General features: G+C 41.1%; 4 protein-coding genes and 1 long non-coding RNA gene across 13 annotated transcripts; 4 read left to right on the top strand and 1 right to left on the bottom strand.

The window, feature by feature from the left end:
• The first annotated feature begins 24,167 nt into the window (after positions 1-24,167).
• On the top strand, positions 24,168-42,739 carry POPDC3 (popeye domain cAMP effector 3). Of its 2 annotated transcripts, none has more exons than XM_083497712.1 (4): positions 24,168-24,486; positions 36,434-37,183; positions 39,056-39,164; positions 40,594-42,739. In XM_083497712.1, exons 2-4 carry the CDS (start codon positions 36,657-36,659, stop codon positions 40,867-40,869), a joined length of 912 nt encoding a protein of 303 aa, XP_083353838.1. In that variant the 5' UTR covers positions 24,168-24,486; positions 36,434-36,656; the 3' UTR covers positions 40,870-42,739. The 2 variants fall into 2 exon arrangements, with proteins under 2 accessions (XP_083353838.1, XP_083353839.1); XM_083497713.1 differs by lacking the exon at positions 24,168-24,486 and adding an exon at positions 24,510-25,014.
• A 3,440-nt stretch (positions 42,740-46,179) lies between these two features.
• Positions 46,180-72,825, top strand: POPDC1 (popeye domain cAMP effector 1). Of its 2 annotated transcripts, XR_014524731.1 has the most exons (10): positions 46,378-46,615; positions 48,170-48,218; positions 50,224-50,457; positions 51,442-51,566; positions 57,374-57,561; positions 58,259-58,367; positions 61,097-61,264; positions 62,762-62,903; positions 63,822-64,005; positions 72,536-72,825. XR_014524731.1 is itself a non-coding variant. In XM_083497710.1 (9 exons), the coding sequence occupies exons 3-9, from the start codon at positions 50,235-50,237 to the stop codon at positions 63,926-63,928; spliced, it is 1,062 nt and encodes a 353-aa protein (XP_083353836.1). In that variant the 5' UTR covers positions 46,180-46,615; positions 48,170-48,218; positions 50,224-50,234; the 3' UTR covers positions 63,929-66,727. The 2 variants fall into 2 exon arrangements, 1 of the variants encoding a protein (XP_083353836.1); XM_083497710.1 differs by lacking the exon at positions 72,536-72,825 and having other exon boundaries at positions 46,180-46,615; positions 63,822-66,727.
• Positions 72,826-82,148: 9,323 nt separating this feature from the next.
• LIN28B (lin-28 homolog B) lies at positions 82,149-173,844 on the bottom strand. Of its 5 annotated transcripts, none has more exons than XM_083497718.1 (5): positions 173,764-173,844; positions 162,699-162,747; positions 151,875-152,080; positions 109,269-109,453; positions 82,149-83,008 (listed from the first exon to the last, which is right to left on the bottom strand). In XM_083497718.1, the coding sequence occupies exons 2-5, from the start codon at positions 162,730-162,732 to the stop codon at positions 82,663-82,665; spliced, it is 771 nt and encodes a 256-aa protein (XP_083353844.1). In that variant the 5' UTR covers positions 162,733-162,747; positions 173,764-173,844; the 3' UTR covers positions 82,149-82,662. The 5 variants fall into 5 exon arrangements, with proteins under 5 accessions (XP_083353844.1, XP_083353845.1, XP_083353848.1 ...); XM_083497719.1 differs by lacking the exon at positions 173,764-173,844 and adding an exon at positions 172,294-172,680; XM_083497722.1 differs by lacking the exons at positions 162,699-162,747; positions 173,764-173,844 and adding an exon at positions 153,217-153,294.
• LOC310704386 lies at positions 159,930-165,462 on the top strand. The gene is made up of 2 exons (XR_014524755.1): positions 159,930-160,916; positions 163,606-165,462. It is a non-coding gene; the product is annotated as an uncharacterized lncRNA (long non-coding RNA).
• Positions 173,845-192,721: 18,877 nt separating the features above from the next.
• Positions 192,722-228,861, top strand: HACE1 (HECT domain and ankyrin repeat containing E3 ubiquitin protein ligase 1). Of its 3 annotated transcripts, none has more exons than XM_083497625.1 (24): positions 192,722-193,046; positions 194,243-194,297; positions 195,091-195,180; positions 196,107-196,211; positions 196,706-196,781; positions 199,240-199,371; positions 200,547-200,629; positions 201,948-202,044; positions 203,651-203,752; positions 204,302-204,408; positions 204,986-205,136; positions 207,159-207,496; positions 209,300-209,368; positions 209,801-209,888; positions 210,693-210,804; positions 210,892-210,989; positions 211,719-211,806; positions 212,992-213,141; positions 213,669-213,865; positions 219,045-219,176; positions 219,751-219,849; positions 220,084-220,154; positions 227,049-227,162; positions 227,704-228,861. In XM_083497625.1, the coding sequence occupies exons 1-24, from the start codon at positions 192,971-192,973 to the stop codon at positions 227,804-227,806; spliced, it is 2,733 nt and encodes a 910-aa protein (XP_083353751.1). In that variant the 5' UTR covers positions 192,722-192,970; the 3' UTR covers positions 227,807-228,861. The 3 variants fall into 3 exon arrangements, with proteins under 3 accessions (XP_083353751.1, XP_083353750.1, XP_083353749.1); XM_083497624.1 differs by having other exon boundaries at positions 192,772-193,046; positions 204,986-205,232; XM_083497623.1 differs by having other exon boundaries at positions 192,784-193,046; positions 204,986-205,232; positions 210,693-210,989.
• The last annotated feature ends 46,687 nt before the right edge of the window (positions 228,862-275,548 follow it).

The following is a 275,548-nucleotide window of genomic DNA, read 5'->3' as shown; positions in this document are numbered from 1 at the left end:
GTCAACAGCAGTCCTCCAGAGGTTTTTTCCAGTCCTTCCCGAAGATGGCAGGGGTTGAACCCGAGACCTGTGTGCAAAATAGATGCTCTGCCATTAAGACATGGTCTTTTCTCAAGATATGCCTAAGTTATACAAACTTAAATGCTAAATGAGAAGATCAGGCTTTCCCTTTAATATAATGAAATATTTTTCAATGTCTGATATACTCTTGATTGACAAATAGTAAATGTTTTTCTCTACAGTAAAATCTTGATTTGGAAATGTCATCTGTCCAAGGCAGGGCACTGTTTTTCCTTTTCTTTTGTTTGAAATACCAAGGATGTAAATAAACTTTGGAGGAAGAGAAGGGCAAAAAGAAAGGAGGATTGATTAGCACCTGTCATTTCTTCTGCTTTCTATTGTTCTTTAGAGAATATGCTTACAATAATGACACATTATGACCCCATAACTTTAGGTATGCCAGAACTAACCCCCACCATGGTCACATAAGATATGTCATAACTGCACTGACACACTAATGCACTGCCATACCAGGTCCGCTGTGCTGTCACTTTCCACCAGCCAAAATGAGTGGAGATGGTGGGGCATGGGAGGAGCAGAGTTAAGCAAAATTCTGTGCACCCTGAACAATACTGGCAAAACTGTCCACCAGCTACAGAGCTAATGTAAAGGAAATGTTCGCCATTCAACTCAATGGAAAGGAGAAAGAAGGGGGGGGGAAATCCCCTCTCCCCTGCCTCTTGTTCCACCCGTGTCATATGCTGTTGAATCAGTCGACACCCGATTTCAGTAGAGAGACACCATAACTCCAGATAGTGAGGTAAAGGTAAACGGACCCCTGACCATTAGGTCCAGTTGTGGCCAACTCGGATTGCAGCGCTCATCTCGCTTTATTGGCCGAGGGAGTCGGTGTACAGCTTCCGGGTCACGTGGCCAGCATGACTAAGCCGCTTCTGGCGAACCAGAGCAGCACACTGAAACGCCGTTTACCTTCCCGACGGAGCAGTACCTATTTATCTATTTGCACTTTGATGTGCTTTCGAACTGCTAGGTTGGCAGGAGCAGGGACCGAACAACGGGAGCTCACCCCGTCACGGGGATTTGAACCACCAACCTTCTGATCAGCAAGTCCTAGGCTCTGTGGTTGAACCCACAGTGCCACCCGTGTCCCTTAGATAGTGAGATGCATTGACCTATATTTATCCAGCCTCAGATCATGCACACTTAGAGCACACAAGGGTGATGGGACACAGCACTTGCCAGGTAACCAAGTGAATTTGAAAGTTTTATCTCCTGCAACCATCTGCTCCTCCTCATAGCTGTATGCGAATGCTGTGTCTTGTCCAAGCTATGGCTATAGCCGCCAACAGCTGGAAGAAGTGTCTCTCTTCAAAGTGTATGTACTTGCCATGCTATGCAGGTAAGTTCCCAGGGAAGACCAGGCAGTCTAACCATTACCACTGCCAGCCAAACACTCAATGAGCAACTTTTCCTTGCAGGTCTGTAGCCTGGACACAGAACAAGCTATCCCCTCCCCCCCGCCAGAGATCCAGTGCAACCCCCCTAAGGGGAAAGGGAGAAATATGCTGACAGTTACTGCGGTTTCCTCCTCCAAAACTGCACCACGTTTATCTCCACAATTCGAGACATCATCCCCATGACATCACCACACTGGATGTGATTGGTGGGCACTGGCGGTGTTGCCATGGACACGGGGTGGAAGGTTGTTGCTGTTACCACTCTGCTTTTCAGAGCACTGTGACTTCCCCCCACCTGTTCTGGGATGGATGTGTGTAGGATATGGCAGCCATATTGATAGGATATCTCTCCCCTTGATGTATTGGGGTATTGGAGTGCGTGCCTGTTGCCCACCAGCTAAAAATAAGACTTCCTCCTTTTGTGAGGAATGATTATGCATTGACTGCCAGAATAGATACAATAATGCTGGGAAACAATCAACCTTAGAGCACCATTTGATCTAAAGCTGACAACAATACAACTGTGTTTTACAAGCAACTTCATTTTTATATACTGACATGATCCTTTTCTCTGCAAAATCACAGATGCTTATCTCCATGGAAAATCTAGACCTTTCATATTTTCTCTCAAAAGAAAGAAATGGATTGTTAGATCTTAGTATCATACTCCAAAAATTTGAATATTTATTTGTCTCTGGAGCATCCAGGCCACTGACTAAACCTCGCTAAGAAAACCAAAAAGTCACGAAATATGTTAGTGATCCAAGATACGCTACCACAAAGCACGTATACAACTCTTTTAACACCCAGTCCACCATCACTTATCTTGCCTTGTGACACGGTAAGGTTCTCTTTACCATTTGGTAATTTTTTTTTTACCATTTGGCATGATTTTTAAAAAGCCTCTAGTGGGGTCAAGGAGTTTGCTCTGGGACCAAAGGTGGGCAAACTACCCCAAGGAACATGGTCTGCCCCCCACCAGAGCCACTGCCCCTCCCCTAGCACCTTCATACACCTCAAACAATCATATCATAAAAACAACACTAGAAGCAGGAAACCAGCTGGGGAGGCAGTTGGATAACAAAAGAGTGAAAAGTGTGCTAAAAGAAGAAAAGGAAATTGCCAAAATGGCTACATTAATTGCTGTGTCGGTTTTGTCCTCTGGCGCTGCCCACACCAGCACATGTCCCTCAGAAGGGAATGTGGTCACTGGGCTGAATGATGTTCCCCCACCCCTGACTTACAAAGTAGTCGTTCCGTGCCTGCTGCTCTTAAGTTACCATTTGACAAATGGTGGTCTCTAGCACATCCAGGCCAGCCAGCTGTGAAGAGCATTAGCCATTTGTCTTGCTACTTTACCACAAACTGAGGGAGCTTTTCAGAATGTCAGCTGGCAACACTTAAATGAAGAACAGTGCTTTCTACTTCATTACCCTTTTTACATTACTTCCTAGCATGAGGCAACTTGTCATATCGGTAGCAAATAACAAATGCTGTTTTAATGGGGTGGTGAAGATGTGTCCTTTTCTCTCCCTCCACCCCAGCATTTTCTCCCTAAAGCCTGATATTGACGGAGTTACACTCCCTCTGAAGGAGCAGGTTCATAGCTTGGAGGGGGCGGCTTCTGGATCCTTTGCTGTCAGGTGGCCTCAGTGGAACGGACTGCCTCCCATCAGCTTTGGTTGGTGGCCCAGTTGTGCCCCTATCTGGACAGGGACCTATAAAGCCTTAAACGGTTCTTCTTAACCTAAAGAGTCCTAAATGTGCATTGGGAAGATGGAAATGTTTGTTGTTGTTGTTGTTGTTAATAATAATTTATTTTAATTAGAGAGTTTTAAATATTATTCAGAAATGCTTTTAAGTGGTATACAAAAATACAACATAAAAACCAGTAAAGGCATATTATAAAAACAGAAATGCAAGTGACAATCTTACATGTCAGAGAAATAGGTGGTGATTAGTAATAAACAACCTAGTATAATTGTGTAACTGCTATTTAACTTTCAAAAAACCTTTCTTATGTGGAGGCAGCTTGGTGTGCATGAAAAACACCTGGAAATTGTGAGGACTCAGTTTATTTCTTTGCTTTTACATTTACATTCCACCTTTCCATGTGGAAAATGAGCTAACATACATGTGCTCCCATGATATTCAGGGACCAAGGCACCACGGTGCCAGGGCAGCTCCCTTCTTGCAGCACCATGGAGAGCTCCTTGTGGACCATGTGCTCCAAAAATGGTTTGACGTGAAATAAGGTAGTTTGAGCCTCTGGCTCCCATTCACCTCTCCAATGCCCCACCTCCTTTTGGAAAACTTATTAAAGGATCAACTGTCTGACATGTAGACAATCATTGTGTTACCTGGCCACCCACCTGGTGCATCCACTGTGCCATTGGAATGATGAGGTAGTATTGAGGCCCTCAGTTCCTTAGACCCAGAGGTCTTTGTTCTGGTCCTACATGACTCAATGCTGCAGAATTTAGTTCAATAGGTTACTGCTTGCTGGCTTCATGTTTGGTGTCCTCTTCTCACCAAGACTGGGCTCAGAAGAAGAAACCCAGTCCGACCTGTGACAACAGATGCGAGTTCAGTATCCTGATCACTGCTGGACCAGCAGTGTCCAAAAGAATAAACAGTATGAGAATAATTTTTGGCACTGCAGCCCACGTGGGAAAACTGTTTATTTTATTTTATTTATGTGTTGAGTTTATATACTACCCTATACCCTGAGGTCTCAGGGCGGTTCACAAAATAAAATCAAAATATAAAACCACAAATGCATAATCAAAATAAAAAACAACCCAATAGCCTCCCCCCCCCAAAAAAAAACACATTTTAAAAGGGCATAGGATGTCAATCAAATCAACCAAAGGCCTGATTAAAAAGGAACGTTTTTGCCTGGTGTCTAAAGGTGTATAATGAAGGTGCCAGGCGAACTTCCCTGGGGAGAGCATTCCACAGATGGGGAACCATGGCAGAGAAGGCCCATTCTTGTATTGCCACCTCCAGACCTCTCGAGGGGGCACAGTAAGTAGGCCCTCAGAAGATGATCTCAAGAGTCCAGGTAGGTTCATATGGAGAGAGGCAGCTTGTTGCTGGCTGATCCATTCACACAATGCTTCTGTTGTCCGGTTAACAGGATATCCAAGAGTTAATCGGAACAGGCGAGTTCTAAGCCAGTCAATAAACTGCTTCTCAGATTATGGAATGTATGGAGACCAAGAGGGTTCCCCCTGTTTCTCTTCAACAGAAAGCCTGCCCACGATCCAATCCTCAGAGCAATTTCTTTTAAGCGAATGTTTGATGGCTGACAGTAGTAGTGTGCCAATGTGCATGCCTGAGAGACGCCAGGGGGTATGATTGTCTTTTCAAGTTGGCTGCTCTGATAAGCTGTTCTCTCTCCGCTTCCTCCTTACAAAAATAATACACCATAAGGTTCAGAGAAAGAAATACGCTCCAAGGAAAAGCTGACAACTCTTGTGTTCACTCTGAATCATATTCCCATTCACGCACAAGCCTTTTGTGTATTCATGACTGACTCTGAGTGGGAAGCCGGTTTCTCTGATGCAGACATTTTAAAACAAGTCAGTCCAAGCTGCCAGCAAAAACATAGGAAGGTGCTTTAAATGAGGTGATGCTCTTTCTTCTTCTAGCCTGGTACTGTTTTATTTGATGGGTGGTGGGTCTCAGGCAGAGAGCTTTTTCCTTCTACTGGACATGTTAAAAACGGAACCTGGAACATGTATTCACAGCATGTGCTCTGTCTCCAAGCTATCTACCTCTTCATGGTTTTATATAGCTCTCCAAAACAATATGACACAGAGGTTTTGTTGCTGATTGGGGATCAGTGTTGTACACAAAAGATGCACTGAATGTTCAACATGAAGCTTGAATTTGGAAGGCACTGAGTCACCAGGCCGGCTAGCTAGAAGGGGGAATGCACTCCTGGACCTTAAATTGTTTGAACTGGGATAGCCATGGCTCTCTCACGTATCTAGTTTGTCCTTGAATGGTGTTGGAGGAAAGAGCAATGTTTCTCTGACACATGCAGTGCTACCATTCAGGGTCACGTAATGAACTGGAGAGCCAGGGTTGCATAGGACTTAGAGTATTAAACTAGGGTTGGAGAGACCCAAGATCAAATCCTTACTCAGCCATGAACCTCACCTTGGGACAGCCACTCTCTCAGCCTAATAAGTCCCCCAGGGATGTTGTGAGGATAAAAAAGGGGGGGGGGTTCAGGAGCACTACCTAGAGTTTCCTGGAGGAAAGGCAATATAGAAATGTAATAAATAACATTGGATTGCCAGCAGCCAAAAGAATATATTCTTCACATATTGCATAATTAACTGCATATGTAGTGGTGATGTCTATTAGCTTGGAAAGCCATTAGTAGAGCAATGGTGCCTAAGTTAAAAAAAAAGGTAAATGACCCCGACAGTTAAGTCCAGTTGCGAACGACTCTGGGGTTGCGGCTCTCGCTTTACTGGCCGAGGGAGCCGACGTTTGTCCGCAGACAGTGTTTCCAGGTCATGTGGCCAGCATGACTAAGCTGCTTCTGGAAAAACCAGAGCAGCACACAGAAATGCCGTTTACCTTCCCGCCAGAGCGGTGCCTATTTATCTACTTGCACTTTGACCTGCTTTCGAACTGCTAGGTTGGCAGGAGCTGGGACTGAACAACAGGAGCTCACCCATCGCGGGGATTCGAACTGCCAACCTTCTGATCAGCAAACCCAAGGCCTAGTGGTTTATACCACAGCGCCACCCATGTCTCGGTGCCTAAGTTAATCTATCCTGTTTTAAATTCTGCCTAAATTTGTCTATCCCATGATGGTTAGGTAGAACTTCTATGTAAAATTGCAGCATACCTCTTAATACCAGGTACTGAGGGCAGGTTCTGTTGTAGGCAGAGCTTGAAGTCATCTGGTTGGCCAAGACTGTACACCAAATGATGGACAAGATAATACTTGGTTCAAATCCAGAAGAGATGGATTTTTCTCTTCCCACCCCCTTCCCCTGCAGCACCTCATGCCACTTTCCTCCTTGTTCTGGAGAGTCCCCTAACATACTGGAACACATTTCTGGGAATAATGGGAGCTGGAATCAGCAAAGACACCTCCCATCTTCTTCCAGTAGTGGACATCTCCACTAGATAGAAAGTCTTCCTGTGAGTGCAAGGGTAGCAACTGGATTCCACAATGTTGTTTTTAATGTTAACATTTAAATTGATCTCTGCATGAGCTTGGTTTTGCCACACTTCCCACATTGCTGCCCAAGGCATTGCTCAAAGAGTCAATTGTTCTAAAGAATTCTTCCCAGTTTTCAAACCTCACAAATGACCAAAGGTTGGTTTGGGATTATCACACAATATATCTCTTAATTAACATCTCAAGAGATCTCATCTCTCTCTCTGCATGGAGATATTCCTGTAAGCACTTCACCAAAAATAAAAAAGCACCACGGTCCTGCTTTTTTCAAGTCATGCATATTCCCCAGTGTTATTTAACTTAATGTCTCACATTCTATCATTAGCCTTACCTGATTGTTTGAATCGACCTGTAGAAAAACAGGCAGTAAGTGTGCTGTTGTAAGCTATTTTGAGCTCAACAAATTGCCCTCCTTCACTTTCTCTCTCATTTGTTTTTACAACATTATCTGCTCTAATTTATCATGCTAGTCTTCTAGCTGTTTTCACCTTGTATACACCTTGAATTATTGAGATAATTAGCACCCTGAATTTTAGAGTAGTAACTTCTTCACAGATTAACCTTCTTTCACAATACATTTCTCAGTTTCCTCTTCCTTCTTCCTCATATTAGTAATTCACATATTACAATGGCAACTTCATTAACCCCAAGGCAATGTATCTATCCAGCTGTAGTAGTCAGCGAAGCTGATTTTTTATATATCAGGATCTATCAGTGCTTTTTAATACACTTACTTTTTCTCCTACTTTCAGTCATCTCTATGTCTTAGGGTACATTCAGATGTGGCGAATATTCTGTTAGTTTTCCTGCTTATACTGCTAGTGCTTCTCTCCAGTGCTATTTTTCCAGAAAAGGAGGTGCCGGAACTCACCATGAACGCCTCCCTTGTTGTTTTAGAATGGCAATGGTGCCCACCTGAGAGGTGCTGCAAAAAACCCTGATTCTCTCCCATTTTCTGATGTTCCTTTCAAACTGCAGTACCTGTTGTGTTATGAATGCCGACACTTTGACCAATATCCCTGTCAAATTTCACACCCTATTATTTCTGAAATTCTTAAAAACAAAAAACACCCTTGTTTCTGGTTTTATCAGTCTAATGCTGTTTTGCTGGGGGAGGGAAGTTAAAATATTTGTTTATTGTTTTATATTATTTTTGTACCCTGCATAGGGATTAAGCATGGGGCGCTCAAGTCCTTTCTCTCTGGCCCTTGAAATTCTCCCATAGGCCACGCCCCCTCACTGACCCTGCTACTGACCATGCCTTCTCCAAGTGCTTTTCCCATCTGGAATGTAGCCAACTGTACCAAAAGCCACAGCTATTACTCCACCCATTTTTTGCCTCTGCCCTCCACTGGCGTGTGGCCTATGCAAGATCACTCAGGAGAGAATGCAACCCTCAGGCTGGAAAAGGTTTGCCACCTTTGATTTAAAAGAAATGACGATCAGCTAACATGTTTAATAACACCTAAGTGATCTTCCCTGCAGATGTTTGGCTGGATTTGCAGGATTGTAAAACCATACAAGATTTGCAGGCATCTGCTACTTGGAACCTCCTGGCTTGTTTAATTCCTCTTGGCTCCTTGAGTTGGAACTAATAGTGATTTAGCTTCCTTGGCTGTCTTTTGTCATTATAATTACTTTGGCCATGGAGGCCGCTAATCTACTATGTAAACTCCTTCATTACTGCATTATCTGCAGGTACAAACAGCATTGTTTTCTATTACTTCACTTTTCCTCCCCAGACAAATGAACAAAGTTTGGATCCAGCATTGATTTGGTCTCCACAACTTCTAATTATCATTTTTTGCTTCAGATGTGTGAAACCACCAAAATAGCCTATTGTGGATTTCTCCATTATGCATAACTCTCTGTAGTCCTCATTATCACCTCCTTTCCAGCTGCAAAATAGAATAAATTGGCCTGATTTTCTTAGCATCTCCCCGCCCCCAACAGTGGATGAATTTTTAGTCAAAGAAATATTGAATATACACTATACCAGCTTTGGTGGTACAAAACGAGTACAAAACTTTGGCATCAGTTTGGAAGGGATTCCAAATTTCAGGGTTCCTATTTAATAAAGCTCACTATACTATCAACTAACCACTAAGAGCTAACAATCACAGTGTTTCTCTTACAGTAAAAGAAATAAATACTATAGCAGCTGTGGTTTAGCAAAGGGTAATTACAGGTGACATAAGGACACAGTCAGACATCAAGGGGCTTCCAGATGGAGACTTTGCCAAGTGACAGGCATGCTGAATCAACAGAACTGATACCGTCACTGCTTCAGTGAGCAGTGCTGAACATCACTACCCCAAAGAGATGGATGGGAGCAGACTAGATGACACAGCATCTGAGAGAGAGAAATAGCAGCTGTAGCATCTTACCCATGGACTAGTTGGCACCTGCTCTGGAAAGTGTTTCCTTTCTCTTTTGGAGGGGAGCAACACACTAAAAACGCTCTTTATGCAACACCTGCAAGATCAGGAGCAGATAGTAAATGTATCACAGAGGAGTTCTCTCTGGATGCGACTGCCCTCTGGCATAAAAAACACTGGCCATCTTATGCTGAAATTGAGAGTTTTAACGTATTTCATACTGAACTCAACTGTAACAAAACAAAAGCACAGTATTTCTCTTCTTCTGTTACTATTTAATAAAGGTCTTTGATTTTCGTTGTTGGCATCTGCCTATCTCAAGAGACCATGTAATGCGCCTTCAGGGGTGAAGTCAAACTGCTGTGTTACCAGCACCAAAGTGACTTCACCAGGACAGTGTGTATGGAAGTGCTGAGCTGTCCAGACAACAACACTGCTCCATTTGATGTGGTCCAAAGGACAGAAGATAAATACGTTTGGCACCAGCTTGGCTGCAGGAGTTGCTGGAAGGAGGCATACAAGGCACCATCCATCTTAGCGACTCCACTCCAGATTTGTGTGGAGTTTACTCCTTAGACTTTTCTTCTCCCAAAAAACATCCCACAAGGCAGTGGAGTTTTAGGATCAAAGTTTTCCTTCTCCTAGATGGGCTACCTTCCCAGGGTAATGAGACCCATCTGTCCCTCACTTCCCTCTACAGCATGTGCAGAGACTGCCTTCTTGACTGTTGGACCCACTATTGGTCTCATCTGCTCAATCCCCTGGAGCCTATCTTCAGAGGAGAAGTCCCTAACTCACCAAGGGTTTGAGACCCATTGGCTAACCTCAACTGATTTAGCTGGCCAGTCAAAGCCATTACTGGGGTGTCATCACTGTCACATGCTGACAGTTTCTAGGAGCCTCAGGTGAGAGCTGAGTGCAGGGTGGGAACCAAAGGTGGGCAAGCCATCTCAGGAGGAGCATTATGGATCCTCTATCACAGAGGTACTACCCCTCCCCATACATCCCATATACCTCTTCTTTGAATAAACTGTTTTTGGCTTGGGCATGATGATCATAGACAACCAGGGACTCTATTGATTAATGCAACATCCTTCTGCCAACCTGGACCATTCACATATCTGCACAAGCATGTGCACGCAAGTAATCACAACACACATCAGAACAGGAGCATGCTCACTACAGAACAAATATCCACAAATGATGCAAGCAACTACAAGATATGAGGCAGATAGAAAAATGGAAGTCTTACCTAACAAGCAGACAAATTAATGGAAGTTGAGACTATGAATGGCTACTAGTCAGGATGGCTATATGGTATCTCCAGGGTCAGAAGTTGCATGCCTCTGAATTCTAGTTGTTGGGAAACAATCGTGGACGAGAGCTGTTGCCCTCATGCCCAGCTTGTACTTTGCTTCTATGAGAAACAAGATGCTGGATTGAAATGCACCTTTGTTCTAATTGAACAGAACTGCCCTTATGTTTATATTTGTCCCAAACCCAGGCCTACCTGGCAGCAAGTCAGTATGTCAAATCCCCACTCAAGGGTCAATCCATATGTCCAAAGTCCAAACCAAAGCACAGTCCCACAAACATCCTGCAGATGTCAAGCTGAGGTCTTCCAACATGGGCAGCTGAGCAGACCTAGCCCTCAGCTCTGTTTCCCTTTTATACTTTGCATGCTGATTGCAGCATTGGGGCTTGATGAGGCATATGACCCACACCTGTTCTGAACCTACTCCAGCTGAGGAATCACACCTTCTCCCAGAGCTAGAGAGCTGGACTGTGGGCCAGCTTTCTGGAGTACCCCACTCGCTGCTCCCTATGCCTCATAGTCTGCTGTGTTCATGGAGACAAGGGCCTCTCTGGCTCTGGTGATGGGTGCTACTGCTCTGGTTCCTGTGCACTGAACTCCATCCCCTCATCATCCTCCATCACCACGTGAGTACTGCCTACACCAAACTCTCCTTCCCCATCCCCAGCTTGCCCGGGTGTGACCTAGTCCTAGCTACACCCCTCACTGGGATTCTCTTCCTCCCCATTGTCCTGCCAGTTCATGACAATATTATTTAATCTGCCTGCCCTATCCATTGGCCATGCTGGCTGAGATTGACGGGACTTGAAACCTAAGAACATCTGGAGGGCTATAGGTTCCCACCTCTGCCCTAGATTTCGGATGTGAAGTATTTTGATAGCCCTGAATAGGTTTTGTTATGGAAATTGTTCCTGTATTCTCAGCCTATGATTTATTCCCATCATAATACTGCTAGAATCATAATATTGCCAGAGTTATATAAGCTTATGCCTGAATTACCGCATGCTTAATCAATGTCACTTAGAAGACTCTTACCAGAACCTTTGCACTCAAGATTGAAGATGCTCTCCTAAACTTCATACATAATAAATGGAAGTGCATTGACAAGGGAAGGTGGGGTGACAGTTTTAGAGGGGCCAGAGATTTCTCCAATGCTTTGCTTAGCTTGAATTCAGCTGCCATCCTATATTATGAGCATATCTAAGTGCCAGAACAGGAATACTTTCGAGCCCCAAGTTTATGGAATCGTAAATTTGCAAAGGCTCTTGATGAACTGTTCTATTACCTCTTGCACTGATTCAGCAAGGGTGGTCCATGTACACACATGCTCCCATTCCCTCCTTGATCTCCATGTTCAAAAGAATAATTCCCGGTATGCCTTCTTGCTGGATCCCTGCATCCAGTACTCACAGATGCATGTATAGTTGCCATGGGTGGTGTGAGACTGTGCATAGTTTTAACACCCTCTTTGATGTGTGTGGTTGAGTTGATCCTTGCATGCAAAAGCTGTTGATTCAGAATCTATGGGTAGAAGCAAAAAGTTAGCTGAATTTTGTTCCCATTGAAATTAATGAGTCTTAACTTAAACCCTGACTTACTTGTCAAATTCATTTGAGTGAGACCTAAGTTCAGCTGATTAAGTCTGGATTTCCCTTGGCTTCTTCCTTGGAACTGCAAATTCTCTGGTGATTCTTGTTTTTTTATATTTGTATTTAAGCTGAAGACCAAAAATAGTTTTTAAAGAGTTCTGAACATAGTGTGAGAGAATAATTACTTTACAAAAGGTACGCAGGTTTTTTTTTCTTCCACTGACTAGTGTCTCTGTTTCAAAAACCTGCAAAATCAATTTACCAATTTCCAAACCTTCAAAATTCTGTTTTTTAAAATTTATAACATGAATCTTATGCTTATAAAAATCTGACTCTCTTTTTGCAGGTGTATTGCTATCATAAAACTGACCATCAAGCACTGCCCTGTTTGTAAGCAATAAATATTTAATAGAGTGGAGAAATTCCATTTCAGATTGTTCCATACATATTATACTTTCTATTGAGCTTTGCTTGCCTCCCAACCCTAGTTCTGAAAATGGTTATGTACTTCATAATATGCCACAGTTGGAAGAAAAACTGCCCTACATAATTCTAGTCGAGTTTTCAATATACTGCTAGGAGAAGGTCATTGCCTGTTATGCTTACAAATGAATTTTCCACCTTAAAAGCTTGCAGTAGCTCCATCAAATGAGAGGACAGCTGTCTTCCTGAAAATCATAAATTATTCCCAACTGGATATTTCAAATCCACTTACAAGTCAGTGTATATACATTGTATTTCTTTATGCTTTCAAATGTGCATGCCTGCAAAGAGTTATGAGCTTTAATGGATAATTGTATTGGTTTAAAAATAGTTACAATTTCTTCTCACATTTATGTTTTTAAGCATTAGAATGAGACCAGGTTTACCTGGGATTTAAATGCACATGACATTTCACCAAATAATGGATTGCATGCTTAATTTATCAACCCAACCATCATCATTTGACCAGAAATTATTATGCAATCAGTGTGTGAGCTCAGTGGGTTTATTCTTTATATGATATCTTATCTAAATATATTGTTATAGGTGATCCAGTTATCTGATGGGGCAGAAGGTCCAGGGACGCAGCACTTATCTGGTTTTTGGTAAGTGCCGAGATCACTGGAGACCAAGGACAGATTCACAACTTGGATATTAAGGAACATCAAACATACATTGAAAGCCCATGACTTCCCCCAAAGAATCCTCGGAACTGTAATTTCCCCCTAAAAGAGCTATAATTCCCAATACCCTTAACAAACTACAATTCCCAGGAATCTTTGGGGCCATGTGCATTGGATATGCTTTAAATGTATAGTGTGGATCTGTCCTTACAAAATAGTCCTACCCCCTAAGTGGGAGAGATCTGCAGTGATGTGGCGGAGCTTTTATGCTTTCTTCCATGCCATTTTTTAAATTTTAAATCTCTCCCATTGAAGCATCCAATGGGGGAAGAATCCAGTTTCTGCTCCTGCAGAGAAGGAATTCCACAGTACCCTGAGAACTAAGGTTTGCTCCGTTATGGTGTGTTGGAATATTTGAGTTTGTTTACAAATAAAAAGGCTGTGCACAGGTGGAGGCAGAATGCTCAAATGCTCCCACAGTCAAATCCACTGGCCAACGTCCCAGGCAAGCCCTGAGGATCAGATGGCCTCCCTCTCCCCATTCCAAGTACAGAAACTGAAACAGTTCTCAAATTACCAGTCATCCTGTGTCAGCGAGTGAAGTGCACCCAAGTGTGAACTACCATTCAATAACTCAAAGCTGAAAATACCACAGATTCTATTGAAAAATGATGCGTCGTAAGTGCTCTGAAAGTTTCATCAGTGGTAGGCAGGGACCCACAGATTTTGGGTACAGGATGCAGTTTGTCTTCTGTGAATTTTCCATGGCGTTAATATTGCAAACTTAATAAAAACAAGGTCTATAATTTAAAATAATTGATAGGATTTAAGTGGCATTATTATGATGTTAAAATATGCATGAATTGGTAGTTGTACTTTTTGTGGGATTTTTATTGATGGCAACATTTAATTCCTTGCAGAAGGTTGCCTTTTCTTGCCTCACACCATCACAGAGTGATGGTGAAAGTGAGGATGTGCACTGTCTCAATTTGCTGGGACTTTCTGTCAGCTGATGAGAGTGCTTCCGAATCATCTTGTGGACCAGGATGCAATCTGACCAGATATTTTGGATTGAAGTACATGCATAGTTGCTGTCTGAACCTAGGGCTGCCGCCTCTTATCCCAGAGATCAGGTAACTCTAGCAGATGCAGGAGAAAAGGCTATTGCAGTTTATTCCATTCTTTACCTTCACCGTCCTATAATCTGTCACCTGAATCAGTTGCAGTGTGGCCCACCTGGAATCCACAGGTGAGGAAAGAAATGGATGGCAGGACCATAGAGGGGAAGGGTGGGAAGAATAAAAATTATCTCCAGTTAGAAATGTAAATGACAATGTGGGGGTAAAAGGTGGCAACCCAATTCACACCTGAGTTAACTTCAGGTAGTTCAACACAGGCTCTGGCTGTCAAGAGTGGTGTTCCCAGGATACCTACCATACTGTTCAATCATCTTATCTAATAGATACACATCTTTTCATATCCCGAGATACTGCACCACTTAGCTGTAGGACTACATAGTGAAAGTACAGGACTATTTCACACAACAGACAGCAGCAAATCCTGATTTTACACCAAGTGTATTGTTAGATGTATACCTAAAGAAAATTAATCTGTGAAGAACAGAAGACTTAACAGCTGCCACACAGTTTCTCAGATTCAGAATACAATTACAGAACCTCAGCCAATATGATATTAGCAGCAACCAGTTCCTGTCCTGATCTGCATATTGTACTTTTACTCTGAGGTTTTCCTCACAGCTGTGCTGATGGGCTATTTGCCTGCTCAATCTGCATTGGAGTGAACTGGGGGCTTTAGATTTTGGTTCCCTTCCAAACAATTAAACAGGAAAATAGATCCTTTATGAAGCGAACAGCTCACATCGGTGATATAGCTATGCAAGTGACAGATGTGTGTAGCATTATTGCCATGTTTTTTCACTATGTAAGTATTACAAGGAAGGCCTTTTTGGATTCAATAATTTATTTAAAAACAAAGTACCATATTTTTCGCTCTATAAGATGCACCAGACCACAAGACGCACCTAAGTTTTTGGAGGAGGAAAACAAGAAAAAAAATCTGAATCTCAGAAGCCAGAACAGCAAGAGGGATTGCTGCGCAGCGAAAGCAGCAATCCCTCTTGCTGTTCTGGCTTCTGGGATAGCTGCGCAGTCTGCATTCGCTCCATAAGACGCACACACATTTCCCCTTACTTTTTAGGAGGGGAAAAGTGAGTCTTATAGAGCAAAAAATACAGTAAATCCGGTCTTTAAAGCAAAGCATCTGGGGTCCAGGAATACAAAGAAATGTCTCTTTCTACGTCTGCCTACCTGGGTCCTTAGATTTAGAGTGAGCTCTTCTCACTGTACCATCACTAGGGGACTTTCATCAGGTGGTGACATGGAACAGAGCCTTCTAGGTGGTGACACTCCTTTTATAGACACGCCTTCCTCTGAGAGTATGACTGGTGCGGTTAAGCTCCATCCCAATGGCAACCTGAACTCTGGTTAACCCTTTCATGAACATATTAACTATATATTACAACAATATCAAGGATTGAACGCATGGAGACTATTTTGAACTATATGGTTTCATGAATGTTAGAGAAAATATTTTGACTAGACTTCCCATTCTCCTAAGCCTTAACTCTGCTATGCCTGGCATCTTTTTCTTTTGTAGCTAACCTGCTTGCTGGAACTAAGATGTTTACTATTGTTTTCAACTACCACAATATGTGTCTAGAAACAGCTGTGAATGGAAGAAAATACATCACTGTACCCGCTACATACAGCTCATGAGGCACCTTGTTTGGGAGTTCTCAAAAAATCACAAATCATCTTTATCATTATTTAGCTTTTTAAAAAAGCGTTATTGAAATTGAAAGGGAAAGTTTCTCAGCAGATGAATTCATAGACATGAAAAATTCTGCTTGTTTTAAGAAGACGTCCCTTTTGCTTTCTACTGATGCTTTTAAAAGATAAACTAAAAAAGATTTGTAAACTTCAAGCAAGATGCCTTATCGGCTCTATTAGCTATATATACTTGGCACTCTGGGGTATTTCCTTATATCCACAACTGCTTTTTTCTGCAACCATCTGTCCCACAAGTATCAACATGCCAAGATATTTATTCTCCATACATTTTGCAGCACCAATATTGTCATCATGAATATAAATTAAAATGCTCTCATGCTTGCTGCTCTTCACCTTCTTCCTTATGCTTCCAGATGCTCACACATAGATAATGATTATGCAGCTTGATACAGTTTACGGCAAAATGTAATTACATCAGCTTCCGCTTTCCTGCATAAACAAATACCTGCAAGAATAGTTGGGGGGGGGGAGATGATACACTTCTGCAAAGAGAATTTATATATTTAGAATGTAACTTACCTATATAGCACAGATTGTAGAGAACACTAAATACCTTGTAAAAAATAATTGTGATGTTTGCTGCTTGATTGCTGCAAGTGTGTTTCTAACTGTGGTTTTCCCTAAAGTGATGCCTGATTGCGCTCAGGGATTCAACAAAAGAATGTTAATGTTCTCAAGGCATATAGCTAGTTCCTTGAACTTGCAATTCACATACAGAAGCGGGATCTCAGACTGGTGCTCTAGAGCAGGCTTCCTCAACCTCGGCCCTCCAGATGTTTTTGGCCTACAACTCCCATGATCCCTAGCTAGCAGGACCAGTGGTCAGGGATGATGGGGACTGTAGTCTCAAAACATCTGGAGGGCTGAGGAAGCCTGCTCTAGAGAGTATGGGCAGGGTGTGTGTGTGAAAGAGAAGGGGGTTCTGAAGTTTTGAAATAGAGACAGATGGGCTAAGAAACATGACAATGTATAGCTATATCTCCAGTCAACTCCCCTTTCAGAGAAACAGAAAGGGGAAAATACAGTGGGGGAAAGTGAGAGGAAGCAAAAGCATGGTGCTCCATGTATTAGACTCCAACTTCCCTAGTCCTGTCAGCATGGCAGGGATGATGGGAGTTGTAGTCCAATATTATCTGGAGGGCCACAGGTTGCACCAACCCCTGCCCTACCCTGTGGCCCTGGTCCAGTCCTCTCCCTGCCATGCCCTCACACTGCTGCTAATAGCTGCTACAGCAGCACAGTGATTTTTCAATGAGCAATCAGTACAGGGACAAAAGGTGAAATCTCCCCTCCCACTGCGCCGCAACCCTGATTCAGAATTGTTCTGCTGGCTGCCGACAATGTAAAAATAACTTAACACACACAGTGTCTCCGATATAACATCTAGTTTAACCTTGAGAGATTAGAGCAGAGGCAGTGGCAGACCTTGGGGTCTCAAATTTCAGCGCCCCCTGCCTCTTGCACTCCATCCTAAAGAATAGTTGTGACCCCCTGACAGTGGCGTAGCGTGGGGGGTGCAGGGGGGGCTGGCCGCACAGGGCGCAACATCTGGGGGTTAGGGTTAGGGGGTGCAAATCCACGGGTTAGGGGGCACAAATCCATGAGTTAGGGGGTGCAAATTACTTGCCTTGCCCCGGGTGCTGACACCCCACGCTACGCCACTGCCCCCTGAGGCTCTGCACCCAGTGAGATCAAACCAGTCATGCTTCCCTCAATCCACCTCTGGCAGAGGTGGGAAACCTTTGTCCCTCCAGGTGTTGTGAAGGACAGCTCACATCAGCCCCAGCAAGCATGGCCAATTGTAGTTCAGCAACATCTGGAGGTCTAAATGTCCCCCACTCTGGAATAAGGTTTCTAGCTAGAGATAGAAAGATGCCATGTGCATACAGCCTTGCCCTGAGATGGGGGCTGTACAAATCGTTATTTGGAAATATGGTGCAGGCTGTGCTGCTTATAGCAGTGTATTTCCCATCACTTGTCTCTGCTTTTATATTTGAAAACAAAGCATTTATTACAGTGTGACAATGTGTGTCCAGTGCTTTTGCATTGGAAGGAATCTAAACCCTAAACTTTGGACTATAGCCCCTGGAATTTCTCACTGATATCAGGATGACAACAGTCTGCCTATCCATGATTTTAGCTTACCAAGGATGTTGCATATTTGGTTGCTTCTATCTAATTTCTGGGATGCGGGTGGCGCTGTGGGTTAAACCACAGGGTCTAGGGCTTGCCAATCAGAAGGTCGGCGGTTCAAATCCCAGCGATGGGGTGAGCTCCCGTTGCTCGGTCCCTGCTCCTGCCAACCTATCAGTTCAAAAGCATGTCAAAGTGCAAGCAGATAAATAGGTACCGCTCCGGCAGGAAGGTAAATGGCGTTTTCGTGCACTGCTCTGGTTCGCCAGAAGCGGCTTAGTCATGCTGGACACATGACCCAGAAGCTGCACGCTGGCTCCCTCAGTTAATAAAGCGAGATGAGCGCTGCAACCCCAGAGTCAGCCACGACTGGACCTAACGGTCAGGGGTCCCTTTACCCTTTACCTTTATCTAATTTCTATATCTAACCATCTACAGCAGTGCATTACCATATTGTGGAGCTGAGGTTTGAGGTTTTTTACACTCAGGTGGTGCTTTTTTGTCCAGATGATTACAATGAATGACCAAGAAAAGAAAAGCCCACTAGATTGTGTAGGAGAAATATAGAATATAGAAAACAATTATGTCTGGATTTCTAGAGGGGCAGCCATATAATCTGTTGCAATTTGTTGCAACCAAAATAGGAAAGAGTTTTGCACCTTAAAATTTATCATCAGTTTTGTGGACCGCAGTCCATTTCATCATAAGCAGGAACTTCATATGCAGGAAGTGTAACCATAAATTAATTGACAAGTGTGTGTAAACATGATTGGCATGTGTTTGTGTGCATGTTGTAGAGTGAGGTGAAACACAAAATGGACCGACAGTGATAATTACGGTACATAAAAGCAATATTACTACAGTGGCCAATTTAAAAGGGAGTGTTGGTGATCCTGGCATCGCTAAGAAAATCAACACATATAGTATGATGACAATCTGTAAACTCAACTCAAGTCACAGGTGACAAAACTGTCTATGAAAAGTTATAATAATTATCCCACCATCGTGCAGGATATCACATCAGTCTAAGGCTGGCAGAACATGAAGAGAGAAAATCAACCATATTCCAGAACATATGTCTGATCCTATAAGATCTGGTACTGAGGCAGTGGCTCAAAGGCTCAAGTGTGCAGGATCCAGCACTAGCAGAGGAAGATCAGATACAGCAATAGACACTGATGCTTCCTGTGAAATCTTTATCAAGGCAAGAAAGGCTAAAACTTAGATGTCAGGAGGGTCAGGGATGACTTCTAACATGGAATCCTACTATATACAATCACCTCAATTCAATGCTTCATGCCCAACTAATTTCTATGTAGCTCATTTCAAAATAAGCTGAGCTGTCATCTGTGGAATTAAACTTTTGAATAAATGCCTGTATAGTGGTACCTTGGGTTAAGTACTTAATTCATTCCGGAGGTCCGTTCTTAACCTGAAACTGTTCTTAACCTGAAGCACCACTTTAGCTAATGGGGCCTCCTGCTGCTGCCATGCCGCCGGAGCACAATTTCTGTTCTCATTCTGAAGCAAAGTTCTTAACCTGAAGCACTATTTCTGGGTTAGCGGAGTCTGTAACCTGATGCGTATGTAACCTGATGCGTATGTAACCTGAAGCGTATTTAACCCGAGGTATAGGATTTGGGCAGGGCAGGAGGATGATATGATAGCATATATTTGCTGTCACAACCTCAGAATTATAAACAAGGATGGAGACTCTGAGAAAGGATGTGGAATACAACTGCTTTTTATAAGGTCAAATGCAGCTTTGGTCTGCGCTCACAAACGAATCATATCAAAATCAATAAGATATTGGCCATGATACTGTTCCAATGAAGGGGAGAGTTAGGGTTATATAGTTACGAATTGATTAATGCACCACTTAATGCTATTAAAATAATATTTAAAATAAAAAATGCACAATTAAAATATAATAAAATACAAGCTATAATAAATATAATAAAATATACAACAAACAATCCCATTAACAGAAATTTCCAGGTTCAATATCTGGCATCTCCAGTTAAAAAGAATCTAACTTGTCCTGCAGAGCCACTGCCAGAGTATATGGTAGAAGGCTGTTCATGTTCCTTCAGTGTTTCCAGAGAAACATGAGTCATAGCATCTCTTCAAGAAACAGTATTGTGCAACTCTGACTGGGGAATATTAAGGACCTTACTCTTCCTAGGGGTTGTAAATAAGTGCATATGTTTGGAGAGGATTGACTTCAACAGCATGAGCTAGATTGCTAGGGGTTTGCACTCATATCTATAGATCAAATACGTATACAGCTGAATTTGTAGCGCATGCAGTGAAAAGGATTCACAGTGTACAGATTGTGATTTCTATCAATGGCCCTTGTTAGAAGAAGAGTTTGGATTTGATATCCCGCTTTATCACTACCCAAAGGAGTCTCAAAGTGGCTAACATTCTCTTTTCCCTTCCTCCCCCACAACAAACACTCTGTGAAGTCAGTGAGGCTGAGAGACTTCAAAGAAGTGTGACTAGCCCAAGGTCACCCAGCAGCTGCATGTGGAGGAGCGGAGATGCGAACCCGGTTCATCAGATTACAAGTCTACTGCTCTTAACTGCTACACCACTACTTTTAATCAGGGATGATGGGAATGCATAGCCCACAGCATCTGGACATCACTGCATGGGCTAACTGTTCTCTACAAAGAGTATTTTCCATCACCTCGTACCTGATCATTTTTACCTAACGATCAAATGTCAGACCTTCTGCATTCAAAAGATGTGCTCTTCATCTGAAGTATGGTCCCTCTCCCTTCTTCATAATCCCCAATGTGCGGTGGAATCAGTCATTCTTACTCTGGGACACTATCACCTCTTCTTCATATGTTCTATGGCTGAGTTCTGAGGCTGAAATCAAACACCAGGACTGAGCTCCACCACAGTTTAACTTTTGGAGTTGCACCAACAAGCCTAATGCACATCAGCACGTGCAGTTATAACCTCCCTTCCCCCAGTTTTTGAGACATGCAATAGTTTTGTACGAGACTGCTATGGGGCACATGGCTGTTTCCAGAGGAGTAGCCCCAATCAACAGTAGCCCCAAACAACAGAGCACTATTGTACTGGCACAGAAAACCTCAGTCAATCTGCAGTGCAACACGATATGATGTCACTTTGCCGGCGCAGTAATATGGTATACCATCCTCCAAATTCATCTCACAGGATTAAGATGTTTAAATCTTCGGCACCGTCAGTGTTTTCTGAAACTGTAACACAAACTACTCCATCAGACAATAGCTTAAAGAAAAAAAGACAATAAAATGGATCTGATGCTTGAATGTTCCTCTAACAAAAGTGTTTTTATTTTGCGTCTCAGAACAGAAGCAAAGCAGAAAATTAATCAGTAACATAGCAAGCTCATTGTCTAAGAGTGATTCATTATAAAGCAGTCTCAAAGCCATTCATTGTCTCAAAGTTAATAAATTTTATTGTTCATTAGCAGCATAATAAACCTGGTGGGCTTTTAAATGGGATGTGTTCCTGTTTTCAGACCATTAAATTAAACACAACAATGCCATTGCTACCTGTGGATTTGTTTCCAAACTAATCTTGGGTGTTAGCTGACATTTGTGAATGCCAAAGCAATGGTGGTGTATGCACTTACTGCAAACAGCAGTCATATGTTCCAAACTAGTGAGAGTAATGCAGCATGTGGAAAAAATTGAAGACCAAGCACACACGTGGATCCTGCACTCATAGCTTCCAACAGTGGGTCTCTGGGTCAAGCACTCGTTACTCTTTGTGCATTGTTGTGCAGATGGAGAGGTTTTAATTCCATGCCATGGAGATATTGCGGGAGAAAAACGGTGTGAATACAGAAAATGGCACATGCTACAGTAAGAAAGAAGATTAACTCACATGTAATACACAGCAGTCCATAGAAACAAGGTCCATACAAACAGTCCTGGACAGTAAAGTTCAATTCCTTTACAATCACACTTGGAATATTGTGCACAGTTCGGGTTTCTGCACTTCAAAAAGGCTATTGTAGAAGGAACAGAATATGGCAACCAAGTGATCAATGGGCTGGAACACCTTTCTGAAGGATAAAGACATTTGGGGTGTTTCTTGTTCGATTAATAGAATTCACTGCAATGAGATAGCTCAGTTGGTAATGCATGAGACTCAGTCATGAGCTTGAGCTCCACATTGGGCAAAACATTCCTGCATTGCAGGGCGTTGGACTAGATGACTCTTGTGGTCCCTTCCAACTCTAGGATTCTGTAATGTTGTGAAGCTTAGTTGAAATTAAGAGGGTATTCAACAAACTCATGAAGTATGTATACACCTATCAACAGCTAGTAGTCACAGTGGCTATATGGAAACTCCAGGTTTCAGGCTCAGTGTGCCTCTGAATACCCATTATTTGGGAATAACTATAAGGAAGGGGAATTTCCACCTGTTGTGCATTGCCAAGTGCATTGTGGGAAATAGGATACTTCTGTTCTGTTCCAGCAGGGCTCTTCTTATGTTCAGAACATTTACAAGAATCCTCTGAATAGTCAACTTTTGTTGAGGCTTCAGCATGATTTAAAAATGAATTATTGTGGAAATCCTCCCTTTAGAAAGAGCTGATAATACTTCCTTACAAACTGGAGCTTCATTTTAATTCCTGCCTGAAAAGGTTGAAAGGATCTGAAGAAGCCTGCAAGTCAAGGACAGGTGCCTGTTTCATACATTGTAGGATCAAAATATCATTACAAAAAAAGGGGGGTGTAGAAGCTATCTACCTCTCCACAAGTCTTCCAAGGAAATGTTTAATTTCGGAAGAAAAGAAAATGCCATCAGTTTGAGCAAGTGTGACAGCTGCTGTCGTAAAGCAGATTAGGTGTGCTAGGTTCGTAATCTAAAAGATGTGAGTCAATAACAAGTGGGAGCTTGGGGGACTTTGAAGAGACATAAAAGAAATAAAATGAAAATAATCATATGTTTCAAATATAGCATTAAAGAAATGAAAATGAAAAAAATGAACATCTAAATAATAAAAATAGAGTAGGGATGTCAACTTTTTAGCTGTGCTATAACAATATAGTTTCATCAGCTGTTGAAATAGTTGTTTGGATTTTATCCTTTGTCAGGACACTTTCAGCAAGCAGCCTAGGAAATCCTTTAATGAAACCTTATTCCAGTCTCCATCTGTAATGGGATTTGAGATACATGAATGTGTGTGTGTGTAATTGTTAACTGCTTCAGAATAGTGATTGGACTACTGCAACATGCTTTACGTGAGGCTACCTTTGAAGGTGACCTGGAAACTACAGCTAATCCAGAATGTGGCTGCTATACTGGTGACTGGGAGCGGCCACAGACACCACATAACACCGGTCTTGAAAGACCTAAATTGGCTCCCAGTACATTTCCGAGCACAATTCAAAGTGCTGGGCTTTAGAGCCCTAGGCCTAAACGGCCGCGGTCCTGTATACCTGAAGGAGCATCTCTACCCCCATTGTTCTGCCCGGACACTGAGGTCCAGTGCTGAGGGACTTCTGGCGGTTCCCTCGCTGCGAGAAGCCAAGTTACAGGGAACCAGGCAGAGGGCTTTCTCGGTAGTGGCACCTGCCCTGTGGAATGCCCTCCCAGCAGATGTCAAAGAGAAAAACAACTACCAGACTTTTAGAAGACATCTGAAGACAGCCCTGTTTAGGGAAGCTTTTAATGTTTAACAGACTATTGTATTTTAATATTTTGTTGGAAGCCGCCCAGCGTGGCTGGGGAAACCATTCTGTATAAATATTATTATTATTATTATTATTATTATTATTATTATTATTATTATTATTATTATTATTATTATTCCTTAATAAATAAAATATTGTGGAATTCCTGTATTCCAGCTGCATGTGTGTGTGGCGGGCAAAAAGGGTATTACAGAGGGGGAAATGCATTCTGCATATGGTCCTGGGTACTCCCGTGTCCTTTCCCACTTGCCATCAACCCCACAACAGGCTTCCCGCGTCAGGCAGCCCCCCCCCCCCAGTGAGTCCACACCCGTGGGCTCCGCGGGGGAGGCAGTCCTCCATAGGCAGCTGCTGGGCCTTCTAGCCAATCCCCGCTCCGCGTGCACCGACGGCGCCGTCCCAGTGGCGGCAGAAGGAGCCGCCACATGCCCGGGCAGGGGCCGCCCAAGAAGTCGTCCGGCGGCGGCGGCGGCAGCAGCAGCTGAAGTTGTGTCAGGAAGCCTGCGCGCTGGGGGTCGCTCTTCTCCTCAGGCGCCGCCCGCAGCCCTTCTCGCGGCGGTCCCCTCGCTGCCTATTTTAGTCAAAGCCTCGGCTTGCCTCTCTCAGCGGCGGCGGCAGCGCTGCCAGGCGCGCGGCGGGACGGGGCTGAGGAAGGGACGGAGGCGCGTCGCCGGCGTTGGCGGGCAAACTTGGTGGCAAGGTAAGGGGACGAGAGAGGGGGGAAAGGACACGCGGAGAGATTTTCCAGACGAGGGAAGGAAAAGCGAGGCGGCTCTCTCTGTGTGTGTGTGTCTTCGGGGTTCATTGGCACGGCTGCCGAGGGCGCTTCTCGGGAGAGGCGAGGAGCCTCGCGCGCTGCTTCTCCGGTCCCCTCGGCGGATGGGTTTCGCTTGCCAGCCCAGAGCTGTACTGGGAAAGGCTGCCGAGGCGCGAGGCTCCCGGGAAGCCCCACCCTCTGAACTTGGCTCGCTCGAGTTCGTGCGCTGCTCTGGGACCGAGCCCCCTGGGAGGGTTTGCGGTCGCCGCCTTGAGCGCCTCAGGCGCCGGCTCCCCTTGAACTCCGGGAGGCGGCGAGCTCATGCGGGCGGGCGGGCGCACTTTGAGGACGCCGGCACAGCTGCCCGCTCGGCCTTTTGCCCCGGAGCGGGAAGAGGCACTGATCGGCCCCTTCCGTCTGCCGCGGGGAGATAAGAGAGCCAGGCAGTCCTGGAGCGAAGGGAAAGGAAGTGTAAGCACGGAGGGACGATTTTGCCCAGCTTGGGGCAGGGGATAGCAAGGAGCAGGCGTTACTTTGTATGTCATGCTATTTAAGAATACAGTGGTATCTCAGGTTAAGAACTTAATTCGTTCCGGAGGTCCGTTCTTAACCTGAAACTGTTCTTAACCTGAAGCACCACTTTAGCTAATGGGGCCTCCTGCTGCTGCCGCGCCCCCGGAGCCCGATTTCTGTTCTCATCCTGAAGCAAAGTTCTTAACCTGAAGCACTATTTCTGGGTTAGCAGAGTGTGTAACCTGAAGCGTATGTAACCTGAAACGTATGTAACCCGAGGTACCACTGTATTTTGAAGGGGGAACAATTAAGATTCATGGGTGCCACTTCTGAGTTGACCCGGCATCTTAAATGGTCCCAGTCCCTATTGCAGGGTTTAATTTCTAAAATGAGGAGTGCTGGACCACAGGCCTTCCTTGAAATGATAATTTGTGCCTGCTCAACAAGGCTGAAATGGGGAGTTGGACTATCAGGGTTTTCCAAACTTGGGTCTCCAGCAGTTTTTGGACTACAACTCCCATGCTCCCTAGCTAGCAGCACCAATGGGTCAGGGATGGTGGGAACCGTGGTCCAAAAACTGCTGGCAACCCAAGTTTGGGAAACCCTGGACTAGATGATCTCGGGGATCCCTTCCAAGTCTAGAACTATGGTTCTGTCACACTAATCTGACAATTACAAATTAGCGCATACCAAAAATAGTCTTTGGGCATTCCCAAATCATAACACTAAAATTTATGTGTAACTAGTCCAAGATCGAAACTTCAGCCTTTTTGTACACACTTTTATTCACTAAGACGTTTTCTTGCCTCAGTTTAGAGAGGGCTTGCTGTGTTAATTTGTTGCAGCAGGAACCACAGCCTTGCAGCACTTTTCAAAACTAACATAAGCTTCAGTGGACTAGATTCAACAAAGGTCTAGTGCAGTAATACATTTGTTAGTTTTTTTAAGTGCTACAAGACTTTTTGTGGATTTTATTCTTTTCTTGACCTTCTTTGACAAAGCCAAGGAGGCTCACATTAAAACAAACAGATTGTGTTGTGTTTTTGTTGAGCTATGGCCTAGATAAGACTCACTTGCATCCATGTGCCTAGCCAGGATTTATGTTAGGCGGGTCAGAACTGAGCCATCTGCAACGTTATTGGTCAATTAGTTAAGTATTTTTATTTATTTACTTGATTTGGATGGCAGCTGTCCCCTGTTCCCCTCCTTGGCTACACCTAGCCCAATCTTATGCCACTCTGAAGTACCATAAGTCCCACAGAGTCCAATAGGGACTTAGAAGGAAGGGCATGGTCTGAAGGCATATGACATACAATCAGCTGCCTGCAGCAGAGTTCCTCAGTGTGAGATCACCTGGGAAACTCATGCACACACTTGCTTGAGCTCTATGATGGAAGAAAGTCAGAATATAAATACAGCAAATAAATAATAAGAAGCATAGCCATGTTTTCAGTTTGTAGGTTGGAAGCCAACCATGAGGTAGAAATACTTACTTAGTTACTGCATTCATATCCCACCCTTTTCTCAGAGGAGCACAAGATAGAATACATGGTTCACCCCCTCCTTAATCCCCACAGCAACCCTGTGAGGTAAGTTAGTGACTGACCCAAGATCACCCAGTGAGCTTCATGGCTGAGTAGAGATCTGAACCCTAGTCTCCTGGTGGTCTTCACCAATACACCAAAGTGGCTATAATTATTTGCCCCATTGATATAAGAAAGGACTTGGGATTTTCAATTCAACTCTATGTAGATCCGGTTCAATTTTGTACATGGCGTATTTACAGTGGGGATAGATAATCTGGCCATTCAGAATTTTGTTGGGCTTCAACTCCCATCATTGGCCATGCTGGTTGGGGCTGATGGGAGTTAACCACAGATTCACCACTTCCTTCAGCAAGTGGGTACAGGTTTTAACAAGAGACAGAACAGCATTAAATGTTGCAGGGACACTGGAAGCACTTGCCCATTTTCCAGGGTATGCGGAGTCTGGTTGTGGTCTAATGAGAGAAATGTACTCTTACATAAGACCAGAGGCATTCTTTGCATCATGAATGGGTGTTGGCAATGCAAAAGGTTCTTAAGTGTCAGTGAACATGGAAAGCCCTTAGGTAGGATGCTAGCACATAATAATAATAAATTTAATTTGTATACCAACCTGCATAGAGGGATAAAACAAGTATTTGTTTTTCTCCAAAATGTATGAACAGCTCAAAATGTATGAACATTGTAAAACTTGGCAGGAAAATGATACATTTGATGCACCAGTGCTTTTTACTTGTTTATTTTTTCACTTGCCACAGTTTGCTTGCTCGTAGGTTAGAAAACAAAACAAAGCACACATTCAACAAGGGAGCCTTTATAATACTGAATTCAGATCTACTTGGTAATGCTGTAAAGATGTCTGTCACTAGAGAAACCTGGGGTGCCAGCATTCTTGCGATAATGTTGATGGGATGGCAGTTGACTTGCATATGAATCCCGGGAGAGGTGTATGATTTATTTGGTTTAATAGCAGAGGAGAAGCCAGGTCCTTGCAGAGGTTATCTGCAATAGCAAAAAAAAAAAAAAAAAAAAAAAAAAAATATCATAAAGTTTGGGTTATTGCTTTATGATGTGACAGTGGTGCATATAACATCTCCAGTCCAGCTGGATTCTTTTCAGGAAAAAAAAACACACTTTATGAATGGGTGTCACTAGCACATCGAGCTGAGAGAGGACAGGGCAGGGCAAGTACTTGCCGTTTGGCTCTGCATTTCACTTGCTCCTTCTTGGGAAGCTGGAGCAGCCAAGATTTGAACTCATCACTCCACATTACTATCCATCCTACATTGTATCCTTTCAGTTGTAGGAAATAGGATATGCAAATAGCTACATTTCCTGTGGTACATATATGTGCATTGCAAGCCGTCCCTTAAGCCAAGATCTAAGTCATGGGTAGGCAAACTAAGGCCCGGGGGTCGGATCCGGCCCAATCACCTTATAAATCTGGCCAGGAATCAACATGTTTTTACATGAGTAGAATGTGTGCTTTTATTTAAAATGCATCTCTGGGTTATTTGTGGGGTATAGGAATTCATTCATTTTTTCCCCTTCAAAATATAGTCCAGCCCCTCACAAGGTCTGAGGGACTGTGGAATGGCCCCCTGCTGGAAAAGTTTGCTGACCCGTGATGTAAGTTATAATAGTTCTTAGAACCATGTTGAGTTTCTGCACCAAATTTCACATGTTTATCCAGAAGTAAAACCTACTGAGTGGAACTTACTCTCAGATAATTGTTAAAACCTCAGAAGAAAAATCATACAGTTCCTCTTGCTATCACATGTTCACAGATTAAATCGGATGTTTGTGTTTCAATTTTTCTGATTAGGTTTTTTTCTTTTTGGTCAGGTTTAATGCAGCATAGCAAAACTGCAAACAAAAAACATTCAGGCTGCAAACAAAAAACATTATGACTGTCTTATATTATTACAGTGTTCGTTTGCTTCTTTAAAAAGCCTTTATCTCACATGGTGAAATCTAGTTATGGTGTTCTGCTTGCAAAAGGACCTTCCCTTCCTCTCCTCCACCCTGTGGCCCCCGTGTACCTCTGAAACCTGTTCCTGAGGTGGGGGAACCCTCTGAAGCAGATTGAGGCATGAGGGCTGCGAAGGAAAGGGGAGAAGGCAAGTCCCATCACATCCATTGATGATATTTATTTAAAAATAATATAAGAATGCCTTTACAAAACTGATAAAAGGAAAATCTCAAGTGACTTTGCATCACATACTTTTCTTTCAAAAAACAACACCCCACTATTCTTCAATAACTCAAAAGTACTTGCTTTAGAATGAATGCAATATTTTCAACGCAAACTGGGTGATTCATCACCACCACCTTTATGGATCTTCCGAGGTCACAACTGTAAGCTTCTGAGACATTTCACTTTGTTAGATCCAAGGCTGTGTGGCAGTTGCTTAAGTTACCGTACTTTGTTTGGAAGCATGAAGGCTTTAAGAACAGGGCTCTGGGAGACTAATGGACACTTTTTGGAAATACTTGCTTTTTGGCAAATCTACAAGTTAAGCGTGGGAGTAGAGAGAGCAGACAGGCAGCCAGTCAGGTGGTGCTCATGTGCAAACCATAGAATCGTAGAATTGTAGAGTTGGAAGGGAACCCAAGGGTCATCTAGCGCAACCCCCTGCAATGCAGGAATCTCAACAAAAGCATCCATGACAGATGGCCATTCAACCTCTGCTAAAAACATTAAAAACCTCAAAGAAAGGAGAATCCTCTTGTGGGAGTCCATTCCACTTCTAAACAGTTCTTACTGTCAGAATTTTCTTCATTATATTTAGTTGGAATCTCCTTTCTTGTAACTTGAATCCATTGGTTCAGGTCCTAGCCTTTGAAGCAGGAAAAAAACCAAGCTTGCTCCATCCTCCTTGTGATAGCCCTTCAGATATTTGAAGATGGCTATCATATCTCCTCTGAGTTTCCTCTTTACCACGCTAAACATACCAGCTCTCTCAAGGCTTGGTTTGCAGACCCTTAATCATCTTGGTCCCCTTCTCTGCATGCCAAAGCACCATCAGTTCACAAAACCAACAACCTACTCTTTCTAGTCAGCAACAAAACTTACTGGAAGGTATTCAACATTATCTCTCCCAATGAGGAAACCAATGAAGTTAATAGACATGACTAACTTTTGTTCATTTCTTCACTTCAGTGGGTTTACTCTGAGTAGGACTTAGCTGCATTCAACCTTGAGCAGTCACTGATAGCCACCAAACACAAATGTCATTAAGTAAGCCCTTTAAACTAACAGCTGTACAGAAGATTTGAGGAAACATCATTTTGCATATCTAGAGGATGATCGTAAGAGTATCTGACACATTCTACCAAATGATTCTGAAGACGTCCTGATCAGTTTTCAAAAGTGGACTATTTCTGGGGTTACTACCTCCTGTTTCACAGTATTTTTTAATCTCTTTAAAAACTACTAGCTTTTTCTGTGCAATTCACATGAATATTAAACCTATTAGTTATAACTAGCATGTATTTGACAGAACACAGAACACTTTTCTGTTATTTAACTTCTACTTTCCCCTGTTTTGATTAAGGCTACAGCACTATACAAACTTACCAAAGAGCAACTGTCATTGAACTCAATGTATCTTATATCTGAATAGGCATGTGTAGGATTGAACTGTAAAACATTGGGTAATAGCCAACAAACTCATACTCTACAAAGTAAACCCATCACCCACAAATTAGAATAAGAAAAGCTCCTCGTCTCTAGTTTAGAAACAGAAAAGCTTCCTGAACTTAATTTGTTGGTAAGCAAATTGCCTGGAGGAACATCATGTGGTTATGCAACATACCAGCAAAGTTATACTGTATTGAATTTACAGGGTTCAATCACAGTTCATTAGCTGACAAGCAGCTTTTAATCTTTTAATGTGTGCCTGCATGTTAAAAAAACTAAACATTACATTTGAGACATAGAGTAGTTCCTGGCAAGTTGGGGGTTGGTTTTCTTTAAAATGTAATTAAATATATATTTGCACCTATGCCATTTCAGCCAGTTAAATAAACATGATTACTTATCCCAAAAGGGATTAAATTTTATAAAGGGCTAGATAAACGTGTGGGATGCAGGTGGCGCTCTGGATTAAACCACAGAGCTTAGGGCTTGCCGATCAGAAGGTCGGCGGTTCGAATCCCTGTGATGGGGTGAGCTCCCGTTGCTCGGTCCCTGCTCCTGCCAACCTAGCAGTTCGAAAGCATGTCAAAGTGCAAGTAGATAAATAGGTACCGCTCCGGAGGGAAGGTAAACGGTGTTTCCATGTGCTGCTCTGGTTCGCCAGAAGCGGCTTAGTCATGCTGGCCACATGACCCGGAAGCTCCCTCGGCCATTAAAGCGAGATGAGCGCCACAACCCCAGAGTCACGTCACGACTGGACCTAATGGTCAGGGGTCCTTTTACCTTTAGATAAAGGTGTAGAAAATACCTTGCCATAATAGAAATGGTTTTTTTTAAAAAAAAATAAACCAAGTTTCCAAGGAAAGTTCAAATCATGTAATAGGACAAAGTACAGAAACAAGAAGTGGTAGAAAAAATATAAGATTGGGAATAGGAAACAGAGGTTGTGAATAAGAAGCAGGTCTGTATTCTGTTAATGCTATTTATTCTATGATAAATGAAATAATGTGTGTACAATTGAATTAGAAAACACATAATGGAAAAAGGTAATGTATAAGTGCACTTTCTCATAATTCACTGCCATAATATGGCTATATGAACCTAATGGTGGTATCCAATGGTGTCTGTCCACTGATGGAAGGAGTCCAGCAACGGAAATGGTAACAGGGAGGCAATTTTCTGCAATTCCCTATCTCTCCCTGTAGCAAGCAAACAATTCGTGGACAAACTGGATGTGTCTGTGTTTATAAAAATACTCCTGGTACAATTAATGTGTTGTTGCGCCAGAAAATTGTAATAATTGGATAAAGATTTTAGGAAGAAATGGCTGAAACATTTATGTTATCTCTTGTTGGACAAAAGTGATTCTAATTCAGTACTGGAGGAGACAGCTGTACAGCTGTAAATTGCTAAACTCTACTGTTAGATGTAAACCATTTAAATTAGATTGCAGCAAATTACTGAATTGGGATTTGCTTCTACAACTGATAGTGCAAGCAATTCAGCAGAATATTTCTCTGTCTTTTCCCCCCTATGCTGTCTATTGATTAAAAAACTCTTCAAAGCATACAAGCCCCATCCAGAGAAGTTCATCTTTCTTCAATCTTTTTACAACCATTGGAACTAAAGTCAGTTGGAACTAGCATGTCTTGTGAATTTCAACCTGGTCTGAGTGCAACTCAGTTTCTCTGGACGAGGTCAGTCCTGTTTACCATCAGCAGTACGTTGATTTCTGTACTGTGCCACATTTGATTTCCCAGAGCATACTCTACTTATGCTGACAGGAGTTGTATTTAGATTTTTTGTTCTGAATGAAGCAATAATAAATTCTTAACTTGCAAATTCAACTCCCAAGAACTGGGCTCCCCTTTGTGTACATTATGTCAATTATGCAGTTGGCACATGCCTCAAAATAACAAATAGTCAACACAGACAAGACCACTAAATCAATATTTCTCACAAGCTCTGAATAATTTGGCATTCTCTCTCTATATTATGGGCTTCTGTTGATTAACTGCTAGATTATTTTGTACTCTGGGAAACTGTTTACTGTGCCCTGTTTTAATGTGTCTGTTCCTGGATTTCATGAGTAACTTGAGAATCTTGGGTATTTCCTCAAAATAATGCAAGAGCATTCAAGGTTTTGCTAATCAGAATATGCATTCCTGGGGATGAAAACATGTTTCATACAGCTGCTTCTCAGAAAAATGAATATAAATATATAAAAACAAAAAATACAGTACAGAGAAAAACTATGGTAAGGTAATTTATATGAGCTATGAAGCTCATCAGTGTTATGATCTGCAGTGATGCCCACCACTAGGGAGGAGTGATGCCCCCCCCCAAAAAAGGGAAGGTTAGTAGTTCCTGGTTGCCCAGGCAGGCAGGATGGCAAAGTCTGTCTCTTGGAGGAAGAAAGAAGATGCGGTTCAGGACCACAAATAATGCTCCTGTAGCTGAGGCAAAACACTGAACTTGTTCTGGAGCAGCTAGTTGAGTTTTATAGTAATATCAGGTAGCAGACCCCAGCTCTGAGTGCTGCACCCTGGTGAGTTAAATGGCTGGTGTATTCTGCAGACATAGGTTCCTTTACGGTCCCGAGGTACCTGGGTGTGGGGGATCTCTCCTCAGGGCTCTCTTGATCCCCTGAGGAGTCTGTGGACTAGCTATCAGAGTCTGATGGCAGATGTGGCTCATCAGGATCCAAGGGCATGAAGTTGTGCCTGTGGATGCACATGGGAAAGCCCGTGGTGTGGATCCATCTCCTTCTCAGAGCTGCAGTTACCAGAGGTCTTCACCTCTGATGGGTCCTGGTCTGTGGCTATGACTCAGCCACTCGCTGTCTCTCAGTCTAGCCAACATGACAGGATCATTGTGACATTAAAATGAAGGTGCAGAGTGAGAATAATTTGCACTGCCTTCAGCTCCTCAGAAGAAAGGGAGGATATAAACGTAATAAACAAAATAATTGATAAATCACATAGAAGGAAGCATCTAAGCAGGTGTAATGAATGGAATCTAGACTCTACCTACTTTTGCTTCTGGCCCCTCACCATTGGAATGTGGCCCTTGGAATGTGGCCCAGAAATGAATGTGATACTCAGGCTGAAAATTTTGCTTCATAATACCTGTTGCTGGAAACCACAGGAGGGGAGAGTGTTATTGTGCTCAAGTCCTGTTTGAGGGCTACCATAGTGAGAACAAGATGCTGCAGGCACTTACATTCCTAAAAAAATGTTCCCTGCTCCTGGTCTAGTTTGGCCTTCAAAATGCGGCTAAGTTTTAACCATTCTAACCTTTTGTGTAACGTGCATTGGATTAAGAGCATCAGGCAACACTTGTGCAGTGTTTTTCCACTTTGAACTCTGCTCGTGGTTTAGCTTCCCACCTTAACTATCATTCTTTGATTAGTACTTGGCTGTTTTGTGATTGGACCTCTGAGATGAATACACTGAATCTGCAAAAACTGTAATAAGGAGCCTGTAAAGTATGATGAAGGATGCAATTAAAACAGACTGTTCTGGAGGCATTAACCATTTATAATGCTCTTAAAAGCTCCTCTAAGGTTTGGTCCAGTTTCTTAAAATACCTTGGTGGTCAAAAGGGCTATTTGCTGATGCAGTAAGGACAGGTTTAGGTCATCCCTCTTGAAATGCACGAAATGGGGGGGGGGGAATCTGATCTCATAAGATTCTATTTTCATTAAACTGAGGCTCCATGATTTAGAGGCTGGGATTCCCATCAGCCACAGCCAACATGGTCAACATCTGGAGTATCTCAGGTTACCCACCCCTCTTCTAAAGGATGGCTAGGTACACTTTAGGTATCCTTTGTAACATATATTGACTGGTCCGAACAATTCTTTATCTCTTGAATTGTTGTATACTTCCTGTGGTGTTTCCCTTTCCATAATTATTTTGTGCATTGTATTTTGAAGCAGTTTATATTTTACTCCACATTATCAAGATGCCTCCGTGCCTTTATTCTTCTGCTCTACATCCAAACTATTTGCAACACAAGCTGAAGCAGAACTGAGCTCTTTGTTACACAGAGACTCTGCTTGTGTGAACATAAGCCTAGCAACAGCTTGTTCAGATCGTGCTATGAATGGTCTCTTGAGAAGCCCATAAAAGAATTAAAACATATCACCTGAGAAATGTGATATTGATAATTTTCCATGCCCTGCTTGAGCTTCTGTTTGCATTCAGCACAGCAATGGCACTTCTGAAGTGCTGAATCCTCTCAGCATTCAGAGAGCAAAGTGATTGAGTGGCTGAGGAAAAATAAGCTCCATTGATTCCCCATGGAAGATAATGATTGGATGATTGGTTTCTTTAACACAGAAAAGCACTGACATTTAAAACTGCTCTATTTTCAGGGGTTTTGATGGTAATTATTTCAAAGGCAAATTGTAATTTTTGCTTTCCTGCTGTGCCTGCAGCTTGATGTCATTTTGCACAGGTGAATTTTACTCTTAGAACTGAGTCAAAGCCAGTGGGGCTTTACACTTTCAACAGAACAAGAAGAAAAACCTCAGACATTCAGCAGCTGCTCCTGAAAACTAAAGTATAAGAAGACTGTTGAGGTGCATGTAAATTTACAACACTGTTTATATTAAAATTTAATTCATTTACTATACCATCCTGATGTTCTTCCAAAGCAGGCAGAGAGTCTTAGATATTGTTTTCAACTACCATCCTGGCAGACAATAGGGCCAGAAACCTGCTCGACTTCAACAGCTGACTTGTTTTCATAGAACCATAGAATTGTAGAGTTGGAAGGGACCACAAGGCCATCAGGTCCAACCTCCCTGGGTTTCACCCAATGTGCTTTGCATGCCTTCAGACTTTTGGGGAGGGGATCCCTTTGGAAAACTCCACTCACTTTTTTTCACATGCCCTGTATATTAGAACTGCCATTATTTATTGGGTTGGATCCAGTCCTTGCTTCTGCTGATAGAGCAGGGTGGGGCAAAGGGAAGGCAACTTTTGCAATTCTCCCCCTCCTTAAAAAACAAAAAAGGTCATTGGGGGCTGCAGGGGGAGGTGGATATCTGCAAAAGTCACATCTACTCTTATTTGCTTATTCGCTTATTCACTTCCATGGGCAGAAAGAGCCCCTTGGTCCAAGGAAGATAAAGTCTGGATTCAAGCCATTGTTCTTCTTTTTAATATTTACTTAACCACCCCATCGTGGGTGGCACTGTGGGTTAAACCACAGAGCTTAGGACTTGCCGATCAGAAGGTCGGCGGTTTGAATCCCCATGATGGGGTGCGCTCCCGTTGCTCGGTCCATGCTCCTGCCCACCTAGCAGTTTGAAAGCACGTCAAAGTGCAAGTAGATAAATAGGTACCACTCCGTCAGGAAGGTAAACGGCATTTCCGTGTGCCGCTCTGGTTTGCCAGAAGCGGCTTAGTCATGCTGGCCACATGACCCGGAAGCTGTATGCCGGCTCCCTCGGCCAATAAAGCGAGATGAGCACCGCAACCCCAGAGTCGGTCACGACTGAACCTAATGGTCAGGGGTCCCTTTACCTTTACCTTTTAACCACCTCAGGCTGGGACAAATAAGAACAATTAAAGAATAGTATTGAAGGTTGTGTACAACACTGGGACCAAGTTATTGTTGTTACCATTAACTTAAGGATGACCTGTAAATGTTGCCCACTTTGGCAGTTTTTAGCTTGCTTTAAAAAATAAATAAATAAAATACTGCTACTTATGTTTTCAGATAAGAGAGAACCAGAGTGGAGCAGTGTTAGAATGTCATACCAGGACCTGGAAGACCAGGGTTCAGATCCCTGCCCATCCATGAAGATTGCTGGGTGACCCTGGGCCAGTCACTGCTTCCCAGCTTAACCCTACCCCACAGGGTGATTGTAAGGATTAACTAAGAAGGGGGAGAACCATGTATGCCACCTTCAGTCAGCTTCCTATACTTTGGATTCTTCTGTTACTTGGGAACAAGCCTCATTGAACTTGCTGAACCTGAGTAATCATGCACAGGAGTCAACAGTGAAAATACTATACAAATGAATAATAATATTGTATCGAATAAAGGTCTGTACCAAGCCTTGGAAATACATAGTTTGAGCTAAGCAAACTTTTTTTGTGGCTTAATATCAAAACAGTTGTATAAATGCTCCTTTCTATGTTTATACTTTCCCTTCCTCTTTATTCTTTCTCTTAGACAGATCAGTCACATCATGAACCAAGCACACAAGGAAGTCTCAGGGCACAACTTGGAACAGTATGGATGTCTAAGAAGACTGTTTCCCTAGCTGAGTAACTTTGCATCTCTTTAAGCTATAAAATGCATGGACCAGCTAACGAAGGCAAAGTTGGAGAAATGATGGGCTGTTATTCTGTCAGAACCTTATTTTTTTAACAGAGTTTTTGAAATCGCAGAGACAGACGATGACAATCAATACCGATCAATTGGATGTTCCAGCCATGGAAGACAACTCAAGTTTTTGGGACAGTTTGATATATGCACACCCAATCTGTGTCAACTGGAAGTCGGAAGCAGAAGGATCAATCTATCATTTGGCCAGCATCTTGTTTGTTGTTGGCTACATGGGTGGAAGTGGCATTTTCGGCCTGCTCTACGTCTTCTTTTTGCTTGGACTAGGTTTTCTCTGCTCGTCTGTCTGGTCATGGCTGGATGTCTGTGCGGCTGACATTTTCTCTTGGAATTTTATACTGTTTGTGATATGCTTTGTACAGTTCATTTATGTGGCCTACCAAGTCCGGAGTGTTGCCTTTGACAAAGAATTCCAGGAGCTTTACCTTGCTATGTTCCGGCCCCTGGGGATTTCAATGACAATTTTTAGAAAGATCATCCTGTGCTGTGATGAAGAAGTAGTTACACTGGAGAAGGAGCACTGTTATGCCGTGCAAGGCAAAACACCAATTGATAAGCTCTCCTTGCTTCTGTCAGGAAGGTTTGTATCATTCTTACACCCTGCTTGTAAATTTAGAAACAGAACAATAATCAAGAATGCTGTATTTTGTTTTTCTTTTGTTCCTGTTTAAACTGAATGCAGTAGGCTCAGCATTTCTGACACTTTAAACTTGAGTGCAAAAACATTTCTACTACCACAGCTTAAGGAGGGGAAGAAGGGTGTGTTTTAATTATCACTTGTAGTCTACAAATCCATGCAAGTGCCAAAAAACATTAACTCTGCAGCTTCTGGTAAGACTTAGCTTCCCTGGAAGAATAGCTTTCATAATTTTTCTTTCTTTCTTTTTTCTATAAAAAGCACCTATATAAATAAAAAATGTAAAGAGAAATGACTGCTTGGAAGTGTGAATTGAGTTTTAGAAAATAGGATTACCAGGCAGTGCGTGTTTCTCTTTCCCCTCTTCATAGCAGATTCCCTTTTTACATTGCTCTGCCTCCCTCCTTGCCCTAAGCCATGCTTTCTGCTATGTAATGTAAAGTCTAAAAATTAACTTGGATATTTCTGAACACTAAATTCAGTAACCTTGTTCACCACTATGTATTCTCTAAAACCATTCTGCTTTATGAGTGTGCAAGGTAATGGAGGAGAACACTGCTGCCTATGTGACCAGTTTCATCTCTTTGAAGAGCTGGGAATTGAGACATCTTTAAAAAAAATAATTAATCCTTAAATTGGTGTGTGAGTTGTGCCTAATGTGCCACCAATCTAGAGGAAGCTCCATCTGTCACATTGTAGATAGAAAATATGGCACATTTTCTGGTCCCTGTGTGTCAGCAGGGATCTGCTGCCTGTACGTGGTAGCCCTTCTGAAACTGGCAAATGTCAATCAAGGCCACCATTTTGTTTCCAGCAGTGGTCAGCCAAGTACCTTTGGAAATTCATAAGCAGTGCTTGAAGGCAAGTCCTCTCCTGTTTCCTCGTAGGCATTCTGACTCTGAATACTGGTTTCATTTATATGTTGGCCAATAGCAATGGATTGACCTACCTTCCATAATGTTGAATAATCCTTTTAAAAAAGGTTTTCTAAGCAAGCATGGTGCCACCACATCTTGATGGTAACAACATCCATCAGTTAACACCCAATGCATGAAATATATGTCCCCTCCTTGCTGCCTCCATATATAGTCGCTATCCATGCTCAGATACATATTTGGATGTGCATTTGGTTCCTGATCCAGTAACTGATCTGTGAACACATCTCTTAGTTGGATCAGAGTGTGAAAACACATAATGGTTCACTTTTGTGAAGTTTTGGAAAACTTCACCAAAGGAAGGAGGATCTCAGTTATAAAATGATAAATGATAAAATGATAAAAAGGCTGGGTTAGTCCTGAAGACACATTATTCCACAATGCAGCTCCCTTATCCCTCTGGCGCTGTAGCTTATGAGTCAGGCTTATCTTTTGGGATGGATGACTCTGTTTTATACATTTTTGTGTTCTGAAAAACTCAGTGCAAAGGAGATTTAGGAACTCTTTAAGAAGACATGAACTGGAATTATTTTTTGTTCCTTGCATGTGCAAATGGTATTATTAATGTATTGTCACTTGCTGCTTATAACATTTGAAAGATGAACATTTTATGTATGAAATTTATTATGCAACTTCCCAACATAATTTGGCATAAAAATGGAAAACTTTGAACTGTGTGAGATAACGTTTAATATCTGCTCTCTTTGATATCCTGCAGTATGTCTAGTATGCACCCAAAATGAAAATGAAGCTCTTTTGATTGTTATGAAATCTGTGGAAACTAAATTTTATCCATACCCAGCCGTTGCTTTTTTAAAAGAACTAATCTAATTCCTTTTCTCTGTGCTAACCATATTAACACACTGCTCTGTTTTGTTAGGATCAGAGTGACAGTGGATGGGGAATTTCTGCATTATATTTTTCCCCTCCAGTTTCTGGATTCGCCTGAATGGGATTCACTAAGACCCACAGAAGAAGGCATTTTTCAGGTAGGGGGATTTTGCAGATATGATGGATAATCTAACATCCTCTCTTTCGCAGAATCCAAGATGCAGAGACGCCAGCAACTGCTCAGCCAAAATTAAAGCTTGCTTGGGGACAAAGGTCCTTTCTAATGATGTAGAGCATTCAAACTGGAGTAAACATTTGAGGATGCTATGGATTTAGATCTGTTTTATTTCCTTCTTCCATCCAGCAGCAGTGAAATCACAGGTGCTTACAGGCAGAAACACTCAACATGAGAATTTCTGTAAATACTCGTATCTGGGATAGCTTGCAATGCCAGCCAGTGAGGTTTCCCTGATATTGAGGCTCACTCTACACAGGTGCTACAAATTCAAAGAGCCAAGCATTCTGTTACTAACATAGTGAGGCCTTTAAAAAAAATGATGATGGAAGTAAAAAGATTTCCAGTTCCAGAGAGAACATTTTGAAAGCTTTCCTCTTGCTTCTCATTCCACTGTATAAGCCCATTTCTTAAGCTGATATAAATGGAAACAGATCTATTGATTTGCCATTTGTACAGAACACATGCTCCTCCTCCTGTCTGCACGTGCACAGCATTCTTTAAACCAATGGTTTTCAACCAGTGTGCTGTGGCACCCTGCGGTGCCTTGGATGATGGTCAGGGGTGCTGCAGGCAACACTGTCCCTCTTTCTTTCCCTCCCTCCTCTGATGCCCCTCTTGCATCTCTGCCTCCCAGAGACTTGCACAGCTGTTTGTTGCAGCAGCCCTGGCTACAAGCTCCCCAGGTGAATGGTGCCTCTGGGGCTGGCCAGGAGGTACTTTCCAGGCCCCTGTGGGGCAGTGGGAGGAGGCACCTCTCTTCTGGGCAAGGGGGACAGCTCAGAGATCAGCGGTGGCAGCTACCTAGAGGACTCCCAAGGAGAGGGAGAGGAGGCTGAGGGAACACTCCACAAGGGAGGGGGTTCGTAAAAAGGCGAGAAGCGGCTAGCTCTGCAAGCAAGGGGTGACTTAATTGGGTTCCTGAGCCCCACAGGGGTGCCACAGAAAGAATTTAGTTGGTCAAGGGAGCAGTGGACTCAAAAGGTTGAAAACCTCTGTTTTAAACTGTAATAATGGATCCTCCCCGGAGTATAAAAGGTTACAGAGTAGGGTGGAGAGTGTATGGCCTCAATTGGTCTCTCAAAAGATGTCCCCACTTGCTGCCCCTATATATAGTATCCATGCTCAGATACATATTTGGATGTGCATTCAATTCCTGATCCAATAACTGATCTGGGAACACATCTCTTCGTTGCATCAGAATGAGGAAACACATAATGGTCCACTTTCCTTCACCAAAGGAAGGTGGATCTCAGTTATAAAGACATCAGTGCACGGATATAATTTTAACTTTCTGTGTTCTCTCTCTCTCTCTCTCCCCTTCCCTCTCCCTCTCCCAATGTTTCTTTCAGGTAACCCTCACAGCAGAAACAGACTGTCGATATGTGGCCTGGAGGAGGAAAAAAATGTATTTACTCTTTGCTAAACACCGATTCATCTCACGGATATTTTCGATTCTAATTGGGAATGACATTGCCGATAAGCTCTATGCTCTGAATGACAGAGTGAACCTGGGGAAAGGATTCCGATGTGACATCCGCTTACCAAACTTCTATCATGTGTCCATTCCAGAGGCACCCAAAATGCAACCTGTAAACCAGATTCAGCACAGTTCAAGACAACATTAACCAATATTGTAAAATGTGACTGTGTTTCAGCATGATGCATTTTGCCTTCATTGCACCTGGAATGAACTGTGGCAGTTTCATAAAAAAAAAAATGGAAGATTCTCATTAAGATAACTTTAAAATAAAAGCGATTTTTTTCCAGCGGAAAGGAAGAGAAAAAACTAGCTCAGCTCCTTTCACTGCGTCTAAGCTACCAGGATGCCCATCTTGACTGATCGTGCGTTATGATTAGTTTCTGTTTACTCCTTCTGCTCATCTTACTATGTTGCGGGGGATGGGGGCGCAGATATAAATTATTATGGGATAAAGCTTTGTTGTAATTGTGGTGCCTTGGATATTGTGGTCTCAAAAATGACATTTGCACAGAGCTCTTCATGTTTATTGAGGCCTCCTTGTCATCATGAATTATGCAAGCAGTTTTATCTTGGAGAACAGCAACATGCAGACCATCTCTAAAAAGTAATCTTGACTTACTTGTTACTTGGTAATTACAATGCATAAATTTGGTCTCATTGTGCAGTGCCTTTCAGAAGATGACACATGAAACAGGAAACTGCACAGCCTGTAAAACCTGAAAGAAGGCTAACAATAATTTCTTTCTTGGATACATTCATGAAGTGATGACTTGAGATTTCTCTCAGGATATTGCAGAGAGGATATACATGAAAACAAAAGGCACTAATGTAATTACTTTGAGTACAAAGTATGTGCCAGTCACTTTAATTGTTGCAACATATGTAGCAGGGAAAGAATATTCAGGTATTTTAATTGAAAGTGGAGCAGCAGGTACCCTAGCTGTGGAGAGAGAGCAGTTTTCTCAGAATGGTAGTAGTATGATAAATGCAACATTCCCCATGGTATATACATTCATTTCTGTTGACCCACTATTGCCTCTAGTCAAATAGGTTTTGCAGGTTTTTAAGCACTGCAAAAACCTGCTGAACCTGTGAACTGAAATAGCAACATTGCTCTGTGGGCAATTACTACCATGCTACCACAAGCTCTTAGAGAAACACCATCAGCTTCCATGTCTATAAAGAAGATACAAAAGCAAGCCATCAGATCATATAGCAGATTTGTGAATGTTCATATAAAACATGTAATGCAGGGAGACATGGTTTAAATTATAACTCCTCATCCCTACAACAGCTTTGTTTGTTATTTCCATTTGACAGAAATATCAGATTGTGATTTTCCCCAAGGTTTGAATCCAGATCCAAGCACCGCTAATGTCATTATCATATGGTACATTATAAATACTGAATGTTACCATATCAAGGTTAACTACCCCAGTTCCATGGTTATGTCATCAGGTGTGGCCACTTTGGTTAAATGGTGATGGTAAGATGGCTTGAATGCCTGTTGCCCATAAGTAATGCTTTATACATCAGAGTGTTGAATGAAACAGCAAAACACTTCTGCTTGTATGCCAGAAGAGAGTCCTGCTCACCTATCTTTATGCAGGAAATCAGTGACCTAATATGGATAGTTATACCAACGCGGCAAGTGAGATTTCTGATAACAGCTGGTGGTGGTGGTTTTAGTGCCTGCTAATGGAAAAATTTGGTGGAGATGGGCATACTTTTCAAGGGACAGAAGGTGCACATAACTAACTAAGCCCAAATGGAAAGGGATATGATGAGCTCTTTTGAGTGCACCTAGAAGATTTGGGAGTCTAGTGGAATGTTTTACTTTGAACAGCATGCCTTCTTCCCATGCAATTTTAATTGTTTATGAAATGGTCCTCAGTTCCAAAACTTGGTGGTTGGCATGGGGCATGGGGCTACTGCTTGAGAAACTGAAGTCCCAAGCCCTCTTTGTCGCGCCAAACTAGTTTGCTGCTTGTTCATTAGAAGCTAGTTTACATTTATTTTTTTATAAAGATGCCAGATTTTATTTTTACCATTTTATATAAAAGATCAAGGAGGAAGACAACTCCGCAATATTTTATACTATAAACTTTATAGTAATGAAGAGAGAAACAATCGCATAAACATTAAGTATGTGTGAAATGACTTGATCTTATTAATGTTATGGAGCTGGATGATCTATTGTGTACTTTTCTTTTAAGGAAGAAAAGGTGTAAAGGCTTTTCTACTTACATGTCTGATACACCAAAAAGAATGACTAGTTTTTATGGAGCAATATTGAAGAGTCTATAATCAGAAATGCCATAATTTCTTTAACCCTGTCAGAAAGCTGGAGACTGTTTGGTGAAGGTCTGCCCCTGTAAACATTTTGAGCCAAGGCTCTTTGGAAATGAAAAAAGTGCACCATTCTGGATCTGCTTGGCACCTGGCTCTTATATGCAATTAAAATTGTTTAGTTCATTCATGATTATTGGTTGTATCCAGTGTTATTCCCACTAAGAGTCTACCCATTGAAATTAGTGTACATGGCTATCTTAGGTTCATTAATTTCAATGCATCTGCTATGACTACTGTATATCTTAGTAGGATACAACACTCTTTTTACATTCCAGCCTGTACCTTCAAGCCATATTTTTGAAAGCACTGCTGTGCCAGATCTGGATTGTCTTATTTTGTCCACACTCTTGCTTCTTCTTAGGAACTGAATTTTCTAGACTTATTAATTCAAATCAAACCCAATATACTGTACTAGAAGTAATCCAAATGGAATCACTTCCAGTGGTATAATATACATGGTGAGATCCAGATCCAGATCTACATGGTGAGATCCATGTAATATACATGGTGAGATCCAGATTTGCACTCAGCACAGTCCCACTTGTGCCAGAGGAAGGAGATAGAGGAGTTATTTTATGGGAGAGTTGAAGTGTTGAGGATGGTATCTCTGGTGGGAAACATCTGCCAGATCTCACCATCTTCTGTGACTGTCTTCAGATTCCTTGACAGATGGGACAATCTTTGGTTTGTAGTATTACGGATTTTGTTGCATTTTTTTGTTCATACTCAGGGGAAGTCAGAAATAGGCAAAGGTAATTTTATATATGTTATCAGCTTTAAATAAAATGTTCCTGTGTTTGACTTTTCTGTACTGAACTTGTTTGACCAAGGTTGTAAAAATACATATTTTACAGATGTTGGGATATAATGTTCAGTAAGAATACCTTATTTTCTTAACAGTCCAGAATAGTTTTACATCATGTACTTGATATAATATGTGGAAAGTTTCAGAAGTAGTTTCGCAGGAACTTTATATTTCAGACCTTTATATAAGGCAGGTCTGTTCTGCACCTATGCTATTGCCCGCACAAAATAAGCCAGATTATTTAGAACATCACTTTGAAATTTTAAGATAATAGCCATCATGGTTGTGTTAGAGCATTTAAATCTGAAGACTAGCTATTGATTAAACTTGGTGTTTTCATTTGAACTTAGTGTGAGGACTTTGTTGGCTGGGCAGTTGGGTGGTCAACAAAATAAATGTTTGGCCCCCGTATGCAGAAGCATCTTCCCTCCATGAACTGTGTGGACAGACGATTCTTCTGTAGTTTCTAATGCACAGGAACATAGGAAGCTGCCTTATTCCAAGTCAGACCATTGGTCCATCTAGTTCAGTATTGTCTACACTGACTGGCAGCAGCTCTCCAGGATTTCAGGTACGTGACATTTCCAACCCTACTACCTAGAACTTTTAGGGATTGAAGCTGGGAACTTCTGCATATGTTTTGCCACCTCCCTGTGGCCCTTTCCAACATGCTGCAGCAGCTGGGTTTGTCAGTATTGGGTTTGTCAAGAGACATTTGTAAATTTGTCAAGAGACAAGAGTAAATTTATCCGCAACCACTTCCATGAGGAAGTAGAAGATTCTCTCTTATACATTCACTATTATATATGATGTGAAATAATGTCTTCTACTAAAAGATGAAAATACGAGATGAACAGCAAGATGCTCAGAAACGTTAGAAGAAAAATGAGCAATTGCTATAAATATTTTAATAGCTATGAAGACATAATACTTTCAAATGGTTGTTCCTTGGCTTTGAATTAATGAGATACATTGATCCTTTCTCTAGATGTATTTTTGATGCATAGCATGAATAACAATTTATTGTACACTGCTTTCCCTGGTGCAGATTTACAATTTTAATAGTTTCATGCCTGCCATTGCCTTTACAGACACTCCCGATTATTTAGAGAGTAGGGGGAAATGAAAACACCTCCCACATTTATTCTAAAACATGTATACCCATTTTCCTTCTTCCAAAGCATTTAAATCAGATTATTATTTTATTAGCATGTATTTAGATAGATGAGTATTGATTGAAAGTGAGAAGAGGCAATTGAGTACGTACATTGTAAGAAATGGGAAGAAGAGTAAGAGAAAATCTAGATACAGTTATAGGGGGAATGAGAGAGGGGGGGGGGAGAGAAAGACAGAAGGCTAGACACATATGGACCAGAAAGGAAAGGCCCTTGCAAACATCATCACTGGGGAGAGGGCAAAACTCTGCAAGGTTGTCTGGAACCTTGAGTTGAGTTCTTGCTCAGTTGAGTTCTTGCTCAAACTGGCCAAGAGGGAGTTGTTCTGGAGAGCTTCAGTGTTGGCTGCCCTCCACTGCAAGGTGGGGGGACACTAGCACCAAAGTACAGCTGCTCTGGTGATGTCTGAAGTGGTGGGGAAGATAGGATGCTGCCTCTTGCATTTCTGCCGCCTGAAGCGGCTGCTTCACCCCGTCTCACCTGCAGGCCAGCTCTGCTGCCTAACCACTTCATCATATTTCACAGGGTCATAGTAAACCATGTCAGACCAATGGCTCATCCATGGGCATAGCCAGGGGGGTGCGGTGGGGGCAGCTGCTCCCCCAGTCAAGTAAATAAATAGAAATACTTAACTGACCAATTGTGTGGCAGATAACTTGGTTCTGCACCTCCCCTAATAAATCCTGGCTACTCCCAGGGGCCCATCTACCTCAGTGTGGCCTGCACTGACTCTCCTTGGTTTCAGGACAGGTGTGTCTCCTAGCCTTGCCTGCAGGTGTCAGGGATGGAATCTGGGACCTTTTGAAGCTACAGCCTTTCCACTTTCCTCATTGCGTCCAAATCCTGCTCCCTTACCTGGGAATTGGGAGTAGGGCATCTAGTCGGAGAATACGGATTCCTGGTAAATGTGGGACTCGCCTCGTTCTTTAATTCGTAGCTCCTCCCTCACCTGAGAAATTAGCAGGCTATTTCACACCTGTCGGGCTACTCGGGTGGCCATCGGTTCCTGAACCAAAGCACAGCAGCCCAATACCCTCTGCAACAGAAGCATTAATTAAACCTTGTTTTATGCATTTGATTGGTCTTTTGGGGAGGAGGAGGAGGAGCCGGGACCTAACAGATTCTCTGCTACTCAGTGCTGAAAAGAAACACTCGGCCCATGTTCAGAGGCACTCCGAATCTCGTTTCAAGCGCCTCCCGACGGCGGGAGCCACGGAGCAGTTTGCATCTGCCTGAGTCCCCGCCGTCCAACAGCCGGCGAAGGGAGGGAAGGGCCCGCCTGCCCGGGGCTGCGCCTTCGCTTTCCCAGCGCTTGCGCGTTGCGTCCGCCGCCGACGCGGCTCTCGAGAGGTCGCAGCAGGCGGCGTGCGAAGGGAGAGCTGGCGCCGCCCGCAACTTGGTGGCGGCTGCTGTCCGCTGCCTATTTTAGTCAAAACCTCCGCCCCGGGGGCTCGCGCGCGCTTCGCCTCGACTCCTTCGGCGAGAGAGGGCGCCCTCGGAGGAGCTGCCGCCGGAGGAGACCCACGGTGGGACGGAGGCGCCTCAGAAGCGAGCGGCAGGTAAGGCTGCAGCCCCGACGGGAGAAGTTGGGCGAGCGCGCGAAACGGCAGACGGGACGCTGCAGGGGCCGCTCTGGCGGCGGAGTTGCCAGCTCCGGATGCGGGAGAGGCTCCCGCGAGGGGTTTTCTCGGCAGCCGGGTGGCCCTTCGGGCTCGCCTCCCCTTGCTCAGGAGAAAGTTTCCCCGGGAGCCGGGCGCCCCTCTCGCGCGCAGGCAAACCCCCTTCGAACAACGGCAGGAATTCCAGGCCGTTTTTCTGGAGGGGCGGCAGAAATTCACTTTGCGCCTGCTCAGAGACGCAGCTGAATCCGTTTCCCGCGCTTCCTCAGTAGAGCGCAAGGCGCATACCAGTCCCTTCTTTCCCAGACCTGGGTAAGCTTAGCAAGGTCACTTACCTGCCTAGTCTGTGCCATAGAGACATAGTAACTTAATGGAATTGGAGTGTTGGAAGGGACCCCAAGAGTCATCTAGTCCAACCCCCTGCAATGCAGGAATCTTTTGCCCAATGTGGGGCTGGAACCCACAACCCCGAGATTTTAAATGTCTCATGCTCTACTGACTGAGCTATCCCAGGGTCAGTTTCATACGCTGCCAGAGGTGAGCTCAAAGTGTGACAAGTGCAAAATAATATTTTGGTTCCTTCAATACGTACTCAGTCATCCCTTTCTCTCTCTCTCTCTCTCTCTCTCTCTCTCTCTCTCTCTCACACACACACACACACACACACACACACACTACTGCAGTTTAAGAGTTGGAGTGTAGAGCCCCTTGCTTCCTTTCCTTGAGAGAGGCAGTCTTCACATGCTTAATTGTTCCTGCTTATTACTCCTGCAGCACCATCTTGAATGAGTCCTGATGCTTGAAATTCAGGGGAAGCCCTAAGCTTTTCTGAGGCCTGGCTCCATTTAAGCTGAGCACCTGTTGTTGTCCCCAGCCAGGGCCTTCCTGCTTTCTGGTGCGCTTGTGTGCAAAGCTCTGTCACAGCCTGGAATGTCAAGGAACATTTCAGCAGAGACACCCCCAAGTGGTGGTCTGCTTATCTCTTTACAGAGGTCCTTTGGGAGGAGAGCCTGCTGTAATTTGGCAGTCGGGCTTTATGGGCTTATCTGCCACCCCTGTTTCCTTGGATGCCTTCAATTGCTTACTCAGGAGACGACTCCTGCTGTTGCTCCTTGCTTTGCTCCTTTTCATTTCAAATATATTCTTTAATAAGTATCCGCTCACAGGTATATGAAAGGTGGTGTACTTTATATTTGAAGTCCAGCAAAGATAGGATGCAAAATAAATGCAAACTGAATTAATTTATACAAATAGACGCAGTCGCGATCTGCTTGAAATAACCCTGCCAAATGTTTATGGTTATGATTTACAAGAGCATACTGAAAGCCTGCTAAACTGCATTAACAATAAAATGCGTTTTGCTGATTATATTTGGGGAGTGGGGTGTATAAAACCTTGGTTTGATGTTCATTTTGAGTGAAGGGTTTGGCTACTGTCATTTTTATTTTTTTTAAAGGCTGAGTGGAATTAATGCATTACTTTGTCTGTTTACAGGTCATCAGCTATTTATAAGGACACTTGTTCTGAAGCAGCAGAAAGCCAGGTGATTCAGAAAACACAGTGGTATCCCATGGGGAATTTTCCCAACGGTTTGTTTATCTGTGATGCTGTGCAGGGATCAGTACTGCACGATACCAAAAGTTCAGAGTTTATCTCTTTCCCACTCCTCCCCACTTCACACAGTTGCCCTCCATGAGTTGGAGGGCAAAGCAAAGAGTGGAGCTTGTGGAGTGGAGTGGAGCTTGTTCACGCTTGCAGTGTGCCCGGATAGAGCTTAGGATATTTTGTGTGTGTGTGTGTGTGTGTGTGTTGTGTTATATATAGTTTTCCTCTTCTCAGTGACCTGTGCTAGTGTGCAAAAATACCCTACTACTTGCAGCCCAAGCCTAGGCATGAAATTCAGTGGGATTTATTCTCTAGTAAGCACTGCAACCTTAAAGGTGTATTTCATCCTGTACTGAGCAATTTGTGTCATGTGTAAATGTTTATAGGCATAAATATATAATCCTAATAAATTAATAGCAATAAATAAATAAGAATAAAATATTAGTGCAGGATAAAATGCAGGTGATAATAAGATTTTACATTCTAGCCCATGCCAGGTTTTACAGTAACATTGAAGGTAAAGAAGTTTGGATTCTGATATGCTTATAATGTTGAAAGCTTTTTCAATGTCTTGTTGAACACCTGTGCTTTTAAAATTCAAAATCTAATGTGGCCTGACTTTCGACAAATTAATTTTGATGTGCTTTCTTGCATAGTTAACCGCCACCCCACCTTTGTGCTTGCATGGTAATTGTATATATAGTTCTTGCAAATTAAAATGTTAGAATATGCAGAAATTTTCAGGTTTAACCCCAGAATAAGAGTACAAGAAGAACGTATATTTAAAGAAGAGTGAAGAGTATTTATTGAATATATGGAAAATAATTGTACACAGCTGAAAACACTGGCAGCATTAAGATAAATTCAACAGAGTAAACAATATTTGATTGATGTGAAAGTGGAAAATTGATTTGAATGGTTATTGTAAAATATGCAAGAAAGTATGATATGTAATATGAACCATGGAAGGAGAAGAAGGGAAGTCACTGGATATTTTAAAGTTTGTAAAATGTTTAATTTGAAATGTAGGAAAATGAAAACTCAATTCAAATTATTTAAAAAAGGAAATATGACTTAAGGTAACAAATATTCCACCCTGTAAGTTGTTACATTTGTGTTCTTTTCCTTCACTGTCTTGTATGTGTTGGTGGTATTTTGACATTATTATTACCAGGCAATAAAAAGTACTTGGCTCAAGTTGAAAAGCATGAATACAAACCAGGGGGAAAAAATTAAAACTGAATAGGAACTGCCAAGAAAGCCACTGTTAAAACTAAACAGTGCAGAGAATCAAACAGTTATGTCCCTGTTACGAAGTTTTCAACTTCAATACTAGGGGCTGGTTGTGTATCTAATTAAGAAGTGCCCCTTGCTGATGCCCATGCATGGACAGTTCTGCTCCGTGGTCAGATGCATTATCTGCCCTTCTGTCGTGTTTGGAGATAAAGTAAACCTGTTTCTGCTGCACTTAAAATTGGCTGTCAGAAAAATTGTGCAGCCTTTTGCCTCTCAAGCGTTGTAAAGTGCTATATTTAGTAGAACTATTTAATGTCGCTGCCACATGACAGTTTGATAGGTGTGGGATAGATAAGGGAGACTCACTTTATTTTTAAGCATCCCATGCCAATACTGATCTAAAGCATAGAAGTCACCTTTGGCATACACTTCATGCGTGCAGAAAGCTGATACTTTGCCGTGGATAGCAAAACAGTTTGGAGCAGCTTGGATACATATGTTGTCTTTTGTTCTTATTTAAAAATAGAGTTATAGTGTGACACACACACACACACAAACTTTTCGGAATGTTAAATATAAGAGTCTCCAGTACTTTTGTATCTGTTGAAAAAGACTGATTCAAGCTGCAAGTGTGAAACTATGTGTTGTATTTTCCAATTCTTATTTTAATGTTTTGTTGTTGTTGTTTTAAAAAAACATTTTAACAGGCAACTTCAAGATGAATCCTACAGAAGCAAATTCAATTATGGTGACCCCTTTGAGTTTCAACCCAGATGTCAACAATCCCATCTCTATGCCTTTGAATGAAACCCTTTGTGAAAACTGGAGAGAGATTCACCATCTCGTGTTTCATTTGGCCAATATTTGTTTTGCTGTTGGATTGGTTATTCCAACCACTTTCCATCTTCATATGATTGTCCTACGAGCCATGGTAATAATAGGTAGGACAAACAAATATTTAGGAATACGCAAAAGCTTTTATATGCCAAATAGATTTTCTTCTTATTGCATACTAGCACCCCCCCTTCTTCCATTCCACAACACAAACTGCTTTAGAAATACAAAAGTAATTTGCGGTGCAGAACAGGATTCTACAGTTTATTATGGCATGGAAGAGTTAAAGCCAGAAGAGATAACTCTGGCTCATACACGACTGCTCTGTTGTCATAGTGAGGGAGCATTGATTTAGAGTATATCTGATCTGTTGGGTGTCCCCACTAGTAAGGTTACACTGGGCCTCATCAGTGGTGGCACCCAGCTTGTAGAATGCTCTCTGACAGGTTCAGGAACCACTAACACTATTGTCATTTTACATAGCTTTTAGTAATTACATGTTTTTGTGTATATGACTTAATTGAATTCCTAATACTGCTATACTGATTGTATTAATGCATCTTTTTTTAATTCTCTGTCTTAAATTAATGTTTTTAGTTGTCTCTGATATTGTAGTATTTTTTGTAAACTACTTTAGATATTATTTTAATAGAAAGGTGGCCTGTACATACAAACAGCTATATGGTCCCAGTACACCTCCAGTGTACTTAGTGACACACATACATGTAAATGGCATGCACAGCGACCTTCTGCCAGCCATTATGTTTTCTGGGATTTCTGTGAAGAGCTTTGCTTATTGTCCATACATGCTTATGACTGTGGCACACATTATATTGTAGTTGCAGTGGAATGCATTTGCATTCATTGCCTACGAAGGGCCAGTGTATGACTTGCAGCTTAATTGCCCTAAGGAGGAGCATTATTATTAATAATAATATTATTTGGAAGTAAACTAAACAGAATATTTTTATTCTTGGAATACGTAACTGAGGAGGCTGGGGAAAACCAGTTGCAGTATTCTGTTGGAATCATAGTTCTTTGGACATGTGTGTGTGTATACATAGTCATTTGGCACACTTTGTTTTTGGCAGGATGTACACTATTCATCATCTGGGCAACACTATTCCGTTGTGCTGTGGATATAATGATCTGGAATACAACATTCCTTGTTATCAACCTTTTGCATTTTATATACTTGCTATATAAGAGAAGACCGGTACGTACATCACCATTAAACTATTGATAAAATGTGTAAGGTGCTACTTTAAAAGGACCATTCTCTTCCATCTTGATTCGAACAAGTCTATACTGGGCTTGTTGACTAACTTGAATACATGACTTATCATTTCTATAACTCTCAAGAGCTTTGCTTTCAAGTATTTGTTTTCAGGTTTTTTTAAACATAAAAATCCTTCGTACAGAGGCCTTTAATTATTTATGAATTCCTATTTTTTAAATTCATTTTTTAGTATATAGCCACCAAATTTCCATTTGTGTAACCTGCCATCTTGGTTCAACTTGAATCCAATGTGTCCATTATGGTGGTGGTATTTGTTTTTCAGTTTTCCGGACACTTGATTCTTTATGATGTAGGGCATCTGGCTCATTATGACTAGGGTAGCAAGTCTTTGGGTATTTCCTCCACTCATCTGTTAAACCAGTTACCCCAGCAGGAAAAATAGATTGGTTTAAACCAAAGTTTGTGCTGGTGACCAGTAATCACTGAATTGTATGACCTTTTTGTTGTATCAAATATGAAATTGTTTTCTGTGTAATGCTGTAACCAGTTTTACAAGATATGATTGAAAGGCATCAATTAAGAAATAAGCTGGAAAATTCCTAGTACATGATTAAGGTTATGAACATTTCTCTGGGAGTAAGCCCTGTTGGAAGATACAATGCTGCAAGTCATTCAAAGTTATCTTGAGCCATCAACAAATAATTTCTTTCTTTATAGTAGAGTGCCAAACTTCAGTTACTATAGATCAGTGACAAGCAGTTAATTCTATAAAAGGTGATGGGTGTACTTTACTTCCTCAGCTATTTTGTTTTGGAGGGCAACTCTGCATCTTTCAGTGCCTAGCAATATAACCTAGCAGCCCCTGCTGAAGCTGTTCTCCAGCCTCTTAAGATTTTTAAAATTGATTCTGTGTTGCTCAGTATTGACTTTCCCTTTAAGTGTTGCACCTGCGTTGATGTTTTGCTGCTTTGTCATGTGTGAAACTAAAAAGCTGCTTTGGCCCTCTCTTGCTATCTATGCCACATGTAAAAATGAATGCCTAATGCAGGCTTTACATTTTTCATACAACTCCTTTTAACTGTAGCCTGATTTCTTTCTTAAGAACATGCTGGTTCAGAGCTCCCCCCCCCCCCCCAGGACTAAAAGCCTGAGACATTTTAGCCTTTTGTCATAGGGAAAGTGCTCCAGCCCCCTGCCTCCTTTGGCACCATATGTTACAGTAATACATGTGTGGTTTTCTTTTCTGGGATTGTCTGAACAAAAGCAGATTGCTGGGTGGGGAGGGGCATGCACACTGCAGATTACTGTCCCATTCCAAATTGTTCTTGTAAACCTGCTTGTGCTCCACCCATTGGATCCTAAACACATGTTTGATTGAGCAGCCCACATCTGGAACATTAGGTGGGTGAAAGAACCATCTTGAATGATTTGGACTGGGAAAATTTAAGCCCTTCCTTTCTCCGTCATGTTGTGCATTGGTGAAGTTGCTTTAAAAAAAGGGGGGGAGGAGTTTGCTTTTGGGGAGGGCAGAGAGAGGGAGAAAGGTTCTCTCATGTTTTCATGTAATGAAATTTTATAGAGTTTTGTTCCATGTTGCATTTACTGTGATTGTCTGAATTGGTATATTTGGAGCATAGAATCGTGGAATTGTAGAGTTGGAAGGGATCCCAAGGGTCTAACCCGCTGCAATACAGAAATCTCAACTAAAGCATCCCTGACAGACAGCCATCCAACCTCTGCTTTAAAAAAACCTCCAAGGAAGGAGAGCCCACCACCTTTTAAGGGAATCCTTTCCACTGTCAAACAACTCTTACCCTCACCAAGTTCTTCCTAGTGTTTAGTCGGAATCTCCTTCCTTATAACTTGAGTCCATTTGTTTGGGTCCTACCCTCTGGAGCAGGAGAAAGCAAGCTTGCTCCATCCTCCATGTGACAGCCCTTTAGCTATTTGAAGGTAGCTATCATATCTCCTATCAGTGTTCTCTTATCCAGGCTAAACATAGCCAATTTCCTCAACTGTTCCTGGTCATCTTGGTCACCCTCCTCTGCACACATTCCAGCATATCAATATCCTTCTTAAATTGTGGCACTCAGAACTGGACTCAGTACTCCAGATGTGGTCTGACAAAGGCACAATAGAGTGAGACTATTACTTCCCTTGGTTAGGGTACTGTACTAAAGCGTTATTTTTTTTGCTGCTGCATCACACTGTTGACTTATGTTAAGTTTGTGGTCTACTAAGACCCTAGAACCTTTTCACATGTACTACTGCCTAATTCAGGTGTCCCCCTATCTGGTTATTCCTGCCTATATATCCTTAATGAAATTCATTTTGTTAGTTTGGGCCCAGTTCTCCAAACTGTTAAGGTCACCTTGAATCCCAGTTTAGTCTTCTATAGCATCAGCTACCCCTCTCAGTTTGGTGTCATCTGCATATTTGATGAGCACCTCCTCAAGTCTGTTATCCAAGTGGTTTATAAAGGCATAGAACAACAATGAGCCCAGGATAGAATCCGGCAGCACCCCACTTGTAACTTTTTTCCAGAATGATGAAGAACTATTAGTTCCTTTGGGGACTCTTTGGGTTCAGTCAGCCAGCCAGCTACAAATCCATCGAACAGTTCCTTTATCTACAAGATAAAGGAACTTACTGAAATCAAGATACACTATGTCCACATCTTTCCCCTGATCCACCAAGCTTGTAACTCGAGAGAGAGAGAGATTCATCTGGCATGACTTGTTTTTGAGAAACCCATGCTGGGTCTTAGTAATCACAGCATCCATTCCCAAAGGCTTACAGACAGACCATTTAATTATCTGTTCTAGGACCTTTCCTGGTATTAGTGTCAGGTTGACTGGTTGGTAGTTACCTGGGTCGTCTTCCCCCCATTTTTGTTTTGAAGATAGGGAACAACATTTGCCTGCCTGCAGTCTGCAGGGACCTCCCCTGTTCTCCAAGAATTCTCAAAGATTATAGGCAGAGCCTCTGACACTACATCTGCAAGCTTCTTTAGTCCCCTTGGGTACAGCTCACCAGGCCCTGGAGATTTGAATTTATTTAAAGTAGCTAGGTGTTCCTTTACCACCTCTTTTCCTATCTTGGGCTGCAGCTCCCTCCTTGAAATGTTGGCATGAAATATTGAAGCCACCTCTCAAAAGACTGAAGACTCATGTGACTGTGATTGTTTGCCTGTTTTAGACAGTGGATTTGCTTTCTGGCTATCAATATTCTTCCTGTCTGTCTTGCTGTGTGTGTGTGTGTGTGTGTGTATAACTCAATAGCTCATCTGCTTTCCAGCATCCTTCACAGTTTGGTTATTCATGATGAATATAAAACCCACATCAAAATTGAAATATTAAGAGTGTTTCATTTAATCCAGTTAGACTTGATTTAATATATAAATAAAAAATGAAAACAGCACAGCAAGCTGGATGACTCATTCTTACAGTCATTGCACAAAAACTTAAAGTGTTTCAGGCTTTTCTCTTCCCTCCTAAGCTGAATATGTCATCAGAAGAACACCAATGCAACTGAAAGCTTTGGCATGGGAAAACAGGAATTTGAGGTGCAGTTTATTAGAAGCCTTTAAAAGGTGGCCTTTAATGTTGAGTAGGGATGGTCAAATCTGTCACTTTTGTTTCTCATTTTTCTAATACTCAGTTCTCAACATTTCCTTGCCAGTATGCATTTTTTTTAAGTCCTCATGAAAATTCACCAGCGTTTTAGTGTTAATTTCTCCTAATACACACATTTTTATGCTATTTTGTACAATTTTTGCAGTGCTATCTCTCCATATATATGCACACTTAGCTTTAATTTATGCATTTTTACTTGGCTGAAGAATTGCATGGCAAAATTAAGAGAAATTCAAATTTCAAAGCATGGTTGTGTTTTGATTCAGATATTGTTTGAAAAGTACAAGTTACATAGGTTTTATTTCCTGCTAATAGTCATTCTAGTTCTGCGATCCATTGCATATGGGCACAGTTTATATGGAGATGTACATGATATTTGCTCCTTTGCTACTGAATAATTTTCATCTAGAGTAGTCCTCTCACACTGCACTTTCTACAGCTGTTCTGTAGCATCTGTTCACTGTGGCATGAGTGAGCAGTATGAAAATGAAGCATGAAATAACACTTTGACCTAAATGAACTGAAAGGATAAGGGAGAAAATCCAGTATGTGGTTTAGTCTAATTATTTGGCAAAAAATTGAGAACGGAGGACAGCTTGCAAGACTCCTAGCATCTTTATGACAAATGAATACTCACATTTCTCTTTAAACCCAAGGGCAAAGCTCTTTTCCCCACAGAGCATACACCTCTTTTTCCTTTCTTATTTATTAGCAAGAAATAATCTAAACTACAAACTCTCTCTTCCCTTGAATGAAGGCCTCTGTTATGCCTTGGATACTTATTTGTCTAGTGCTGAAGCCTTTCCTGTTTCTGCTCTTCATGACACCCACTTTCTCCACTCTTTGCAAACGAATTTGGTCTCTGCTCAATCTGCTAATGTTTTTAGATACGGTAGGACACTGTGTCCTGGGTAGTAACTCTATTGATTCAGGAGCACAGCTAGATATGTGCCAGTTTTTTTCTCACCCTGCTTCCTGTTTTGGTGCATAAATGAGTGTAGAATGTTAGACACTGTTTTCTCTTTCTTACAGCATCTTATAATGGACTGGCTTTTGCAAGCCTTTAGAGTTGTTTTCATGGCTCTCTGGCCATCTTCCGCTTCTTAGCAAAGAACCAAAATAATTATATTAGTACTTTGCTTTTGAGCATTACCTGTAGAGTGCTCAAAGTGCTTCACATAACTTGCTTTTCTCACTCTAGCCCTGTGACAATTTTTTACCCCCTTATTGCAGTTGGGAGTGTGTGGTGATATAATGAGACATGTTGAAGGTCACCTAGCTATTTCACAGCCAAATTGAGATTTGACCTGAATGCATCCTGATTTGTAGGTCAGTCTCTTCAGCTATAAACATCTAGATAGAAGCAAGTTTCATTGAACTCAGATGCAGGTCCCATTGAGTAAACGTTTACAGGACTGTACTCTTAGTCACTGTGCTTCACCAGCTCTATGCTACAACAGGCAGAGAAATAACTGGGAAAATAAGGAAAGATCTGATTACCTATTTTATTAGAATATAATTCCATTGCCATTTATATCTGTATTACTGCATTGGTTACATCTGCTTGTAGACATGAGTGTGATATCACTTTCTGGGTCATGTGGCCAGCAGGACTAAACCGCATCTGGCACAACAAAGCAATGTGATGAAAGCCAGAGCACACAGAAATGCCGTTTACCTTCCTACCGCAGCGGTACCTATTTATCTACTTGCACTGGTGTGCTTTTGAACTGCTCTGTTGGCAGAAGCTGGGACAGAGCAATGGGATTCACCCCATCGCGTCTATTCAAACTGCTGACCTTCCAATCAGCAAGCCCAAGAGGCTCAGTGGTTTAGACCACAATGCCACCCATGCCCTTTTAAACTTTGTATAGGCACTTCCTAGCTTAAATGTAGGCTGGAAGAAACTGGTATTTCCACACACAGAAAAATACAATGCAACTTCTAACTCTGATATTATTATTTAAATTTCTATGGTAAAAGCACATCTGCTAATATGTATAACTATAGTGTTAGATGTATCCCATTTGTCAGTTTCTTTGATGCTATATTGGAATAAAGTTGTCACTGGTTTGTATGTTTATGTGTTTTGGGTAAAAAGTATATTTTAGAGTCAATGCTAAGAAATACTTACTTTTTGTGTTATAGATAAAGATAGATAAGGAGCTCAACAGTCTGTATAAGAGAATGTTTGAACCACTCCATGTGCCTCCAGAGTTGTTCCAAAGACTGACAGGACAATTCTGCAACATTCAGACACTAAAAACAGGTCAGGCGTATGCTGCAGAGGACAAAACATCAGTGGACGATCGATTAAGCATCCTGTTAAAAGGAAAGTACGTGCTTGAAAAAGTTTGAACAGGAGTAGTCCTTTTCATGGCATAATTGAATTGTGGAAAAGTAGAAATGAAAATTTAAAAGGACTGCAATATACAATTACTTGTGTCTTCTTTTATACATAACATTAGTTTTGAATAATTTGAATGTATGCAGTAGCAATTCAATGCTGCTTTCCTCCATTGCTTTAAGATACTGCTTTGAGGTAGCAGTAACCTTTACTGATCTCTGCAATGCTTGAGCCAATTGCTTCTTGGCATCTCACCTACTTTTTTGGTGACAGTGAGCTGTAGCACTCTCTCATGCCACCATGATTCCCAAGTTGTTGATTCACTTTGTTTAACTATACCTTAGTGTTAAATCAGAGTTCTGCCCACACCACACATTTAAAGCAATATTATACAACTTTAACAACCCTGGGGAATGTCGTTTGTTAAGGGTGTTGCTCTGTGACTGTTAATGAAATAGAGTTCCCACAATTCTCCATGTCTAGTTCGTTTCCCCCCCCCCCCACTCCCGCACTTCATGATATACAAGTCTACCTTCTAAAGTGGGAAGCCTGCTATATTCAAAAACATATCTGTTTTTGAATTCCAACTTTCCAGGCTTCTAAACACAGTAAATTATTGTATTCCGGTATGAATTGAATTGTTGTGCCTCTGGTATTTTCATATGTTTTTCATATTTTTTCATCAGAATGAAGGTCTCCTATCGAGGGCATTTTCTGCATAATATTTACCCCTGTGCCTTTATAGATTCTCCTGAATTTCGATCAACTCAGATGCATCGAGGTGAGAAGTTCCAGGTATGGAACTGTTCTGTTGGGTGTGAATGCAATTCTTGATGGAAAAAAAATATGTGGTGCTATAGAGTTAACTTTTTCATATAGCCTTTTCAGACGTTAATGTTGGAGAATATAATCGTTATCATTCTAGATGCAAAAGTGGCAGTGTTGTGTTGCTTGTTGAGAGCTGTAAAATTATATAGTTTCTTCGGATTCTAAATGTTTAACGCAAGTACCATAATAAATATTGGATGAAATAATCATATGAATCTGTTGTGGGACTAAGGAAACATAGAAATGTAGCGTTGGAAGGGACCCTGCAGGAATGCACAGCTGTCCCATATGGGGATTGAACCTGCAACCTTGATGTTATGAGTATCACACTCTGGCCAATACCTACTCTGCTTATGCCTATGTTAATCTGAACACTAATCTACTTCAAAAGAAGCATTGAAGATAAATAAGGGCAGCAATAGTACTCACTCTTTCATATTTTAAAATGATTTTGAACTCCAAGGCCCATTTTTTTTAACTAAAAAGATGTAAATTGTAAAGATTAATTTCACTCTCCCCCTTTTCTTGCTGACCTTAAACTGTACTCAACACTAAAATGTCTCGTAACAAATGTAACTGATCTGTAGAAAAGACTGTATAACCTGAAAAAAGAGACGAGGCGTGTACTTTTGTAAACCAAGAAAATCTCCCTCTCTCTCTCTCTCTCTCTCTCTCTCTCTCACACACACACACACACACACACACACACACAATATATATGCTGACAATTCTCCACCTCCTAAGTAAAAGGGGAGGCCAGAGGAATAGTGGCTGCTCAAAGGGAAAGGAAGCAGAGTAGGTATTGGCTTGAGAAGTAGGGACTTGATTCGATGGTAAGTAGATATGGTAAAAATAGGAAACGAGGGAGGGGAGTTGAGAGAAAACCCTCCCACCCGTGGATGTTGTATACTGTTGGTAGGAAGGCAGTCTCTCAGAATGTGATATTTGGAGGCAAAGTCACTGTACACCTGGAAGTTAAGTTGTGAAGATACCGCAGGGTCCCCAAAGGTGGCTGCTGTGAAGTGGGCAAGCTGAATTTCACACATAAAATTGTACCAAGCACCCAATTTTGGGGCTGCAGATCTTTAGTGAGTTCTTGTTTTTAACTATGGCTATGCAGTATCTACTTGATTGTAAAGCCAGGACAGAGGGTTGATACAGTGTCTAAAACTGGTAATTGATGTAATATGTTCCAGTCAAGAACTGGGCATAAAGCCAAAGCGAGGTAGCTGTCAAGATATATTCATCTCTACACTGGAAGGAAGTTATGGGATACTTAACACTATTCCTAATAGATTATTTTTGGTCATTGATTTGTTCTGAGCTGAGAGGAAACCACCTAATTTTAAAGTAGTTCTTTGCATCTCTTTTATTTAGATCAGGGTTTGGATTTTTTATTTTACACAAAATGAAAAATGTTCATTTTATGACTGACAGGTACACATTTCCAAATTTCTGTTTCTAAATATATGCAGGGATGGAAATTGTATTGTTGTAGCCCACCTGAAGATGCTTACTTGGCAGGTGGTATATGAATAGCTTAACTAAATATGTACACCCAAGTAAAAACTGGTTCATGCTCCTGGCATGCTTTTATATTGGGCATAGATCCTTTTGCTGTAACATATTTTGGGAGACAGCACATTCATAATTCACTTCCCTGTCAGGATCACTGATCATTTCTTCCCTATGAGTCTGGGGTGGGCTTTGGCTTTGGGTCTTCCTTTCTTTCTTAGTACACTGGTGCCATCTGCTGGACACATGTCAACCTTAGCAAACGAGCTACCTTTTGCTTTTGCTGGATGGTGCATGTGTGAATCATCCCTTAGAACTGAGCTGCAATCCTACACACATGCATCTCAATCTCATCAGTAGGGTTCCATCAGACTTCTGCATTCATACTGGTCCAGTTGTATCATCATTTGTTGCACTGTTGATAAACTGATGTTGTTCGTTCGTTTTTAAATTTGTCAGTGCTGTCTTTCTCTAAGCCATAAAGATGGTGTGCAACAGATCAAGACAATTAAACATTGTAATGTTTTAATATTTTATTGTCAATTTCAAACAGCAGCACTAGTAAAAGAAAGGGGTCAAAAAAGGGTGGTATTAATGTATTGGTTCATTTAATTTTTTTATTTCAATGTTTTCTCTTTTTTAACATTTTGTATATTATTATTGCTGGTATATATTGAAAGTAAAAATAATAATGGGTTGCTATTTTTAAATATTGCATTAGTGCATATATTTTTGTTGTTGTTGATATGACCACGATGGTAGAAGCAGCAAGACCACATACAACAGCGAAGTTTTGGGCCTGCATATAGCGTGTTAATCTATGTTCCTTTATTCAAATTTGGCCTGTTTAATCCCAGACATTGGTATCCATCTTTTTCATTCCTTTTATGCAATAGATTTGTTCACAGGGTGCTTTTAATTAAATGGATTTGGAAGGCAGGTGTCCAAAACGTCAGAAGAATTTTCCTTGCAAATTTCTGTGAAATTTTGGGAACCCACTGGCCATGACCTATCTATTAAGCACATTCTGTGTCAGACTGTGGATGCAGTGTTTGAAGGAGAAACCACTATGGATACATTTGTGTTAAGTCTCTTTCTGCTGAACACCCAAACTAAAATGCATTGTGATCAGTGGCACATATTAAAGCAGTGCTAATTCTATGAATATACTTTCTTTGCAGGTCTCCATTACTGCTGATGATAACTGCAAATTTTTATGCTGGTCCAGAGAGAGACTTACCTTTTTTCTGGAATCTGAACCATTCCTCTTTGAAATATTTAAGTACCTTATTGGAAAAGATATTACTAACAAGTTGTACTCATTAAATGATCCAACACTAAATGATAAGGTAAGGGTTTCATCTCTGCTGTTGGAAACTGTGTAGCTGTTGTCCTCAATTCTTAAAAACGCATCTTCCCTTTCTATGCTACCTCTTTTTTAATATATTTGTTACATTTAGAATAATAGTATCATAGAATTGTAGAGTTGGAAAGGCACCCAACCCCTTCAATGCAGTAATCTCAACTAGATCATTCACAACTGTCCTGAACTCTAGGCCCAAAGGAGGACTTGTAGGAATGGTTGGGTGGAGTTTTGCTGAAGTAGGATGCCAAAAACTTCAGAATGGCCAGTTCTAGTGCTTTATTAAAAAAAGTACAAACTTTCGGCAAAGCAGCCTGCCAGTTTTGGTTTATGGTTCAGAACAATGATGCTCGTCCAACCCCTACTTAAAAACCTCCAATGAAGGAGAGCCTAACAGTGAATCTTCCCTGTGACAGCCCTGCAAATATTTGAAGATGGCTATCATCTGCTCTGTCTTCTCTTATCCAGGCTAAATGTGCCCAACTCCCTCAACTTAAGACTTGGTTTCCAGACCTTTGATCATCGTCCTCTGCATACATTCCAGCTCGTTAATATCCTCCTTAAATTGTGGTGCCCAGAGCTGGACACAGCATTCAAGGTGTGGTCTGACCAAGACAGAATAAAGCGAAACTATTACTACCCTTGATCTAGACACTATAATTCTGTTGGTGCAGCCTAGAGTAGTATTAGCTCTTTTTTTGCTGCTGCTGCATCACACTGCATCATGACTCTTGTTAGCGTGCAGTTTACTAAGAGCACAGTGATGGCTGTCGTACCATTTTCAAGTGTCCGGGGAAATGGCATTTAGCATACACATGTGGAAAGTAAGAATTCCACAAATAATTATCTCTAAAGGCCTCTTACTAGTAGAGCATCTCAAAAAATCATCTATCCAAATCTTCCAATTCCTGCCCTTGAAACTATAAATATACTATAAATCCAGCCGGGGGGGGGGGCGTCTACTTAAATGAGCCCTGCTAATAGCTGATCCCAGTTCCCTGGAAAAGGTATGTATGCCCTATCACATGGCAAGCTCCAGTGATGTAGCAGAGTGTCAGACTTGGATCAGGAGGAAGCAATTTCAAATCCTCACAGAGCTATGAAGCTCATCAGGTGATCCTGGGACCATTCTCCAGTTCTTAGCCTAGCCCAGCTAATGGCGCCAGGTGAAAATATTCTTCTTTAACCAGGCCTTTGACTGATTGACATCTGATGCCCTTTTAAAATGTGTTGTGGAAGGGGGGATTATTGGATTTTCTTTATTGTGTATTTTCTGTTTTTTTATATTGTGAACCATCCTGAGATCTATGGTTATACGGTGGCATACAAACAATAATCGCTTTTGGGGTGTGTGTGTGTGGAAGAAATGTCTGCTATTCTGAGCTCCTTGGAGGAAGCAAGATTGGTACTGAAATGCAAAGAAATAAATATATGTTCACGTTTAGTAATGATGAACTATTTGGTATAACTTGTTTCTCTACAGACATCCCAGAAAATAGATCGACAGCCCAGTTTGTGCTCACAACTTTCTGTGATGCAAATGAGAAACAGCATGGCTAGTTCAAGTGATGGCGAAGATGGCTTGCAACATTTTCTCCGTGGGACTTCCACTGCTTCAACCCTTCGTGAGTCATTAACCTACATTTCCAGCTAGTCAATCGCAAGTGTTGTGGGGAAAATACTTTAGCACAGGGGGAAATACCATTGCACTCAGACATTAGTTGTGGGTTCAGGCCATGATTTTTAAGAAAAAATTATGTCCTCACATTCATGCTCATTGCACAGTGACTGCAATCAAGCAATGATTTTCATGTGTGAATGGGACATTGCAGTTGAGACTTCACAGGCTCATCATTCATCTCTTGTATCTCAGCTTTCTCAGTGTGCCACAGTTTCTACATTCCGTTGCAAATTATCAAATGCTATGCAGGTTTTACTTTATTTATTAAACTTCTGTACTAAACTTCCATATCCTACTTAATCTGAGGATCACAGGGTGGTTTACAATATAGAAACACAAAAATAGGTGCTGATCTGAGCAAGAACTACTGTTGGTTAGAGAGTACAGATTTTTTTAATAATTGAATGAATGAAGAAACACTAGCTGCTATGGATTTCATAATTCTTTTTTCCATCCAGCTTTACTTTCAAACAGAACTGATATAATGCTTTGTTTTTGTATGCTTGCATCCTTTTAAGATATCCCCCTCCCCCCCGAAACGTTCCTATTACATGCATTTTAGATTCCAAAAGACTGAGAAAGTGCTCACATCCTTAATAGTACTGCTCAATATGGGGAGCAATACTGAAAATGAACCATAGGTGGCCCTAAGTAATTCTGTTTTTTATTGTTTGCTTGGCTGGCACCAGTATTCCCTCTAAACCAGCCTGTTCAGATTTAAACTGAAACACTCCATTTCCTTGAGAGGACAAATACCTTCTTACTTAGAATATGGGTGGTAGTGGTGGGAGGAGGTGCTGGTTTTTGTTTCCTTTTTGAAGTGTAATAATTTATTTTTATTTCCTTTTTTCACGGTTGACAGGTCAGGCATCTCCTTGTGTAACAACATCAGCAAAAATGAAACCAATTGAAGAAAGTGTGGAAGATGATGTCTTTCATCCCCCATCAGTCAAATCAACTAAAGTTTAGTAGTGATCTTGCTGAGCGGAATTTCAGTGAGCTACTACAAGTGTGGCAGACACAGAAAACTTGCCAAAACGCAGGAGGTTAATTTTTGATTTTTTAAAATACATATGTATATTTGGCCACATACAGAGATGCCAGAAAAAAGACTGTGAGTGAACCCCTTAACCATATTACCTGAAAAATAAATAATGCTGGTTTTAGTGGGACTTGAAGCCCCATTCTGGAGCTTTGTGTGATCGGAGGAGTAGAATGCCCTGTTTGAAGCAATAGTGTAGAAAGCTCTGTGCTTGTAATGGAACAGTCTGCACAGGAATGGCTTCTCTTTTGAAGTGAATGGGAAAGTCCTTACAGCTTCGGTGGATTCTTGGACTGGAGCAAATGTGTCTGGAAATGGGGTTTAAAACAAGGTGTCAATCTTTGGTTTCAGTTTATGTTCCAACAAATCAAATTGATTCATTTGCAAAGCTGTGCCATTAAAAACTTGTTTTGTTTTGTTTTTTGGCTTTTAAGCCAGTAAATGCAGTAGTGATACACAGATAAGCTTGACACTTGAGCCTTCTTTTGACCTCACATTTGTGGGACTTGGAAGCGCAAGAATCGGCTGTTGCTGCTGCGCTTGCAGAGGTGCTCACCTGCCTAGGCCACCTGTTGGGTCAGTAGGGGGAAAGCAGTCATCTGGGCTGAGGCAACTCCCATCTTCGCCAGCCCTGCCTAATAATATTAAGACTGAGCACAGTCAAAGCTGAAATACGTAATCAATCTATTGTGTTGTGTGTCACAATCACACTATATGTCTATTTGTAGGAGGCATACAGGAGTTGCTCCACATTCTCTTAGCTCCCATTTTGTGCTGATGTGCAGGTTTGGCACTCGGACATTTTGGGTCCTGAACGCTGCAAACCCGGAAGTGAGTGTTCTGGTTTGCGAACGTTCTTTGGAATCCAAAAGTCAGACGGGGCTTCTGCAGCTTCCGATTGGCTGCAGGAGCTTCCTGCAGCCAATCAGAAGCCACACTTTGGAAGTCAAATGGACTTCTGGAACAGATTCTGTCTGACTTCCGAAGTACGACTATTCTTAATCATGGCACACTCTTTGTGAACTGGTACAAATAATATTGCAGTCATAAAGATAGCTTAATTGTAACCACATTTTTTCCCCTTTCAGCCATGTGTAATGTTTATGAATGGTTCTTATAATGTGATGTTTATTATAACTGAATACAAAACCTGTAGTATTAGTAAATCAAAATACTATTGCAACAAAATTGATTTGCGGTGTACTTTTGGGTAAATGCACCAGCATTTCATGTGGTAGGGCAGAGTCACAGTGCTTTAATTAGTCTCAAATCATTAAAATGAGTGGGCGTTTGCCATTGACCTCAGTGGAATATTGGCCAGTGCAGTGGTGGGGAATCTGTTCCCCAGCAGATTGTTGTTGAACAACAATTCATTATATAGCACATTCACCACACTAAGGCAAATTGGTTCTCCAATATCTGGAGGCCCACAAAGTTTTCTATTACTGCTGTAGGTTGTACTTCATTACGTGCATCAATGTTTGATATGTGCTTACATTACACTCCTTTTCTAAGAACAGAATACATCCAATTCTGCTTTTTCATTGGGCTTTGCACAAACGTAGAATTATTGGCATTAATGGTAAATTGTAATCTGTGGCATAAATGCTGATGGAGAGAATAACACAGTGCCTTTTTTAAAAAAATTATGGTAATACAGAGATTTCTTCATCCCAAATTAAACACTTCCATAGATTAAAACCAGAAAATTTAAAGATGTGCTTAACTACCAATGAAATAATGGAAGTATATAATTTTAGCTCATTTGTTGAATGTCATCTCTGTGGTTTTTCTAAGCTGGCTGTTGCAAACATTTGTTAATTGCAAGCATCATAATGAAAAGGCTACAAGAGTGGGATGTCATTAGCAGAAGTCTCTGGAAAGAGAACCTCATTTAAATAGCAAAGAATCTTACATGGGAGGGGAGAAGTTGTCATGGTGGGCAAACCACAGTCCTGCTGGACTTCTGCCAGCAGGACAAGAGGGAATCATCCTCCCCCCCCCCCTGCTTTGCTGGCATGTTGTTTTTTTTTTAAATCCATACCCATTAGGAAGAAAATAACCATACTAGCCCTAGGCAGGGCTGGCAAACTTTCATCTCTATTTCAGAAATGGATCCAGAAAACGGCAGCATTTTGCATCCAGCAGATCCCAAACTACCTCCAATCCTCCGTCATAACATTTTCTGTTTTGTTTTTTGCCTTTAGCTATTGGAACACAGGCAATGATTGAATAACAGTGGCTACAGCCATGAGGGAGATCTACAAGATTCCTTGGTCCCAGGGACCACCCACCCAGGGACTAGAGGACTGCACCATACAGATATTTATATACCTTACGTAACTGAAGGTTGCTAGGAAGTGCAGCATTGAGATCTCTTCTCCAGTTTTTCAAATAACCCCATGGTCATCAGGAGCTGGCTTAATGATCTGCCTTACTCACACTTGTAGGTGTTTCCCTTTATGTAAAGTAGCTAGAATTGCACCTTTGCTGGATTAATCCTTCAGAGAAATACTGCTTTCCAGTATGGTTGTTATTGATGTTTTAAAAAATGAATGTAACTGGACTAGACTATACACGTTTATAGTGTGATTCAGCTATAATTCACTGCTATATTGACGCTGCATATATGGCACAATGTTACTAACTGGAATAAAGCTTTTTGAAAAGCGTATATATGAGAGATTTAATTTTTCTGTACAATAAATACATATTACATACCTGCATTTCTTTAGACCTCTTCTTTATCCGCCAGCTAATATGAAACACTAGCAGCATAGGGAATTTGTTCTGTCCTGTTGTAATGCACAACCACATTCTTAAACATCCTCAACAGTATCCTTGACTTAATCTGCTGTAGGACTTGTACCATCCATGTTGAGGTGCTCTGAGGGAATCTTTTTGGACTATAACTCTGCAGCCCCAACCAGCATAGCCAATTTCTCTGGGAGTTGTCACCCGTCTGAACAGCAACATATTCCACCCCCTCTCCTGAAAAAGTTAATAGGGGAAATAAAACAATTTCAGCTTTCTGACAGAAGAATTATTACAGATGTCAGATTGGAAATAATTGGGGGGGCAGAGACTACCCTACATTTAAACATTTTAATAGCTTTCTTTCAGCATAGGAAAAGTTACAAAGGGTCATACTAGTTCAAGTATTCAGTAAATATACTATTTTATATAAAAGGTAATAAATTTAGCTGTATTTATTACGGTTAAAATACCTATTCTTATGCCTGAAATGCCTAACTTTGCAAATTATCAGATTACTTTTATGTCATCTGGCATCCAAAATTCTTGCCCACCTATCTGCATTTGGCATTCTTTTTTACACTGGAATAGAAAGCTGTCAGAACATGCACTGGAAATGGAAATATTAACCCTACAACAACAATGAATTTTCCTAAGCAGAAGGTAAGCCTCCTTCAAAAGCTTCAAGGCTGCTAAGAATACAGAGACGGAAGCATAAGGATTTCTTCCATTGTAAGAATTGGGCAGTAAAAGTGCACTCGGGAAAATCTTGTATGTACTAGAACCTCCCCCACAAACAAGCTTATAAGCAAAGTATTCTGCTAAATACCATCCGGTTCTAGTAACTGAGCACTTATGCTTCTCCTTAATTTCCTCCTTGGAGATTAATAAAATATTAAGACCACATCCTGCTTTCCTGTACAAACTACTCTTGGGACATGAATTCCCCTTCATCCTCTGTAGTAAAAGGTGATGCAGAAACGAAATTTCAGCTACTGATTGACTTAAGCTAAAACAATCAGCCCAGCCACCTATGACACAAAAAGCATGCAAAGCAGAGGTTGCTCTGTTCACAGACATTGCTACACTTAAAAAAAAGTAGATAAAATATATAGACAATATTCTTCTTGAAACGCTCTAGTCACCAGCCCAGACCTGGCAACTGAGCAAGGAGCCTGTACATTATGCCTGAACAATATTATACAGAGCCACCAACATTAAATCAAAGTGTTAATGCATCTGTATGTGTAAAGCAAATGCAGTAATCCCACTGAGTACATGCATTAATATCTGAGAGATGGGATTTCATTACTCCCTGTAATTAAACTAGAATAAGGCCATTGGTCTGCTGCATCCCACTTACTCCAAACTAAAGGCATAGAAGTTGATCACTAATCCAGTATCTGCTTGCTATTGCTGCTGAACTGTCTCTTCTGTTTGCAGAGCAGATTTGGAGACTATGCACCCCTGAACAGACAAGCCACTAAAATGTGCTTTCAGAGAGTGGAGAACTGGACCATTACTACCCATCTGAAAAATTGACTAAAAGGCAATATTTGGGCAGAGTTTTCTCTGATCACTGCAGCATGGTGATGTCTTTGATTTCTATGCAATTCTTCAAAATTGCAGATATTACTTAAGAGTTTGGAGGTGGCAGCGCTAGTTCCAAATGACACCACATGCATATATATTTTTAGTGTCTAATTCAGGGCCAGGTGACCTGAAGACCTCTGGCCTCTTGCTCTCCAGGCAACCATGTGGAGAAAACTTCCTCTTCCATATTGTGTGTGACAGAGTGAAGGAAAGAGAAGACATGGTTGCTACATGATGAAACCATTAAAAAAATGGGGTGGCTCACCCACTTTTGGCTGCTCCTCCATCCACAGCAAGCATGCAACTGCCAACAGATTCCCCCTGAAAGAATGCAGCCCTTGATTGGGGGGGGGATGGTTCTTGATCCACATTCCTGGTCTAAAACATCATTCTGAATGCTGAAGGTCTGAGAGCAGAAAAGTCACAGGAAGTTAATTCCACGTATTACATGCACAGCAAATTGTGGGATTTGGGGGGGGGGGAGAGGTTGATTACAGTTTCAATGAGTTTTATGGGATTTGTTCCTGTGCATAAGATTGGAGTGTTACTTCTGAGTGCATAGGATTAGACAGTAAATCCCACCGAGTTCAATGATGTTCATTCTCTTTATCCTGCCTTTTGACAAAGGCAGAAGGAGTGGGGATACTTTCTGAGTTCAAACAGTAAAAATCATTCAATGTATTCTTTGTACATGTGGTGTTTTGCATCAGTACTCAAAACAGAATAAACCACTGAATCAAAGACCAAGCTAGCATGCTGTTAACTGCTGTGCTCGCCTGCATCTATTGCAGATCAAACAGTAATAGAGTATCAAGGACCACTATAAAATAGTCACAGGTATTGCATGCCAGTTTTAGGAGTACCAGTGCATGAGCAGTTAGCACCTTAGTGACTAAAAAGGCCATTGACAGTAGATTCTAGTGGGAACCTGAAATTATAGGTATAAAGCATGTGACATCAAACCTCAGTTTGTTCCATTAACTGGACCTTTTATTTCAGGGTAGAGAGCTTACCTTTTTGAAAAAATATGGAAGGACTCCTCAGTAGCTATGTGATTTTAACAGCTGCATTGGTGGGAAAGCTTCCTCTATGGAACCTCTGCCTGTCACGGATGTTAAAGGCACAGGAATCTTGCTTGTAATTGGAGAGATTATTTGTTTCATTTCATTTATGAATCATTTCCCCTGAAACAATAAAAAAATTAAGAAAAGCATCAACAATAAAAACAACAATATGTAACAACAATTTCAAATTGATATTAGTCTAATCAAGTATAGTAGCAGTGGTTCTGTGGGTACTCAAGGGTATGCAGTACCGGTGCCTCCCCTCCCCAGAAGAAAATCACTGTATGGTAGTATTATACTGATGTGTAGCTGAAAATGTATACACTCCTGGTTAAAGTTTTCATGTCAGCATAGGGAATAATTGGCTCTCCAGATGTTACTGGGCTCCAAATCCCATCAGTTTTAGCCAGCATTGCCAGTGACCAGGGATGAATAGGGATGTTGTGGACTGCAATCCAAAATATAGGGAGGATTTCAATTTCCCCATCTAAGAGGCATCTGTTACTTGCCCAGAAGCTATCCACAATTTGTAGTATTTGCATATATTGTATTGTCAGGGTTGGGCCATGGGCAACAGTGTTGCATGAGCCAACGGTCATGGGACAGGCTAGTAGTCAAGACCTAAGAGTAAAAGCAGAGGAAAGCAGGGGTCGGGGCTAAGAAATACGCCAGGATTGATGAGCAGGTTTCCACCAAAGAATAGAGCTGAATCATACGCATAACCCCATTGTTGCACAAGCAAGGCTCAACAGGAAACCCTCTTACAACTCTTTTCTGGCCAGGAAGATAACAATGGCCACGTTGTGTGGGCAGAGTTGGTCTAGGCTAGGGTCTGGAGAGCCTTTTCTGAGAAGCTGCCACCTACAGCTCCATGACTCATCACAAGGGGGAACGCAACAAATTTCAGCGGCCTCTCAAACTCCATTCTACAGCATTGTTGTGGCACCCCCCTGTGGCTGAATTTGTCATGAACTGGTGGCTTAACTGGTCAATAAACAAGTCATCTGGAAGCACCTTTAGCCTAGGCCAGTGTTTCCCAAACTTTTTTGGGCAACGGCACACCTGTTTACTGAAAAAAAATCTCGCGGCACACCACCATTAAAGCCCCGCCCCGTGACGTCAGCGCGCAGCGTCACGCCGGGAGGGACGCACGAAAGCTATCCTATGTAAATACGGATTTAGCCTCGGTTTACTCTGGCTTTGAAGCTAAAGGTTAAAGGGGGGGGGCAGAGAGACGTGTAGACCCGTTTGCTTAGAAGTAGGTCCCCAGTGTTTCCCCATGGGGTCCCAAGGAAGAGCGGCGCCACCCGATTGGATTTCCTAAACTCCCGCCCTGAGCGCTGGAGTTCCACGTAACCCAAATTAAACCCGGTTGCTTACACTCTGTCCAGGAGGACGCACAATCCCCGCTTGACGGATGGGTCTGTTCCAAGGCTGGCTCCGCTGGCAAAGCCGGCTTGCTGGACGCCTCTTGGCAGGGAGAGAAGCGGACGGACGAGTTTTAAGAGGCTCTCCGTCGCTCCAGAAGAAGGCAGGGCGAAGATTTCAAGGGGCATCGCTCCGGCTGCTCCCTCTCCCGCCGCGCAGGAGCGATGCCTCTCTCTGGCTCTTCCTCCGCGCAGGCTGAGGGAGGGAGGGAGGTGCGCGTGTGACCCGTCTCTGCTGGGAGACCAAACCCAGCGAGGCAGAGTCGCGCGGAGGCGCCCAGGCAGCGCTGCCGGCTGCGAGGAGGAGCGCCAGGCAGCAGCAGGAGGCGCGGCCTCTCCTCGCAGCCGCCGCCCCGCCTCTCGCCGCCCGACTCGCCCGCCTCCCTCCAGGCATCTCGCGGCACACCAGCCGATGTCTCACGGCACACTCGTGTGCCGCGGAACACCGGTTGGGAAACACTGGCCTAGGCAATAAGAAGCTGGGTAGAACAGCAACACAGAATTAACATGAATCATGTATTTATTATTATTATTAATTAAATAATAATAATAATAATAATAATAATAATAATAATAATATAATATACTGCCCTATACCCAGTATAGTATTAATAATATACCGCCCTATACCCAGAGGTCTCAGGGCAGTTCACAGAATAAAATCAAGATATAAAACCACAATCAAATGTAGTGTAAAACTCAAGCTCAGTGTATTATACAGTAGGCAGGTGGAAAATTGTCCATCTCATAATTGCTACACACCCAGACTAACTTAAGAATCATCCCACCACCCCAGGGCACCATTTCTGGTTGGAGAGACTAAATGAATTCCCAGCACCTTCAACTAAGCAGTGCTTTTGCACTGAAGTTATTGCCACCGCCTACACTAAACTGCAAACCTATTGGGCAGGGCCCAATACCTTGTAGGTATTGTGAACTGGGCTTAGTTTCTTAGGCACTTTGCAAATGAAATATATTGGGCGAGATTCAGTTGTGGCAGCCTGCTTGCACAATGGAAGGTTTACTTGTGGAATGGGAGTTTCAGAGTCCCTTCTCTCTCTTCCACCTTCGCACAGCCTGAAAATCTGCCCTGGAGCGTCCCTACCTTTATGGTGGTGGTGGCAGGGCTGCTACAGGGAGAAGAAAAATAAGACAGCTGCTATGCTTATAACCACAACATAAAATTATTAGTACTTTTAGAAGACTAGAATCAGAGTGAGCCATGTGACTGGTAGGGTGTATGACAATCAACAGATTTGGACAGCTGACTGAATGGTCATACTACATTTTTGCTCTTATTTAATAAAGCTATGGTTGTTGCTCAATTGTCATGCTACATTTTTGCTCTTATGAAGTTACTTTGTGTTATAAATGGTTTATGCTACATCCCTGCATTGAAGTCACAACTACTCTGTTAAGATAACAATAAATTTCTTTTATGGATGCCAGAACAATTAGATTGGCATAAACACAAGCATAATTTTTTTGTGTAGAGATAAGCGCATAGGAAAGCAGCTCCCGTCCAGAACAGATCACTAACTGTGCCTTAGAATCGTGTGAGGAATCCAGAGAGTCACACACGCCCTGGATCAGAGTAGCCATTATAGCTGAAGATATATGAACTACCCCTTATTTGTAGTGTGACTTGACATGCGGATAAACTGATTATTTCTCTGCCTCACCCCCATTATTTCAGATCTCCTTTTTAAAGCCATTTGCAGTGATGTGAAGAAGCCATTTATCAATTTGATTAGCCCTGCACATGAATGGCTCTCCAGGTGGCAATATTCATCCCAGGGACTGCTTTATGTGGTTCTTCTGTGCACACAAACAGCAGCACTGTAGACCTCTTTATGGCTTTTAAGCAGAGAACAAGCATTATTGCTTAACCAATGAGAATTGATAAGAGGAAACCTGCTTATGAAATTCACCTCACTGGAAGAACTCTTTATTTTTTTTCTGCTGAAACAGATAATCTTTAATTCTTAGTATTTAAAAGACTTGTCATTCTTATCTCCTTTTGCAACTACTGGAATTGCAATTTAGGAAACTCACCCTATTTTTAATAAATATGTTTTGTTTTGTTGTTGCTGGCATCTGTCAGTCTTCAGAGACAATGGAGTGCACCTCTGGAGGTGAAGTCAAACAGCTGTGTTTGCAGCAGTGAAGTGACCTCCCCAGGTCACAAGCCTGGGCAGTGTGTATGGAGGTCCTGGACTGGCTAGACAGTAAGACTCAGCCTCACTGATGTGGCCCAAAGGAAAGCAGAGCAATACATTTGGCGCAAACCTGTTAAGGATGAGAAAAATATTGTGGCACGTTATCCTTGAAATTCACATTCAAATGACTGACAAAATCCAATGGTCTCTGAATTGGTTTGGTATCTTTCCTCTTATTTTTTTGAGCCAATATGACTTTGATATGAGAGAAGATATCAGAACAGATTAAGGAGGAGTTTGGTTTGTAAGCCTCTTGATAACAAGGCCAGCATTTGAAAACTTCAGCATGGGTCTGTCAGAAATAAATCCTGCCAGACTAATCTTTATCTCTTTTGTTTGGGTTACTAGCTTATTGGATTGTGGAAAAGCCACAGACAAAAATTATCACGATTTCAGCAAAGCATTGGCTAAAAGTCCCCCACAATATTTTGGTTTGCAAATCTGTTAAGTGAGGGGAAATGATAGTAATAGCAGGTGGATTCACAGCTGACTGGAACACAGTACTCAGAGTGCTCATCAAGGTTGTCCTCATCAACTGGAGGGAGATTTTCAGTGGGATGCCACCCGTGGCAGATACTTTTCAATATTTTAATCAATGACTAAGATAGGGATGGCTCACCTTCTTTTTTAAAGTCATGTTTGGGGGGATCTTGTGTTGCAAGCATTTTGGGATCACAGGATCACAGCACAGGACTTGGTCAGTAAGACAAAAAGTATGTTATTTAAAAACCAGACACTGGAGAGAATTTATCAAATTTGCAGAGAACACAAAACACAAATAGACAACCAGCATTTCAGAAGACAGTAATAGAATTCAAATTGACCTTGATAGACAGGAAAACTGGGCTGAGAACAAGAATATATATTTTTTTAGGAAAGAAAATTGCAAAGTCTTGCACTTATGTGCACGTACACACACACACACACACACACACACACACACACACACACACACACACACTATAAGATAAGGGATACCTGGCTTGGCAGCAGTATATGTGGCAGCAGTATATGTGGAAATGATATTGAGACTGCAGATGATCACAAGTCTAATCTGCAGGGTAATGAATGCAACTGCCCAAAAATGTTAATGCAGTTGTAGGCTACATTTCAAACATTATTTAAATTGTATACTCAATTTATTAAGCAATCATAATGTATGCATATGCTTAATAATAATAATAATGCCACCCATCTGACTGGGTTGCCCCAGTCACTCTGGGCAGCTCCCAACAAAAAGAGTAAAACATAATACAATATTGCAATACAGTATTGTGCTCACCTCCTCACCGTTGCTTCTTCTCCAAGCCTTTGGCAGCCAGAGACACCCAAGCAGCTCCCAGCTCGTACCAGCCTCACCACTAGCTTTTCCTCCCCACTGCAACCTCTGGAGTCCAGGAGAGGAAAAACTGGAACAAGACTTCTGGAACTTGTGTGGGTCCAAAAGCACTGTGCTGGGCCCCACACCTTGTTGGGGTATGTGCAGAGTGCCCATTCAACACGCCTGCAGAGTGTGCCGATGGAACAGAAAAACTTCAGACAGTTCTAGGTAAGGTCAGTCCCTTTACTGACAGTCTAGGGCAGTTTCACAGATTGTAGGTTACCTACAGCTGTAATATAGTGTCCTTCCACAGCAGCAGCATACAGTCTCCTTGCATTGTTCCAACACAGACTAGGCTAAGGGCAGGGGCCAAGTGCAAGCTTGCTTCAAACACAGGTGTAGTTATACTTGAGATTGTGCTGACTCACTCTCACATGCTTAACTAGCTGCAGGTGCAGGAAAAACATACCCAAAATGAACCAGCAGTGCCCATCTAACTTAACCCTTTCATGTCCCTTTCCCTCTGCATGCATAAACCTTTGTCCATTATGAGTGATCAGTTTTGGAATGGGACATGGGAAGCAAGACAGCATTCAAATCCCCACTGAGCCATGAACCGTCAGTCACTGCCCTTCAGCCTAACCTATCTCACAGGGTGGAGAGACAGAACCATGTGCACCACCTGGAGTTCCACAAAGGAAAAGATGGGACATAAATGTAATAAGAAAATAAGAAGCCACAGTGGTTCATCCAAGCACTCCCCCCCCCTTAACATCCCTTGGTTACTATTTCCTTACCATTCTCAAAACCAAAGCATTCAAGTAGTATTTCTAAAGTGTTAACAATCTCAAACTTGGTTTGTCTTTCCTCTAGTTAACTGAGCATTAAGGAGGATGAATTGACATCAAGAAAATGTTCAGAAAACACAGGGAATTTAAGCTAATGCAAATGCTTTTTTTATTAAAAAAAAGATAAACACTCTCTCTCTTTCCCATCCTTCATGCACGTCATAACAAAATTTCAGAAACCATTGGTAAATGCCAACGTTATATGTTTTATTTTTCATCATGTAATCTTTTTAAACCTCAGTCACAAATCGATGATTGATAGAAATAATAACAGTAGGCAATAGGCATTAAACAAAAATATATAAAATACAGGATATGTAGAAAGGCAATCAGTGCTTCAGTCCAATGAGACAGAGACAGTAAACATGTGAAAAATGGCCTTTAAAAAATCAACAACTCCCTGTCTTTTCTTTTAAAAGACTCAAACGATTCAAGTGATTTTTTTTTTAAAAAAATTATACCTTGTAAACAAAATATGAATCAAAATGGACCATAAGGTAATCTATATACTACAGAGGATAGTTTTAAAAGCACTAGATAAAAAGACAATATTCAAGACGCATAGATATCTGTGTTCACTTTGGTCTCTGGCTATGGGTTTACCATTAGCAACATACAGAGTCAAGCTACTCTGGTAATACTTGTGAAACCAGTTTGTTAGTTAAAAAGTAGTAAAATGCAAGAGGTAGTCAAAACCATCATCATGTTCTTCCTTAGTTAGTCTGCCCATTTTAGGTTAGCAACAATTGTAGCAAGTGTCCAAATACTTTCTAATATGCAGTTTATTGTAGTGGCTGTATCCTCAAAATGAACGTCAGAAAAGCCTAGTTGGAAACTAGTTTTATTGGAGGGGCACCAAGTGGATTAGGGCACCCTCAAAATGTTCATTTGTTAGGCCCTGATGCTACTGTATCTGCTCCTCCACACCCCAGGTTTGTGTCTGGGCTTGGCAGTTGGGGGGCGGCAGAGACAGATCCTACTACCTCCAGGTGGCTGAATTTGGCCAAGGGATTGCAAATTGTTTTCCCCAACAAATACTGCTTAACAGAGCCAGTGAACTACACACAGCTCCATGATCACAATAAAGAGTTTCCAGTGCCAACATCTTGTTACTAACCAGTCATGATGACAGAAGTAACACAACCAGGCTGTTCATATAAAACAGAAAAAAGACACATTTAACAAGTCTTTAAAAGCGAGCAAAGACAAAATAATCAAATCTCATTAAAGACATCTAGTAAAATTAAATTTAGTGCATCCGCACACACTTACACCTTTTCCCAAATTACTTTTATAACCATAACGCATGGGGAAGAAAAACACACACACATATATTTTTATGATAAACATTTCTTAGAGATAAATTAATTTAAATTAGCTTTAAGACTTAATGAGATCTTCCCATGTTCTTTATCATTTTTCTTACAAAGAAGGTCACAAGGTCTATAAACACTTTCATAGGTCTCCATCCACAAAACTACATACTAGAAGTAACTTTGGGATAGCACTAGCACAAATGAAAGAAAGTTTTAAAAAATTGAGTAGCCTTTATTTGGCAAAATGTCACATTTTTAGAGCCAATTTTAGTGCCCAAAGAGCACATAAGTAATCATCCTGTTGTCTTTTCCCTTCCAGAATGGTCTTTCCAAGAGATGCTATGCAAGTGTGCACATAGTATTTGGGGTCAATTCAGTGGCACAACCCCTGCTGACTTCAATATTGTGTCTGGAGAGGCTCTCCGGGTCTATCTATCACTTTATCAAAGATCAATTATGATATGTTTGTGGAGGGGAGGAGGGGCTCCATTCCTGGGGTCAGGGGAGACATGTGCTGGTTGGGAGCCCCACTTCATCTAATCTGACAAGCTTGTTGCTTGAAACATTGGCCCAGGGGTGCTGTTCAAAGTTCATGCTGTTTAACGAAGTGGAATTTCAACAGAAGCTCAGGATACCATCCAGAATGAGAGTACAATAGTTTCCTTAGCATGATACTCAAATGGAAAACTGACCATTTGAATTTTGCTGCTAGTGTGTACACACAAATATTTCAAGATGTTGACACCAATCTTAAGATCATTATTTTGGCCTGATTCAGATGCAACAGTCATGGTCCAAGAACAAGCCTTGCCCCTTCCCACCTCGAGACCAGTTTCAAAGAAGATATTAGCCCTGTTTGTCAGCGCATTTGGGAAGAATGCTCAAGAACATGAGAGGGAGAGCAGGTCATTGTCTGCTGGCCATGCTCCTGTGCTGCCATCCAGAGAGGTGAGGTCTGAAGAAGGAAGTGCACTCTAAATAGGCAAGCTTCACTTCAGGATCTAAAATCCAGATTGCACAGGGTTCTCAGTCAAAAGGGGAACCAACAGATGTAGAACCTACATATGGAAGCTACATACATACATAGAACCAGTGCTTTCTCCCCCTCAAAAATGTTTAGGGATGCTCTCATTTTCTTACTCATATTGAAATACTGTCCCTTAATGAGGCTAAACTTAAGATTCACAAAATGTTTAGGGGTATGCGTACCCCAGAAAATAAGGACTGCATAGAACCTACACAGGGTTGGCAGTGGCTACAACCAATGTTAGAAATTAGCCAGGGGCCAGGCATGTTTTGCGACTGGTGTGGGTCCAATTGTGACCACGTGGAGATCTCTGGATGCCAGGCTGGCAACTGGGGAAAGCAAACTATCATGATAATAAACTCCATTACAAAAACAGGGAGAAAGGCACCTAGACATTCCATTGTGGTGACTGTAACATAGGTTTAAGGTGCCAATTGGTGATTAGATTATATATCTGAGTTTCTAACACTGGCTACAACAGGAGCTGTGGCTACAGTCTTGCTCTTCCACTCTATGCAACCATAACTGCATGAAACAGAATGTTTGAATGGGGCTAATGTGGTTTCTTAAACCAGTCTCCTAGTTAAAGCATTGCTTATAAACAAAGATCTGATCCTGGTTTGATCTTTAAACTAGTTTCCTGGTTCAACAAATCATGGTATCTTCTTCAAAGCTGAGCATAAAAGTGGAAGAGGGAAGTAGGAGTACAGGGACAAGGCTCATTCTCAAGTCTGACAAAACATGGCCTATTTGTCTGAAATGGTTATGTTTAAAGCTGGTTATTCAGATCTGGACCAGGTACTGATTGCTTACTTGGGCTTGCCCATAGTCAAAATACTAAAAGCCAGGAGTGCATATTTTCAAGAGTTGCTTCAAAGCAACTAGAATTTTTGGTGTGGCACAGCTGGGTGGCAAATTACTTCACCAACTGAAGTGGGGCATGAGTGGAAATGTAATATTCCTTACATTTAAGAGTACGCCCAAGTGTGTGTGTGTGTGTGTGTGTGTGTGTATGCTGCTTATATTTATTTAAAGCAGATAATTTGAGTAATTGTTGGCCCAAACCAACAACAACATGTTTGTAATTTAATTGTAATCCAGGGATATTCAATTAATTGCCACATGCTGTTTCTTCCCCAGAAAATCGGTTACCTTCACATGTGGCGTTTGTGTGTGAAACAGCCCCCTTTTCCCTTTGAGGCAGAAAAGCAAATCTAAACTTTAAAGAGACTCTCACATCATTTCAAATGGACACATCATGTTTAAATTACATACATATTTGCCCTAACATTTTGCAGTGAAAGCTGTATTAATTGCAGAATAATTTCAAAAACAACAACTGGTATGTACCATAGGACCAACAGCCACCTTTAAGTCCTAAACAGCATAAAGGTGTTGCTTCTGTGGCAAGTATGAGGTAGTTGTTTGCTTGTAAACAGAATAAATTTGCTATCCCCTATGCAAACAATGTGGCTTGGAATTTCAGAAATGGTGAGGAGTTGCTCTGCTCACAATTCTGAAAGTCAGCTGCACTTGTGAATGCCAAGTCATAAACGTTCACTTAAAAACAGGAACACCACTGTACTTCTGTTTCAACGGGAAAGCATAATGCAAAAGGTTGATATTTTGAGTTATCAGAAACTCCTTTATATGTAAACAGAGGTAGCTACTATCATCAGCACATAACATGTATATATTATAAAATGTCTCTTTTTGGTTTGTTTTGAGCAAGCAAGCAAGTAAAAGCAAGTGATCTGTAAAACAAAAATAAAAGAAGATTAACATGGCATTTTCCCTGAGCAAGGTCCTTTGTCCTGAGAAGGCTATTTTGTAATAATGACCATCCTCCGATATATAAAAATAAAATGTAAACTTTTTAATAATAAGATAGGTTTGATAGGCTCTCAGCAATTCAGTCTGTGGCTGCTAGAATTTATTCATTTCATAATAATTTCTGGTCTGGAATTTTAAAGTACCGTATTTTTCGCTCTATAACACGCACCTGACCATAACACGCACATAGTTTTTAGAGGAGGAAAATCCGTAGGCATGCCACCCGTAGGCATTCCCTCCATAACACGCACAGACATTTCCCCTTACTTTTTAGGAGGAAAAAAGTGAGTGTTATGGTGCAAAAAATACGGTATATAAACAGAGGAATGGCCAGTTTTCAAATCCACCATTTCCATCTTACTATATGTAATGGTCAAGGAACTTTGGTTTACAATTTCAAAGTGACCTAAGTTTAGCATTGTTGCTGTTTAACCCAGTTATCATACCTGCTAAAAGGTTATGCAATGCCACTTTGATTTGTCTACATAACTTAAATAAGTTTACAATCCTTACATAACGCAAGGAAGTACTCCTCTATACATATAATCACATTCAGTATCGTCAAAAAAACAAACAAAAAGCTTTTCATCGTAGCACACCAATAACTTCAGTATAAACCATTGAGATTCCCGCCCCCCTCAAACACTGTCATGGAATTCAAGCAAAGGGACATAGGTTTTGTGCCTGTTACTGAGGTCGCTGAAACATATACATTTTCTGCGGTGAGGTGGGGGGCGGGGAGAGAGGTGGCGGCGGCAGCAGCAGCAGCAGGAGGAATAATTCAGGGTTTGGGTCCTCCAGCAAGCAACAAATGTCTTCTCTGCGTAACTCCGATGCAGCGAATGGAGTTACATCAGACTTGACTGGAGGCCTATCAAAACAAGTCATATTGCTGTCAGTGAAACAACAGATAAAACGGTGCTTGGAAGATTCTGGTCAAAGCATTTCACAGTGCAACGCTACACAGGTCTAATCACAAGGAAGTCCCACTGAGTTTGCATGGGCTTACTCTCAGGTAGGTGAGCAATGGGTTGAGGGGAAATGTTCCGGCAAGATTTTCACGGGAATTATTTTACACACAACCAAGGTTTCATTGGGTTGTTCCTACAGCAGCTGCCACTGTCTAGGAGGCAAATAACTTAAAAAGAAAAACAACAACAACATGCTTGCATCTTTCAGAATGGCAAAAAATGCAGCAAACACCTCAAAGAAAATGCTGGTAATGCACATGGGAGCTTTATGCATAATGATGTGTGACAATTTAGTAATGGGGCTTTATAGAAAGCACACTCCAGCTAGCTGCAAGCACTGGCTACAGATCCAAGGTCATTAACCGTGAGTAGTCTTAATGAATATTCCAGAGCCTATATGTCTATTAATATTAACGCAGGGGATTGGTTGCAAAGTATTTAAAAAAAAACACTTTATGTTCAATAGGATGAAGAAATATTCTAATGATCAACAGCTGAGTAGAAGAAACATATCTATGGTGGACACGGCATTATTTTGGGGTTAATGATCAAATAATAGGCAGTCAATTGATTGGTTGGCTTTCTAATCTCACTATAAATTGGAGTTTTCAACATCAAATCAGTTTGGCAACTTCAGAAACTGTTAATAATCTAGTGTGCATGAAGATTACAATTTTAGTATTATTAAATTTTGAATTTTTAAAAAGGCTGAATTGCTACGCCCAATTTCCATGGGAGTAGGCCCCACTGAACCCAATGCAACTTACTTCTAAGTAAACCTGCTTCAAAATTCCCATTGCACTGTAAATATTAAAGCTTGACATTTGTAACATTAAAAGGCCAAATGGTCTAAGTCCAGTCTCTCAAAATAGAATCAAGACGCAAACAGGAAATCTTACCTGTGTTCAATTTTCAAAAGATGTAAAAATCTATTCACTTATATAGCATGTAATCAGTAAAAACGGACTCAGAAGAAAATGCTAATTGCTACTGCTGCCTTCATAACGCCTCAAGATTTGCACAAAATAAAGATTCAAGGTGGTATCTCAATACAACTCTAAACAATCATATCAATGTATACATTCTGCCTCAAAGTCACCTCACCTGCATTTAAACCATATTAATTTAATACAATATTTGAGATACCAGCACAGAAAACTACACATTCATAGTCTTTGGGGGAGGGGAAAGAGAGGGGAATACCTTTATTCTTTAAACATTTGTAGCAATTCTGAGGGTTATTTAAACCAAGACATTACCCTTCCAAGGTGAGAAGTTTATAAAAAGCAACGCTATCCTGGATAATGGGAGCAAGAAATTATTATTTTTCAAAAGCCTTACCCTGAACCCTACATGGATGTCTTAATATCTTCAGTACCATGGCCATGGCAATGGCAATTTTAAGTAGCAAAAATTCTTTGGGCTTCCATGAAATAACAGTTGTGATCTCTTCCCCACCCTTTCTTTTTCTTCCATAATAGCAATGATACATTAAAGAAAAAAATCCAGGAATGCCTATTCAAAAATTACTCAGACTATTGCTTTCCAATGGGTATCCAAGGAAACAGAGTGTTGCATGTATACATTCAAGACATGCACAGAGTCAGAGATGGTTTATGAGGACAGAAATGAGCTGCAGGTTGCCTGCTTCTCCCACCCCCACCTCCCCTTCTGGCAAGGCTGCAATTCTAATGTTTGATTAACTGCAGGTTCAGCTGTGTGTCCTGTGGTTTAAACTTGTACTATTTATAATCTTTTGTTCTGCTTGTAAATGCAGTCGAAAAACATTTTAAATTACAAATAAAAATAAACAAATGGCGGTTAATCTTAACTATGGTTTACTGAAATTAGCAGCTCATAACCCTCAATCTGAATTTGTTTCATTTCAAACAAGCCAGTTAAGATTAACCCCAGTTTGGACAAAACATCAAGCTGCAAATAATCAAGAAGAAAACCAGAAGCTTCCCAGCTCCTTGCAGCTGTGCTGGACAGGGAGGGAGGTCGCAGGGAATTGTGGGAAGTGTGTGATCCTAAGGCTTGCTGCAGCTTATCCTCATCACAGTAAGTCATGGTTTCTTGTGACGTCTGAAGCAGCTGAATAATATAGAGGAAACTCAGTTCAAATGAAGTTTGCTTGGAGTGACTGGTCTGGTTGTTTTCAGAATGACCACAGTTTTCTCAGCAGAAGTGAAAAGTTGAAGTTGGTTGCATGATATGTGGAATTATTCTCCTTGTGCTTGAATGAGGTAGACGTCCCAAGAGGGTAAAGGAGATGAAAGACAAAAGCTCTAAGTCTTTTTCCTTTTTTGAACAGAAGGCCCCTTCCGGCTCTGTTCTTCGGGCGATGGAGATAATTTAGTCGATGCTCCAGCTTCTTGCGGTGACCTGCCTGAGCGTTCTAAGACATCTGCTCTTCCCTCCTGAGAATAGGATGGAGATGTGTAGCCATAAGCCCCTGAGGGCTGGGGATCTGCTTCGTATCTTCCCTGATAACTAGTGGGCTGCTGCAGAACAGTTTTATGTGGGCAGTTCGCCACCATGTGCATGATACTCTGACAGTAATGGCACTTCTTTGGCTGTGGAGGTAGTGTACATTCCTTAGCATGATGATCGAGGCCACCACAATTGTAGCATCTGCAAAAGATAAATATTTTCTTAAACTATAAGAGGCTTAACAGGTGCATTTTTTTGCTCTATGCATCAAAAAATGGGGGATTTCTTCATTATTCAAAGGTGGCCTCAAATAAAAAAAAGGATTTATGGGTCATTGTACATGCTTGTGCAATTTGGGACTAGAACGAGAATGACCAGCGCAGGGCCTGTGCTTCATGCCACCAAAGAGATTTTGACAACTCTCATACATCTGTGCTTCTTCTAACTACTCATAATCTGGTAAGAAGTGTGCCACTTTCCTGCTCCTTTCCAATACAAACAAAGTGTATTGGACCTGCACAGCTAGGCAGATGTCCATTACAGTTGCAGGTGAACAGCCAGGCATTTACATATCCAGAGACTGTCTGCTGAGTGTGTTTGAGGCTGACATATGTGAGCATACATTTGGTGCATGTTTGCTTGTATATTTACACAAGAATGTATGAATAGCCCTACTGGATCAAACCAAAGTCCCATCTATTCCAGCATCCTTTCCTCACAGTGGCCTATGCGAGGACTGAAAGCAGGACATGAACAGGACCAGCAACTGGTATTCAAAGACATGCCATCTCCAATCTACCAGAGCAATGTCTGTCATTGGAGATTTGCCAATTCTCTTAGTGTTTACCTTAGTCCACCAGAAACAAGGCACTGACACAATGAATTAAATGAAGAACTGGCAGTAACTAACTCTTTACGAAGTCCCAATTCAAAAATACTGTCAAGAAAACCACTTCACGGTCTACAAATAATATAAAATTCAGAATATACAATGAATCATGGAATGGATGGTGGTCAGCAAAGAACCGTAGGCATATTATAAAAATGGACTGATCCATGAAGTTTATCTTTCCTACATGCTATTTTACAGACCAATATGGGTAGGGGAAGAAGTGTAGAAGATTCAAGCTAAATTTTAACTGAGCTAGACAGAAAGACAAATGACAGAGGAGCGAGGAAGGGATCAGTGAAGATAAGATGCAGCAGAGGGGGAGGGAAAGGAGAGGGAAAGATAACAAGGGTTCATGGGAGCAAATGATACTACAAGTATTGAGTCTTTCAATTGTTTATTTCTTTACACTATCTGTAAGCATCATCAGGAAGGAGAAGATCAATGTACCAGCAGGAATGCTGGACTGGCTCCACTGGTGTGTTTGCACTGCACTGACCTGCCCGCTGTTTCACCTCTCCCCCTTCCCCTCTCCATCCCGGTATTCAGCAGCAAACCAAGTGACTGGAGGTCAGATGAGCACTGCTGCCTCTCTGTGCTGCCATCTGTATGCCACCCAACAATCTCATACTCTGGATAGCTTCCAAGAGTGAAACATTAAAGCAGCACAAAAGTCAGCAATTGTCAAAAGCAGCAAAGATTTCAGCAGCAGCAAATTAAAACAGTATCACCTAAAGCACAAAGATGATATAAAATGCAATAGATTAAAAGTATCTTGTGGAGGCATATAAATTTAATTAAATAATAATAGATGTATCTAAAAAGCATGAGGATATAAAAAGGTCTTCGCTTGGTGTGGAGGAAAAATAAAGTTTCTAGAGAGCCTGCTTAGAGAGGGTGATAACCCAGGTAGGTGCCACCACAGAAAAGCCTCTTTTTCCTGTGATCAGTTGTTACACTTCACTTGGCTGGGGCACCCAGAGGAGATCTTCCTAAAATAAAGGGATAGGTACATGTGAGAGAGGGACGTGGGTGGCACTGTAGGTTAAACCACAGAGCTTAGGACTTGCCGATCAGAAGGTCGGCGGTTCGAATCCCCACGACGGGGCGAGCTCCCATTGCTGGGTCCCTGCTCCTGCCAACCTAGCAGTTTGAAAGCACGTCAAAGTGCAAGTAGATAAATAGGTACCACTCCGGCGGGAAGGTAAACGGCGTTACCGTGCGCTGCTCTGGTTCGCCAGAAGCGGCTTAGTCATGCTGGCCACGTGACCCGGAAGCTGTACGCCGGCTCCCTTGGCCAATAAAGCGAGATGAGCGCCGCAACCCCAGAGTCGGACACGACTGGACCTAACGGTCAGGGGTCCCTTTACCTTTACCTTTGGGAGAAGACTATCCTTCCAGTTCCCTGGTCCCAATCCATTCAAACTTTTAAGGTCAAAATTGGAACTATGAATTGAGCTTGGAAATGGGCAAAGGACTAGTACAGATGATAAACCAATAGCATAGGTTTAGATCATCCGGTCCCTAATTATAAAATTGCTATAATAATACTATTTTGGACCACTTGAAATTTATGTGCAATCCCATGTATACAGGAGCACAATATTCCAAACAGGTTAACAGAAGTTACTGCCACTGAGGAATCGCCATAGTTGGCAATTGGACAATCAGTTAATAAAAGGTGATTTGAGTTACTAAGATGATTTGTGCCTCTAATGGCAGTGCAGGATCAATTAGCATCTATTAGTACTAATGAGCATTCCCAAACCAGGTACCTGATCCTGTTCTCAAAGCGTCAGTGGCAACAGGACATTTCTGTGACTTTCCTTAAGCCAATTTAGCTTATGATCCAAGCAAGCCCATGTCTTTAACAAAGCATCCAAAATACTGCAATAATTTTGAAACAAACTATACCAAAGGAACTTTGCATGAACAGCACTAAGTTATAGGATAACAATAATGCCAGTATAAACTCTCACAGAAACGTATTAAACAATGTTACACATTGTATTGCATTATACATTAATTTTGAGTGTGAATAGGCCTCCACTGAACAAGAGAAAGTGTACCAGGGGGTCAGTAATAAAAGAAACAAAGGAAATCTTTGGCCAGGAGTTACTGAGATAAAGATACTTTATGTGTTTAATCTTTTTAAATGTTTACACATACTCCACTAGAGGGCAGCAAGAATCTAAACAATTGCCTCTCTCTTGCAGTTTTAAAATCATCATTATAGTATTGGTACACATTGGAGGGTTTGGATTAATTTTATCTATTCATATGCTTGTTCAGTGATTTAAAAGATGCCTAGGCCACTTTGCTAGAGAACAAGTGGTGCGAATATCACACCAAAGCTTTCCAAACATTGGTTGGAGAACATATAATTGTTCCCAGCACCTTACAGTGAAGCCATCGTTTGTTGCCTGTGTTGCATCTGCTGCCAGCAGTCCAGCGGAGTTCTTCAGAGTGGTTTGGAGGTTACTGGCCCCCGAGGGAGTAAAGTTTTTGGAAGCATTCTAGGGTAAAATTTCTGGGTGCTGTGATACCATAGCTAGTGCAAAACCACATGAGATGCCAACCCACATTTAACCAAGTTTTATGGGAACAATCTCTTGGTAGCTCGGTCGGCAGAGAATGAGACTCTTAATCGCAGGGTCATAGGCAGGGGGCCTCGAGCCCCATGTTGGACAAAAGATTCCTGCAGTGCTGGGGTTGGACTAGATGACCCTTGTGGTCCCTTCCAACTCTTACAATTATGTGATTCTATGACAAGCTGCTTGTGGCTATGCATCTGACCACATGCCTGCATGATCCCTGTTCCTTACGGTTGATATAAACTAGCAGGCAGAGCATGACTAGATGGGTCCAGAGTGTTAATTTATCATTATACGATGGGGTGGTGCCTTCTGCTTTGAATCCACTAGTATGTGATAGTTGGGTTTTCACTGGTTACTAATATGCATTTTCTTGGGAAGGAGATTGAGAGCGTTGGAGCAGCTGCAATCCTTCCTAGTTGAAACTGATTATCTAGACCCATTTCAGTGGCTTGAATTGCCTTTGTTGCCATGGGTGTAGCCAAGGTGGCCAGGGGGGCAGCTCCCCCCCCCAATCAAGTAAATTAATAAAAATACTTAACAGAGGTTCTGCCTCCCCAACACAAAGTCTGCCCCCCTAACATAACCCCTGGCTATGCCCAAGTTTGTTGCCTTTGTATTTCCTTCATTGGGAGAGGGACGAGGGGAGTGAGACCTTGCTTCTATTCAATCTCTCCATGTTTTGATACCATTGAGCATGGTATCCTCTTGAACTAGCTCTACAGGGTGGGCGTCCAGGGCACTGTTTTTATATTGATTCCAGTCTTACATGGTGAGTCTGTTCCAGAGAACAGCACTGAGGAAATGATCTTTGGCTCCCTAGCATCTGTGTTATGGGTTGTGTCAGGACACTATTTTGTCTCTGATGCTATTTAATATCTATATGAAGCCACTGATCATTACAGGATTTAGAGCAAAGTGTCACTTGTATGCGGATGATACACCACTCTCTTTCTCTGTAAGCACCACCCCACTGTGTAATGATAAATTCATCCTAGTTCTGCAGCAATAAAACTGCTAGCACATTTGCAAAGGTAAGCATGGTCTGGCATGGTTTCAAACTGGATGGGGGATTGCATACTGAGGGGGGGTTGGGCTGGATGACTCTGCTTAGCTTTGAAAATGTGCTATCAGTTTTACTGCTCTATCACCTGCTTAACAACACTACTCCTCTGACAGGGTTCGTACTACAATCCAGGCTTTTAGTGTTGCAGCTCCAGCCCCCTGGAATCAGTTGCCAGCTGAAATTAGACAATTAACATCCTGATGTTTAGACAGCTGCTGAAAATATTTGTTTATAGTCTTTCCCTGAACTGTGAAACACTTAATAGGTTTATAAAATAAACTGAAAAGATAGAAGGACAAGAAGTGCAACCGTCCCACCCATTTTGATTAGCATAGTGGTGTTATAGTGACATCATGTGATTGACAAGTGAGTTGATCCACCCACCTGCCAAAGTTGGCCCATGGGATGGGGCCAAGCCAAGAAAGTTCCCCGCCCCTGGACTATAACATGCTTAGGAGCCCTCTTTAAATTGGATTTAGTAACTGTCCCCTACTAAATATGCTGAGTCCTACAGATTCATTAAGAAAACCAGAACTGAAGATTAGCTTGTCTACCTTCTCTGATAGATGTTTCCCTTCAATTTCAGTATATTTGTTAAGCTTCCTTCACCTTTTAATGAACATATGCAGAGAGATTACATTTCTGCTCAGAGTCCAGCGAAGGAACCCAAGATCTCTCTGCAATTAGAAGTAGTTTTGGAGTTGTTTCTCAAGGCTTGCTTTTTGTACTGACCACATTGCCCTACTGGGGACCTTAGCAGCTGGCGGGGGCATTTCCTTTCCACGGAAGGAACAAACCTTATCATAACACTTAGACAACTGTTGCAACCTTCATATGATGCAGAGTTCCATGGTCCACTTTGCTAACTTCATACAGTTTTATACAACCTTGAAGGAAACTGAATTTGTAAAGGGGGGAACGGACAACTAGTCCAATCCAATTAAACTTTTTATTGCACTAGCCATAGGCATCATTCAGAAGGAGAACAACAACAACAACAACAAAAAACAACCATAACCATAAAAATCATCGGGCACCACACATACAATAAAACCAGGGTCTACTACTAAAATTATTTGTTGCATTAAATAGACTAGAGTAGCAGAAGATTCTCAGGTAAGATGTGGACAACTAGTCCTTATTTTAAATGGGGGGGGGGTTATATCAGATATTTTGGAAGGACTACTCTGAAGAATTTTATTTTTTTTGAGGAATCATGCAACACAAATATATGCTTGTATACATGTCTGGGTGGGTGGAGATTGAGCTTGGGGATGATTAGAGATGGAGAATCAAAATACTGAAACTTTCCACATGGCAAGTAGCACTCTCTACATGACAAGTGGGGCATTAACTATCCGTTATGCTGCCTGTTGGCCTTTGTTATGTAACAGAACAAGGAAGCTGGTGATGTGGTGAACCACCCACTACCCTCCCTCCCTTTTTCAGACTTCCAAAGGTTTTTGGGAACATATGGATGCTTGGCTCACTGTGTAGCAGGAGACCATGTACCTTCTATGCAGCCCCACAACTCTCTGTGTAGTGAGGAATTTTAGGATCAGAGTTGCATCTTCAAACAGGAGGGAATTTAGTCAGTTGCCATATTGTAGTAGGCTCCCTGGTGGCTATACTACTTTCTGAAAGCCTTGTCGATAAAACTGCCCTCAGTCTTGCTCTCCAAACCACCAAGATTTTACAATCCACAACAAACTTGAAGCAATGCTGTGGAACAACATCTTATAGACTAGTGTGAACCAAATTGCATATTTGCCTGCCTAGAAGCTCATGAGCTAAGGCAATAAATCTACTTTATATGACATAGCAGAAAAAATTTGATGTGATACAGGAATTGAATTTGGCAGACCATGGTCCTTTTGCTTAATAAAATAAAATAAAATAAAACCACATTCACCTGTGCATATTCAGAGTAATCCATATTCTGTGTTACTGCTTCCCAACTAACATTTGCTCAAGATCTTTGTTTTCCAAATACTAGAAACCAAATAAATAACTGCTCTTTGAGTTTGGAGTGGAACCCAAAATAGGCAAAATTCATTTCTAGACTATACCATTTTTAATTTGCTCATATGTTATATCTTTACTCCATGCAGCATTAATATCTAAGTAAATATATTTGCAAGATTTTCCTCAGTAATTTCATTTGTTTATCTAAATAAGGATTCATGTCTGCCCTCCCTGCTTTCTCAACTAAATATTCTGCTATTACTTTGGCTTCTGTGTCTATTTGGTTACAGCGAGACAACTTAAAACCATCCCCTTCACCACAGCAAACAGACCCATTTCTTACGGGTTGTTAAGGAAGGAAATATAAATGCCTAGGTTGAAATGTACGAGGAAATAATTAGTTCAGTCAATATCACTACCCTCATTTTTCTTCCTGTGCTAGAGAAGATCGGACTCAAAGTATTACCTTTACTAGGGAAGCAAATTCATTCTGAAAAATCTATGAACTCCAGTTAAATGGCAAAATAAAGTTAACATTTTTATGGGAACACATATTTAGGTCAGTTGCTTTTGTTTAGGTTCATATACACCCAGAAACACAGTACAGCCCCCCCTCTTTTCTTTGAGAGTTCTAAAGTAGGCTAAAGTGTTTCAGCAGCAGAAAAGCGGTAGGCAGCAGCCATGGACAAATCAATTTAATCAGTCACTATGGTATGTACTGCCGTTATCCAATTCACTGAACCATTTCACCTTCCCAATTGGCCAGCTGTCAGGGCTCTTGATTCTACTCAAGGGGGCCTCATCAACCTTTGCAGATCACGTGGGTTTACCCTTGACAGATAAATAAAAATAAAGAAAGTTTGAGGTGTAGGGCTTTGTTTGTCATTTGCAAATAAATGCAGCTTGAATTTTAGACTCTCCACTTCCCTTCTAAATAAAACACTTTGTAATTAAGATTCAGTACTTCTTGTTTGTCCCTTAGCAAACAGACTTTGTGGTTGAAAGACTGCATTGTGTCGAACATTCACCGATTTAAACACGTTAGGATTTGTTTTCCTATCAGTTCACAGCCATTTCCTGAAATATCTCCATTCTCTAGGAATTTAACCAAAATGAAAATGGGTTACTGCTTTGAATGCACAAATGATGCATCATAGCATCACCTGTGAATTAATAAAATTGGGCAGGAGTGGGAATAAAGGTTCAAAACAAATGAACTCTTTTTAGACAGTGTTCCTTAACTATATATATTGCAGCTTCAGAAAATTACTCTGTTACAACACATAAAATACTCAGTTTAACTTTTCATGTGTTATATAAAAGGTTATACTGAGCATTTTATGCACCATAACAGGACTGACATGTGTAGAAACATCAGAGTAAACCCTGCTCTTAAAAATAACAATTTAATGGTTTATGTAGGAGAAACTCAAAGTCATTTGACTTGTATTTTACACTAAACGTTTCTAAAATAAAAAGGGGGAAATTATTTCTCTTATTGTTTCACTGGGGGGAAAAACTCCAGCTAAGAGATGCAGCCCTTTCCCCCAAAACATTCAAAAGATAAAGTATACAAAGAGATGGCAGATATCTTAAAAAGCATTTAAGAACTGGTTCATCAGACCTAAAGCCATGACCCTAATTCAAGGTTGCCTTTCATATCCAAAGAAAATATTGGAGAAAATGAACAGAACCACTTATATATTTACACTGTTGCTGATTTGCCCCAGATCTCTAAATATATCCCTTCAAAATGTACCTATTAGTGTATACAAAACAAGTGAATACAGTACTAGTTTGTTTTCTTTGACACAAAAATTAACATGTTGGCTGATTCTGAAAGCTACAATGAGGCATCTTCATTATTTGTATAAATAATTGCAAGTAAATGTAAAACATATCCATATTTCAAAGTGGAAAGGAACAGGTTGTATTTTCTTTCTTTCTTTTATTATTATTTTATTATTTAGTTATTATTTTCGATTATAACAAAAAAGGAAAACATTTCACAAGTCATTCAAAGGAATTCTAACATTTTGAACCTCGACTTCCCTTCCCCTCTTTCTGTGGTTCCTTAAAATTGTTTTCATCTTTCCCTGCATAAGAACAGTTGAATTTTATGTCCTCAGTACATGACAGTGAGCTACTGAGTGCAAACTTTTAAGGAATTCTTACACACAACAATAAAAAAGTTCTCAATAATTTTCATATCACAGAACTTGTCATATCTCCAGTTCCTAGAGATAATAGAATTGATACACATTTTGAAACTATTTTAAAACCATTTTGAAACTTGTCAACCACTGGACCAATGAAGTTGCTTGTCTATCAAGTCAGGTAAGAAAAACGAATTCATTCATGAAATGTGATTAAGTTTTATGCCCTTGAGCTGGGAAGATGCTTCTATTTCCTACCCTGAGCTGCTGGCAATTGGGCAGTGGAAAATTTAAGAGAAAGCAAAGTCAATATAAATTATTACGAAAAAGCTGAACTTGAAGCTGAAAGTGGATTGCACATAGCTAACATTTGTTTCCAGCATAAAGATGACATTTATTTTGTCTTTTACATCACCTCTGGCCTATATTTTCCAGTGCAAAGGGACTTGTAAATAGTTGGCTTTAATTACTGCTCAGCTGATTTAAGCAAGAAGGAAAGTAAGCACTATAGTCTTTTTCAAGCTGATCTATAATACGATTTGGACCATTAATCCAATATACATGGCAAACAGCCTTATCATTTTTGTGTGGTTTAACAATACCACAGTATTTGTCGCCAGATTTATTTATTTTTGCCAGACTTATCCACTAGTGACAGTATGCAGACAGCTTTGAATTACTCACTTAATAGTGTTCTCCAACAAAAACTCTTTTCTCTTTAAATGCTAGAAGATCACAAAATGGAATCTGGGGGAACTGATCTGTAAAAAGTTTCTGCTGTTAAGAGTTTTAAAAGCTTTGTCAAAATGTGTATAAGGAGTACAAATTAGATGTTCAGAAAATGTGTCATGTGTTCTAAAAAGCTGGGGGAAATTAAGAAGTTGAATAAATTAAAAACGAAAAAGAAAGTTACTATCCTATGCACACTTATTCAGGAGTAACTAATGGAAATCAATGAATATCTGGCAGCACAGCTTATAAAAATAAAGATATGTGTTAAGCCACCAACTCCACAATGTCATCTGAAGGAAATTTAGTGTTTGAGAAAGCAAAACACAGGAACATTTATATAATAATCCTCTTCTGGTTCCAGACATACATTACTAAAGATGGAATGACAAAATAGATTATAATATTAAAAAAAAAACAGCCATTAGTGTGTTCAGTGTTGCTTAGAAGTAAAAATTTAGTTAAGCCAATTTCATAAATAACAGTATATCTCTGTCGAATGAATTCAGTTAGTACCAAAACAGCTTTGTTTTTCATTTTTTTTAAAGAGATGCTACTGTGCAAATATCACTAATATGACATTTGATAATATTAAGATGATTACAGCTTAGTTAATGGGGTTCTCAATAAAAAAAACCACTGGAAAATAACACCCACACAGTATGATCTTTTAAATCAGGAAATCTGACGTGCAATTTCCTGGACCTGCACCTTAACACATTATACAAAAACAAAACTCTTATTATAATGAGAAGGCAAGTTTTTCCTTTAAAGAAATTGATCATTTTAATTGCTTATATTAGGAAATAACTTTTAGTATTATGGCCCATGCCTCTTAATCTAAAAGACACAAAGTACACGTAACAGAGCCTTAAAAAAAATTGTTCTGCATATTTACATAATTGTTTTAATTGTAAATCCCATTTGCATTTAGAGCAAGTGCAATGGGGATTAATATGAATAGTTCAAACACTACAAGAAAAAGAAAATCGTCTGAAAGCCAGTTTTACAAGAAGCAAAAAACAGACAAATGCTGCTACTTAAGCACAAATACTTTTGGTTGGTTCCCCCCACCCCCAAGTAAACAAAACAAGTTTTATGTGAACAATTGAGAAGCCTCAGAAGAGACACGCATGATGGAACCTTACAATGAGATGGAGGAAGGGGGAAGAAAAGAGAGGAATTCATGTTGGTTCCAGATTCTGTATGACATTCAGTTTGGCTTCTTTATCTTCCTCCTTTTCCATAAAGACATTTAGAATACTATAAAGGAAAGTAGTGTTGTTGTTGTTGTTTAAAAACGCCCTTTAAGAAAGTGTAATGCATTACACAAGAAACAATTGTATAAAATAATGCCTTCACCTGTGTTTAAAAACAACACAGGGATTTTGAAAAATAGAAATTCAAGAGACATGAAGCTTGTTCGCAGTTAATCAGGATTATTCCCATGTTTTCTTAAACAGAAAACTGAATTGTTTTAACCATTATAATAGTTGAATATATAATTGATGCAACAAATAAAAGAACTGAAGTGAACACTAATCATCTCTGTTTTATTGATTTACCTCCAGGCAAAAACACTTGAGTGAAGAATGTTCAGATATTTTAGCATCTTAATTTGTTGTTAACATGCAGATTACCTCTGCTAAAGTTTGTCATAAATTTCTATATTGCTTTAGTTGTCAACTGCACATGACAAGTTCAAATAAAATCTTGCATGTGCCTACAAGCCTTTTGCCCTTCATTCACAAGGTACATGGAAGTTTCTGGATGTGGAATTGCAAACTAGAGGCTTTCAATTATCCTGCCCCCTTTAAAGTAAATATAAGGGACTTCATTTCATACATATTTCCTCATACATTTCGACCATACACACATCTTATAATCCTTCTTTGCATTTTAATAATATTGAATGACATTAAATCATATCATAATAGTGCCAAATTCCATTTTAATTAATTCAATTAAAATTATGCATGTGCTAAGTGTTTTTTTGATAAATACATTTGCAGGAAGAAAAAGCAAGTGAAAGAAGATGGCTTCTCTACTATTAAAGGAGTTGGGGCAAAAAATAAAAATCTGCATGTTTAGCTCCTAAACAGTTTTAGTATTACTTGTCCGTCACTATGCAGAAACAACAACGTTAGAATACATTGTTACAATAGCAGCATTAAATGTTTGTTTTCTAGTTTTAAAAGTTTTCTACATGAAGGTTTTTTTAAAAAATAGTAAGCAGTATTCTTAAACTGCTTACTATTACAAATAAATTCCAAAGCAGATTACAGAGAAAAATATATTATAATCATTTCAATAAAGAAATGAAGACAGTTCTAGCTGTATTAAATAATGAGAGATAGGACCTTATAAAGACAGAATAAAGAACCTATTTTATTTGCTGATAAACAGTTTGTGAATAACACTCAATGATATTTTGTCATCTTCTGTAATCTTTTATGAGAAAGGAGACACACATGTGAAAAAAAGTTTGTTTTCCTGGTGAGAATTTGAAAAATAAGCATTATACATGTAAAGATGTGATAACCCTTTGAAACAGGTGGTGGAAAAGAATAACTCTAGTATTTTATAGTAAAAGGGGGATAGCTTTTAGGGCAACACATTTTATAAAGATTTGTTTGATAATATAGATATGTTAATTCATATAAATTATTATTATGTATTTTTGTGTTGGAGTAATGTGAGAAAGAGCAACAAGCCTGACTTGGCGCATCTGATAGCCCAGACTTACTTTGAACCTTTGGGAATTCCCTCCCTTTTCATGTGAATTGGTGCAGCTCTCTTGTTTTCTGCTATTCAGAAAACAACAACACTTGGCATCACAGAATTGTAGCATTGGAAGGGACCGTAAGGATCATCTAGTCCAACCCCCTACAATACGGGAATCTTTTACCCAATGTGGGGCTTGAATCCATGATCCTGAGATTGCGAGTCTCACGACGAGCTTTACCAGCACTTCCCATTTGCCAACACTTCCAGGGACTCAAAGACCCGCACATGCATTCTTTAGTTTTAACGCTTGTATACAACCATGCAAATTTGTATAATCAATCATTACTTTCCCCCACATTGCAGATGGGAAAGTCAGAGAGGGTGGCTTGCCTAAGGCCATCCAGTGATCCTGTTCCTGTGACAACACCAAGCCAAGCCAGGACTTGGCATGAGTGAATGTATAGGTTCCTGGACAGAAAACTGTTACTTCTCCATCAGTCCAGCTACTGTGAGCCAGGGCTAGCTAGTCAGTTCATAGCAGAGGTGAGATTTAAACCTGCAACTTCCTGATTTGTAACCTGGCCTCTAAGCCACTGTGTTACACAAGCGCTCATAAAACAAAAAGGTTGAAGGGGTCATTTCATATACATCTTTGTACAAATCTTTGAACTATACACAATTTTTTGAAGCTTGAAAATTAAATCGCATTGTTTTTGAAAGGGATGGTTAAGAAACCATAATAAACGCAGATAACAAAAGCACCCGTGTTTATATCTCTTCAAATTCTAACAACAAAACGTAGTATTTTCCTATAGTCCTTAGTTCTTAAATGGCTCTTAATGGAACTGAGATGAAGGCTGTGAAGCAGCCACAGAAAATGAAGTTACAATTTGGAATGTAAGTTTGGATTTTATGTAAAGTATAAGATGAAAAAGGCAATTACTTTAAATCAGGCATGGCCAAACTTGGCCCTCCAGATGTTTTTGGGACTACAACTCCCATCATCCCCAGCTAACAGGACCAGTGGTCAGGGATGATGGGAATTGTAGTCCCAAACATCTGGAGGGCTGAGTTTGACCATGCCTGCTTTAAATCAATGACTGTATGAAAAGGTGCTTTCATACAAGCGGAAAGCATTCCTGTAAGGCAGGTTTCCCAATGTCACTCTCTATCTATTGAACTCCCTGCACGACCTCCCAGAATTACAGAGAATCCTACAAATCTTAAGAGCAGTTGAAGGCTTCTAGTGTGTAGGAGAGGGTTGATGAACAACTGCTAGACTTCCATGAACAGAAGGTATCTTTCAATTCAACCTAGCATTCAGCTAATATTCAGTTTAAAATTTGTAGGAATGACTGCACATTAGTCAGTTTAATGCTAATAATGATTACTGACCACTGGAAAATAAATGATGATTGTTTTGAACAGTTGTAAAGCATTTGCAACATTTTGGACTGTCTGAACTGGCAAATTACAATTACTAGTATTTAAGGTATGGCATTATTCTTCCATTAGGATCTAATTTTCAGTTCAGCTGTACTGAAACAACTGCATCAAGAAAAACGATACATGAATAAGGGCGGGTGTTGACTTAATTTCTATATATTTGGGCTTGGATCCAGAGTTCCTATGTGCAGAATCCCACTTGTGCAATAGCGGGGGGGGGGGGGGAGCGGAACAGCGTGAGAGGTGGTATGGAGAGGAGAAGTGAATGAAAATTGCCTCTCATGATCACAGTTCCTTCTGCAAATGAAAGAAGCCCTTCCATTCACAGAAGGAACATTCTGAATTTTATATATCTATATAAAATGTCATCATGACAGCAGGCCACATGAATAACTGTCAGTACTTCACAGGCCACCAAGAAGAATTTGAAGCACTTTCCAATATTAAAATTAAAGCCACAGGACATCAACATTAGTTCAAAATACAACAACACTACCATAAATAAATAAATAAATAAATAAGCAAGCAAGCATGCGTCCCACAACAGATCTACTGTTCTTGGATATTAATATAATCTAATCCAGCATGAAAATGACGCGAATTTGATTCACAATTACCTGATCCAACCCTAAGCATGTGCAACTAGCTATATATAATGGCAGCTTCATATGCATCAAAGCAGCACAACTGGACTCATGTGAGCACTGCAGTGCAGGTGAACATGCATTTAAGATACACACCCATGTGCCTTTTGCACACAGAATTCTGCTTCTCCTGGTTGCCTCACATAATGGGTTCGGGGAGATAATGTTAAATACATGAAACAACAACATAAGTTTAAGTAGGCCACGCTTGGGTAGCTATCTTGCCAAGTTAAAAGGTCTACTGTTCTCCTCATTTTTATCAATGACTATCAAATGTCACCACTGAAGCAAGAAACTGAAAGTTAATGTGATGCCAAAACTTTATTCCAGCCTTGCAATAAGGCAGTTGCCTGCCTGGTCACCTGCTCAGTCTTGCACCTGCTGCTTCTCAGTTACCTCAATTTATCCTGGGATTAGAGCAATACAAGTAAGGATAGGGCAGCCGCAGCTGCCACGCCATACATGCATGTATATTCAGGCAAAAGTGAAATGCAGTATTCGTGTAAATCGATGACACCTCCTAATCTTTTCATGCATCCTTGCCACCATTGCGTAAGTGCATGCACACAGGTGGAACAGCCACAGCAATAAGAGCTAGCAGCCAGAGAAAGTAGCAGGCAGGTAACCCCATCTCAATCCTTATTTGCAGGCTGCTTTATTCAATGACCATAGAAATAAACATATCTTTCTAGCCTATGTGCCCAGAACTGTGGTAGATTCAGCTACTGTTGCATTCAAGCCATAAATATGTGCAAAACTTCTAAACAGTTTTTTAAAAAACAAAGTGACAACCAGGTAGCTGCTTTTAAACTGAAACAGTATCTCAATCAGTTTTATTTTACTGAAACATTTACTGAATAATAGCAGAAGGAGAAGACAAGCTTTAGAAATTCCGAAAATTATTCCTTTGTTTCTAATTTCAAGAATCAATGCAACTGGTTTCGATTAAACTTTTGCTACATTTTTTATGTCTGAGAGATTAAAATGGACTTGGAACCAGTTGCAACAAAAAATTAAGGCTGCAAAAATGTAGGATAGGTCAGTTGTGTCTTAGCTATAATCGCTGTCAGCACCCCTCTTCTTACAGCTCCCAGATCGGAGGTGATTTGGTATAAGGAATACTGGACTGTAGCCATTGGCTCCATGGTGCCCTCCCTCTTTGCACAGGGCTGGTTAGAGGACTCTGCTAGAGTTTAGCGTTACTGAACTCTGAATCAGCATTACATTCAACCCAGGGGTCCTGGTTTAAAAAAACCTCAACACAGTGGGTTAATTTAATAAGCTAGTTTCATAATAACACATGTTATCTCCTTGTTGTGAAACTTAAGAGAGTTTGCTATATAAACCAGGGTCCCTGGGAACACAAAAGTGAAACTAAGCTCTGAAACAGTACTCCTCCCAGCCTTGCAGGAGAATGAGTTTAAGTGTGTTAACTGGCTTGTTCTTCCTTATCACAGAATTGGAAGGGACCCTATGGATCTCATCAAGTCCAACCTCCTGCAGTGCAGGAATATACAGCTGTCCCTTACAGGAATTGAACCGGTAACCTTGACATTATCAGCACCATACCAACTGAGCTAAACGGGTGTCACTTTGATAATCAAACTAGTAAAAATATATTGAATTTGGGAGCGTCTGGCCTTGATCTAAATATAAGAATAGGCAAGTGTGTGTGTGTGTGTGTGTGTGTGTGTGTGTAATCTTGTGAAAATAGATTAGCTAAATGAAATAAAAACTTAATAGTAAGGATTTTGGCATAGCCAGTCTGCACCAGAAAAGTTCTAAACCACTCTAGGTGCCATATCCCCAAAACAGCTAAACATGCATCTCTCTCTCTCTCTCTCTCTCTCTCTCTCTCTCTCTCTCTCTCACACACACACACACACACACACACACAGAGAGATGTAGCATGCAAGTGTCTGCTATCTAAACAGGTTGTACAAATGCTGCCCTTGCTAAAAGGTTGGGCAATCCCTTTTCTCATGAATGTTATTCTCCCCCCCAAAAAAAATTCCTACCCACAAACTAGTGGATGTTCATAAATGAACCGATCTTGTGGTAACCACATAATGAAGGCAGGCTGACTTGAAGCTAGTGGGTTTAAAAACCTGTCTATAAACCAGAATATTCCTAAGAGAAAATGGCTTTATTACTTTGACTGTAGTAAAACTTGGAAGAGAGAGAGAAAAGGGTTTGGGAACAGACTTGGAATCAAAAGGCTGGCCAAAAGGTAGGAACTGCAGCCCTGACTGTGGTGCAGAGCATTATCTGAGGCACCTCGAGGGGACCAAAATGTGAAAGACAGATGCTGGCCTGCTCAAGCTGATTCTGGAGGATTAGTTTCTGGGTGTTTTAAGTGGAAGCAGCTGGGATCCTCTGCAGGAGACTCCCTTGAACGGAAAATGCAGTTTGCAGAATGACAAGTCGATCTTGAATGTTGGCGAGACAGAGAGGCCAATGCCAATAAATTGCAGAGAATAAGCAGCACGAAAAGGTGGGGGGCAGGGTGGAAATGCTGTTTGCCACAGGTTTCCTGAACACATAATGAATAGCCAGCATCTATAAATGGCAGGGCAAGCAATCCTGAAACAATGGTGAACAGAGGAGTGCAGCTATCCTATAGGCAACACAACCAACAGAAGGCTTGGTGAGCTCCCATCAGGAAACAGAGTACAAGATTTCAGGGACCCAAGAAGAATTCCATCTTCCATATTTAAAGACAGACACAAGAGCAAATTTAAAAACCATTTGACTGCTTTCTCCATTATCTCCCTTCTTCCAGAAACATTTATGTACTATCTGGAAAGTGACCAATGGGTTGTCTAAGAATAGTGTATTTTAATTCTATTCTGCCAATTTGACAATACAAGGGTGGCAATAACACTGAAGATGATACAACTGGCTGCAAAGCAATTACGCATGCCAAGTTCTATAATCCTCAAAGACCGCCTCTCCCCATATGAAGCAACCTGGAGCCTGCACAATCATCATCTGAGGTCCTTCTTCGTGAGCTTTCTCCGTGAGAGGTCCCGAGGGTGACAACATGAGAACAGGCCTTTTCTGCGATGATTCTCCAAATGTGGGATGCTCACCCCAAGTAAGGCTTGCTGGCTTTTGAAAGTCAAAATGCATCACCGACAGCTTTCTATATATTTAAGTAATATATACTTTAAAATAATGTTTGTTTCTGTAATATAAAATAACTTCTGATCTTAACAAATCTTGATGTAGGCATAGGAATAATGTCAGGAAGGGATAAGTTCTATCCACCTGCTTGGTTTGGGGATTGTTTATTTATTGGTGACCTGTCATTCAGTGTCATGCTTTTCAAGCATGTACTAAACACTTACACAATGCTATGGTTCTTGAAGGAGCTATTATTATAGGATAGTGCACAACAGTTTTAATGGGCCAATGATTTCATGAAATAACATGAAAATGTATTATTAACATCAGCAAAATAGTATGGTTCTCTTAAAGAGAAAGCAACAGATGGATAGCTAAACTTACGAAACTGATCAAATTTAAGCAAAATGTTCTCTAGTTCTCTCAAGAATTCGAGTTCTTCATCCTCTCAACCATCCCAGCATCCTTATACATCAAATAAAATATATGTTGTTGAAAGCAATGCTTTGGTTTCACATAGCAGTTGCTAAAAAAGACTCATATTTATTATTTTATTTATATGCCACCTTTCTCCCAAAGGAGCAAACATGTAAGGTGTAAACACCTAAAATGTTTCTGAAATTGATGTGGGTGGGAACACCAGTCTTATTTTAAGAAAATTTCCTTTTTCATATATTCTACTAAGCATTCAGCAAATCTTGGTTTCCCTATATTTACTAACTTGTTTTCAGTAAGTGCCGTTACCATTACATCCAAAGAAAACATCTGAATAATCTCTCTCAGGGTACTAGTGGTGAGTCAGATTGAACCACCAAGAGTCACTCATTGTTCAAGCTTTGAATTTTTCCATAATGTTGGTCCTTAGGGCATCATGAATTCTCATCCCTTGAATATATTGTTTGTCTGAAAGGGATCAAGCTCTGTTCTCTGACAAACTGGCTTTTTATCTTTCTTTAATGGTTGTAAGCAGCAATATTTTTCCTCACCTGCATCTGATGAGAACAACCTTTTACAGCATCTTGTCAATCACATAGTAAGTCAAATACTTTTGTACCATCTCCTTTGTATAAAAAAGAAACCACACGGTTCAAATGATGTTCTTTTCCTCTTCCCTCTAGTTCTGTAAGAACTCAGGGCTTGCAACTAAAAACTACTCTAGAATTACTGCTTAGGACAGTGGTTCCCAGTCTTTTAGGTATAGGAATCTACAAGTCCAGGTTCACTAGGTTTAATGTCCCATCCATTTATTGTCACATGAGCTTTGGACCTTCCAAACTGCTGACTTCCCTCAACAGCCATCGGCTTCATGCCTTTTAATTGCAACATTGACTGTTTTATAACCTATACTTGAGGCATCCCAGCAAAAAAAGGACATATCACCCCTATTAATGTGCAATTTGTTGAAACATTTAGAGTACTTCTAAATATTTAAGAGTTATTCACAGTTTTGTTACAGGAATGTTAAGAACACCAATCATCTGATTGCAGGATATTGCTTCATAAGGTACCGTATTTTTTGCTCTATAAGACTCACTTTTTCCCTCCTAAAAAGTAAGGGGAAATGTGTGTGCGTCTTATGGAGTGAATGCAGGCTGCACAGCTATCCCAGAAGCCAGAACAGCAAGAGGGATTGCTGCTTTCACTGCGCAGCGATCCCTCTTGCTGTTCTGGCTTCTGAGATTCAGAATCTTTTTTTCCCCTTGCTTTCCTCCTCCAAAAACTAGGTGCGTCTTGTGGTCTGGTGCGTCTTATAGAACGAAAAATACGGTATAAAAAAATTATTCTACAAAGCATCCAGTTACTCAAGGAGCATTAGATACTCCCCCACCCCAAATTCTAATCACTCCTGGTCACACGGTTAACGAACACTAGCAGCAGATCCAGTGGTGGTTCACTGCAGGTGTTTGTACAAGGAGTTTGTTTTAGTGACTGTTGCAGCTTGTCTCTGATGCTCAGGTGCTGAAGGTCGTGCAGCAGAGGCAAGCTGTGGGGGACACTCCGGGGGAGGTCCCTGTGCAAGCACCACGTGGTGCAACAGTGATCAGAACCATCACTAGCTGCCAGAGAATGGTTCTCAAGTATCAAAATGTAAGACTTTTCTAGTGTTTGGTTGCAAGGGCCAAAACATGCCAACATAACAAAAAAGTTGTAAGAGGTATTCATCATACCAGTTAAAGACTGTAAGCAATAATTATTTCAGGTTTACATATGAAGCCCATGGGCCACAGGTTGAGAAACAGTGCTTTAGGGACCACCTCCCGGTGTGTTTTCTTAGTTTACAACTGCTGTCAGAGGCAATTAATTTATGTGCATTTAAATAGCTAAGCATATACAAAAGCAAGAACCACTGGTGCCCTTTCTCCAGATGCGCAGGCTAGAGGAAAAAGCCAACCAATTTGCAAAGGCAGAATTAAGAAGTTAGGGTTTGTTTTTGTTTTTTTAGACTTCTATAATAAATAATTCGTTATTAGAACACCCTCCATTTAGGAAACAAGTCACACATATTCTCCTTTTTTATGTGCACATCCAAACCCTAATGTTATTCAGTCACTGGTAGTTAAGGGCATAATTCCAAAATGTTCGCCATGTTAGTCTGTTGAAACAAAACACAATATAGCACCTTAGATGGATCTACAAAAGGGCTGCAAATACAAGCAAGTTCTTCAATTTACACAAGCTCTTGTGAAAAACTATGCACAAACTTATTCTCAAACATTTTATGGGCCAACAGAATTTATACATGAAAACCTATATTTTCCTAATTCACAGCTCCTTATAAACTACCCTTTGTATGTGAAGAGGCACTGAGCGCACGGGCGGGGGGGGGGGGGCTTTGGGTGCTGCTGGCCCTGCCTGGGAGACACGCAAGCTCCCAACATCCGCACCATGTATAGCTGTCTCAGGAGAAAGGAGGATTCTACCAAACATGAGTTATTTATACAGAAACGTTTTCTCCTGCAGCTGCCCATGCATTGTTTGAGGCAGGGGAAGCCATGTGATTACAGGGACAGTGACAAAACCTCTTTATATATACATTTCCCGACAGTAGTTTAAGCTATTTAAATTTGAATTTTTTTTTGGTGGCAGAGTAACAATCAGAAAACCGACGAAGTCTATAAAGATATCAATCATATTCTGAATGATAGAAGAAACAGCACTTTTCCATAAAAATTGCTTATACATTGAGCATAGTCTCCTCCTTTTTCCATGAAAGAACAAAGCGTATTTTCTGCCCATGTGAGATTTATATTTTAAAAACAGCAACGGCAAGGAAACTACTAGCAGCCTGCATTTTGTTCATAAAAAAACTGCTTCTACAACTGATATTGGAGTCTATGTACATGTGCATATACAAACTCATGCACATAATGCATGTGCCTTAAACACACTTATGCAGATGGAGAACCAATATTTCATGTAATGGCACATACATTGTTACCAATGTATTGGTTGGGGTTGATTTCTTTATGTAATGGACAATGCCACTACACAGAGAACATTTGCATTTGTAAAGAAACGGCACAAGAGGCACTGGTTTAATAATTAAACTTTAATTAGGAAACATACTAGCAATTTCAGCACACGATCTCAGGAGTCACTGGGTACACAATCGTGGTTAGATCCTTACACAGGAAATTTGTGTTACTGGTGTCAGTGTTGCAGTTAATGAGAATGAGAAGTAATTGGGCAAAGAAGTTGCAAGACCAGATTCCAAGTTATATTGCAAACTGCTAAAGACTCTTTACGGTACGTGTAACACAATATGCTTGCTATATTTAATGCAAAACAAAAATTCTTCCATGATGGTCCTCTTAATTCCAGACATATATTTGCCAAGCACAGTATAATTAATTAACTTGTTACTCTTAAACTACATTGAAAAATAAGTAAATGGTTTGGAGACTTTGATGTTTTGCAACCAAAATAGGCTGGCTAATTTTTCCATTCCAGTTCCCATTCCAGTCTTTAAACTATCTTAATCTCCTGCCCTCAGATGTTGACCTTGTAGGAACAAGGGTCATAGGTTAGAAGAGACAGACCGCAAAAGATCTGGACTATCAATTCATGCCTGAAAGATTTCTCTCCTACAAAAGAAACCACTAAAAAGCAAATTCCAAAATCTGACAAAACAAGTCTTAGAAAGCACAAGCCCACTACAACATTTATTGAAACTTGCTGAAATTTTCCTATTTTTAAAATGCCTAAAATGGCTAGCACTTTTAAGCAGTATTTCAACATATTCGTTATAAAATATTACCAAAATCTGCCTTTATACCAGGGGTGGGAGAGGGGGAACTGCAATTGTGCTTTAATAATTCTGAAATCTAATTAAGGTCACTTAATGGGTTTACATGTTTTATTTTCTTCTATTCTGTTTACTGAGGTTTTTAGTTGTCGATGATGTGTCTTTAGAGCTATTTATTTCTAAACAATGGATTCCTTTAAAATGTTGGGGCATTGGGTCAGTCTGCTTATCAGTGACAATGCAACCAGTTTCATTTTAGCTGCATTTTAACAATTATGCAGCTTCTCTTTGGATTGCTTGCAGAAAAACTAAGCACTCCTTCAAAAGAGGCTTAATAAATCATTATAATGCTTATGTTTAAAAATGTAAGACTAGAAATCAATCCTGCTTGGCTCAAGCTAACCCAGCAATCAACTTTCTGGTTTCCAAATTATGAAGAGTTAATTCTGCATCTTGCCTGTCTACTATGGAGCTCAAAGTAGTGTTTTGGCATTTTTTGACGTAGGTCAGGCTGATCGATAGGAGCAAGCTAGCCAGGCCATCTAGTGAATGGGGACTGGAATACAGGCTTTCCACATCAAAACCCAGCATTCTATTTTTCTAATTAAAAATAAAAAAGCAAAAATCAACTCCACCCACACTTTAACCCTTCCACAGCAATTTTGCAAGTCCTCAACACTATGCTTACTCAGTTCATAGATATAACAGACTAGCATGTTAGAGAACAGGGTTCACATAACCAGCCCCATCAACAGAAGCCCACTTGTGTGATGGGACTTTCCAACCTCTCTTGTCCCCCAATATCAGCTCTCAGAGGGTCAGGGGAACCCCCAGAACAGTGGGGCAAAAGAGAGGGGAATTGTTCCATCTAGCAAGCTAAAATGCTGGAAGAGGGAATGATTGGAAGAGTGAGACATTTAATTCTTCCCAGAGTTGGGTCCTCACTACTACCATGTGCTAAAATTATGAGGCAAAGGCAACCAAATCCACACAAGTAGTTGAATTCCTGAGAGCTACTCCCAATTCTAGCAAAGCAACCTCTTTTCATAGCCTTCTTAAGGAGCCAATTCCCATCTGTTGCTTTTAACTGAGGTATAAGGAACTGGTGGCCCACCAGATGTTACTGGGCTACAACTATCATCCCTTTTTAAAGTCCCCCGCCCCTAAATATCAACATGGCATTGAATTCTAAAGCCAAAACAGAAAGTGTTTGTGGACATGGATGATTCTAAATTTATATGCAACAAGCCTGCAACACGTTCCCCAGAAAGCCTCATTTTCTCGCAATGATCTCAGGTGTTTGGTTATTTTTTTTCCTATTAGTTCATTTTGTTGTAGCCAAGCTTCCACGCAGACATTGTCTAAAGCTTTCCGTTTACGAGCTATAACAAGTCTTACTATAACCAGGATCAGAGTTATAGCGTTATTTATACTTCAGCTCTTTTAATCTTCCCTCAAGCAGAGTTAACAGCGCTAACTGAGGGACACGTGGGACTGTCTATCCTGTGATTATTACACTAATCTTCCAGGATACCGTGACCCAAGACCACAGTAATTGATATGTCGCATGACCACCACATATGTTAAAAGGTGCCCAAATTTGATCATATTCCCTCCGACATTAGGACTCGCCCAGTAACTCCCATTATCCTTAATCACAGACCATGCTATTTGGGTCTGATGGGAAGTCCAACAACATCCAGAGGACCACAAGGTATTCATCCTGTCTCAAGAATTGTTTCTTCCCTTTTATTCATGGTGCATGTGGAGAGAAGAGGCTCTCAGCTTTAATTTAGGACTGTTTGTCTAAGTCTTAATCGGCACTGTGTGATGTGTTTTGACCTTCGTATTACAAAGTACACTGTCATGCATCTGAAGTGAGACGTTTTCTGTCTAGTGCGGTTAGGGTCCAGTTTAACTGTCAGTGTGGGACCTGCCAGCAGTGAGTTAAGCTGCAGAAGCTTAAGGAGCATGGAGACAAAAAAATGGGCAATTTGGCTAGAGGGTTTGAATATACAGTAGTACCTTGGAAGTCGAAGGGAATCCAATCTGGAAGTCCATTCGACTTCCAAAATGTTCAGAAACCAAAGCACGGCTTCTGGTTGGCTGCAGAATGCTCCTGCAGCCAATTGGATGTTCAGCTTCCAAAAACAGTTCGCAAACCCGAACAGTTTGCGGCATTCGGGAGTCAAAACATTCGGGATCCAAGGTATGACTGTAGTAGGTAACTGCTCCTTTAAAGCCATGCCATTTTAGTAAACATTAATAGCTGAATATACGTTGTGTGAAGTTGTGTAAAGCGACAGTGAGAAGTCATTGAAGTGTAAAAAAACACTGTACTGTTAACCAGATCAACTTGCGTACCTAATAATCTTGTGATAAATAAATGTAAATGGCTGAATAGTGGCAGGAAGGTTTAGTAGAGCCAATGGGAATGGTAGTTTAGTTTTGTTAGTATAGAATAAATAAATATCTGCTTTCACTCCACAAGGAGTATTAGCTGAACAGGACTTTTGCCACAGGCACAGGGATGTGGATTGTGGCTACTCTCTCCAACATAAATGCTGGCAGATGCAGCTCTATCAATTTGTGATAATTCTAAATAGGATTTTTTTTAAAAAATCATCTTTCAACATGCAAGCCATTTAAAGCGCATGTATCAGACATATCAATATGACAGACGAAATCAAAGTAGCCCAGTTAACTTTGATGTAAAGGGTACTGCAGCATTAATGGCAGGCAATGAAACGAGAGCAGTCTGTGGTTTGCTATTGTTTGCCAACCTGTCTGAACTCCATTACATTGATCAGCATTTAAACTGTCCAAAACCTAAAGGGTGGAAAGCAATTCTACCCACCTCTAAAGCCACCGAAGACTATTCTTTGAAAAACGATGTAATTTTAATCATTTCTCATACCCTTCTCTGAATGTACTTCTTGACAAAGGCTCCACGCTATGAGAACAAATACTAAATACTATAAATAAATGTGAATCAAAGAGAAGAATTTGCTTAACTCAGGGGTCCTTAAACTACGGTCCGCAGGCCAGATCTGGCCCACCAGGGTCCTAAATCTGGTCCGCCCGGCCATTGCAGAACCCACTGCTAAGCCGGTTAGGACTAATGGACTATCTGGGGTGGAAGAAGATAACTAGGTGGACGAATGGATGATGCAGACAGACGCAGACAAAAGCCTGGGAGTAAATGTGCACTGTGGGTAGTGTCTGCATCAACATGCACATAGGAAAGGAGGAAATGCCTACATTTATTAGCAAACATACATAAAATTATCCTTTGCAATAGTATGACTCTGTTTAAACCAGAAATAGGGAATATGTGGTCTTCCAGATACTGTTGGCTAGTTGTCAGGGATTCATAGTCAGCTGTAGTCTACAAACAACGGGAAGCCCACTGTGTAGACACTCTGTTCTGGAAAACAGGTTTAGTTATGTATTATAGGTCAGAGCTATAGCTTCTTATGATGGGAAACAAGAGACCTCTAGAAAGACTAAGTGCATCTCTGCACCTGTCAAAGCCCCTGTCAGGCGAGTCCAGGTTTTCTTGTGCTAGTGATGGGTCCTTTAATTTTCTTCCACATAATTTCATGGGCAACTTGGTTTTGTGGTATTTTATGCATTGTGATTTTCTATTATTTTTATTGATTATGGATTAGTAATTCTTTATCATAATTGTAAACTGTTTAATTATTAATTGCTGATGTTTAATTTTACTGTTTACTATTAGATTCTAACAGGTTATTGAATATTGCTTTATTTGATATAAATTGTTTAATTTAAAGTTCTTGTGACTTTTTATATTGGATATCAGGTTGTTACTATTCATGTTTGATGTTTTATTATTATTTCTATTTGTGTTGAAAGCCACCCAGAGTGGCTGGGGCAACCCAGAGAGATGGGTGGGGTATAAATAAAAAATTATAATATGTATATTATTATAATTTTAACTTAAAATGGATAAAACACACTACATTAAAGTTTAGTGAAACCAACCATAAACCAACCTAGATCTCTATATTTTCTGTTTTGGCTTTTCCTTGATCTTAATAATAGTGCCAGAAGCACATTTTCAGATTTCAACACACACAAACGCTCTGCCCATAACACCGCAACAGCTGACATTATCTGAATAATTATTACAGAAATCTACACAGTAGTCTTCTCAATAGGTTCCATTCTCAGCTGAGCATTCTTTCACCACACCTGCCTCTGGTAGGAGCTCTTTCTCTCTCTGCCATGCCCCCTTCTATCTCTATTCTTAGCCCGCCTGAAGTCCTGAAATACTTAGGACCTGTCATTATTCTGTTGCATAATACGAAAGAAATTTTTTAACCAATATGAGCTAGCAGAACATGCTGACCTCTGCATGTAACACTAAAATTACTTTATGAGCCAAAGACATGTGGCAGGACATATATTCAGTGCAGTACATGTATGTGAGGAAAACTAGAACCCATTGCCAGTACCAGAACCTAATGTGAAATGCAACAAATCATCATGGCAAGAGCGCTCTTACACATATGTGAAGTCCCACAAAGAAAACACATGCTGTACATCTGGGACAGATTGATCCAACTTGATAATTATTATCAACACTGCCTGGAACTGACTCTCCCAGGTTTCAGATCAGGCCTCACCCAGTCCTACCCAGAGAGGCCAATGATTGAGCTCAAAACCTTCTGCATGTAAACCACCAAGCTACAGCTCTTCCTCATGGAAGGAATCAGAATATGCCATTTCCAGAATCACAAGTTAAACCATTCACATCCTTATCAGCTGCATCTGAGTCTACAGAGAAGCACCGCAAATAAAAGTTTTCCAAAAGAAGTAAAAATAGGGGGAGGGGGGAAATATTTACCTATCTCCCTTTGGTTTTCTTTTCTGTACTGTTTTTCCTTTGGGTCGTCTCTCACTTCCTAAACAGGGAATCCCACCTGGACCTGTTACCCGTATTGATTCAAGTCCTTTGGAAGATTTCTTAAAAGTAAATTCCACTGGTTCTCCTTCTTTTAGGCTTCTAAATCCTTCCATGTAAAGCTTGCTCTGTGAACAGGAAACATATTCTTAGTTACCATAGACTTAGAGAAAATAGAACAATACTGAAGTGTGCCAAAAAAACAAAACAAAACCTGACAACATAATTATATTTCTGAAATATAAAAACTGACTCCTTTTATGAACATACTTAGGCACATTTAATTATCTTTTTTGCTTAATTCATTTAAATGAACTTCTAGCAGAACAAAAGGTACCTAGGACACTACACTGCAATTTCATTGTGTTTGCAGATTAGGTGTGGATTTCAGCAGGGCTTCATGGTGGATGTAACTAAGAATTATTATGGTTTTTTTTTATGAACAACTGGGTACCTGCTGGTGAAAAACTGGTTCATAAGCTCTAAATATATACACAGAGAAACTCTTGAAAAACACTGGCTAGCTAAAGTGTATTTTAAAGTGTTGCCAAAAAAAAGTTCTGGTTCATATTATCATATTATTTATTTAGATAAACAAACAGAAGTGAAAAGACTTCCTAAAATGGAATGTCAACAGTAGAAAAGGTTCACTTTTGAATCTTTCTTATTTAGACATTGAACAGCACTTTCAGAACAAAGGCAAAGGGGTGGAAATATCAATTTTTCAAACCAACACAACTTCCATACACATCCATAACAGAAGTGGGAAAACCTCTCATGAAAATGGCAAATAAAATCACATTACAATTAATCACCAGTAAATCTATTATGCTACCATGAGTTCAGTATGGATTTTTTTCTTTTTGCTTGATCCATAAAAGCATACATTTTAAACTTATTACTGTTAAGGTTATGAAGCGGAACAGCAATTTCAATGACTTTCTAGGATTTACTTTCATTAGGAACCCTGTCAGTTTCCTAAGAATACAAAACTTAACGGCAACTTCTAAATGAAGAGAATAAATAGCTGGAATGCCATTTACAAACTAAAAAGAATGAAACCTTTAAGGACTGTGCCCCAGTTCTCACACAACGCTAAACCATACCTTAGCATTGCAGGAAGACTCAAATACCATATTTTTCGCTCTATAAGACGCACCAGACCATAAGACGCACCTATTTTTTGGAGTAGGAAAACAAGAAAAAAAATATTCTGAATCTCAGAAGCCAGAACAACAAGAGGGATCGCTGTGCAGCGAAAGCAGCGATCCCTCTTGCTGTTCTGGCTTCTGGGATAGCTGCGCAGCCTGCATTCGCTCCATAAGACACACACACATTTCCCCTTACTTTTAGGAGGGAAAAAGTGAGTCTTATAGAGCAAAAAATACGGTACTTCCCCTTCTCCTCTCTCCAGCATGGCCAGGGAAAGGACTTTGCCAGAATTTAGTTTCGCTTTCCCTGAATGTTAGCCAACTTCTCCCCTCACCTAGGCCAGGGATCATGGCTTAAAAACAAACTCTGGTTAAGTTTAACAAGACAGCATCAGAAACCAATGTTTGAAGTTCACGGTTTTTTTGTTTTGTTCTGATCAGAGTTTTGTTTTTAACCCATAATCCCTGGATAATTCAAGGAAAGCGTTTCTCCTGGATATGTGAGAGAAGGAGAGGGAAGTGGGCAGCATATGAGCACAAGGTTTCAAGGCAGCTCTTTCCTGTTTGTGCAAGTAGCACTATAAACCAGGGTTTAATGGCCATATGAAGTGGTGGGTGGGCACTTGGGGGGGGGATGTCTGCCAGTGCTGTGGCCTTGACACATGTGTACCCTTTGCAAGCAGGAATAATGCTTGTGATCGCACAATCTTTGCTTTCAAAGTCTTTTCCTGTCGGGGTAATGTCTCTCCATGCACCACAAAAGAGAGAAGTGTTTGGTGACGGAGGAGCACAGTTTACATGGGGATAAATATAACATAGTATTTTTAAAAAAGATATATAGGATTTATTTGCAGTTACCTTATTTAACAGCACTTTGAGAACTGCTTCAATAGGTAACAGTTACTTTTAATCTGTTGCATTCACTTAAAAAGATGTTACCGTTGCCTTTAAACTGATAATTCTTGCTTCCAGAAAGGTGGCTACATACCGTATTTTTCGCTCTATAACACGCACCCAACCATAACACGCACGTAGTTTTTAGAGGAGGAAAATCCGTAGGCATGCCACCCGTAGGCATTCCCTCCATAACACGCACAGACATTTCCCCTTACTTTTTAGGAGGATAAAAGTGAGTGTTATCGTGCAAAAAATACGGTACTTTCCCTAGTTCTCACGCCTTATGCAAAACTAGGAACCCAATTCTCGGTTTCTCTTCCCTCAGTTAACTCACAGGTACCTAGGTGAGTGAAAGCCTCTCTCTGATCAGGGCTCACTGAAAGATTACAAGGTAGGACAGTCCCTTAGCTGTCACTCACTGGACTCCGCCACTTGAGGTTGCTACTTTCTCCCTGACAGGCTTGCTTCTGCTTTCCTCTGAAGTCCCTCTTCAGGTCAGGTGCTGGAAAATCAGCCAGACAGATGTCACAGTTGTGTCTCTGAAGTCTTTCCTGCTTCCTGTGATCAACTGACATGACAGCTGCTGTCATTCTGGCCAGGAGCTCTCCTGGGCAACTGCTTTGGAATCTCCTGCCTGGCTTCCCTCAGTGATTCTCTGCTCCCATCTGCCTCTTCCTATACTCTTCAGCCTCTGACCAAATGACTGACTACCAACTCCCCACTACTCACCCTGTGCCTGCCTTTATATCCACTCTACTCAGAACCCTCTAGCCAATCATCTGGCTCTTCCTGGAATTCCAAATCCTTTTTGGACTATAACCAAACCAATGATTTCAAATGGAACGTCTGCTAAAGGACCTAGCAGAATTCAACTCCTTTTCAATTGCCATATACAATGGTACCGCGAGTTACAAACGCCTCAGATTACAAATGCTTCAGGTTAAAAAAAAAAATGCTTCAGGTTACAAACTCCGCTAACCTGGAAGAGTTACCTCGAGTTGAGAACTTTGCCCCAGGATGAGAACGTAAACTGTGTGCCAGCGGCACAGCAGCAGCAAGAGGCCCCATTAGCTAAAGTGGTACCTCAGGTTAAGAACAGTTTCAGGTTAAAACAGACCTCCAGAACGAATTAAGTTCATAACTACAGGTACCACTATAATACTCATATAAAAGCTAGTATATTAGATTAACTGCCGTAACTGAAATACAAATATGTGAGCAAAACACATCTTTTGAAATTGCAACAACCTATCTGTTTCTTGGCAGACTGCCAGCAGAACCACATATATTGCATCTGTTCTGGCTTTATAGTCAGGGGTAAACAACAACACAGCCATTTTTTAAATGTCAAAAAGCTTTCATATCCTAACAACATTCTTGCGTTTGTATTTGCCTCATAAAAATACAGTTTTGTCACAACTTTTGTCACAACAATCGCTGGCCTTTTAGCAATGCACCTCAAGCCTGGCTTTTCAGGTATGAATTTGGACTGATTTACAGTGGCCTGAGGGATTTTTGGCTGCTGTGACTATTTTTGCTTAAGTGTTACCCAAGCTCTGACTCAGGACATTACACTGAGCCATTGTTAGCTCTAATATCCCAACTGACAAACCATGGTTTGCAGAGGATCTGTCAGCCATGCTTTGTGTGCTGTAGCTCAATGCAATGTCTGAACTGAGATAGCATTGGTAGTGGATGATATAGTGCAGCCACTCTGGTCAGTTGCATTGTTGCTACTTCCTGGGATGGAGAGGGAAGAGAGGCCAGGTGACAGTAAGGTCAGCGCAGCGCAAACATGCTGGCAGAGGAAATCCAACCAGTGCACTGGCACCACCTCCTCTACCTCCTTGTAAGCAGCAGTAAGATCAGTAGACATCAGGACCACAATCAAATATGAGTTTATTGCATTAGTTTAACTGATCTATAATCATATAACATGGAAATGCCACTAAAAATTTTACAGCTAGGAAAATGGCAGGAAAACTGAAGCTGCCCAGAGTGACTACTGGGGCAACCCAGCCAGATGTGCTGAGTATAAATAATAACATTATTATTATTAGCCATTCACCTGGACCACATTCACATGTCAATATCCCGCAATACTGTCTGCTACTGCATACCATCTAGCAGGGATGTGGGAGCTGTGGCTCTCCGGATTCTGATGAACTACAACCCCCATTATTCCTGGCAATTGACCATGCTGCCAGGGGCAAATGGGAGATGGAGCTCATATAAAATCAATCAAAAACATAACCGGCCAGTAAAATTTCACAATAAAGAAATAAATATACAACCCTGCACAGAACCTCAAAACAAACAACACAATAAAATAAACAATAAAAATCACATAGGCTAAAAACAACTAGCAAATACAAGAGCTGAAGCCCCCAGCTATACACCACAGCAACTAAAACAACTTACATTACATTTAAGCCAATAGAAAACAACAAAAGGACAATAATAAAGGGTATCTGTGACCTCCCAAAACTTGCCTGCTAGGGTAGAACTGAAAACTAGGTTTCTACAGGTCTGCCGTTCAACAGATTTAGCTTCAGAGCTATAAGTTATTACAGGATTTAGCTCCTGTGCCCTTATTAGTTTAAGCTGATGCTTTAATTAACTAAATAATTAGATAAATGAGTGTTACTTACCCTCTGGTCGATTGGCTGCTTAAGCTTAACTCACCAGTTAGCTACTGTAGCAATAACTGCTAATTGAGCAAGAAACAATGCCTGATAAAATTATCCCTTAGTGTTTTGTTTTGTTTTTAAAAAGTGTTGCCTTACATATTCTACCAGGAGCATCCTCTGCACAAATTCCATCCTTCTGAGAGTCCCATTAATTTCAGTGGTCTTCTACAGAAGACGTTTCTGACGCATTGTGCCCAGTGTCAGTGGGTGCTTCAGAATCTGACTTACATTCACAAAAGGAAGGAAACTCCAAGTTGGGGCTCTTTATGGCTATCTATTCTCCTCTTTATATGCCTGTGTTAGTCCTATTAGCATACAAGCATGGGAGGGAGAAAGGGCTCCCATAATGAGCCTTAATTCAGAATTTCCTCTCTTTTGTGGGCTTCCAGTCAGCGTCCGAACACCTGCTGATGCACCATGCAAAGCTCTGGAGAAAACACACACACATTTCGCTTATAGAAATTCACCTTGCACTCAATATTTTCCTTGCATTTTATTTCAGTGGTTTGAGAAGCACAACCTTATACCATTAAATTAGCATATTTGACGACTTCACAGCCAGCCTTAAACATAAATTTTAATTATAAAAATAAGCAAATAGTGCCCTAAATCTTTCTTCATAGTTTATACTGGCCATTTTTTGTGTGCATGGGATTTCTCTCTCCATATCTGTCTACCTGCACACAGGCAATATAACATATGCAGAGGAGGGATTCATGGCGTGGCATTTTTCTGCAGATCTCAAAAACGTATTTCATTGGCACTGGGAGGCTACAGATCTGAGTTTCCTAATCACATGCTACGCTGCTTTTGTGTGGAAGTGGATCACAGTGCCTGCCTGCCTGCCTGCCTGCCTCCCTGCTGACCATACACACCTTCTGAAAAAGACAGTAGCATTCCCAAACAAACAAGCAAACTGCAGCTGGCAGCATACTAAGACTTATGAATCCACATAGCTTAACTATTAACATGTTTTTTTCTGGCCAGTACTGAAGGATCTTCTGAATACAAGGGTAATGAATCAGCAAACTATTTCCATCAAAAGAAGTACATTTATGGCTCAGGCTCCTGGAAAAACATCTTTATTTACAGCACACAGACAAGGACACATTCTGTTGTTGTTTTGGGTTTTACTACTGCTAATGATGATGCTAATGATTCAGTTTCCAAACTAGTCTACCCAGACATCCAACCTAAACTAGAGCTCTACATGTGCTTGTGGAAAAAGAACGAACTTGCAAATATTATGCAACAAAGAAGCCAAATACTCCTTGTGCCGTGAACTGTGCTTTTGCTTCTTCTACAGCACAAGCCTTTTCAGAGGCTTCACAAGAGAAATTACTTGTACATTATGGCCACATCTGTCAGTGCACATGAAACAGCTGGGATTCTGCTCCTATTTAAAGCCCACTTGATAGAGATTCTAGTCTATTAAAGCCCAGGTCTGCACAAAGCCAATAAATTACGTGAGAAACGAAAGAGTTAGCAAATTATATTAGGTTCGTATATTTATTATTTTTAAAAGAAAGGAAAAAAAAGAAAGAAATTCCATGTTTTAAAATAGTATATTCTCAGTGAAAATTATTCTCAATTATCATGGAATAATTTTTTTAAAACATCTTGGATAAATAGTCTCTGAGAATTTTGTGTAGTGCAGCTAGCAATATTTTGAGACCAAATTTGTTTTTCTGAAATATTAAATATGGCAGTAAAATTCTAAACATGAAACAGATGCATGTTGTTTATGTTACAGTAATAATTGTTTTTAAAAAACACAAGCTGAATACCCATTAATTTTATATCCCAGCTTACAGTTTATCAACATTATCAAATGTAGAAAAATTTGTGACTGAAAGTACATATGAAGCACAGGAGATAGATAAATATATAGATAGATAGATTCACTGCTTTCTATAGCATTATTAGTGATGTTTCTGGCCAAAGCAATTTTTACTAATTATGTATTTAGTTCAGAGATAATGGTTTTACAGAAACGGCAGATAATTCATTCTTTCAGAAGTTTAACTAAATTAGTAGTAGAAATATATTACATTTTTAGAAACAATGTAATGTATACTTTAGCCTGAGCCAACTGCCTGATAGAAATGGCATATCACTTAAAATATTTAACAGGTATCTGAACACAGGGAGCTTATAATAGTGACTAACCATCTCTGGAAATGTGTTGCAGTACAGGAATTAATTTACAAGTAATTCAAACTCATAAACAGAAGTCTAAGATATAATGCCAAATTTTGCATAAGAACTGTAGACAAGTAAAAGGAAATCCTACCTACCTACCTATTACTAAGGCTGTAATGTTCTGCACAGTTGTGCAACTTTCACTCCATCACTGGACATGGCATTTCTGCCTATGCCCATGTATACCAACATCTTTCAAGTAATGATTAACTTTTTCCTCATTTGAAGCTGTTGCCGAATAAGTATATAGTGTATTAGGCTTGCTGGTTAATGCCAAGCCAAGCTGATAATTTGCATAATATTTTCATTTATGATAATAGTTTGCAACCAATGTGTTTTTTATAAAGCCAGTTCTGAGAAAGTTGCCTGCACTATTCTTCCATTCTAACTGAGAATATTGTATTGCCTGGAATGAAATAAATACATTGCATGAATAGAAGATCACTGCTTACAGCTCAGTCTGTGAATGAAAATGGTCATAAGGGACCTTTAGAGCAGAGTTCGTCGCTGTTGGCATTTACTACCGGGCTTAAAAAATGACGGTTGCTATAGATAATCATAATAAAAATGTATCCAACAGATGGATACAAAGAAAGACCCTATGAGGATATATTCCAACAGCAAAGATATAGACTTCCCACCTAATGATCACATATGCAATGATGCATCAGATTTGGACCAATCCTGAAGGTAAGCCAAGATGCCACAGAGGGATTTTTGGTTTGCAAAAGGCAACATGGGGATATGGACAATGTGGCCTAAGGTGAAGCCAGGTCCCCTGAAGCACTTTGTGGCACCTTGGTACCCCAGACACTAAGATGCTGCAGACAAGCAACCGCTGAAAGAGAAAGTAATCTCTCTAAGCTTGTCATAACACCAAGGTATGTATCATAACAGAGGGAGAGCAACACCAAAGTGGGGACAGAGCAGAGGAAGAACTCCATTGAGCCCAATAGGGCACACTTGTAATCAGGGTGCTTACTTTTATCTGGGAAGCAAATCCCTTGCAGTTCTTTCCGTCTCAAAATTAAATATGCCTAGCAAAAAAGCACCTGGATCAATATGTCTGCAATCTGCCATTTTTCTTCTGCAGGAGCATTTATCTCACATCTGTAATTTTCAGGCCAACTGTCCACATAAAACTAAGGGAGATTAAGTGATTTTTTTTTTAACCAACTGAAAGCTAGCAGCTGCCATTGCAGGAAAATCATTGTACCTATCCTAGAATTAGGGAAGAATTATGTTCTCAGAAGGGGTAACATTTCTTTTTGTATTTCTTTATAAAATAAGATGTTAAATGCTGTCTAGAATAAAAGTTCCTGGACCTATGTCACAGGCTTTATCCATTTTGGAAAGGTTAGGATGCTTGCAAATTTCATTCATTTCTGTCAAACAGGAAAAATGGGGGAAACAACTGAGCAGACCTGAATGGGTCCCAAGCCAAATACAGTGGTACCTCGGTTTAAGAACAGCCCAGTTTATGATCTATTCAGTATAAGAACTCCACAAAACCGGAAGTAGTGTTCCAGTTAGCAAACTTTACCTCGGTCTATGAATGGAATCCGAATGGTGGAAGGGCACTGGTGGCGGGAGACCTCATTAGGGAAAGTGCGCTGCGGTTTAAGAATGGCTTTGGTTTAAGAACGGACTTCCAGAATGGATTAAGTTCATAAACCAAGGTACCACTGTATGTGAACTGCAAAGTGCCTCAGACTGAGGCAGGCTGCTTTCCAAAGCAACAAATCAGGATCCAGACTAAGACTCGCTGTCAGCGTACACCCCTGCCAAGAAGCCCCAATACATTCTCTTCACACAAACAGTTCATACATCGCTTAAACTATAGTTTAAAATAAACTATGACATGTTATTCAAAAAAATGAGCATTTAAGCTCATCCACCACTCCTACGTGTTCTCAACCAGGGGTAAACAAACCAGAGACTGGCTTCATGGAGCATGCTAATCTGCACTCATGGTTCTTTCCACCACCACCAAACAAACCATGAGCTAGCTGCAGTGAAGAAGCAAGCTTGGCTTACACTTCTTGTGGTTTGGTTGGGGAAAAGACACCAAGATTTCTGGTTCCCATAGAACCTGAAGTCAGTCTCTGCTTTGTTTCCTCCATGAAGCTCTGAAGAAAGTAACAGGGTAAAAGGAAAGCACATTATTTTGAGTAGCTATGATTTAAAATTATATGGGACATTGGTAACTTTACTGTGATGTGTGGGTTGTGGATTTAAATTCTGTTATCATATAGGATTACCATTAAAAAAACAAATCAGATAAAACCATAAATATAATTGAGGCATCAACAAACCTAAACATAATTTCCCCATGAATTCTAGGCCCTTCATACTAGTTTAGCAGCATAGTCTCCAAATTCTGCATGTGTGCAAACAGTGTTATATATATGCTAATTTCTTCTTATCGAGAATGACTCTACAGTATTTGAGTAGCCACGTGGTTTAAATGATTTCTTATTAATCCTGATGCTTCTCTTCTTTTTCCATTAAGTTTCTCATTTTCAGTTCCAAGTCTGGCTTACATTTTACTATGTTTGCATATACCATACAGTAACCTAAAGCTTCAAGGGTTCCAAAAACTCAAAAAGTATTTAAAAGCAAAGCTCTCTCCTTTCTGCCACTGACAACCATACAGCTCCAAGGCAAGGCTTGACCTGACCACAACATAGGATACCATATCCACATTGCATAAATAACACATCCACTACAAGCATAACCAGCTGCACTTTACCAGCATTTTGGAGCTTGGGCATACATGGGAGAGCCATTGGCATATGCTTAACTGAATGGCTTTTGTTAACTGAATACAGGCACACCACTTGTGAAACTGTTTCCACTTAAAACAAAGATGCTGCATCAAGGCAATGATGACTGAAAAAGCATTCCCTTCTTGCTGCCATCAATGCCACAGCAGACTGTGAAGACTGTACTTGGGTTTGACTTGGTCATCTGCTTCTCTTCTAGCCATCTTCCCAGCTGCTTCTGTGCTCCAAGCTCCCTCAAATAACCAAGGAGCTGAGTGGCTTCAATTCCCCAGGAGAGGGCACTTAGGAGCAATAATATATACCTGGCATGTCCAATTCCCAAGAGACTGTGATCTACTCCCAGTATAAAAAAAACTGCCCGTGATCTACCCATTGTCATTGGAGGTAGGAGGAGCGTGGGTGGGTGGATTGCCCAGAGTTGTTGAGCTTTTTCGGGGAGGATTGCACAAAGTTTTAAACCTTTTTTCCTGTAACATTTGTACACGATAAGGATCCCGTGATCTACCAGGATCAGCCAGGGATCTACCAGTGGATTGTGATCTACTGGTTGGACATCCCTGATATATACTACCAGTGTCATCTCTGCATTCCACAGCTAACAGGAACATCAGCCATACCAACTGCAAACTCCCTCTGCCTGAATCCCTGGATCGCCAAGACAGACCAACCCAACTTGCCCCATTTGCTCTTTGCAAAATGTCAAGGCCACTGAGTCTAAAAATCACCAGGAAGTGATCTATTTATGGCAACTCGATTATTGAAAATCCTTCCAAGTATAGATCACCAAACTGCCTTGTGAAGAGCATTTAGTCCAGCGTATGTCTTGCTGTGTATAGTAAGTCAATGTTAATTTTTAATTTTTATTAAATTTCTATACTGCCCTTCATCCAAGGATCACAGGGTGGTTTACAATATAAAAATATAAAAAATACATACTACAGAAACAAAAAAACAAAAAACACACACACAGAGAGAGAGAGATTGCCAAAGAGGAACATGTTTGCCTGGCGCCTAAAGATATGTAACTAAGGCACCAGATAAGCCTTTCTAGCAAAAGCATTCCAGAAACAGGGAGCCACCACAGAAAAGGCCCACTTTTGTGGTTTCCACCTCCTCTCATGGAGGAGGCATATGAAGGGCCTCATATGATAATCACAGAGTCTGTGTCAGTTTATATAGGGATAGGTGGTCATTGGGGCACTGCGGTCCTGATTTTTATCAATACCTATTGCTTTTATTATTGAGTAGTTTGTTAGAAAGGTAGGATTCAAATGCTGCAAATTGCTTCGAGATGATAGACCAGCCCAGTGAATGATAGTCATATGGTAGCCCTGAAATCCTGAACCATTCCTTTTCCAATTCTCTGTTCCTCCACTTTCACTATTTATGTCCCCCTGCCACAAATTAAACAACCAATTAAACCACACACTTCACCCCAGTCTTTGCCAAATCTGATTTGGCACATTATAACAGTAAGCAAGATCTAATATTTTAAAGCATTAGAGGAGTTTGAGTTGTCTAAACAACAATAGGGCAACTATTGTGGCACACCTGTTCAATATGGAGATTGCCCAGAAACCCATTCACAATCACCAGCCATCCCCAAGACTCTCTCAAGTAGCACTCTAGCAAGACAAGTTGCTGACCAGCTATTATTTTTTCTCCTAATTCTTTGACTTTAGCCATTGTTCTGAATATTTCAAGTCTCCATCTTCTGCATATTTTAGATCAAGAACAGCTGTCTGTTCTTTGCTGGACTTTTCACTCTCTGTACTATTCCTTGTATTTCTGAAATTCTACAACATCTTGTCTGTCTTTTCTTGATGATTAGTTACTAGCTGGCCTGTTCCAGTCAGTTTTCTATGCCTCCCCACTCCACTAAATCTGCTTTGACTCATCACTAGTAATATATTACTGGTGATAATTTCAGAGTCCTTTAGAATTATCTGATTTTTACACAAATGATCTTACCATTTTATTGTCTATTTTATCTTCCATTAGTTTTTCAAGTAACATTTATATGGGTTGCTTTTGTATGCAATCTGGTTGCTCTTTACTCATCCCCCCCCCTTTATTTCTGGCTCATATTCTTTATTTCCTCCCTTCTCCTACTGTCCTTCCAAGGGTCAGTCCTAGGACTTTTGCTTATTTGTGTTTATTTTTTTATCCTTTTGGCTACTACTATACATTCATGTGGGATTATTAATTTTTCCACAGATGAACTGCAAGTCGTTTTTTGGCCCATATCCTTCTGCTTTGTTGTTTAATCTTGTGTTATGTCTTGTTGCTGTTTAATCTTGTCTTCCTCACATTTTTCTTAGATTAAGCACATCTAAAAATGAACTTCTCAACTGTCTTCCTGATTTTCTGGCAGCAGTTCCTTCTCTTATTTATTGGTTCTGCTATCATCTACCCTTTTACTCAGGTGTACAGTCTTGATCCTCACCCCTGAAACTTTTAGCCTACTGCAGTACAGTATTATTGCACTCTAAAACATTTCTAGATTTCATCCTTTGCCAATACATTACTATATGATTCTCTCTCAACTTGACTACTGCAATTCGCTTTTTTCATCTTCCAGTTTTCTCACTTCCATCCAGTTATATCTCCATCGTGCTACTCACGTTATTCTTCTTTTTTTTTACACTGACCATGCATTTCCTTTATTGTATAACCTTTGTCTTCCCTTTTCCCAGTTTGCATGTCACACTAAGCCACACTATGGCTTAGCATGAATGTGCAGCTTCCTAGAGAGCAGACTGTGGCTGTTTTGCTCCTCCTGCTGCCCACTAAGCCATGCTTAGGCTTAATGCGTTGTCCGTTCCAGACAGGCAATGAGCTGTAAACAAAGGAAAAGCAATGGCTTGGCTTAGAATTATATGTTGACTGACCTGGTGTCTTCAATTTAAACTCCCTTTTCTTTAAAAGTGATCACATTCCTTTTACACTTACCATCCTTTCCTTGATTCTCTGTGACTTTCCTCAGTTCTTTCCTTTCAGTGCCAAGTTTCTATTTTCTCAGCCAAGGATCTCTTTCTTTTTCACCTGCCTACAACTTTTATCTCAGTCTTCCTTTCTGAAACTCCCACTCATGCATCTCCCTTTCCCACCTTTTTATCATCAACCCCTTAAATGTCTCTTTTCATTATCTGCTTTATTTTTGCACAACACCGGGATGCTAAGTGCTACAAAAATAATACACATTATTATTCATCTAACGAGGGAACATTGCTATACACTGTCTCCAGTAAAGGAGAAATATTTATAGCTCAACAACACACGTTCCCTAATGAAACATTAGCCAAATAAAACTATATGCTGGGGTGGAGAACCTTTCACCCTAGAGGCTGGGACTCCACGCCCCATCAGCCCCAGAGTGCATGCCCAGGGTCAGGGCTGGTGGAAGTTGGCTGGAGTCCAGCTCCATCTGAAGGGCCACAGGTACCATGTGCAGGAAAGCAGGAAAAGGTATAGAGAAAGTGGCTAGAGAAAAGCTTTTCTGCCTCTCTCATGACACTAAACTCAGGGACATCCAATGAAGCTGAATGTTGTAAGGTTCAAGAGAGAGAGAAGAAAGTACTTCCTCATGCAGTGCAAAGTTAAAACTAGGGCACTCACTTCCATAGGAGGCAGTGATGGCCCCCAACGTAGATGGCTTTAAAACACTGGACATGTTCCTGGAGAAGACTATCAATGGCTATTGGCCATGAGATGACTATGCTCTGCCTCTACAGTTTGAGACAGCCTTGCTTCTGAATGCCAGTTGCTGGAAACCACAACAGGGTGGGGAGTGCTCTTGTCATATAATCCTGCTTGTGAGGTTTCTCACAGGCATCTGTGTTGTCACTGTGAGAACAGGATGCTGGACTAGATGGGCCATTGGCCTGATCCAGCAGGTTCATTTTATGTCCTTTTCTAAGCTCTTGGGCGGGGGACACACCCATGCCTTCATGTGCAAACAATTCCAGCTTTGCCTTACTGTAAACAAATGTTATGTGCAGCATTCCATATGGCTGTACACTAATTTAACCATATGGAACAAAACAGTCGGCCACTCTAACACCAATGAGATGGTTAAATAAGTTAACCTAAAAATAATAATAATCAGTTGGTGCATATTCAATAAAAACAGAGCTTTCTATGCAACTAAGTTTATAAAAATGCTATTCCCATGTGAGGTGTGTGTGTGTGTGTGTGTTAGAGAGGGGTGGGGGACTGAGGGCTACAGGAGCTGAATCTGATTTTCTGTAAGATTCAGAAAAGTGAAGATGCACAGTTAACATTTAATGTACCCAGTATTCCATCAGTTTGACAAAGTTGTAGAATTTTCAGATGTAACAAAAATCAAGGATTTCAAATCTGAAGATGCACATATAAATACACAATCTATGCACTTTTTTTTTTTTTAAAAAAAAGGTTGCCGCTGAAATTTTTTAAATCCAGGGTTTTATTCCACAGGAAAAGTTGAAAGAATGAAAAACACATGTACACTTAACATCTCCTGACATAAACCAGATTTGAACCATTGACCTTCAAATCTCCTTTGCAAAGGCCTAACAGGAGCAACAGTTGGTTGAATTCTAAGCAAGTCACTGGCAAAGGACTTCACAGATTGCAGAGTCAATTAAGCAGCTATTTGTTAGTTTGCTGCACCAGAGGGAACAACGTGGCAACAACTAGGATCTGGGGCTGCCATTTTAAAACTCTGCATTCTATTTTATTATGATCTTGTCTTTTCATTGTAATAGTGTAACAATTCTGGAAACAGGAAACTATTCAGATCTACTTATATTTACAAGGTTATCATGTGTGAATGACAGACGGGGGCGGGGGGGGGGAGAGAGAGGGAGATTTAAAGATTCAAATTTCGCTCCTTGTATTATTTCTCAAAGCTAACAACAATCTCTTACTTTGACTTAGGTGTAACTAAGATGTTGCCATTGCCAGACTGTGTAAACAACAAGGGAAATATATTATTTTCTAAAATCTAAATACTTAGTTGGTACAAAATGTCTCTCACTGATTAGTTGTGGTTTTTTTTATGATTCCTATTTCATAAAGAAAATCCGAACCACACAGAAAAACATTTAAGAGTCAAATCAACAAACCTCCTAGATCTATATTTTGTTTAAAACAGTCATCTTGGGCAGGATGCTTAAAGATAATATAGAATGGCAGATAGGTGCTCAAACCCCAGCAGTTTCTTTCACCCTTGGCAAAAGGATGTATGTGCTAATACAGATATTCTTGTCTTTATGAAGCTCATTTGAGAACCGATTTATATTGCCTCACACCCCAACAGTAAATTTCATTGCTTTTTTAAAAAAACAACACACACAACTGTAACCTGGGCTGGGGGAGGAAATCTTAATATGTTGAAATCCTGTAGAACATTTCTTCAGGTGTTCTCTGACACACAGAGTCCGCCCCCCCCCCCGGTTTCATTTTCAAAAAGAGCAAACTTTAAAAACTAAAATAAAACTCAGAGATGTTCAGTGCTGGTATCCACTGAATACCTCTGTCAACTGGGGTGTGCGTTAGTTTTGAATGGGGGCAGAATAACAAGATAAATTGGGATAATTTGGGGTCTCTCCCCAAGGTTAAATCATGGTGTCAATACCTCCCCGAGTCAGGGCCTGCAGAATGTCTCATGTTGCTTTTTTGTTGTTTCGTTCTATGTTTCCTTATATCACTGTGTTTCTCTAGGTCCATGGGCTTTTTCAAGGCTGTCTTGAATGTGGCCTGGAAATACTGAAGAGTTCTGTATTTATTTTTATTACTGAACAGCCACTAAGGATTTTTTGAAAGGTAAAAGCTTCATTTAAAAACAAAAACAAAAACTCTACATTGCTCTGCTTTAATAAACAATCCCTGAGCTGCTGCTGCTGCTCCCCCTGCCCCAGAGCTCTTCAGAATTTCAAAGGGAGCATTCCAGATAGAACTCCAGGCTTACAACATGAGGCTATCTTGAAGGAACCAAGAAGCATTAGAAAGTTTTAAAAAATATACAAGCAAGAATATACACCACACAACCACATCTTATCTTGAGAAAAGCAAACTGTTGCAATTCCATTGAAAATATAAATTTAGGAATTTTGGTCAGTCTAATAAAGATATTGCCCTAATATGAATCATGGAAGGAACACTTTCCCCAAATCCCAAACACTTTGGAAGGGCTTCCTGTGGTTGTAAACATCATCCATTTCTGCCAAAAGGGGAAAAAGTTGGAGCTGTTCTTTTGATTCCCTATTACAATGATTGGAAGAATACAAACTGTCTTGAAAGCCAAAATTGACATGGAAATGGAGAATGTACAGAGCATCTTAGAAATAAATCAGCATTTTAAAAATAAACAGATGCAAGGTGAATCTTGAGGCCCATGCACACACCTAACTTTACTTATATAGTAGGAATTATACATGAGTGACAAAATACCCTCAAAGTGGTTTACAAAAAAGATAAAACAACAAAATAGATAAAAATTTACAACCATACCTTAAAACATACAAATGTTAAAATACTGGAACAGATTATTGAATAAATAAATTAATAAACAATCAATTTTGATTGGTGAAACATAAAATCCTCCCTTTTATTATTAATTTGTTGTTATTGCTATTTAAAACAAGCAAACTGGACAGCATGTTCATTTTTTTCTGCCTCATTTTGAACGTGATTGAACCATGTGACTTAGATAGATTTGTTTAAAGGCGATATAGACAAATACGTGGAGAATATTCTTATCAATGGCTATCAGCCATTATAGATACACAGAAACTTCAAATTTAGAGGAAGCATGTCCCTGAATACCATTTGCTGGGGAAGTGCTGTTGCCTTCATAGTCTGTCCTTGGAGTTCCCAAAGACATCAGGTTAGCAAGTAAAAAAAAAGCACCATGTCTTATATTCTTATGTTTATTATTCTATGTTTTTAAATAAAACACATATGGGAAGATAAAGAGTTAAACAAAATACTGATCATCATGTAACTCCAGGGCTCACTTGAATCTCTACAGTTTTCAGAAAAATTGAACAGAGTAATACACAGGTGTAGTCAAGCCCTTAAACTTCATCCTGCTTTTCAAAACACCCTTCACACACACACACACACTGCTTCAGATTTCTGCAGATTTATCTTTGCTGCCATCTCCTTCAGTCTTCCCACTGATACATTATCACAATGGCTCTCTTTACCACAGTTAGGCTTGTCATGTTTGCAACACTATTATTCCTCAAAGCTACACTGATTCCAGTTCAACATGCAAAAAATCCCAAACTGACACTGGAACTTGTGACCCTGTTTATATATAATTATAAGTCTTCGTTAAGCATTAAGAGGATGCACCTCAGGTACATGCATTCCTTCTCCAGAACTGCTATAAGCAACAACAGTTTAGCCTTGTTTCTGAACTCTAAACCATGGTTAACCTTAACTATGGTTAGTAAAAACAGGTGAGCTTCACAAATACTGGCCTGAAGTTGGCTTGTCTCCATCAACTCCTGTTAAAATTATCTGCTTTGTCTGGGTTTAGATGACACAGCAAGCTGTAGTTAACTGAAAATACAAAAATGAGCCTAGGCTTTGCTATGATGCTAAACTTTAGTGTTACACTTGAACCACCCATCTGTGTTTGAAAAACATGAGTGAAAAAGAATCCTCACAGAACCCTGATTATAAAATCAATCTAGAAGGATTCATGAATGAAAATTTTAAAAACACAAAATAAAGAAGTTCTGTATTACAGGAAAGAGAATCTCCCCCCCAAAAAAACTAATTCCTTTCCAACTTGCACCCAACAAACTCACATACGTAAGGAGTATAAGGGAGAATAATAAATTCAGCTTCCTCAAACATTTCAAATATTAATATTCCTAAATAAGTTAGGAAGTTCAGTGTTACCATGAATAGAGAAAAATACTTTAAGACTTAATTCACACTTTAGAATAAATACATACATAAGATCATGCCCATCTTCATCATACATTTTAGAATTTTTATATACTATACATTGTACTTTAAAATAGGAATGATTTGCTAAAACTGTCGTCACTAAAAGCTTTATCCAGCTTCTCCTTAAAAGCCTCTAGCAAATGAGGTAAAGATTTTCCATTGTGCACCTGCTCTGAGTGTTTAACCTAAAACTACCTTCTCACAGCTCAAATCTATTGCTTCCGTTCTCTGTCTTTGCAATATGGACACCAGATACCAGTTATGTCCCTAACAGAGCATTATTTGATGACATTAGAATATTCCACTTCCTTTCACCTTTTGTGTTTGCCATCTTGGGATTCATTTTGAGAGAAAAGACAGGGTTATCCCTGCCATGAAATTAATTGGCAATTTCATTCTCAGTGAAGCAGGATATTGGAGAAGACATGGGAAAATTCACAGACCAGATCTACCAACACACTATATAGCAAAACATGAACTTCACTATCCATCTTCTTACTAAAGATGGACACCGGTAGCATCACAGTTTCAAAGTTACCATAGAAATGTTTACTCCTAACAATCAACAAAAGAGTCAATATCATCTTGTGGTCAAAAACACAAAACTAAGGAGGAGTTTTCAGGCCCTTATTAAATATATCTCTGTTGTTTCTCTAATAAACAAAAGCTTGATGTTTCTAACTCTGTCGATCTCATGAAGCCTTAATTAAAGGAGGTGTCATATTGACTTCACTGGATTTATGTGAGAAAAGATTAGTCAGGAGCTGCCATGATTTCACCTTTGACTTCAATATACAGTAAATGTTGCCTTGTCCGGTATCATGGTGGTGCTGACATGTACCCATTATGGATTTGGCTATAATGCCTGAAAAGCTTTAGATCTGACAACACCACTATCTCAGTAGGACTAACTTCCAAGATCAAAGGAGAAATGGGATAGTTTTGCCAGTTTGCAAAAAAACAAACAAAAACCACCACAAACTATAATGTGGTTCAAAGTAGTATTACAAGACATAAACTACATCCCAAATGCAAGCTTGATAAGTTTCCCTATCTAACACTCGATTTTAAAACAGGCATCAATCAGATGTTGTGGAACTGGGCATTGAAGACTTAGGCCATGGGAAAAAATCCTTACTCAATAAAGTTCCCTTTGAGACTTTGGCAAGTCAGGGTCTTGTAACATTCAAAGTTGTTGAAAGGATGAACATGATGGGGAAAACCATCGATGCTGCTCTTAAAATGCAAGAGGGAGAATGGAATATACTGAAATGGAGAGATAGATAGCAAACTCTTTCTGTCTCTTTCTCCCCTCTCTACTACTCTGAAAATTTCCTGACTTTGCCTTTGTTCTAATCAGCTTCCCCCTCATTCTGGGTTGCTAAGCAATATAAAAGTAAAGTGTTCTGAGGGCTAATCAGATAGTGCTAAAATGAAGGCGGCCAAAGTTAAAACACACACAGCTGAACTTTTCTGCAAGCTATACAGCTTGTTTACTCGTTAAGATCTGCTTACAATGTTGCACTTGAATTAAGCATTCTGGCTGCCCAGGTTTAGCAAAGTATAACCATTAATTCTGGAAGGCACCCTCCATTCAAGACATGTTTGTGTGATTAGACTGACTCACACAGTAAATTTAGTATAAACATTATGCATTACCACATGAAGAATTTTTGGAGACCTACATCCAAAAGAAGTAATTACCACTCCCCACCATACTAAAATATACAGTTATTTTTAACTTAGTCACAAACATTACTGTCATTAAAACTGGTACAAGTCTTATTAACTTTTTATATTTCACCCAGAAAGCATTAGCTATTAGGCAGCTAAGAAATATATCTTTATAAAGAACAACAAAACACAGAATTAAAATCCTAAGCAGCTGCATTAAACAATCAATATAAAACAGAGAAAGAACAAAAACCATACCAGTAGCGTTGTTCCACTTAAAAAAATCCCAGGAAAGAAAATAGGGGTAAAAAGATCACATTTTTAAAACCAAAGTGATCTTCATGGAACAGTTTTTCCTTTGTTTTCTAATTCATTCATGAACTCTTAATGAGGAACAAATTATTTGAACTCTTTTTTAAAAAGAGCTTTCCTTAAACACAGGCACACCCCACAGACTCAGTTTCTTTCAAGTGCTAGTTTCCACAAATCCATGCCTGCAATCTGAAAACAAGTTAGCAAATATTTATTGTCTACTCCCCTCCCCCTCCACCATGTCATTGGTGTTGACAGTTATGACAGGGCTTAATCACCTGCTGCAAAATGGGATGCCGCAAAACTATATTCAGTTCCACCCTGCTCCAAGATTATCAGAGTTGACAGTGCCTACCAACTGCTTTGGAGTATATACAGAAGTCTAGAAGGGTAATTTGAGCATAGAAATACATGACCCCCCCCCCAAAAAAATCAGGTACATAATTAAATCTTTGCTGAATTTCAGCGAAAATATTTATGGGAAAATATTCAAAGGTGATTTAGATCTAAAATAATTCTGTACCATAACAGTCGCTTATTGACTTGACTTATACTTAGCTAGGCACAAACATTTAAACAATCAGCCTGTCTCATCATCAATCAATCCGATTAGCTTTATCATACAAGATAAGACCTTCAAAACCAAGACAAACAAAACTAAACACACAAACCAAGAAAAAATGAATGGAAGGTTCCGGAAGAGATCTTTCAATGTTTTGATGTTGAAATATGACCAACTGCTCTTTTATTAAAAAAGCAAGACAGAAAACACCCAATCACAAACTAGCCACCCTCAAAATGAGCCTTTAACTAGGATTCTAACCTACAACAGCGCCATGATTTTAGATGACAGAAGTACTTAATTAGACTAGGAAATAACATTTCCTTTAAAAGGAAAAAAACCAACAACAGCTAACCAAACCAAATTATCAATAATGAGCAAAACAACAAGATCTAGAGGCTGCAATGCTGTCGGTCAAACATTTTTTGTCTTCAGATTTCAGTATGACATAAAATCCACCTCCAGCTAGGTGGGTGGGTTGCTGCCCCTCCCCCACTTCAGCATCCATGCACATTCTAAGAAAATATGGTATCATTCAGTAACCTCAAGTTATCCAGAAACAGGAAACATTTCTCCTTCTCCCTCCATGCGCCACCCCCACATACATGTGTATACTTGAAAGAATTCAGTTTCTCCCTCCCCACCTCCCTTTGAACTCTTATTGAGTTCTACAGCTTAAGCCTTATTAAAATAAAAAAGTAGTAGATTTATATTTCTCTCTCCCTTAAAAATAATATGTTGGCATTTCAGGATAAGCATCAATAAAGGTGTGTGTGTGCGTGTGTGTGTGCCTATTAGTCTGTTGTTATGAATTCAATTACAAGCCTTTTCGGCCCAAATTTGTTATAAATGTCAAAATAGGATTTCTGATCTCTGAATCATTCTCTGATTCACCTTCAACCCCTAGCCATGACTCACAGGGTGGTGGGGGGGGGGGAGAGAGAAGGGAAGTCACATGACCAAAGGCACTGAAAGGGAAAGAGCTGTTTTCTTTCCTTTCTGGGGGAGGGGATATTTATAAAACACCCTTCCAGCAAAAGAAACAAAGGCATGGTATTAGCAGCACAGGGCTATTCAAGGGTGGGGCCTGCATGCCAAGGAGCTATAATGGAGCAGAGTTAATCTTATCGGGAGGCCCCACTTTAACCTTTTGAATGCACCCAATTTTTTTAAAAAAACAACAAAAAAGTGAAAAGGCATCTTCCCCAGGCCCACTGCAAGAGCAATTATTCAGGCATTTTATCTAAAGCCAGAGCTACAATCAAAAGACTTTGGTTGGGACATCAATTCATCATTTCCAAACAAAACAACCTCTTTACTTCTGGAGAGTCACCTCAACTTGTTCTGCCATTAAAAAATAAATAAAAATGCTATTTTTTTGTAAAAAAAAAAAAGCTCTTCCCCGTTCCTACCCCATGTGTTTGCTTCAAAGGCTTCTTGAATAAATAAGAGTATCCGATAACTAGGCAGACCTGTGGTCCAAAAAGTTTTGCACCAAAGCTGTGTTTGGGATGCAGAGATAAGAACAAAACATTGGACATTTGTTTCAATCTGGGTTCGGTTTACAGTATTTGCGACTTTAATACCAAATCATGTAAACAACCCTTTATTGGGAAGTGCCAGGACAAATATTAAGTAGAGAGGGGGCAGGTATATTAATCAGCTGAACAGCCTTTTCCTCAATATGGCAATTTTCTTAAAGCAGAGGGCACAATTTAGCAAGTGTTAATCATGCTGAGCAGCACTGATTTCAATGGTAGAGTTAGGAACATGCTTAAAATGCCTCCTAATAATTTTATTTATTCATTAAATTGAAACCAAATAAATTTTCACATTTTTAACCTTTGCAACATTGTGTCTAGTGTTATCAACCTAGTAATATTACCAATTTAAAAAGCCTATGGTTGTCTTATGCTATTATTTACACTACAGAGAGATTTTAATTTTCCTCACAATAGCCCTGTGGAGAGGAATATTGATACGCATTCAGCTTCACCATCCTTGTGAAAGGCTTCTAACAACTCTATAAAAATCAGTTCCTTGGTGGGTCAATGCTCCCATCTTAAACATAGGGAATGTCTACATTCATACTCAGAAATCTCACTGATAGCTATGGGGTATAAGTAAGTGTGTATAGGATTGCGGTCAAAGTTTGATTTGATTTAATATAGACACACCTCTTTTCCAAAGCTGTGCTCAAAATGGCTCAGCCAAAATGAAACATTAAAGATCATGCTGATCCATACAATACTGAGTCATATCCAAGGCAAAATGCCATATAGCCACAGCAAAGGCAGGTTTTGAACCTAGATTTCCTAGATCAGGGTGGCTACTCAGTGGCCCTCCATATATTACTGGACTACAGTCCCTGTCACTTCTGACCACTGGCTGTGATGGTTGGGGGTTGGTGGGAGCTGGGAATCCAACAACACATAGATTAGCCATCTCTGTCTCAGTTCCTGTTCCAGCTTCCTGTCTATTATATCCTATTGGAAATAGTGTGCAATAATAATTTACTTTGATCCAAAAGATACACCATGCTTATATTTATGTACACAGCTTTAATGCAACTTACTTTTCTATTTTTTTTTTAAAGTCATGTATTTTAGATGCATTTGCAGTGACATGAAAAGCATTTTGATATTAAGAATTGCTGCATTTTTTTTACACACAATGCACATCATAATAGGCTAACAAAAATGGAATTCTAAAATCTCCTGTAGACCAATAGCAAAGAAAAGTTCTGACAACTTGCAGAGCAATGGAATGCCTGTGGAAATAATAGGCAATGAATAGCTGTGACCTCTCGGCTTCCCTGGTTTTACCAAGAGGATCTGCAACCTGAGTCAAGAGGGTGCAAATTCCTCACCATTTCTAAATCTTGAGTAGAGTGGGGGAGGGGACCCGTAAGGCAGACTGCAGCTTTCAACTCAGCACTTACAAATTTACATCCACCGCAATTTAGCCACAAGGTTGTTTGTTTTGTTTTCAAATGCAAGTATTTCAATTTGTTAAATAGGAAATGGTTTTATATGGCCTTTCCAGATTTTTTTTATAACTTTAAAAAAACACACCAAACCCTGACATTATGCTTAGTACTACAATACTGCCTAAACAGAGATATCCTATCTCCACAAAATGGAGGAGGGGAAAGCCTTGCTGAATAGGGGATGGCCATGCCACTCATTGCAACAAGGAGGGGAGGGGGTTGGAGAGGGGAGAGAGAAAGAAAGAAAGAAAGAAAAGCCTGACTGGATGAGAAAGACCAGTGCTGACTTTGCACAAATAGTGAAGCACTTGGTCAGCAAAGAAACTTTTAAATTAAAGCAGGATAGCAAGGAGTGTTGGGTAGACTTGCTTACTTGCTAGCATGTGTTAAGAAAGCTGTATACAACAAAAGGGGAGGGGCACCCAAAACAGTAAACAGCAACAATGCACCAATATCATCATTATATGAATATGAAGTCATTTATTTTTCTGAATAAAATCATTCCTCTTAGAACATCTGTGGATCATTAGGCTTTAGCACTGCATTACGGAACAGTGAGGGCTGGTTTGCAATTATAAGGGTTGGCATTTTATAAATGAACTTCAGAGGCCTCTTATGCCCTCCCTCATTTTTTTCAGGAAAAATAATGGTTTGTCCTTTTGTCTGATTGGGGAAACTGTTTCTACTTGCCCTGAAAATCAGGAGTAGACACCACAGTGCGCTCCCAATTTCTAACCCTGTTTTGCATAGTAAGCAGAAATCACATTCAACAGCAAACTATGGTGCACAAAACACAATGAGGATTGAAGAGCGGGAATCCCAGCACAATTTGAGCAGGGGAGAGACCATCAGGAATAAAAAGCTCATTCACATAGTGCTGAAGTGTGGTTTAGCATGTTGTCTGGTATAGGTATATGTAGGTACAATTGCTATAAAACAGTCAATACAGATTTATTTGCAACATTTTAGTTAGTGATTCAATGAAGCTATATCAGAGCTGTTTGTGTGCTGATGTTTCAGAGGTTTTTTAAAGAAATTGTCAGAGACTGTCACCCTAAGCATGGATACATGGAATAGAGTTTCATTTAAACTAACAGAACATGCCTCCAAGTGAATTTGATCAGAGCACAATTCTAGGCACCATCTACAAGCAAGTTCAAGTATCACCAATGTGGCTTGTATTGTGAGTACAACTCAGAAAGAATGCTGGAATTCATTGTGGATAAGAGAGCAACTCAGAATTTTGATCCTAAATGCTTTCACCTGGAAGTACCGGTAGATCCCAGCAATTGTAATGCACTACAAGGATTGTCCAAGCAATATGGGAGTGCAAAAAGCTCTACTAAAATTAATGGGCCCAACTCTCAAGTAAAATATTAGGATTACAGAACCACCAGCTATTTGTTCTGGTAATCAGAAATACTGCAGGGCTGAAAATAATATCCTAGCTATTCACGCTGTTTGAGAGTATTCAGTTCTTTATATAGGTCAGATAATTTCTATTAGAGAAGTCCAGGGAGCCTGAAGAAATAAAAGATTGAGCATACATGGAAGAGTCTTTAATGAACAGCACACCCCTGACGCAGCACACAATTTGCTTCCAGATAAAGTTGACCAACTTTAATGTAACTAACTGCCTAGTAAGGTTGCAACCCTAAGCATATTTGCTTTTAAGGAAGACAAAGTACCTATCACCTAAAGCTGTAGGCACATACTACTTAGAATCTAAGCCCTACTTCGGGAAGAATGTGGGGGATTAATGACAGGAACCTAGACAATAGCAAGGCGTACAGAGATATATGCTATACTCCTAAAAGGTGACTATATCAACCTCTAACAACTTACTTTTGAGGCAGGCCTATATTTGCAGTGTGGCCATACCAATGAAAAGTTTGAGGATTCCTCCCTGAATGCTTTGAGGGCTGCAGTATTAAAGTAACGATGCCTCCACTTGATGCCAATATGAATAAAGATGATCTCAACTAAAGTTTTATGGATCTATAATGCAAGATGGAAGCAAACAGAGAAAAACCAGTAATGGGTTTTTTTCAGGCTTCTGTTACAGTCAGGTAGGTAAGAATAGACAATTGTTTAATAATTGCTTTTCATTGTTGATCTTTTTAAATGCCTCTAAAATCAACCTGGTTTAAAATGAAATCTGTGATAATTATTATTGGAACTTGATAGTCGCTTGTTACACTTCCCCCCTGCCAACGAACAAAAGGTATCCCATTGACATAGAACATTTTAAAGAGCACACACAAATATAAACACACACAATTCATAAAAATCCCCAAGCAATGCCCAGGAATAGCTACAGAAACTTTAGCAGCACAGCTAACAGCAAACAATATCATTGTATTCCACCAAAAGCCTGGGAAAGGATGTAAAATTTTACCTGCAGCCCAAAAACATCTCATTGAAGGCACCAGGCAGATCTCTCTGGGGAGAATGTTCCAAAAACTGAGAATAGCCTCTCCCTTATAATCCAACAAACCTCTCTCAGAGGACAGACCCTTAGATTGAAGGATATTGTGGTCCTGAGCCATAAATAGCTTTATAGGTCAAAACCAGCACTCTGAATTGGGTTCAGAAGTGTACAAGCAACCAGTGCAGATGTGACAGAGTTTGTATTATATTACCTGTCCTGATAGGTTTGTAACATGGCCATCAGCCTAAGTTTGTGGAAGGCACTCTGCACCACCATCAGTCACCCGTGCCTCAAATGAAAGCAAGGAATCCAGGAAAATTCCCAAATTATGAACCTGTTTAGAAGCAACGTGATCCCATCTAGAGCTTCACACCACTCAAGTCAGACAGAAGAACCACTCGCTAATAGCATCTCAGTCTTGTTTGGATTGAGAGTCAGATTAGTTGCCCTCATGATGTCTACTATTGCCATCAAGCATCAATTCAGCTCATGCACTGCCTCACCTGCAGAAGATGAAAAAGAGAAACAGAGTGGTGTATCATCAGCATACTGATGACAAAGCACTCCAAAATTCCATACAACCCTACCGGGTTGTTGCATGTAGATGCTGAAACAAAATGGCGGCCTGAATGAACCCCCATGGTGAATACTCATCAGAAGTCTTCCAACCCTCAAGAGATCTGCATCCTTACTGCAGGTAAGAAGAGTGCCACCAACTTTCTATGTGAAAGTGGTTACCCAGTATTGACAATAAAACTGAAAATGTGCATTTTGGAAGCAAATGACAACTCAAGGACATTACCCAAAGAGGTGCATCAATGCTGCCCTGGCAACATTCCCCTGCAACAATTGGACAATAAATTCCTATGTATGTACTGCAATTTCACAGGTGTTCAGAGACTCCTTGATAGAAGGTGAAATTGATTTAAATGGGTTGCTTTCTCCATTTTCCTTCCCTTTTCCCATTACTTATTTCTATACCCATGTCTGCCTCCCACATGATCTTGATGTGTGCTATATTGACTTCATGGGATAGCTTTAAGCAAATGTTCATCCCTCCCTCTGAAATTGATGAAATGAAGAGCTTTAGTGTTGGCTGGAATATATCCTATGCATCTGAACAGTAGGCAAATGACAACTTTATACTTTATAGTCTTAAGTTTAAATGCTACAAATATTTTGTTTCATATCCACAAAACAAGAAAAGGATGCATTTTTAAATTCATGCTATTTTCAAAATGGAGTTGAGGTGAAGGAACAAGAAATCCAAAAAGTCTTCCCACATCATGCCAATAAGGTATAAGCTGGGAGTGGCTGCATCTTTCTGTCTCCGCCCCTTCTGTTTCATCCACATTCCCCACCCCCTCCCATTGGTCCCTTCAGTGGGTGGGGAAGCATATTAGTGTTGACATGTATGAAATTCCTATACCAACATGTTTTTACACCTTTTCACTTGACCCAGCATAGGCAACCTATGCACAGCTGATGTTTCTAAATCAGACCCACACATGGAAAACCTGTTTAATGCATATTACAGACGTGCACATCCCTTTCTAGAGCAGGTAACTCAGCAGCTCCCAACACAGATAAGTTCGCATTTCCAGACATAACTTAGTAGGATACATTTCTTAAGGCTTATCTACCTCTTTTCTCAACCTGCATCGTATTTTATCCCAACATATAATGACTTAATGGAACAATACATCATGTAACTGGGGCTCTGCCAATGAGAAATTATGAGCCAATGAAGTCAAGCAAACTCACTGTGCATTGTAGAACAATCAAAATATTAAAGCACATCATGTTAGATCAAAAGTCATAGCAGTCTCCTTTCTGAACTTCTACCTTCTAAATCAGAATCACATTGCATTGTTGAATTTTAAACTTAACAGCACATACATTTACATCCAACAGGAATGCAGACCAAGATTCAAAAAGAGAATGGGGCAATTACCGTACATTAAAAGTCCTACTTCACAGGATTAAATCCCCACAGACCTTTGCATAAAGGCTGAAAGCGGATTTCATTAAGCATTCACAAATAATTTAAAATTTACATACAGAATGGCTGTGCTTGCATGTAACACCAAGTCACAAAGTACAGTTTAGTCAGCCTTAAGGTGTGCATGCTGCATGTTGGTGCACAAAGCTCTGGTGCCCTCCAGACATTGTAGATCTACCATCATCCTTGACCATTGCCTAGTCTCAAAATGTCTGCGTTCCCATTGCTATAGGCAACACAAATTAACAATGAATAAAGATTCAGGTAGGCAGCTGTGTTGGTTTGACACAGGAGAAATAAATTTAAAAATTGTCCAGTAGCACCTTAAAGACCAACTAAGTTTGTTCTGGGTATAAGCTTTTGCGTGCATGCACCTTCTTTTTTCGTATCTGAAGAAGTGTGCATGCACACAAAAGCTTATACCCAGAATAAACTTTGGTCTCTAAGGTGCTACTGGACAAATTAATTTTTTTATTTATTTTAACAATGTATAGACTAGAGTTTGGAGGGCCCAGCATACAGGAGGGTCCAGTCAATAGAAAGCACCTTAAGAGTTCTGTTAATTCTCATTTGTAAAACAAATAAAAATTAAATTGCATCTTTTAAGCAGCTGTTATTTAACCCCTAAAAGCAAAAAATGCTTATGATTTTCTGACAATGCTTGAGAATGATCACACTTAAGGAATTTAATGATATTATGCATACAGTTGTGTGATGCTGTCCCTATACTTAAAGGGGGGCAGCTTATAAACATGGAAAAATGAACAAAAATAGCTTAACGACATCATCACTTTTCTTACTCGCCTCCCCAAGCCGGTATTTTTTCTAATTAAAAAAAAAATGTAATGGGCTCCTTTACAAATGTTAGCACATACATATTCTGAATCAGACAATAGTCATCATATACAACCTTATTACATTACAAATGGCAAAACCTTGGGATGCTTTGTTATTCAACCGGTAGAATGTAGGCTTATGCTTGTTTGCACCTGTGAAAAATCTATTTTCAAATATCACTCTTGTTGGTCAACCAAAAAGGCAATGGACCAAATCCAGATTGGCCATCCAGTGACCAAGGCACCAAGATACAGCAAAAGCTTTGGTGCTGGACTAGGGCAAGAAGCCATATTTGCCAATCCTTCCCCCCCCCCATGCCTCCTCTCGTGATGCTCTGGGAGACCCTGCAGTGTTTTGAAACAAAATTTTAGGAGGGGCAAGGAGCTGCAGGAGGTATTGGCAAAGACTGCACCCCTGCCCCCTGCCTCCATTATGAGTGGAACACTTCACTGAATACTACTGTGGATCCAGCCCACAACCATTTGACTGTCACTTGGGGAAACTGAGAGGCAAGCATTCCATCAGCAGAATCATTTCAGCTCGCCAGCTGGAAGGTTTCCTTGCTCTCATCCCACATGCTTGCTCTAGTAGTTCTCTGCCTACCCCCAAGCCAATTTGGTGAATGAAGAAAGGTTGCATTAGTGGAAGTTCTTGCACAGGTTTCCATTAGTGGGTCTCATTAGCTGAATCTCACCCACTGAAAACCAAATCCAAGCTCAACACTGAATTCAAGCTCACACATTTTGTCTGGATAGCTACTTTTCTCACCAACAGGAGGTTTTAAACATACATCCACCTTACGTTTGTTACTCTTGTAAAACTAAGTAAAATATTCATTAGTGAATGAATCTATTTACGATTTTGTTTTGGAAATGTATTGAAGAGCTATGCCAATATTGTAGTTTTTGCAATCCTTTTCTTTTCATGCTTTGCATATTTGAAAAATATTTTAATTGGGTACTTTGTATAGAAACACTACGGAAATGTGAATATTTTTCCAGCTCTGAAAGAAATCCATATTCCCTTCCCCCCACCACCACCATCTTGGAGAGGCCTCTCTAATGCGAAATCTGTGTTGCATTAGAGAGAGAGAGAGAGAGAGAGAGAGAGAGAGAGAGAGAGAGAGAGAGGAAACTGAGGATGTGTTTTGCACTGAGCTTTTAGCCTGATGCAGTGTTTAGTGTTGAAAGGGCAGCAAGTTCTGAACTGTTCACACATGTGTAGTGCTAAGGAAGTGCTAAAAGCATACTAACCAGTACTGGAAGAGCCCAGTTAGCAACCACTCTTACTCAATGTGTCTTGCTGATTTCAGAGGACTGGTTCCTCTCCCTCACCCAACTAGGAAGCTGCTTAACGGCCAGTATGTATTGCAAATAATTATTCAGAGAGAAAATATCTCACACTTTGTGCTAATCTGTTTTGTGGCCCATGCCATTTACCCTATGCAGGAAATTTGAAGGAAAAGAACCCTGTGCCTATGCAGCCTCCATAATGTACAGATCTGTGCTGCCAGGGCTGATTCCCACCACTTTTTGAACTTTAAAAAGGCTAGAAGGTTGCTAGGCAATTAGGAAGGGGTACGCAAGGAAGTGTGATCCACTGGAAGTAATTTTATTCACCAGAAGTCATCAATATTGATTGGCTGTAAGGTTTGTAACTGAAAGTAATTTCACAGAATACAAAATCCCTGAGTGCAGAATCTGATACTGAGTGCAGAATTTAGCTTTCTGAGAAACACAGTTCTAGAGAAAGAAGTGGTGTTGCAGCTTGAAAGTGCAGCCAATGTCATTTTAAATCAAAGAAGGGAAACGTGACTGAACATAACAATGCTCTCTCCTCATGCTTGTCAAAACCAAAATAAACCATGCAAAGTTACAAATAGAGTACAGAATTCATGCAGGACACAAAACCCACTTTTTCTTGGTTTAATTTTTTTCCAGTACACAACACGCTGGTCATTAGTCATGATGGCTTAGAACAGAATCTTTATTTATATTCATAGAGGTAGTATCCCTCTGGTTACCAAAACAGGATGTAGCTACCTCCAGCTTCAATTTCAGCTCTGACTTCTTCCTGTTCACCACCACCTCCCCAGCTATTCTGCTTAACCTTCATTGTTGTTCCTGGAAGGCTTTGCTCAGACCAACCACAAGTGTGTCACGAGTGTGACCAGGGGTAGTGAGGCTTTTTCAGCCAACGGACCTTCCCTTCCAGGAGCACCATGTGAGCAAAGCCAGAGGCAAAAGTGCACAAGGCAACAAATGCACCTCTCTATCCTATATTATCAAAGTTCAAGGACACATTTCATCCAAGGAGGGTGAAAGTGATGTGGGGAGAATTCTGAGGACCAAACGGAGAAGACTGGAGGGCTGCCCCAAGATTCCCCATCTCTGATCTAGAGCCTGCCCCCCCAAAAGAGCCATAGAGGTCAATGGTCTAATGACTAATAGGAGGGAGAGTGTCCTGCATTCTCTCTTTCCCATCCATCTTTGTGGTTAATGAAGGTATGGAAGGGCAAAGCAAGGGTCAAGTTCTGGAATCTCTCTCCCGTCTTTGTCCTAAGCCACCAAAGTAGCACTCACTTTTAAGCCTATGTAAACTTTCCCCCATCTATTTCGGGGGTGGAGTGGGGAACTAAAAATATAATTTTGTACCAGTTTATACACATAGTATTACATTGCAAAGCAGGCAGCACAGGAATGAAAAATGTTAGGACTTCATTATGGTCTTGATAAGTAGCCTATTAAAAATCAATAAACAGACTCCTCCACTGTAAATCTTTAAGCATTTGTGTAGTCACACTTTTAAGTGTACAAGTAAGCATTCTTGATAAATTGCTGTGCAGTAAATACTTTACAAGGGCAGCATATCAGCCAATAGGTTAATATTGATGAAATTAGCCAATAAAATCTCAAGAGACCTTTGAGTTAAGAACTTGCCAAATGATGTCGTAAAAATGAAATAACAGTTGCTGCTTGGGTGTGCAAAGCCAATGCAATTCAGGGTAGTTTGATTTTGTTGGTTTTCAAGAAGGACTCCTCTACTATACACAACCAAGTTATTTTAGTTTTTAGAAAACCAGAGTACAGTACAATACCAAAGAACTGTCTAGCTGGATATCTGGGAATAATTAAGAAATCCACAGTTCTCTTATTGGGATGAAATAAGAGGCTTTAAGAGAAACCCTTTGCCCTTCCTATCTGAAACATTAATGATAAAGTACACATTGATCAGCAACATTCCTGCTGCAGTACCAAGTGCTGTCAAATTAAAGCTTTACAAATTCCTGGAAGTTGACAGGGTTCCTGTTTCATTCCTTAGTTAACTCGTTTTTCTCTGCATCTTCAGCAACCCATCAACCATTATAGCAACTGATGTGTAAGCATCTAATGTACTCCAGGCAGCATAAACGGCAATACATACAATTTTAAACTGCATTAAAATTAGGAAACTCTATTAAAACAAATAGTGCAGGGTAAACAGAAACATTTTTTTAAAAAAGCCACTTAAGAAAGCAAATGTCTTTTTTAAAGGAAAATGCATCTGATTGTTAGTAAAATAGAAAACGTGGGTTCTGTGCAATGCTGTTTCAATACATGCAAGGCAACTTTTGCACTCCAACATGTCTACCCAAAATATACTCCAGAGGGAAACCTTCTGGAGCAGCTTTTGAGCACACATGGAGGGCTGCAGTGGTGGGTGGGGGTGGAGATAGATGAAGGTGCATAACTGAAAGTTGGCTGGTGTCCCATCGGATTCTGCTCCTTCTCTTTTAAATGATACGTGAATTAAAATTTAGGAAGTTTTGGGATAAATCTAAATATAGTTGGTTGCAAACAGCAATGGATGGATCCAATATAAAAATTTCAAAACTCTAATATCTGATCATATTGCTTCACCGCAAGCATGATTAAATAGATTTTAATGACTACGCCAACTGCAATGGGACGCGGGTGGCGCTGTGGTCTAAACCAGAGAGCCTAGGGCTTGCCAATCAGAAGGTCAGTGGTTCGAATCCCCATGATGGGCTGAGCTCCCGTTGCTCGGTCCCTGCTCCTACCAACCTAGCAGTTCGAAAGCACGTCAAAGTGCAAGTAGATAAACAGGTACCACTCCGACAGGAAGGTAAATGGCGTTTCCATGCGCTGCTCTGGTTCACTAGAAGCGGCTTAGTCATGCTGGCCACATGACCCAGAAGCTGTACACCGGCTCCCTTGGCCAGTAAAGTGAGATGAGAGCCGCAACCCCAGAATCATCCGCAGCTGGACCTAACGGTCAGGGGTCCCTTTACCTTTTACTGCACAAAATAAAGCATTGCATATGCATTGCCCTAGCACAGGATACAGTCTCTCCCCCCCATAGGCAACAGCTTGTAAATAACCCCACTTCCCACAATAAAAATAACACCATGTGTAACATCTTTCTGCAGGTGGATTGATAATGCAGAAACAGATTAATACATTGGCAATCCAACTACTTTCAGTGCAAGGCACCTACAAAAGAAAAGTTTAGAATTTCAGCCCACTATTTTATCTCTTGATTGCCTAAGCCAGGGGTCAGCAAACTTCTTCAGCATGGGGCCCTCAGACCTTGTGGGGGGCCGGACTATATTTTGAAAAAAAAAATAGTGAACAATTTCCTATGCCCCACAAATAACCCAGAGATGCATTTAAAATAAAAGCACACAATCTACTCATGTAAAAACACGCTGATTCCCGGACCATCCACAGGCGGTACCTAAAAAGATACTAGCACATACTAACTAGCAACATGGAAGATAGAAAGCAGTAATTTCAGAACGCAAATGTCTTAATAAAGAAAAGTGTCATTGCCACAGGAACAACTACTTCTAATCAGGCTGAATGCCATTGAGATCATTGTTTAAACTGAGCCCAGGACAAGAAATGCTGTGGGCTGACAGTTCTCAGATCTGGAACTCAGGCAGATGGCCTGTTCGGGATGAACCTGCAGTGCCCTTGAAAGAACAGGTCTATAGTGTGAGGGGACTCCTGAATTCAGTTTTGTTATGGAAAGCCCAAACAACTTCCATAGAAATAAGTGTCTATTACCAGCTTCAACCCAAGCTTTGATAACCCGAGCGGATTACTGCAGTGCACACATGGTTAATGCATAGCGACAGCAAACTGAAATATGAAAAAACAAATCAGTATCAAAAGCTAAATTTCAATTTATATTGTGACTTAGTAGAACAAGCTGCAAGTTTCTAACTATATAACTTGAGGTATTAAGTTACATAGAGATGATACTAAATATCTGTGGTTATTATGCAGCCATGTGTCTAAAGGCACTAGCAAATTTGGTTGAGGAATCTGCTCTCATGTTTCAAGGAGACAGTTAACAATCAGATGTACAAGTAGGCTTTACTGCATTGTGAGTTAATGAGCTTCTCTTGCTTAAATCAGACTTCTCCACCTAAGTGAGCTGTGGACTGGGTCATCCAGTGCCAGAATATTTGAAAAGTAGATGAGACATAAAATTGTTTTGTTTCACTGATCTTTGCTTCATGCTTTTGGACCACCAATTTACATATGTACATTTCCACTTTGCTGTCATTTTCAATAGATTTTCCTTTTACATTTTTTATGTTCAAATCGTTTGAATACATTTGCAAACTGTTTAAAAATAATTTTCTATTTGCAGTTCAGAAACTTTTAAGCAGATCAAGAACACAGACCAGTGCTAAATTAAGTAAAAAGAGATGGTCATGCACGCCTGATTTGGAAATTACTTGTTCTTATATCAATGCACATAAAGTGGATCTCTTAGTGGTACAGAAGCAATGATGCCAAACTTTATATGTGTGTGTGTGTGTGTGTGTGTATGAGACACCAGAAGCTCAACAAAGGGCCCACAACATGGAAGATATTAAATTTCCATATTCAATTATGTCAACTTGCATAGGGGAGGTCCCAACAGCTACCGTAATTCTTCTCTGACTTCAATCATACATTCTGATAGTATGGTGAGCCCCATAATGTCACACATGCTAATTAAGAAAATTCTAACAAAATCAGCAGTAGCCGTATATCCTTAATAGTCAGGATCATTCCACCAACTGGCTTGCTTTATTTTTTCAAATAAATATTTCAGGTACCAGGGATGCTCACATTACCAACTGGATTCATGGTGGACCAACAACTCTATTCAAAGAGCTGACTATGAGTTTTCAAACTTCAGCTGTTATAATATGCTATTGAAGCTGGAATCACCATGGCTACTAGCACCAGAGTTGCTAGCAAATCTCCAATGAATCCTTGCTAAATAGTGTAATGTTTTCTCTTTCCAGTAATAGGACCTTGAAAAAATCCTGTATTATTTTCCACCTTGGGAAGGAAGATAGGGATGAGAATGGGCAATATGCACAAGTGCTTCCTTCTTTGGATGTCCTAGGCATTTTCCAAGATACTTATTGAAAACCAAGCTCAGATTCCCAATTCCCAAATGTAAACACAGGTTAATATGTATTGAGAAGTCATGGTTTAACGGTGGTGGTAGAAGAGGAGGAGAGATAATATGGTGTTTGCTTAAGTAAATAACCAGCAGATACTTGTAATCTACCAACATGAAAATGGAGGTGACATAGCTGGATGGGAAGAAAGTGCACAATTATCAGAGAAACACCATTGTTACATGCACTAATTTATCATTATTGACTATTTTAGTCAATAATTTAGGGGTGGGGGGCCTCTTTTCGGCCCTTATTATCCCAGTTATCCAAACCAAGGTCAATCCTGGAACCAGCTGTCATGCACTACAACAGCTCCTCAAAAGGAATCTTCAATACAGAGCTATATGGTTGGGGTTTGGGTGAGATTATGAGGTATGAAGATTGTCCTGGAAGAATACCAAGGCTGGTTAGGATGTTCATCTGTAGAGCAGGAGGGCCTGGGTTCTAGTGGACCAGATCCAATATTGTGGCTGAACTATAAAATATTTTCAAATGAAGTGAAAACTGTGGCTGAGTCTCCTCTTCTGCAAAAAGAGGGAGAGAGGGAAAGGCAGCACATAATAAAGCCAAATTATAATTTGCGGTTATGTTTGGGTGAAGCGAGTTTAGTACACGGAATTATCTGCTTAAAATCTAGGAGACTTGAAGAGTTATTCTCTTGACTTGAGCAAACCACCACTGGCAAAGCGAAGCTGGCCAATCAAGGTGAAATAAGTGAAACTTTTCCTTTTAATGGGAAATAAGTGATTTTGGTGGGGTTTTTTAAGCCCTTATCCCAATGTGGATCTTCCAAGTGAAGTGCTCCTGAGTAATTTATCTGGCCATGGGTGCGATTTAGTCCCATTATAAAGGAGAGAGAAAGAGAAAAGAAGTTGACATCTCTCACTTCTAGCCTATTTAAAAAGGAACTTTGTGGTAAAGCTCATGAGTTGTGGGTGTTGAAACGGTTTGCACATTTCCCCCCATGAAAACTTGTGTTCAATAGTTACCTCAAAAAAGATGTTAAGAAATCAGTCTGATGTTTCTTGTCACCTCTTTAGACTATCTGGTCATTCTAAATTACAGACAAAACATGTTCCAAATCTGGGTATAAATTATGTAGGCAAAAAAAATTACAGCCATGTCTCAACTGCAATGTTAGCAAATATTCCAATATTTCAGAATACTTCATACCAACATTTGTGCAGCTTATAATATGAAAAAAGCCAAAACTACAAGGTTTAATCAACCTATTGTGCAAAACTATACATGTCCATTAAGACGCAGTGTAATTGAATTCAATGAGGTGCAATTCCAGGTAAATGCAATTTAGAACTGCAGTCTAAATTGGTGCAATTATTAAGGGTTGCATTCAATAGCATTGTTTTGTTCATCAACAGCTTCTGGATGAAGGTGGCAACAAGTAAGGTTGTTTGTCCTTGAGCTCCACTGTCTGTTTTTGTTTTTATTTTATTTTTAATAGTTTCAATAGTTTTATTTTGAATTGTCAGTTGGCTCAGATGCTAATGTTAATTGCAGTGCACAGACAATAATTAAATCTGTTTTACTTTCACATGGAAAGCTGTTTGATGCAGGAATGGCTTCCAGAGATAGGAGAAAGATGATTTGTACAAATTCATCTCTCTCTCTCTCTCTCTCTCTCTCTCTCTCTCTCTCTCTCTCTTCCTTAAAGCACCTTCCATGCTATTCCAGTGGATCACCCAACCTTCAAGAGCAAATTGGGAGAGGTGCAAAGTGAAGGAAGAATAAATGGAAATAATAATAATAATAATAATAATAATAATAATAATAATAATTTATTATTTATACCCCACCCATCTGGCTGAGTTTCCTCAGCCACTCTGGGTGGCTTCCAACAAAATATTAAAATACAATAGTCTGTTAAACATTAAACATAAAAATCATCTCCCTTTCCTTTCCATTCATGGAAGCCACTGCTGGATCAAAGAGCTTTCAGTGAACAGAATGACACAATAGGCTGCAACCATAAATCTTTAATTGTAGATAAAGCCCAATTCAACATAACTATTAACAAGCAAAGAAGAAGCAGCTCTAGGACATTTAAGACTTCCTCTTCTCTGTCTCAGGATTCATCAATGGCAAAAGATACATTGCTCTTCCATCCATTTATCAAAGAGAGCATATTGTTCTCATATTGTGCTTCTCACAATAGGAGCTACAAATAATCTAAGCTGCAATCTGCAGTCACAAGTATACATACTAGATGTAACCAACACACCTTGATGCAGCTAAGCTTACATTCAAAGAATTCCATTCCTCCTTGTGCTAACAGATTTTGCACTCTTCCACCCCCACAGCAGCCCTAAACAATTTGCTCTGAATAATTGGAGGGAAGAGTGTGGGAAGGTGGTGGAAAAGATTGCAGGGGGAGAGGGAATGAGAGGGTCACTTCCACTCATCAATTGATTGGAACTTCTACCAACCTTAAAAGCCCAGTAGAAGGACTCATATGGTCAATGGCACAGGCTCTTGGGATCCAACTTGATTCTCAATAAGCACACTTAGGATTGTATAATAAAGATGGATGTCTTCCTCAAGCATCAATACTTTAAAAAATCTGGATTGGTCATAATATTTTTGGGCCTCAAATGATTTTTTAAAAAAAATTTAACATGCCACATTCCTAAAATTTAGGAATACTGAAGATAGTAAAAATACTCCTAGAAGGAAGTGCAGTTTTAACAGTATCATCTTATGCAGGTCTACTCAAAACTCAAATCATATTGTATTGAATAGGACCTACATTAATGCAAGTATATATAGGAAATATGATTGTGTCAATCTGTAGGATAACTTCAGGTACATGTGAAAAACAAGCATAGAAGCCATTCTATTTTTAAAAAAGAAATCACAATGTCTATCCATTAAATTTTTTAATCCACTGCATAGAATTAAATTCAGCTAGCATCAGTAGGATTTACCACCAAGTAATAAATTTGGAATAAGTAGGATAAGCAGGAAAAAAACCCAACAATCTCATTGCTCCCATCCTTCGAGATTAACCACTTGATGCTACAATAAATGAAGACATGCACAATGTTTAGTTCAAGTATGGGTTATTTGGAACTATAGTGGATAAATTATACCATTCCAAGCATCCCATTTAGAAAGAAGCATCATATAATTCGTTCCAATTTTGCTGAAATTAAGATTATATCTTAAATAATATAGCCCTCTTTATTAATTCAGGTCAAAGAAATGTGGGATTAAGGTGGGGAGGTTCCACAATGTCCACACATGCAAACGATGTTGCATGCATTCATCATGAATATCTGAATTAGCATGTTCACCCAGACATACTTAGAATCCTCTTTCAGACCTTGACATTGAATGTAGGAAGGTCTGAAGTGGAGATGATGTAGGCATGGATAAATGGGAGTATGGGCTGCATGCATGCCTCATTCCCACACCACTTTAAAATCACTTCTGTTTGCTTCAAAACGTATGAATTAGGGTTTATGTGTACAAATTGTCTCATTCCCTCCTCCAAAATTATCCTCCTTTTGACCAATTCAGCATGTTCACTTCAATACCTCAGTACTGTTTTTGTCCCAGTTATGCTGGCAAAACATACTTTCTGTTAAACCATGGCAATGCAGGAACATTATTTCCAACTATTGCCATTATTTCCAAACATTTTTCCCCAAGCTCCAAATGCCAACTAAAACCTACACAATTATAAGCAGTTAATTTCTTAAATACTTCCAGACATGCTGCTAAACACAACTGAAAACAACTTTTCCATCTATTCAATATTTTCTCAAAACAATCCCTTGGTAGCACAGAACTGCTACATCAAAATGTTGCATGTATCATGAAGACAGTCCATTATGAACATTCACAATACACATACAGTGGTAACCTCGGGTTAAGAACTTAATTCATTCTGGAGGTCCGTTCTTAACATGAAACTGTCCTTAACCTGAAGCACCACTTTAGCTAATGGGGCCTCCTGCTGCCGCCGCCTTGTGATTTCTGTTCTTATCCTGAAGCAAAGTTCTTTACCTGAGGTACTATTTCTGGGTTAGCGGAGTCTGTAACCTGAAGCGTCTGTAGCCCGAGGTACCAATGTACAGTATTCAAGAGATGCTATTGTTGACTTAGATGACAATACTAGTAACACATATTATAGAGAGTTAACATATTCCTTCACATTTATATTTATCTCTTGGTTTTGGCTTTGCTTTGCTTACTGCATACTATAAATGTTTGCAACAAATAGATAAATAAATATCTTTTCTAGGAGGTTTATTTACTTACCATCTTCCTTATAGCCACCATGGTTTAGTGCAGTGTTTCCCAACCGGTGTTCCGCGGCACACTAGTGTGCCGTGAGACACCGGCTGGTGTGCCGTGGGAGGGAGTCGGGCGGCGGCGGCGAGGATCCGCGTCGAGCCGGGGGCGGCTCCGCGGTGCTGGTGCCGAGCGGCGGGGCAGCGCGCGCAAAAGGGAGGAGCGCGAGACAGCGGAGGAGGAGGAGGCCGGCATGTCCGGGCAGCAGCAGCAACAGCAGCAGCAGCAACTCCCGGCGACGGCTCCTCCTCCGCCCGCTATCGCCGCCACCACCACAACAGCCGCCGCCGCCTCAGCTGCCGCCGTCCCTCAATCCCTCGCTCTGCTGCCTCCTCCCACCCCGGCAAGGGGAAGGGAAAAAACTTTCACTTTTGTGCGTCCCTCCCGGCGTGACGCTGCGCGCTGACGTCACGGGGCGGGGCTTTAATGGTGGTGTGCCGCGAGATTTTTTCCCGGTAAACAGGTGTGCCGTTGCCCAAAAACGTTTGGGAAACACTGGTTTAGTGCATGGAGAAGGGATCATTGAAGAAGAAGAGGGAGTTTGGACTTGATATCCTGCGTTTCATTCCCCTTAAGGAGTCTCAAAGTGGCTAACATTCTCTTTTCCCTTCCTCCCCCACAACAAACACTCTGTTAGGTGAGTGAGGCTGAGAGACTTCAAAGAAGTGTGACTGGTCCAAGGTCACCCAGCAGCTGCATGTGGAGGAGCGGGGATGCGAACCAGGTTCACCAGATTACGAGTCCACCGCTCTTAACCACTATACCACACTGGCTCCATATATGGATTCATATACTCCACTTACTACAAAATTATTGGGTGTCAGGTCACATATGCACCTACACCATTTGAAAATTTATCTGACAAGCAGTAGTGTGTGTGTTTCTGTGAACTTTCAGTGGAGATTGTAGTTAAAGTGATAGAAAATCTCACACTGTGGAATTGATTCCATGATTGCTCTTTCACATACAATTGTGATTGTTGCATCTATCATGTGATGACTGAGTGAGACAGAGAGAGTGTGAACACAGGGTATTTATCTCAGTTCCATTTTTATATAGTGGGTTTAAATATGACTTACATCACTATCTGCAATAGAACATATGAGATTAAAAAAATTGCCTTCAGTGTTAGTGATAAGCTGGGATATCAAATGCACTCTTGCACTCTTCTAAAAAAAATAATCCTTTTTTTACCAAAGTCTGTTTTAAAATGTATAGTATCAGCTAGTAGTATATTCTACCTCCAAACATAATGCATTGTTCAGAATCCAAAAAAACGCTGGAAGAGGGCTGTGTGTGACACCAGTCTTGCCACTGCAGTTCTCAAAGCCAAATGAATGGTCCACCATAAACAGATATTATTCTAGCAGTAGAATAGTAGCACTGAAGTCAGAAAGCACTGATCCAGCTGCATGATCAGCTCAATGAGTGATCTTATCAAACGCTGTAAAGATTTCTGATTCTCATACTGAAGAGCAAAGAAAATAATACCGCATATGATCAGAAAAACATTCCTTCATATATACCATGATAAGCATGTAGGATTGTAAACCTCAATACAGTGACCTAAAGAAAGGTCAAGGTGGCAGGGGAGAACAGGAGCAAAGCCCAGAAGCTGCTAGCAATCAACACTGAGAACAGCTTCAGCACTTATATTTCAGAAAAGGAGCAGCTTTCATGTGCTAATGTCAAACTGAAAGTTTAAAATTATACGGAAGTAACACTTCTAGATTACAAAACAGATACCCAATCTCAGGAGATCATTATCCAATTTTATTGTTAGAAATAGAAATTATAAAGTCACTAATTCCAGAGCAGTTTCACTGAATATTGCAACAGTAAGTGGTTTTAAAACTGAGGTCACGTGTCCTTATTTTTCAGTTACCTTAAAGTCTGTTCTCTTATTATAAATAGGACCCACAAAATAGATGAGGCGGGCTCCCAAACTGTGCAGTGCTTGGACCAAACTAGGGTTTCAGGAACGATATATATACACACAGATTAAAGGCAAGCACAAAAATGTGTCAGTTTGCTAGAAAAGGACTACCACCATTACAAAACTTAAGGCTGTTTTTAGCAGTTCTCATGTGGTCACAACTCAAACATTATCCATGTTCTGAAAACAAACTATAAGCAGTAGTAAGCACATATGGGGTTAATGACTTCCATTTAAATCAATTTGAAGTTTAGCAAAATATATTTAGGCTTAAGGGTATTTCATTCTATGAGTAACCCAATAATTACCCTTTTGAGATTACTGCAATAAAAAGAACACTACAATTCAGGTTTGAACTACTGCTTTTCTGGGCTCAGAAAATCAAGGGGTAAAGAAGACAGTTCTAAGAACACACACACGCCACAAGTTTTTTGTTTTGTTACATTCCCGCTATTATTGTAATGATTTTATAGTAAGTATCAACATTAGCTTGGTCTTGCTTTTATATACTGTACACATATATGAGGACAATAGCCACCTCTTGTACTTTAGCTTTTGAGCCCTCTGCCCTTAAGGAGACAAGGGCCTTATACATGTCAGGAAAATGTTTTCCAGTCAGAAGACCTTCACACAAACAAAAACACAAAACACCAGTGATCCTTTGATGTATCATAGTCCACTATATGAACTCTTTCAATATCCACACTACACCGCAGCAAAACAAATACAAGTTGTGCACTACTGTTTGATCTGAACATAAGCATCATAAAAACAAACCACAACACTATCTAGCTTTTTAAGAGAAAGAAAGAGCCCTCAACACTTAAAAGGATCTTAATTTTCACCGTGGGGAAAGTTATCAGCACCATCCTGTGCATGTTTACTGAAACATTAAGTCCCACTGTTAAGTCTGATAAGTATGCACAGAGCTGCAGCCTGGGAGGCATTTAGGTGACTTGCTTTTTTTTCCTACTATCATTTCAGCAGAGAAGAATCTCTTCCATCACGAAAAACAACTAAAACGCAATCCACCCACAAACAAAGCAAGAGAACGCTAAACAAAAGCAAGAATTTGTACTAAAAAAAAACCAAAAACCTGTTGAGATGGTAGACTTTTCTTTCTGAAGGACCAACAAGCCATGGATACTGATCTCATTTGTGGGGGGAGGGCGCTTGGATGGCAAACAGAAACTGCTCTCTGAAGCTGGGTTTAAACAGAGCTCACAAACATCTACGGAAGCATTTAGAGAAGGGGTTTTTAGACCACATAAAACGAAGGCATGGGTTAGAGGGAAATGGGTGGGGTGGAGGGGCTGAGATTCGACTAAAACAACAAAACGGGCTTACTTGGTGTACAAAGACATCAACCGGAGTCTCCAAGGGGCTTCCCTCGCGGTTGAGCATGGAAATAAATCCGAACCCCATTCGCACATTAAACCACTTGCAATGGCCTGTTCCGTGCAAAACCTGGGATTCTTCTTCCTCCTCCTCCTCCTCCTCTTCTTCTTGTTCCGGCAATTTCCCGGGCTCATCTCCACCTTTACGCGCCCCCGCTGATTTGAAGAGGAGATTGCGGGAGAACAAGGACGTACGTACACACACACACACACAAAAAGGGAAAGAATTAAATTCTAGTAACATCTCCTTGGCGCTTGTACAAGAACGATTGCTACAGATGACACACAAAAACACATGCACGCACGAACAAACATTACGAAACCAACCTTTGTTTTTCCCCTGCCCGCAAAAACGTTAAGTACACCAAAGTCACAGAGGAAGTAGTAAAAAAAAAATATTTAAACACACACACACACATCAATAACCTCCAAAGCTTCAGGGCACTGTCGAAGGAAAGGCAGCATCTGCTGTGACTCACTCCGCTTCTATTTCTCACACTCCCCCCACACGCAGCAGCCCAGCCCACGTTTGCTCTGTACATACGTGCGATCCTGCCCTTTAACTCCATCTTTCAGCCACATAAACCACCCCAGAAAGCGATACTTTACTTGGGTACTGCTGGTTGAGCACCGATCCCATCCCTCCCCAGAGGAATTCTCAGGCGAATGAGCCCTGCCTGGCCAGGCGAGGTGGGAGGAGGAGGAGGGGAGGGGAGGGGGCCGAGCCGAGAGCGAGAGAGAGGAGGCGATTGCGCAAGCACTTGGAGCGGCCCATCCAGCAGCGAGCGGCGTGTTTCTCCTTCTTCGCCAAGCGCGCTCCGCGCCTTTCCCTAGCCTTCCTCCGCCGAATCCCCCCTCCCACTCCGGAATCACTTTAATCTGGACTCAAGGAGGGGGGCAGGTGTACAAAAGTTTCCTCGTTGCCCCCCCTTTCTTTTCCCCCCTCCTGGCCACTGCTTGCTCAATCGCACAGGAACAATTCGAACAGAAGCCCCCTCGGAAAGCTTTTCAAGTTGGGTGAATCGAAGGGGGCGGGGCAGAGCACTGGGGAAAGCTCGCCCACAATAGGTTCTCCCACCCACAACCACAGAAGTCCCCCCCCTCCACGTCCTTGATTTTATTTTATTTTTTTAAAAAAAACACCAGCGATCATTTATTTTTATTTTTCAGTAGTACATTCCTTCTCTTGTATGCATATTTAAGAAAACGGTGGAAAGTAAAACCTAGCACAACAAAAAGCCTAGGCAAAACAGGAGCTGGGCTGGCCGGGGATTGGGGGGGGGGGAAATAACCTTCGGCCATGTTGCCCCACCGGCCCTCTGCTCCCGAAAAGCTCCCCCTGGCCGGCTCGCGGGAGTCTTTTGACTCAGCTTAACATCTTGATTTCGTGCGCTCGCCCGCTCCGCTCTCCTGCGCTTCGCCCTCTCGTGATCCCCCGCCCCCGGCCGCGCTCTCGCTCCGTTTCTGGGCCCCTGCGCGCACGTGACTCCGTCAATTACATGCCTGCTTGCTACTAATTTCACCTCGGCTGCTCGGAGGGGGTTCGGCGAGGAGGAGGAGGAGGAGCAGCCAATCGGCACCTCGAGCGGGCTTGACACACCGCAATAATTTATGAATGAACGGCGGAATTTCAAAACACCCTCGCCTGGCCGCGGCTGGGCACGTTTCGCTACGTAGATCCGGGCGCCGGTTGGAGGAGTGTCTCCGAGAGAGAGAGATTCTCGTGCACTAAAGCTGCGGCGCTGCGGATCTTTCGCTGCCCACGTGCAAATGCCAATAATGGCCCTCGGCTTGGGGCACTTGCGCGGCGGGCGCGCGCCTCGTTGGCCGGCAAGCGCGCCTGAAGATCGCATATTTGAAGGCTGATCCGCAAAGTAGTCGATAAAATTACCTAGCCTGAAACCGGGGAAAGGGGCAATCCTAAACGCGCTATTTGTTTCATCCATTTACAGCGCAATCCTAGCCATTATCTCTGCTCGTAAATAAGTCCTACTCAATTCACTGGGGCTTACTCCCAGGTAAGTGGGTTGAGGACTGCAGCCTTAGGGTCTTGGCGTAAGGATGCAAACTATATCCCGTTGAAAGGAACTCGGTGGATTATGGGATGTATGAGGCCGGGATTTAATCCTATGCACATTTACCTGACGAATGCTAATAAAATAGAAACCTCACTGAACACAGTGGGACTTATTTTAGCTGGGCCATGCATTTATTTATTTCGAAGCATAGGATCGGTAACTTAATAGGTTGACAGCGTAATCCTATATGTTTTCTCAAAAGCGAGCCCCACCGAGTTTAATGGAGCGTCCCGCCCCATAAGGGTGCGCGGGAGCATTACAAATTAAAAGGTGCCTGTTGGTGGGAAAGCAAAGATATTCCAGCCACCACCACTGTCGATATTGGTACAAAAATCCGCTAATGGGTTGAGGGCATATATCATACATAGAAGAAAAAAACCACGTCAAACTGACACAGCATCGAATAGAGTAGACGGTAGGCTCTCTTTCCTTGGAGGTTTCAAAGCAGAGGTTTGATATCTGCTCTAGTCGAGATTCCTACATTGCAATGGGGGTTGGACTAGATGACCCTCGGGTTCCCTTCCAATTCTACGGTCCATATCCGCCCTATTAAGAGCACACTGCTGAAAAGACACATACCACGTGAGCTAAAGGGGGAGAGGAAAGCGACTGCTTTTAAGCAGCTTTGAACTGACATACAAATTATAGGCGCAAAACATAAATGGTATATGAAGCATATTCCTATGGCATGTAGGCATAATGTATAGGCATGATCCACGGTGAAAGCCGCCTCCTCCCCCTCCCCAGCTTATTACCTATTCAATTCTGAAACGCCCACCGGAAACGCGATAGCACCTCCGTTCGCCTTTCGCGTTCCGAAGCCTTTAAGGGCGGCCATCAGGGGGCGGGGAGGCGCCCGGGGGTTGCGCTGCGCAGGTTCCTCGACCATCGCGTTCCGGGGGAAGGGGATGTGATTAATGACTTCCTAAATAAGAGGCCAGCTTGCAAGCCGAGCGGTGCAGGGAGCAGAGCCTCCATCAGCAACGATTGTTCTCCAGGAGGTTGGGGGGGGGGGGAGAGACCCTAGAAAAGCGCAGACGGAGGGGGGGGGAGGATGAATTTGCCAGAAATGAGGAAGCAAAGCGCGGGGGTGGGTGGGGAAATCCCGAGGAAACGAGCGAGCGAGGAGTGAGAAAACAAAGGGAAGAAGAATAAGTTGGCCCTGCGAGCGGCGCTTGGACGCACACCCCTGTTTCTTGGCGTTAAGGAGCCCGTGTGACACTACTCGTAGCACTTTCCCTGTGCGGTCCCAAATTTATCTCTTTTCCAAAATAAAAGACCGAATCACCATTAACAGGAATTACGCGCGCTCGGTCTCCATTCTAATACTCATTTCACCACTTGGAACAAGTAAGTGGTAAAAATTGATATCTTGATCGATATATTTCAGAAAAATTAATGGAAGTGTTGTTCCAGAGTCCCCCCCTCCCGCTCCACTGTGAGTCGTCGTCCCCAATTTTTAAGCACATGGATCTAGAGCCTCCCCCCCCCCCCGCAATTTATTTCCTCGGCGTTTCTACCCGAATAAAGTGCTCTCAGGCCCCCGGTCTCACCACTCAGGTAAGAAAACAAAAATTTTCTCGTGCTCTACCAGCCTAAAGTTTGGACGGTTGCGGCTTGACAGGTTGCAAGATAGATTTTCTCCTTCCTCTTCTGCCCACCCTCCCTCCTTCCGCCCAGTTTGCTGATCTGCCCTGAATATGCTTTTATGCGTTTGCAAAGTTGCCCGCCGTTGTTTTAGAACTGGCGACAGGCAGTCTGAACAAACACAGAAGGCCTCCGGACTGGCTAAAAGAGCCTATTTACTCTTCCCTCTACCGTTTTTGGTTGTTTTGCGGGGCAGGGGCATTCTTTCCGCGATTTTATTTTTTGGCACCGAGGTGATCCCCTCTTAACATTCGTGCCACGAGGGCGGTTTTCTGCTTGAATGAAAGAAATGCACGCGTCGCGGGCTTCAGTGGAGCAGGCGCCCGAGATCAGGACATTCCTTCGCCGTCTTCAGCTGTAAATTTCCTCTTGGTTATTTCAAGAGTGGCGCTCGACCGGCCTCCCTCCGCCCAGCGGTGTCGGCTTCGACTGCCGCCCCTCCCCCGGCCCCTCCTCCTCGCCCTTCGTCGCCGGAGTGGTGCACTGCGCTGAATCCACGGAGCTTGCCCTTTCCAGGTACAGAATCGGTCTGCGCGCTTCATTGAAATCCATGGCCTCTGCAGCCCGGCCTTGCGCGTGTAATTGGACAGATAGGTGCATTCTCCATTTTCAGGAAGGGGGACAGTCAGATCTTTGTTTTATGTAAAGTGCTATATGCTTGATATGGGCGGGGCGGAGATGCGCGCTGGTGGAGTATGGTTTGTTTGCGGGGCAGAGGGGAGCAAATACTGTAGTTATTTCCTACACGCTTCTAGCAACAGCGGGATAAGACAAATGGATCTGTCTGCCTTCTCTTCCGGATGCTGTTTTGTCGAAATTCGAACGACAGGCTTTCACGTCCCTCAGAGTCTGGTGTCACTGAATCTTCGTCACTAAAGACTTGCACATTTATAGCATGAGGTTTCCTAGAGACATCAAGTCCACGAACGAATGTCTCATAATAAACAAGGCTGGTTTTTGCCTTTAGGAAAGTGATGAATATACTTATGTTTCAGAGTACCTTTAGACAGGTCAAACGATTTCCATAAAGTTATGTAGCAACACTCTTGCTTTATGCAGTTCTGCTGCCTACAACGGCAACAGCCCGGCTTCCACTGACTCAGAAGCCAATGCAATGTGTGCTTCCTTTGGCTAGGGGATGGTAAGGAAAAAACGTAATTGTCGGGTAATATTTTGCAAACTCAGTTCAAAATATTCCTCAGCATTCTCTCTCTCTCTCTCCTCTCTCTCTCTCTCTCTCTCTCTCTCTCTGTGTGTGTGTGTAATGACAACCTGTGCAATGAGTGGCGCCTTTAACTGCAATCCTAACCACACTTTCAGGACAGTAAGTCCCACTGAATACAGTGCAACTTACTTAAGAGTAAACATGCAGGAACTCTAGGAATTCTCTCAAAATGAAACTCCAAGACATGTTGAGAGAGAGAGAGAGAGAGAGAGAGAGAGAGAGAGAAGTTTCAACTGTGGACATTTAGCGTCTGATTCAGCAACGATGACTAATTTCTGAAGAGTAGCTTTCCCTTTTAACTCAGGAAATAATTACAAAGTGTGCAACAGTAAGACGTAGGAAACCATAAGGAGCAGTATCTGAAAAGCAGAGGCGGCGCTATTCGACGAAAGGCGCGCTTGCCCAAATTTGGAGGCCTCCAGTCTTAGCGGAATTAAGGCTGGGGGTCAGCGGACTGGTCACTGGTGTCAGATGTTATCGGCTCATTCATTTCCTGCCACGGACCTCGGCCTTTTAAGTTCCGTGGAAGGTAGAGAGCCGGAACCAGCTGGGAACTCTCGCAAACTTCCTAAATCGAAACGCGGTGGGGAAGGGAGAGAGCAGAGAAATCAAGCGGAGAAAGAGTGCGCAGAACCAGCAAAAATTCGGAAGAGTGTGTGTGTAGAAACCCAGGATGTTTTTACGTTACTTCCACCAGACTGACCCGCCTGCCCTGGACAAGAGCTTTCCAAAGCGCAGGGGCGCCTCTGTCTGCAAGGGATCGGGTTGGGTTGCCCAGCGGCGTCCACTGGGTTCCTTCTTTCGTTTCCAGTCTCCACCCCCCCCGCCCCGTCCTTCCTAAGCGAGGCTTCCCTGGGAATGCACGTGCTCAGATCAAAGAGAGAAAACTTCGACGCCCGTCTTTCGGGCCAGCATCTCGCTGCATCCTCGGGTGGCGGCGCAGCATGAACCGGTTTGGAGGGGGGGTCGAAGCAAAGCGGGGATAAGCCTGTAACTAAAGCGCCCCCAACCCCCGATGCCGTCGCAGCGGTCCTGAGAGAGGATGAAACCGAGCATCCCGGGTTTTTATCATTTATTATTATTTTGCCCCTGGTTTCTATTAAAAGCAGACCCGGAGCGGCAGAATCTCGGGGAGAGGGCGCTTCTCTCTTGCCCGCAGGCTTCCTACAAACCGGAACTGTTCCATAGCTGACCTCTGAGACTTGCCGGCGCCCAGCAAAGCCACCCTTCCCTGGAAAAGGCTTCCTTCTCCCACCCCTCCTCCAGAAAACATTACTGCAAGGAAAGTGTCCATCCAAGTTAGGTTAATGGAAAGCAATCGGCACATGTTCAGAAGCACTCTTGTTTTGCACACACCGATTTTCAGTTTCCCCTCTTAAATTCCCTTTGCTGCTGGCTGTTCCGCATTCACCGCTCTCCTTTAGTGACCTGAAAGCATGAACCGCTCTCTTTCTCTGCACCCCAGACCGCACTATATATTATCCAGGTCTACGTCGATGAATATTCACAACGCATTGAACCTCTGCAGCATTTTTAAAAGACATTTTCCTTTGAATAAATTATTATTAATAATAATTACACTGTCCGACTGTCACCATATTTAACACCTGGTAGAATCTCTCCTAAAGTAGCCTTGGGATACCAAGTTCCGTCGCCCGCTTGTTCGTCCGCTTTTGTATGCGCCTCTAATTACAGATAAATTTGTCCGTGTCCATAGTTTGGACTTTCCAAGGGGGCGGGGGGAGGCTGAAGCTCTACGAGGAAACGGCTTCTCCCTCCAATGACAGTTGACAGAGGAGGGCAGTTTAAATACCACAGGGAAGACTAATTTGTGCCTGTACGTTACGCTGACGCCCAAGGCAAGTTTCAAAAAGAAGAAGAAAAGAGGCCACACGAAATTGGCTTCCGCTCCACCCCGCTCACACCAAACGCGCAAGCAAAAGCGCCCTCGACCTACGCACAGTTGTTTCCTGAAGTTACCAGTCCCCCTCTCTCAAAATTTAAGTCTTAATGTGCCGTGCGAAGGAAGGCATAGGAACCACCCCCAGTCTTCATTAGCCTTTGCTGAATTATGGCCATCATCGGCTCAATTTTTTGGGTGTGTGGGAGCGCGCGTCCTATTCTCCTCCTTTCCTGGTTTATATTTGACTGCCACCCCTCAAACAACAACAACAAAGTCTCGACGTTTCTGAAATGATCCGATTCCTGGAACCACCCATTGCGAGAGCCGCTTCTTTACTGTGTTACGCACAGTAAGATAGCTTCATATTGCCAAAGACGTTCAGAAAACTAGGAACCGGTCTTTCATCTGCGCAAAGTCCGCGGAAATGCACAAGAGGCGCGAAAGACACGTGCTTTCGTACGCGGCTCCGATTCCCTAGGAGAGAAGTGTGGCGACACAGCCACCCCACGCCGGACAAAGCAAAAACTTCAAAGCAACGAGTACCCTGAAGAATGTTGGTTGAATTCTCCTTTTCCTTATATTTTAGCTTGGCAACAAGACAACCTTCCTTATCTGGAGCGTAAGAAAAGCAAAGGGGGGAAACCAGTTACCCCCTTTCCGCAATTTCTACTTTCCCTCGACTCCCACCAAACACACACAAAACATGTGCGTATATATTAGGGTAAATCCGTTAAGCAACAAGGAACCATTCGATTCGGAAGCTATCGGAGATGTGGGCACGTTGCCTCACAGCGAGACCCAAGAGTCCTTCTGCAGCGCCTTTAAATCTAACAAAACCTTTGGTCTATTTAGCAAAGCTGCGCTGAAAACTTTAATCACCTTGACTTAGGAGTAAGATAATGGGATCCTAAGTAAACATGCCTGAGTTTGCAGGCTGATATTCTCGAGAAATCGATGCCATACTAATAAGCACCACCACGACCACCACCGTTTCTAATTTAACCTCACGAGCTGTGGTTACTCCGGTTGACGTGGCACCTTTCGAAATATAATTTAGTCCCCAAGCCCAAAGTGAGGGGAAGAGAGACAGTTTCGGGGCTCCTATTGCCCGCCAACCCCGCGAAGTGTCATATTTCAAATACATCAGAGTTCAGGGAGCCGCGTGGCTCCAGCCAAAGGCGACAACTGAGCACATGGGGATATGCATTCAGAGATCAGTAAATGAATATTCGCAAAGTTTACTTCCTTAGCTATGGGCTAAGGAACAAAAAAGGAAAAAGCAGCATTGCTACATCACGGCATCAATCCTATGCATGGGCATACAACTGAAGGACGCTTACTCCTGAGTAATTTATGTATAATCTTAGTTGCAACACTACACATACGTGTGAGGGCGGAGGAACCAACGATGTCACCCTCTCTAGAACTACCACCATCCTTGACAGTAACCATTGGTCACACCGGCTAGAGCTGACGAGAGTTGGCGTTCAAGAGCCACTGGAAGGAAGGCAGTATGCTGGCAAGCCCCCTTAACTCAGTGGCATTTGCTTCGGATTGAACATGCCCCAGACTGCTCTGTTCACATGGTAGAGAGGTCGGGAGAGCCGGGGAAATGCGATGCTGGAAAAATGCCGTGCGAGGAGAAAGCATTCGTGTTCATCCAGCGATGACAAGCAGGTGAGGGAAAGCAACAAACCGCAACACCACAATGCATTCATCGCCTGTCCCACTGCGTTGTGCGGCGGAGCCTGTTCACACGTTCAAGCTGCATTCGTAGCTTTCACCTCCTAAGCCGAAGCGATCGATGCGGTCACCCTGTTTCAATAGGTAAGTCCGGGGCAGTGGAGACGACGGCGCTAGGGCGCTTTGACTACTCGGAGCTCCACCAGGGTGGCTCCGCGTACGTCGGCAGCCTTTACTTTTGCCTTTTCAACGCAGGGGAGCAGCGGGGGCATCTTGCAGGAGGTCCTTTTAGGAGGCTCACCGTCGAGGCATCGAAGATGAATTTCGCTAAGAGTAACTGGGAAGAGTGATCGGCGCTAAGAGGCGGCTGCAGAAAGTTCAGGATTCACAGGGCAAGCCAGGGCACTGTCTACTCGGAAATAAACGCCACTCTGGCGGAGGGAGGCTTGCTCCCAGGTAAGCGCGCGCAGAGTTCCACCCACCCGTCGACCAGAAAGTTAGCTGGCCGGCCGGCCGGGAGATTCTTCCGTGCTTTATGGGCCAATAAATTCAGAAAACAGATGAGCGAGAATGAGTTTGACCCTGTAAACTAGTTTCGGGAAGAACGCAATAAAGGAACCACCACTTGGCCTGCGGCGACATGGAAGATAGCTAGCTTAAAAAAAGGGCGGGGGGAGTCGTGTTGATGCCTTCCGGCTGGCAAGCACTAGGAACAGGGGTTGGAGATGGAAAGAGGCCGAGTCAAGAGGCGGATCAGGGGCAAGGTAGGCTAGCACTGGCTGGGAGGGGTGGTCCCCCAACCCGTCCTGGTCTGCGATTAATCCGCCCAAAGCGGGGCTACTAAGCGTAGATCAGAGATTCTCTGGAAATAAGATGGTGTGGGCTCTATACAGTTAAAACCTCTAAGGTTTTGTTTTAACTTAATCTACTTGATTTTGCAAGCGCCTAATACAATCTGCAAGACAGCAGCAGAATTAACTCCAGCAGCCCCATGGCCAGCAAATGAATAAAGCAAACTCTTGGAACTACGGTAATCTACACCCCCCACCCCAGCTTCCTTGGAGTGGAGTTCGTGTCTATGGTTGATATCAATCTCAACAGGCTATGTTGCATCAGAATTCCTAAAGGGAGAGTATGCAGAACACTGGGGGCGGGAATACAGAATAAAATTGGGGTGGGAAGCCTGTTAGGCTGCAGTTCTACAAACATACCCTTGGGTGTAAGTCCCACTGGGCATCAACTTACTTCTGCATAAGCATGCATGGGCAATGGGGGCAGGAAGGGGCAGCTGCCCCCCAACCAATACAAATCAATAAAAATACATAGCTAACTGAGGTTCTGCCTACCTAACAAAAGGCCTGTCGTCGTCCCCCCCAACAAAAATCCTGGCTATGCCCATGTAAGTATGTACAAGTCTGTGATGTTTGGATGGCACTTTTGAACCCAACAACAGGATCTGAAAGGCTGTGCCAGAAATAGGAGTATATCATCTGCATGTAATTCTTCTATATAAGATAAAAGGTTTTCTGAAATAGGACACCCTCAGCAAGCCACTATTGACACTTTTTATGTTGTATTTTATTAGTACTAATGTTAGGCTGGCAACAAATTATTCTCGTGAAGATCACATAATCATAGAACTGTGGAGCTGGAAGGTACCACAAAGGTCATCTAGTCCAACCCCCTGCAACGCAGAAATCTTTTTGTCCAATGTGGAGCTTGAACTCACCACCTTGAGACTCTCATGCTCTACTGACAGAGCTATCCCAGTTTTTCAATAAGCATACACTACATTAGACTTATGGGTAAGGCTGAAAACCTCAATACACCTACAAGAGATTAACCCTATTGACCAGTGGGGTTTTAAAGGATGATGAGAAGGGGATTGTGATGGCTTCTCAAGTTTGGCTCTGCCTCTTCTTCTTCCAAGGGGGAGTGGTTCTGTGCATCTTTAAATACTTCCTGGGAAGTAATTATTGGTAAAACAAAGAAGCGTAAGTTAAACTAGGCTACAGAAATTACTGGCTATTATGACTAACTTTTATTTGGATTCAGCTGGCACCTAATTTAGGTAACTGGCTGCCAAGCCTTGGAAAAATCAGGGTACATTTTAATGATGTGTTTCCTCAGGGAAACTAGGCTCAATCAGTTTAGGAAAGATGTTCTCAATTCCAGTCACCCATGGGCAAACTAGCACAGTCACAAAATGGGGTGGTGAGAGGAATAAAGAGGACTAACCTGGACTTGAAGAGGCTTCCCAGAATGATTTCATAGTCTTCTGAGGCACCTGGAAATCAGAGAGCTGCAGTCACTACTATGTTAATTCTACCAGAGCACTGTATTTAATTATCTGTTCTCCAGTTTAATGGCTCATTAGAAGGCCATAAAATGTCTGTTCTTGACTCTATGAAGTGACCTGTAAACTTTTAACAGGTTGCGATTTACCTAGCTCATCACAACCACGATGGGATAACCAGGTGGTGTTCTAATCAGTCTAATGTACTGAGGGGAGAAAGACACCCACATTTTTATGAAAAGTGTTCTTTAACTGATCTCTTCCACAAGCAAGATACCTAATGGTAACTGGATAACACAATGCGTTGTTCAATTAATAATGGCAGAAGCAGCTCAAAGTCTATGGCTTGCTGGATGTAGCATTCAGGCAGCACATGTTATATGCAATATAAAATTAATGTCATTGTTTAGCCACAGTCATGATGAACATATATAAAATAACCCAGACAAATGCAAATAAACCTTAGTAGTAACAAGTAGTAACAAGTTACTTAGTAGTAACTTAAAGGCATGTCACATTTCTCTGTTACAAATGAAAATCCTATCAGCCATTTTTCTTCAGAGCTTGTTCCTACAGACGTTAAGCAAAAACTTTGCTTCGATAAATGGAAGGTGTCACATATTGTTTTTAAACTGTTTAGTGCTTGCATGTTGGGTGTCTAAAAAGGGTGAATTTATTACCTGGGTTATGCATGTAGATTAGGTTACATTCCAACAATCCATTTCTGAGTTTTCTGGACTGTCCAGAAGCTAGCTATGTAATGACTACTCCAATAACTGTGTCTCCCTTACAATTGATAGTTTAACACATGCCAAAAGCACTTCACCACTTCCTTTTGTTTTATTACAGCTTTCTTATCAGCACCTCCCCACCCCACTCCCAGCAAAATTCCAGAGTCACTCCACATTTGAAAGATAAGTCATGCAAAATACTGCAAGCTACAAGAATTAATGTAGTAATTAAGATTTAATTTTGTATAAGCTTGTTGAATTATTAAGGCTGAAAATTTTCTAATCCACCAGGCTTATGAAGTCAATTAAGAATACATTTTTTTCCATTACAGCTATCTGCTTTCTGATTTTTAATTATTTTATATTGTTTTCACTGTATGTTCTAATGCATAATTGTTATAAACTGCTCTGATGTTTTTATGAATAGCAACATATATAGTTATTGAAATATATACATTTATAATTAAATTACACTGCAATACTATATTGAGATAAAGTACCGCACCATATAAATGATTCTTTGTACAATTTAAACTACAACACTGGAACACCTTTAAAATTCAGATGATACAAATAAAATACCTTTTGTTTCTTTAACAGACGACAGCCATCTTGGACTGGAGCATATTTCAGTGATATAATAGTTACTCATGAGTGGAGAGCATTTCCCTGCCCCCTCTTACTCTTGCAAGATTGACACTGTACAGCACATTTCTTTGGTGCCTTGTGATTTTCTTTAAGCCACCATTTTTATTATTCTTAGAACCAGAAGGACTGATTCTTCTTCGCTATATAACATTTACAAGGCAAACATACAGTACTTGCTTTTACCTTGACAAATTCAATGCAAGTTCCCATTTCTCATGAAAAATACCTCGGTTTCATGTAGCAGGTAGGAAGTCCATTCTTCCATAATTAAAAGGGAATCAAAACATCAAGAAACAGAAAATTTGCTAAATAATAATGGATACTTACAGAAGTTTGGGGCTGCTGGATTTCTTTTAATTGTGAGCTAACCCTCCCAGTGTAATTTACCTGAGGGAAAGTACAATTCCTGAGGTAATGATTTTACCAAGTTCCACCCAAAGCTTCTGGTCCAGGCAAATTCCATCTGCCCTCTTGCACCCCTGCATTATCCTTTGCATGCAGCAGTATGCTTTGGTATTGCATGATATTATGTAGATCAATAGGCTAGCATAATCCCCAGCACTAGCACAGGAGTTTCAGAGAGCAAGTCAATAAGGTGGGGGTGGTACAAAAGAGATGTGTGTTGGCAAATGCAGATTCCTTGGTCACAGCAAGTGCTGCACCACAATGGGATGGATCTACTGCAATTTCATATTGTTTCTCCAACTGTTTAGTGAGAATTGGTTTCTCACAGAAACTAATAACCTAGAAAGGATAATGAACAAAGATCTTCATTGTATTATTGGGCAATGCAGAACTAGGCAACCTATTCAGACAAGCACATCCACAGCTTTCCTGAAAAATCCAAGCTATATTCTGTCAAGTAGTATAGTAATAAGTATGTTTGGGGACACAGTCAATTTCAAGACAGCCCAGAGCTTTTTCAGCAAAATGTTTCCCTGACACTTGGACAAGAGATGGCAAAGTGTTACATCAAATCGTGTCATATGTTTAGATGCTTTGCCATTTCAATTATACATATTTGAAACTTCATTTTTATGTCATTTTAATCTGATATTTTTGAAACTTGTATATTAAGCACCTGTATTAGGCACTCTTCCTCTGCCACCAAAGGCAATTGAAAAATAGAAAGTTATGGTTTTTAATAGATGCTCTGCCCTAAAATTTAATTTAACATGAGACAACATGAACAATGTAATATTATATATGAGTTCTTAAAAGCGATTCTTCTTTAATTTTCCTAAAAATATGTGCTAAAGAAAAAGTTTAATTTTTCACATTTTAAAAATTGAGATGGGTAAGAATAAAATGAGACAAATAAAACAGTTATGAAAAGTGAGGAAAGAATGTGCATTTATTTAAATACATCATAATACACACACCCCGGTCCATGTTTCAGACCTTGTTTTAGTTATGGTCATGTTATATTGTATTTGTCTTGCTGCTCATTTCCCCCCACTTCTACTCCTAGATGGAAATTCTTCAGTTAAGCTATCTAAAATGTACATGAACACTTATTATTTCTATTATTTGTATGAATGTAATTCTTCTTGTAAAGGCTAAAATGAAAGCTGGAAGGTTCCCTTTTAAAAATACATTTCATTGAAAATGAATTTTAGTGCTTGAATAAATTCTGCTAAGAGGAATTTGAACTACATGAAAATATTTGTTTAGGTCTTTAGATTAAAATGGAAAATAAACTTCAGTTGTAAAATGTTTAGAATAGCATGCAGTAAAGCCACCCCAAACCTGAAACTATTTGTTACGTTTGTTTTCTAAAGCATTTTTAAAAAAAGAAAAGAAAAAGAAAACTGTCTTCTAATGAACGATAGTAATAGAAGCAACATTATAGGTTTAAGGACCTGGTTTTATTATATGCACTACAATCCTATATATGTTGACTCAAACATATGCCCCACTAAATTAAATGAAAGTTACTCATAAGGAAGTATGTACTGTATAGAACTAAAGCATTAATGTTCTGCGTAACTAAGCAAATATGCATTTTACCAACTGCATTTTAAAGCAGCTTTCCACAAATCAGATAACTAAAAAAGAAGTTATGGGATTATTTTACCCTTTAATTATATTACAGTCCTATGAAAAGAAATTAAAGTCTATTCAAAACTGACAAAATAGGTGAAAAATATATCAATTTTTTGCTTATTTTTTCACTAAACATTGAGAAATCATCGTAGGCCAGTTTATGATTAAGGCAAACATGTGCTTTCAACAACAGAGATAGTTATGCTAATGCTTAAATATTCCCTTTTCAATTATAATAGAATTTAAACGTACTTCATTTAAACTGGATTGTACTGTAACCTTTGTTCAGATCAGAATCCATGGGATTTACTTTACCAAATTTAATCAGGGTAAGATTTCAGGGGTTTTTTTTTTTTGTGTGTGTGTGTGTGTGTGTTAAATCTTGAGTTTGATTTTTTGTCACCTCTCTTTCTTGTTAAGGTATTAAAATTATTCAGTTAGATTAAGCCAAGTGAAACTACAGTTTGAAATTAGCATAGTTAAGAGAACCAATCCATTTATAAAGTTCATTAATTTCAATATATATGCAGTCAAATACAATCTGTTTTATTGATATTGAGAGATCCATATCTCAGGAATATATGCACTAGCATCAATGAGACTATTTATACCACCAGAGCCAAAAGGGTGACTTAATTTATTTATCAAATCAACATTTGTTAGCATTACATAGTTTAGTCCATTTATAGCGCTCCATTCCAATTTACTTAATGAGAGGCCAAAACTGGATTCAGTTATATTAGTGTAGCTGCATAGTCACAAACACAGATTGCTATTTTAAAGTAGAACTCAATGAGCAACAACTTACCCCTCTCTTTATCTCTTTTCCAATGTCTATTCAAAACATACACCTAAATTTATTGGATACCTTAATGAAAAGAAATCAAGGGCCTTCCACTTTTTAATGATTTTCTAAACAGCCTTTAAATTAACATTTAACAATTAGTCAATCAAATACATAACTGCATTAAGTTTCCATCTGATTTTACAAGAACTGAACCAATTTTATTTAAGCCCATGGCATAGTCTCAAGAGAAGACACATTTAAGAAGAGTTGCTTCTGGTATTTTAATAGTAGTAAATGGTCATATTTAAATTGACTTGGTATGCATGTGCAGTAAACCCCAACATATGAAGAATAATATTGATTTCTTGTCTAATCAGCTAGGCATGATAATTATAAGACCTGGCTTATCTTGTAATTACAGTATATTCAAATATTATTACCCATGTTTAGAAAATGAGCCTATTATTATCTTGATAACTGTATATTTTTGTACTCTTGTGAACCTTTGTCTATGTGGCCTGCCACAAATATTGTTAACACATTTATTTGAGAAGTTAAACATCAAGCTAATTTTTTTAAAAAGTTATCCTAGCACTTGATGACTGTTCCAGGTATTAATGGAAACAAAGAAAAAACTCAACAAAAACATGCTGATTTTTATGTATATTCATTAACCAAGTGGCAACATTTTAATAAGGTTAGGTAATATTGTATAAATGCAGGATTAAGATGTCTCCATTAAATTTACACATTTTCAGTTGTCATGAACAAAAATGAAGCCACTGAAAAGAAAAATTAGTAACTTACATTCACATAGCATAAGTTTAATGCAGATCTTGCAAACAACTGAAGTTCATATTTAAAAATTCTTTTTAATGCAAACTATTATAAATAAAAACACATCCTGCCCCCTGCCCCAGTTTAGTGATAGGTGGTTGGTGTGTTTTACAAAACACATACTCCCATTATTCTGTACAGATTTCTAATTTGTTTAATGATACTGTATTTAGAATCTGACAATAAAAGGTGAGCAATGAGAGACTAAGTTTAGAAAGTAATTCAAGTCGCAGTGGATGGCTTATTGTAATATTCAGTAATAATGGGAGTCTTTTATTTAACTGAAGGAAAACAGCAAATTTGAGAGGTGTACCAGTGTTTTAGCAGGCTCACAAAGTCTGTGGCACTCAAAGACTAACAGATTGATTGAGGCCCAAGCTTTTGTGGACAAGGACCTATTTTAATCCTGAAGCTACCAATTAGGGGTAAAACATAACAATGTTAAATTCATTAAACAAAACCTTTTTTAAGTACTAGTGTACTAAAAGTTTAAGATCTTAGTTCAGCTTGTTTAAACTGTGACAAGACATGTGCTGTAATGATGAAATCAGTAAAGACATGGTTGCATTAACATTTAGAGATTGTATCTACTTAGAGGTAATTTCCCATTAAAATAGCAATACTAAAGCTCACACGCTGCTATGTAAGATATGAACAAGTTCATTACACTTAGCCTTGAGTTGTAAATGCTATTACTTCAAAACCTGTAAAACAACCTGCATTTCTCATTTAAGGCTGACATGATACATTTCTTTTCTGTATAGTTAAGTTTTTGTTCTAGCATGAGGCAAAGTTAAATCTGATTGCTTGGAAATGAGCTGTGTGACCTTTGTCTTGGTTTGTCACCTTTGGCCTTTAATTTGAGGACCCTGAATATCAATTCATTCTATTTTTAGAAACATGATTTCAAGCAGTCATGTGTTAAATATTAATATTTTAAAATGGAAAGAGAACACAAACTGTAGTGAACTGCATGGAGTGTTTTTCATGGAAAAAATGAAATACCCCATTTATTCATTTATTCTGCTTGTTTCTCTAAGAGCTTCTCCACCAAAATACATTACGCTCTGCTTCACAATATTTAAGCTAATAATAATAATACACGTAATTCTGCTGAAACTTTTATGTAGACCTCACCCAACGGCAGTGGCGTAGCGTGGGTTGTCAGCACCCGGGGCAAGGCAAGTAATTTGCGCCCCCTAACCCGTGGATTTGCGCCCCCTAACCCTAACCCCCAGATGTTGCGCCCAGTACAGCCGCCCCCCCCCTGCACCCCCCACGCTACGCCACTGCTAAGGGGACAAGGAACACGCGTGGGGTGGGTGGAGAAGGATGTGGCTAATAATGCAGGAGGGGGGTCTAAGGGGAAAAGGAGCTCGCATGGGGTGGGTGGAGAAGGAGCTTTTCGGAGAGCTGAGGGGGGAGGGGGGAGGGAAAGAGCACTGTTGCTTTAAAGGAGCCAACCGGACAGCAGCCACTTACAGCAGTGTAAGCAGCTCCTTTCCTCTCCCGCTTTGCTCCTTCTCTCCCTCTTTGCTGCTTTACACAGCTAATGGCCCAAGTCCTGCTCAGCGGATCAGCTGAGACGCTGGGAGAATCGTAATTTCCCCCTCTCCCTCATCCCGTGCCCTCCTGTCCCCAGCAGCCTTTTAAAAAACTTTTTTACTGGTTTTCACTGCGCTCGTGGCTCAGAGCCCTCCTGTGCCCTGCCGTCCCTCTGCAGCCTCATTGCTCCGTTTAGAGAGCGCACGGACCTTTGCTAGCTGAGGCTGCAGCAGCTGTTGCTGGCTACGCAGCGCTTTTTCCGGCTCGCTATGGCTCCCGTCTGTCCCTCCTCGCGTGTAAGCGGCTGCTGCCCGCTTTGCTGGCATGGCTCTCCTTCCCTCCCTCCTCCTCAGCTCCACCCCCTCCTCCTGGCTGTAAAGCAAGCATGAGTGCATTCGCTCTGTAACACGCACAGGCATTTTCCCTTCCTTTCTAGGAGCAAAAAACCTCCTCCTCCTCCCGGCTTTGCTGCTGCTGCTGCTGCTGCTGCGCGGCTCTTTTCCTCCACCAACGGCGCGCTGCGCCTTGGAGAGGTTCCCACTTCCTCGAGGGGGGCTGGCCAAACGCGCCCCCCAAAATGTTGCGCCCGGTGCCGCCGGCACCCCTGGCACCCCCCACGCTACGCCACTGCCCAACGGGTTTGTTAAGGCTCAGACCTGCAATGTAAGCTTTCATAATAGACTAAGTTTTGAGAGTTTGAAAGGCTATCTACCCTCCCTAAAATCTATTGCCACCATAGGGCTTTAGTTTGCTAGATTAAAACAATTCTAAGGTGCCGTTCTTATGATAAGTTATTATCAATATAGAAGGGTCACAGTATTCAACACCCAAGTATAAAGCACAATACACCAGGCAGACATACCTGCTTTTTGCAAAACCACCCTTATACAATTTGTTAAATATATAATAAGGGAATAAAATGAAAGATACAGTGACTTACTCTAATAATGCTATCATTTCAGAACTTGAGGATGTTTGCAATTGGATTTCATAATGATCAAGATGGCTGTCTTGCTTCAGCACTCCGGTCAGCGACATCATACAGCGTCATGTCACAGGAGGGGCTATTGTGTAAATGCATATCCTCCAATATTTTTGCAAACCATAACTAGCTATATAAATTTGGTGAACTAACATTGAAGTCCAACAATAAATATATTGGGGAAACTGTAATGATGTTTCTGCTTAATTCATTGGGAGCAATTGCGTACTAGGACAGCTTTAAAATCTTTAAAATGGCTCCAGAAACTGCCATCTAGTAACAAATACTGTATACAGTGAGATCCTCTGGTATGTATCAAAGCGATCAGGCAAAATGATGACTTTGCCACATTTTCCTAAACCATACAATTTAAAACTAAACCAAAGAATTATGCGCAATGCTTAGCTCTTTATACCTCATTTTTCCACTCAAGAGATGTGCTCTGAGGATACTGTTTACATGGGAGCACTTCATTCTGTCAGTAGCAATAGTGACGGATTTTAATCCTGACACAAGCCTTTTTTATTTTAATACATCGCATTTTTATTCCAGCCTTTTAGTTCATTAAAAAAAATCCTTTTTTAATATGCACTTCGCAAGCATGTTAAGATGCTCATTTCTGCAGATTTGGTTTTCACACCTTGTAGTATGGCTGCAAGGGGGTAATCTTAAGCAGCAAAATATAAAAAGCCTTTCTATTAAGACAGTTCTTTCACAGCAAATTATGAGAGCCAAAAATATAAGATCACAACAGCGTTTTTAATGTACATTTTTGGTCAATATGGCTACTCTTGTAGAGACAATGTATTTAACTAACATTGGCTCCAGATTCAATATAACTAAAAATGAGTCATTTCCCAAATAGTGTCAGGTGTCCCTGCTTCATTAAATAATAATAGAATGGCCCAACCACCTGATTTCTATGTACTGTAGTGCTTGACATTTTATCAGTAGCTTATTCTCAGTGGCCAATGGCTTTGCTTGGTTAAAATTAATTTGTTTGATTGACATTTCTGAAATTAAGCAGAACTGTTCCTGAAGACTATTTAGACAATGCAAATTTAAGGTGCTCCTAATTTTGATAATACCCCTTTTAGGCTTATTTTTAATGGGCAATATAGCTCTTCTGAAAGGGGAAGATGTTTTGATAAAAGGATATGTACGGTATATTAGGCTGTATCTAGTTTTCAAAAGAAAAGAGTAAAGCATATGTAAAACTCTACTATACACCATCAATCATTCAGCTTATATTTTTTAATAATCTAGATAAATATATATTATTGCTGCTGCAAGTGTCTTGAAACATATTAGCTAAAACACCTTAAGAAGGTAGTTCAAATTCAGTTTTGACTTGATTTTGTTGTTTTTCAGGTTTACTAGAACTTACCTTTACAGGACTTTAATGGCCAGGGAACTTTTAATTAGAGTCTCTCAGGAGCCTGACTACTGAGACAGAAGACAGCCTACTTAAATACTTCAAATGTATTGTGGGATATATTAAGTTACCTTTTGTTTCCAAATGGGAAAGCAAACCTTTTCCTGACTAGAGGAATACAGAAATCCAGCACACCCTACCCCTAGTACAAAGCACTCCCGTTTATGCCCACCAGACCAATTTAACTAGATTCCTTTTTTCAGGATGAGAAAAGCAGGCAACAGAGCTTATATAATTTTAGGTTCTTTATTTTCCCTTTCATTACATGCCATCAATACATCCAGTTTCACAAGGAGTTTAGAATCATTGCTACATAGTACTGCAACAACTTAACAGAAGAAGAAGAAGAAGAAGAAGAAGAAGAAGAAGAAGAAGAAATAGCAACACTGGGAGCAATGGGGGCAGGCGCGGGGGGGGGGAGAGGAAGGAAAGAATTAGGGGGGGGAAGCAACAAAGAAACAACGTAAGACCAAGGATTTCATTTTCTACTGCATGAAACAGTTCAAAATGGCGGCCTATTACTTACATTTTACAATCCTAGTGAGGACCCCGATTTACACAAATGATCAAGCATCGACCTGCCTTTCACCCTCACTTCCCCTATAAAAGCCACAAAGGGTAGGCTAGTTACGAAGGTGCATTTGTTTTGCTTTTTTTTCTAAAAAAAGAACCAAAACCAACAAGACTCTTTGGGCACAAAGTCGATGCAAAGGCCAGTCCCATCCTCTCTGCTCTTGCAGTCAGTTTTTAAAAGGCTCACGCCCTGCGGTGCTTAGCAAAACAATATAAGCTGCTGCCCATCTCGCTTCTCTTCCTCCGCTTGCATCCCCACCACCTTCGCAGCGTTAGGCTCTCTCCTCCGAAGGGCTGGGCTGCGGTTCTTCCCTTAGCATCCCACCCCCCTCCTACCCCGCTCATATTATTTCCTTGGTGGCTTTTTGGAGATACAAAGAAGATCTACTTGCAACAAGGGGGAGAGGGGAGTGGCGAGGCAAAGGGACGGCGGGGTTGGAGGTTGGGGGGGGGGGGGGAGAAGAGAAAGAGAGGATGAGAAGACGCGGCGCCCCCTGGCGTTCACTTGCGGCACCATTACCTGGCTTCCAAAGAGAAAGAAGAGAACCTTGGCGCAAGCGAGTTAAAGCATTCAGATGCACGTTGGCAATACAGGCTTTGGTTTCGTGGTTGCAGACCACACATATATATAATGTGTGTGTGTGTGTGTGTGTGTGTGTGTGTGTGTGTGTGTGTGTGTGTGTGTCTGTGCGTGTAAACAGTGCTGGCTTTACGTATAAGCTAAACAAGCTATAGCTTAGGGCCTCACTCTCTTGGCCCCCCCCAAAAAAAATTTAAAAGGGAAAAAAACCTGGATGTACATTTCCAAAATATAAGATAAAAAATAAAATGAAAACTACATACAGCAAGTGTTTTGTGTTGTGTAGGCTCCTATTTGTTATGCGCAAATGGTTTTAGATACCTATCAGGTCCATAAATTACCATATATTCAATACACAAAAAACAGCGACAATTTGTTGTTGACAAAGGACAGCTGGACATATAAAGGGCCCCATTACCTTCAGCAGCTTAGGGCCTCATCAAACCTAAATCCGGCCCTGGTGTGGATGGGTGTAATTATTATTTATATATGGTTCATATATATTCTCTCTGCTTGGTCTTTACACATACATACACACACACACACACGAGTCTTTAAAGACCAAGCGGGACTCCACGCCTGACTTCAGGGCGTTGGAGGGCTGACAGGAGAAGTCCTATGATAAATCATCTAATATAGGTGTGAACCCGGAAGTGCCCCCACCTCTCCAGCATCCCAGTGGCCACCCAGGAACACAAGGCTCGCTCCCGCCAACAACTTTTCTTTCCAAGGGGGTGGGGGTGGCACACACCGTCTCGCGCGCACCCTCCTTCCCTCCCTTCCCTCCTTGTCCCCGCCCCCTTGCCGTGTGAGGGGCGCCGGGGAGGCGAAGGGCTTGCTTACCTCCCGCGCGCCATGGTTGCTCGGCCGAGTAGGGTTGGGCTTCTGCTGCTTCGCCGTGAAAGATGGAAGAGAGGAGGAGGAGGAGGAGCAGGGAGGGGAGGGGAGGAGGAGGAGGCCAAGAGGAAAGAGCGGCGCTCGCTGGCTGCAGCCGAGCGGGAGCGACGACGCTGAGGCGGCGCAGCTGCAGCAGCCGCTGATTTGCCGCCGCCGCGGGCGCACACCTGCTGAAGCCCTTCCCCCCCCCCGCGCGCGCCCCCCGGCCTCGCCGACGAGAGCGGAGGCGCCCCTCGCCCGGCCGCGCATCTTCCCTGCTCTACCTCTGCGCACCACGCCTCCGCCCACCCCCCAAGGCAGCTTGCCCTCTAGTTCGCTCGGGGGCAAGGGGGTTATTTTAGACCCCAGGTTTTGGGAAATGTTTAATGCTGTATTGTGTTTTTAATATTTGGTTGGGAGCCGCCCAGAGTGGCTGGGGAAACCCAGCCAGATGGGCCGGGTATAAATAATAAATTATTATTGTTATTGTTATTGTTATTATTACATTCCTCCTCCATCTTAAGGTGGCCCTCATGAATTACTTCGGAATGGGGTGAGGCAACCCCTCTGAAGAGGTTCTGGATTTGTACCTGAGACATGGGCATAGCCAGGATTTATGCTGGAGGAGCAGGCTTTATGTTGGGGGGAGGAGTGTAACAATAACAATAATAATTTATTATTTATACCCAGCCCATCTGGCTGTGTTTCCCCAGCCACTCTGGGTGGCTCCCAACCAAATATTAAAAACACAATACACAACCTCAGTTAAGTATTTTGTATTGCTTTACTTGCTTTTTTTGGGGGGGGGCAGCTTGGCTACACCCATGGTAGCTACTTGAGCACCGCTTCCCATTTAAGTAGAAATTAGCCTTGGGGACAGTGCTATACTTTAGAAAGATGTATATGCCACTTAAAATAGATAGATGTTTTTATCCAGAGCAGCTTTTCCCAACCTGGTGCCCTCCAGATGTTTAGTAGTACTCCTCTGATCAGCCGCCTCCAGTGCTGGCTGGGGTTGATGGAAGATGTAGTACAAAACACCTGGAGGGCACCAGGTTGGTAAAAGGTGATTCAGAGATATGTGGGTGGCGCTGTGGTGTAAACCACAGAGCCTAGGGCTTGCCGATCAGAAGGTCGGCTGTTCGAATCCCCGCGACAGAGTGAGCTCCCATTGCTTGGTCCTTGCTCCTGCCAACCTAGCAGTTCAAAAGCATGTCCAAGTGCAAGTAGATAAATAGGTACCACTCCAGTGGTAAGGTAAACGGTGTTTCCGTGCACTACTCTGGTTCGCCAGAAGCGGCTTAGTCATGCTGGCCACATGACCCGGAAGCTGTACGCCAGCTCCCTTGGCCAATAAAGCGAGATGAGCGCCTCAACCCCAGAGTCGATCACGACTGGACCTAATGGTCAGGCGTCCCCTTTACCCTTTAGCTTTGCATGGGTAATATCACCAAGTTACAACTCTCCCCAGTTGAAATGCACTACTCCCTTACAATTTCTGATAATTGGTCTTTATCTCTAGTCCCTGGAATGGCATTCCTGGAACTACTAATTTCCAAGCATGGCTGGAATAGAAATGTAACACCAAGCATGCATCTAGTATGCTTTCCCCTGATTTCTCAAAGCATGTAATGTGCTTTCCTCAGTTCTCGTTCTTGCCTCTGTTTATGTTTATTTGGATGATTAGATCCTGTTGACCACAGAGAAATGAGGGGTGCTGGGATGCCTCATCAGAACTGAGCTTGGCTATGCAATTTAAGGCTAAATTTACTATCTCCATGCAGTGGCAGACCTACCTTTTTGTGGCCCTGAGGCTTAAAATGTCAAGGGGGTCCCTTCACAACCAGTAATGAGGTCTGGGTAACCACTGTTACCTTCTTCAATGGGGTTGTTTGCAACATCTGTGTTACTGACTCTCAAACTTTGGGACATACAACAAAAAATCAATTTGAGTTGTGTGACTCAAATTGGGTCTACTAAACCCAAAATGTTAAGCAATGTGGACTAAGGTTGCTTCTGGGCTCCTCTGAGATTAGGGGCCTTGAATATTAAGCTTCAGTAGTTTCATAGTAGATCCACCCCTCTCTCCAGGGACAACATTTAGAGAAGGCAATAAAGGATTACCTTTGATTATTTATCAGGATTTTATTATTCCATAGGGTTGGAACCAGATTGTCTCATCTATGCACAGAAGGGCTTTTTGTGTTCACAGAACTAAAATTAATCAAAGGCAAAAGGGAGAGGAGTCCATTTCCATGGATTCCCCTTGCAGCAAGCACCACTTCCCACACTGCTCTGGGCAAACTACTAGCCCTCTGGAAAAACTGCAGATGAAAAGAGGGATCAACAAAAATCACCTCTGCACTTTTTAAAGGTGGCTTCTGTTCGCAAGAACTCTGCATCCATCTCATGGTCTCTTATTAAGTGACCACATCAAATGTTCTTGATGTACACTTGAGTTTGTTTTTAAATCAGGAGCAGGGCCTTGAACTAGCTTGAGAATCTTGCCCTCTGGCCTATTGAAATTGCTGTGCCAACTCTCTACGGTGATCTGAAATCCTACATATCTGATCTGCCCCCTCCCCCCCGCAACTCTTCACAATTAACTTTCCGTGAAGTCATAAAACACAGGCTTGATGATGCCCCATGCCACTTCAGTCAAGGGATTCTAGATATCAGAGTCTGAAAGAGATCAGAATAACCTCCACTGCTGGTTTCTGAACTTAACTTCCCATGGCTTGTGCTGGTACAAACCTGGTTACATATAGACTCATAGTTTCAGCCATAATAGCAGTCACTTGTAACTAGTGATGCCTTGGGGGGAAAGGCAGGGCAATGGAGAAGACAACTTGCTTTGACACAAATGTGTCATGAAGGATTTGCCTTTCATTGATCCAGAATGTGATGGATGGAAGGTCATATCCACACAATACATTATGATGGGTGCTGGAGATTGCAGCTCTGTGACAAACAGACTACATTCCCTGGGATTCTTTGGGGGAAGCCATGACTTTAGAGGCACCCACTGAAGCAAAACATTTTTACTGATTTCGCTTGCAGCCTCAACTATCCCTGAGATCATATTCTCAAGGGCGTAAGGGGTTGCAGATGGGAAAAGGAATAATGGAAAATTTCTTTCTTCTCATTCTCCCTCTTAAAGGTGGAATCTACACATGTTAAAAATGTTGTGAAAATGCTTTTTTAAAAAATCGTTTTGAAAAATGCATTGAATTTGCTATAGCTCACAGTTGCTATCTAGTGTCACAATTGTATATTGCACTTTGCAACACATGGAAAGCATTTTATTTGCAGCTGTATAGCTGAGTCCAGAGTGGACTTCCTCTGCAGGTAAGTATGGATCTAACCTATGGCTAAGCAAACTAAGGCCCCGGGGCCGGATCCGGCCCAATTGCCTTCTAAATCTGGTCCATGGACGGTACAGGAGTCAGCATGTTTTTACATGCGTAGAATGTGTCCTTTTATTTAAAATGCAACTCTGGGTTATTTATTGGGCATAGGAATTCGTTCTTTTTTCTTTACTTTTTTCAAAATATAGTCTGGCCTCCCACATGGTCTGAGGGACAGCGGATTGGACCCCTACTGAAAAAGTTTGCTGACCCCTGGATTCTAACCCAATGAAGATATCTAAAATTCTGTGTATAGTTCCTTAAAACTCGCTGATATACAGAGTAGGCAAGCTTTGGTTATACTTAGTAGCCATGTGAAAATGTTGGCTTACTAAAACTAATTAATGTTCTGTAATTTATATTTTTAAATCATTTTATTATATAAGAATAAGAAAACTGTTTCATGTAGACAGTTTTACAGCCTAATTTAAGCAGTCCAAGTGACTTGCCTTGGGGAACTTCCTGCTCAAAAATGGCTACATTGTTAGTTGGCAAGGAAAATGCATTTCAGAGCCCTCAGTAATTAAGATGGGAAGTGATTATTGGGGGGTTGGGGAGAGACAGAAGGTGCCTTCTTAAGTGTCTGTGGGTGGTACACCATTGCTGGTTAATAGAATTGGCTTTGCTTTTTGTCTGAGTCATCTGCAACAGTCATTTTCATCACTCCAAAATTATTGCAGCCATTTAAGTCAGCATTCCTCTTCTATCTAGAGGAGTTTCCAAGGAAGGTGGATGAGATGTAACAACCTTTCTTATGTCTAACTTAGCTGAAATATCACAATTCTGTAACAACAGACTGCACACCAAAAGGATGGTGCCAATTAAACAGAACAAATGAGTTTAGTTAGGCGCTCAAAAATTTAAGGCATTGATAAACAATACATGGTAGAATAAACTTCTTTTGGCCAGTTTTGAGGACTAATAGCCGGGGCTCACAATAATGTAAAGGCTGTATTTGGGGGGGGGGGGTATCAAAGAAATTGTGGCACAATTTCCATAAAAACCTTGAGTGCTGCTTGATCATGTGCATGCTACTTTGCACCTTTAAACAGGGTAAACATTTTTCTAGTATGGAATATCATTGTGGGGGAAGCTGCTGACATCCAGTCAGACATCTTATTACATCTGTGTGGCCCCTGATTTATTTTTAGACCCCATAGATCTGCACAGCAACTTGTAATATTCTGAGTGCTGATTTCTTTTTGTTAAAAATGATTGTTTTATGAACTATAATGTTAATTTGGATGAACTTGAACTGAACTAGTTCAGAATGGTTCCTTTTGATAGAGGATTATAAAAAAAACTAGTTCCTTTTAAAAAACGAACTTTCCAACCACTTCCTGAATTACAAAGTAAAATGCTATTTCGGATGTTAACGACAAGTTATAGTTTGTCATTGTGAGAACAATCCTATTGAAACCTCAGGCTCAATCTGATTGTCTTCTTCCTTATTTGAAAGTTTTCACTTCTGGATTAGCCAGTGTCAGGGAACCATGGTTTGTTCAGCATGTGGTTAGTTAACAAAACAGAAACTCAAACCATGATTTGGTCCTGGTTTGTTTTCTAACCATATTTATAATAAACCACAGCTTCCCAAGTTTAGATATAACAATAATCTATGCTTATCTCAAAAGTTAATACAGAAGCTTTTGATCTCCTATCGCTCAGGTTGAAGGAAGAATAGATAGTGTGAGGCTATTGCAGGTTCTCTGAACTGAGCCATATAACTATAATTAACACTACAGTGTGCTAAATACATATAATATTATTGGGCTTTGTGCGATATATATATCACAGAGTTCTTTATATAGAGTGAGTGAGTACCTTTATATTTAAATGATAGGTAAAGGTACCCCTGCCCGTACAGGCCAGTCGTGTCCGACTCTAGGGTTGTGCGCCCATCTCACTTAAGAGGCCGGGGCCAGCGCTGTCTGGAGACACTTCCGGGTCACGTGGCCAGCGTGACGAAGCTGCTCTGGCGAGCCGGCACCAGCACAGCACACGGAAACGCCGTTTACCTTCCCGCTATAAAGCGGTACCTATTTATCTACTTGCACTTAGGGGTGCTTTCGAACTGCTAGGTGGGCAGGAGCTGGGACCGAAGTACGGGAGCTCACCCCGCCGCGGGGATTCGAACGCCGACCATGTGATCGGCAAGTCCTAGGCGCTGAGGTTTTACCCACAGCGCCACCCGCATCCTATTTAAATGATACCTATATGAAAACTGAAGGGGACACTTTCACATACAGAAGCTTTTCATAAACCTGCATTAATCACATCTTTTTAGGAGTAACATGAATGATGCTCCATGTGTGAGTACTATTTTTCCACCTGAAATAAAGAAATAGCATGCATGAAGTAATCTTATCTTATTTGCTATCCCAAATGCCAGATTATTTACACAGATGGGATTCTGCATGTATCTGTACTGAAGCACTTATGCGTATATCTGAATCAATGTTGACTTTAATCAACCAATATACATGCATATTTTCTACACAACGCTCTTGTATGCTGTTCTATACAAGAAGCAAAATGATTTGTATGTGTCTGTCTGTCTATGCCACAATGCAACATAGATGTGAAGTGTTCTTAAATCATAAATATGTTTAGACATTGGATTATAGATGGCTATTGTTTAAAAGCCTGGGTAAGTAAGTATGCTTTGCATTTTTAAAAAATCATGTATTATTATTATTGGTCTTATCCTAGCTTTAACTTTTTAAAAAGAATTTTGTATACATAACTGAATCAAAAGGATCACATTGGATAATGATTAGAGGTTCAAGAAAAGAGATTTTGAGAAATTGTAGAGCATAAATAAATTTAAGTTGTTGGGGGCAAGTTAAAGATAGTGATAATGAGATGAATTACAGTGCTCCTTGTTTTTACATATCATTTTACACTATATATCTATATCTATAATTACTAACTTATTACTTTTTTAAAAAAGCAAGAGAGACATAGGAAGGGGGGAATGTTACTAATAAGCCAAAGTTCTCTGGCCTTGAGCAAAGTATAACCCTAAAATGAAGGGCACTATAATCTAGCTTTAATTGTTTTAATAAAACTACAATCCTGGTTCATTTCAGTCATTTTCATATTCGATATTGGCAGTGTCAGTTATGACCCTCATTTAAGCTAATACTAGCAGGTCACCCTGTATTAATGGAAGAGTGATCATTTCCTGTGGCCCACTTTTATGAATGCATTATCCTCATTTGAACATGGATTTATTCAATGATAACAATAACATCCCTTGGCTGTCTAATGGAATCAGACTCAATTATCATGACCTCTAACTCCTAAAGAGTTTGCTTCCATGGTTAATTATAATTAATTGTAGTAAGTTTAAAGGAGAATAGTTTGATTATTCATAATATAAGAAACCTCCGACTCATCGTCGGATTGGTGTAGAAGTGAACTTGCAGCCTTGGGAATGGTGTAAACAAAACAAATCAATTAACAAAAGGGACTGTATTTGTGTGAAATTAAAAATATTTTAGAGCTACTGACTGATGTACACCCGTGAAGATTAACGAAAGAGTAATCAACAGTGAGGGTAAGAAACTGCTTATCATTAAGTCAGATACACAATTATCAGCATTATCTGTCTGTCTTCTCCCCCAAAAGTTAAATATTGAGGATGGAATGTATGTAGTTAAGGGTCACAACAATGCAAAGTCACAAACTATTCTACTAATCTGGTGTTGCAGATAGATAAACCAATGTAAATGTTGCAGCACAAGTGAGTGAATTTAATAAAGCACCATACAGTTTGTCAAGATGCTTGATTATATTGCTTTAGTTTGTAAGCTGGCTTGCTTTCACATCAGAGAACATCCACCCAGCTGATAATAGGGATCCAGCTACATTAACCAGGAACATTAGGAAGCTGCCTTATAGTTAGGCAGACCATCTCAGTACTGTCTAAACTGCAAAGGTTCTCTATGAATTCAGACCAGAGTCTTTCCCAGCCCTACAGGGAGATGCCTAGGACTGAATCTGAGAATATTTGCTTGCAAAGCACATGCTGACCTACAGTCCTTCTCCTTAGCCCAATGCTACAAGGAAATACTTCATCTTGATGTTAATGTTTTGCTAATAAAATTTGACAGCCCTTGAAAAATTGAGTTTTGTGAAGCTACTGAAACTCTTGTCAGCACTTGCTGGTAAATATTTTCCTGATTTGGCTTGGAAGCAACTATATAAGTGTCAGAATATTATTATTACTATTACTATCAGTGCTATTTTTCTAGAAAAAGAGGTGCTGGAACTCACCATGAATGCCTCCCTTGTTCTTTTATAATGGCAATGGCGCCCATCTGAGAGGTGACAAAACTGAGTTTTGTCTGAAAAAAAGCCCTGATTACGATTATTTATTAAATTAGGTATACCAATACATTTTGCATCAGACAGAATGTTTTCCACACTTTATAGTCATAGTTACCTGATGTGGTAGATTGCAGTCAAATACAGCATAGGGCTAGTTAATGCACGAGGGGGTAAAGGGGTAAAGTTGCTTCCAAGTCAAATCAGGAAAATATTTACCAGTGTTGTATTCCTAGATAGACTCAGTAAGGCCATGCCTCCTCTTCCCCCAGAGAGAGAAGAAGAGAAAACTCCTCTCCCTTCAGAGAGGCAGGAACTTCCTCTGTCTCTCTCTGCATCATGTAAACAGAGAAGAAAGATGTGTATGAACTTACATAGCACAGGTTTGGAATTATATTCTGTACTTCCTACCCAAGAGTATTCTTGCCTGTGTTTCTCCTTGCAGCTGCATGGAACAACATATGTATCAGATATATGAATCTGTAAGTAAAGAATTTAAAGCTTACTTAACAGTGTGTGATCTGGTCCTTGCAAAGCAGGTAGGAAGAGGGGAACATTGTAAATGGGAAAAGAAAGGTCTAACAACCTATCTTCCTAACATTACTGCTCAACTTTTATGAGTTTAATACTTCGGTACTGAAGCTCTCTGTGTATGTAAGCCCTGCATTTTTAATCCAGGCACCCAGCCAATTATTTAGCTGTTCACCCACACACGTGGGTCCACAGGGATTCATATATGAAATTCCTCCGGCACCTGGAAGTAAGCACCACTGAAAACAGGCTTACTTCAGAAAAAAATTGATGCATAGGATTTCACTGCTGATTACAATTATCTTGTCTATGCAAAGTATGGCTCCATGATAGTGGCAGGGGGTTTAGGATTGCCTTAATATGGATTGCTTGGAGGTTTATTAAATGCCTTTTAAATCCAGCACAAACAAGAAGGACTGATCTGCATCAATCTGACAGCATGTGATACAAGTACACAACGTCTCAGAGCAATGAAATAGGGGACAGATGCTTATATACTCCCCCACCTCAGTCTTGAATAAATAGCATTACCCTCCTGAAAATCTTTCAGTGCTTTACATTTCTAACACCATTTATTCATACATACAATTCATATCATGCTTACCATTTTTTAAAAAATAAATAAATATCCAAGTGGTTTGGAAGAAAAAAATACAAGTGTAAGAATAGAAGCTAAATTCTGAGAGATATGTAAAAATGCTAAATCAGAACACTGAGTGCAATCTGAAAAACTTTTTATTTAGAATTCCTCTTGTTATTCAACCATGAACTGAAACCTATATAAGGACAGGCTCCTCAAATAATGATGATGCTCTCATCTCATTGCTGTAATAAGCAATACTAAAGGACATCCCAAGTGGCAGTTATACAGACACAGCTGTCAGTCTATAGAGAAGAGCCCCCTCCCCCCCCATTGTGTAAGTAGTCATTAAAGCATGAGGTAGGAAATGGTGAACATAAGCAGATAAAGGATTAACTATCACTTTAATTATCTGTGGGATCAAAAGGAATCTTTTCTGAAGAGATGTGAATCCCATTTGAGGCTTGATTGTAAAAGGGCTGCAGTGATGTGTCTTTCAAGTAAATATGCTCATAGCCTAGTCTTGCTTATCTAGAAGGCTAGGATTAAAATAATGAGAATTGTTGATTAGGCATCTATTTCCCTTCTTCAGTAAAACTTGTAGAATCCTCTTACAGGGAAAAGACTCCTACAGAGAGGCTAACACATGACCTCCCTGAACATATTATTAAGGGGAATGGGTTAATATGTATAAATACAAAAAGAGTCGCAGCTTGGCTCCCATTGGCATGCAGTAATATTATTATTTTTTTGTAGGGGAACAGTTAGGTCCAGATGTGCCAGCTTGTGAAGGCAATATGGGGGCAACACCGCACGTGTGATGTTGTGGTGTCCTGACATTGTGCGCTTGAACATTGTGCCTTGCTCCCTATGCTGGGCAGAAGCTTCCCGGGCTTTGGGAAGGAAGCGCCAGGGTATCATTTAGGGTACTAGCCTAGTCTCTTAGCTGGCTGCTAGCATAGGTGCAAACAAACCTTCCCCTTGATCTGCTCAGCATTACTAATTTTTCCATCAGTGTCCAGAACTGGGCCATTAACTGTAGCATGACCTGCAGTAAGTAAAATGTCAAAACATTTATCTCCATGCTGTTAAAAGCTTCACCAGCTTATTCCTGCATATCAAATTGATGAAAAATATTCCCTAAGTCGAGGTTTGACTTAGTGTGAAGTGTGAATCAGTAAACAGAGTTCACCATTGTCAGAAGACTCCTGAGATCAGAAATGAGCTGGTGTGGACAGAAAAATGATTGAAGCAAAAGTAGCATGGGTGTAGCCAAGATTGCGGGAGCTTCCCCCCTAAATTAAGCAAATTAATAAAAATGTTTAACTAACTGAGATGCTGCTCCTCCAACACAAAACCTGCCCCCCTAACATAAATCCTGGCTATGCCCATGGTGGGTTAAACCACAGAGCCTAGGACTTGCAGATCAGAAGGTCAGCGGTTCGAATCCCCGCAACAGGGTGAACTCCCATTGCTCGGTCCCTGCTCCTGCCAACCTAGCAGTTCGAAAGCACGTCAAAGAGCTTCCCGCTCTGGCGGGAAGGTAAACGGCGTTTCTGTGCGCTGCTCTGGTTCTCCAGAAGCGGCTTAGTCATCCTGGCCACATGACCCAGAAGCTGTATGCCGGCTCCCTCAGCCAATAAAGCGAGATGAGCGCCGCAACCCCAGAGTCGGCCTAATGGTCAGGAGTCCCTTTACCTTTTACCTTTATGCCCATGGTACGCAGAAAGATTACAAGATGAGTGATAAGAAAAATATTAGCTCCCCTTTAAACATTTACAGTAACCACACTGTTTCACATATAACAACAACCACCCTGTGTTTCATATATATAACAGTTGCCTGAATAGCTCTAGATCAGATGACCTCTTTATTCAAATACCGTATGTCTGTTTTCATGTACAGATGGTTCTTTTAAAAGGGGAAAAGACACAAATAGGCAACACCACCAGCAAAAGCTTAGCCCATAATAGTAATAAATATATGAACTGGCACCTAATTGTGTAAAATATTGCATCTTTTAAAGTTATCCATTGCCTACACATTGGGTACACCTTTAATAAATGAACTAGCCCGGGATTACTATTATTGCTTCACATAAAAGGTACAAAGACCTAGTTGTTATTTATTTCACTTCTGTTGTAAACATAATCCTGTTTCTCCAAGGCAAAACTCTCACCTTAAACAGCCGCACAAGCTATTATTGGATATTCAGTGCTAATCCAACCCTCAGCTACTGTAGCTCTTTTATATCTCCTTAGTAATGAGCACTGAAGCTGTTCACAGAGGCTTCTGCATTGGAGTATGGGAGTTATCCATACTGTAGCTGTGCAAACCACAAACAAGGAGCAGAACCAGTGGCGTAGCGTGGGGGGTGCAGGGGGGCCGGCCGCACCGGGCGCAACATCTGGGGGTTAGGGTTAGGGGGCGCAAATCTACGGGTTAGGGGGCGCAAGTTACTTGCCTTGCCCCGGGTGCTGACAAGCCACGCTACGCCACTGAGCAGAACAGGAAGACATGATTCACACATAAGTAGAAAGTAACTTGCAACAGCATGCTATAAGCAGTCACAAAGACCTAGTTTTTTATTGAGGTGATAAACCTGTTCCTAGGCTGTGCAATTTCAGAATTAATGTGGCCGTTCATATGTTTATTTCTTCATGCAAAAAATGTACTTCAGGTAGAAAACTTGTTATAAATTGTTCTTGTGTTGCCTACATGCCTCAGTGGGGTTGTTTATCTAAGAGAAGCATTTAGTCATGCAAGTCCTTTCACAGGATCAGAATTGTTAAGCTGGAATGGAGCATGAGGCTCACCTAGCCCAACCCCCTGCAATGCCAGAATCTTTTTGCCCAATGCAGGGCTCAAACCCAAGACCCCGAGATTAGGAATCTCATGCTCTACCAACTGAGCTACTTTCCTGCAGTTTGAAGTGATGCAGAAGCTCAGACTCAGCTTTACTGCTCATGTGAGAACCTGGCTAGAGTTTTATAAACATAAGAGGTCTATAGTTTCCCTGTTTTCTCATGTATGATTTCAGATGTTTCATAAGACAGAACATAATAAACAATATCCTATGTCCTATTTACTGAGTTCAATGAGGCACGTAAGAATCCAATCTATGGCTCCAGTCACTGTTGCCTCTGGCCCATCAATGGACATGTTGCCTCTGGAATGTCACCTATGAATGAATGAATGTAGCCCTCAGGCTAAAAACGTTCCTCACCCCTAGATGATCCCAGCAAGATGTTATCATTCCCTTGTTCATAAGGGGAAAACACACCCTGTATTATATGTTGGTATTGCTGTTAGTAAAATTGCTGTAGGAACAAAACCCATATTAATAAGGTTCTGCATCCTGAGAAATCCCATTGAGCATGAGAAGCAGAATGGTCAGCAATGGGTGGAGATATGTACACCTTGCACAAATCTATGGCATAATGTGATGATTCAGAGAACTATGCAGAAATGTGAAGCATAGCTCCTTCTAATTTTAGTATATGTGCTGCTGAAGCGAGCACAAGCATAGTTCCTTCTGAATGCATCCAATGCATAGCACCTGACTTTGAAGCTGGCTGCCTTACCTGCTTATTAATTACAAGGAATAAATATTTGTGTTCTTCTCACCAAGAATCTGTAGAATATAATATTTAGCAATATATATATATATATATATATATATATATATATATATATATATATTCCTCTGTGTATGTTTGAATCAACAATTTGAAGCCCAGTACTTCATTAACACTGACATCTAGTGGCAGATTTCTGAATAAAGCTTCCATAATTATTCCTCTTTTCCTTATGAATCAAAGACCGAACTTAATTTCTGGCGTAAACAGCAAATGTTTACTTTAGTAATGGGATATGTGGGGAAATATTTGTGTTAGTGGACTTTAGATTATTTGTTTTATTAGCATTTAAAGACAAAAAATCACATGGGTGCAATGTACAAAAATCATTAATTTATCTATCAGGGTCAATGACATTCTAGGCAATCAGTTTATGGCAGACAATTTATGTCCATGTAATCTCCACGTAGCTTTGTTTTGCTCAGTGGAAAAGGCGAGAGGGAAATGAAAGCATCAACCAACAAAGAGCATCGCAACACTGACAGCCACGCCCCTTGTGACCATGGCAACAGTGCTGAAAAGGACCAGTCATGGAGAAGTGTGCCAAACCCTTGCCAGCCAGCAGCCAGCAGCCAGCAGCCAGCAGGCAGGCCTGGATGAACCGTGGTGATCAGGATACAAGCCATGAGATTATACTTCCCAATCAAACACACATGGCTAAATCTCACAGCCAGACTATGGACACTGTGGCACCAGGGGGCATAGCAGCCTCTGTGGTTACTGACAAATAGAGGGCACAACAACTTGCTCTTGTGGCTTTGAATTGCGTGCCACACTGCAGAGCAGTTCCAATTTATTTATTTAAAGTTACTTACATAATCTGCACGAGAGCAAGGGGGGTTCCCATCTGTAGCACAAACTGAGTAACAAACCTCAAATGTTAAGAGTCTAAACATGTAGATCTTACAATGTTTCCAAAAGTTGTTCAAGCCTGGACTTTAGTGGGAAGGTCTCCTTTAATTTAAGGGAGTGGTCACTGCAGTGGCGTAGCGTGGGGGGTGCAGGGGGGGGGCCGGCCGCACCGGGTGCAACATCTGAGGGGGGCGCGCTAATCTAGTGGAAGAGACACGAGTGCTAAAATCCATGGGTTAGGGGGCGCAAATTACTTGCCTTGCCCCGGTGCTGACAACCCACGCTACGCCACTGGGTCACTGAGAGCTCTTCAAGTCTTTACTGACTGTACCACATACAGAGTTCTGAAGAGAAAGTTCTCAGTTGATCTTGGATATTTGAATGGGACACAAGAGAGAAGCTGCTTGATCTCTAAGGTATGTTGAGTACATATACAGCGTATTTTGAAAATAAAATAACAGCCACCTTGGCTAGTAGTTTACTATGACCACTGACACTATTAAAAGAACATGGCACAGTACTGTTATTCTAAAGGCCTGAGGTGGACTACTCAACCCAGAGACTTTTAGAACAGCCCCCATGGCTTAAGGGTGGCTTTTCACGAATTTAAGGTTCGATGATTGAGGCCTTGCAATGCATCAGATCAAATTGCAATTAGCAGTATCCATTGACACAAATATAGTCCATATGAATTGTTAATTGTGTAGAAAGGTCCCATTGACTTTGGAGTGAAATTGCATTGATTGTATTTCAGGCCAATCGATTTCTAGGTGGGCCAAACAAAAAGAAAAAAGAGCTGAATTTGCATTTTTCAGATTGTCAATACTATTGACAGCAAGATTAAAGGCAGATTTCGAAGGAAACCCATCTGGAAGAACAAAGAATTGCATAACAATCCTTTTTATCTAGTTTATATAAAAAGACCACTAACTTATATATGTCTATGAAGAAGCTTTAGAAGATAGCAACAGAAGTACCCAAACATAGTACGTATATTGATAGAATTCTTGCTAATATCAAGTGATCACCAGATTTTACATGCCCCTCCCTTTGAAAAGGGTTTTCATAAAATGCTGGACCCCCCCCCCCAACAGGGCGATAGATAATCCATGAATTGAAGGGGTGGAATATTCTTCCAAAACATTGCTTATGGAAGAATAGCTCACCATAAAATCAGTTTACAGATACTTAGCAAGATATCCTCTCAGTGACTTGGATAATTTTATATTTTTTAAAAGCTTCCACTGTCTTATTATTTTCCAGTGCTTGAATTTGAGTCACTGATATGTATCTGTGATTTGAGAGAGACTGTAGACTTTTCAGTCTGACAAGATTGTGTGGGTTGTGTAGATTGGTGATGCCCACAGGCAGTAAACAAAAATCAGGCTATATATAGCCTTTCTAACTCCATACCAGTCCTATTGCCTAGGCCAGACGTGGTCTTCTCTCTGAAGAATTGCTATATTAAAGTGATAGCTCTGTAGCCTGGAGTTTTGCTCCTTGTTATTAGAATGGCAGTTCCTCATGGGGTTCAGGCAGTATTCAGTGAGAACTGGGTTTCCGCTATTGGGACCTGGTGTGGTATCAACCAAGGGGCTATTCTATATTTGGATCATATGGACAAGAGAGTCCTGCCAGATCAGATCAAAGGCCCAGATGGTTCAGGATCTTGTTTCCCACACTGGTCAACCAGTTGCCTATGGCAAACACACAACTGTACATAAGTTCAATGACTCTCCCCTGTTGTTTTTCTCCCAGCAACTATTATTCAGAGGCATAGTAAGGTAGTATAGAGTCATCATGACTCATAGCCACTGATAACTTTATTCTTAGTGGATGTGTGTAAAATAAGTCATGATCATCTAAGTTTGTGGCCATTGTTGCACTGACACATTGTCGTGTCAATGAATTCCATGGTTTAATCAGCCATTGAAAGAATTTAGGGGAGGAAACTCATTCATTTAAAAGAACCAATTTCTGGTAATTTCATTGTTCCTTTTCTACTGGAAAGTCAAACTAAAATAAAATGAAATACGTCTCCTTCAACTGGCTTAATATAGGATTTTATTTTTTAAAAAAACTGAAACAGTGACTTTTTATAGATGTGAAGTCATCATGGGGAAAATGGGTGTTTCTGCTGTAAGTTTTGATGCAAATATTGCAGAAACAGATTCACTTTGTCTTGGTTCACCCATCCCACAACAATAATGAATAATTCACTTCCAGTGACTCTCAGTCTCATATATATTCAAAAGCCTGCCAAGTCAGGCTACATTCACTTACCTAGGATTAAGTCTCATTGAATTAATTCTTACTTCTGAGAAGACATATATAAGCTTGAGCTGTTAGTTTTGTCTTTGGTATTAAATTGATAGATTGGGATCTTCTGGTAGATTTCTGTGTGATCTGAAGTACGTCAGCAAGTATTTCCAGTTGTTTTGTGTTATACTGCTGAAGTGAATAAAGCTGGAGCACGGTAACTAGGAGACAGTTTCTGTATGGCAGGACTGTGACCTCAGTTCATTTTTGATATTTAGTATTCTTACTTTGTCTGTTGCACAGGGCTATAGTTGGTGGATCTTGGATTCTAGTAACAAATTAGATACCACAAATTTTCCCTCCCTGATCTTAATTCAGATGCTCAAAGAGAGTGAAGAAGAACTCTGTTTCTTTTTTCTTTTCTTTGCAAATATTCAAAATTTCACAGCTATGTGTATGTTTTTAATACAGTATTCCCCAACAACAATTTTCTTTTTATAAAGCAAGGGTGATCCATTACAGTGCATTTCTGCAGCTGTTAAGTCCGAATAAGGGACATACCACGAGCAAATTCTAGAGGGGTATTCATGATGGTCTGTTGTAGTAAAGACACAAGTCTTGTACCATCTTAAAGACTAACAAGTTTATTGTGGCATGAGATATCATGGACTAAGCAATCTTCATTTTCTTATGTCAAAATAAATCATAAATACTTATGATGGCATAAAGTTTTTTTTTACATTTTAAACATATTAGCAGATGGCAAGCACCTTCAAAATCTTAATAATTAGATTTTGGATCAGGATGTGACTGTGAATTTGCATTAGAATGGCAATGGCTTATCTACTTGTGTTATTCAAAGAGTTTTAGGTCCATTAGCAGAACTGAATTATGAAACTTATCTGCAAGGCAATATAATGTATTGACATTACATTGTTCATTCTTTTTGAGCAGACTGTACAGGTTAGGATTTGCTATTTAATTCTCAATAGTACTGGATGCTTTATTGAAAGGTCAATGAATTACTTGCATGAACATGCAGTGCAATCTTTTATATATTTCAAAATTCAATAAACAAATGTGGATGAAGGCAAGTAGATTACAGTGTATAAGCATGATGATGTTTGAAATAATCAAAATAGTCCTAAAAAGGAAACCTCAACCCAAAGGTTAAATGTCATGTGGGTTGGATAATAGAAATAGCAGCATGAAATGGATGAAAGGATGTGGGAAATCTACCACAGCATCATCTCTATGTTTGATTATCCTATGTGCAAGCAGGGAACTACATTGTTCTTTTGTGACCAGTGCAGTTACTTTGGGATGAAGCAGCTATAATATAAAAAGGATGCTCACAGTGTGATCCCTCAGCGATATGGTGGACCCTGGCTTTCTCCTGGTTTTGCAAGTGAAATAGAAGACATGCATACCAACAAATTGAAAATTGGCAACCAATCATGCATTTCTCCAATGGCTTTTGTAGTTTTAAAATAACCGCATGACTGCCTGTATGGTTGTCCATTTATCATTGTCTGCTAATGCATAAAGAAAAGGAAAAGTTTTTTTAAATGGACAAACCTGTTCCAAGAATAAGGAGTGGGTACAGGTTTTCTGGGTGCCATAGGAGGATCAAGCCTATCTGTACCGTGTACAGCTGCTTTCTGCTTGAAGCTAGAAGAACCCTTTCTACTCCCTGCCACCCAATCCCTCTAGTGAAGAGAACTGAATGTTTGGGTAGAGAATGCCAAAGATCTTTCCAGAGCAGCCCCACTGCTTTAGAAACATTCTTATAGGTGTGCGCACAGGGTGTGCCAGGTGAACCCAAGTACACCCTAACGTTGTATGGAGTGGCAGCCCAGCTCCCTCAGCTGCCACAACCATATGTAGAAGGGAGTAGGATGGAAGAAGATAGGAGAGAAACACAGGCAGAATGCAAGGAATAGATCTGCAGTCTCTGCCTGCATTTGACTATGGTGCTGAATGGGGCATGGGCCACAAGCTGAAATAATGAGTGGAGGAATTTTTTATTTTTTATGTAAAGTTTAGTAGTTAATTAAAAAAATTAAGCTTTGTTTGATTAATAATTTTAAAAAAATGCCCTCTTTGATCATGCATTCAACCACTTTAAAAGAAAAAATCCCTGAGTGCACACCCTAATGAATATCAATGATGATGGTATATATTTTTAGAAATAACTGTTGAAATACAGTACAGTACCAAGAATGTGAAACAGAAGGGTGGAGGAGTAATCCAGGGGAAGGACTATCTATCTATCTTGTCAAGTCCCGACCACTGTTGTGAGTCGCAAAACAGTGGAAGAATAACAAGACTGAAACAACCCGCCCCCCCAATGTATGGAAGCATGGGCTTGGCCAATGGGGAACTGCGCCCCCCATCAAGTAAAACAATAGAAATACTCAACTAACTGACCAATCACGTCGGTTCTGCCCCTCCCCCCACAAAAGTCCTGGGTACGTCCATGTAAGCAAGTTAATATTCCAATCGCCCCCGCACACACATTCGGCCCCGTTTGCAATATAAAGCCCCTTACTCTCTGAGTAGACGTGTACTGTAATAGGATTACGTGTACTGTAATAGGATACTTCTGTTTCAGTAGTAGATAGGTAGCCGTGTTGGTCTGCCATAGTCAAAATAAAAAATTCCTTCCAGTAGCACCTTAAAGACCAACTAAGTTAGTTCTTGGTATGAGCTTTCGTGTGTATCTGAAGAAGTGTGCATGCACACGAAAGCTCATACCAAGAACTAACTTAGTTGGTCTTTAAGGTGCTACTGGAAGGAATTTTTTATTCTGTTTCAGTGTATCTGAAGAAGTGTGCATGCACACGAAAGCTCATACCAAGAACTAACTTAGTTGGTCTTTAAGGTGCTACTGGAAGGAATTTTTTTTATTTTGTAATAGGATTGTGCTGATAAAATACTTTTTCAACCCAAAAAATAGTTTTCTGTTGCATTTCATTGTTCTTTAAGGATACTGTAGAGTCTGGGCATTTTGTAAACTGCTCCATCATATACCTGAAACATATTTGTCAACTGTTTCCCTTTTCTTGCGAGGAATCCTATTCGAAATAAGGGGATTTCCCTTAAAAAAGGGAAAACGTTGACAGCTATGACCTGAAAAGCAGTATATAGAGGTTAAAATAAGGAAGAAGTGCCTTCAGAATGGCGCAATTGCGGGGCCGGGCAGCGGTGGTGAGGGGGCGTGTGTCGAGGCAGTCAATACGACAAGCGCAATAAAAATCAAACTCAGAAAGTATTGGCAAGCGAAGGGCAGAAGCTTCTGCCGAGCGTCGTCTCCCGTCTGAGCATGCGCGCTTCCGGCGGCACTTCATGTCCGTTTCCCCCTTCGCTCTGTGGCCTGCTTCGGGAGACTGGCGCATGCGTTCTGAAGAGGAAGCGATTCATCCCCACGGTTCCAGGAGCGGGACCCGGACCGGGTGCGGCCCCGCCGCTGGGGCGATGGGCTGAGCCTGAGCTGGGGAAGTCCGCAGTTGCCGGCGGGCAACGAGCGGCCAGGCAGCGGCGGCAGCGTCTCCTCCTCGTCCTCCTGTCCGAGGATGGAGAGAGCTATGGAGCAGCTCAACCGCCTCACCAGGTCCCTGCGCCGCGCCCGCACCGTCGAGCTGCCCGAAGGTGAGCGAAGGGGGGCGGCAGTGGAGGGGGGCTTGGCGGAGGTCGGGGGGCAAGCGTTGGGTGGAAGGCGGCGAGCGGGGACCTCGATGAGGGCTGGCAGCTTGGATAGGAGGAAGAATCCTCTGGGGAGAAGGGAAAGGCGACTCCTTAAACACGAGGGGACAGTTTCTCAATCCAGGAGCCTCGAGGCTTTACGGCACAAAAGTTGTGGCCTCCAGCCTCGGAGTCCTTTCCTCCTAATCCCGGGTGTGTAGGGAGCCCACTCTCGCCGGCGTTGCTTCTTTAGGAGGGGGATGCACTCTGTGCATTCTCAGAGGCGCTCTGGCGACTGTTCCCGGGTTCTAACCGGTGGTGATTTCTTGAGAGCGAGACCAGAGCAGAGCTGGAAGCATGTGTGTGTGTGCGCGCGAGATGAATCTGTTTCCAGATGGTTTCTCTTCGAGAGTGGACGGAGTGTCGCTCCCAGAATCAGGGTTTCAACAGGGGATGTGTTTCTGGTGCCAGGTTTCAGCGCTGGGATGTGTGAAGTAGGGCTAGTGGCACATGTGTGATATAAACAATAAGGTTTTGGGGTCCAGTCCTTGCTGGTTTTTTTCAGACGAGGGTGGACAGACTTCAGGCATCACAGATCTGCTTGGTTTGTTTTTGTACTAAAAACGCAGGACCTACCAAACAGAGTTAGGCGCAGGAGACAAGCAGTTCTACATAAACAACAGAGTGCCTCTGAGCATATTCTGAACCTAGGAATTTTCTTTCCGTATCAGAATGTGACTGAGTTTAGTCCTTTCACATAAATTCCAGCCCTAGTTTGTTTTCTTCATTTCAGTAGCCTAGTGAAAAGGTGTTTTATGAATGCTGCTGGGAAACAGTGTTGTTAAAGGGCTTCCTAATCTGCCTACAAAGTATAAGCATCAGCCTAGCAACTGTGAGCAACTGTTTTCCAGGGCATGCAGGGAATAGGAGTATGTAAGGATGCAGTCTGGGTTTCTTCTAGTAATCAATATTTAATAGTATGGCTATTGACAAAAATGTGCGCGCAAATTTTGCTGATGTGTTCTATGAGTTACAAGCTTGAGTAATGGTCAGGTGGTGGTGTGGAATGTTAGAAGGCAAGTGAAAGGTGGAATTAAGAGTAGAATATTTTGCTAAGTTTGTGCCTCCATATGTGACATAATTATAATTTAATTTCTACACAGATAACGAAACTGCTGTTTACACTTTAATGCCAATGGTAATGGCTGACCAACATAGGTGAGTCTTCATATCTAAACAGTGGATCTACAGTAGCACCATTTTTTTTAATAGTGTGGTATATATATACACATTTGTTTCATTTTGAAATCAGGTCAGGTTTATTTTGCCCTAATAGTACCAGGCCTGAAACTTATTGTTTTTCATGAGCAAGCATAAACAAGCTGGATGAAAGGCTTTTTGGCTAAGCTGAGTTCGGAAGAAACACACATGTTAAATCAACTGTGTTTCTCTAGTGATATTTCTCCCAAAACAGAGCAATTCTTTCTTAGTCACTACACACACAGGGTCAGTGTATAGCCCTTGCCCAGTTCCCTAGTACAGGATACACTTTACACAAGGATGATTCGAACTCACTTCCAAATAGTAAGTACCTATTTGATTTGAGGGAGAAGAAAGAAATTAAAGAAGAAAGAGGAAATTAAATTAGAAATAATAATTTTCTAGTGAATACTTATGTTGTACAAATTGACTTACCTTTTTTAGGATTGATGTTTAAACTTCAGAGGCTTAACAGGTAATGCATTCAATAGTGACATGAAAATAGATTGTTTTCTTTTTAGGAAGTCAATTTACCTAATTTCTATGTGCAGCTATGGGAGCATAAATTCTCTTGAAGTATTTCTACTGAAGCTATTAAATTTGGCTGGGTACCTGTGTTTATATTGTGGAGTAGGTCGGAGTTTCTGTTTTCTTCTTCTGTGATGTGGCACACACAGCAGGCAGCTGCCCGTTATTACGAGTAGTTGAAAACACAGATATTTTGCTAAATAAAATGAACTTTTTGCTTTAGATCTGTTTCAGAGTTGCTTTCAAATTCGAAGTTTGATGTCAATTATGCATTTGGACGTGTGAAGAGGAGCTTGCTTCATATTGCAGCTAAGTAAGCCAACTTTCCAAAGCCCGGCGAATGTTACAGTGTAAAAGGCAGATTTACATTAGTTTTCTAGATTGCTGTTTCTTGCTTTAAGTTTATAACTATTTTTGTCTGTCATGTTGAATGTGCTTGGCTGTAATGGTGCATATAAAACATAAGAAAGAACCCTGTTGTTGCCATAACAAATGCTTATTTAGTACAGCACTTTGTGATCCCAGCAGCTGGTATTCAGGACTAATCCAGCTATCATTCCTAGTAGCTATAGATGGTGTTACCGTCCATGGATTTGTCTAATCCCTAAAACCACAGAGCCTAGGGCTTGCCAATCAGAAGGTCAGCGGTTTGAATTCCCGCGATGGGGTGAGCTCCCGTTGCTCAGTCCCTGCTCCTGCCAATCTAGCAGTTCGAAAGCACACAGTGCAAGTAGATAAATAGGTACAGCTCCGGCGGGAAGGTAAACGGCATTTCCGTGTGCTGCTCTGGTTCGCCAGAAGCGGCTTAGTCATGCTGGCCACATGACCCGGAAGCTGTACGCCGGCTCCCTTGGCCAGTAAAGCAAGATGAGTGCCGCAACCCCAGAGTCGGCCACGACTGGACCTAACAGCCAGGGGTCCCTTTACCTTTAAGTTGGAGGCTGCAGTGTGTGGTTCATCTTTTCCACTATATAGATTAGTTTCCCCCAACTTGGTGCTCTCCAGACAGTTTTGGACTATGGTCATTGATTAGAGATTATGGGAGTTGGGCTATAATTCCCATCATCCCTCACCATTGGCCATGATGACTGGGGTAGATGGGAATTGCAGTTCAACCTTGGCAGGGCCACAGGTTAACGTTGATTCTGCTTTACATAATGCTGTTTGTAATGGAAGTTATCTTTTTCTAGCCAAGCTGCTTTAACCTTTTGTTAAAACCTTTCTAACCTCTTTCCACAGCTGTGGATCAGTTGAATGCCTAGTTCTACTGTTAAAGAAAGGTGCAAACCCTAACTATCAAGACATTTCAGGGTGCACTTCACTTCATTTGGCTGCTAGAAATGGGTAAGAGATGCAGCTTTTTACATTTAGCTTTTTATTCCTAAATTGAATAGTCTTTCAATAATAGTAGTTCTTCTGTCCTACAGAAGCTCTGTAGCCAAGCAGAAGCCACATTTGTTTCATTGCTCCACAGACTGAATTGGGAGTCACAAGTGGCTTTTGTGGCTACGAGTGCTTATGCCCAGCTGTTTGGACCAGGAGAGCCTGGTCTTAGTTGTTTATGCCATGTTATATTTTGCCCTGATATACATTTAATAAACAACATCAGTTTGTGTAATTTTTTTTAAAATGAAAATAATAATGAAAGTCAGGTCTCCAGGTACACAGACCACCCTATGGAATGCCTAGCTTGCAGAATATGTAATTTGCTTTTTACGGGGACACTTTCTAATCATGCCATGTGCAATAAATTTCCAGCCCTAAGAAACAAGGGAGGAAGCTGAGGAAGTCTTGTTTTATTGGGCTTGTGGCCAATACGTAATTTGTTTTCCACACAGCCAGAAGAAATGTATGAGCAAGCTGCTAGAGTACAGCGCTGATGTCAACATTTGTAATAATGAGGGCCTGACAGCAGTAAGTCGTGCAATTTTGTTCCTATTACCCTTCACTTAAATATTGCCATTCTATGATCATCCCTAAACTTGCTTATTTCACTGCTTGACCTTCTTCCGATAATCAAGAAATGTAATGAGCTGTACTTACAGTCCTTGGTAGTTAATGGAAATAATACATCTTGTGTTCTGAAAAATTGTATTTCTGGCTGGTGATGCTGAATTGCTGTTTAATCTGTAAAATATGTTCATGTGCGCCGGGTTGTACTATTTAAAAATGCAGCCTTCTGCAGTGACATCTTACTGTAAAGATTTGACTTGGCATGTGATGTGAAACTAATGTCATAATCTACAATGATGCATGGACTGGTGCAGCAATTTCCCCCCATCCATTATGCTCAAAATTTTGTGCTGTTTTGTTTTTTATATCACCACCACCAAATCCTTAGTCTTTTACCTTATTTGAAGTAAAATACAACTATGAGAGGTTAATAATGGTTTTGCCATGAACACTTCAGCTGGGAATCAGAGTGCCTGTTGTTTGCAGGTGCTCTGAGTGCCTTAAGACAGTGGCACCCAAACAAGCCACTGGCCACCAGAGGGAAGTGCCTGTGAGGAGGGGAGTGCCAGCTTAACTGCTACTGGGCAAAGGCTCTTGAATGGGCTTTGCCCAATGATGCTTGGGCAAGAAGTTTCTCTGTGTGACTTCTCTATTACACTGCCCCCTCATCTTCAGCAGCAATCTCACTTGCCAGAATTCAGGAGAGAGTGGCGGAGAGGATGGGGGGAGCAGTGGATTGGCAGAATCTCCTGGTCCCAGTAAGAAGTATAACCACTGTAAGCAACAGTGCAGTGCTCAATCTCATGCATTGTGATTACAAGCAAGCATCTCCCACTGTCCCTTTCTGGTCTGGAGCTGGAAAGGTTGATAGGTGGGCCTTTTCCTGGTTTGGCTGCCAAGCTCCAGCCTTCCTCCTAATCTCGGAACTGTGGAGGTGGCGGGGATAACTGTTGGAATGATTTCCATCTATCTCTGCAGCTTTAAAGTTGGGTAAAGTTTGCTCATCATGCTCACTCCCCTTGCTATTAGCACTGCTAAGGAATAGAATGGTGACAGCAGTCATGAAATTAAAAGATGCCTGCTTCTTGGGAGAAAAGCAATGACAAACCTAGACAGCATCTTAAAAGGCAGAGACATCACATTGCCGACAAAGGTACGTATTGTTAAAGCTAAAGCTTTCCCAGTAGTGATGTGTGGAAGTGAGAGCTGGACCATAAAGAAGGCTGATCACCGAAGAATTGATGCTTTTGAATTATGGTGCTGGAGGAGACTCTTGAGAGTCCCATGGACTGCAGGAAGATCAATCCTATCCATTCTGAAGGAAATCAGCCCTGAGTGCTTACTGGAAGGACAGATCCTGAAACTGAGGCTCCAGTACTTTGGCCACCTCATGAGAAGACTCCCTGGAAAAGACCCTGATGTTGGGAAAGATTGAGGGCACAAGGAGAAGGGGACAACAGAGGACAAGATGGATGGACAGTGTTCTCAAAGCTACCAACATGAGTTTAACCAAACTGCAGGAGGCAGTGGAAGACAGGAGTGCCGGGTGTGCTCTGGTCCATGGGGTCATGAAGAGTTGGACATGACTAAACGACTAAACAACAACAACAAAGGAATAGAATAGGCATGCTGTTGAATGTTAGTTTCCTTGGGTGGGGTGGCAAGCATTGTTGGAACAGCTGGGCTAGGTAGATGTTGAGCTTTACCTGGCAAGGACTCTGTATAAAGACAGACAAGGGCAAATGCAGAAGTTGGATGTCATTAAACTCTTGCCATTTGTTCTAGATGAAAAGAGTTTGCAATGTGAGTATGGGAGTTCAAAGAGCCAGTGTGGCGTACTGGTTAGAGTGTTGGGCTTGGGAGAAGCTCACTTGAAGCTCACTAGGCCAGTGATCTTAGGCTAGTCACTGTGCCAGTCTAACTTAACTCATGTTACTGTTGTGTTCATGAAATATTGTGCTTGTGTAGAGAATACCATGTACAGCAGGTTTGGAGAAAGGTGGGATATAAGTTTAAGGTAATTGAAAAAAAGCCCCCGTGGTGTTCCTGGAGCACCCGCTTTTTCATAGGGTATGTCTTAGATTGCAACCCTCTGCATGCATGTTGGAATCTGGATGTCCTGTGTTTCTGGTATGTTTGTTTTCCTAAAGGAAGAGGAAAATGTGTTCCTTGCCTGGTGCAGGTTTCTGTGAGTCCCTCTTTCATGCACTGTTGGAAATTTCAAGTTATTAAGAGTGCTTGTTGATTCAATACTGATGAATATTAAGCCATTGATTGGCACCTAAATCCCTTTTATAGGATTGCAAATAACATTAATACTAATATTTCCCTTTCCCTCAGATTTCATTATTTAGATTTATTGAATTTACTTGCTGAATGTATTTCTCTCCCTAGTCGACGTTTTGTTTTTTGTATCCAGATCCATTGGCTTGCTGTGAATGGGCGAACAGAATTGCTTCACGATCTTGTACAGCATGTTACCAATGTAGATGTTGAAGATGCGATGGGGCAGACAGCACTTCATGTGGCTTGCCAAAATGGCCACAAGACGGTAGGCTGATGAGCAAAACGTACAATTTTAAGGGCTAGCAATGTAAGTATTTTGTGGCAAAGAGGCCCATTAACAGGGAACATCAAGTGTTTGGACTCTCAGCTGATGGTACTCCTAAGGAATTGCTTGTTCTTGTAGTTCTTTCGCTTCTGCTTAGAAACGGCTTTATAGTGCAGCTGGTTCCGTAATAGGCTAATGAGTTACTTAGGAGATGACATATTTTTCTGCATCGTTGTTTCATGAATGCTTTTTACAAAAGTTAATTAATTGGGACCAGTCTAATAATTAGGAATACATAGTTGATTTTAATAGGCTTCGGTTGGAAACTAGATTTATACACATACTTAATGACGTATTCTACAAGGGCCCAAATTCAGTTGGGTGAAATTCAGTTGTTAATTCAGAATTGGTCCCCTTGAAATTAGTGAATAATAAACCTGTGCTGTTAAACTTGAAAATGTAGATGGTAGAGAAATTACCGTATTTTTCGCCCCATAGGACGCACCTAGATTTTTTGGGGGGTAAATAAAGAAAAAAAAAATATTTCCCCCCCAGGTGTGGGGTTGGCACAGGGGAAGCCCGAGCTTCCCCCGACCCCAGCCCCCAGAACAGGCTGCTGCCTGCAAGCCTTGCGAGCCCGGCGGGACCTCCCGGTTTGCGGACATCTGCCCGAAGCACGGGGCGTGCTCCGCAGCGCGCCCCGTGCTTCGGGCTGCAGGCTGCCACCCGCAAGCCTTGTGCGCCCGGTGGGAGCTCCTGCCGGGCGCGCGAGGCTTGCGGATAGCTTCCTGAAGCCTGGAGAGTGAGATGGGTCGGTGCGCACTTACGCCTCTCGCTCTCCAGGCTTCAGCAAAAGCCTGCATTCACCCCATAAGACACACACACATTTCCCCTTCATTTATGGAGGGGAAAAAGTGCGTCCTATGGGGCGAAAAATACGGTAAATCTGTAAGCTTAACTAGTTTTTTTAAAAAATATGCCACTGTAAATGATATATTTTCTGCTTTTTTTTGGGGGGGGGTAACTTAAAGAAGTAACAGTACAATCCTAGATGTGTATACTTGGAAGTAAGTTGTAGTGAATTCCCCTAATCCTAAATAAATGGGATAGGAATGCAGTTCAATTGTGCATATTTGTAGATTAACTTCATTCAGGTTTTTTTTCCTTCCCAAAAGACAGTTCAATGTCTTCTGGATAGTGGTGCAGATATCAACAGGCCCAACGTTTCGGGAGCAACTCCACTCTACTTTGCTTGCAGGTATGGTTTGTTTGTTTTAAAATTACTTTATTAAATGTTGGAAGTTCATAATATCTGAGGAAATCAGGGGAATGTTGCTTTAGGTTTGCAAAATCTGTTTTTCACCACGAGGATCACTGAATAACCTTGTATTAATCACTCTCTTGGCTTTCTTGAACCTGTTAATCTTGCATGGTACTGAATCAGGCTCGTGGCACACACAGCTTGGTAGTGGATGCTCTGACTGACGCAGAGGTCATTCCTGGCCTTGCTAACAGAGGTTCTTTCAAATGGAGATGCCAGGATTTGCTGCTGGGACTTGTGTATGCCAACCAGGTGCTCTGCCACTGAGTTGACTGAACTATGGTTCTTCTTGGCTGGAGCTTAATTTTTTATTTAATGCCATAATCAAAGTGTGATGTAGACCATGGGTAGGCAAACTAAGGTCTGCAGGCCGGATCAGGCCCAATTGCCTTCTGGATCCGGCCCATGGACGGTCCAGGGATCACCAGCGCACACATTCTTTCCCTCTCCCTCCTTCTCCCTCACATGCCGGCACCTCCTCCCTCCCTCCTCCCGGCTTCTCTCTGCCCTGCCTAGAGGAGGAAGGGGGCTGGGCTTTGTTGGTGCCAGCAGCAGCAGCGCTCAAGCGGCTGCCATTTCAAGCAGCTCCTCTCTGGAGCCCTTTCGCGAGCCGCTCATCTTCCTGCCCCCGCTGCCAGCCCCTGCAAGACACAGGTACACAGCCACCGGGGCTCATGGTGCTCTTGCATCATTCCCCCCCCTGAAAATATAGTCTGGTCCCTCACAAGGTATGAGGGACAGTGGACCAGCCCCCTGTTGAAAAAGTTTGCTTACTCCTGATGTAGACCATTACACTGTACTGAGAATTTATAAATATTATAAACATTGAATCAGCACTCACTCAGTGTTTTTCAGTGTATTCTCATCAAATGCATTAAACTTCTTAGGAGGTGCAGGGTGGAATATGGGATCTTCTTTCCCTAAGTCCAAGGTTTAAACATCCCAAGAAAATCATATCTAGGACTTCTTGAAGTCTTATGTTTTCTTCTTTTTAAAATGTTTATTTCCCCCTCCTTTTGGTTGTAAGTACCATTTATATTTGAAAGCTAGACAGAATTTATAAACACCTTGCTTCTGTTTCCTGATCCAAACAATTCCCTTGCTGCTTCTGATTTATATTTAGAAAATCTTGAACACCCTTCAGTCAAGTGCCCTTAATACTTCTTTCATTTTTGAAATATTGCGTGGATTCAGGAAGGCAGGCTAATAGAACATGCACTGAATGAATCTTATAACTTCTTTATGATTTATTTAGCCACGGCCAAAGAGACACTGCACAGATCCTTTTGATGAGAGGAGCCAAATATTTGCCAGACAAAAATGGGGTCACACCACTTGATCTCTGTGTACAGGTACAAATTTGCTTCAGGTTTACATATCTTGCTTTAAACTACTGTTAAGTGCCATTGTAACCTTTTCCTGTTAGTTGGAGGGTGGTGTTGGAGGGTAGTGTTGTAAGTGGCTGTTGTTTCCTGTTTCTGTGCAATGGTAAAAATTATGTCTCTTCTCTGCTTTCCCCTTTGCCCAAGCAGAGCAAGAGGAGCGTATTCAATGTACCACAGGGAGATGCATGACTTGCCCTCCATGTATTAGTTTGGGCCTGGAAACATGGAAAGAGCATTCATGAGTCACTTGTGCATCGTGTGTCAGTTCCACATCCTAATATACAAAGCCCTAATTAGATTATATGCCTCCAGTTAGAGGCTTCTGTGTTCTGTGCAGTGCCTGTGATATTACTGAATCTAAGCAGATGTTAAATTCTTATGAAGTAACTCTTAGAACTCAAATCTGAACGCCGGGAGTAATTGTGTGCAGAGTTCTGCCTTGAATGATATTTCATCTAATCCTAGTCAATGAAATAAATGATTACATGGAAATTAGGTCCCCCCCACCAATGCTGAATTCAGCCATTAATGTATTCATTAAAAAATGCCACACTGGAGTTTTAAGTCCAACCTTTTATATTAATTAAGCTTTTTATTATTTTAAGGCATTTATACTGCTTTACATATACTCAGTATCCAAAGTGGTGTACAGTCGTACCTTGGAAGTCGGAACAGAATCCGTTCCGGAAGTCCGTTCGACTTCCAAAACATTCGGAAATCAAAGCATGGCCTGCAAAATTAGTTCACAAACCGGAACAGTCACTTCCGGGTTTGTGGCATTCGGGAGCCAAAACGTTCTAGAACTAAGCTGTTTGAAAACCAAGGTACGACTTTATAGCACAATTAAGAAGTAGCATAATCAGTAAAATCATGTAAAATCTTAGGACAATCGCAATAGTAATCACAATAAAACAAAATCTTCATTATCCTCTAGTTGGCAAATGCCTGGATCAGCAAGCATGTTTTTAGCATGTGTAGAAAACATAGACATCACCTGCCGTATCTCCTTAGGAAGGCTGCTCCACATTTTCTTGGTGTTCTGGAGATGAATTTCTAAGGGTTGTGGTATCACCAAGAGGGCCACACCTGCTTATCTCAGTGCACAAGCAGGTCTATAAATAAGGTGTGTTTTCTTTGGGGAGCCAAGTTGTTTAGTTTTCACAATAGAAAGTTCTATAAGGTCCAGATTCAAAGCCAGTTTACACAGTAATTTGGAGTAGAAGTTCTTTATGTGGTAGGAAACAAGCACAAATTGTGCTAATGGGTCCTTGCCTCCTCTTCTCACCCTAAAATACATTATTTGATCTGAGCCTCTATATTCTCTCACACAAATGGACTTCCCTAACTTAAGAGTTGAAAAGGGAAGCTTCAATATTGAGATATGAGTTAGAACACTTGCCCTTATTTTTCACTGCTATTGGTTTTTTTAATTGGTCTTGCTTCCTAGTAGCATACCCCTTTAAAATTGTATCTATGTTTGTGTTTCATTTAATACTCAATGTATTTCAGTTACGCCATTTCCTGAAGGATATGATTTCAATTATTGCTTAAATAAAAATCCTCTCTTTTTCAGGGTGGCTATGGAGAGACTTGCGAAATCCTGATACAGCATCATCCTAGACTTTTCCAAACAATTATTCAAATGACACAGAATGAAGAACTTAGAGAAAACATGGTGAATTCAGTTATCTTCTGATGTTTAGTCTCCAACCCAATGTGTTAATCAGCTAGGTTTTGCAAATTACAGCAGGTTTTTTTAATTAAAAAAAAGTTTTATTGGTTTTTAAACAAATACAAAAACAAGAACCATTAACCACTTATCCAGCATTCCATCTAATGGTGTTTGCTGTATCTATTGACTTTAGACATAAGCTTACAGATTCAGTGTTCAAACATATTACTTATCTGAACCTCTCCACTAGAAAGATTGAGCAGTTGGTATAACAAGGTCTTGATTTTGGTCGTTAACATAGTTAAAGAAAGAGGTCCACATTTCTTGGAAGGTGTCTCTTTCTGTTATGCGTTTCATTGCCCTCGTGTGTCTGGTGAGATGCTCAAACATTGCTGCATCCCATATAATACTTTAAAAACTATAGCGGTTTGGTGTTAGCCCTACTTGTGTTAGAAATTATTGGTTGACATTGGTTGGTAAGTTTAACATTTTAAATTACTGTCTGGTGTGATCAAAAATTTTGTGACTGTTCCCCCTCCCTCCTGTATCTAGTTACGGCAAGTCCTAGAACACTTGTCTCAGCAGAATGAAAACCAGTACCTTAAAATTTTGACTAGTCTTGCTGAGGTGGCTACAACAAATGGTCACAAACTACTCAGGTAAGTTGGGCCCTCACCACAAATAATTTATTCTCTTAGGTTTCCTCTCTCTCTCTCTCTCTCTCTCTCTCTCTCTCTCTCTCTCTGTGTGTGTGTGTGGTTTTTCTCCTGCGATGGAATATTTTAACTCCCACCAAAGCACATTTACTTAAACATAGGTTGAAAGGTGCTGACTAACTTGCTTAACCTTCTTAAGTCTTTCCTGCTGTCAGCCAGAAGAAACAAAGGCCGGCCAAATGTGCAACTACATTGGTGGCATTTGTGTACGTGGATACGTAAGATGTACCGTTTCTGCCTGTGTCACTCCCCCTGCCCCATGGTCATTTGGAAAGGGAAAATAGTATGGCAATTGATTGGGTGGCCTGCTCCCATGACCTAAATTCCCTGTTTATAAAATGCGGAGTTGAGGGAACAAAACAAGACGTCTAAACAATTGATAGGCTGAAGAGCAGAACTGTGGTGCTTTGCCAGTGGAGAATTGATGGGTCTGTGGCTGTAGCTATTTTGAAGATTTTGATTTGGGTCATAAGGAAGTCTCTCCGTTATATTGAAGCATTTCGTGGCTTGTGCTTTCCAGCTTGTCAAGTAATTACGAAGCTCAAATGAAGAGCCTGCTGAGAATCGTGAGGATATTTTGTCATGTCTTTCGACTTGGGCCATCCACTCCCAATAATGGAAATGACATGGGGTACAATGGAAATAAAACTCCAAGAAGCCAAGTGTTCAAGGTCAGAAAAGTAGTTGACGTTATTAGGAAGATAGACCTTAAAGAGATGAATTTCACAAAGCATGCATTCATTAATCAGGCATCTCATGAGGAGGACGTAAGTTTATTGATACCCATTTTAAGTTGGGACCACTTGCTTTTTCTTTATAATCAATGCTTAACTTAACTGATTGCCATATATTTCAAAATGTTTCTCATTTTATTTCCCTCGAGATCATCCTGTGTAGCATGAAACAGAGTGTCCTAAAAATTGCATATCCCAGTCCTAATTGTATAAATATCATTGCTTCTGCTGAAGTGTGATCAATATGATAGCCATAGCTGTCAACTTACAGATTTGAAAATAAGGGACCAGTGGCCTCGAAAATAAGGGATCAGCAGCCAAAATAAGGGATTTTGCTTACCCGGCTCCTCACGGTGCACCCCTGAGGGGGAAAAGGGAGAGACGGACACGCGGCAGCTCGTGCGCGCTCTCACGTGGCGGAGGACCCCAAGCTGCTTCTTCCCTCCCGAGCCGGGCAAGCTTGAAACCCGGGAAAATTAAGGGACATCATGAATAAGGGACAGCAGCGGGATACGGCGCTGGGATAAGGGAGTTTCCCGCCAAATAAGGGACGGTTGACAGCTATGATGATAGCCTTACTTTAGGAAACACTTGGAATTTTGTGTGCTTGATTTTTCTGAAAACCCCTCATGTTGTGTTTATAGAGAGACTGAACAAGTGGGTCTACTGAGGTCGAGACCTTGTTGCTAAACTGTAGATCTTTTTAGTTATGGATCTCTTTTTCCTCTTTTCATAAAATCTAAGGTCATTTTCTTGCACATGTATGAGTGGAAGGAGAGCTGCGTTTCTCTGCTGCCTCTGAGAAATGTGTGGGTACCACAACCACATGGACAATCTTTATCACAAGAGTTTTCTTACTCAAAAGGCTTCAAATACTGTCCCCATATTTGCTATGGTGGAAGTCAATCCTCTTTTTGCCTTTTCCCCTGTTATATTTAGTGACACATAAGATACAAGTATGGCAACTGCAATATTTCTTCATACAACCGTTAATATGGATATAATTATAGGCCTCCAAAACCTGTTGCCAATTTTGTCTTTCGTGACTATACAGTTTTTGAGCACACTCAAAACATATGAACTGCTATGTTAGTTAGTACTTCATAGGAATAAGCTTATCATTGGGTCAGCAAGACTCACGGGTAGCAGATTATCTTGTCTGCGAGTTTAAAATCTTAGGGGGGAAAAGAGAAAAAACCAGCAAGGGAGGGAGAAAGTAAATGTAAAAAGTTACACCGTGCAAAACTATAGGAAAACAAGAGGAATAGGCAAAAATAACTTTCTCCTAGAAACACAAATGGATAGGAATTTGATAAAAAATCCTCTTTTTGCATAAAAAATTAGAATTTTGTTTAGGAGTGAATACCTAAGAAATCTGAAGTATAAAATAAGGCATGCTTATTGGAAGCTTACATTTCCCTCTAAATCTTTAAAGTAACGTTTTCTGATTTTTGCTCTGGCATTCTTTCTGCAAAACCTCAAGCCTATTCACAGAAAAAGGGAAATATTTAAAGTGGTAGGAGTTTGTCTTGGTCACTTCTTACCTTGTGCTAACTTTAAGTTCTGGTCTGTGGTCTATTCAAGGCTATGACTGGATTCTGGTTGTCATTTGGTGCAGGGTGTGGTGTTCATAAAACCAGCATAACCCATAATGAAGGCTTGATTTATACCTTTGGGGATCTCTGTAGCCCTTCTATCTGCTTAGCAATAGTCTGCGTACTAACTATTAGCAACAATATGAAATGATTTTTTTTGGCAAAACCATAATGTCAGCATGGCTTTTAATCAAATTGACTATTTTCCTTTGCAGATGCTCCATAGAGATTGAGGATATGGGAGAAAACTTGTTTCATTTTTTTTAAAAAAATAGCTTTACTAGAATCCTAATAGCTTCCCTATAGTAATCTGCAAATACATCTATTGGTCTGCTTTAAATTCAGTTTCTCTTGTGCTTTGCAGCCTCTGGAATTACTCTGGCACTCATTAGATGAATGGTTAGCTCTAATATCTGCAGAGCTGATGAAAAACAAAAGAGACTCTGCCAATATCACTTCTATTTTACTGAAGCAAAAGGGACCAGATCAACAAGATGGCGCTCCTACACATATATTTGATGTTGCCGCATCAGAGAAGAGCACAGCATTACCTATGGACATGGGGGACCCTAAAATGTATGAAGTTGGCAGTACGCAAGAAGCTTATGCAGATTGCCAGGATGTTATTTCTGTGACAGCAAACCGGCTGAGTGCTGTCATTCAAGCATTTTATATGTGTTGCTCCTGTCAGATGCCTCAAGGGTAAGAAGCCTCAGACTTGCACACCTTTTCTTTGACACATTCCAGATCCATAATGCTTTCTTTCTTTCTTTTTTCTTTTAAAAGGCTGAAATGTCGGCTGTAAACCTGAGGTTAGAAAAGGGATGGGAAGCCATGTTCTAGATTTTGTTGGACTCCACTCCTGGCCAGCAAGGCTGGTGTTCAGGGATTATTGTATTTATAGTCCAACAACATCTGGAACGTCACAGCTTTCTCTTTCCTGGGGTACAATAGGCCTTTAAGGAGCGTTCAGCAATCATGGTGTAGCAATAAGTCATTTTGTGCAGGTTCAAAAAGCTTCCTGCGGCTTCCTACTTTTTTGGACCAGCTGTTCCCAACAGTTCCTACCATCCCTCACAACTTTCCAGTTTCTAATTCTCCCCAAATTGGCTGAACCTCATTAAAGTTTTTCATTACACTGGTTGTTGCTTCATGGACTATAGTTTTTCCAGCACAGGCACGAGACAGGACCTTTACAGAAAGTGTTGTTTAAGCTGAAACATTTGTTCCAGCTTTTTATTTGAGAAGAGAAAGAGGTACCCTCAATAAAAAGCTGGCAGTCTAGCAAGTAACAGCCCTCTTTTATGGAGAGCAGGTATCTTTGACAAAAGGAGTCATTGGATAACTTAAATTATAAATTGGCTTGTGTAAACTTTTACTGTTACTACAAAGAAAATGATAGTTACACAAATTAGCCTTTCTCATGTAGGACTGATCTAGACCAATTATGAGGATAAGGAAATGCAGGCCTGACTGCGTAGGAATGTGTTAGTGATTTTTCACTTCTGCAGTGCCTGGGGGAAAAGTATGTATCTTCCCATCTTTTCATGTATTGTGGAAAGCTGAGCAGATGGCCTCTCTGTTATCTGTATCACTGGAATACAAGGTCAGAAAAACATACTCCACATATCTATACTCCACATATCTGTACTTCCAGGGCCCAAGATAGAACCATCTGTGTATGTTCAGTCGAATGTGATGCCAGCAGAATTCTAGAATATTGTTGGAAATACAGTGGTACCTCAGGTTACATATGCTTCAGGTTACATATGCTTCAGGTTACAGATTCCGCTAACCCAGAAATAGTACCTCAGGTTAAGAACTTTGCTTCAGGATGTGAACAGAAATCGGGCTCCGGGGGCGCGGCAGCAGCAGGAGACCCCATTAGCTAAAGTGGTGTTTCAGGTTAAGAACAGTTTCAGGTTAAGAACGGACCTCCGGAACGAATTAAGTACTTAACCCAAGGTACCACTGTAAAAACTAGCGCTCAAGGCTTTTTTGTTTCATTTTTAAAGTATGTTTTTAAACACCTTTCAAGGTTCAAAGAATTGGCTGGGGTGGGTGGGAAGCATTTTTAAATTTTAGTGGTTTAGTAAAGGAGAGTCACTAAACCACTACAATTTCAGGTCCAAATGTCTGAAGCCATAGTAACTGGAGGCTACAGGAGACATTTGCATACTCTTTTTTCTCCAAAGAACTCAGTGTGATTTATGTGGTGTTGGTTCCCATTGCTCACTATAATCCTGTGTTACTGTATTAAAGTTTGAGACTCTGTCTTGTTCAGGGTCTGATGCTTGTTAAAATTATATCTTTTGTTAGATTGCTGCAGGAGGTTTGAGGTTCCCCCCCCACTATAAAAAACAGCTTCTGTAATCTGAAATGAGTGATTTTAAGAAAGCTGCTCCAGACTAAATTGTTTGGATTGCCTCCTGGAAAAGATAATGCTGTGATGGGTTGTTGCCTTTAGATCTGGATACTTTGTTAATCTGATTTTTTAAATTGCAGAATGACATCTCCTCGCTTCATAGAGTTTGTCTGCAAACACGACAATGTTCTTAAATGCTTTGTAAACCGGTATGTCACCAGAAATTAACATTTTCATGAATATTTCCCATGAGATAAAAAACTTCAGTCTAATGGACTGAGTTTGTGGAACTTGGTGTGTTGTATAAAACACCATGCTTCATATTCCAGTACTACTCCATACATTCGTCTGCTGTTCTGAATGCTATAGTTCACCATAGGGTAGCACTGAATGTGAGAGTTATCATTTTCGTAATATGTTCACTATCATTAGATCTCTTATCACATTTGTTTTATATTCAGGATGAAACGGAAGTCAACCACTTCCGTCTATTTCTGTGCTATTATTTCATTTGTGAGGACTTAGTCTTTTGGAATCACAGGAGTGATATTTGCACACCCTCCGCAATGTGTGCATGTTTAAGAGGAATAATAATTTCTTCAAAACTGGGCATGTTTCTTAATCTTAATATTTTTTTCCAGAAATCCCAAAATTATTTTTGATCACTTCCACTTTCTTCTTGAGTGTCCTGAACTCATGTCCAGATTCATGCACATCATAAAAGCACAAGTGAGTGTTGAAAACATATTTAATGTGTAATACAATCTGTGGCTTAATTTCTAAAACATATATATTAAAGGTACATATTTCAGTTTGCAAAAAACCATGTGGGTTAGAAGCCAGAAATGAAGCTAAATTTATAAATATGCTATTCACCTTCATTTAGGTTTATTGGTATATCTAATCCACTGATTGCAAAAATGATGACTGATACAATAGTTTAATTTTATTATTTACATCTTGTTGAGAGAGAGAGAGAGAGAGAGAGAGAGACTATTCCCATTTCACACCTCTGGGAGACTGAGCCATATTGACTTGCTGAAAAGCTAGCCATATCTATATTCTGAAGTAAATTTAATTTTTAAACCATATATACTTCAATTCAAATGAACAAAATTCTTTACGGTCCTGTCTTTCATTATAATGTTGTGTGAAAGAAAGCATTGTAAGTTACATGTTTTTCCCAGATGAGGAACCTTGGTTGAGAGAGGAAGACTTGTTATTCAGTGAGTTGTCCTGACCTGAGATTTTAATTGAATTGGATTCAGTGTACTGCATGCCTACGGGAGCTTTGAGCATCAGCCTGCTATACCACTAGGAAAATACCTTTGTAAACTGAGGAAGTTTTCAAAAGTATCTTTGGCCTCTTGCTATCCCAAGTTGTTTAGAGAATCAGTCAAAAATTCCACTGGACTAACACAAAGGAAGGCTCTTCTGGATCCTGGCCTATTACTCGGTTTAACCCTTTAATTCCTTCCTGTTTCATGATACATCTGACACACTTGATCTTGTGTGTGCTTTTCCTCCACTTAGCCCTTTAAAGATCGCTGTGAATGGTTTTATGAGCACTTGCATTCAGGGCAGCCAGACTCGGACATGGTTCATAGGCCAGTGAATGAAAATGATATTCTGCTGGTCCACAGAGGTAAGGAATTTCACTCGAGCCATCCTCTCTATTCAAAACCATTCTGTGCAGACAAAAGTAAAGGAATTAATTGGTTTTCATATTTAGATTCTATTTTTAGGAGCAGCTGCGAAGTTGTATCTAAAGCAAATTGTGCAAAGCTGAAACAGGGAATTGCTGTCCGTTTCCATGGCGAAGAAGGCATGGTGAGTGTAATTGTATATAATGTGTAAAAGCATCGTTTTTATCAGATGCATTTTAAAATAGGATAGCAGTTCTGAAACTCTCATAGCAAGTCTAAGCTAAGTAGGGGGGGAAACCTACCTGGGCCTGTTTGCTCAATGATGGATATGCCAGGCTCTGATGTAGATAGATCAAGACAGGAAAATGTCTGAAAGCAAAGACCTTGCAGAGTAAATGCTTATCAGAAGAATAGTGTATCACTTTTAGGGCTTTTGCTGTTGGTTGTGAACAGCACAATTGTTCGTAATAGTAGTTTGCAGACCCTTGCGAGTATTGATTCACCATTTTCTATACCAGGCACCCCCAAACTTGGCCCTCCAGATGTTTTGGGACTACAATTCCCATCATCCCTGACCACTGGTCTTGTTAGCTAGGGATGATGGGAATTGTAGTCCCAAAATAGCTGGAGGGCCGAGTTTGGGGATGCCCGTCCTATACAAGACATACAGAAATGTGCTGGGCAGGATAACACAGTGTAAAAATTTGAGCCATGTTTCTTAAGAAGGATCACAAGACCTGATGGGCTTTTTTCCTCTTAAAAAAATACATTATATGAATTGATATTTTTAACAGAAAAGTATAGGACAGAAAAAATAGGACAGAAAAAAGAATATAGGACAGAAAAAATAGGACAGAAAAACGAATATACAAAACTCTTATCTGAAGTATTTCACCTTGTGTTTTGCACCCAGGGTCAAGGCGTGGTACGTGAGTGGTTTGATATCTTATCCAATGAGATAGTTAACCCAGATTATGGCCTTTTTACTCAATCAGCTGATGGTAGGTTGGAATCTCCTTTCTCTTACAATAGCTCGAAGCTAATCATGAACAGCAAACCAAGACTGTGACAGAAATAATCTAAAACTCTCAGAATTTTACATTTGGTTCTCAAAAAGTGTAAGTATGAGCCTTTTAAAAGAGTTCACTTCCTAATGTATAAAGGAGAGGGTTTTGAGATTAAACATTCATCCGTGCTAGATTTATATTTTTAAATTTTTACATGTATTCAATTATATTCCTTACTTTTTTTCTTTAAACCGCAGCCCACCACGGTTTCCCAAAAATTGCTGCTTTAACACCCTACAGTTTCAAGGTCAAATTGCCAACCTTCAGCCAAAAGCTCCATTTGGCTTATTGATCAATTTCCTGGACTATGTGTTCTCGGTCTGAAGGTGGAACAGATAGTTTTGTGTAATACCTAATAAAATAATTCTGACACTAGGATCGTTTTTGTGAAAGTGGAGATGTAGGAGAAGGAATAATACGTTGGCAACAAGCAAACATTGGGTGATGTCCAACAAAGTTGTTCCATTAATGTGAGGGCTTCTGGCTAAGCAATGAAATGTCCTCTTCCTATATTTCCCCACAGTCTGTTCTGGGGTTCCCAAAATCCTCCAGTGCTAATTTGCAGAGCACATGTTGGGAGCAGATAGGGAGGAAAAGTTCTGTTGCACAAATGAAAATCATTGTACTAACATTGGATACTGCCAATTGTTTTTAATAAAAGGTATCTTCAGAGTGAAATTAAATTTACAGTAGTACCTTGGAAGTCGAACGGAATCCGTTCTGGAAGTGTTCGAAAACCAAAGCGTGGCTTCTGATTGGCTGCAGGAAGCTCCTGCGGCCAATTGGAAGCCACGGAAGCCCCAGCGGACGTTCGGCTTCCAAAAGAATGTCCGGAAACTGGAAAACTTACTTCTGGGTTTTGATTGTTTGCGAGCCAAAATATTCGAGAACTAGGCTGTTTGAAAACCAAGGTATGACTGTATAATAGAAATTAAGGTTATATTTCTCAAATTTATTTTATTTAATTTTTAACTGCATTTTTTTTTAAAAGTGGAATTTTGCAGGCCACATTTTCTTTTGTACTGATTCTGAATTACAGAAAACAAATCAAATGTTAGTGTTTTAGACAGTCTGAAAGCCTGTACATGAAACCTAATACTTACATTTTTTTGACAATAGGAACCACTTTCCAGCCAAATAGCAACTCTTCTGTAAATCCTGATCACTTGAACTACTTCAGATTTGCTGGACAGATCTTGGGCTTAGCACTGAATCACAGACAGCTGGTCAACATTTACTTCACAAGGTCATTCTACAAGCATATTCTTGGTATGGTTCCAGCAGTCTTGAATCTTCTCGTGATGCGCAGTGTATCATGCAGTCTGGCTAAAGCGATGTCTTGCACTGTATTTAAATTTCATTCTTACCACGTTCCTGAGCTCAGCAAGAGTTAGGTTGTTATAAAGACCCTCCTGTACTAATAGGGATGCTGTGGACCTGAGCAGCAATTTGCAATGGAACTTTTTTTTTTTTTTTAAATGAAAACATGCTTCATGTCTGCCCCTGTCCTCCTTTTAGATTTGTTTTGGCTTTTCAATTTAACTTGCTAAACTATTGGGTCAAATTCACACCTGTTGGAATGAATGGGAAAATCAGAGCAGCTGCTAAATTAACAGTTTACTAGAAAACATTTGTTTATGGATTATATGGCTGTTATATATCTGCTATCCCTGCTGTCCTGCACTGTTTCAGTGTGTCTGTAGATGGCAGTGCTTTACCACAAATAAAACAGAACACAGCAAAAACCGTTCCTGAACTAGCAGGCATGAGGGGATTTTTCTTTGCGTTTTCCCAAGGCATTCCTGTAAACTACCAAGACGTGGCATCTATTGATCCAGAGTATGGCAAGAACTTGCAGTGGATTCTAGATAACGACATCAGTGACTTGGGGCTGGAGCTGACCTTCTCTGTTGAGACGGATGTGTTTGGAGCAATGGAGGAAGTGCCTTTGAAACCAGGGGGTGCAAGTATAATTGTCACACAAGAAAACAAAGTGAGTCGTTTTGGGTTATATTTGCATTTGACGCCTCTTGACCCTTTCTAGCTGAGACCTGTGGCGGCAGGGTGGTTTTCCATGAAGTATAATGTGCCCTGAACAAAAACAGGACCTATTACCAATATTGTGCTTCTGTCCTATTTTGATCTCTCCAGAAGACTGAAGCAAAGCAACATTTGAGGCACAGGTACACAGTATGATCTGAATTTCTTGCAGCAAGCCTGCTGGATGAGCCTGTAGCAGCTTGTTCAGAAACATTTCTATACCACTTGCCACATTCATTAAAATCATCATCTGAAACTCACATGCCGCAGATATAATCAGAAAATATAGGACAACTGAAGGGAATCATTGGGGGAAGTCTGAGTAAAGAGAGATGTTTTTAACAAATATCAGAAGCACCCTAGCAGATTCTAGAATAGCTGCCAATGTAGAGGGATTAACTTCATCTGGGCCTTGCTGTGGTTTAGTTAGGGACTCTTCATGTCCTTAATGTGGATTAAGAACCTCTGAGCATGCACAGAGTATCTCTACTTCACTACTGAGTAACTATACCCAATGCACACAATCGCTCAGAAGCAAGTCCTATTGAGTTCATGGGACTTATACTCCCAGGCAAAAGGGCACCATGTTTTCTGCCTAAATATCCTTCTCAGGAAGATCTCTGTGCGTGGATATCCATTTTGGTTTTACATTTCCATGCTGAATCTTTTTAGACTACTCACCTGCCATGTTAGCCAACGGCCACTTGGTGTCACTTGGTTGTGTTTTTGGCGCTTTGGATGTTTTCATAATGCAGGACTCTAATTTCTGTTGAAACAAAAGAGAGTTTTGTGCAGGTAATACCTGTTCGTGCTATCCTGTGTCTTGATCTTTTTAACGTTTTATGGTAGCCAAGTAGACTACTATTCCCCACATTGTGCATGAAGATGAACATTCTGGTCGTTGAAGGGTTACCGTATTTTTCGCCCTATAGGACACACTTTTTCCCCTCCAAAAATGAAGGGAAAATGTGTGTGCGTCCTATGGGGCGAATGCAGGCTTCAGAAAGCTATCCCCCCAGCCTGGCAAGCTCCGGGAGCGATGGCGAGGTTGCGCGCAACCTCGCCATCGCTCTCGGACCCGTTCTGGGGGCTGAGGTCGGGGAAGCTCGGGCTTCCCCCGCCCCAGCCCCGCAAGCTCCGAGAGCGATGGCGAAGCTGCGCGCAACTTCGCCATCGCTCTCGGACTCTCCAGGCTTCGCGCAGCTCTCCGCAAGCGGTGGGAGCCCGGCGCTGGGCTCCCACGGCTTGCAGAGACCTGCCTGTTCTGGGGGCTGGGGTCCGGGGAAGCTCGGGCTTCCCCCGCCCCAGCCCTGCGCCTGGGGGAAAAATAACTCCCCCCCCTTTATTTCCCCCCCAAAAAACTAGGTGCGCCTTATGGGCCGGTGCGTCCTATGGGGTGAAAAATACAGTGCGTTGTAGAGTGCCTGTGAAAAAAGGCAAATATTGTCCTTGCTTCCAGTATTTATAATACTGTTTGTTTGTGAGGAAGGGTGAATGTCATGCATCAAACTACCACTACTAGCCGCTGCCCGTGAAGTCTATGCTCCACCTCCACAGTCAGAAGTGGTCTGCTTCTGAATACTAGCTGCTGAGCATCATAGGTGGGTAGAGGGCTGTCGCGCTCAGGTCTTGCTTGCTCACCTCCCAAAGGCCTCTGGTTGGCCTCTGTGAGAACAGGAGGCTGGGCGAGAGGGGCTATTCTGGAAATGGCCTTTATATATCCCTACAAACATCCTTTCCTGTTTAGGGAAGTTTTTAATCTTTGATGTTTTATTCTGTTTTTAATCTGTTGGGAGCCGCCCAGAGTGGCTGGGGAAACCCTACCGGATGGGCGGGGTATAAATAATAAATTATTATTATTATTCATCTCACTGCAGATTTGAAGATTCATACCCATGCCTGTTCCGCATAGGTGGTGGCCTCCAGTAATAACTTTAGTGCTGTTTGGATCTGTGGTCGCTGACTATGATGACTGTAGGCAAACCAGATTTGTATAATGTTCAGTCTGAACGCAGTAAAATCATAAGCACACCATTTGCATTTTAGTGGTAGGAACCTCTGTACAGTTTTTGTCTCATGCTCTTTTGTAATTAGCTATTGGACCAAGCTACTGGGGCTTGTTGCTATGTCACTGCCTGATAAAGACATCGGTAGTTACATTCACAATACTTGAGAAAGCTTAAATTGCAATGACTTGTAACACTGCAACACGAGGAAGAAAGGTGTTACGTGCATTATGCAGCAGTAGCAGAATAGATGAGGAATACTTGTCTCTGTTTCAGTATTTGCTTTCCTCTGAAGAACCTGCCTCATATATAGGTCAGATGCAGCAAAAACGCAGCATTAAGTTCGGCATGGACCCCCATAGCTTTTAGTTCAGCACGTTTGGCTCTGTCTTTATCCTGCCTCGTGATTCTTTTCCTTTGGAACTTATTTTGGGCATGGTAGAAAGGAGTAAAATATTTTAAAAGTATAAGCCAGAATTGTATGACCTTAGGGATTTTCATATCTTTTCAAATTAGGTCCTGCATACCTTCATATAGCTTGCCTCAGCACCTGTTAAGCTGCTCAAATATTTTTTCAAAAGTGTTCACCTTTTTAACAGGTTTGAAGTACAGATGTTCTTAAAATGTGAACATCCTGTTGATTATAGAACTGGGCCTCTGGGGATCTCCACAAATGTTCAGAACATGGTATACTTTTATGACAAAACAGATAGTGGTTGAGTCTTACAAAAATGCAAAATATGTGAGCTTGCATGTACAGTACATGCACCTTTGAGCTGCCAATGCATTTATCTGGGTCTATGGATAAATGTTACATCTTACTAGAATTTTGTATGCCTTTCCTGCTGTTTGTGATTAATTGGTTTGTTTGGGGATAGGGGGGTTGGAAGATAATTTGGGTCATTCGAAGAATAGGGTAGAAAATATGCTGCTCAAAAAAGGGAGAAAGTAATATTTGGGGTTCCATGTAGGTGTTTGTGCGGCTAAATCCTTTCATGAGTTGATGGGGGAAAGGGTGAACCAATTATATGAGCGCATCTTGCCTAAATTCACATTCAGAGGGTGGGCACAGAACCCTGAGACTGGTGTCTGGCCTCCAGGACCATATAACACTGTTCCTTAAGAATGTTCACTGGTTCCCAGTACGTTTCCGAGCACAATTAAAAGTGTTGGTGCTGACCCTTAAAGCCCTAAATAGCCTTGGCCCAGAATACCTGAAGAATGTCTCCATGCCCATCGCTCAGCCCGGACACTGAGGTCCACCTCGGAGGGTCTTCTGGCAGTTCCCTCACTATGAGAAGTGTAGTTACAGGCAGTGCTTTTTTTCTTTAAAAAATGTTTAGAGGTACTCTCATTTTGACTCAAGAAAATCACCATTTTATACTGCAGTTCAAATCGGGAAAAAGAAAGTAAATGGACAAAAGTACAGAGATTCACAAAATATTTAGGGGCATGCATACCCCTGTGTCCCCCAGGAAAAGAAAGCACTGGTTACAGGGATCCAGGCAGAAGGCCTTCTTGGCAGTGGTGCCCGCCCTGTAGAACACCCTCCCATCAGATGTCAAGAACCACACAACTTTTAGAAGCCATCTGAAGGCAGCCTTGGATTGGGAAGTTTTTAATGTTTGACCTTTTATTACGTTTCATATGTGCTGTAAGCTGCTCAGTGGCTTGGGAAACCCAGCCAGATGGGCAGGGTGTTGTTGTTGTTGTTGTTGTTGCTGTTAATTCTATACTACCTGTACAATGGAATTATTTCTGAAAAGGCCAGTTTACACATCTCTCTCCGTTATGCTTCGGTTGCCTATTCCTTCCATCTCCTCTGTTGGAGCTTGGGCAGTAAGCTCTTTGAATGCAGCTGCCTTTTAAAGCTTACGCTACTTTGTAAGCTCCCCATACATTGCTGTTATTATTACAGTGCCGCCAGAGTTACTGTGCTTTGTTTGTGACAAGCGTAAATGTTCATGAGGGCACAGTAAGCCTCCTCAAATTGATATAGTTCTGCTTACTTCAAATCAAGCGATTTCCAGGTTTATTAACAACAAAGACCCTTATAGAAGAAAGGGAAGAACCGCCGGTTCATTAGGCACTGGGGGCCAATCTGCCCACATCAAGCTAGGCTTGAGTGCTGGATTTCTGACTGGCCACTGAGAAACTTTCTGCTCTAAGACCCATTAAGCAGTGGTGAGAGGTTTGAGCAGAGGGGAAGAGAGAATTGGGAAGTGTACCAACAGAACATGGTAGAAAACAGTGTGAAAAACTATTTACTGGCGTCTGTGCAACTGAAGCTCTACACACATGCAGAGAGAGAAGTATAAAGAACCATAAGTATGTGAACAATCATAGGTATGCAGTACACTCACAAAAGTCTTCCCTTCAGTATTCTGATAATTGTATCATAACTGCTGTGTACAGTCGTACCTTGGTTTAAGAACAGCTTAGTTTATGAACAACTTGGATTAAGAATGCTGCAAACCTGGAAGTAGGTGTTTTGGTTTGTGAACTTTGCCTTGGAAGCAGAATATGTTCCACTTCCTGTTGAGTGTAAATTGAGTCCCCCGCTGCTATGGGAAAGCATGCCTTGGTTTAAGAACGCTTTGGTTTTAGAACAGACTTCTGGAACGGATTAAGTTCGTAAACCAAGGTACCACTGTAGTTCATTGTATTTTTTTCTAAATAAAATTCTAAGCAATATATATATAAATATAGAACTATATAAAGTTATCAATTATGTACACAGATGAAATCAGCAAAATATAAAAGCAAAAAAACTAAATCGCATCTTGAAAGTCTTCAAATAAACAAGTTTTTAGCAGGCATCTAAAACAGTATAATAAATGTTACTGTCTAAATAGTTGCTAACCATGTTGTTAAATAAGTTAATGTTTTAATTCCAAAAAAGTTATAATTCCAAAGAAGTCTGTAAATACATGTCAAATAAATGGGCTTCACAAGACTTTGTCCCCCAGTATTTAACGGCCTTCCTTGTACCAAACACATTCTTAAATTTTCCCTCTAACTTTTACGCCTTTACAGATTGACCAGAACTGGTTTCAGATGAGCGAATAAAGCACTGGTCAAATTGGATTTGATTTGTATGTGTCACATAACTATATACCTTTTCAGGCAGAATACGTTCAACTTGTTACTGAACTTCGAATGACAAGAGCCATTCAGCCTCAAATAAATGCATTTCTCCAAGGCTTCCATATGTTCATTCCACCTTCTCTGATACAGTTATTTGATGAATATGAACTGGTAAGTAAAATGGTCCATCTAAGTCGTGTCAGATAGCATTCAGTGTGATAGAACAGCCATAATGTCTGTAATTGGATGGTATTGAAGCTATCTGGTTTCAGGATTGCATCCAGCCGTGTCACTCAGCTGGTAGCAAGGCTTCTGTTAGCAGAATGGGGAAGAGAGCAGTGTTAATCTATTTCCCTCGGCTCATGCACTGCAAGGTCCCCAACCCCCTCACCTGATACTGCAGGGGGCTGGCATCAGCTGACTGACCATTGAAGAAAAACATGGCTCAGCATTTCACTTAATTTTGTTGGAGATGGGTACAGTGTTTTATGCAGCTTGGTTTTTCTTTAAACCCTCAAGATCTGGTTTAGTTCACATGACTCTGAACTTCTGTATCCATTAATGAAAACATTTATTTGTTTGCAATGCCCCCTATTTTGTATCATAGTAACAATATTTGAAATAGTATTGGAGCTCTTTTTTAAGAAAACAGCTTAAAATTGTATCAGATTAACACCAGCTGTTTTCAAATTAAAATTGTCTGGCAAATTCACCATTTTGGTTTGGTTATTTTCATTTTTTGAAGGAACTGCTGCTTTCAGGCATGCCGGAAATTGATGTCAGTGACTGGATCAAAAATACAGAATATACAAGTGGTTATGAAAGAGATGACACTGTTATTCAGGTAAGATCTCCATGAACTGGATATGGGCAATTAGATAACAATTGTGTATTTCAAAGACTAACTTCTGGGTTAAAATAGTATTATGATAATGATGCATAACCGAGTTATTTGAATCAAGCAGCTATTAATTCCATAACTTAAAACATCAAATGTATAAGCTTGTCCATCTTTTGGCTCATGTACAGTCGAAAAAGAAACCAGCTTAGATTTTTTTAATATGTTTTCTTCATCTAGTGGTTTTGGGAAGTTGTAGAAGAACTGAGTCAGGAGGAGCGAGTATTGTTGTTGCAGTTTGTCACTGGGAGGTGAGTACCCTTTTGTAACATTTATTGGTAACATTTCAGATAGTCATTCATTGAGGATACTTTATAATACACAGAGTTGTGTCATACAATTCATTTAGTCATATCCACTCAATGGCATATTGATTGTCAGGTCTGAAATGTCCACCATCTTACTTATATGCCAACATCATGGCTGATTAATCCTTGGTCAAGTGGTTGAAAATTTTCTGCCATCAACTTTTGTAACCCCCATGTATTAATTCTGCATCATATGCTTTTCTCTTTTTGGAGTTATTACCAATCCTGTTTCAACAAAACCAGGTTCTAGTTTTAGTATTCTGGCAACTGCATAAATGTGCTTTGGGGCCTCTTCCTTGAGGAACAACCAAAACATTAGGAAGAACTTCCTGACAGTAAGAGCTGTTCGACAGTGGAATTTGCTGCCAAGGAGTGTGGTGGAGTCTCCTTCTTTGGAGGACTTTAAGCAGAGGCTTGACAACCATATATGTCAGGAGTGCTCTGATGGTGTTTCCTGCTTGGCAGGGGTTTGGACTCGATGGCCCTTGTGGTCTATTCCAACTCTATGATTCTATGAAATATTTGGTTGATAACATGCTTTTCACATAGCACTGAAATCCTCACCATGTCTGCTCAGACATAACTCCTGAGAGCCAGTGTGGTGTAGTGGTTAAGAGCAGTAGACTCGTAATCGGGGGAACCGGGTTCGCGTCTCCGCTCCTCCACATGCAGCTGCTGGGCGACTTTGGGCTAGTCACATTTCTTTGAAGTCTCTCACCTCACAGAGTGTTTGTTGAGGGGGAGGAAGGGAAAGGAGAACGTTAGCTGCTTTGAGACTCCTTCGGGTAGTGATAAAGCAGGATATCAAATCCAAACTCTGTTTACTTTAATGAGGCTTATGCCCAGGTAAGTAATATTAGCGTTGTAGCCTGTTACCTGCTCTTGTAGCAGTAAGAAAGGCCTTAAGAAACTTGTGAAATTTTTTCTAGACTTTGTGGCTGAAGTTGTTTCACTGCTGTTAATGGGGGAAACTGTTCTTTCAGTCTTTCCTCTTCTTGGTTTCTCTCCAACCCATAAAACTCCAATTTTATTAATCCATATAACTCCTCTTCCTTTGGTTCAGTGGTCCACTTGCTAGCATGAAATCAAGCTTTACATTGTTGTTTTTGTTGGTGTCAGGGAACTGACATCAGAGCAGAGGGGAGAGGCGAGGCTCCCATATTCTGCAGGAGAGGGAACGAGTAAGGGAAGAGAGAGAACGTCATCGGGGGAAGGAAGTCCAGGTGACACCAGGAAGAAGGGAGAGGCAGAGAGCATCTCGGAGGTGAGGCTCCGAGACTCTTCCAGTGAAGTCAGTGAGGAGGGTGGAGGACCACCACTCGGCACGCCCACTCTGCGCAGAAGGCTTCCGCGCAGAGAGGTGAGGCGAAGGTTGTCCGTTAAGGAATTCTTATGCTGGAGGAAATTTAGGAGACGCCCACTCACGGATTCTGCTAGCGACTGAGCAGCAGCGTCAAGGGTTGCTCAGTCAGGGAAAGACACAGCCACCCCTAAGCAGTTTGGAACAGCTGGAGGTTTACACACAAGCAACCCCAATTCCCGTGACAGTTGGTATTACACAAGCTTATTCACATTTGATGGAAAAGACTACAACTGACTAAAGAGGCCAACCAGGTTTTAGCAGAGTGAGAAATCACTGGACCTTGGAGCCGCTGAATGTGAAATCACTATTAGGGTTGCTAGGTGATATTGGAATGCATTATTACATTTCCCGTTTCTGGTCTCCTCCTCTCCTGTTGCTTTATTAAGGAGCAACTATGAGAGGGCCCATTTAAGATCTCTTAATGCAACTTCCTTTCTGTGGAATATAGCAGCAGGGGGCTGGAATTTTGTAGGTTGTTGTTGTTTGCAGTTTTGTTGAGTGAGGGAAAAGAGTTAACCTCCCTTTCTTGCGATAGCCCTGGTTCTTATAGACTTACACCCACCCCATGTAGAGTCTATTGGTGAAATCATGTATTTCACATATTGTCTTCTTGGGTCCTTGGTCTACTATAATTGCTTATAAAAAGCTATTTTTAAAACATGTTCTTTTGTTATGCATTTGGTATCTGAAATGTGTTAGGTATCTGTTTTCATTTAAGACAACAGGACCAAGAGATCAAAAAGGGGATTGTCATATTTCATGTTTCAAACATGAAATCTGATTAATGTTGAGCAAGCTTTCTGTGAGGTCATTAAATTGACTGTTTATAAAGCATATTTATGAATCTACTTATGAACAGTGAGTTATGACTTCATTATCGACGAGGAATGAAGGTACACCTCCTATCCTAAAAATATTCTAAGCTTCCACTACGCTGAATTTGTCTGTGAAGGGGTTTGGCTTATTTTCAGTATGAGCAAAATCCCATTTGTAAATCCTGTGTGTTGTGTGTGACAAGTCTTTCTTGATGTTTGTCAAGCCTGTCTTTCTATAACCCATTTAAATTGCTTTCTAAAAGCTGTGTATGTGCGTGTTTAACTATGAATTGTGTTCAGATCTGCTATTAGCTGCTTGGCTCTCTCTGTTCAGCATCTGGATCGTACGTTTATCCTAAAACCTGAGTAAACATTTTGTGCCACTTGAGAGAGCAATCAAATTTCCTTTTGCAGCCAGAAGCCATCAAATTAATTTTATTGATCTAAGATAATAACAATGATAGGTATTATTTTGCAGAAGTGTCCTAAGCATATCTTGTGCTTCTCTTTCTTTTAATTTTTGTTACGTCACATGTAATAAGAGTGTAATTCCACTGTGGATATAATAGTAGCATGGGGATGCATTTGACTTTAGAGTTTTAGAAGGCTGCTCTGTTTCATATGCATTCTGGCATAAGTTTGCTTCCTCCCTATAAATGTCAGCAGAAGATATCCAGTAGCCTTTGGTTATTTAATGCTCTTTGGGATTTTATTAGTACCAACTAATTGCCAAGTTGCAATGGTATTGTGGGTTTTTTCTTCAATATGGTGCTACAAACTCAAGTTTCCTTTTGCATAGCTACGTGTTAACAGTTGGTGCATTTAGCTATGAAGTGGAATTTTACAAAAAACAACAACACACCTTGATCAGTGACAGGTGAAAGAAACTGTTGTCTGTGTACCTGGCCAGGTGATTTGGCTTACGGTTTCATTCTCTCAGGCCCTCTGCCTGTTGTAACCCATCTATTAAACAACAGAAAAATCAAAACATAAGCTAATCTATCTATATAGTTGCAAATTTAGACTGTCTTTCAGAGGGGGAAATACCTTCTCTTGGGTTTACTCTGAGCTATGCTGAGTCATCGGGATTGTCTGGGCCCAGTAAACTGTGTGTGGATTGGCCCCTAAAACTGACCAGTGATGTGTTGAAAAGAATGACAGCTTATGTACAATTTAAAACTAAAACAAGTGTCTCTGGATGAATTAGAATTGCAGATGGTTGTCTTACCAGCACTGTGGTTTGTAGCATGCCTAATTACCCTGGTTGTTGTTTTTAAAGAAATAGTTTTACAGTGGGGAAGGGTTAGGATTGGAGATGTGGGGCATGGAACAAAAGACCCATGGCTTAGTTTCCATAGACCATCCTCTAGCAATGCCCTGCTGTTTGTACATGACTTCTAATGTATGAAATAGGAACCTGGTAGTCCATTGAACTTCTACTACTAGGTCACAATGCAATCCAGTATGGGATGCTGCTGCTGCACCACCACCATGCAAATATGTGGTAAAAAAATTAAGAAAAGGGCACCCAAATGCTTGTTTGCATTAAAAGTGAAATGCTTAAGGGTTATTATAATAGACCATTGCCTAATAATGCCCCCACCCAAGTGTTGGGACTCTTTCAGCATCTGTGTAGCCAGCAGAGAAAAAAAAGGAAGAATAGCTTTTGGAAGGTAACTGCTTCTAGACAAAAATGGCACTAAAAGTTTGAAATAAGCAAGGCTTGTAGAACTGGGAAGGAGGAATCTTTGTCATAGTGGGAAGATTTTATTGGGATATGCTGTAGAACAGGAACGGGAAAACTTTTCCCCTTCCATGTCAGGGCCCCTATTCTCTCGAGGGTATTCTGTCAAGGGATGTCTTCTACCTCTTTCTTTCATTGCTCTATCCCTTTATTTCACTTCAGGTTTCCCCTATTTGCTTGAAAATTTTCATGAGTACCACAGGTTCCCTGGGCCTGTCTTAGAAAGTGTAAGGAGGTGTTTTAGAAAAGAAGCAAAACTCTCTCTCTCTCTCTCTCTCTCTCTCTCACACACACACACACACACACACACACACACACACCCCTTCAGCTCCTTATCATATTTCAGCATCATTCAGAACAGATAAACTTGCGGAATACATTTTTGCTGGCACTTCTCAAGAGAAGGAATGCCTGAATATGTTACTGTTTTAGAATGAATATATTGTGTGGTGAATTGGAGCTGTTTATTGGGAAAGGCTGTGGAGGTTATTTAAAGTGCCTGGAATAAAGGTTCAGAGAAGAGAGACTCTTATCCCAATTAGGAATGCACACACACATCCATATCCATAAAGGGATGCCAGAATGATGATGAAGCTGTAAAACCTTTTTCAAAGTGAACATCTTCCAAATGGGGATTAAACACGGCACATATGGCAACCAACTTTTTCTCAGATGCAACGTAAGCCAGGAAGGAATTGAAAAAGCAAATTCATGTGGATCATCTTTTCTAAAAACCTCATGATTGGAAGCAAGAAACCAGGCAGATAGGAAATAAAAGCTTTTTATGACAACAGGTATAAAAGGGAGTGCCGAAGGAAAATGAGGAAAGCACAGATGATGCTTGGCTTCATTCTTTACTAAAAAAAGATACTTGTAGTGTATCCACAACTGAATTGTTGCTTTCTGGCAGTATAACTAAAAGGGTAATCAAACAGACAAAACAGGAAGTTTTGGGACTAAATCATGTTCAGTTTGGAACTAAACTAAACCTTGCTGTATTGTTTTATTTCAGGTTTTATGTGAGTGTTTTCAAACATTTCATTTTGCTACTGTGTTGGATTGTATGTGGGCTCCCTTTGGGAGGATGAAAGGACCACAAACATAACAAATAAATGTTGGTTCTGCTGTGTGTACTGATCCTGTCATTCTGTGCATATGGGACAGTGATGAAAAATAATCCTATGTTTTATCTGTGAGCCAACATTTGAAAAAGTGGCACAGACATGTTTTTAAATAAATACAAAACCCTTTGTGATGTGTCAGTAAAGGTAACATCTCTAGGAGCCCTGGGCTCCTAGAGTGAATGATGTAAAGATACCATAATTAAAAGCATCTATGAGATACATCTGTACAGTGGTACCTCGCAAGACTAATGCCTCGAAAGACGAAAAACGCGCAAGACGAAAGAGTGTTCCGTTTTTTGAGTCGTTCCGCAAGACGAATTTCCCTATGGGCTTGCTTTGCAAGACGAAACGTCTTGCGAGTTCTTGCGAGTTTGTTTCCTTTTTCTTTAAGCCGCTAAGCCGTTAATAGCCGCTAAGCCGCTAATAGCCGTGCTTCGCAAGATGAAAAAACCGCAAGACGAAGAGACTCGCGGAACGGATTAATTTCGTCTTGCAAGGCACCACTGTAAAACTGAATATAGGAAAGGAATACCAGCTGCTGAAATTCCAGCTCTTGAAGAGTTTAGATATGAAATCATTGCTGAACTTAGCTAAAATAAGTCATAGGAGGAGAAAACTGCAGGATGCCTAATGCAACATTTTTCTTAAAAGAAGACTTTGTTGACGATTAAGGGTGAAATATTTCTAAGTATTTCTTGTGAGGAAAACAAATACCCAGTTTTTATGTTTAATTCTGTATGTCCCTAAATGCATCTATGAGGTGAAAATGAAACCCACTTTCAGTCCTGCCTTGTGAACTCTCTTGCAAAGTCTATTGCTTTGCTGATATGGATGCATTTTTTAAAAGCAAGCTCATGTTAAAATTTAGTTTTGAAACCTGGAAATCTTGCATTCCAGTTTCTATTTCATGTGAAACCTTTGCATTGGATACTGGTTAGTACTTCACTTTGGGGGTATTTAAATGTCTTATTTGTTTGTTTGCAGTGATATAACAGGATGCTTAGCTAACTTTCATAGTTCCGCTGGAAGCTAAAATGTGAATTTTAGCTCTGTACAAAACCGCGGCCTTTGCATAGGAAATTATTAGGAATCTGTTGACTGGTTTTAGTATAATGAGGGAATGATAATAGGTTGACCTGCATATGATAAGGAACACAGGGTTGCCAGCAAAAAATAGCAATCTCTGTAAGGTTCCCTCTCCTGGGACATTATGTTCCCCACCCCCACATTCCTGAAGGCTACTGAGAAATACAGCTACGCATTAGTTTGACATCAGGTTGCTATTTTTGCCTCCACTAAAGATGTACTCAGGCATTTGCTCTAATTTATTGGGGATCCTAATTTCACAGAGGACTCTACTCATGTTCAAGCGCTTTGCACATCTCCTTTTTTAAAAAAGGGGAAAGTTAGGAACTGAGTTGAGGCAGTGGGGGCCCAATGAATGTAGGACATATGGGGCAGGGCTTCTGCATATGACCTTGCCTCCGTCCTAACTTTGAGCACCCTTCTGCGCACCTTTCTGTCTAGTTCTCCTCTTAGCGGCCTTGATCCAGGCTAGCCTTGCCCAGTTTGGTGCCCTGCCGATGCTACAACTCTCTGTCTCCAGCCATTTTTTTTGGGGGGGGGGCAGCAGTTTGGGAAGGCCGACCCACACACTGTAACTTGTATTGCAGAAACAGGATAAAATTGGCAGAATTTTAATACATACTGATAGTATATCTAACATGCATACTCATAACTGCAGTAAATAAATTTTTAACACGAATTTTAATGCCTTATTTGTGTTTCTAGTTCCAGGGTGCCCCATGGTGGCTTCGCCCACATAATGGGTGGTAGTGGATTGCAAAATTTCACAATTGCTGCTGTGCCATATACCCCAAATCTTCTACCAACATCAAGCACATGGTAGGTTAAATAGCCTCATTTAAATGCATTGAGAACATGCCTTTGTTTTTCATTTGTTTTCCTTTTGTTGAGAGGGGCAAGAATTCTTCAAGATCAGAATTATATCTTCGTATAAGCTCATCAGAGAAATGCCTCTGGTCAGTATCATTAGCCAAAGCAGATCTGGTTGTTCTAGTCATAAGCTATAGGTGTTTCAATTATTTCTTCCACACTGTTGAAGAAAGAAATCAAACTTGTTGTATAGTTTTAATGGCCAGCAGTACAATCTCACTAAAGGATACTTCATGTTAAATTGCTATATTGCTTTTCTTTTTCTTTTAAGCTAAGAGAAATTTCTTTCCCCCCACCTGGCGAACATCTGAATACTAAGGGGGACTGCATTGCAGCAGTGCGTTTTCTCCCTGTAAACTTCATTTTCAAGGCTTTCGGATCTGAATGCAGATTTGAGAGTGCGGTGTTTAGCGTTGATTATCTTGTGCAAGACAAATGTTTCCCTCCAGATTGCATATTCTTAAAGGGATGCTTTCCTCTTTCGTTTTAGTATCAACATGCTGAAGTTGCCCGAGTACCCCCGAAAAGAGATCCTTAAGGACAGGCTTCTTGTGGCGTTACACTGCGGAAGCTACGGTTATACGATGGCATAATGAAGTCAGACAACCCCTCTGATTACCGATGTGGAATTCGGAGTGGCAGAAGTTAATCTAACAACCTGTCAATAAGAAGATGACGTTGGTTGGAAAACAACTTGATTTCGCAGTCCGTGAGCGGGATTGACTTCCATTGCAATTTATCCAGTTTTCCCTCTTCCTGTATCTCATCCTGATCTTGAGATAGCTGTTTCATGGTATACCGAGTACATTCTCGCTTCAGTTTTTAAATGGGAGTTCTGTATTAAGCATGTCATACTTTTCCCTTTCATCTCTCAAATATGAGGTTTCCCCCATTATGATTCTGCCTGCTCTTTATCAGATCTTTCAACTTGGTGCTTTCCCTCCTACTCAAAGGCCAATTACTCATGAGGGCTGCAATCTGGTATACACTTGGTGGGTCAGGATTTCTCAGACGTGGCCACCAGGAACTTTCAATGCTGCCACTCAGTCGCTAGTTTGCGCCATAGATTTGTATTGGATATGTACTTCCTGTGGCCTTGTCTATGGGTCACAGTTAAAGGGCAGTTTGAGAGCCAATGCATTAAGCCCAATCTATTTCATTGAAATAAAAATACTAAGCACGGGGGGAACTGGTACAAAATCTCAGCCGCTGCCTTTGACCATGCATTATCTTGCATGGAAAAAAATGCCATTTATTTATTTTTCTCTAGGGAGCATTGTACAGAAAGTTCAAAAAACTATGATGCAAAATACCAAATCTGATGTATTTTTTGTTCTGTTTACCTTAATGAAACTGTCACAAAAAAGTTTTTTTAGCTTTATAGTATTTTAATACCGATCTAAACATTTTTAAAAGTCTGTTCTGTTGTCAGCAAAGAAGTTTAACTTCTGGAGGGGGGGGGAATATAATTTATATTCTACACTTCAGATGTACAACACTATTCAAGCACCACTGAAGCGTCAGTGACTTCTTGCCCCTCCAGAGTTTGTATATATTTTAAAGGAATGAATCCTTTTATTTGGACGATACATTTCTCAGGCCTGAGCTGTGTGAAAAGTATGCATTAAAGTTAAATATTTTATTGTAACTTACTACTGATTGGTCATGTTTGTGAGTCTGTCCATGCTTATTTAGATGCTCTTCAAAGTTTCATATCTGCTTATTTAAATAAACAGACAGGTTTTGAGTAGTTTCTATAGCAGAGCACAAAATAAATAAAGGCCTAGGACCTAACAAGTGTTTGACACCTTTCTCCTGATATCTTAAACATATTAACCAGGAAGCACATTCCCTTTGTGTCAGTGGAATTTACTTTCCAATAAATGACTTGGGGTATAAATGGTGCTGTTAAGTCAGGACTTTGGGGCAGGTGACCAAGACTGGACTTGGAAGAATGAGTAGGATGGTTCCCAAGTACAGTCGTACCTCCGTTTATGTAACCCTCTGGTTATGTAAACTTTGGGATGCGCGCGCGGCAAACCCAGAAGTATTTTACCGGGTTTCGCCCTGCACGCATGGGCAGAAGCAGTCTGCGCATGCGCAGAAGCGGTCCTCAGGTTGCGGAAACCTCGGGATCTGAGCGGACGGAGAACGGATCCCATCTGCAACCGGAGATACCACTGTAAGAGGACTTTAAGATGGTTGGATGGCATCTTGTATGCCTTCTTCCTTCGACTCCTGCCACCAAGCTGGTGCCAAATGTCGTGCTCTGCTTTCCCTTTGACCACATCTGTGAGGCCTCCATACACACTGCCTAGGATTGCACCCTGGGAAGGTCACTTCGGTGCTGCTTGCACAGCGGTTTGACTCCCCCCCCCAAAGTCCACTCCATTGTCTCTTGAGACAGACGGATGCCAGCAACAATTTGTATCTTTTTCACAGAGAATTGCTGCATCTTTCTCTAAACCAGCTTTCCCTAACCTGCGTGTTCTGCAGCCTACTGAGGTTCCAGTGAAATGAGCTGCTATGGAAGAAAGGTTTGCACGTCAGTTGCTGGATTCTGGTACCTAGACTTCTGGACTTTTCATTGCATGTTGACCACTGGTTTCTAATGGGCTCACTAGTGCTGTGCAGTTACAAACTGGTGGTGGTGAAACTGCTGCAGGTAGGGAAGCCTGTAACTTGTTCCTTTTCAAGAAGAATGCAGAAACTTGTCCTGTGGGAAGCCTGAGGGATGGATGACATCCTCCAAGAGACCCTATTTCCAGCTCTTTGCCTGCACAGTGAATGAACTTCTCTAAGTTATTTCAGGTGAGTGGTTTTTCTTAAAAGTCATAACATGTCATTGGTATTTTATATGTATCACAAAAAGCTTATCTAAGTACTCACTGGGGAATAGAGATACAATTAGGCAACCTAGATTTCTAATGACTTTAGAATTTCAAACCAATATGCGTTTTCAAAGTGACTTTTGGTTATGTAATAGCCATGCATAAAGTGGACTGTATCTAGTATATTGACACATAATATAGGATTTAATTGTATTGAAAAGGGTATTTTAGAACACCTGTGTCCTTTTAACAACTGTGGACAAGCTTGTTGAGAAACTATAACTTAACTATATAAGCTTATAGTTTAGAATGTTTGATAGGTTGCTATCCCTCCCACATATCATATTCTTTGCTATGTGTCTTACCTAAAAAAAGAGTCTTGTCAGACCATAGGTTGTATTTATTCATGAACTTCTATTGAAATTGTATCAAGATTCTTTTAGATCTGAAAGCTTTGCATCTAATTTGCAAAAGCACTAAAGAATGACTCATGTTCTACATGCCATATCGAGAATCAAGGCTTGGATAGAGCGACAATAAACTTTGGTGGGTGTTTCTTTTACAACATATCAGTTGCATTGTTACTACAGTGGTACCTCGGGTTACATACGCTTCAGGTTACAGCCTCCGCTAACCCAGAAATATTACCTCGGGTTAAGAATTTTGCTTCAGGATGAGAGCAGAAATCGCACACCAGTGGCGCAGCGGCAGCAGGAGGCCCCATTAGCTAAAGTGGTGCTTCAGGTTAAGAACAGCTTCAGGTTAAGAACAGACCTCCAGAACGAATTAAGTTCTTAACCCGAGGTACCACTGTACTGTTGACATGTTAGTTAGAAAAATCTAGTATATATAAAAAAAGAGCAAGTGTGAGAGAGAAGCCCTCTGGAAAGAGTTCTGAAACTGGGAGTCATTCCAGATTATGGCTCAAGTCAGTGTGACTTGGATATCATGCAGTGCATATTCCCAAAGGAGGCAATTCCCACACACAGATCACACCCATTTTTAGGCAATACATTCAAATTCCAGTAAGGTCTCCATTGCACGTTATCTTCTGAGCACAGAAGCCACCCCTGCAGCATGGTTCCTTCCTTTGCTGTGAAGGTTAAATCTGACAGCCTGGCCAGCATGAAAAAGATCTCACACTGGGTTTCCTCCCCATACGAACACACTCTGTCTTCAGGTTAAGTGATGCTGACATGGGGAAGAGCTCCAGGATAAATGATGCTGGCTTGGGTGTGCTACTCCAATGTGGCCCACAGCTTCTTGCGCAGTGTAGGAAAAAGCTGTTCTACATACGGCAGCTCACATCTGTGGTGTCAAATGCAAAAATCTACGTCTTTACACCCCCAGCCTGCAAAATATATCACTCCAGCTGGAACCCCCCAAATTCTTGTTTGAAATCTAGCTGGGCTGGCCTGCTGTGGCGTTTCTATAATATTTTAATGGATACCTGGTGGGCTCTGTGGGAACGAGACCTGGGCTGCTTTGCCCACCTCAGCTTTAAGTACTTGTGACATCCGGTGGCGAGAGTTCAATGGTTGAGTTTTCTAGAGAGCACAGCTATTCATCAGGATTATTAGGATTCTCTGGGGATAGCTTCAGTATACTGATTGTCTTTGACACATCAGTTTGCTTAGATTAAAAGAAAATTGCTACTGTCTGGTTGAATTTTAAACACTTCAGAGAGAGAGAAAAGAACTCTAGAACTGTTTGGGCATATAACGCACCCTTCCAAAAGTATCGGGAGGTGGAAAGAAAACCGACTGAACAGTAATGCCTGATAACCACTCGGTGTAAATTTGTGGGTGTACAGAGTTGTGCAAATATTTCAGCGCTGTTTATTTGTAAGAATGTATTTCAATAATCTGTTCCATATTCTGCGGCAGCTTTATTGATTTTGATATCTAATCTCTTATCACCCCAGTAGTTTGATGTGGACAGAAATGTCTTAAATAAGCCTTGGATAAAAGATGTTATGCATTAGATCACCTACTTCATATTGAAACAAACTAAAAGTAGCCCTGTTTTTGTTTTGAGCCAGCCGTGCCCCCCTAAAAAAGGCCTTGGGAGAAATATGGAGTATGGTCCTTCAAATGTTTTTGTCTACCACTCCTTACTCCTGCTTTCTGCCGATGCACTTCTAGCCCCTGAGACGCAGTTCAGACCCAGTGTAAGGTTTCTTACACCTCTGACGAACTCATGTTTAAAGATGTGTCTCATTAATAGATTCAGTGTTAAGAGCCAGTGTCTGGTGCAGTGCCAGGGAGTGCCTGGGAAACCAGGGTTCAAATTCCCACTCGCCTATGAAGCTCCTTGGGTGACCTTGGGCCAGTCACTGCCCCACAGCCTAACCCTACCTGCCAGGCATTAAATGAGGAAGGGGAGAACCATGTACACCACTTTTTGTGTAAAACAAAACACTTAGGAATTCAAGGCAGAATGACACAGGTATGAATGGTTGGTCCAGAAGTACTAAGCTTCTTAAGACTGGGGTGCAGGTTAGAACACTCTTTCCCAGCCCTGAGTCCTCACAGACCACAACCCTCACCATCCTCAGCCAGCATGGCCAGTGGTCAGGGATGATGGGAGTTGTAGTCTAAGCTTCAGGAAGCCTGGGGCTTAAAGAAAGCAAGGGCTGTATGAAACTGCAGCATGAAAGTGTCCATAGCCAACAAGACGATCTCAGCAATTACTCCCAGGACCATCCGTCAATGCATAATAGGTAGCCCCTATTGACTCTATGTCCTCTCTATCATACAGAGCAACGCTATTCTCGCCACATCCTTTCCTACCATTTCTATAGTTTGTATCAATGGAAGTGTATGTTGTTATGTGCGTTTCCCTATTCCACGATGAACATAATTTTCTGCTTGAAGTGGGCTTTGTGTATGTGTCAAGCAGGATGACATCACATCCCACTTTTCCATTATCACGCATTCCTCTGAATAGGAAAAAGAACTTAATATGCAGTTTCCCATTTCCGCAGCAGCCTGTGTTGTCCACCATATCTAGCTTCACTCGAGATGTATCTTCATTCTACCATATGTATAAATATTTACAGTGAGCCTTTGTAGTAGAACAGTGTGGGGAGGGGGCTGTTAATTGGGTGATCTAATTGAGGTTCGAATTTACACATTAGAAACTCAGGAAGCAAAGTAGGCGTGGGAACCCATAGCACTCCTGTTGTTGCTGAATGCCCAGCAGCCTCCTTCAAAATGGCACATGGTCTGGGATGAGTTGCAGGTTCTCCACCCTGGAGGATAAACAGGAATAGAGATCACAGACTCAAGATGGTAATTGAAATAAATCTGTTGCCTAATTGCTGTACAGTGCTTCATTCAAAACATATCTATAAGAAGACTATCTTCTTACTGAAGATAAAGATATTCTGACCTTTGAAGCAAAACAGCAACAGAAAGCAATTTAAGATAGCATATAGTACTTAGAAAATGATGCGGATTAAGAATGGCATAAGGCTAGCATTATAATTGCATTGGCAAAGCAATCAAGGTGGTCGGAATGACAATCTTCAGCTTACTATTTTCTTCTCTAATTGAAGATTTGGCCCCCTATCGCTCTGCAGTCCACCACAAAACACCTTTTACTGCAGGCTCATTACTTAACTAGGCAAACCCATGTAAGTTGTAGACCGTGGGTGCCCATAATCTAACTAGAGAAGAGTGTAACTGGGATCCTTGCTTACCTGGCATTTATTCAACTTTGAAACATTCCTATTTTGACAGTGTTGTGATTCCATATTTGCAAAACAATCTTGTATTCTTTTTCTGCACTTTAGCATCTTATCATGCTGATATTATGTTTTTCAAGATGCCATTATGACTGCCACTGAGAGTCAGCAAAAAGTTCCAGGCGCTCTGCACAAAACAGCACAGAGCTGTATTTTTCTATCCTTGTCATCAACATTGGTCCATCATGGTGACTTGCTGAAGTTGATGGTTCCTAAGACTTACCAGGGATGGCCATGATTTGAAGGAAGGATCTATTTTGGCTTCTTTAGTGTACTTCAAATTCAAAGCCCTAAGCTCAAAAACTTGGCAGTCAACAAATGTTGCTTGTTTTAATTTATTAAGTTTAAGTGGATAATGGGCGTAGTATTATTATTAAAATCTTGCACAGGTTCTTGTGGTACAATAAAAACAATTTGCACTGTTAACCAAAAGTCACAGGTTATCATTATCAAAAGCAGCTGGAAATAATATTGGTGTATTAACTGCAACTGCCTTATAATGTGGAAATGTATGACTTTATAATCAGTTGCCATATTTTGTCCCAATACTGTAATTTGAATTGGTATAACATTACATTAATTATAGCTCTTCAACTCTGTATGGTCATAAATAGTATAAAAGAGAGACTAGATTTAGTTCAGATTTATTAGCCAGGGATCCTTCTGTCACTAGACAACAAAAGGCAATAAGCTACAAAAGAGTAATAGATTTCTGAAATCTCTTACTATTACCACTATTACTGTTAATAATGATTATTAAAAATATTCTCTGAGTGGCTTACAAGAAAGGCAATGCTAAAACACAATATAGAATAATTTAAATTAATAGTAAGTAAAAAAGTATTGAGAATAAACTCATTATTAGTAGACTTGTGTCTCTGTAATGAATGACAGGGAGAACATTTACATTCATTTGCACAACCCTTTTTCAGAAGAAAAACCAGCTTTTAAAATGTGTTTAATCCTTTTTAAACGTTCTACCTTTGAAGTACAACAATATAAACAACACCAAAACTTTAATTCCTACCCTGATCCAAAATACAGAATCGTAGCATCTGTTACATTCATTCTGGGTGGTATCACGCAGTCTCTCTGATGGCAGAAGGAATCTATCGCTAGAATGAGAGGGGAATTTTTCAGTGATTCATCCTCACACATACCAAATCTTCTCTTGAGGGCCCTCAACAATCCAAAAACATATTTAGGGATATGTGTGGAGCTGCTTGGAGGAGAAGGAATTACCAAAAAGTGCTCTCCACCCGGCTCATTCCACTGACAAGATTCTTCCCATTGGATACCACCCTGTGAGCAAAACACAGGAATGGAACTTCACAAAACAAACACACATGCAACTATGCACAGACTGTTTTTCAATTATTCCCTCTCAACTAAACAACACAATTATTTTGAAACCTGTCAGATATGCTCATGCCTTTCAGTACAATTCAAATGCTGATACATTATGCCCAGATATAGTTGGTTTTAAGGTGTTTGAAAGAAGTATTAGCTATTGAAATAAGTTTTGAAGTAGTCTCCCCTTCCCACAGAAATGGAATCCTTTAGATGTGTCAGACTCTCTTGTTAAATTTAGCATTTAACATGTAAAATACCTTTCTGGCAGAATCTATTTTCCACAGGTTTGCTAGTGTCGCCAATACTCAGGAGTAAGTATCGAATAACAGTCATTCAACTGATATGCTGAACAGTTTTTGGCTTAGTGAGTCTCTCTGAGTTTGAGGTGTGGAGGAGACATTGCACACTTAGCTAGGTAGCTGGAAAATGTAAAATGCTCCTCTTTTCTCCAGAGCCATCAAAAGACTGACAAGGTCAGGAAGACTTTTGCTCATTCATGGGAAAACGTACATTATAGGCAGTAGCAAATCACTTGAGAAAAGAACTCCAGCGCCTGCAGTTGGGACCTTGCAAAATCATTCTGTAGGTTGGCCAGGTGGAAATATATGCCAAACATCTGCCTCTGTTAGCTTCAGGAGAAAATGAATTCACCCCTAGGTATTCCAGATACTTGCAGCAAATGTTCACATCTTGGTCTGAAGGACACATCAGCTAAATTTGCCAAGTGAGGAAGCTCTGATGAAGTGGTAACAAAGCCATGTTTAGAAATGTCAGCTTTCCTATCAATGACATCTAGGTGTACGACTCTTGTTTGGAAAGCGAGAAGAGTTCTTGTTCATCTTCTAGAGAAGGTCCAAATGTGGTGATTGTGCTGTTTCTTTCTTGCCAAGGTTTTTGTTGGGTTTTAGATTCTGAGCAGCTTAATGTTGATTTTCATGGAGACACATCACCCGAGTATCTTCCTTTGACATGCCCAAGACTCTGACCAGGTACAGTGGTACCTCGGGTTAAGAACTTAATTCGTTCTGGAGGTCTGTTCTTAACCTGAAACTGTTCTTAACATGAAGCACCACTTTAGCTAATGGGGCCTCCCGCTGCTGCTGTGCCGCGATTTCTGGTCTCATCCTGAGGTAAAGTTCTTAACCTGAAGTACTATTTCTGGGTTAGTGGAGCCTGTAACCTGAAGCGTCTGTAACTCGAGGTACCACTGTATTGCCTTAGTAATCCACAGTAGTAGCCCTATTCACAGAAATCTAAAACTAAGCACCATGGAGATACTAGTGAACCTGCCCAGCTATTGTGCAAACTTATATTGCAGTACTTTGTAGTGGTTGCTTTCTCATTGTGCATTACTTTGTGTAGGTTTTTTTTTTTTTTAAAAAGTCATTTGTAAATTTATTAAACTTAACCCATCCTCCCTATTATGCTGGAACTCAAAGTATTAATGTGACTGCTGTAGTTTTGCCCCAGTTCAGATATTTGTGATCTCTAAGCGATTTATCTAGCTCTGACTTGTGGTCTCATTGCCCAGTCATTTCTAGTTTGTATCAATAAATGGGGATGGGGAACCTGTGGGAGTCTAGATCTTGTTGGGCTCCCATCAGCCCCAAATATCATCAGAGATGATGGGAGTTGTAGTCCAACAATTTATGGAGGGCCACAAGCTCCTCATTGCTGCAATAGACACGAGTAACAAACAGGCTTTCAAGTGGAAGTGTAGGCCCATTTCCCTCAGTTAAGATCTTGGTTAGCCCGACTTCCTTTCATCTTGAGTTGTGAAGCAAAGTTTCACCAAGGTTGCAGTTCTCTTAACCTTCAGCAGAGCGATGGAACAGGCCAGCTGTTTCTGTTTGTTAATCTTTACTCACTCTGCAAAGCAACTGAATCCATAGCAAATGACAATAATAAAGAAACGATGCCTGACAGCTTTGTCTCTCTTCAGTGCCAGAGAGGGGAAAACAGCAATAATCAGGCTTTTCGCATGACAACCTAGAGAGGTCAGCCTTGTTGACAGCCTTTCTGCATAGCGCAGCATAATTGCAGAAGAAACCGCTTTCATGCTGCTTCATTACTATCATTTTCCATGCAATTTCAGTGCCCTTTAGCAGCTCTAGTTTTATCACACCTGTTAGTGTGAAGTTCGGCATCGGGATCTGTGTCTGAGCCTTTTAAAAGACACCTGCCAAAAGTGGCATTTCAGCACATACAACTGACAGCTGCAGTAGGCGGGCATCTGTTAAAATCCTTACAGTTAGTGCTTACTATAACATAGGGTTTTTTCAATGGGCAGGCTTCTGAAGGTTTATTATAGGATGCCTATGCTTTGGGGTGGAAGCTAAACAGCTTGTGATGACTACTTATAGGAAAGATAGGTAGCATGAGGCTTTCTAGGTTTGGTTGGACTGTGACCTCCATCAGCATGGCCAATGGTCAGAGATGGTGGGAGAAGGATCTCTCTTGTCAAATTAAAGTTTACTTCCCTCACGTCTAGTGTCCACTCAGAGTGGCTTACAACCATTTTAATTCACAATACAATGAAAAAATAAAATAGGAAGACCACAACAATAGCATTACATAAAATTTATTTGTAACCCAACACGATCTAGAGGACCAGAGGCTCTCCATAAATACAGGGGAACTGATTCATAAGGCCGTCAGTGCTTGTGGGGCTTCTTTCAAGCAACGTAAAGAGACCTAAAGGTAAAGATAAAGGGACCCCTGACCGTTAGGTCCAGTCGGGACGTGGGTGGTGGTGGTATGGGTTAAACCACAGAGCCTAGGACTTGCCAATCAGAAGGTCGGCGGTTTGAATCCCCGTGACGGACTGAGTTCCCGTTGCTCGGTCCCTGCTCCTGCCAACCTAGCAGTTCAAAAGCACATCAAAGTGCAAGTAGATAAACAGGTACCGCTCCGGCAGGAAGGTAAACGGCGTTTCCGTGCGCTGCTCTGGTTTGCCAGAAGCGGCTTAGTCATGCTGGCCACATGACCCGGAAGCTGTACGCCGGTTCCCTTGGCCAATAAAGCAAGATGAGCGCCGCAACCCCAGAGTCGGTCACGACTGGACCTAACGAATAAATGCCTTTCAAAAGAATAGCCATCTTGTTGGTCAGGATTATCAGCATAGAACCGGAACCTTCTATAGCAGTATGGTAAGCCATTACAGTTCCAAAAAGTCGCAAAGGTTGTCATGCCTGTAGTGAATGTTGTTATAAAACTGGGGGGGGGGGGGAGAAACATTCACACAATTTTTAAAAAGCCTGTGATGAATTGATTTAGAATCTGGTCACCTTATCATATTCACATCCCTGAACCACCCCCACAACACTTCTCCCTGTTTTTTCTAGAGTTCCTTTTGGGATGGCTGATACATTTTTCAGGGCAACTTTTTCCTGTTTTTTTTTTTTTAGTAGTGCATTCCTTAAAGTATTTCTATGGATCCAGGCCCATATGTGAAATTACACACAGTGATTTTGTTGCATGTGTTGAGCGCATAGTATTGGAAAGTCCTTGCTGGGAAATCTGATTGTCTGAAGTGCCTCAGGCACAATTTTGTGGCTGTTTTCGCCTTGTACAAGAGGTAAAATACTATAATATATTTACTGTCTTAGTAAGTACTGTCTGAAATACAGAAGGCTTGGTTACTGTAATAAAAAGAAATTGTTTTCCATGGTGGTGGGGAGGCTAATAACATAATCAAACAAGGGACTGCTGTCAGGGTGAAAAGTGAGGACAAAAAAGTGGAAGGTATATTTATTTTCTAGGAGCTGAGCAGAATATCATTTGTTATTAATGCAGGGAATACTGCAGAGTTGGGAGAGCTGTGGAGATAACAATTTGCATATAAGATGTAATTTATTTACTTTCTTTCATATTTCACAGCTAGCTTTTTCCTCAAATACTCATATATAAAATAAAATATGTATGTGTGCACAAGAGAGTAAATCAGTCAGGAGTGGTTACTCTGAAAACATCAAACATTTTTGAAATGTTTTAGGAATAGGCTCAAGTTTGTGAATGCTTTCGTCACCCGTTTACAACCCAGTATGGCATATCCGTAAGGAATTGTTGAAGCATGTTCTGCTGTTCATTGGATTGCTAAAGATAACCCAAAACACTATTGACAAAGGGAAGGGATAGCTCAGCTGATAGAGCATGAGACTCTTAATTTCAGGGTTGTGGGTTCGAATCCCATGTTGGGCAAAATATTCCTGCATTACACAGGATTGGACTAGCTGACCCTTGTGGTCCCTTCCAATTCTATGATTCTCTGCCTTTTTTCTTTTTTAAAAAAATCTGATATTTAAGTTTGTTTGTTATTACACACCCTTTCCTCCAAGGACCTCACAGTTCTCCTGCTCCCTGAGGTAGATTAGGGAAAGAGACAGTGGCCTAAGGTCATGCAGTGAGCTTCATGGCTGAGGACAGATTTGAGCTTTGGTCTCCCACATTCTAGCCCAGCACACAAAAAACCACACCACACTCCCAGAGGCGGAGCTAGCTGCAGGGTGAGCGGTGAGCATCCCGGGGGGCTGATGTCACCCCCCTGGGATGACACCCGGGGTGGACCGCACCTACAATGCCCCCCTTCCTCCACCAGTGCACACTCCTCTTCAGGGTTAAAAATAAGTTTATGGGCTTGCATCCAGACTTCCCAGGGGCATTACTTCTGAGCATTTTGTTGGAGGAAGGTGGGAGGCGAGTTCTAGCCTGCTGCCCAGTGTGCACTGAAAAGCTGCCCAGAAAGGCTGGGGGAGCCTTCAGGGCAAAATGGGAGGTGACACTAGGAACTGTAGGGTTATGAGGGAATGATCAAACCTGGTTTCTCCCTTTCATCCAGTTAGAGCTGAGCTTTCCAAACTCTGTGTTGCGACACTCTTTTAAGGGGTTGGTTTAACCTCCGGTTTGCTAGTAAAACTGAAGTACTGTGTCGCGAAATGATGCATGTCTCAAAAGTATGTCACCAACATGAAAAGTCTGGAAAGCTCTGAGTCAGAGCCTCCTCCATTCATGGAAAGAAATTTATTGATCCAGCCCATCATTTCCTCATTTCTTTAGTGTTAATTCTTTGATTACAAATTCTAAGGCTGCAATTCTGTGATTTTTTTTTTCTCTTTCTTGTGAAATGTAGACTGAAGAGTGGCAATTGAGAAAAAGGAGGAAAGCTCCTTGCTTTTCTGCCTCTTACTACAATTGCATCCTGCCCCCCCTGCCCCCATATTAGCTTGCCTTTCTATTTGGGGGAAATGTGTTCCCTGACACCCCTTCCATATTTACAGGCCTCTATTTGTGTTGCACAGCAAAGGGAATGTTCTCTCTCATCTATGCAAGCATGGCACATCCATGAACGCCTGCGCCTTGTTTACCTCCTTTATAGAAAATTAAACTGCTCATCTCTGTCATGTATAATGATCTTCCTGATAGGTTGCTATTTGCATATAGAGTGAAGCCTTCTGCGATTTCAGTTCTCTGCCCTTTCTGCCATAGAATGTGCTGCCAATGAAAAATAAAGAGGCATCTCTTAACACTGAATGTTTGTTTCTTGTGGATAAATTTTTTTTCCTGAGGGGGAGAGGTAAAGAGGTCAGAAGGTGTCTGCATATATAGTTAAAGATGGGGATTGATTCTGGAATCTGTTTCCAGGCTGCCATTCATTAACTGAGCCGCTCTGTTGCTAATCATGGACTATCAGTATTCCATGTATGCTTCCTCTGTGCTTAATGTTGGTATAAATTGTATTTATAATTTATCTGTTTGAAAGTGAGCCATAATCCATTCACAAGGGATCCCTCTGTAAGCCTTCTCCATGTATTTTGGGTAGCAGCTTGAGGCTGCCATCCTAGTCACATTTACCTGGAAGTAAGTCTCATTGAATGGGGCTTGGACAGTGAGTGGTCCTCCTAAGCAGCACACCTGTTTCTGAGGTTTCCAAAGTACTTGTCTGAATTTCAAAATCTTCACTGTAACTGATGGGATCCTGGAATGTCCCATTTTTGGGTCCTGAGCTCTTGCGGGAGTCAGCTAGCTCATGCCAAGGCATTTGTTTTTTTGGTCTTGCACTCTGGTGTGAGTCAGCTGGTTCCCATGAAAGCTCAGGAACAAAATAAAAATTAGTGTCCCACTTTGGATCACCCAGATGTTGGAGGGTATGAAATCTGTGTCTCAGCTGGTATTCCTGCATAGGGATGCGGGTGGCGCTGTGGGTTAAGCTGCAGAGCCTAGGACATGCTGATCAGAAGGTTGGCGGTTCGAATCCCCGCGATGGGGTGAGCTCCCGTTGTTCCCTGCTCCTGCCAACCTAGCAGTTTGAAAGCACATCAAAGTGCAAGTAGATAAATAGGTATCGCTACGGCGGGGAAGGTAAACGGGGTTTCTGTACGCTGCTCTGGTTCTCCAGAAGCGGCTTAGTCATGCTGGCCACATGACCTGGAAGCTGTACGCTGGCTCCCTCGGCTAGTAAAGCGAGATGAGCGCCGCAACCCCAGAGTCGGCCACAATTGGACCTAATGGTCAGGGGTCCCTTTACCTTTTACCTAGTATTCCTGCATTTCATTTTTTTTTAAATAATATTTTTTATTGCTTTTTTCCAAGGTCAGAAACATAATCATATAACTCAGCAAAAGCGTTTTTACAGGAGAAAAAAGAAGAAAATAGAGAAGAAAAAAAAAATCACATTTTCAAACAATTTTTCATAATCCACTGGACTTCCCCACATCCTCCGCACCCTGCATTCTTTACAATAAAAAATAACAGCAAATTGATACCTTGTTTCATGCGTTTTTGTACTTTCATCTAATTATATTTTAGATTTAGAGTGCGTATTATTAGCTCACTTTCTCCCATCATCAATCCCAAAAAAAGGAACATTACTCTAAAATTTAGACTTATCACAGTCATAACTTAATTTCCACCATTTTCAAAGTTAATCACTGAAGCTGTTTTTCCCAAAACTTAGCAAATTCTCAACATTCATATAACTTATAGTGTTTTTGCAAATAGTCCTTAATTTTTTTCCAGTCTTCTTCCACTGCCTCTTCTCCCAGGTCTCGGATTCTGCCAGTCATTTCGGCTAATTCCATGTAGTCCATCAGTTGCGTATGCCATTCTTCCAGCGTGGGTAACTCCTGTGCCTTCCAATATTTGGCTATAAGAATTCTTGCTGCTGTAGTTGCATATAAAAAGAAAGTTCTATCCTTCTTTAACACTCTCTGGCCCACAATGCCCAGGAAGAAGGCCTCTGGTTTCTTGTGAAAGGTATACTTAAATACCTTTTTCAACTCATTGTAAATCATTTCCCAAAAGGCCTTCACCTTCGGGCATGTCCACCAGAGGTGAAAGAATGTTCCTTCAGCCTCCTTACATTTCCAACATTTATTGTCAGACAGATGATATATCTTTGCAAGTTTGACTGGGGTAATGTACCACCTGTATATCATTTTCATAATGTTTTCTTTCAAGGCACTACATGCCGTGAATTTCATACCGGTGGTCCATAACCTTTCCCAGTCTTCAAACATAATGTTGTACCCAATGTCTTGGGCCCATTTTATCATGGCTGATTTAACTATCTCATCTTGAGTGTTCCATTTAAGCAGCAAGTTATACATTCTTGAAAGCACTTTCGTCTTAGGTTCAAGTAGTTCTGTCTCTAATTTTGATTTTTCCACCTGGAATCCAATTTTTTTATCCTTTTTAAAAGTCTCTTGAATCTGGGCATAATGTAACCAATCTCGCACCTTGTTTTTTAATTTTTCTAAACTCAACAGTCTCCAATTGTCTCCAGTTTTTTCTATTATCTCGCAGTATTTTGCCCACCCAACCTCCATATTGAGTCTTTTTGGGGCCTTCGCCTCCATTGGTGAGAGCCACCTCGGAGTCTTATTTTCAAGTAAGTCCTTGTATTTAGTCCAGACAGTAAATAAAGCTTTCCTGACAATATGGTTTTTAAACAATTTATGACTCTTTACCTTGTCGTACCACAAATATGCATGCCATCCAAAAGCATTGTTGAACCCTTCCAGATCTAGGACATCAGTGTTTTCTAGTAAGAACCAATCTTTCATCCAGCAGAAGGATGCAGCCTCATAGTATAACCTTAGGTCTGGCAGGGCAAATCCCCCTCTTTCTTTTGCATCTGTTAGTATTTTAAATTTTATTCGGGGCTTTTTGCCCTGCCAGACAAACTTCATGATATCCTTCTGCCACTTTCCAAAACATTCCACTCTGTCCACGATCTGCAGGGTTTGAAACAAAAACAACATCTTTGGCAATACATTCATCTTTACAGCTGCAATTCTTCCCAACAAGGAAAGTTTCAGTCTTGACCAAACTTCTAAATCCTTTTTGATTTCTGACCAACATTTTTCATAACTGTCCTTGAATAAATTCAAGTTTTTTCCAGTCAGATTAACCCCCAGGTACTTCACTTTTTTAACCACATTTAACTCCGTTTCTTTCTGGAAACCATCTATCTCTGAAGGTGTCAATTTTTTTGCCAAAACCTTAGTTTTTTGTTTGTTCAACTTAAATCCCGCCACCCGACCAAACTCATAAATCAATTCTAAAGCTTTTTTTGTACTAGATTCTGGCTCCTGTAATGTTAAAACCAAGTCATCTGCAAAAGCTTTCAGTTTATACTGTATTCCTGCATTTCAGAGGGTTGGACTAGATGACTCTTGGGGTCCCTTCCAACTCTACAATTCTATGATTCTAAGCAGTTCATCCTGAATGTCCATTCCTTCCCAGTTACCTTTCTTTTTGTTGCAGGGAAATGGAAACAAACATTGGCCATATTCCCTAAAATCCCTTCACACCCCTGAGATCTGGATATGCCTTATTTTACTTCTGAGTTTATAGAGTGTGAACAACCCTGTGCTTATATCTTGCATAGAGTGATACGAATTGGAAGCTAATGATGCAGTAAACAAAAAGCAAGTGTTTGCTTTAGAAAGATGTGCATTACTATGACTTCTAGTGGGCAGTTTTTATCATGTTCTTTATTGTTCAGGATCAAGACCTGTGCAGAAAAGCACTTAGTTTAATAGCACCCTCTCTGGGTTGTGTATGAAGTAGATTTTGGCGATGTGTGACCTTTCAAAATATGAGAATGTGTATTCTTATACTTTCAGTGTGGAATTTCAGAAATATCATTGACAACTTCATTTTGTCACCAAGTAGTGGTAGGTTTTCATGGTGACCACTACCTTTATCTAAGAGGACAGGTGCAGTGATTTACTGCTACTTATTTTTTAAAATAGACCATAATTATAGGAGAGAAAAGCAATAAGTATTCTGTGAGGGGTTTTTTTGGCAGTCTACTGCCTGCTGCTTATTCACCCCCACCCCTTCAGACCCACATCCAATGTGACGCCTACATGAAATCAGTCAAGAACAAGAATTTATATAATTACATTGACTTCTTGTAACTGCAATGGCTAACAACTTCATTTGGTATATTTCCTGCCTGAGATGAAGATATAAGTATCCATGCTTTCAAGCTGCCATTTTTATATGTATTCTGAAACCATATTGTGCCTCACTGGTCTAATCTTAGGGTCTTTAGGAGACTCCAAACATTAGGCCCCTATTATATATATAGGATGATGAACTTAGAGTTCCAAAAGTTCAGTGTGGGTGTGGAAAAGACACATTGTATTTCACATGTGTCTTTTTATTTCTGTAGTTATGAGGTAAAGATAAGCAGGGATATGATCCCATATTGGATTTGAGGAAAAGGCTGAATATATAGGCTCCACTTTCCTCATGTTTGCAGAAATCCTGAGATATTGATGATCAGAGCACAGGTGCCATGAAATGTACTGTCTGTTAAGAGCCATTCACAGGACCTACCTACATTGATTCCATGTACATAGGAAACTGCCTTACATCAAGCCAGAACATTGGTTCATCTAGTTCAGTATTGTTTACACTGATTGGCAGGAGCTCTCCAGGGCCAAAGACTGGGACATTTTCATTCCTACCTGGAGATGCCAGGGAAAGAACAGGGTGGGGTGCTCTAACACTGAGCTATGTGGTGATTTTATGAAAGGGGTGTGCAATGACCAGCAGCTCTAACGCATCCACTTCCCCTGCTTGCACTGAAGTGTCTGCTATCAACAGAACTGCTCTAAATCTCATTACCTGACCAGGCAAAATTGGAGAACTATTTTTTCAGCTCCAGGGCGGATTGTGTAATTTTTTTGTCTTAACCCTAACTTATTCTACCCTTCTGAGAAAACCCCCACCCCACCCTCCCACTATATATAAGGGTCTGGTGACTTCTGTTTCAGTGTATCTGAGGAAGTGTGCATGCACACAAAAGCTTATACCCAGAACAAACTTAGTTGGTCTCTAAGGTGCTATTGGACAATTTTTTAATTTATTTCGACTGTGTCAGACCAACACGGCTACCTACCTGAATCTTATATGAAGTAGGTTAAACTAAACAGTAACATACGTGGGCTATGCATGGGGGAAAAATTGATTCAGTTCACATTCACAGACAAAACTGCCTAATTCACTTTCCAAGAACTGGAACACAGCCATCCTTTGAACTGTGCACTTCTCTGAATTGCAATGCAATTCTCCAGCCAAGTAATGTGCACAAAAATGCATATACTAGGATAAAGCGGGCATAAAAATGCATGTATTTAGTGAAAATAACATTAAAAAATGCATTATACATGGGGAAAATTGTTTTACAAAAATGTGTTTTAGGACAAATTTGCACGTTCTAGCCTAGAACTTTACTTCACTGTCTTCCAGTGCAGTTCAGTGGAGTCAGTTCAGCTCCCATATTCAGGGCACTTGGAAACCGAGTTCACATGAGTCTTCTATGCCTCATATCTGTTGTCAAGTCTGTTGTCACTGTCTTATCTCTGCACACAGTCTCATATTGTGCATATTGCCTCTGTTTGCGAACTACCACAAGCAATTTATTTCCTTTGCTTTTGCATTCTTGACAACATATATTTTGTTCTTGCCGGCTAGAGGAGATTTTTTTTTTTTTGGTATTTAATTAAACTCCATGAATTTGCCACACATCCTAATGACTAGTTAAATCGTTAGCTTTAAAAGAAGGGGGCATTCAGTAAAAATGAAGTGCACCTGGAAAGCCATTTTCACAAATAACACCCTAGGTATTTAAATGAGAGGGGTGGGGGAATCCATTGCCAAGCTTCATAGGAAGACAAACCTAAATCCTAACTTTGGTGATCATAATTGTTGTTTGTAATTTGGTTGTCTTGATGATGCATATTCCCACTTATCTCTATTAGGGCTGTGATTAAATGTCAGAGGAGTATTCACGTCACTTCATGGCTTTGAAATCTACCTGTCAGTTTGCAGAAAGCACAAGTAATTAACTTCCAGAGGCACCTCTACCTCTGTGGTGGTGGGGGGGGGGGAACAGGCTTTTAAAATTTATGCCATGCCACAGCGCCTGACTAGAGCCCATCCGTTGCATGCATTTACAACGAGGCTTGAAGAAACAAGTGTCATTTTCCTGACAAGGGTTTGGAGCTTGCATTTTGAATGCTTACAATTTCAGTTATTTTTATAGGCAAACTCAGCAGGCCTATTCACAGTTCTTGGGGGGGGGGGAGTTAGAGGGATATAGGGTGCTTTCTGATGAATCGGAATTAATTTATTTGGAACAGGCTTATTTATGCAGCTGTTATTTTATGAGGCTGTGGCTTTGTTGAACTTGACTGTGACTGTCTGAATATGTATTACCCTGTCCAAAGTAAAACTTCTCATGTTGTGGTCATAAGCTGTGGTTCAAAATGGTTCAGAGTGTTGTCCTTGTATAACTCATCAGAAAGGAGGATGGGGGACAAAACTCGAATTATTTGGTTTTGCCTGCCGTTGGTGCTGGCTTCTTGACATCCCTGCCTTTTGCTCTACTGGTTGCAATGGGCACCAGTCAAAACTACTGGCATCTCTAGACTGTAGCTCAATATTACATCCTGCAAGCATTTGGAAGAACATGACTATTCCAGCACAATTTTATGCTTCCCTAGTAAACTATTACGTTTACTTGGAAGTAAGTTTTGTATCTGTGTCTGTATATATTTCACCCTTCCTCCCAAAGGAGCATAGGGTGGCAAACACATTGTTATTTGTTTTTGCTGGATTCAACAAAGTGTGCTAGGAGGAGCTAATACAACATGACTTTCACTCCTGTGTGTGTGTGTGTGTGTGTGTGTGTGTGTGTGTGTGTGTGTAGAATCCCAGAACAGTGTGGGTGGAGGAGGGGGGAGATGGTTTTGTTGGGCAAGCTGAAATGTTTGTGTTGATGAAACAATTGGAAGAACATGAAGTTGAGTTCCTCCCAACATCATTAAAAACATACTAAAAACAGTTTTCAAACTATCATGTTCTCTCAGCCAATGATTTCAGGGCTGCCAGGAACAGGATCTTTCGGTCGTCGAATGCCTCAGTAAACAGGAATGGCAACAATGACCCAGACAATAATGAAGGAGACAGATGCACTTCACTAGGGAGGGCATTCCACAAATAGGAGACCACCACTGAGAAAGTCCTGCCAACCGGGCAGGCCCAAGTAAGGAAGCATAAATTTTAAGAAGTAAGCTCTACTGTGTTCAATGGGGCATATTTTCAGGTAGGTAAGCATGGGGCTGCAGTTCTACAAAGGTAAATATTAGGTCAACATCGCTTTAAATACACATCCCCCAAAAGTTGAAAAATGCCAGCTTGAAATCCGTTTCCACAGCTTGCTTTTAAAACCTGCCCCTTCCTCAGTAACTGTCACGCATCTCTTCTTGGTTTATTTTTTTAAACCCTATCGGCTCCCTTCCTGAAACTGATTTGTTAATCATGTTTTGGTGACTGACTTTTAGGCATATTTCCCAAGAATGTTAAGGCAGGCTTAATAAACACTAATATGTCTGCATACAAAACCAAATGATTATTATTCATGGGTGGGATTACACAGAATTAAACTTTCCCAAACTGCATCGAACACATTCAGCTAGACATGAAAGTAAGCTGAATTTCCATTTGGCTTGCTTCTAGCTGAGCCTTCAAATTATGAAGTGAAGCAAAGCCAAAAGATTAATACAATGAAAACAAAGATTGGGAAATTAAATGACACGATGCAATTTTCTGCCTCGTTGGGCTGGCACCAATAATATGCAAAGGGAAGCCTGCTAAGTGTTGGTTAGCTGTTGAATAAATGCAGGACAATCAGTCTCCTTCTCAAGGGAAACTATTTCTTTGACTGATATAGCCATTGACCCTTCCAATTACTTACACTTCCCCTTGCACAGTGTGAAGCAATGGTCTATCCCCCCCCCTCTGCTGAGGGCCATGCTGCTGCCATTACTGTTTACACAGGTACATGCTTCACCACCATCACAGATACTTTAGAGTTAGCCTGGGGGCATGCCTAGGAAAACAAAGTGTTTCTGCCTCCATAATTAAATGTTAATACTGCAAGATATGGCATTTTATGTATGCTTAGAGTTGGTGCTAATCTACATTCCCAGAACCGTTTATGTCAGTTTCTCGTGTTCGGCGTATATCCCAAATTCATGCATCACTTTTTCCTTCCTGTGCCTCAGTGCTCCAGATGTAATTGCTTATTTTTTTTTTTTTAAAGAAATCCTCTTAATATGCATTGTTAAAAGAAAAGGAGTTGTGTATTTTAATATACACGAATTTGGGTTCCATTAGTTATCTATTCAAATAACGCTAAAGGTCCACTATACAATGAAGAATGTGGAATATTTTATTATAACAATTGTCCCTATGTTGTTGTTGTTTAGTCGTGTCCAACTCTTCATGACCCCATGGACTAGAGCATGCCAGACACTCCTGTCTTCCACTGCCTCCCACAGTTTGGTCAAACTCATGTTCGTAGCTTCAAGAACATTGTGGTTCGAGGACCCGATCCCCGCTTAGTGAAATGAAGACACAAGGACACGTAATATAAGATTAATGGGTCAAGAAAAGGCCACAACTTTATTGATTACAGCAAGTGAAAAGGTATTGGCTTAGGCATTGGATCACGTGACTTGACTCCACCCACTCGGAGAGGGGTGAGTCTAAAAAGGGGGAGGTTATTCACCAGTAGGTGGAGCCCGTTGATGCTAATCCAACTATAAGCTCTCCCCTGATGTCACCGAGGGTCGTGCCATGGCCCCCCGCCACACAGGCATCGGACTGGATCCACAACCGCTTGATTCCTTTAACGGAATACCCAAAATTGAAGGCGTAGGCAATGGCCACACCTAGCCCTTCCACCACCACAAACACATTCCAATGCCTAACCTACCCACCAATACTACGAAAGTTGTGACGGTTGCTATGAGGTAGGCGAAAAAACCACAAAGCCTAATGCCAAATGGAAAAATTCCTACCAGGCCCCCTGGACAACCTGGGCGACCAACCTAAGGTCTATAGCAAGGCCAAAAGAGAAATTGAAACCCTGAGCTCTGAGGGAGTGGAGGGTGGGTGACTTGCAACGGGATGGCGAAAAGTGAGACCGCGTGGCTGGCGCAGCAACAAGTTAAGCTGCTGTCCACGTCCCCTTCAAGCCGCCTGGTTGGGCGCTTGCCCATGGGCGTGGTGCGCCAGCCAGGTGAGTGTGTGGCAGGGGGCTAACGCCCCCTGCTTGAGGCAGAGATTGGATCCCGCCCACAACCCCTCCCCTCTTTGCAGGAGGAGAGTCTCTGTCCAACCATCTCGTCCTCTGTCATCCCCTTCTCCTTGTGCCCTCAATCTTTCCCAAAATCAGGGTCTTTTCTCATGAGGTGGCCAAAGTATTATCCCTATATGTGCCCTTAAACCTGATTATTACTCAATGTGGGAATGATGCTGTAAACATCAATATAAATAAAGAAAGGACATGTAACTTTATGGGCAAGGGCAGATCTATTATGAAACTAATGAAGCTTAAGCTTCAGGCCCCCTAATTTTGGAGGGCCCCAGAAGTGACTTTAGTCATGCATGTATATAACATTTCCCTAATTTTCATCCCCTTCCCTCCCAATAGCTCAAAAATTATAAGGCATTTTTATTCATACCAGTGACTTTGACATTGTGGAATTGTGCCTTGGTGTGGTCTCATCGGCATTCATCCTATGTTGTAAGAAGGAATGGGAAAATGTGCCAGTTACCTGCACCTATTTCAGACTAGGGATTTCCATCCGATAATCAAACAAAATATTATAGTCATTTCAGACAGATATAAGAATATTTCAATCATTTTTAAAAAATGGTATCTGAAGAAGAGTGCATGCACACGAAAGCTTATACGCGGAACATACTTAGTTGGTCTCTAAGGTGCTACTGGACAATTTTTTAATTTTTATTTATTTATTGACTGCGTCAGACCAACACATCTACCTACCTGGATTTAAAAAATATGTTTATGGAATAGCATAAGCAGCTGATACATTGGAATTTCCAAATGGAGCAGATGAGTAATGAAGCTATTTTTATCCCTTCCATGTTATTTTAAACATATCTTATGAATGGAAATCCATAAGGAAATTATTTCCCCATAAATATGAAGAGACCCATGAGCAGCACAAAGCACCCGTAATTTATTTACAAAACTCTTGATCAGTTCTTCGGGGTATAAGCATGGTATTATGTTTCTCAACAGATGATGCTTATGTGTGTCTTGCATCTTTTATTCCTTTTTTACAGGTATTACTGTTACTATTATTATTACCTAAATAAACAAGTAAGCCCTGTCCTGAATCTCAATGGCTTTCGAAAGAAGTAAACAATGACTTTTAATTAGAGGTTAATTTAAATTAAGATGATTCTGCAGTAATTGTCTTAGTTGTCTGCTTCACCAGATTTTAATGAAAAAGATTGATTGGTAGCATAATTAAGCACTCAAAGGGCTACTTTGCTTATTGAGGTTAGAACACCTTGATTCACCGCAAAAGTGTATTTTTAAGAAATGGAGTTGCAAAACAAAGTGTGCTTATGGCTTGAAGAGACGTGATCCTGCAAAGAATAGTCATGACTCATATTCCCTTTCAGAACTTGGAATGGATTGGCCTTGAAGGCAAATGATAAATTTGTGGCTATAGCACTTCAAGTGATAGTTGGAGACAGTATTTAACTGAAGTTGTGAATTTGACTATGATCTAGCACAGTGTTTCCCAAACGTTTTTGGGCAACGGCACACCTGCTTACCGGAAAAAAATCTCGCGGCACACCACCATTAAAGCCCCGCCCCGTCAGCGCGCAGCGTCACGCGGGGGGGGGGGGACGCACAAAAGTGAACGTTTTTTCCCTTCCCCTTGCCGGGGTGGGAGGAGGCAGCAGAGCGAGGGACTGAGGGACGGCGGCAGCTGAGGCGGCGGCGGCTGTTGTGGTGGTGGCGGCGATAGTGGGCGGAGGAGGAGCCGTCGCCGGGAGTTGCTGCTGCTGCTGTTGCTGCTGCTGCCCGGACATGCCGGCCTCCTCCTCCTCCGCTGTCTCGCGCTCCTCCCTTTTGCGCGAGCTGCCCCGCCGCTCGGCACCACCACCGCGGAGCCGCCCCCGGCTCGACGCGGATCCTCGCCGCCGCCGCCGCCTCTCGCCGCCCGACTCGCCCGCCTCCCTCCCACGGCACACCAGCCGGTGTCTCACGGCACAGTAGTGTGCCACGGCACACCGGTTGGGAAACACTGATCTAGCAAAGCAACTTGCACAGGCAAGTGAGTCTTTCCTACTGCGGACTACAGAAAAGGTAATTGTGAGTTGCCAGAACTCTTTTTGCAACAGCACATGTGGTTGCAGGTGAAACCAATATTTTTAATTCATTTCAATTAGGGTTTAGGACTCATTTTGGCATGGAAACTGCTTTGGTTACAATGTATGGTGAGCTTTGCTGGAAAAGAGGAGGAGGAGGAGGATTACTGATCACTCTGTGACTGTTGATACCATCAACTATGGTATTTTTCTGGAGTAGCTCTCTGAGTTGGGAGTGGGTGGCACTGTTGTGGTGGTTCCAATCCTAGTTGGGCAACCATCTTCAGAGGGTGTTGCTTGGTGAGTCTTATTTGGTCTTGTGGAGTACAGTCATCCAGAGTTTCTCACTGCATTGTCAGTGCTAGACTGATGATATGAGGTTCTATTTCTCTTTTACATCTGTAAGTGTGGCAGAAATGTCTAGTCTCAGTAATAGACTGGATAAGAGTCAATTAACTGAAGCCTAATCCTGATAAGACCGAGGTGCTCTTAGTGTTAAGATGAGAGGTACAGAGTCTCTGAAGGACTCTAGGGAACATCTTCAGATGGAGCTGTTCACAGTAATAGAACTGAGTTCACAGAAAAGAGATAGAAAATATAAATGTTGAATCCTGCTGCTACTGAAGAGGGAAGACAAAGTTAATTATTGATATTAATCAGAGCAGGAAAAGAACAGATATTACTCTGATCAAAATTATTGTTATTGCTAAAACATCAATTAGGTCTCAGCCCTTTCATTCAAATTTATATTGACTTAGCTATTTTATAGAAACAACAAGTAAGGCAAATTAGATCAACTTATTAAATTGCCTTCCATCTAAGAATGTTTAGAACCTCCAACGCCTCTGGAAAAGCATTTGACAAAAGTGTGAGTCAATTTTATTGCTGAACTTACTCAAGCCTAAGAAAAGATTTGATCCAATCAGTAAAATAATTGGTTCTATCTCTAAATAGGGCTAGGCACATTTCCAATTCATTAACATTTTAGCTTTAACTCCAGGCAGATATTTATGTTTGCTTGACACACTTGTTAGCCATTGTGGCTTACTTTACATTTTCAGGGTTTTAAAAATCAGTAGAACTGCCAACAACTATAAAAAGATACAATATACATTTATTTTAAAAGGGCCAGATGTCATTCCTTATTTTTTGTTTCAAAGCATTTCAACTAATGACCAGCATTTTGTAAAACATTTTTTGATTATCATACTATCATCAATGCACACGTTGTAACTGCATCCCAGACTTTATGGAACACTGTAGATCTATTTGCTGCTAACAAGAGAAGCACAAGCAGTTCAATAATAAAGTAGAAAATTCAGAATGTTTGACAACATAGCCTAAAATAACATCAAGTGGAATTTTATACCCCAGACATCTTGAAACCCATGTACAAAGAGGAGTAGAATTATTTTTGTAATACTAAAAGTTTTCCCTTTTATGTTTGTTTTGACTTGCTGTGAACACTTCAAACATTTGGAAGGTGAAGGGCTATAAATCTAAATAAAATAATTTGGTTTCAGGGTTACATAAAGTTTTTAGGATACATTTGAAAGGAATAGCTCCTGCGTATGGTCAGTTGTGCTTCCAGGACTGAATTGTGAACTTCAATGAGAGTGAGATTGACATGTGCTTAAATATAGAGGGTTGGAAAAGTCATCTTGTTTACTTTTACGGATGTACCAGAGGAATCTGGTATTCATCTTTTTGAGTGGTAAGGTGAATTCTACTCTATTTGTTTTATAACGACAGAGTACAGATATCTGTCTCTATCTCTTTCAATGTTGCTGTTGATCTCTAGAACAGTGGTGGGGAACATACTAAGGAAAGCCAATTTTAAAAAAAGCTGAATTCAAGCTTAAGCTGCAAAGGAAGGATCTTCCTTTGCACCGTGGCTTTATTCACCTGCTGTCATATACCGTCAGGTGATTGGCTGGTGGGCAGCTCCTCCCACCTGTCAGAGTGGCCCATGGAGGGGTGGGGTACTTCTGAACCCAGTCTGCCAGCTAGATCCAGTTCTCCATCTCTATTATAGATGGAGAACTGTTGGACAAAATCATAATTTGTTGGACAAAATCATAATCATAATTTTTGAGACCCCCAAAATGCAAGTGCAGCACCTTAAGTTGCTAGCTGTTTAAACAATATTTCCAAATCTGGCTTTTCAACACTTCTAAGATTAATTGCATACTAATAAGATTGTGAAGAAAGTATATAGATAACCTCCCCTCAATTACAGTGTATCAATGTATTGCAAATTTTAGGTTTGTGGATGGCTCCTGCTCTCGGTGTGTGGGAGAGGGAGACCACACTTGGTGCTGAATGGAAGGAAGAGGAGGCATTGTGATTTTCTGGGCAGCAATCATACTAATTATAGTCAAGGTAGAATAACTCTGAAGTGCTATATCTTTGTCTTTCTCTGTTTCATTGTTGTGCCGTCAACTGGCAAAGCTTGTACAGTTAGTAAGGAGAATTCTGATATGCATCTAAAAAATCTCCAGCAGAAATTAACTGACTGCCAGAAGAAGTCATAAAAGATACTGTAAGTAGGCAAGCGTATCTGAATTTAGCTTTCGGCTGCCCAGTTAAACTCTCTGGGTTCCATAGAAGAAAACCACTGTGAGTGGGCCATATGTCTCCTTTGGGCAGTCAGATGCTTTTCTTTTGAATGCCATCTTTAAGGTGTGATTTCAATAAGATCTCTACACTCTCATGCATGTAAAATATTTGTGGCCCTCAGGACAGAGGGCCAGTTGTTCCTGAGGGAGGGGCTTGAAAGTGTATATGCAGTTAAGAAAGACATGACACCAGCTTGAGACTGAAATGGCTACAACTTTATTGATTACAGATGTAAGATTTCAGTAAAAGCATTGGGTACTTATGCTGAACTTGGGGGTCTGGGACCCCCTGGAGGGTATTCTCAGTTGTGGAATGAACTCCTTCTAATGGTCAGGCATCAACAGTCTGTAATTGTAGGGGTCTTCTAAAGGTCTGTCTCTTTCAGCAGGCCTTTGAATGTTAAACTTTTGATCATTTTTTTGTATTAAGTGGTTTACACTAAATGATATACTGTAAAATACTTAAAAACTGGAAAAAAATGTATTTATGCAATTTGAGGAGAGGTTCTTCTGAGGTCTAAAAAGTGGCATGTAAATAAATGATTATAAAGAAAGAGAACACATAAATCACATTTATTTAAACAGGATGTGTGTTGTGCTGTGCATTATTCCCTGCACCCTTGAAACCAGACTTCATAGAATCATAGAGTTGGAATAGACCACAAGGGCCATCGAGTCCAACCCCCTGCCAAGCAGGAAACTTGATAAAGCAAGGGGAGGCTGAACATGATGACATCACATCACATCACTTGTCTAAATGTTAATGAGGAAATGTGGGTAAGTGTTCCCATAACATAAAGCAGTTAGAGTCTTAAACATCTCATGGAAAGGGTAACTGAAATAGCAAGATTGCTGCTACTCATTAACATTTCAGAATCCCACAGAATCCCACAGGTATGATGTTCTGTGTGCTGCTGCTGCTTTCTAATAGCAACTTAAGATGTACGCAATATAAATTTAGATATATTAAAAGTTGCTGCTATTATATATAGTTCTTACGCTCTCTGTAACATGTCTCAACTCAAGGTGAGAAGGGTAAGCCATCAGAGAACATGACCTTCCAAAGCACATGTGTATCTACTCAGATTCAAGAATTATAAGCCTTACATATTTTTCAGCAGTGTATTTCTGGGCAAGTCTCTGAATAGTCATGGGAAAGATCCAGGCTATAATTACTGATGTGTAGTCCATAGTTATAAGACTTCTTCAAATGCCTGTTGTCAAATGAACGACACATTGACTCTTTCAGTATCATCATTATCTTTAATTGGCCTATTGCGTGGGTCTTAGACACTAGTAACTGTGGAGAAATAATTCCTCTTTGGCATCTTATGAAATGGCTGAGTATAGCGAATAAGCTCTTTGAAACCTTAATTGTGACAAAAAGAGGTAACAGCTAGTCCAAGGTATCCATCTGTATAATTCCCTTGTAAATCTTAAGTGTCGCCAGATGAGTGCTGCGTCCATGTCCTTTCAAACATTGTGGATATGCCATTCACAGGGTAAATGCTGAAATAAAAATAAAGAAAGACTAAGGTTAAAGTATAAAATTCTGAATATCTGAATCGCTTTCTGAGTAGATGGCAAAGTAACTGGTGTGCATTTGATTAATGGTGTTGCTTTCTGTGTCTGTGGGGCAGAAGATTACTGGGGCTGCTTTGCGATTTTGTTGTGGGATTCAGGGGAGTGGGGGTCATACTCTCAGCTTGTGTGAATTTTGATAAGTTTCATATAATTAATAACAAAAATAACCCAATAAATACTATGGGCTCAAGGTCATTTAGCTGAAAACTGGAAACGGAGCTCTGAGAAACTGGATCTGAATTTTAAAATGAAAGATTGACTATAGATGCCTTGAACCCTGAATCCTAAGTTCTACATTAAAGTTGTGGGTAATGGCTTAGTGTTTTATGAGCATTTGTAGTCATTGTGGCACCCATCTCTTAATCTAAACTTTGCCTCAAGCCAAAATAAATCTTAATGTTTTAAACTGTATGGTAACATAATTGCCTTGTTCAGCAGCAGTCATTTTTCCACTGCCCTCCCCCAATGTCACTAATATCTTGCTGTGATAAAAAAATAAAATAAAAATAAAATTTAAAAAGAGGAAACCTATATATTTCCCTTTGAAATGGCAAATGGGAGCAGCTTATAAAAAACAAAAGATTTTTGACTGCTTCTATTACTGTTTTAAAGCATTTTAACCTTAGCACTGTGCGTTGTCATTTAAATATTTTCCAGTGATGCAACACAAGAGGAGATTGAAGTAATTAAATGACTGCTTTTAACTTTTGGGTCACTTAATTGCTGGCATTGAAGGAGAGAGAACATAATTTGGCAGTATTTTATATGTGTGTGTGTGTGTGTGTGTGTGTGTGTGTGTGTGTGGACATAAGGATGTTGTAGTCTGTCTTTCTTGTTTTAATGATGGCATACCTGGAGTGGCATTCCAAAGTGACAGTCAGGAGATTAGAGTCAGGTTCCCAACTGGTTTCAGCCCATTGGCACAATGCATACCCACCCATCACATATTGAGAACATAGAGCAGATCAATTGAAGGGCTCTCAACATTATCTGCTGATAGTTATACATCTTGGGGGGGGGGGGGTGTTGTGAAAATTTAGCATGAGGCAAAAGATCCCGTCTTACGTAAGTTGCATCCTACGGTTGTTGAATAATGTTTAGGCAAAATCAGTGCTGCTGGCTTTCAACATCCAATTCATAAGTCAATATTAGTAAATTAGTTCCTAAATAAGAGAGTTTGCCATTAATGTCTGAGCTATAATCTGCTGCCACAATATTGCAATTGCTTTTGTAGCTTGTTTAATTGATGTTGATGAGAACAGTATTAAAACAGGATACTTTTTATTTATCACACACTCCCTACTTCAGAAAGGGCGAGACTTTCTAGGGCAGGGGTCAGCAAACTTGTTCAGCAGGGGGCCAGTCCACTGTCCCTGAGACCTTGTGGGGGGCCGGACTATATTTTGGAAAAAAATATGAATGAATTCCTATACCCCACAAATAACCCAGAGATGCATTTTAAATAAAAGCACACATTCTATTCATGTAGAAACACTAGGCAGGCCCCACAAATAACCCAGAGATGCATTTTAAATAAAAGGACACATTCTACTCATGTAAAAACACACTGATTCACGAACCGTCCGTGGGCTGGATTTAGAAGGCTATTGGGCCAGACCCAGGCCTTAGTTTGCCTACCCATGTTCTAGGGCTACTGCTTACCAGGCTTTATTTTCCTTTGAAAGGAGAGATATGTGGAAACTTTGGGCATTTTCAAATATATGATTTATTTTCAATTATGCAAGTAGAAGGCATATGCAGAAGCAAATAGCACTGCAATCCTACAGGGAGCAAATCCACACTGGATCCCCAGAGAGACAGTCCTGGACCACTTTCAGCCTCCATTTTTCTCTTTCTCTGTTTCTCGGTTCCAAAAACAATTTCTACTGTTTCCTCATACATCTACCTGAAGACATTTACCTGGTGTGGGATTGTTGTTGTTTAGTTGTTTAGTTGTGTCTGACTCTTCATGACCCCATGGACCAGAGCATGCCAGGCACTCCTGTCTTCCACTGCCTCCCACAGTTTGGTCAAACTCATGCTGGTAGCTTCGAGAACACTGTCCAACCATCTCGTCCTCTGTCATCCCCTTCTCCTTGTGCCCTCCATCTTTCCCAACATCAGGGTCTTTTCCAGGGAGTCTTCTCTTCTCATGAGGTGGCCAAAGTGTTGGAGCCTCAGCTTCACGATCTGTCCTTCCAGTGACCACTCAGGGCTAATTTCCTTAAGAATGGATGCGTTTGATCTTCTTGCAGTCCGTGGGACTCTCAAGAGTCTCCTTCAGCACCATAATTCAAAAGCATCAATTCTTCGGCGATCAGCCTTCTTTATGGTCCAGCTCTCACTTCCATACTTTACTACTGGGAAAACCATAGCTTTAACTATAAGGGCCTTTGTTAGCAAGGTGATGTCTCTGATTTTTAAGATGCTGTCTAGGTTTGTCATTGCTTTTCTCCCAAGAAGCAGGCGTCTTTTAATTTCATGACTGCTGTCACCATCTGCAGTGATCATGGAGACCAAGAAAGTAAAATCTCTCACTGCCTCCATTTCTTCCCCTTCTATTTGCAAGGAGGTGATGGGACCAGTGGCCATGATCTTCGTTTTTTTGATGTTGCGCTTCAGACCATATTTTGCACTCTCCTCTTTCACCCTCATTAAAAGGTTCTTTAATTCCTCCTCACTTTCTGCCATCAAGGTTGTGTCATCTGCATATCTGAGGTTGTTGATATTTCTTCCGGCAATCTTAATTCTGGCTAGGGATTCATCCAGCCCAGCCTTTCGCATGATGAATTCTGCATATAAGTTAAATAAGCAGGGAGATAATATACAGCCTTGCTGTACTCCTTTCCCAATTTGGAACCAATAAGTTGTTCCATATCCAGTTCTAACTGTAGCTTCTTGTCCCGCATAGAGATTTCTCAGGAGACAGATGAGATGATCAGGCACTCCCATTTCTTTAAGAACTTGCCATAGTTTGCTGTGGTCGACACAGTCAAAGGCTTTTGCATAGTCAATGAAGCAGAAGTAGATGTCTTTCTGGAACTCTCTAGCTTTCTCCATAATCCAGCGCATGTTTGCAATTTGGTCTCTGGTTCCTCTGCCCCTTTGAAATCCAGCTTGCACTTCTGAGAGTTCTCGGTCCACATACTGCTTAAACCTGCCTTGTAGAATTTTAAGCATAACCTTGCTAGCGTGTGAAATGAGTTCAATTGTGCAGAGTTTTCTTGGCAGGGATACTGGAGTGGCTTGCCGGTTCCTGCTCCAGGTGGATCACATTTGGTCAAAACTCTCCACTATGACCTGTCCATCTTGGGTGGCCCTGCATGGCATAGCTCATAGTTTCTCTGAGTTATTCAAGCTCCTTTGCCACGGCAAGGCAGTGTTCCATGAAGGAGTGGTGTGGGATGGGGTTCCCCAAATCAGAAGATACCCCCAGCTCCTGCCCACTGTGTCCTTTAAAAGCTGTTTGGGTTGGTTTGGAGAGGGAAAAGTGTGGAAGCACAGGCAGGTGACTGCAGAAGGAAAGGAGAATCAGGGCCTCTCCCAGTTCCTTTTCTCTGTTGGAGCAGGGTTCGTTCCAAGGATAGAAGAAGCCTTTCATTTTGCAGAAGGGGCTGTCTGGACCCAACACATGATTCAGCCAATGCTGTGATAGGGAACCTGAGGCCCAGGAACAGAATGTGGCCCTCCAGGCCACCCTGCTTGGCCCTCAGAATTATCTCCAGGCCACACCCCTCACTGGTCCTGCTTCACTCTCCAAGCGTTGCCTCACTGCACTGTGTCCTTGAGCTCTATTGATGCCTCTTGCTTTTCTGGGTAAAGGATAAGGAAGGCTGTGTCAGTGTGTGTAGAAACTAACCTATGCCATAAAGGTAAAAAAATTCATTCACTGTTCTGCCCAGTTTTGCCTCTTGCTCCAGCCACCAATGGCACCAATGTGGTTCTCAGGTTGAATACAGGTTCCCCACCTCTGATTTACTCATTTTCTTTAGCATTTCAGTGAGCGTTGTCAATATTTCTGCATGCCTAATATTTTCTGTCTCAAATGGGTATTGTGGAAAAAGTCTTGTTCTTATCTGCTATCAGGAGGAAGTGGAAATGAATACTAGGAAACCAAGAACTTGGTTTAAACAGGCCCGAAACTTTATTTCAAAGGAGCTGTAAGAACGAAGTGGGTCAGGTTGCTCTCTGTATAAGTTGTTAACGTGCCAGAGAGCTCAATCATTATGCCTTGTTAAATAGAAGCATTGCCAGGCAGGCACAAGCCCCCCAAGGCTGAGCTTGACAGATTAGGAGCATAAACTGTTCACCGCATACTGATAAGCGGGTGGCTTAAGCAAGATTGTATGGAATTTGTAATTGCCATTTGCATGCCAACTATCCAATTTGAGTCAGAATAATAAATAAACTTGAATTCGAGTGAGGAATGATCAACCTCCCTTCCCCTCTTTTGAGCCATTCTAATCCCATCAAGGAATTTGATCCACCCTTAAGGTACGAAAATCAGATTACGCCAATTTTTTAAAAAAACCAGTCAAACCCGACTCCTCTTTTTCTCAATGCCCTCAGAACATGGAAGGCCCAAAGTTGTGACGTTCAGATTACAATGATGCTGGAAACAAAGGTGCCATCCCATAAACAACCTTTCCATAGGACAATGTCCAGAAAGCAAAGGAAGCACTCCCCTGGCACACATATAAGGACATAAATTCAGGAACTGGGCAAAATTCTTTCTTAGATGTGCAATAGTTCAGCACCTTGCAAATGCCCATCAGGGGAGCTTTAAGGATTGGGAAAGGGGAAAGCCAGAAACAGCAGCAGAAAAAGTGTGGTCAACAGGTAAAACAAACAACATTTCACCTCACTGAGCTTTGGTTGACCAAACCAGGTGATGGACATCTCACCAAGATAGTCATATGCTAACTGCATGATTTCAAATTTGTTCCCAGAAAGTCTACTTTGAAGAGGGGTACCTCTCTGGGAAATAAAAACCCAAATCACATATAAACACACAAATGCTCCCAAACGTTATTACGGAGAGTCTCAATAAAATATTCTCAAGAAACCTAACTTTGAACAATGATTTTAATTCAGATAAAAGTAAACAGCAGATATATTTTAAAATATCTCATCAAGCAATGTATCCAAATTCCACAATGCTGAAGATGACAATAAAGATTACATTGGCTTTGGCTGTTTAATCTCTTATTGTTTATTTTCACATCTATTTTACTAGTACCTTCTCAACATTTTTGTTTATGTTAGGTATTCTGCCAACAGATAAGATTTCCTCAGTCTCCTAGTCGAAAAGAGATACGTCTTAGACTTGGTCACAAATCACAGCCTAGTTTAATAAACAAAGCAGAACATAATTTTGATTTAGGTATTTTTCAAGCCTACTTCATGCCTTGATTATCATTCTTCCAAATCTGATAAATTGCATGAATGATGACCTAGGAAGTCATTCTCCACTCTACCTTAAATTGATTATACATTTGCAGCATTTTAAAAGGGACGTTCACCTCTGCATAAAGGAAACAGAAGACAAGTTTAGAGAATGGTTGGGAATAAGGGGCAGAGCATAGTCTGAGATCATTTTGATTTGACAGCAGATGCCAGCTGGGCCATTGACCTGCATTATAGGAAGCTACTGAGCAGGGGCTACTATGCCTGCAAGTTTCACCCAGGGAAAAAAAAAATTATTGCCATATTTTAATTTCCCAGTAATGAATGGGGAAACCTCATTTCCCCACAAAGTGCAATTAAACTTAAGCCCTAAGCTGAATTAGACAGCCTGACAAATGGAGTGACACTGGCTGTTTCCTGAAGTATCAAATTGGGGTCTGAACCAAATCTTAAGGCCAGGGTACACCCTTAATTGAAAGCCTGAGAAATATCCAGCAGCCTCTGTTGGTCTGATTTTAACTAGGCTTATGCATATACAAAGTGGAATCCACACATTTAGAAGGACCAGGTGGTACATTCTCAAAGGCAATGGTTATCTCATTATGTGTTTGAGGGGTTATTTGTTTGAAAGCATATCGGTATCACACTTTCTCTGCACAATGGTAAGCTTTGATGCCACTATTTTCTGCATTTATTAAAGGTGAAGCTGTGGCTCTGCAGCTACCATTCCTGACTTTGGGCTATGCTGGCAGGGTCTGCAAGAAGCCAGAGTTCAACAATATCTGGAGGGCCACCAGTTCCCCATCTCTGTAATTAAAGGTACAATGGAGTTGCCCACCCTTTGACCCAGCAACCCCTCCCAAGAAAACAGATTTAAAATACTAATGAAAGTGACTCTTGTGTTGAAGATTGTAGCGAAAAGGAGGGGTTCCAGGCAGGGATGTATAAACCTGTCAAGTTTGGTTTCTCTCAGTTTCTCACTTTGCCGGTCAGTACTCCACATTTCCATATCAGTTTGCTTTTTCCTTTTTTAAAAAGTCTTCATGGATACGTACAGGCATTTTAGCCCAAATGGTTGCAAAGATACATAAGTCTGTATGCAATGCATACAGATCTAACGCATACATTGCCTAATTTTCACAAAACAACATATTTAATAGAATGCATTTTGTATATATTATTTCTACTAAATTATGCATTTCTGTGCACACATTGTCTCAGCATATGCATTTCTGTACACATTACTTGACAGGAGAGCTCCACTGCAAATTTCGGAGAAGTGTGAATTTTGAAGTGTTTCGGTTCTCATATTGGTTAAGAAATGTGCCTGCCTGCCAGGGGTGGTATATCCTGTTTTGCTGCTGGAGAGTAAATGGGAAGTGCCACTCTGCCCTGCTTCTGGCACCATTGATGCTGCTCCTAACACCACCATACCTGCTTCTGCCACCACCACCTCCCACTCTGCCACATCCACTGCTGGCACCCATTGCGGTTCTGCTTCTCTGCCGCTGGTGGAGACAGTGAGGCAGGTGGGGCAGCCATAGAGGTGATGCCTAAGGGGCTTCTGTCACCTAAGGCAGTGGCCTAATCCTGCTTAATGGCTGGGCCGGCTCTGCTGCCTGACCCTGTCTGGACTGAAAATACTGCATGTTGTTCCATTTTTTAGATGGTTTCTAAAATATGGAAGAAGGGATCAAGAACATTGTGGAAGTTTTTTTTCTGAGCTGAAAATCAAATTTCCAAGACAGGAAAAGCTGTGAACAAACTGTTAAGTGTACAAAAAAGAGACATGGGTGTTACGCTATAAGCAAATTAATTATTGTAAAAACAGCTCGGAAAGTGAGCTCAGCAAGATCTAGGTGCACCACCTGCTTAGATCAGGAGTACTATATAATTCCTTGATTCAGCAAGCTTTTTACATGAGTTTTAACAGCTGTTCTCTTTATACATGGTTCTTATAAATCAGTTGAGTATTCATGTGACTTGCAGCTCACAGTGCTGATATCATGAACATTGTGTGTAAGGAAAGGTACATACATTTTAAATCTACTTTATGAAGCCATCCTCTTGTTATTCCAATATACCTCCTCTAAATAAAACCTTATTTAGAGTTTCTGTACAATAATTATGGGTCTGAGGGTTGAACTGATTTGAAATAGTCTATTATTACTTTGTAAATGCCTTGAGAAAATCAATAAAAATCCCATAACCTAAGCCTCAAAGGAACCACCCTATATTTCCAGGAAGAATGGCTGGGAGCAGGGATGGAATAACCATTAAGGAAAATAAGTCCATGCTTAGGGCATCATCAAAGGAAGGAGGGCACTATGGAAATTTTCCATTGCCGGATTTACCACACACCATATGGTGCAGCTGTACCAGGTTCCACAAAAAAGGCTCCCACAATAAATGAAAAAATGACATACATAGATGCACAATAATAAAAAATAGTAATATTAAAATTAATGATGTACATTAATCTTGGGAATACAAGAAAATTAGAATCTGGTAACTGGTAAACTGCCAATCGGTCCACTGAGGCTCACGTGATCATTCTTTACTTGGTCATATCGTCTGATTTAGAAATACCGTATAAGAGGGCACAGAATCTTTTATATGCTTAGGGCCTCTAAAGGTCTTAATCCAGCCCTGGCTGGGAGGCTGTTGAATGCTGCAGCAGAGAGGAAAGTCCACAGCTGGAGTGGACCTCTGTGGTCAGAGTCCTTCCCAGATCAGTTGCAACAAACTGTGTTGCTGTTGCTCAGTATCCTGGGGCAAGTAAAGGCAAAAAAGGGGTCACTCTGGGGATGGGTTGGGTAAAGCTTTGGATCCTGTGTTCTGCAGATACAATCCTGGTGTTATATCCAGTGCCATCATTCCATTTGCACAACACATTTCCATACCACTCAAGTGCCCCATTTTAAGTGGTACATCCCAGATTAACAGAAACTAGTTTCTGATTGGATGTCTCATTTTTGGGGGTGTCAAGCTCTGGCTTGAGTCAGCTGACTCCCGCAAGAGCTTGGGACAGCAACAATGGCAACAGCAAAAAACATGGAGCACCCCAATTTGGATCACCCAGATGTTGGAGGATATGCACTTCTACTTGTACAATGTAGCTGCCCTCTCTTCTCCCCGCAGTCCCTTGGGCACCCTCAAAATCTGCTTCAGAGGGTTGGTGGACCCTCTAGAGAAGATTTAGAGAGTGTACAGGTAGAGGAGAGGAAGGGAAAGTCCTGTTAACTGAGTGGAACTCTGTGCATGCAGCTTTGGCTGGGTCTAATAGCAATTGGAGTCCAACAAAATATGGAAGGTCACAGGTCTCCTCACCACGACATAATCTCACCTGATGAAGAGTTCTGGAGAAGTTATACTCTTGCATACTATCTTCTGACATTTTGATCTAATGAATATATTGTTCTAATATGGATTTTGACATTATATAGAATAGAATAGAATAGAATAGAATAGATTCTTTATTGTCATTACACAAGTGCAACATTGCACAAAGTGCAACGAAATTGGATGCCATCCCTTAAAACAACAAAAGCAAAACAACAACAACAACCAAACAAACCACATTCCAACCACACCCACACCACACCCATCAAACTCCCAGGTCACACTATTGAGTTACAGCATTCAAAAGGGCCACAGCTCTTGGATAAAAACTGTTTTTCAGTCTATTTGTCTTTGACTTGATGTTTCTATATCTCCTGCCAGAAGGCAGTAGTGCAAACAGACCGTGTCCCGGGTGAGATGAATCTTGCAGGATGTTATTTGCTTTCCTAAGACAACGGGAACCGTACAGTTCTTCCAAAGATGGGAGAGGATGACCAATAATCCTTTCGGCTGTGGTTATGACCTTCTGGAGCACCTTCCTCTCCCTAGCTGTACAACTGAAAGCCCTGTTCCTTTCCCGCAACAGGCACTGGACCTCTCTATTCATCCAGGGTTTCTGATTGGGGTAAAACCGGATGGATTTATTTACTGTGACAGTGTCTGTGCAGTGATTGATATAGCACAGAACTGCCGCCGTGTGCTCCTCCAGGTCTGAACTATCGAAAATATCCCAATTGGTTCTCTCAAAACAGTCCTGCAGCTGGTGAATAGCACCTTCAGGCCAGATTTTAACAGATTTTAATATTGTGGGAGCCCGTTTCCTGAGTGGGATATATGCTGGTACCAGGAACAGAGACATATGGTCGGACTGGCCCAAGTGTGGCAGCTGTAAAGCCCTATAGCCGTGATTTACATTCGAATAAACTTTATCCAGTGTCTTGTCCCCTCTTGTGGGACATTTCACATGCTGATAGAGCGTTGGGAGCACTGTTTTAAGTTCAACATGGTTGAAGTCTCCCGCAATGATGTGCACAGCTTCAGGATACTTGTCTTGCTGGCTGCTGATAAGGTCCTGCAGGCATCCCAAAGCCAAGTTGGCATTGGCATCTGGTGGCACGTACACACCAGTTAACATAACAGCTGTGAACTCCCTAGGGAGATAGGCTGGTCTACATTTAACAGCCACATATTCCAAATCCGGTGAACAGTGACTGCCCACAGTCTTCGAATTATTGGACCAGCATTTGTTCACATATACACACAGCCCCCCTCCTTTGGTTTTTCCGAAGTCCATGCCTCGGTCATGACGATGTACCGCACAGCCTTCCAACTGAATAGCTGTGTCTGGTATGGACGGTTGAAGCCATGTCTCAATGACAAATAAAACGCAGCAATCTTTTACAAGGCTGTTCTTTGCTGCCTGCAGCCTCAATTCGTCCATCTTGTTGGTAAGAGATCTCACATTAGCAAGAAATATGCTAGGGAGCGGTGGTTTAGATGGACTCCTCTGCAATCTTACCAGGACGCCAGCCCGACAACCCCGCTTTTGCCTCCTGTCTCTACGCCGCCTTCGCCTCCTCCCTGGAGGCATAGTAATCCATGGAGAGCCCGGTGGCCTGGCTACTCCCACAGGAACGTTATCTGGGCGAAAATAATCAGCTCTTACAGCTTGTTCACACTGTAACCCGACCTTCAGAAGTTCCTGCCTGCTGTAAATCTTTCTTGCCCGGCCAGACATACTCAGACCAAGTAAAAATAATAAAAACAAAACAAAACGCTGAGGGAGAGCACTAAGCCACAGCGTCTATGCGCGCTGCCATCTTGTATATCTTGTATCTGGTTACTGGCTATTAGATTCCCATTAAACCACTCCTTTCCTTATTCGCTTGTTCAAGGCTGAATTAATTTTCGGTCCTCTTCACAATCAGGAAGGTGCAAATCCCGTGTAGACAAATGGCATCCCAAAGCCAGCGCCCTACAGCAGCTGAACTGTCAGTTGGACTTTAACTGCCAGTTGGACTTTACCTGGCTACTCCCACATGGAAAGGCGGCTATACTTTCAGTGAATAACATAAATGATCTGAGGCTTTTTGTTCTCCCTGACGACAAGGAGATATGAGAAGTGATGAGAAACAAAGTTCATTCCTGACTCAACCTCATTAGCAGTAGATACCCATAACACCAAATTCTGATTGGCTCCTTCAGCTTTCTAATAGCTGTCTGACTCATGCAACTGCTAGCAGAGGGGAAATAATACAACACTGTATGGAATGAATAACTTGTTTTCAAGTTGATATGCGGCCTTTCACAGGACCTTTAGTAACGGGGTGGTTTGTTCACCTGTTTTTTTGTCTGACGCTGTTTGGAGAGTGGCAGGATGCTGATAAAACACTCAGTGGAATTTGCCATTCATTTATCTGTCCTTCTATGGCCTTCAGAGTTTACTAAAAACAAATTGGCTTTCAAGAGTATAATTATATATGAAAAAGGCTTCTAGTGCAGCATACACTCACATTATAGCATATTAGGGAAGGAAAAAGATTTCATTATATGCTTTTGATTGTTATTCACTGAAGCATTCATTCCACAATAACGACTCAGTCTTCTGCGCGGACTCTTAAGCTCTGGCTTTTATCTCTTGGAGCTTCATCCGCTAGCCAACATTAATTAAGGAGAAAAGAATAGTTTTTATTCCTGTCATTCTAAATGAAGATGGGTGAGCTCCAAAAGGTCCTGATCCTTATCATCTCCCCTAACAGAATCTTGAGCTTTGCTTCTTAAAATGTCTACATACACAATGCAAGATTTGGCAAAGAAAGCTGTCCTCCAAGAGCCCGTTGCCATCTTGGTCACAGAAAATACAAAGTTGTAAGGTGCTTCATTTTGTTGTGTCAAGCTCTGCATTTGCACAGGATTATCCAGACTGTCAAACTGCATTAAAAGCTGGTTGAGGCACAATAGGCAGTCACCTAGTTATAGGATTAGCAACTAGCTTTGCAAACAGATTCCATAAAGCAGCAGCCTTGGCCTGTGCCCTGCTTAAAATTAGTAGCTACTCACCCACTCACTTAGGCTCCTCCTATGACCAATTCATTGAGCATTCATCCCAATTTGCTTCCACAAAGCTGGCATGGATGTGAGACCATGCCCAGTCGTCATTAAGCATTCATTCTGATTTATTTGCAGGATGGGTTACATGACACATGGACATTCTTCCCGATTTGCTTGAGTTTGAATTCAGCCCATGATCCCTAGCTAGCAAGACCAGTGGAAATTCTAGTCCCAAAACATCGGGAGGGCCGAGTTTGGGGATGCCTGAATTAGGCATACTAGTTGTGCTTTAACCATCAAAGAGCTCCTCGCTCTATAACATGCACCAGACCGCAAGACGCACCTAGTTTTTGGAGGAGGAAAACAAGAAAAAAAAATATTCTGAATCCCAGAAGCCAGAACAGCAAGAGGGATCATGGCACAGCGAAAGCAGCGATCCCTCTTGCTGTTCTGGCTTCTGGGATAGCTGTGCAGCCTGCTTTTGCTCCATAAGATACACACACATTTCCCCTTACTTTTTAGGAGGGAAAAAGTGAGTCTTATAGAACAAAATATACAGTACATTGTGATTCGGGACTAGAGCAACTTGGTCTCTTCTCCCGAAGGACTTAAACCCAGGATGACTAACTTGTGGAGCTCTAGACATTGTTGGACAACAACTCCCATCATGTCTGATGATTGGCCATACTCAGTGGGTTGATGGCAGTTGATGTCCCCCAAAATCTAAAAGGCCACAGATTATCTATCTTTGAGGGCCAGAGGCATGGATCTGTTTTACCTCTTGGATATGTTTAATGTTTGATTATCCGAACATTGCAGCCACAGCAGGTGCTGTGATTTTTCAGAGGTTTGATTTCACCTCCGGAGGCACACTTCATTGTCTCTTGAGAGAGGCAGATGCCAACAGCAACAGTTTTCTGAACTGAGAAAAACACACAGGTTTATTCAGAGGTTATGCCATATTCTAAATTAGATTCTCTACACCCAGAAAATTTTTATGTGGGTAGATGATCACAGGCTCTGTTTCTCAGATGCTTAAAAACCTGTCCTGGGTAACTGTGACCTGGGTAACTGTAACTGTGTTGGTTTTCTACCTGTCATTGCTCTCACTTGCCCATCTTTATCTTTGTGCAAAGCTCAAAATAAAGCTATAAGCCATTCAGTATCCAAAACATTTGTTTTCATCTTTCTTTCAGTTCTGTCCTGAAAAATTCATTCTATGTTCCTTGATCAACTTGAACTGTTGGTTAACATACCAAGCATAGCATCTATACATTTCAAAAACAAAAGCAATGATCACCAATAAGTTCTAGAATATTGTCCATTTTTATGTCTTCTGTTAGGTAACATTGTTTAAAATTTACAGTTCACAAATATACACTACTATGACCTGAATACAAGGCCTCAAATAAATTATGTGCAGCAGCTGACAAATTTGTACTCGTTTATCACCATCTATACAAATCTCAAATGCAAACATAGTAAGAATCAATGAATCTATTGAATGAAAAGGATTAAAAGTGAGCCAAAATCCTGTTTTTTCTCCTTCATATATTGACCATAGAAAGCTTTTTTGGTACCTACCTTCCTCCTACTGCGTTATATGCTGGCATTGTATTTGCCATTGCAGAGAAACACTTTAATTACTGTCTGAGGATATTTATGTTAGCAAAAGCTTTGTTCAGGCACAAACAATTCTCTTTAAACTGTGCTTGGCATGCCTATATATCAAAGTATCCAAAAGATTTAAGTAGTGACTGGTTTTATAGCATATATAGGGTGATTTGTTAATCCAGCATTTATTTGTAATTTAGGTAACCATCATTTACATTTATTCATGTTAATCGGTTCCAGCTCAGAACTTCAGAATCTATTAAACAGTCAGTGAGTAGACTACAAATTATACCCAGTGTGTCATTCCTTTGCTGCTGAAAGGCAAGTGGTGCTTTAATAGGGATCTGCCTGTGTCTATTCATAGGCTTGACTAGCTTATTGATAGCCTAACTGAGGGGTGGGCTATCTTTGGTCTTTCTTGTGTGGTCTAACTGGCTTAGTTTGAAGCCCCACCTTGATAATCCCTGTTGGCCTGTTTTCAAAAGATGATACGGCAAATGCACATTGAGGAGCTCTTTGATGGTTAAAGCACAACCAGTATGTACTAATTCAGGCACCCCCAAACTTGGCCGTCCAGATGTTTTGGGACTACAATTTCCATCATCCTTAACCACTGGTCCTGCTAGCTAGGGATCATGGGAGTTGTAGTCCCAAAACATCTGGAGGGCCAAGTTTGCCTATGCCTATACTAATTGGTCCTGAGTTTGCATTATATTTTTAACATAAAGTGCCTTACAGAATCAGACCTAGTCTAGTTTTGCTTGCAAGAATCCCAGCAAATGGCTAGTCAGCTGAAGTTTACAAGCAAACTTCCTTCAACCTACCCTGGCCTAAAGGCTTATTCACATGTACCTTTTGCCCTGCTCTTTCCAGACACAGGTCCACACTTAAAAGCTCTGTGTCTGAGCAGTTTTTTTGCTTTACCCTGGCACTTTCCCTGTAAAAACCTACTCTTTGGAGCTCAAGCAAAGAGTGGGTTTTCGTGGGGAAAGCTCTGGAGCAAAAGAAAGGGTTTCAGACACGGAGCTTTAAAGGGAAAGACCGGAGGAAGGTAAATGTGGACAAACCACTTCTAGAGCTCAGACGCACTTCAAAGGTCAAGATGGAACTTCCTTCTTTTGAAATTATTTTGCAAATACTTGCTTTTAATGATGTGATGTTAAAATTAAGGTAACTAAAATGGTCTAAATTCAGGCCATGTTGTATGCATATTTGTTAAAAAGTGCAATCATAATTCAGAGATTGCTGTTTCAGAGTTGTTAACCCAAGATGCTGATATAGACTCTGTTTACTTGACAGGGTTGTCATCCAGTCACATTTTATTGGCTTAATCCATAAAACCATGTTCTGTCAGCTAACCAGTACTGGAGTCGGAAAAGCCAGTAACTCCATCTTCTGAAATGCTCCATCTCTGATCATATCAAGTTGCCTCGTTCCAGATCCGTCTATTTGTCCGTTTATCTTAGTACTGTGTACTACAACTGTGGATTAAAACTGGGACCTTCCAGATGAAAAAGCAATTCCTTTACTAGCAAACTAACAGTCTCTCCAAATAACCCAGTATTCTGTTAGACTCCACTAGCACAATGCCCACTCTGCCATAGCTCTGCCCCTGAATGGCCACATGGCCAGATTTTTATTCAAAATGATGATAAACCTGGCATGGTTCATGAGACATTCTGTTGGTACTTTTAGAAACTTTCTATGATATACAAATAATTTGTTTTTTAATTACAAGGTGCTGCGTGAATGAACAAATCTGCTCAGGAAATCAGCAATTTCCTCATTGCGACCAATTTGTCGCCAGCAAGATAGAAAAGCAGGCACTGAATTTGTAAGAGTAAAGTTGCAAACTTAGTGGGATTCTGATTTTTTTTTTTTTGGTTAAAAAATACTTCTGCTCTCAAAATCTCTTGAGTGATAAATACAGGTGATTCCCAATTTTAATTTGAGTACCAAAACTGGCATATGCAGGGAACAGGAATATTCATTTGTTTGCGTTATAAGGGAGACCTATTCATATTGACTCATATTATTTTTGTCTATCAGCTACCTCAGATAATGAGTGAATGGTCTTGTTCAACAACATTTTTGGTACACATTAGTCATTCTAGCTAGGCTAATCTCTTCCAAAGTGGTAAAGAGGGAGCATTGAGAAACGAGTTGCTTGCAGCATAAAGACTGGGTAACTGCAACCTAGCTATATAACTATAGATTTGACAGCTACCATGTTCAATCTGTATAAATGCAAAATAGTTCTGTTCATTAGAGTCTTGGTGGTTGCTAAGAGACAAGCATTGCTGAGGTGAAACTCCAGAGTACGGCTGACAGCTGAAGACTGGTAAACAGACATTGTGGGCTTTGCTGCCACTGAAGAAATTAAGAGGTGATGCGAGTTGTGTTCTTGCAGAGCTATCTAAAAAAATGTAATGCAGTGAAGAGACAATACTTCCCAACTTGTGCTTCATTCCCCCACTGCTCCTAAACTCAGAGCTCCAAATCTCCCAGCACCATTTTTAACTGCTCCACCTCTATTTGGTTTGTGATTTCCATGCCCGGTTGGCTGTTTTTGCTTTTGGGCTGAGGCAGACTCTGGTGGAATCCACATGCATAAAAAACCATTCCGAAAATGCTTTTTTTTTTTAAAGCGTTTTTAAAAATACATTGAATTTTCCATAAGGCTCACCATCACCATCTAGTGTCACATTATATATTGCACTTAAAATGTTTTATTTGAAGCTGTATAGCTGAATCCTCTATTTTTGTCCCTAATGGTTTCAATGTCGCAGTCCAGTCTGCCACCAAAGTCTCTGGATTACTTACGGATCAGTGTCACTCAGCGGGGTTTCATGTCAGAGATAATGTCCCTATGCCGTGTTGGGCTTTTCCTCCCCATCTGACAGCTCCTTGGCGCTCAAACTTTCCTCACACTTTCAATCTGTAGCTGTAGGATTTTATGTTTTGATCCTTGTGTGTCCTGCTGCATCACCACTGCTTTCCTCACTGTAGATTTAATATGTGGCTCAATCGTCACTCTCAGTGATAAAATGTATTGGTGTTAATGGAGACTCCCCTTCTGCCCCATGCCCATGAACCCAGCACTTCAGTTGATCCCAGATATTGATTGGTAGCCAGCATAGTCAAGCCATAATTGGAATAGAATTGGTGTCTATATGGATGCCTTAATCCTCACCTTCTGCCCCCACCCCCAGTTTTAGGCAAATAATGTCCCCAAAGCCTTTTAAAAGTGTTAATAGGTGTTGACCCACTTTGATCCTCCTGTAACTTGAGTAGTGGAGTTATTCAAGCACTTCTTAACTAGGGCTGGACTCTTCTCTGCTGACCTGGTGCTGCTAACTGTTGATGGGCAACTTCAGGGTTCCCTTTAAATCAGACATGGGCTGGATAGTCCTCATAGCACAACTGCGGCTGCATTGCTCGCCTGACTTTCCAGTGCTACAAATCACTACTAGTTGCTAAGAGTGGGATGAACGAGGCATGGTCAAGGTGTGACATCAGGAGTATCAGATCTGCCTCACTGCACTGTGCTGAGCTGAACTCTTGCTCCCGTGGCATTCTGCTTCTCTTGGTGAATAGCACCTTTGGGAAGTCAGGAGAGCACCCCCATGGGCTGCTACTGACCACTCCAGAAGAATCCCTAAAAGCAATAGATACTCCCCAGTATCTATTTTTCAAAAATGCAGGCTTTCTTTTTCTCTAGCTAGATCCAAGTTGCTCTTGCACAGACACTTTTTAGTCAGATGTTTCTAGCTTAGTTTTAGAAAAAAGAGAGCTTTGATGGCTCACTTTGGCTCCCAGGACACACAGAAGGAACTGTTTTTGCATAATAAAAGTGTGGGCTGGTATCACTTATGCCTGTGGAATTATATATGCTTTGTATGTCAGCTCTTATCTAGAGTTCTTGCATTCATCATATATCACAAACAAATATCTCTGTCTCTTCCCCTCAAGCTAACACTCACACTTATTAAGGAACTCATTAACAGAAATGCTTGGGCCCCGTTTCTGATTTCTTTCTCCTTTAAAGCAGGGGGAAATGGAGATTGACTGAAGAGACCATAAACCTAATGATGCGTTTAATGAAAACATACATTTTATGGACAAATTGTGTCTTAAAAATTACTTGAAGCTATTGCACCCACGCTAATGAAATTAAATGACCCTAAAATGTTGCTAATATGACCTCAAGTTGCCTGTAGGAACTCTTTTGATCAGGTCTTCAATTATTTAATTTTTACACAGTGAAGTGTCCCGTCCCCCCCGCAGTCCCTCTCCTCATCAATGCTCCTATATATCTTGCAAGAGTTACCTTTAGTAAGGAAGGCATAAATAACGTTCTGAATAATAATAGACATGGTGGGAGGGGGAACTGAGAACACTTCCTCAGGGATTTAGTATGAGCACACAGGAGGGAAAGTGGGAATGTACAGGGTGAGATCTGTATCCACACTGATCATGTGTGCAGTGAGGACACTCCTCAACTGATGGATGCTCCTCATTGCTCTGCAGGGGCTTAACTTACTAGCGTAAGTTGGGAAACCTGTTTTTTAATTGGGATTTTTCCTCCACTGAACTCAATGGGTTTTCAAAGTATTCACCTCGGCCTGGACTATATTTTCCTGAGCTTCTCCTATAGACTGTGACAGAATTCTCAAAGGGATTCTTCTTTGCTGCCTGTGTTGGAAACCCTATATGTGAGTAAGGCAGCCTCTCCAGACTAGCCTCAGGGACTGGACCGAACAGGAGGAACGGGAAATGAGCCCTCGGTCTGATTGGCTCCTCTCAGAAGAGGAGGAGGAGTAGGAAGTTTTGCCCCCCACCCACCGTCTCCAGCAGTTTCAGGAGGAGAGGGATACAGGGATGATGTACAGCTGAATAAAGAAATCCCTAGTTATGAGATAGTGGAGGATGTGGAAGGGAAAGTTAGAGAGCAGACAGCAGTGACCTCCCTGGAGAATATGAGAGACTCTCTTAGTCCAAAGGCTCACAGGTCCCTCTGCATCCAAGAACAGAGAATGCAGAGGGATATGACTCCTGTGACTTCCTGTAGGTTTCCAGGATGTTGTGGGAGATGGCAGAGCAGGGGCTCATAGTAGCCAACGTCTCCTATGCGTGGAGATATGGATCTTTTGTCTTGCAACCAGATGACTGAATAAAAATCCATAAAATATGAACCATTTGTTCTTCTTGCCTCTGAGGCTGCCAGGGGAGGAGAGGATACTCCACGCCTGACACTAGTGATGCTCCACATTGTCTGGAGTTTGTGTGCAGCATCAAAAGGGTGGCACTCGTGGTGTATGTATGCTTGCCCACTTTATTCATCCGCTCACACTGAGGAGGGCTGGAGTTCCATTGCTATTCCATATCTGAGGGGCATTCTCCCCCCTCCCAAATGCTCTTGATTTGATCTACTCTTGACATATTCTATGCATAGCCCTCTTCCACGTACATTTAGGCCAAATATCCTGCTAAACTACAATGAGTTTGGTTTTTCTTGAACTAGAATTGAAATGAATTTGGTGACAACGAATATAAATCCTCAGATTGGGAGTGAGTTTTGGCTGTTGCTGAACCTGTGTGTATGCATAAAGGCCCTCTCAGAGGTTCAGAGAGGTCCAAGTCACTTCTAGCTTTTGAAACCCCGAGCCATAAAAAAACCAAAACCTACAAATTGTGGCAGACAAAAAGAAAATAAGGCACAGGAAAAAGAAAGATACTTAATTTGATACTTTTAAAAAAGTTAAGAAATACTTTTTCTATGGAAATGCACAGCACATTACAATGGCTAGAGCAGGCAGAGAAATCATTACATGGTTCCACCAAGACCCTCAGCAATTTTCAAGTGGTCCATGGGGGGAGGGGGAGCCACTGCTAAGCATCAAGAGTGGTTCACTGACTGAGTTTTCTGGTTCAGATGAGCCATCGTTATGACACAGAAAGGTGGTGCCTAAATTGTTGAAGTTCAGTGGAGGTCAGTGGAGGTAATGTATTGATTTCAGATGAAGCCGGATGAAGTTCAGTCTCTTTCAATTCTGCAGTTCCACACCAACCGTT

This window comes from Podarcis liolepis (assembly GCF_965112155.1).
Source record: "Podarcis liolepis genome assembly, chromosome: 3".
NCBI lineage: Eukaryota > Metazoa > Chordata > Lepidosauria > Squamata > Lacertidae > Podarcis > Podarcis liolepis.
The sequence above is the reverse complement of the archived record's forward strand: the minus strand, read 5'-3'. Positions and strand labels throughout refer to the sequence as shown.

Bases quoted from the DNA above. Each gene is read 5' to 3' on its own strand.
- POPDC3 (XM_083497712.1), top strand. From the start codon at position 36,657: ATGACAATCAATACCGATCAATTGGATGTTCCAGCCATGGAAGACAAC. The intron at 37,184-39,055 runs GTTTGTATCATT...CTGTTTTGTTAG, and splicing joins TCCTTGCTTCTGTCAGGAAG to GATCAGAGTGACAGTGGATG. The intron at 39,165-40,593 runs GTAGGGGGATTT...TGTTTCTTTCAG, and splicing joins CAGAAGAAGGCATTTTTCAG to GTAACCCTCACAGCAGAAAC.
- POPDC1 (XM_083497710.1), top strand. From the start codon at position 50,235: ATGAATCCTACAGAAGCAAATTCAATTATGGTGACCCCTTTGAGTTTC. The intron at 51,567-57,373 runs GTACGTACATCA...TTTGTGTTATAG, and splicing joins TGCTATATAAGAGAAGACCG to ATAAAGATAGATAAGGAGCT. The intron at 58,368-61,096 runs GTATGGAACTGT...CTTTCTTTGCAG, and splicing joins ATCGAGGTGAGAAGTTCCAG to GTCTCCATTACTGCTGATGA.
- LIN28B (XM_083497718.1), bottom strand. From the start codon at position 162,732: ATGAAATCATTCTGGGAAGCCTCTTCAAGTCCAG. The intron at 109,454-151,874 runs GTAAGCCCGTTT...TCCTGTTCACAG, and splicing joins TTGATGTCTTTGTACACCAA to AGCAAGCTTTACATGGAAGG. The intron at 83,009-109,268 runs GTAAATATTTCC...TATCTTTTGCAG, and splicing joins AGAAAACCAAAGGGAGATAG to ATGCTACAATTGTGGTGGCC.
- HACE1 (XM_083497623.1), top strand. From the start codon at position 192,971: ATGGAGAGAGCTATGGAGCAGCTCAACCGCCTCACCAGGTCCCTGCGC. The intron at 196,212-196,705 runs GTAAGAGATGCA...TTTTCCACACAG, and splicing joins CATTTGGCTGCTAGAAATGG to CCAGAAGAAATGTATGAGCA. The intron at 209,889-210,692 runs GTGAGTGTTGAA...TCCTCCACTTAG, and splicing joins TGCACATCATAAAAGCACAA to CCCTTTAAAGATCGCTGTGA.